This window comes from Haemaphysalis longicornis, unplaced genomic scaffold, assembly GCF_048455015.1.
Source record: "Haemaphysalis longicornis isolate Haplotype H1 unplaced genomic scaffold, Haemaphysalis longicornis Haplotype H1 scaffold_10, whole genome shotgun sequence".
Classification (NCBI taxonomy): domain Eukaryota; kingdom Metazoa; phylum Arthropoda; class Arachnida; order Ixodida; family Ixodidae; genus Haemaphysalis; species Haemaphysalis longicornis.
In genome coordinates this window covers 123,259,963-123,548,320 of record NW_027526204.1, presented here as the reverse complement: position 1 = coordinate 123,548,320, position 288,358 = coordinate 123,259,963, and the positions used below count along the sequence as shown (strand labels likewise).

General features: G+C 47.0%; 9 protein-coding genes, 1 long non-coding RNA gene and 1 pseudogene across 10 annotated transcripts; 9 read left to right on the top strand and 2 right to left on the bottom strand.

Annotated features, from left to right (window-relative positions):
- Nucleotides 1–30,308: 30,308 nt before the first annotated feature.
- LOC144159225 (copine-8-like) lies at nt 30,309–48,462 on the bottom strand. The gene is made up of 14 exons (XM_077690590.1): nt 48,234–48,462; nt 46,570–46,657; nt 44,573–44,676; nt 44,462–44,501; nt 44,052–44,128; nt 41,387–41,418; nt 41,294–41,322; nt 40,424–40,674; nt 39,516–39,591; nt 38,385–38,438; nt 38,254–38,315; nt 37,006–37,362; nt 35,767–35,927; nt 30,309–34,434 (listed from the first exon to the last, which is right to left on the bottom strand). Exons 1-14 carry the CDS (start codon nt 48,311–48,313, stop codon nt 34,199–34,201), a joined length of 1,647 nt encoding a protein of 548 aa, XP_077546716.1. The 5' UTR covers nt 48,314–48,462; the 3' UTR covers nt 30,309–34,198.
- A 6,028-nt stretch (nt 48,463–54,490) lies between these two features.
- Nucleotides 54,491–55,618, bottom strand: LOC144160073 (speckle-type POZ protein pseudogene; annotated as a pseudogene).
- LOC144160072 (lysosomal alpha-mannosidase-like) lies at nt 55,617–65,559 on the top strand. Its single transcript, XM_077691682.1, has 5 exons — nt 55,617–55,634; nt 57,880–57,982; nt 63,014–63,163; nt 64,007–64,203; nt 65,374–65,559. The coding sequence occupies exons 1-5, from the start codon at nt 55,617–55,619 to the stop codon at nt 65,557–65,559; spliced, it is 654 nt and encodes a 217-aa protein (XP_077547808.1).
- Nucleotides 65,560–66,026: 467 nt separating this feature from the next.
- On the top strand, nt 66,027–71,339 carry LOC144157944 (uncharacterized). The gene is made up of 4 exons (XR_013319910.1): nt 66,027–67,240; nt 69,244–69,306; nt 69,388–69,564; nt 71,199–71,339. It is a non-coding gene; the product is annotated as an uncharacterized LOC144157944 (long non-coding RNA).
- Nucleotides 71,340–74,451: 3,112 nt separating this feature from the next.
- On the top strand, nt 74,452–101,022 carry LOC144157943 (lysosomal alpha-mannosidase-like). Its single transcript, XM_077688653.1, has 14 exons — nt 74,452–74,624; nt 75,612–75,651; nt 75,732–75,801; nt 76,504–76,635; nt 80,946–81,071; nt 83,168–83,362; nt 85,746–85,958; nt 86,506–86,624; nt 87,437–87,553; nt 88,113–88,185; nt 90,597–90,683; nt 95,941–96,159; nt 96,885–97,016; nt 100,639–101,022. Exons 2-14 carry the CDS (start codon nt 75,629–75,631, stop codon nt 100,879–100,881), a joined length of 1,749 nt encoding a protein of 582 aa, XP_077544779.1. The 5' UTR covers nt 74,452–74,624; nt 75,612–75,628; the 3' UTR covers nt 100,882–101,022.
- Nucleotides 101,023–114,226: 13,204 nt separating this feature from the next.
- LOC144160071 (lysosomal alpha-mannosidase-like) lies at nt 114,227–134,867 on the top strand. Its single transcript, XM_077691681.1, has 8 exons — nt 114,227–114,384; nt 116,598–116,794; nt 119,720–119,828; nt 122,151–122,248; nt 125,422–125,472; nt 127,797–127,979; nt 133,694–133,840; nt 134,862–134,867. Exons 2-8 carry the CDS (start codon nt 116,675–116,677, stop codon nt 134,865–134,867), a joined length of 714 nt encoding a protein of 237 aa, XP_077547807.1. The 5' UTR covers nt 114,227–114,384; nt 116,598–116,674.
- A 24,060-nt stretch (nt 134,868–158,927) lies between these two features.
- Nucleotides 158,928–182,836, top strand: LOC144160070 (lysosomal alpha-mannosidase-like). The gene is made up of 10 exons (XM_077691680.1): nt 158,928–158,981; nt 160,600–160,812; nt 163,790–163,908; nt 164,643–164,699; nt 169,581–169,697; nt 170,561–170,633; nt 172,335–172,421; nt 176,093–176,314; nt 179,496–179,627; nt 182,412–182,836. Exons 1-10 carry the CDS (start codon nt 158,928–158,930, stop codon nt 182,652–182,654), a joined length of 1,317 nt encoding a protein of 438 aa, XP_077547806.1. The 3' UTR covers nt 182,655–182,836.
- A 4,488-nt stretch (nt 182,837–187,324) lies between these two features.
- LOC144160069 (lysosomal alpha-mannosidase-like) lies at nt 187,325–218,049 on the top strand. Its single transcript, XM_077691679.1, has 17 exons — nt 187,325–187,432; nt 187,887–187,989; nt 188,629–188,778; nt 189,748–189,944; nt 194,058–194,166; nt 195,744–195,841; nt 196,446–196,505; nt 197,480–197,662; nt 198,052–198,198; nt 199,871–199,934; nt 200,639–200,678; nt 200,752–200,821; nt 201,338–201,469; nt 205,589–205,714; nt 211,556–211,771; nt 216,068–216,186; nt 217,929–218,049. The coding sequence occupies exons 1-17, from the start codon at nt 187,325–187,327 to the stop codon at nt 218,047–218,049; spliced, it is 2,043 nt and encodes a 680-aa protein (XP_077547805.1).
- Nucleotides 218,050–219,895: 1,846 nt separating this feature from the next.
- On the top strand, nt 219,896–233,838 carry LOC144157942 (lysosomal alpha-mannosidase-like). The gene is made up of 5 exons (XM_077688652.1): nt 219,896–219,955; nt 223,337–223,423; nt 228,195–228,416; nt 231,543–231,674; nt 233,154–233,838. Exons 1-5 carry the CDS (start codon nt 219,896–219,898, stop codon nt 233,394–233,396), a joined length of 744 nt encoding a protein of 247 aa, XP_077544778.1. The 3' UTR covers nt 233,397–233,838.
- Nucleotides 233,839–242,255: 8,417 nt separating this feature from the next.
- On the top strand, nt 242,256–273,310 carry LOC144158062 (lysosomal alpha-mannosidase-like). The gene is made up of 12 exons (XM_077688729.1): nt 242,256–242,507; nt 243,198–243,303; nt 248,891–249,033; nt 253,125–253,185; nt 253,637–253,676; nt 254,984–255,053; nt 255,601–255,744; nt 259,113–259,238; nt 261,892–262,089; nt 268,658–268,915; nt 271,373–271,491; nt 273,190–273,310. Exons 1-12 carry the CDS (start codon nt 242,256–242,258, stop codon nt 273,296–273,298), a joined length of 1,626 nt encoding a protein of 541 aa, XP_077544855.1. The 3' UTR covers nt 273,299–273,310.
- Nucleotides 273,311–276,262: 2,952 nt separating this feature from the next.
- On the top strand, nt 276,263–283,576 carry LOC144158061 (lysosomal alpha-mannosidase-like). The gene is made up of 4 exons (XM_077688728.1): nt 276,263–276,345; nt 278,410–278,637; nt 280,730–280,861; nt 283,322–283,576. Exons 1-4 carry the CDS (start codon nt 276,280–276,282, stop codon nt 283,574–283,576), a joined length of 681 nt encoding a protein of 226 aa, XP_077544854.1. The 5' UTR covers nt 276,263–276,279.
- The last annotated feature ends 4,782 nt before the right edge of the window (nt 283,577–288,358 follow it).

Sequence of the window (288,358 nt, the reverse complement as noted above, 5' to 3'; positions counted from 1 at the left end):
GGTGAAAAATAAACCAAATGCAGAAAACGTCTTGCCACGGTATGGTAGCGCCATCTAAGTTGACTAATAGTAAACGATGCTCTGCAATCGGCTGCACAGCGGTAGGTTCCTGTGATGTCATTGCAGACCAGGAAAACGCACGTATTAGCGGGAAAATCAAAATTTTCACTTGAATTATTTCTCAGTGAATAAAGCATCGTTTGCATCTGGACAAGTGCCGGGGCAGTATAAAACGCGAAATCTTTCGAATAAAATAAACTTGTATTTTGTCTTCATGGCCCCTATCAATTAAAAAAATAATAAAGCCGTTTCACTCAATGTGAAAGCTGTAGGAAGTGCAGAGCAGTGATTCGACATAACTGGCTGTGGCGCCGTTATCCGCTTACTGCTACCAGCCATCACGTTCTTCGTCGTCCAGTCTCACTCTTCTTTTGATCAATTGAACGGAGGTGTGTCCGATGTAATCCAAATTTCCCGCCTTCGCAGTGCTCACGCACCGCCTGGCTAGAACAGCGTGAGTATGAGTTCTGTCCCTTTTGTGCTAGCTTCCATCCCGCACGCGCCGGGGGCTTGCTGTGCGGGATGGGCGTTTATAACTACGGGCGTTTATAACTAACGGGCGTTTATAACTAAATGGACGTGGGGGCTGCTGGTTATGTATGCAGATTTTGCCTCAAATGAACCTTCAGTTTTCTGTGCGCTAAAAACGGGGAGACGTATGACAAGCGCCAGCGGTTCAGGAGTTTCGCACGGTTAGGACTATATAAACCACTTGGTTTTCGAAACCTCTGCGTTACGCCGTTACGGTACGCCGTGGGGCTCTACCTGGAGCCTTTATCTTGCTCCGTCGCCTTATTTCGGCAGTCACGTGACATTGTGACAATCAGCTACGACAACAAGCCGGGCCCTTAAAGTGCTCTGCACTTAAAGTTTGTGTGAGATATGGCACGATGCCATGGATCACGTACTTGACAGGTACTATTTGAGCTCCGAATGTATCTATCGCTTTGATGTTATTTAGTGTAAAAAATGCCGTGAGAATTTTCATTGCCTCGACTGGTTCCGAAATGGTTGTTCTGCAATTTCGGGAGTGCATATAGTTAAACTAACTTTATTATCTCCTTTGCGGGCAGGCAACGCAGAAAAAAAAATCATTGAGAGCATTCCCCCGTGTTCCCTGTTAGCTCTTTGCCATATTGTACAATTTTTTTAAACCGGTTCTTGTGAATTGCCAGGCAGTGAGTTAACGGTCTTCCAAAAGTTCTCAGTGCGTCCTCCTGATTATTGAACAAGTTTAATCTTTGTTAGCCGCTCGAAGCTGTTTCGTTAAAAAATTTTTATGTTGTTTGAATGTTTTTAGGGCCTCAGCTGATTTAGTTCAACTTGCACAGTTGGTACCGTCTTTTGATGAGGGCTAGAAGTTACTTGGCCATCCATGGCCTCTGACCCTGCTTTGGCTTTCTATATGTTTTAGGTGGGAATGAGGCGAAGTAGGCTGCTTGGAAGAACTTGAGAAATTCATCATATGCTGTATTTTGGGCTGCTATCTCAGAGTACATATCCCCATTCACCATAAAATAATCGGTCTCTAATTGTGCAAAAAGTCCGGGCATTATTATTAAGACTGTAATCTGACCTCTGTTTCCTTTTTCCAGCGAATATTAAAGTTTGATTGGCTGGCATAAGTATGGGTAAATGGTCGCTAATAGCACGATAGCACCAGATGTTGCATGACAAGTGCCGTAGTTAGTTATTCTAAGAGAGTCTTGATTTTGGAATGTGTCGCGTGGGCATGGTTATCACGTTTTCACATTTATGAACATGTAGAACCGATTCAAAATACAGTTTTACGCTACTGTCAACCATCATGTGAATATTGAAATATCCGCCTAGAATCAAGTGATATTATTCATATTGACAAACTCTAAAAGTATGTCTAGAAAAGCAACAAAAAACGATAATCCTTACCAGTAGGGCGATAGCATACACAAAAAATTATATATCCACATTTGACGGCTAATACTTCGTAACATTGAGTGCTACAAAAAAATTCAGGTAGTATTTCAGAATCCATGGAATCAGAAATTAATATTGCGACAAAACCTCCCCGTTTGCCCAGGCTGTTAAAATAATATGGTTTGTACGTTGGAATACTATAAACACCTCTTAGAAGTAAACCACGTTTCAGAAAACATCACGACTTGAGGAAGCGTCTCAATTTCCCCAAAGAAACCGTCAAGTTCTTAGTTCTTGTTTCTGCGTGATCGCAGGTTCAAATGAATGCAGTCGAGGCTTTTCGGATTGCCACTTTTTACAATATGAGCTAACCCTCCCAAGTCAACTGCTTCAGTGGGAGGAAGCTGCACAGCAAAAAATAAGAAAGGCCGTGTCTAGAGTGCCGTCCGACGGTATTATAAGCACTTCACTATGTCGACGTCCACCGGCGTTTTGTGGCAAAATTGTCGAGTCTGGCACTACACCACTCTAAATAACGTAAAAAATGGCAACCTAACTTAAACATAACATAACATCACCTAACGCACACAAAGAAATCATTTAAAACAACAAAACTAACCTAAGCGATAGAAATTATAGCTCACAAAAAAACAACAACAAAAAAAAAAACCGAGGCAGAAGCCGGCCTCGAACCACCATCCTTGGGATCACTAAGCTAAAAGGGATCCCCTATACTACAGCGACAGACGCTCCGGCCGATGCTAGCCCAGTATTTCATATTCGAATGTCGTCGGACGGCACTCTAGTCATGCAGGCCGCGATCAGTCAGAGTGCCGTCGCTCTAGACACCGCGAATAAGAAATGACAAGAAATAAGAAATAATGGCATTAATTTGCACCGGCATTCCATTGGAGAAATTGACGGGCCTTTTAACACGCTTTTCCTCGTAACTCTTACCGCTTCTACTTAAAAAATCATTGTCAACTACACTTAGAAGGGAAAGGGCTATAATAGTAACACACCTTCCCGCCTGCTCGGCGGTGCAAGCAATGTGAAGTCGGCGCAGTTTTACAAAATTCGTGTCCTTATTCGTACCTCTCTGTGACCCCAGCTAGAAATGTTTGACACCTTAGAACTGACTTATCCCCCAAAATTAAAAACTTAACTCAAGATGGATCTACGCGAATGTTTGTGGTTATGCAATTCCAAGCCCGTGGGGGGAAAGGAGCAGCGGTGAACGCGAGGGATATAGCTAAAGCAATGACGAGCCGTAAACCATCTTCTTTATAGCTTTTGTCTTGCATGACGCAGTATAAGGCCGCTTCAAATAATTCTTTCCGCGAACCGGAACAGCATTATGACGTTTTTGAGTTGGATAACTTGGTCTTCTACTAAACAAAGTGCACGTTTCTAATACTTTGCAGATCTTCCGAGTTGGTTGAGGCATAGTTTGCTTACTTGGCGTCTGTGTCGAAGGAAACTTACTTCGGGCTAGACGCAGAAAGGAAGCGCTTTTATTCGTCGTGCCAACGGATGTAAGCTTGCGTACTTGATAATAAACCGAAGATGACTGGCCTTTGCGACGTAGAACCTCCAGGCACCCCTCTACTTGAACATCTCAAGTGTTAAATCGATTTTACTTGATTCTTCCAGCCACATTTTTACAGCCTATTGCAATTTTCAATTGCAATATGTATGTCGCAATTGTATATTGCAATTGTATGCCATATTGAAATTTTTTCACCATGTGCTATCCGCAAAATTCAGTTCAAATCACAGCATGTCTCTGTGTAAACCGATCGGTTCGTGTGGCAAGTAACGAAGTCAGGCTATTTGACGTTGAGAGTTAGCATTGACGAGAAATAGCGACTCAAAAATTTGGCAATGGTCGGCTAAATAATCGGTGAACTTACACGTGCAATTTCATATTACACAGGCTGCATGTGGGGCATCACAGCCTCCTTTTGCTTTTTGTGTTCACTCGTGAAACGTAGTTGCAATGCATAAACTTACGTCGATGCTTGGTCTGGAGTCGACAGACGGTGGCTGGCTTGTCCATATTTCCGCAAGCTGCGAAAGACGTTTTGTAGACGTTTAACGTCGAGAAAAACGAGGAAAAAAAATCACAACAATTTGGGATTTACGGGCAGATAGGAGCTATATTTGTACTTTGAGGTGGGCTCGCGTCTCCACATTTCCGCAAGCCGCGAAAGACGTTTTGTAGACGTTTAACGTCGAGAAAAACGAGGGAAAAAATCACGACGATTTGGGATTTACGCGCACATAGAAGCTATATTTGTACTTTGAGGTGGGCTGTAGTGTAAGGCTACGGATTGATTTAAACCATCAGGAGATCCACACGTTTTCGGTTTTCGCCCCCATCCAAGAAATTATAAACGAATTGCTGGGTAAATCACTTGTGTTGTATTAGCTGCAGTACAATTGATTAATTGTATTGCATGCGTGAAACCTTAGCTGGGATGATATGTCTCGCTCGCCGTTTTACATCTGCTTACTATAATGACCCATCAATCTCTCCAGCCACAAATTGCTCAGCAATCAATTTGGTTGTATTTGAATAATGTCAAAGTCTTGCCTACGTTTAGATTGGATCGGTTTGGCTGTTTAACCAATGGAATACAAATAAATACGAAATACTGTCCATGATTCTCACGTATGGTATGTGTGCCATTGTTTGCATATGTCGTGACCATAAAAGTTCGCATATTGAAATACAGTACACGCTCCAGTTGTCTGCTGATCTCCTGAACAAGTTTTTTTGGTGATGCCGGGAAGACTTATGCATTTTAAACATGCACGCTAACAGTCATCAAAGTGGAGCACTGGAATCAGGGTATTGCAGTTTAAGATGACAACGAAAAGAAATAGCATCACCGGTCAGTGGCGTAGCCGTAAATATTTCTCGGGGGGCGCCAGCGCTAAATCAAAATTTACCATACCTTAATAACGAAAGTTGAGGGAAGCGCCAAAGCTATAGAAGCGCGTCAAACTTTCGCTGAAAGGGCGTTAAATCTATCGTCAAACCTTCTTCAAAGACGCAAATCAAAAACGAAGAACGAAACCATGCAACCATTTTTCGCCCACTAAGTAAACGCATCTGCGAACGATCTAAATGCATACCGATACGTGGTTTATAAGATAAATCTATACTATTATTGGGCTCCCCCTTCACGATTGATGCGTGTATTCTCTTATCTGGAGGCGTTACTTTTTCGCCACTTTCAAGTGACTGTATTTACGTAATGGATGCATGGTTTCACGCAGGCGCAGTGTGCCCGGAAATCTTACCAGAACTTTTCGGTCGACCAACCGGTCTATGGGGAAATGCATGCGTTTTTTGACAAGACGCCATTGGTCCCATTAAGAATGCTTTCTCTTTAAAAATGAAAAGAACGACAACCTACAACCGAACAACATCTAGCCCATTTTTCTGCTTTAATAAAACCCCAGGGGTTGTTGTTTTGTAACATCACGATAGACGTTATAAGCTGCCAAATGGATTCTGTCATGCGTTTCTTGGCGCGTGGTGATGTCTGGTTTGGCCTGGCATGATAAAAAAGAGCGCTGAACCTGTTAACGGCCATAACGCTGGCAGTTCCGCAGCCAGACCACAAGCCCGCGCTGGTTAGAAGCAGTACCCGCGCTGCGATGTGAGTGCGATTATTGTTAACTAGAGTGATCCAGTTATACATCTGCAGTTGTGGGGGGGGGGGGTAGAATCGTTCTAAGCGTGCAATCATGACTGGGAATACTTCTAGGAGCGATGATACATTTCACAAGTCTCGGTCAAATTTAGTTCAAATTGTCCGCATTTATACGCTATTCTTGGAGTCTAAATGAGGGTGAGGAGCGGGTACGTAGCCCTACGTCTGGGGGAAGGCTCTGATGAGGGCGAGTTGATTTGGGAGGGAGCAGTAGCGCCGGAGGAAGAAGTAGGCAGTAGGAGGTGATGTTGGGTGGTAGGAGGTGTGGAACGCTATATAATGCGCAGCCCACAGTATGCTTCAGAGAGGACAACGTTGTTCTCGGCAATGCGCAAGTTAACAGATACACACACCACTCTGGGCCACGTCCTCTTCCGAGTGGGGCATTGGAAACTTCGCTGAGAGATATAGAGCCTTACAAGTGGAAATTTGAGCGCAAAAATTCGACAAAGACACAGGAAGACCAGACGGGACTAGAGCGCTAGTCCCGTCTGGTCTTTCTAAGTCTTTGTCGAATTTTTGCGCTCAAATTTTCACTTGTAAACATGAACCAACTAGCCCAACACCAAGTTCTATAGAGCCTTATCAGTTTCCTTTGGCACACACAAATCGCAGATTCATGGTGAAGGAGACATATATTTGAAACATCGCGTACCACTACAGTGGGGCGATTGCCGGCATATCGTGCAAGGCTAGCACCACCTGGCACCCCCCCCCCCCCCCTTCCCCCGGTTGCCTGATAGGTTTGCCAGGGGGGAGTGGGGTTGTGGGTATGTGACATCGGAGGATAGCCAGTTTTTTTACAGAATGCCCTTCGAGCCTATCTACCCGGCACACTGTTGCGGGGCTAATAACGAATGAGAAAGTTCCCCTCACCCTTGGGGGCATGCAACCGTTATAAGTGAATCCCGTTGCCGGAGGAGTGGCGTAAAACTCTTCGGGTACCCATGCCAGGATGTCTCCATCTCGGCCACCTGCAGTTTACAGCATGACGTCCAAGTACCTTCGACTCTGAGAGCAGCTCAATCCTGAACGTGCACGTATCCAGCCCACAGTCGCGTTTAGGGCGCAGGTGCTGCACCTTGAGTTTTAAAGATACACGAACAAGAGAAAATAGCTAGCACTGATATCCAATTTTATTGCCGATGGAAGCAATTCATTACTTCCAGTATAGGCTATCAAAAATTCGCAGAAAATCTCGAGTGGTAATTCTCGGATGAATGCGCTGACGACTGCTCTACACTGAGCCCTTTAGAAGTCGGCTTCACTACTGCTCACCCATTCTTTGCTGAGAAGACATTCTGTAGGAGGAACACAGGCAGGCTGATATATTTGTAGTAAGTCACATGCGATTTTTAATAAATGACTCCTTAGACGACCCCGTATTCATATAAAGGGGTGTCACCAGACCTCTTAATGTCTGCGTAATTGCTTATAAAAATGCACACCTGCGAAGAATTTTTTTCAGGGTCGTTATAGGCGGTAATGTATGAAAAGAGAAAGGTCACATGTCCTTATATTAATTACCTCTATGAAACCCAATGTGTCACTAAAAACGCTATACACCGATGATGATGATGATGATGATGATGATTCCTATTGGTTTCCCCTTTGAAGCGGGGTGATGACATGTCGTCTTACCAAAAAGGACTAATATAATCGTGTTTTACACTCTTGGTTTAATACTAGCGCTGCTTAGGGGAGGCACTAAAGCTTATGAGGCCCGAAATACTTTCTTTTCCCTGTTACAGGTGGTAACTGTCTTAGGCAATATTCCCCTCTCTGCTTTTCGTCCACCAGCATTCTAATCTTCTTTTCGTCCCCTCGACAGCCTTGAAGTTAACTTCCTCTCTGATACCCTTAAATCCTAGGGCTTCTGGAAGCCCAATATTCCCTTCATGTAGATTTGGATGGATACCCTCACATTCTATGTGCCGCATTGTTTCTGTTTCTTTTCCGCAGACCACACATACCCCATCATTTTGTGAATACTTCCCCACAAAACTCTTAGTTCGCAGGCAACCTGCTCTAGCCTCAAAAAGCAAAGCACTGCCCTGGGAATTATCGTAGAAATTTTCCTTTCTGATGTTCATCTTCTCAGCCCTGTACATCTCTAACGACGTTTTAGCTTCCATTTTTCCCTCCATTTATTCGTTTCAATCTGCCTTGCCTCTTTTTTGGTTACTTTGGCTGTTTTGGATTCCCCACTGTTCTTTCCGTATTTCATCGTTAGCCTTCTAGTCTTTCTTAACCACTGTGTGTCCACGCTTTACAAGTATAGGTACCTAAAAGCCTTAGCTGCCCACCTTCGTTGATCCATTGCCCTCAACCTCACCTCAAAGCATATTTTACTCTGAGCTTCTCTAACTTCAAACGACGCCCAGCCCATATCTCCCTGAACTGCTTCGTTAGTTGTTTTTCCATGCGCGCCTAAGGCCAAACGTCCTACCGTTCTCTGGTTTACTTCAAGGCCTGATAGAACGTCTGATTTTAAGCAGAGTACAGCATTCGCAAACGTGAGACCCGGAACGTGAGACACCAATGCGCTTTAGAGTCGGCTTCACCGCTATACAGAACTGCATTGCGGAAATACATCTTTAGGGACAATATGACTGGTGTTGCATGAAAATGAGGAGGGCTGATACTCTTATAAATACATTTTCTTAGACAGAAAAAGTGTTACAGAGAGTCACATGGAACTGATGAGAAATTATTACGTATTCAAAACAAGGCTCCGCCACTGGCTATCAATAAAAGCGGTCTATGTCTGGGAACATCACTTGGGCCAAAGAAACAAAAAGTAATACAAACACGGAAGAATGCACATGCTATTCAATTAATAGTTAACTCGGCGCACTGGAGACTCATTGCATAAAAGCATGCAGCAGAGGGCATCCATTTTGGGGGTGGCTTTGGTTTCCGCGACTCAAATAGTGAATACGCCCGTCTGGTGAGCGTTTCTGACTTTGGGCTCACCTTAAAGGCGAGCACATTTTACTAACTCGTTCATTATGGCACCCGACAAAGACTTTTCCTTCGGACGAATACCTGTTTCCCAGACGCGTTCAAGCGTCCCAGCTTCTTGCCATTTCCTCTTCGTCAAGGTCGATAAACGGCCCGTCATTAGGCTGTCGAATCCCATCTGCAGCAAGATATCATTTTTAATAGATACACTTCGAAACAACGCCACAGCCCAAAGCAGAATGCACTTCGTAGCTATCTCAAAAGTACAGTTGTGTCAAATAACATTGAGAATTTCTAGAACAGTCCGCCGGTGTATTTATCGGTGTTTAATTGAAGGAAATCGCGTTTTCCCCTCGATTCGTCTGCTGCAAACTCAAGTAGACCATGTTCATTGGCTAAAAAAACCTTACCTTAATTTGGTATGAGCAAAGCTTAATTTCTCGCAGTCTGACGACTATAATCTGCAAAGCTCCAATTTTTCGCCAGTGAGGGCGAGTAAACGATATTTCTGTACTTCGAACCAGCTCGAGTAGAGATGACCAGGGACAGGTGTCATGACACGCCCGAAGCAAAGGGCAGCAGAAACCTGGGATAGAGGGCACCTTTACGCGAAGACTGAAGATATTCAATTACCAAACGAAAGTTATTACCCCCTCCTCCTCTTCATCGTCCTAACAAAACAGTTGTCGGGAATAAAGAGGGAGGATTGTTTAACGATACGGAAGAGGTCAGCACCGTACAGTGATGGATTTGCTGCTCCAAATGATTGTTGCAGATATACGAATGATCAAATGCCAGTGCAGGATGAAAATGTAGACAGAAACATGTATACACACACATACCCCCTAAAAAAATGTAGAAAGGAAGACAGCCACAAACGTGCCTACAGTTCCGAGACTGCACGAAAATTTGCGCCGTATTTGCAAAGCTTTGGCAGGCGGTTTCTTGAACCTGCACTTGCAACCCGTTAACTCACAGAAAGCAACGTAACTGCCGCTGCTAAAGGGAATCAGAGAACATAAAACCGACTGATAACTTGCGAGCTCCGTATTAGCAGTGATGGAACCCTTCACTGCGGGAAGGTTGGCGAGGAGTTTGAAGGCACACGAGACAGCGTCTGTTTATTGTTAAGTGTGACTTCTCACTCTTCGTCAACCCTCACGCTGTAATATGTTCCTCAGCTGAGTACCAACTGGCGCAACATGTTCTTTTCCCATGTTAGCGGTAAGCCATGTATTCCATTAGTATGGAATACTCTTAATCTGCCTGTTATTGCTGTTTTCTGTTTCTAACTGTCATTTCAGTTCATTTCAATTCATTTATTTACTCTTAGAGCCGTGAGGCGTTACACAGAGGAGGAGTACAATAATAAGCATAAACAAGGGAAAGAATACAGCAGGGCAGTTGCAGAAAGTGATTGCTGGCTGCAGACTTGAACCTTCGGACCTGCTGACGGCGGACCTGGGAAATGCGCTATTATATTTATTATATGTTTACTATATATGCTTACGAAATGTAATTTTAAACAATAAGTTGTATGTTTGTAAGCTACAAACTATTGTTCGTTGTATTTAAGTATTCTACAGCTGTATGGGAGAGCCTGTGAATATATGTATCCATCCCCACCCCCGTCAGTTTACTCACACTTCGAGCGTATTTTTTGTGTGTATGAAATTGAATGCTATTGTGTTGGTTTGCTGTACTGATGGATTTCCCCGTGGAGCAAGAGCCTCTGTCAGGCCGTAGCCTTTAGCTATTCCTTCCCATTCCACAGATTGGAAAGAAGAAAATGAACTTGAAACTTGAAGCGACCCCGCTTCAAAGCGCGCATATATGTCCCGAACACGTCTAGCGTTGGCTCTACTTTTGCAGCCATGAACCTCAGGAGCATTGGGGCAGAAAACTGCGGAACTTCGGGCCCATTCGAGGGGAAAATGGGCACAAAATACAAGTTTGGTTAAATAAAGAAGCTGCTTTGTCCCGATAACAAGGATACCAATTTTTTCCCAAGCGTAAAACCAATAATTAAGATATTAAAGAAAACAGGTGAAACAATGGTGGCTCTCCAGACATTTTCTGGCGATTTCTTCATGACGGGACAGAAACGTAATTGCTTTTGTGAATGGCGGCTTCCAGTTTCAGCCACCAGTCTAAGTCTAAGCCTAAGTCTATGTCTAACCACCAGTCTAAGCCGCAAGTCTAGGCCGCCAGTCTAAGCCACCCCGAAGACTGGGCGATTGGCCTCTAATTCCGTTTGATCGTCTAACGCACAGCCAACACACAAATAACTCTCCAGTGCTGGCCCATTTTCGTCAATTCTGCCAGTATTACGTCACTGCAGCGCGAAATTTGAAGGTTTTTTAAATATTTCTTGATTCTTTTCGTTTGAAAACGCGCCTTTCGTTACTGAGCTGCCGAGTTACCGAAGGATAGTTATTTCCAACTGAGCAAATTTAAGTTGTATTTTGTCGTCATCGCCCTTCGTAAAATTTTCGGTGAGTCTCCGCAACCTTGGTGAAGAGCTCCGCTTGGGCAGCCGTGTGTCCAAAAGGGTCGGCCTGCCAAGCCACGCTGGGGGCACTGCACTGTGGGCCGAAGGTGTCGTTCAGGAAGCGAAGTCCCAGCGTCATCTGGTCGATGATGGCCGTGTAATGCGTCACTGCCTCGTCGTTCTGCGTCCAGCCGCCGCCCACAAACTGTAGCCGCCCTGTCGGGTAAAAGACCGAACCGGCAGCCGTTTGTCTCCTTTCGAGCAAACGTGGGGAACCATGTCAATCATTGTTCACTTTCAGGCATTGTAAGTTAGTTACGTGCATTGCAGGATTACGTAAGAATATGTATTACGCAAGAATATGTATATATGGACACCTGATGAAGGAAGCACGAGATACACAAGGATACGAGATACAGAAGGACATTTATTTTTTTGCACCGTGAATCTCAGCCAACTATTCCAACTTGCCATCATATAATACGTGGGACCCTTGCGTTATATGTCTATCGACAGCGGCTGAAAAAAATGCCGTGGTTGCACGCAGTTAAACCAAGTTCGTAGAGTGATAGCTCGTTTTTCCCGCGGAGGGCACGCAGTCAACGCCTGTACAATTGCACCGCGAGGTAAAACACAGTCGCTGCTCGGCGCAGTCAGCGGTGTCTGCGCGTGCACGCAGTGAACGCAGTGCTCGCAGTGATTCATCAAGCACTTCCTTGAATCATTTTCTGATGGCACGCACGCTCGCACTTTCTGCCTATCTTCCTCTCTGCACCCTTCCCCTTGGAATGAACGAGTGATTAGGCGCTTTCGCTGCGGAACATCATGGGCCACTGGTTTGACCTTGGCATGGCTTAAAGGTCAGGCGGGCACTACGAAGCGTTTTCTAGGTTCTTACCTGGTATAATTGAGCTTTCCCTCCAAAATTCACAATGAGATGTAAACGTAAGCGTGCAGACAGTGTCAGGCTACGGACAATGGCGGGCTACGTACGCAATGACAATGATACAATGGCGGGCTACGGATTACGGCCGTGGCGTCTGTTGGTATTTGCTGGCTACGACCTCACCTGGCTCTAAGTGTGTGTCACTACATACACAGGTACGGCCTCCCGCGTACCGCTTTCCGCGGCGCACAGTCTGGACGTTATGCGGGAACTTAACGTAGACTCCATGCAACAAGCGCTTGTTCAGTCTCTACAGAATGTGCTGCTGAGCACGAGGACGCGGGTTCTATTCCTGGCCGCGGCGGCCATTTTTCTGATGGAGGCGAAAAGCAAAAACGTCCTTGTGTACGAGATTTCAGCGCACGTTGAAGATCCCGAGGTGGTAAAAATTATTCCGGAGCCCTCCACTACGGCGCGCTCCATCGCCTGCGTTGCGTTGGCGCGTTAAACCCCGCAATCATCCAACCAGTCTCTGCAGAAAAAAAAAAAAAAGAAAAAACGGGGAGGGGGGATCTGATTGGTCGGTAAATAATTGATTGGTCGGTAAATAAATACATGCTTGGGACGCGTACGCTTCGTTACTCTTGCCCATGCTCAAATTACGCAGTCGAAAAAGGCGTCAGAAAGAAATTTCTGCAGTTTTGGCATATTTTCGCGTGTCGTGCTGTCGTCTTGCCGTAATCTTGTCGTGTTTGGATTCTCGTCTTCTGTTGTGTGTCGTATTCCTGTCCTGATTTTGATGTTCCCTCGTGTCGAATTCCTGTGTTGTCGTGATCCTGATGTTCCGTCAGTAGTTGCACATGGTTTGATTGTTATTGGCCATTGGGAAGAGTAGCGTAAATGGCAGTTCTGTTGTGACGCAAGGAAAGTTTGTCGTTCAGAAAATTGACTTCGTCGTTACGACAGAAATGTGTTTCGCAACAACAGACAGTTTTGTCGTAACAACAGGACTTCTGTTGCCAAAAGGAAGTTTTTTCTCGTACGACAGGAGTTCTTGTTAGGTTTTTGCGGTATTGTAACAGCAGGACTTCTGTTGCCAAAAGAAAGTTTTTTCTCGTACGACAGGAATTCTTGTTAGGTTTTTGCGGTATTCCTGTTGTGATTTTAGACTGGGTACCGCCGATTGTTGCGTATCCTAATCAAGGGACCCGTACGCACGCCGTGTCACCCAAAGTGAGTATTGTGTTTTTCCACCATTTACTAAGGAACCAAAAAAATGCGGGTATTATCAGGTTTCGGTGCAACTCTTGCCACACTTTAGCGGCACTCACAGCGGTAGCTCAGCGGGCGACTGAGCTGTTTTTATGACCGAAGCCGAACAAGAAAATTTCCGCTTGTCGAGATTTCGGCGCACGTAAAAGACAACCCACAACTTAGACCCACAGCACACACACCGAACCCGCCGCGGTGGCTCAGTGGCTAAGGCGTTGCACTGCTGAGCACGAGGTCGCGGGTTCGATTCCCGGCCGCGGCGGCCGCTTTTCTGATGGAGGCGAAAAGCAAAAACGCCCGTGTGTACGAGATTTCGGCGCACGATAAAGATCCCCAGGTGGTCAAAATTAATCCGGAGCCCTCCACTACGGCGCGCCTCATCACCTGCGTTGCGTCGGCGCGTTAAACCCCACAATCAATCAATCAACACACACACCGAGTCACGTATACGGCCTGTGGTGGTCCCTTATTATGCGCACTAATTGTCCCACCGCCTGAAGAAGGCGGCAGGAAAGTGTGGTGCGCCGTTGTTTTTTTCTGCACCGGGCCGCTTGTCACGAATGTGTAACATCGTGAACACGGACAGGAAAGAAGCGGGTTGTCAGAAAAAAAAAATTCACGCATCTCCACGAAGGGAGTCATGACGAGTGGGCGAAGCACTGGGGATCGTTCTTACCGTAAATCACCCGAGGCATTGCCCACTCGCGCATGTAAATGAGTGACAATGCGTGTGTACAGTATATAAAATTCCAATCCAATCCAATCCGATACAATTCAATTTAATCCAATCCTATCCAATCCAATGCTCCTCACGCATGCGCAACACTATACACGGACGCCAAGGAATAAGCCCCGGAAAAAGCTAGGTCCTAAGGTGCTTCGCCCCTAAAAATTAACAATAATGAGATGTGGTGATGAATGGGGTTAACCGTATATTCCCACGGCGGAGGGCGGAAGTGCGCGGCGCCAGGAATGCACGTTCGCCTCTGGTTGCTATAGGAACGCAGAGGCATGTCAACATTGATTATAGCGGGTGTTTCACCTAACCTTAGCCAGAGTTTAAAAATGTTTTGTTGCACTCTAAGAGGACGCAACCCAATGCATGTTGCTAACATTTCTATGTAGTTTCTCACGCTATTTTTTGTAGGTTGCCTAATTAGGCAATTAGTCAATTTTAATTAGCCAACTTTAGAACCAACGGAGCTAGGCAAAAATCCTAATTAGAAATTTCCAGAGCGGTATTCAAAACCTCAGAATCAACACATTCTTCCGTTATATTCATTAGGTGTTAGTGTTTCTCAGCGTGTTGAAGATGTCCGCGAAATACAAAAAAAAAAATACCACGTGACGTGCGGCTCGCGCGTCTAGAGTTCCTGTATATAGCTCCAGGAACTCTACGCGCGTCTTGATAACAGTGCTCCCAAACGTTGCGCGCACAAGCTACTATAGGCGCGCCGCCGCTTAAAAAGTGATAGAGCAGATGACGAACCTGTTGATTCCGGCAGAACAAGCGATAATCGGTGCGTATGCTTATCGCTATTGGCGATCTGCCGCGAAAGAAGCACATCGTTGGCGCAAATGGCACAGCCAAGGCCTACGTTGCTGCCCTGTCGCCTTTTAAGCGGCAGTTCGCCCATGGTAGTTTGTGCGCGCAACGTTTGAGAGCACTTTTATAAAGACGCGCGAGCCGGCACGTCACGTGGTATTTTTTTGTGTTTCGCGGGCATCTTCAATACGCTGAAAAACACTAACACCTAATGGATATAATGACAGAAAGTGTTTATTCTGAGGTTTTGAAAACCGCTCTGCAACTTCCTAATTGGGATTTTTTTGACTAGCTTGCCCGGTTCGAAAGTTGGCTAATTAAAATGGACTAAATGTCTAATTAGGCAACATACAAAAAATAGCGTGAGAAACTACAGAGAAAAGTTAGCGACATGCATTTGGTTGCCGTGTCTTACATTAAACTCTGGCTAAAGTTAGGTGAAACACTCTGTATGTGGCACGCAAGAGTCAACACTGGCATGCAAATAAATCGCCGAGAGGAATATCCCAAAATCGACCCACCTGCCTTCACGAGTCTTCTTACTAGGTTCCTGACCCTGCTGGGCTGACCCCGCCACCAGCGAGAGAAGAAGACGTTTTCGGCCGACACGTATCGACGGAGGGCGTTGTCGCTGAGTGCCTGGATCGTGTTGTCATAGATAATCCTCACATCTGCGACAGGGTGATGACGTAAACACAAAAAAGTTATCTATTCATTCATTCATTCATTCATTCATTCATTTTCATTGATGCGCCCTGCTACACCCCTCAAAACACAGGACTGGCGTTCTTCCTGTGTTTTTGTTCCTTCTGTGTTCCGTCCTTAGCCCTAGTACAATGTACCCAGCTCCTCCGTGACGTCACGAGTCGGGGCCGCATTGGCTTCTGCTCGGTGACGTCATTCAACCTCCCCGCCGCTCCACGGCTGCCTTCATCAGAAGCCCTGCGTGCGGTATACACTCTGGTTAAAGATGAACAATGACAGCTATTTGTGACGTGAGTCTTCAAGTACCAGGCATTTAAAAAAAAATTCCCCGGCCCACCACGACAGCAGAAGAAACTGGCATAGCTCTAGCTGCAAACACATCCATGACAGATTACATTGTACCCGCCGCGGTGGCTCAGTGGCTAAGGCGTTGCGCTGCTGAGATCGCCAGGTCGCCAGGTGGTCCAAGATCGCCAGGTGGTCCAAATTAATCCGGAGCCCTCCACTACGGCGCGCCTCATCGCCTGCGTCGCGTCGGCGCGTTAAACCCTACAATCAATCAATCAGATTACATTGTCTCTATCACAGACCCCCAGGAAGCATGCCGCCACTATCAAAAAGGATGTATCTCGCCTCAAGCCTTCAACATATTATGACGCATACACAAGCTGCCCTCCATCTACGTCGTGTGGACACCAGGGCACGCCAACCTTCCAGGGAATGAGGGGGCACATGCCGCTGCCCGCGAATTAACTACCCGTGCATTCCCTGAAGGCAGAGAAGTCCCACCGGAATCCCTCAATCACCTCCGAGTCCCGAGTCGTTTCACAGACATCTCGAACCACTACCATCGAAATCGCCTCATCTACGCTCCTCCTCCTCCATCTCTCAACACCAACGACGCACGCCTTTGGCGATGACTACAAACCCAGACACAACACAACAATTCTACACTACACATTACCAACCATGCACCCCTACGAATGCCCATCCTGTAAAACCCCAAACACCACACACAACCTTGTCTGGACTTGCCCCTACCACCCAAATCCCATCTCTTCCCCCTCCCTGGAGCAGTGGGAGTGCGAGCTGACCAGCTGCCTGCTAGAGACGGAGGTTAACCTCGCGTCTTGGGCAAGAGCCGCTGCCACGACTTGCGGCTATGCGGACTAGGAAGGCCACCCACAACAGCACTTTCTGCTCCAATAAACGTTTCTCTCCTCCTCCTGCTCCCCTGCCCAGACGCCCTACTCTGGGACGCCCAATTGCTGAAAACGCCACCAAGTCCAAGGGGCTGCTGGCCGCCGTTTAGGGAGGAGGGCCAGCCCTCCCTGCAGGCAACAGGATAAGAATAAAGTTCCCTCTTTCTCGCTCTTTCTCTCTCTTCGGTGGCAAAAGTATTATGGCTTGCCTTGAAGATACCTACTAAGGACTTCTTTAGTGCTACACCGTGTTTGTGTCTGTTTCGTCGCTTTCATTCCCTGGTCTTTTGGCGTGCATTACTTCGGCTGACAGATTGGAGCCAGTTCACTTCACAGCTTCCCCAAAATTAGAGACCTCTTTGGCTGGGTTGCACCTGTTATACTCGCGTCCCGTCACGTTCTCCTGTCACGGCACACGCGCTGTGCCAACTGTTGTTCACCGCTGGCGACGCGCTGGTGAGCGTACAGGCAGCGCACTCAGCTTCTACTTGGGAAACACGTGCTCGATTCCTCCGAACTGAAACGGGGAACCCTGATTTTGAAAAGATGCAATATTAAATGTCTGCCTTTCTAACTGGGAAATTCATCGTAACAGCGAACATTAACACAGGGACAAGGCTGCAGAAGAAACGAAGTTCGCGCTAAAACTTCAACTCAGTTTATTCCACAGTCTACGCCACAGAATCTTCGCTAGTACGATGACTTCACTAGTTAGCCACCCACTCGCCCAACTAGCCGCTTTAGTTGCCTGTCAAAGAATTTCTGCCAAAAGCCGAAGGCGTTGGAGTACCGCCACTGAGGCATGCAAGTCAGCAACAGCGGCCACTTTGTCGTTCATCAGTGTTGCGAGATTACCGCATCTACGGCCTCCCCGTTAACTTCGACCGGGTCGTTTGTTAGTAGCACTAGCGATGTCGCAGCAAAACAGCATCTTTAGACACACTTCTGCTGCAGAAATGGTGCCACACGCGCTATCTTTGATTCGCATTCGGAACGACGTCATCCGGGCGCAGCCGCAGAGCAGGGAGGACAAGCTTAGGCTACTAGAGTTGACCGTCTAAAACGGATAATCAAAACGGCGGCGTCCATGAACCGTCGCTGTGTGAAAAAATGTTACGTAATGCGAACTGACCAATAATCATGGCGGTGGCACGGAACAATAGGAGAAAAGAGTGCCGATAGTCTGTACCCTTTTCTAGCGACACTCACCGAGCGCAAGCGACAAGCCCTCCGATACAATGAGAAACATTTCATACCCTCCTCCATCACCATTTGCAGTGGTTTACAACAACTTTGCCGCCTATCCACTTTCGCAGGGCGGGATAGCGACAAATTTCTAACTGCGAAGCTGTTTACCAAATCGTAATTTTTCGTGTTCACAGTTAAAATTACCAAGAAATTGCAAAGCGCGCGCACGTGAGCCCGGGCCTCGGAGCGGCCGCTCGACCGTTAACAAAAACAAGAAAATGCCGAGCGCTCATGTGTGCTTGCGCCGCGACGACTGCCCAGCGTCCCCGCCGCATGTTTGTCAAGCCAAACATACCCACTTAGGGACAATGCGCAAGATTGTGGCGACCACACGGCAGTTAAAAAATCAAGAAAATTCCGAGCGCTCGTGTGTGCGTGCCTCCCGGCAACCGCCCAGCGTCTCCGGCGCACGTTTGCAAGCCAAGCATACCCACTAAGGGGGAGTGGCCAAGATTGGCCAAAAAAATCTCCAGCGTTCGCCGTAATCGTGGCAACACTTGCTTGGAAGAGAAAGACACGTCACAGCGTACGCCCCTCCAAGCTGATGCCCAATGATTAGCACTTCCAAGCAAATGAAGGAAGCTCACACTTATAGCAACAATGATGGAGTGAACGTCGCTTCAGCCGCGAAGAAGAAGCGAACCGGCTGCAGTTGTGGACTTAAACCTTCGTGATGGTTGTGAAGGTTGCGTAGAGTGTCGCTACCTTCAAGTCTTACGCGTTAGTGTGAGCTTCCTTTTTTTTTTTGTCTGCTTTGCGGTTTTCGCTAGTTTCGCCACGGGTATACTGCTGCACAAAGTGCAAGTGGAAGACATCAAGACATCTTACAATTTTCGTAAATCTGGTCTACTGTCTCCAACCAGCCCGCATCGTTGTGACTGTGAGGCAAAATGTGAAGGTTGATGTGACCTGGCTTGTGCGCTGGGCAACCCTGGGAAAAAAGGAAAATAAAATTTGATTTCCGCTGCAAATTACGCTGTGTCAGGTCAGAAAGGAGAGCGTGATAGCTGGAAACACCTGGTGCTACAAATTAAAAAACAAATTATGCGGAAGCAGGCATCTTGCTCGCAGGAGGTACAGTCATGAAAAATAGGCGAATCAATAAATTTCGGCCTCTGGAAGTCGTGTTCGGGGACAAGTCTCGCGGCAGCAGACCATTTAGTTAGCTGGGCGAACAAGTACTTATGTGTATGTATGTATGTATGTACGTACGTATGTACGTAAAAAAAATTCATCTGTTTCTGTGACCCACCACAACCTCCCCTTTGCTTTCCGAGGTTTTCTTGACTGCCAACCCTTATTTTCTGTCTTATTTCACGGAGCCCCTCATTTCCCATTTTCTGATTCACTGTATGTATGTATGTATGTATGTATGTATGTATGTATGTATGTATGTATGTATGTATGTATGTATGTATGTATGTATGTATGTATGTATGTATGTATGTACGTACGTACGTATGTATGTATGTATGTATGTAGGTATGCATGCATGCACGTATGTATGTATGTATGTATGTATGTATGTATGTATGTATGTATGTATGTATGTATGTATGTATGTATGTATGTATGTATGTATGTATGTATGGGCATGCATGCTTATGTGATAACAGACTTAGCTCTATCAGTGTTGTATATATGTATGCCACACGGAAAAGCTCGGGCGTACATATAATTATCCGGCTGAAAATCATAAAATATTGAAGTAGCTGTACGTACAGTTAAACCTGAATGTAAAGAACCTCTATGTAACAAATTCCTGTGTCTAACAAGTTTTTCAAGTCCCAATTGGCAGCCCCACTGAAACCCATGTGTTCGCGACCTCTGCGCAACGAAGGCGTTGCGACAATTAACCACGATGTAACGAATTCGCTACGCTTTGGAGCCATTGTTTTTTGCGTTTTTTTTTCAGAAAAATGGCTAGAGGAATGCACTAAATTAGCGAATTTCACCCTCACCACAAAACTACCGCACGTTTTCAAGTTTCAAGGTGAGGGAAATGTCGGTAAGGTGCTAGGCCTGCCAATAGGCGTGTATAGTCGCGCGTCTCCACTGATATCTGGGGTTTCGGTTCGGCGGTGATGAGTTCTGCTGCCAGAAAACAAAATGTTTTGTATTTTCAAGTCAAGCTCACAATTTTAGGTGTCATATCCACCGGTGTGAAAGAAGAACGTCACCGCAAGGCGAAATTGAACATCAGAAAGGAAAATTTCTACGATAATTCCCAGGGCAGTACTTTGCTTTTTGAGGCTAGAGCAGGTTGCTTGCGAACTTAGAGCTCTGTGGGGAAGTGCACACAAAATGATGGGGTATGCGTAATCTGCCGAAAAGAAACGGAAACTTTGCGGCACGTAGTGATGGAGTTTGAGGGTATCCATTCACATCTACATGACGGAAATATTCGGTTTCCAGAAGCCGTAGGATTTAAGGGTAGCACAGAGGAAGTTCACTTCAAGGCTGTCGAGGTGACGAAAAGAAGATTAGAATGCTGGTGAACTAAAAGCAGAGAGGCGAATGCTGCCTAGGACAGTTACCACCTGTAACAAAAAAAAAACAGTATTTTGGGCCTAATTAGCTTTTTGTGCCTGCCCTAAGCAGCGCAGGTATTAAGCCAAGAGTATAAAACATAGGTATATTAGTCCTTTTTGGTGCAATGACATGTCATCACCCCGCTACAAAGGGGAAACGAATAGCAATCATCATCATCATCAGGCACAATATCTCCGGTAGCACCCTCTCAACAATTTTCAGTACGGCAGAAAACACCAAGTTCTCTAAAGGCACTTTTTCAGCATAACTTTGGTCCTTGAACCGGGTAAGCCACCGAAGACTGTCAAAAGGAAAAAAAGTGATACTGAAGTTAGATTGGTGAATACCGGTTACGGGAGATTGCGTTTTGAATTGCCGTGTAGTGACTAAGCTCGTGGGAAAGCAGCAGGCGCAAATGAGTTTTTCACTGTGAAATAAATCATCGAAGGGTGAGTTCACCATCACTGATGTCTAGCATTTTCGTTTCGTTTCTGCAGTATTCCCGCGAGCAGGAATTGGAAACCTTCATGTAATCAAAATCTGCATGTAACAAAAGTTTGCGAATTTTTGTCAACTTCGTAATATCCAGGTTTAAGTGTATTACTAGCTGTTGCCAGTTAGCCTAATAATTGGTTTAACTAAAAATAGCGAACAAATATATACAAATTAGGAAGGAATCAATGGTGGTCAAGTACCTAAGATGAAGTTGCTTTAATCTGTGGTTAAAGTTGAGTTACAGAATAGACGTTTTAAGGAAAAGTAGTTATTTTTTTCTAAAAAAGAATTCTAAAAGTTTGTGGTAATGATACCGGAATGGAATGTCAGAGCAGAGGCTTTGAAATGAAGATCATGGCGTGTGTGTACGCCCTGACCTCTTTTGCCCCACAGAGAAACACACGCACACCTACAAATCTTCCCTGTACTTGCATGCATACATACATACGAACACACATACATACAAACGTGTACACATAAATGCTCACGCACAGGTTCATTCATACATACCGTGCATACATATACATGCATACATACACCCATTCCAATAATGGCGTCTACGTAACATACACCTTATAGTTCCTAAGAGAAAGAAAGATGCAAAAGCCTCTGTACCTTTTTGTGCTTTGGGTTTTCCGTCGAATGCTTTCATTTGAAAAACGCGCAGCTCACGTACCTATACATCAAGGTCCCTCATACATCGAAAAATTACTCGAAGACGAACGTAAAAAGTACGAGTAATTCTTCCCATTCAGTAAACAAAGGTGGCCGAAATATTTCGCGAAAGAAATCCTCAAAACCCGCTGCACATCAACAATCACGCCCAAGCGGCTTTGTTTGCAGCTGGATTCAATACGGCGTTCGTCTCTGACTTGCTCACCTTGAGTTCACACGGGTTGGGCGCGAGTACGAACAGATTTCGTTGCAGTTCGAACAGCAGCAGCAGAAGCAGCTGTAGAAGAGGTCGGAATCCGGTTGTTCTCATCTTCGGTCTTCGATCGTGGAAAGACAACGCGGACACTTCAGGGCATCATTTCAATACCTGCACGCCGGGCGCTCTGTTACAACAGTCCCTAGCCCCAGCAGCCGTGGCTGCAAAATGAGAAAACACGGATGTTCTCTTCTCCCTCACGTGCCCACATGATATCAGATGCTTTCCGCGCTGCTACTACACTGGGGCTGAAGAGAAAGCGGGGATTCGTGGCGATTGGGCTCCGCGCGGCTGGAAATGGGGCAGAACTTTTGAGATGGGTGGGTGATATTCAGAAAACTTTAGAAAAGCAGCATGCAGTCGCTGCCGTTACCTTGACTGAATGAATGAATGAATGAATGAATGAATGAATGAATGAATGAATGAATGAAATAGCTAAGTGGCATTTCCACCGGGTAGTGTTGAAAACCATTAGTGATATTGAAAGAATGCATTCAGCAGCACGGATGAAGATGCCCAGTGACGGCGAAACCCAAAGGGGAGTAATCTACAGATTAGAATAGAAACGGTGACAATTGCTACGGCCGCACTCCGGAAAGCAGAAACTACCCCGTGGGAAAACCCAGCGCTTTCCAGCTTAGCGGAGCTTAGCGATGGAATACGTTGGAGAGAATGGAAAACGCTAAAAAATGCCGGGCGGGCCGACAGAAACGCGGGAAGGTCGCTGGAAAGCACTGAATACCACGGAGACATGACGCGCCGTAAGACTGGGGACCAGCGAGAGCACACGGGATTGAGCATGCGTCCTCGCTGTAGTCTGTAGTCCAGTCTCAGGGCGCCGCATGCTGCCCTGGACGCACGGCAATGCCGCGCGCCGGCGCTGTATTCCAGCGCGGAGGTCGACGACGTTGTTACAGCACCGCGATCGATGCAGATGCTCCGAGACTCTTGAGATGTTAGTAGAACGTGTGGGGCCAGAAAATTTCACTCTCTAGCGTGCGCAGCACGGAAGGAATACTAAAAATAGCTGCGCACGAGTGAAGATCATCTTTCAAGTGTCTACCGTATACTAAAAGCTTTGTGTACTCCAATATGAGCATTCCGACAAAGTATGAAAAATACTTTCGCTACGTATTTAAAATTGACAACGCAACTAAGAACAAATCACGCAGGTGTTACAGCATCAGCGTATCCCTGTAACCAAACGGGTATATGTTATAAATAACTTCACAAATTATGGGTGTTGTTTGAATGCCCCTCACTCGCACATATTGCCCCGTGGACAATCATGAATTCAGATAATCAGGCAATGAGGGCAGCCCGTTAGCAAAAAGCTCTAAGAAGGGACGAGCATAACGTGCTTTTTCAACAAATCCCGCAGTAAGTGGAGCTGACATTTCGACATGTATTTCGGGGCGTCTTTGAGAGCACCCATGTCTAGAGCGTCCACGGGGTCAATTGGGGCAATGCGGGATCGCTTGCAAGAAGCAGAGTATGTGGTAAGCGAATATGCGAAGTCGTGCGGCCTCTGCTGCGCTCCGCAAAAAACGGAGTTGCTAGTCGTTTCTCCCCGCAAGAAACATGTCCCAGGCACACCGACAATTTCCCTCAAGTTGGATGGCCCAACCATCACTCCATCTCAGCATATAAAGATTCTCGGAATGACCTTTCAAGCAAACGAGACCAACTCAGTACTAATTGCCCAACTCAAGGCAATGACCAATCAGGTGACGCACATGATACGCCGGATCGCCGTGAAAACCCGTGGCATGGGAGAGGTGGATCTGCTTCGGCTCATCCAGGCCTTTGTCGTGTCGAGGATTATTTGCGTGTTACCACGCTCTGCTCAGCATCTCCCAGACTCAGAAGGTCAACACGATGATCCGCAAGGCATATAAACAACCACTCGTACTTCCGGTCTCTACCTCCACTGAAATACTTCTTCCGCTCGGCATTCATAGCACTGCCGAGGAGCTAATTGAGGCTCATCTCGCCAACCAAAGAGCCGGGCTCGGGGTAACGGAAACGGGGAGGGCGATCCTCTCACGCCTGAGGCTCTCGGCTCCACTCGACCACCCGCCTGCACTCACGGGGAACCGACCGCACGAAGTCCGTAAAACCATCACGGTACACCCCCTGCCCGGTAATTTGCACACCGTGCACCCCGTATACAGGAGAAAAACCAGAGCAAAAGCCATTGAAAAGATCTATTGCAATCAACCAACAACGGGGTATACGGCCGCGGCGTTTTATTCGGGTAGGTTCGCAACGGTATTCACCGTAGTCGTCAAAAGAAGCACCGTTGCAGCCTCTCTCTTGCCGGCGACGATACTACACAAGCGGAGGAAGTGGCCATCGCCCTCTCCGTCGTACAAACTAATGCAGCGGTCATTGTCGCTGACTCGGAGCAGGCTTGTCGGAATTCCGCTAGGGGACGCCTGCACACAACAACGCTACGCCATAGAGAAATAAAAAAATATTTCTTTCTCTATGGCTACGCATCATGCAACAGCAGCCCCCGAAGAGGCTAATCAGGATTGTATGCATGGGCTCCGGCACATCCCGGTATCCCTTAAACGAGGCGGCCGACGCCATCGCTCGAGAATTGACTCACCGAGCGGGCGCCGAAAGCAGCGTTGCTGAACCCGAGCGCATGCAGCCCTTGACCTCTTGCGCAGAGATCACGCAGCACTACAGGCTGTCGCGTCAGACACGCGCTCCCCATCTACCCCGAGAGCACCAACGTCCTTTACGTGCTTTCCAGACGAATGCATTCCCCCATCCTATCCGCCTCCACCTTTTTAACCGCCAGAACTCCCCACTTTGCCGATTTTGCTGAGAACCCGGAACGCTACGCCATATTGTCGGAGGGTGTGACCAATCCTAACTGATGCTCCCAAACCTGCAACTTTCTACTGCCGAGCTTTGGGAGAGCGCCTTGGCGAGCACCGGCCCGGACGACCAGCCTCGGCTGGCTCAAAGGGCTGTCGATGCTGCCCGCGCTCAAGGCATCTTGGACTGAGGACACCTCTTTGAAGCTTCAGCACTATTCCTCCTGTTAATTTCAATAAACTTTTATTCTCTCTCTGTAGAGCTGCGTGCTGTTGTTTTCTTTTGTTTTTTGCTAGCTGGCAGGCAACGATATTATTTTATCACTTGAACAATGAAGTGGAATTACACGTGTACGAAGCAAAAAAAAAAAAATCAGCTTGCACAACGCTGCATGCCCATTGTCACACGAGAGCTGTGTTCGTCTCACAAACCCGAACTCGACGAGTGCCATATAAGGGAGAACCATTTTCCCTGTGTATATATATGACGGTCGTCAACAGAAGACCAAATCAAAAGCAAAGTAAAGTATATAAGTGCTTTATTTGTACAGTTCATGTACTTCATCGTCCATCGCCGCAAAGTCTTCGTCGAGCGGTCCCTCGCCATTGAACACCTGAACTACTACTACTTCTTGTTCTTCTGGGTAATTGCATCCACGCCTGGCAGTCAGCCACTTCTTTTTCGGGCAACCGGATCTTTTTTGGTCGCCCCATCCACCACCTGCGCAGCACAGAGTCAGAAAGAGTTCTGCCGCCGCCGTGGTGGCGGCGCCGAGTTTTATGAGCTCAGATGGTTGCCCCTAGCCACGCTACCCAATGACGTCAGGAGAAGACGACAGCAGTTTTGCCGACGACGCTGTTTGCTTAAACACTGACTGGCACATGCTCTCGGTATTTCTCTTTCCTTTTTGCGAGCCCCTCACGTAGCGCAAGGCCACGCGCAAGCCTAAATTCATATCTGAGACTAGGCATCTGCTCTTTTAGCTTTTACTTTTCTCCAGTTGGAAAATCTAATTCTTTTGTTCCAACTTCTGCTTCCGAATTCTTACCGATTTTCGCGTGTGATTAAATGCTATTCATTCATTCATTCATTCATTCATTCATTCATTCATTCATTCATTCATTCATTCATTCATTCATTCAAATGCTTAAGTTTATATTTTGGGAGTTTGTGTAGCGGGCGCATTAGTCCTCCTAACACCCGATTCCTCGCCAATCCCCCACGTGGGTATTCTTTACTTTTTGCGAGCCCCTCACGTGGCACAAGCGCACGCAGAAGCCTGGATACGTATCTGAGATTAGGCGCCAGCCCTGCTAGCGTTTATTCTTTTCAATACAGCCACATTGCGTACCATCACAGGCCTCCCAAAACATACAAAAACAGAAGCTCTGGAGCGAGCAGTTGCGCTCTCTCCTAGAGACATAACAATGAAAGAAACTAGTGAACAGGCAGACACCAAACGCGGGCTCACCCAACAAGGGCTCCTTCTCGCAGCATGGGACGAGCAGAAGCCTATCCCGGTCATCGACCTTCCCATCCCTTTAGCACCCTGGACAATCTCAGGAAATATCAACAGCAGTCTCACCAAACCTATCCTCCACTCTAGAACAGCAACAAGATCTAAACGTAGCCTTCACTTGGAGAAGTCCAATCTTCCAATGAGATCGACGTCTATACCGACGCCAGTGTGGCAACTTCGCATATTGGCGTAGCATGGACCTGCCCTGAAAACCCATTCCTTGGAGGTCAACTCTCCATAAGACACGATGGTGTAACTGCACTGGAAGCCGAACTCCGTGTCACAATGGTGTCCTTAATCATATTTGCTACGATCTCAATACCCGACCACTAGCCAAAATACGGATTTTAACGGACTCGTTCGAAGCAATTCAAGAACTTCGCAAGCCACTATCCTTGAACCCGCTCGGCAACTCAATAATCTTACACAAAGAATCCCTCAAAAGCCACAACGTGCACATCAGAATTGACTGGATTCCAGGTCACCAGGAGACCGGCCCAGAGAACCAGTCCGCCCACAAGGCGGCACAGGAGTGCTTGAACTTTACGCCTCCACCGGTTCCCCTTTCAGGCTCCACACCCACTCCTCCAGCCCTCTTACTTCTCCGACTCAAGAAACGTAAAAGACAACGTTACCAACAGGTTAGACCCGCTGGGTATCTTGCCAATCGTAAACGAAAAACGAACCCATATGACGATTTTTCCGCACTAAGTTAACGCAACTACAAATTATCTAAATGTATACTATTGTAATCCTCCTTCGTGATCGATGCGTGCATTGTTATATCTAGAACAGTTCGTTTCTCGTGATTTTTAAGTAACCCGGCTGACACGATGGAAGCCAGGTTTCAGCACGCGCCGTGGGTCTACAGATCTTATCAGAGATTTTCGGGCGACCAAGAAGTCTGTGGGGAAAGGCGCTTGTTTTTTTTGACGGGACGCCACCGGGCCCAGTAAGAAAGCTTTCGCTTTAAAAAAAAGTAAGGCGACGCTGCTCACTGATATGAGGAACGGTGTGAGCTGTGCCGGGTGTCTGATAAGGAACACTAGTCGTACCTTCACAAAAATGGGGAGCCTCATCATTCGAGGCTGTCACGACATTCCATCCTCCCTTAAAGGTGAGCTGCAAGCAACGAGAATCATGGTAGCATTGGTGAGGGGTGGTTGTGGAGTTACTGGAGTGCGCACCGTTAATGAGTGGCGGGGCATTATCGACCGAACGAGCTCTGGCTGGCAGAGACTCTGGGACAAGTACTCAAGTATAATGCATTAAAATGTGGCAGGCAGTAGAATTTTACCAAACTAGACTGGCTTAACCAAACTCACATATCAGCTCTGCCTGGTTTTTTTCTTTGAGAGTAGGCCTCTCAGGGAACAAATAGTATATTGTAATACGAACCACCTAATACTTGGAGCCGAACTTGTTCCTTCCATGTTCTTTGTAAAAAGCTCGCACTGTGTGGTGAAATCACATTATTTGTTGCCTCAAAATTCCCGAGGAAATTCGTTTTAAGCTGAATGCAGGTGAGAGAGAGAGAGAGAAGGCTCTTTATTAGAAAAGAAGGCCGAGATGTTTGCCGGAATTGCGACACCGACATGCTACTCGGCGGGGGAAGGGGGAGGGGGAAAGAAAAGGCCCCATAGATTACAGGGCAGAAGAAAGAGGAAGAAAGAGAAGAAATAAAAGAAGACAGAAAAATAACCAGAAAATGACACTCAGTTTGTGAGTAGTAAGATTACAAAATCTGTCTTCTAAACTCTAAATCACTGCAGTGTCTCGTCCAGATAGTCGAACAACGCCTCCAGTACATTGCGTTGAGCTGGTGGAGATGGCCATGGACCAAGAAGTACTTTCAAGGTCATTGGTCCTGGGCTGAGGCGCAGGTGATTCTAACGGACTCCTTTCACATCCTGTAAAACCTAACCCATCGTACAACAGTGCCAATAAGGAACCTACCAAATTGTTTTCACGTGAAGTGTAACAAGGCTCCTCATCATGCAATACAAGTGGCTAGGAGGCATTATTTTTAACTTGTTGGTGAACTTGAAGGTTTATTTATATTTAATGATCTGACACAGTCTCTGCAATTAAGTATTCTTAACAAAGCATTTTAGGTGCTTGATGAAACTCACAATTATTTACGAAAAAAAAAAAACGGCGAACTGTGCACCAGGGCGGAGTAGCATTCAAAATTGTGTGACCCGTGGGAAACAATTTTAGAGAACAGCTTTATACCTCTACCCCTAACAGTTATATCTCCGTGGGCAAAAATGCGAACTAAAACACTGGTGCACTCATTTTCCAACGCCTCAGGCTAGAACATAACACGTACTAAACGATGACGCCGGAACACTCGTTTTCCAACGTCTCGTGCTAGAATGCTTCGTGCTTCAAAGACAAGAGATTTTGCAGCAAAGCTCTATACCTCTACCCCCAATGGTTTCATCTCCGTGGGCAAAAACTCCAAGGGGGCAAGGGCTAAGACGCAGAGCGCTGAGCTCTGAGAACAGTGGTACCCCCACCATGTGTTCCTGGTAGAGATTATGTTTGTAGATCATCTTTGCAGGCTAGGCAGGATCTAGTGACACTGGCCGAGCGCAAGCGACGAGCCCACCGAGACGAGGAGAAATATTCCACCCCCTCCTCCTTCCCCATTCACTACAACAGCTTTGCTGGGCATCCACTTTCGTAGGACGGGATGGCGACCATCTTTTTTTAAAAATTTGTAGGCTTGATTTAAAACTTAACAACAATGGAGTTAAAATAATGCATGAACATCACGGAGAATCGATTTGGGTTTTGAAAGGTTGTTTACGCCCACAAAGTTTTCAAATAGGAATGCACTGATGACCTCGACAACGTATGTTGGTTAAATTGGGAGGGTCGGGATGGTGAAAAAGCTTGGATACTATGTAGCCTCCAACTGGACTTAACAGTGAACCAGTGTATGTAAATATACTTTGTACCTTCCCAAACGCTTAATAAATACATTGTTGCAGGTCACACGCCCTACTTCGGCCCGACCACAAAGTATAGGCACCTGCACAAGCCCCGGAGTGGTATGCTTATCCATTGTATTACTCAGAGGTATGGATTATATAACAATAGAGCTGAGAGCGTCAATATTAGCTTGCTTTTTCTCTTCAAGGACAATCTGATGTGTCATTGCACTGCTGTTCTTACTTTCACCATGCTGATAATATTGCTGATAATAGTGCTTCTTGTCGTTTATACTTTGAGGCCCCTCCATCAGACTTGTCAACGCTGAAATAAAATGACACGTACAAACAGAATAGTGGTAAAGGACTGTCGGCCAATAACCTCTAGTCGAAAGAGTCTGCATTCAAAGCCCACTGAAGTATAGCTTTCGTGCATACCGCTTGGGCATTTCAGCTCTGTTTCAAGTGGACTGAGGAACACTACCAGCTTATGAAGCGACAGTGGTGTGAATTTGTTCAACTCTTTTTTATTATGGGATTTTGTAGTTCCACTAGGAAAGGAAATTTGTCGCTTTATTTATAGTGAGAATGCGACCTCAGTCTATTTCTCGCCCTCAGCATCAGACACCTTCCGCACGAATTCTAAACTTACTATGGGACGTCGCAGTAGTAATTTTCGGTTTGGCTGTATAGCATCTTTATCTACGAACTTGTGGTGGCCAAACACAAAGGTGGAATTTTAATTTTGGGTGTATGCAAGTTACAGCGTTGCCACTCGTCCACTTTTGCTGGAGCCAAGTAAGGTGTGACAAATAACAGAGCCAAAAAACATCGGGTGAAAACGTTGCGCGTAATTTCTAATTATATCACAAGAATCAAGTAGACCCGTATATTTAATTAAAAGAATACTGTATTTTAAATACCACCCATGTAGTGACATTTTCTTTCGAATATGCCTAATGTTTTCTTTTTTTGCTCAGCCATGTTGACAATTATGAAGTGTGTTTCCAGATTCACTAATTTGGAAAAATATCAAAGTCTTATAAACTTGTATACGTATGTTTTTATTTGTTCCGAGCTTCAAGCTACATTGTACAAAATTATGCACGTAGCATCCAGAGCACGAGGTATGTGTCAAAAAGGGCAGACAAGAAGCCGTGCCAACGATGAAGAACAGTGAAAAACACGTGAGGCAATTACTTCACCCACTTTGGCTTTGGTTGGAGGAGGCACACGGGACCGACATATTCTGCCGGGTGGATGAGCAGTGACAACAGCAGGCAAAAAATCAAACATCCCTCGGGATTAAGCCATGCACAGTGCTCCCAATGAGGCCACAAAACGTCCCTGTCTCGAAGAACATGTGAACAGCACACGATGAAAACAGTAATCAATGGAATTAATTTAAAAAATACGAAGAAAAACATGTGGCCTGAGCAAGACATGACTCATTCGAATCGAGCTGGCAAGGTATTTAAAGGAGATATGAAGACAAAACACAAGTTTGGTTCATTCGAAAGGTTGCCTCGTTAGAATCACAATGACGCCACTTTTAACGTACTCTTTGCTCAAATCGGCTGTATAATTAGGGCGAAATGGTATGGCCATGTGACCCAATAGCTCATTTCCCGCAATAGAACCTATGATGTCATATGAGCACAGCTGTGCGATTGGCTGAAGCCGGCAAAAGCAAACGCAATTTAGGCAGAGCTTATAAGCTTGCCGAACGAGCTATTTGCGCCTAAGTGCAATGCATATCCATTTTACAGCAGTAACAATGGTGCAGTAAACAAGAAAAGTTAAGGAAATACACGTAAACATAGAAGTACCGATGCGCACTGCTGTTGGTACTGGGCGCACAATGCTTGTTTTAGCTGCACAGCAGTCCGACGCTTTGGAGTGATCTTATACGACGCTGGCCGATCGGCGTAAGCGAAGTTGCATTACGTGACCCTCTTTGCCAAGCATACCCCATGTTTCACGATGCGATCACTTTCTACCGTAACAAAAACAAGCCAGGTGTAAAAACAGTAAAAAACACAGCAACAGCGGAGTGCTGAGTATGCTAATGCCATCTGGGACCTTTGACGATGAGCAAGGCTGCAGAGCCGAATGGCGCAGTGGAAGTTTGTTTGTTTATGCGCCGTTATGGCTACATTGTAGACGTCATCAAAACACACGATTTGGCGGGAGAATCAAAATTTTAACCTAAATTGATTAATTTCTCAGCGAATACGGCATCATTTGTTGCCGCACATGCGTTGGGGACGCTATAAAACACGAAATCTTTCGAATACAGCAAACTTGTGTTTTGTCTTCATGGCTCCTTTAAGGCTTCAGGATTTATGAAAGCTTGTTTACTCAAACATTTCTTGCCATTTTTAAGCAACAATAAAATGAATTAAAAACATGGCTCGGAGGGGTAAAATTTCTCATTAAGCAGTGGTAAAAAATAGCATTAAGCAAGTGTCGAAACTACAGCTAGTAACGCCCTCTAGCTGCTTTGTTGAAATCTTTCAAAATGTAAAAAGTTGTAAAACTGAAAGCGTGTTTTAGAGACAATATAGTCAGCCTAGAGCGTATCGCATCTCTTAAGCAAAAAAAAAACTATTTTTGTTCTGCACTCATTTTGAAGGAAAATAACACTTTGTTCACGATGTATTCGTTTTTTCTAACGCTGCCCCATGTTAGATCTTGCTATAATTACGTTATTACATTGGTATCTCAATACATGAAAGTCACATGAATAAAATTACTGGTAAAGTTTTACGATTTTTGTTAATAGTACATTTGTGGAAACTTAATTCAGCAAACGGAGCCCCTTGAAAATTGCGGAGATGTATTTTCTGGTCCCTTCTGGTGCGCCATGTGTGAAGATTCTAAAAGTTTTTTAATGCGACATAATAGCTTTATTGTCGCACCATCGTATGATCAATAGCAGTATTGTAATATAATTTGTATGTTTTCAATTTTTACTATTTACGCAGGCGCATAAGACGTGTTCAAAGAGCTATACACTAAGAAAGCTATGCTAAATTTTGTGAACTCGCTTTGTTGTAAAAATTACTCAAAAAAGCAGAATAGGCTGCATGTGCACGTAAAAAACACGTTTTTTTTTGTTGCATGTCATTATCAAGGGGCGCACGCAACTGCCGCAAGATTCGCTAAAATTGTGCCTTACAAAATTTGCTTCTTTTGTACTGAAATTTTAGATACTGCTCAACCTTCAACAAGTATGTTGTGACTGCCAACATTAGGAGAGAAATACCTGTGTTTTAACAATTTCTTCTCGCACGCAATCTGCTGCGAGCGCGAACAAACGCGGGATTAACCTTCTCACAACCTCTTTCTTATGTTTGGCATCTTTTTGCACTCACGCTAGACAGATGACCAGTCTTCTCTACTGCTACGCATGCTGACTGCGATTTTTCCGTCAGTATAGCGCCTTAGCATTACGCACAAGGAAAATTTGACGGACTCACTCTTACCAAACATATCGGTGACAGCTCCCCGTTTTTAGCCTAACGGACTGTTATATTGACTTACCCTTGACGTGCGCACTGCTTTGTTCGTAAGTAGAGTGTTTTGGTAGCACCGTAAATGTAATGTTAAGGTTGTTCTGACGCTTTTATGTTAATGATGGGAACACCTAATCTACCGTAAACCTTTCACCGAAAAAGAAATCTGGAGAAAGACCTGTCGCGTTGTTCGAAAGGGCACACACCTAAGCATTTATCCCGACTATATGTAGCAGACGCCACGAACCCATTTCCGGAACCTCACGAAGTTCGAAATGGTCACGTTTTCAATATATCTCGAAGCAGAATTACAGATACGATGAAATATTGCACTGTATCAAAGCGAAGCTTCAAGATTAGATTTGCACCTATCAGCCTGGAATTTGCTTTTTTCCTATTTAGGGTCGCGTGCAGCTTCCTGCTGCGATTGGACGTTTACAGCTTTTCGAGTTAGCTTCATACGAGACCAGATGCTTCCTGATGAGGAAGCGTCTCAACTTTAACAAGAAAACATGTTGACCATTTGCAGGATAACATTTGCTTCACGCAACGAAGAAATGTTGTCAGGAATAGACTACGTGCGTAATGTAGCAGAACTTAAAAAAATAAAATAAAAAAAAGGTCCGAAGCATTCATTTTGCAAGATTAGATCGCAGTCGAGCCTTCTTGACCCGTAAAACTGCCCATTATATATATACTCCACGTTTAGTTCCATGTGGAGGGAAGCATTGTTCTTTTGGCGTACGAAGGCATTCATTTCGAACGGAATGCCTTGGTCCTCGGTGTGAAAAGCAGCGAACTATAAAATGCGGAACAGTCGGCTAAAGAATCATCATAACATTTCAATGATGCTTTTTTTGTACAAAACAGCCCTGAGCCGTACACTAAAAAATATTTTGATAAAGAGGTATTTAAGTGCATTACAGCACATAAGCCAGAACAGGTGCAATGCAGTAAACTGGCAAGTAACATTACGTACGATGTGGTACATAATGAAGTTGTGGATAACAACAAAGTCATGAGGTCGAACATATCTATGACTATTTGCATCCACAGGACTTCGCGAAAAAGGCTAAAACCTAATCCTTATGCAGTGCGAGCATAATTAGTGCCGCAACCAAAATGTATTTCTTGAGGTAAGTAATAAATATAGCAGGGATCCACAAGTCCTACCGCCTTTATAAGAAAAGCAAATATACCATAATTGCAGGGTTCACTCGAACAACTAAGGTCGTTTGCAACACAGCCAATAATTCTTAACGGGGAAGGGGCAACTGTATCCGCCCCTCCCCCCTTTGCAAACTCCTGCTGCCGCTCATGGAGATGACAGATGACGTAGTGCATTGGAGGAAACAGGTGTCGTGAAGGGACGGCGCGAAAGACTGCAGGTCACACAAACGGGTAACGCATTGAAAAGGCGGTTTCGTCCAGGCATGCTTATATCGGGGCCGTGGGCACCACGCCCGGCCCCGGCTTGATGTTATTCTTGGTCATGAAGCCCGTGACCTGGGCAGGGATCTCGGCGAGCACTTCCTTTGCGAGATGCGCCTGGTTCATCTGCCACGACCCGCCCTGGAGGAACTTGTTGAAGGGCACAAACTGCACGATGTCCCGCTCGGCTTCTCGACCTCCGGAGCTGCAGCGTACAGTGTCACCATCCAGCACCTCCATGGCTGCAGCAACAAGGAGAGGAGAAATAACCGGTCTCGCCTGGGGTCTCACCAAGCTATTGGAAAGGAAGCTTATATTGGTACAACAGGCTATTGAAAGAAGAATGATAAGGGTCACTCCCTGAGACAGGAAAACAGCTGCGTAGATTAGGGCACAGACTCGTGCGGATGACATCGTTGTTAAAATGAACGAAGGAAGTGGACATGGGTGGGACACATCGTGCACATGAGGGACAACAGATGGACCATCCGTTTAACGGAGTGGCAGCCAATAGAATGCAAACGCAATAGGGGTCGGCCAAGGACTCGATGGAGGGATGAACTTTGACAAATGGGGGGGGGGGATAGACTCGGCTAGCACAGAATAGATGTGGCTGGAGATTTTTGGAAGAGGCCTTTCTTCCTGCAAGGAACACGAAAAAGCAGATGATGATAAGTATTTGCTGCGATGACGAAACTTGTAAAGTTTTGTAACATAATATGCAACCTGGACATAGTTACAATTATGAACAATGAAGTGAGGGACCATGGACGTTTCGACATACGTATGACTCACGACGCTGGTGAGCAGAAGCATCATGACAGAGGAAATTCAGGACTGTTCCACGGTTTAAATCATGAGTTTTTAACGACAGAGTCGATACTCCTAAAGACCTTCTGCCTGAGTGCGGCAACAAAGTGCCTTGCTTCGGTGGGAGGTGTGTTACTTACTGCGGCCCTTGACTGTTAAGGTTTTGAGGTAAAGCTTTGCATTTAATTCCTCGTAGCGAGAATGTCAATTTTCCTTGCCTCATCGCTCATATGAAAGCCTATAAATGAATTGAGATTAGCAGACAAAACTCAATCGCGTTGGTGATGTTGGGGATGAGGTAAGGTTAAGGAATGAAATTGCAGTTCAAGTGAGGTTGACTAACTTTCACGTAATAACCTCCACCTCGATGGGCAGGACTAGTTCGAGGTAAGACTGAGGGTGCAGTCAAGCTGAGGGAAGGTCATTCATTCATTCATTCATTCATTCATTCATTCATTCATTCATTCATTCATTCATCAGCCTATAGGCTACTGCAGGACGAGGGGCACTTATGATACCAGAGGTTTCAGCGAAATGCTACAGCAGGGCGTGAAATACTGTTCTGGGAGGGCTGTTGGGCGGCAGTAAGGTATTGGAGTCCAAATTATGTGTACGTAAGCTTGGTAAACTGATCCCAGCCTCAATGGGGGAGCGGAGTACGTCTGATAGAGAGTAAAGTCTTGGTACTTTAAGCGAAAGCTAAATTCTGCCTGTAACCCTTTCAGATGTATAAACAACAAAAAGATAGAGGTCCTAGCCCATACCCGAGAAGTCGGCGTTGCCGACGCCGACGATGATGATAGACATAGGCAAGGATGACGCCTGTACTATGGCCTTTTTGGTCTGGGGCATGTCGCTGATAACGCCGTCCGTGATGATGAGAAGAACGAAGTAGCTTGTGCCATCACAGTACTTTCTGGCAAACCTGGAATGAATAGAATCCTTATTTTGTTTTGATTACTTCTGGTTGAAAATCGTGCGTAAATTATAGCTCACGCTTTCTCAAAAATGAAGGGCGATCGGAAGTTAGAAACGTGCATATTGTTCTTTTTAGTCATTCTTTTTACGTGCTCGTCTACCCAGGCACCTTAATTTGGCAATTCAGCCGTTCAGATCGGCCAACTGAGAACAGCCTGCCGAGAGGAAGCTTGTTCATAAATTGATAATTAAAGCGGGTATTCCGCTCGTCACAGAGCATGTCATCAAGAGGGAAAAGCGAGCCACTAGTATTCCTGCGTTCTCGTACGACGCAGTCTCACAGAAAAAAGCTGCACTACGTACCGTTCGCAGAGTTGAGACAAGTAAATTTGATGGTCGGCCAGCAGCGTAACCGCTAATAATACCTTGCTGTTGCCGCTTGGCTGTCACATAAATATATCCGTTGGGAGTTTGCAGAGATGACAACTCTCACGTGTACTCTCATTAATCTTACACTCCTAGACGCGACATTCTCTTCGCAGATGGGTGCAAGGCCGGCATTTCCTGCACGCAACCAGCGCGGTTTACTGGTTCACTTGAAACACTCTTTCTATTCCCTCTGCCAACTGCTAAACCAACTCCGCTGTTCGGTCTCAGTAGCGTGCGGGTAGAATCTCGAGTATTGCCACGAACGGCTTAGGTTCCAGCCCCAGCGGAGCTAATGTTTTTTGCAAAGACCAGTTTTTTGCGTGCGTGCGTGCGTGCACGTTCACGTGTATGTGTGTGTACGTGCGTGCGTGTGTGCGCTAAATGTTCTCCTAGATTCCTTATACGCGTTCTGTGTAAATAAGGGTGGTTTTGTATCGTTTAGGGAGGTTTAGGGACGTTCCATGGCTAAAAAGCAAGTCTTAATCGAGTCCTGCACCGAACCAGAATTTCCCGCGGTGTACATATCTGCGAAAGACGTATCGCTTATTAGAATGCACTTTCTCACCTCAGTGCAATGTGCCACCGAAATTGAAGGCAAAATATACCCACTACCTTTGATAGCCGGTTATGCGACGATGACTAAAAGCACGGCTTACTTCGCCACGTGGTGTATAACCGGTGCGAAGTTGGTCGGTCCGAACAGCTGCACAGACTGGAGGGTCTTCTGGTATGCCTCCAGGACACCCTGGATACCGGCGCAGTACGGGTTGTTCGGATTGCCGTTCAGGACGAACTCGTGCGACACCCTGCCGTCCGGAGGCAGACGAGCCCCGAAGCCGAGGGCGGGGAACATCTTGTTTGAGTCGTAGTCCTGTATTACCTCGCCGACCGCCTGGATGGCCATGGCGTACGGGTTGGGCTTCACGGGGTCCAGGTAGTGTAAGGAATCCCTATTCCTCGGATCTCCGTTGGAGGCCGTGAAGTCTATGGCCACAGTGAAGTGCATTTGCATTCTGTCCTTGCGAGGGGAAAGCAAAATGCAGAAACGGTTGAGTTTGATTTGTCGAATAAATTATTAAGCCGTTCTGCTATACACAAAGCCCCTTCAAATTTGACTTTTCTACTTGTATGTGAACGGGAAAGTCCTAGCGGGTTTTACAGTAACGTTTTCGTATGCGGCGGAAATGTGACACATCAAGCTTTACAGACAGACAGACAGACAGACAGACAGACAGACAGACAGACAGACAGACAGACAGACAGACAGACAGACAGACAGACAGACAGGTTTCCTCGGTTTCCTTGTTCAGTTTACATAGAAATGGGTCTCTATTTAAAGAAGGTTGCGTACACAGCGCCGTCCGATAATAAGGGTCCGACGGTATTATAAGCACTCCACTATAGCAACGTCCACCAGCGTTTTGTAAAAATAGTTGGATGTGTCTGCAGTGCGTCGAATTAGACAACGTCAAGCAAGGTAACCTAACCTAAACGTACATAAGATGATGTAATGAACACAGAGCAACCAGAAACTAATATAACCAATGAAAATCAGAGTTCAATTTAAAGATGAAAAATAAAACAAAAACAACCGAGGCGAGAGATGGTCTAGAACCGCGCCCTTGGCAATAACGAGCTAAGATGAATCCTCTACACTATAACGACAGACGCGTTGGATCATGCTAGATCAGTCTTAAATATTGGAATGTCATCGAACGGCACTCAAGCCGCGCTTGCATTCTAGACACTGAGTTTGAATAATTAACCATCTTGTAATACTTTATTCTGCTAATCTATGCATCTGCTAGTATGAATACGTGCGTCGTATGTGAGCTACAGCATTTGGCGCGCAAAGTAGATGACAGATGCTTAGAACGCGCGGTTACCACAAAAACGAAACTTACCCTCCGCGGATGTAGTCCAAAAACGTGGGCTCTTCCCTAATCAAAAAGGACATGAGCTTCACCTGCAGTTGAGCAATGTACGTTTGTTAAGTGTTGAACAGTCTATCCAAGAAAGAATATAAACAACTCACCACGCCAGAGTTTTTATATTTCTTCTTAGCAGCCTTCTTCTGTGCATTAATGAGCTGCAAATGGCGGTATTATTGGTTAAGTGGCACTTTATGAAAACGGACGTCACAAGATACAAGACTGCACGTTGTCTTCATGCGGGACCTCTCCAGTTTTATTGGGCATGCTAGAACCATGCGTTGCATGCTCATTTAGTTTTCTGATGGCCTAACATTATGTTTCACTTTGGGGACATAAGTGCTTCAATAACCGAGGCTTTTTTAATGAAGGCTCGATATGCGTTAAGAAAAGTGACATTTTTATAACAAGTAAAATGTGAGAACTTTAGCAGTCATCCTGGGCCACGTTTTCCAATATCAATAATCTTTACACCTCTCCAGTTTTATTGGGCATGCAATAACCATGCGTTGCGTGCTCATTTCGTTTTCTAAAGGCCCAAAGTTATGTTCCACTTTGGGTACATAAGCGCTTCGATGACCAAGGCTTTTTTTAATGAAGGCTCGACATGCGTTAAGACAAGTGACACTTTTATAACAAGTAAAAAGTGAGAACTTTAACTATCATCCTGAGCCACATTTTCCCATATGAATACTCTTTACACATTGACAAGGCGCGGCTACAATCTTTAGTTTAGACTCAGGGCCCAGTTGACGCAAGACGTCGCAGTAATGTAAAACAACGCAGCCTCTAGAAGTATGACCTGAGCGGTCCTAAGTCGTTGCTCGAATTAGACCGGAGCGTGATGCTACTTTAGGGTAGTAGATAACTCACCATCGCTAAGAATAGGAACAGTAAAACACAATGGCTAAGTAATGGGAGAGACTGCTCGGGCAGTACAGCATACTATCACGGGCCTGAAATGATGAAGCCTGAGTGCAATGCGATTTATTTTCTCATTTCATGTTTTAACACTATTTTTATTCAGAGCCTATGTTTTTAGTACGAAAGGACTACTGTGCTACCGGCCTAGATTTTGCCTCGGTATTTAAAGCCTCTTGTTCGGTAATAAAAATTTTTCCGTGACCGGCGTTGAAGCTCGGTCCTGCCGCATGAGCTAGGTCAGAAGGATGACAGGAAAACTGCGCTTCACGGTAGGACGGGGTGACGTGCACGCCAGGAGCAGAATTTCTCACCTCATACTCGTTATCTGGGCCGGGTCCCTGACACAGCGTACGAACGTTGGTGTGGAACTCCCCGATCAGCTCGTGACTGCGAAACAAAAGTCATTCCGTGCGCATGAATTGTAGAAAGGGAAGCAAGTGGGCTGGTTTGTGCATGTTAAAAACGTGGAAACAGCGCGAATCAGCAGGGCGCGTAGTAGAAGACACACACACGTGTGTCTTCTACACTGCGTTCTGTTGATTCGCGCTGTTTTCCACATTTTTAGCATGAATCGTGGCGAACCTTTTCACGACTAATAATTTCGTTTAATCGTAGTACAGTTAAAAGCTGACACAAGATGATTAGATGAGAGGACGGGTATATTTTTACATCGTGGATGAGAGTAGACATGTAAGAACGGGTTCCGGAGGATAACCTGGCATTTGTTCAAGAATATACAGTGCCGGCGAATACCAGGGCAGTGGACAGCGAGTGGGCAACGATGTTCTCAGTGCTAGCGGGTGGAGGTGAGGGTGCACAGAAAGTGCACGGAAGCTGTGGACAACACTATAACTCAATTGAAATTTTTAATAGTGGGAAACCAGCTGTGAAGACGCTATCGGGCGCTGCGAGGGGAGGGGTGTCTTGGGGGTGAGAAGGTCAACAACTGTACACAGCAACAATAGGAACAGTGAATTACAGAGTCCTTCCACTAATATGAACTGTTAAAGTTCTGTACATGCTCGACACGATGGGATACTGTCTGCCACTACCCCATTACGGGCTCATATATACCAAAGTGAATAACTTCATTAACACACAACACACTTGTAGTGGGTACAATGTTCTCTGTATGGTGTACTGCTACCTGTCGTTCCTGATTTTGTGTCGTTTTGCGCATATCATCAGGTTAAGCCCGTCAGGCGAAAATTAACCTTACCCTCCGCCGAAGTCCCAGTCGTAGCAAGCCACCCGGATGCTCCGATCGTCGTCGCCGCCACTCAGTTGCCGCATCTGTATTTTGAAGGGCTTCCACGTGGGGTTCAGTGTCGTTTTGATTACCTCGGTGCGAAACACCGCCGTGTAACTGTTGTCTTCACTGATGCGGTAGAACTCGAGGTAAGGGTCGGACTTGCCGAACCAGTCTTTCCTGTCCAAGTTCTTCCCATTCCACTGCATCTCCACTGTGCGCTGCAATATTCGAAAAGGTTGATCACCAGTATCATCAACCACGGCATCATCGTTCATCATTCTGATTATCAATTTTAATGGTCATCATTTCTTAGTCTCCCAATATTTTAAAACTTAACAAAAATTCCAATTGAATATTTGACGTCCAAAAATTGAAAAATTGTTCAAAAATTTGTCATCTGATTATAACGCGTACGGAGATTGAATTTAGCTTGATGTGGTTGGTTTAGAATAAACAGGAATCGTATTGAAATTCTCTGATGATTCGTGAGGTGTTGTCCAGATAGGCTCAGCACACCGTTAACAAGCACGCGAAGCTCATTGATACATTTATTCAGTTCACCAAAAAATAAATCAGTCTTTTTTTCGTGTTTTTCTGTACTTTCAACCCACTCTACCAGATGTTCAGCTTACAGAGGCAATACTTTTGGCTTTGCCAATCGTGCATGGTAGAATAGAGAGACAAAGCGAATTTCCCTATGTTGGCATTGAAAGCGGTAATACACCTCTGTAAAACCCAGCTTAAATCCCATCTTGCTGTTGAAATGGAGAATTTTTGCATTCAACACCGTTATAACATGCCAAGACCACATATTCTTTCGACAAACCGAGTGCTTACCTTGCAGTCGAGGACTTCCTCAGTGGTGACTGAAAGCAAGATTTGTAAAATTGAATGTAGCCACAGCCGAGTGGATTTTCCACGGACACTCACGCAAAATGTAGCCAGAGTTCTTCGCTAGTCCCCTGCAAGCAACAGAACGAAGGGACAACAGGCAGACGTTTATGAGTAGCGGGTAACAACGCCAACTGGCGACATTAGTTGCTAATATTCGCAGGAAGAGAGAAAGAGATATATATATATATATATATATATATATATATATATATATATATATATATATATATATATATATATATATATATATATATATATATATATATATATATATATATATATATATATATATATATATATATGCAGATAGATAGATAGATAGACAGATAGATAGATAGATAGATAGATAGATAGAGAGAGAGAGAGAGAGAGAGAGAGAGAGAGAGAGAGAGAGAGAGAGAGAGAGAGAGAGAGAGAGAGAGAGAGAGAGCACAGTACAGTGTCGCATCGGCTACCAGCAAGATGCTGGTGTGCTACGTGCCAGACGAGCGGATTACGCTCGTGGGTGGCATTGAGGCTAAGTCGCAAAAGGCTAACGTGCAAGCTTGGGATAGTTGGTGAAACATGACAGTGAGTGTACAACAGCGCAAGCGACACGGGCAGGTGAAAGGGACCAACACCACGGCGCTGTAAGGCCACGTTCCGCATAAGGCCTGTACGCCTAGTACCACGGGTTACTATTAATAAGTAGCATTCTTTGCCAAGTACCCCGAGCCGGGACCGCGTAACGCCCTGCATCGGCACCAAGATGCAGAGCTGGAGGAAGTAACAATCATTCGTTATCGTACGTGAAGATAATTTGCCGAAAGCGATGTTGAATAAAAATATATGAGAGATAGAAATAATAACGAATTCACAAAAATGATTTAAAGAAATAAAAAATACGCATTTTATACACGTTCTCCAAAACCGAACATTAAACAACACAGGCCTGCAAAAGAACTTTCGAAATACGGATAAAAAATAGCGAAAACGGGTCAACCCTGCAGTACGCCTTCCATCCGCTGAAGAAGACATAGGCAATTGCCGAAGTAAAGTGACTTCATCGCTATAATGCCTACATTAACATCATTGGCGAAATAAAACACAAGAAAACTTACAAACAATAAAATAACCAAATTTCTTCGGCTACTCAGACAAATCTGACTGTAAAGAACTCACATTCTGGACAAGCGGCGTAAGAATGCTACGCATTAGTAGAAAAAAGCTGCCCAGACCTCCCAACTGCCAGAAAAGGGTACGGGGAAAGCGCTGAGCAGTACTCAGTGTTCACGAAAAACGCTGCCTCAGGACACAACTAACTTGTTTCAACTGCAAGCATATCAATTAAGGGTCTATCCACTCGGCGCTCCACCTTGTAAAGCACGTGTTTGAAGCTTTGCTGGTATCCATTAGGCAAGCCGGCATTGAGGTGTGCTCTTCGTTGGCTGTCATTTTTACCCTAACGTCCCCACCAATTCCTTCCCGTCCCACTTCCCAACTTTTGACGGAGATCTCAGGCCGTGGCAAGGGTTCGCCCACTCTATTTTCGTCTTTTTTCATTAACCATGTGTTCTCATACCCGGTCCATTGATTTGTGCCATTTTATGTGGTTCGCATGAAACGAAGCCCTGGACGATTAGCTCTCGACCGTTCCATTTGACGATCAGTACGTGTAATCCCTCGAAGCAAAGCTTTTGTTAGGTTACGCGTGCTGTCAGGGGGCATGTTCTGCAAAACGACAACAAGGAAACTCAAGCGGTATCTTTTCCCGTTATTGGTGCATAAAAAAAGAATGTTTAGACGCACGATCCCTCAGGGCTATACCTGTTTTCACGGTAACAGTCTTTGTCAGGATAGCAAGAAGTCTGCGCACAATATTGCGGCGAAAAAGGTACTGGTTGCTTATGTTTTTTGCAGTGCGTCGATTACCCGAACGTCACGTCTCTATAAAAAGCGCCTGATTGCATTGTTTCGATCGAGTGGCGCATGCTTCAGCCAGCAGAGAATTAAGCCTATGTAAAGCGGTAGTTCCTTCGCCCTCTATAACTACCAAGCAGTCAGCCTCCGAATAATGCAAGCATGCTCAGAATCCCGTCGTAAATAGTCTCAGAACATATTCGGCCGTATCACTCAGTCGCGCTAGGCCGAGCTTGCAGTGTTTGAACTGGACTAAAGCAATAAATATCGGTTTCCATGGCTGCGCCTCATAAATTCTTACTAACTGACATACATTTATTCGGCATACAGTAAAAGCTGTGAAAACAACGTAACGTGCACGGGGCCCAATAACCATGCCGCACAGTTTGAAGAACTTAAAACCACCATAAATTCATCTTCCGCTGAACTTACGATTGTAATTGGAGCGGTTCTAGAAGTGACATGACAGACAAAAGCTGTGGCGAATTTCCCGTGTCCCATCACCCCGTGACACCACACTCGCACTCAGAAAAAAATACATATGTTAATATATTCCCAAACTAAAATGTATAGCCGTACTAGCCCTCCGCAACTTGAACTTAATGAAAATAAGACGACATATAGTGATGGTTAGAAATGTTCGCTCGGAATACCTGTACATCATTTCTGCTACTTTCATGTTCCTCTGTTTTTTGTTAGGCGTAGTGTTCACGATTGTTAGTGACGGTGCCCAAGTTATTAAAAAAGGAACTAGGCATATGAAGTATGGGGCAGTAACGAAAAGTCAACCGGATATACATACGTGAGGGGAAACTTGACTTGTTGGCCTTGGTAGGCGACCAACTCCCCCAACACACAGCTCACTTGGCCGAGGAAGTCCTGCAAGGGCGGAAAAACATTAGTGCGATGAGTACAAAACGGAAACAGGGCTTTTATTTTTTGACGAAGCACGAGGAGGTTTCGCACCCAGAACTTGGCCATGGCTCTACACAACGTTGCTAATTTGTTGAAATATAGGTTCTGGCAATAAATAGCAATGTATCTTTTTTCAAACACGTCACCTCTTTAGCGACAAACAGTGCACAAGAGCACGCGTTGCCCATTTGCGTGTGGGGGCCTTTAAATGCCAAATAAGGCGAACAAAACCGAATATTAGGGAAGTTTTATCTGGAACTTTTGTCTAGGCTAACATCTTTTGTAATGAACACTCACGTGGTCTGCGAGGTTTGTGCTTCGGCTGTCGATGTCGTACCTGTGTTCGGAAGGGTACGGTATGAGTCTCGTAATTCTTCATGCCATGTGCGAGAAAAAAAGGGGTCTTACACTTTGAACATGAGCTGTTGGCGTTCCTCAAAATAATAGTCGACTAAAAATTTCCTTACAAAATCTGGATCTTGGCAGTCCCGTATCATCTCTGTGCGTGCGACCTGAAAAGGGAAGTAGATACACCAAAACAGCGCTCGGGGTACTTGAAAGAAAACGCATTGTTGGAATTCGACCGCATACTTGTCGAAAGCTTCAAGTGTCGGGATTCATTTTTTAGTTGATGAGATGGTTGATAAATGCCGAAATAAAAGACACTTCATCCTGACGCACCTCCAGACTCGCTGTATGGTTTAACGCGTCGACGCAACGCAGGCGATGAGGCGCGCCGTAGTGGAGAGCTACGGATTAATTTTGACCACCTGGGGATATTTAACGTCCGCGGAAATGTCGTACACTACAATCTTTCTAAAATAATTAATTATGTAAAAGCAGACCTGTCACGTCCGTGGTCCCCCAGAGCTCCGTTCTTGGCGCAATTCTTTTCCTTATCTTTATTCAAACATCAAACTTTTCGCTGACGATTTTATTATCTATAAGAAAATCAACAGTCCTAGATACCACCTAGTACTCACTCGTTCTCTAAATGCGCTTGCCAATTGGTGCAACAAATGGCAAATGAGTATTAATCTGAAGAAAACAGTGCATATGACAATAACAAGCAACAGAGAACCCATGGATTTCTATTAACACATCAATGGCACGCAACTGGTCAAAATAAACAGAACTACTTGGGGTAATTCAAATATCTGATCATAAATGAGATTAGTGCATCGCAAACATTACATCCACTGCCTTGAGCAAGCAGTTTTATAGTAGAAGATGTTTTCGGCTGCCGTCGCAATCAACTAAACTCCTAGCTTACACCACGTACATATGCCCAGTACTAGAATACGCCAACGCCGTTGGTTTCCGTTTACTGCCACCAACATTAAAAAAATACTGGGAAGGGTTAAGGGGCGACTAAAGTACCCGTAGCAACTCTTGCGCAATCATTATAAAATCGACGCGTATAAGTGCATCCGCCTTTCTGAAACCCACTAAACAAAACAAAAGCACCCGCGCACTTTGAAAATGTATACTTAAAGCACCCGCGCGCTTTGAAATCAATACTAAATACATCGTTATGACAGGAATATTGAATGTTCCTGTCATAATAATGTCTTTAAGTATTCATTTTTTCCGCTCGCCATTAGGGGGCGGAACTGCTTAGGTCAGTCTATCACTAACACGGATTCATTATCAGAATTTTTATTAAGAGTGGTGAGTGTTAGCCCCTAACAGGAAAACAACGCAGTCGGAAATTTTTCACCCAGTCTGCATTGACGTTCGCTGCACAGTGTACAGCAACTTACGCCTTTGTATGCATGTTGCAAAGTAGGCTTTGCGGCGACTCTTGACTGTTTATTACTCCTTTATTCCTGATTTCGCCAACAATGTGTTTTTCCTGTTGTTTTTATGATTTTGTACAACTTGCTCTACACGCAAGGTAGATATTTGTTACTTGGATATAAATACTTGAATGTGAACATCTTCGACAGAACTCTGTCTGGTTGGACTTCCCTGTAAATGCACTTCCCTGTAAATGCAAAGACAACTGCACTTCCCGGTTCTGTTCCGCCAAATTTTGTAGAAATATGAGTCGCGAATTTTCATTTTCTTATCGACATTGAACTTTTGGCTGCGTAAACAAAACCTGCATGTTTCCGTTTTATCAGCTTAATTAACGTTTATTCACCACAGTTGTGTTATGTACAGAATTATTCTTAATGTTATTGTCCATGTATATTAATGCATGACCACTTGCTGTGAGAATGGCAGTAATTAAAACAAAAAACAAAATAAATAAATAAATAAATAAATAAATAAATAAATTGCTGTTGTACAAAACGTAAGGCAAGAAGTCTGCTCGCACACTGTGTGATTCGACTGTTTTTGACGTATTGGAATGAAAACGAAGACGAACAAAATGGCTTCTTTTCAGTGAAAGCATTTACCTCACGATACCTGTCGGTGCCCCGGTCTCGTATAAACAAAACACACATTGGATCTGACTTCGAGAAGACGTCCGTATGTTTGAGTTCCCTGCAAGGTAACGGAAAAAAAATATTAGTGCATCGTACGAGGACGGCGCTTCGAAATTATTTCCACGTGAAAACAACAGTGGAAATATAATGACCCTGCGCGAAATTGGAGGCGTCTTGCTTGCAAGGAAAAAAAGCAAGCATCCTGTATAGCCTAAAATCGAGGAAATAGCTTATAATAAGTGAGAGAATCAACGATATCTCATCATCATCTTCATCATACACAGCTCATCAGTCTATTCATGAACACATAAAGATGACGACCTCTCCCAAAGATTTTCAACTACTCCTTTCACAAGCCTTGCGAGTTTATTCTTCGTCCCCCAATTTCCATATTTAATTCCTGATTACGGTATAAGGTCCTACCTTATTCGTTCTGCGACTCCTGTCTATTATTTCAGAGTCGAGTGGAACGTGGTAAGCCAAATCCGGTGCATATATTTAATTTATGTTTAAAGCTTTAATTCTTAACCCCTGCATTAACTGCCTTTTGTGGGTACTTAACACTGGTAAAATTATTCGTTTAGGTGCTCTTAAGCAACGTGGTTTGCTTCGACGATTCTACAGTATGTAAAATTGCATTTTAGGTGCGTGAGTGCGTCTCCGTCCCACCGGCATATATACGCAATGCATTAGAGCAGTAACCGTACCTTAGGGGTGAGTTAGAAAAACAACTGCCGAAAAATTGGCTTATATCGACGGAAGCAGTGCGTAAAACTTCCTAAAACAGAATATGCACTTTCATCTGCGTAACGAGGAATGTTACGTTGCTATGGACCATTTCGTTTTTCGCAGAAGCAAGCCCGTTCAGTTGTTCAACATTGCCGCTTGGCTAACTCATAGAACTCGTATGTACCTGCGGCAGCCTCATATTCATGTGTCGTGCTCTTTATACGTGTGTGCCATTTCTTCGAGCCAAACATGATCCTACTGTTTACCCCCGCTTCACGATTGTCGCGTCGACGCACTCAGTAAAGATTTGCAAAGTTCGCGCGCAAAAGAAAAATAATGACTTCAGAGAAAACAACCACGTATGTTGTAACGTAAGCTTGCAGCGGCGATAAGCTGCCAGGATGGGGAATGCGACCCCATCACCGTTCATCTTTCGTTGGGACTCACTCTAACTGCATCGCGAACGTTTATTCTGTCGGAAAGCTAGTCACCCCTTAGCACGAACGTGTTCAATGAAAGCGCTTGGAGTAAATTTCTATCATGGCTTTCGTTCCGGCCTATTCAACAAGCAGTTTCTGCTGCCTCACCAACACACACTGTTCGGGCTGTTTTCTCTTCACATCTTACATGTGGACCATGAAGTGAGAAGGTGAAAATTGCGTTACTTTATGGAGTGACCCCAGCACCAGGAGCACAAGACCTTTCCAAACGTGAGCAGGCGCACCTGTAGCGCCCACGTTTAACTATTCATGTCGGAGACGGGACCGCGTAATCCAGGAGCGGCCGCTCCACGGGGGGAGATCACGCCAAGTCGCGTGGTGACGGCACAAACGCCCGACGTGCCCGGCCAACACCACACAAAGAGCCGCGGTGCATGAACTCCCGTTAACCGGTGGCACACCCACCTACAGGACACGCTGATCTCCACCAGCGTCACTGGTGCGCAGGCCGCGGCCGGCGAGAAGGGCTGTGGCGGGCCCGCCATTAGCCTCGTCCAGTCGGCGGCGATGGGTGGGCGGTTAACAAATGACCGTTCTAAACAGCTAGAACGTTACAACGTGCGAATAACAAAGCTCGGCCGAACCAGAGCCGCACTCGAACGAAGCCATGTCGACTCGAGCGGCGCCCCGTGACAGTTGAGGCGGATCGATAGGGCAACACTGCGCACTTCTCGCCGCCTTGCGGAGGGTACTGGCGTTTTCACGCGATCGCACGGCGCATGACCAGCGTTTTCCCTCCCGCCCCAATCTCCTTCTCAGCTCCCGCCGAGCTGCCGCATACGGATGCGTCATTCTGAATCCCCAGGGTCCCCAGCGTTCTCCTTTCTCTTCCAGCTGTACCCCTTCCTTCCTTCCTCACTCTCCCAGTCCTCCTACACCGCGCGCGACAGTTGTGGCAAAACTTCGCCGTGTACCTTACGTCTACCTAGATATAAAGTTGGTCTCTCATTAATGCATTTGTAACCTGAACGAAATGACCCGCAGCTATTGCCTCGCGTGTAGCAAGAATGGGCGCAAGCATGCTCACGCTTCCTTGCCGCGCACGCACGCATGCCATGTTGTTGTTGTTAACTTTATTAGAAAGGAAGGCCGAAGACCAGAGGGGGGAGAAAGGGAATGGGGAGGGCGGGGCACAGTCCTTATGACGCCGTCTTCAACGGATCTCTTCAGAAGTCGTGCAGACCACTGCTAAATTGCCCGTACTGGGCCGCTTTTTGCGGCATAAGTGATGATTTCGAAGAGTGTGTCGTGTGGGAGGGATGTTGGGGCGACGGAAGATGAGGTGTCGCGGTGAGGGGTAGTGAATGTACGAAAGGGAGAAAACTTGGGGCAGTGTCAGATGAGGTGGTGGAGATGGGCTGCTATGGAGTGGTGGCAGTAGGGACATCGGGGGGCGAGCTGAGGATAATAGCATTGTAGAATGGTCTCTGGTGCCGTACAGGGGTTGGTCACGAACTTGTTCAAGAAGATTTCTTGTGCTCGGGTCAGGGTGGGGAAGGAGGTGAGGTGGCCTGAAGGGGTGAGTGCCTTGAGGCGTTGTTGTTTCAGTTGCCCGAATCTACGGAACCTGATAGCGGGAGCGAGAGTGGGGTCATCGTCAGGGCAGTTGGGCCAGGGGTGGTCCGAGAAGGGCGGCGCCGGGGGTCCATCGGAGGCTATTGTGAGAAGGGCCTCCCGTGCAGCCCCGTGAGTTGCTTAGTTCCCAGGAGCGGCTGGTTCATGACCGGGGGTCCAGTCGATTCGGACTTGGCAGCCTGATGTTTAGAGCGCAGCGATTTGATGAATAATGTGGTGGACAGAAGGGAGGGTTCACCTGGGATGACAAAGTTCTTGGAGAGCTTGATATGGATCCGTGAGGATGCGAAGGTTGGGGGGAATGGGCAGATGGTAATTGTACATGAAGTAGTCGAGAGAATCGTGGGTAGCGATGAGCTCCGCGTCCGTTGAAGTAATATTGACAATATGGTGATATTGGGCTCCCATGATGAATAAATTGTCCGGGCTGATCCTTGCTGTGCCGACGTGTGGGTTTATGTGGCTAGCGTCGGTGTAGACGTCAATTTCACCCGGTCGTTTAGTTGAGGCAAGGCGTCGGCAGCGTTCTTGCCAAAACTTGGGCTTCCTGCGTGCGATGGGTCGCGAGGTGACGGATTGAGTGAAGTGGGGCCGCTGTCAGGGGGATGTTGGAGCAGGAAAATTAGGTAGGGGAATATGACTTCATTGATCCCACGCGGCCAGGAGCACGCCTTGGTGGGTGAGTTTTCTTTTAAAATTGTGTTGATTCGTTTTTCATCGAAATACTCATGCATACGACGAACATCCTTCAAGCGGGCGAGGCGTTTCACTGCGATCACAAAATATTTCTTTGGTTGTGTCTAGAGTGCCATCAGACGGGACTATAAGCACTCCATTATATCGACGTCCACCGGAGTTTTGTAAGAACATGCCGCGTCAGGCACTATACATCGCGCCACCTGACGTAAATTAAGGTAACCGTTTTATAAGGAACTTAACATAACATGATCATACGAACACAAAGAAATCATTTAAAACACCAGCAACTAACCTAAGCGATAATAATTACAATCCATTTTAAAAATTAGAGGAAAAATCGAGGCAGGAGCCGGTCTCGAACGACCGTTCTTGCCACCAAGAAGCTATGGCGGAACCGCTACCTCACAACTACATTTTTTTTCTTCATTGCACACCACAACTACAGACGCTTGGGGCGGTGCAAGCCTATAGTCGTGAATATTCGACTGTTGTCGGACGGAACTTCTAGAGTGCCGTCTGACGACATTCGAATAGTTAAGACTGGGCTAGCACCAGCCAAAGCGTTTGTCGTTGATAGAGGACCCGTCTTAGCTTCTTAATCCCGAGGACGGTGTTTCGAGACCAGCTTTTCCCTCGGTATTTTTTTCATATTTAAATTGAACTGTACTTTTTATGGATTAGGTGAGTTTTGGTGTTTTAAACTATTTGTTTGCGTGGGTTACGTCACGTTAGGTTATGTTTTGGTTAGGTTGCCTAGATTTACGTTATATAGAGCGATATGTAGTGCCACACGCAGCAATTTTGTTACAAAACGCCGGTGGACGTCGATATAGTGGAGTGCTTATAATACCGTCAGACGGCACTCTAGACACGGCCAAACCGAAAAGCGAAATAAGAACTGCGCCGTGGATTTCGCCCCAGAAAGTGAAAAGGAACCGAATGACTGTGCAGGCACGCAAGTTAGAAAACAAGAAAGCACGCAAGCAGAGAAGTCAGCATTACATTGCGTACTGTAAGGGGCTTCCATTCATTCTCGGCTATTCCCACGCGAGGGTACACTCCATAGGTTGGCACGGAGAAGTGTCGTATACTCGATGTTGTTTGTGGTTTGAGGGGAAGCAAGAAGGAAATGATGGGCACTGGGAATATATTTGTGCTCGGCAGGGAGCTCAACTGCATACAACCCAGTGTGGGGAAGGGAAGTAGAGGGGGAGGTAAAGGATAAAGTAGAGAGAGAGAGAGAGAGAGAGAGAGAGAGAGAGAGAGAGAGAGAGAGAGAGAGAGACAGACAGACAGACAGACAGACAGACAGACAGACAGACAGACAGACAGACAGAAAGCTATAGAAAGAGGATAAAGAATAAGAGAGAGGGCTATCAGTGCGGGCACATCATTCAGTCACTGCAGTCCGGGCTACCGCCGCTACGTAAGGACGCCGGTCGTCTCCAGTCAAAAGATTAGTAGGGAGAAAACTTCCAGTTGTGTTGCCGGAGGCCCCACTGGGAATACACGGCCCTTCATTTCGCAGGCAGGGGGGAGAGAGAGAGAATACATTTATTGAGCGTCTAAATTGGGAGTGGTTCCTTATTCACTGGAGCCCATATGACGTCATTCGACCAGCGCTAGCTGGGTCGCCAGTGAGAAGCTGGACATCAAAATCTCCCATTGCTCTCTAAAAGAGGGGTGGGGGGATGGAGGAGAGGTGGAATTTATGAGCTGAATTCGCACTCCCCAATTATGTGGCGGAGTGATCATGTTTTTTTACAAAATTTGCATTCGGCCGAGTATTGCTCCACCCAACAAGGCTACACCTCATGTTACCGGAGCAATACTCGCAGGCAGGGCCTTGGCGTGAGCTAGCACACTAAGTATTTCAAAAATGTCCAGAAACTATGTCCAGCAATGTCCAGTGGTCCATAGTTTCTTTACCATATCTATAACGAATATGCGGAAAAAGTAGGCATGGTCCGAGTGCAGTTTTTTTCTTACAGGTGAGGAAGGGAAGAAAGAGAGGGAGTAGTTTTATTGAATGGAAAGAAAACAGAACATTGACCTGGTCATATAGGCTCTCAGCCTAGTACTCCGTGTGAGGGAAGGGGAAAAAAAAAATTGGCTGGTGATAACGATACTCCCAAGTGCGATATTTGGGCGGAGCAGCAGTGCGCTGAGGCAGCACTCATTCGTGGGTTCTCTCGACGGCAGAGATAACGAGCCTCTGTGTCGGCAGCGCGGAATGCTCCCCAGGAAGGGACCCCGACCCGCCTCTTAGGCAGGGGACGCCCACCATGGTCGTCCGCACGCCCCCCTCACGTTTTCATCAGCAAATTCGCGCTCGAGCGCCTCGTGCAAGCACAGCATACTGCCCCCCTCCTCCACCACATGCTTTCGGAGAGCGCTCGCGCCACCACCGCGAACCGCCCTCGCCTCACAATTTCGTGGCAATCTCCTCCTTGCAGCATACTGCCCTCTAACCCACCACACATTTCCGGAGAGCGCTCGTGCCGCCACGGCAAACCGCCCTCCCCTCACAATTTTGCGACACTCTCCTCCCCTCCTTTCTTTCCCTATTCGGTCTTGCCATCGTTCACTCGGTTGTGACGGCGACGCGGCTCAGCCCAGAGACGGTCGCCAAAGGGCTGCGGTTTAATAAGAGCGTAGGTAGAGGGTGACAGGTACAATAGTGATGAGAGAGTGGATGGCTTCACTACATACAAAGAGAATGCCTATACTGTAGCCCGGAGTGCAGTGATTGACTGGTGTGCCAGGACTGACAGCGTTCTAGGACTGACAGCTCTCTTTATACCTTTCTCTCCCTCTCTCTCTCTTTCTACTTTATCCTATCACCCCCTCTCTACTTTCCTTCCCCTGCACTGGGTTGTATGCAGGTGAGCTCCCTGCCGAGCTCAAAATATCCCCAGTGAATTTCCTTTAATTTTCCCGTCGCAAACCACACCCCCCCCCCCCCCCCTATACCGTGTACAGTCCAAGTTTAAAACTCAATCGTATGACAAGGCTTTGCCCTTTTAGCCCTAACTGCATGGTTTCCTCGTTCCTGGAAGTTGTGGTCCTATGCTGGTGGTCCCACTCCGGTAGCCAGCATAACATAAGCCCCGTGTACATGGGCACGAAAGGGGAGTGTTAAGTTGAAAGACGGGTTCAGGTTACCTCGGGCCATCCGCGTTTACAGCCTCGTTTCCACTGACCCGACGAGGTCGAATTTAGTCGAGAGAAACGTTATCTTTCTCAACGTATCCAGGTATAAGCCGAAGGTGCGAGTCGAAAAGCCGCCGGAGTGAGTCTGTTCAACCCGCTGGCAGAAAGTGGGTTGAACCGCTTGTCAAGCTGAAAGACTGCTCTGTCATGATAACAATGATACTGATTTCATCGCAAACTTTGAAAAAAGAACAGAGATATTAAAGAAAACGTGTGGAGCAGTGGCGACTCGCTAGCCAGTTTCCGGCAACTTTTCTATGACGTCACAGAATCTTGTTCGGGCGATTGACGGTGGCCGAACTAATCAATCGCCGCGACACATGACTGGACGATTGTAGTGGGGCCGCTAGTTCCGTTTGATTGAATCACTTGAATGCTAACTTACAGTTAACACACTGAAAATTATGTTTTTAGTGCTGGCCCATATGACGTCACTCGCGCCGATAACACGTCACTGTGGCGCGAAATTTGAAAGTTCTTAAGTATTTCTTGCGTTTTCATACGTTAAAAAACGTCTTTCTTAGCCGGAATGGAGGTGAGTGAGGTACTGATGCCTAGCACTTTAAAGTTAAACGAAGTTGTATTTTGTCTTCATGGACCCATTAAATATCTGAATGTCGTCGTATGGCACTCCAGCCGTGGCTGTAGCGCTCAGCTGGAGTTCCGTCGGTCGGCAGTCTAGACAATGCGTAAAATCGTTCTTGGGAAGAGATAAACTGATATAAGCTGCTGATTGGCTACAGAGCCAACAAACTAGCGAGCAGTCACAAAACGCCCTAATCGACGAGCGCAATCGTGGCGTCGAAGCTGTGTAAAAGCTGAAAGATGCTGGTAAGAGTGACGACGCCTGAAAACAAACACTGAGGTCACTCGGCTGCTATAGATACGCTGGTGAGTGGCCCTGAAATGAAATGTCTTGGCTTGATCTTGAGACTTGCACGTAGCGTAGCAACCTGGGGAACTAGATAATTATTCGGCACTTTCGCGGACTACTACGTCTGCATGTGACATTTTGAAAATGTAAACGTGATTAGGCTAATACTAAAAATATGTACACTGAAATTGCTTTCGTCCCGCGAGAGGACGTTTATTAGAATTTTTGTTAGTTGGCGGCAGTGACCCTTTTCGAGAAAATCTGGAGTGACGCGGTGTAGCAGGACTCAAGTAAGCCCCGATCAAGTCGTCTTAATACGCTTGCGTGGAGGGCCGTTGCACAAAATCTGCGTCCGGACCATATTTTGAAAAACCTCGACAATCAGGTGGGGCTGTTTCTGTGAAACTCTCCTCCAGCCCTCAGTCTCCATCACGGGCAAGATGTGACCGGCGATGAACTCGATAGCGCGGGTCTTCAGCTGGTCAGCATTGTGCATATCGGCAAAAGCCAGCCTCTCCGCGGCCGTATCGGTCGATAGGTCGAAGCACAACCGTTCTTCACACATCTCTTTCAACCTCTGCAGAGCATACTTGTCCGCAACGACTAGTAGATTTTCAGCGAATTTCTCTAGATTTGGAGCCCGGTCCGTGTAGATAAATGAGAGAAACTCTTGGAATACATCCTGAGCCACGTCTATGATGTCAACCCGGTTTTTCGTCTTCTCTTCCATGTCATGCTCGAACATGGCCGCAAACACGGGGCACCGCGCCGCAAGCACAGCTTTGTGCGAGTGAAACTCCCTCCCGTCCACAGCCAGTACGACGTCGCTGAACAAGTGACTCTCCAGCAAGCGGCTCATATCGGCCGCGAAGTGATTTTCGGGGACTTGAAGCGACATCTTGCTCCTGTGGCCGTGCGAAATAGCGTGGTCCACAAGAGTATCTACTTCGCAGTAGAGCGTCAGCTGGTCGCCAGGCAGAAGATTCTCGGCATCGTCCAGTAAGACTTTCCTCCTGGCGAACGTATTGCAGCCCCACGGCTTCCCCACATCGAAACGATGGACGAAACTGCTCTTGGTGTGGACCTGTTGCAAATTGGTGTCGAGAATGGATAGCTTTACCTTTGCGCGAACTCCGCCTAGCTTGGAGGTCACGAGTTGAAGGTACAGCGACAGGAAGTCCTTGTGCTCTGCGTTCACCCCACCAGGGTGTAGGCACAAGCACCATGAGAACGTTCCGTTCGCCTGCTCTGGAAATATGGAGCTGTACAGTTCGCACCCTGTGCCTTCGAGGCAGAAGCTGATGTTGTCGATGGTCCAGGTGAAGGTAGACCTGACCACGCGCGCATGAGTGTGGCACCAGCTTTCTGCCGTTGGCGTGTCAGCTTCCCCGTGCTGGCTTGTCGAGCGCTGAGCTGCCTGTTGGGCCATGGCTAGGGATGACTCGGTGAGCAAGGCAGCGCTAACTACTCGTTCAACATGTTCAACACGCCGCCGGTAAGGGGGGGAGGGTAGATGGCTGGACAAAAGCTCCCCGGGAGCAGTTGTGGCTGCAGGTTGTCGACGGCTTGAAGATAACGGAAACGAAGTCCTTTAAAATGAACACAGGTGGTCACCGGGTCATTCCTCGAACCCAAAAAAGGCTGGAGTGTTGACAGGCCATTGGATGTGGAAGACGAATCTCCTTGGAGCTAAAGAACCGCTCACTCACGATGACCACATGAGACGTAGCGGCAGCGAGGATGGGCCTTGCGTTAGAGGCGCCGGCGGAAGCCTCTGTGTAGGCTGGATGGCTTCATGATGCGGTGGTAGCTCGTGGCAGCACCGGCAGCTCAAGCGGCTCAAGCGCACCTAGCACACAGCCACTGTGCGCGGGGATGCCACACGCCTCCGACGTCCAGCCGAGTTCTGCCGGCGGACGCTGGGCCTGGAGGATCTCCCTCGCTGCGTGCGGATGGGAGTGATGATGATGATGGCAGTTTTTTCAATCATGATAATGATCAGAAATATCTGCTCAAGGGAGTCCATCTGGTGGTACCGGGCCTAGAGGGACGCTCTGTGGACTTCTTCCCTCATCTGTTGCTGTTTAACCATGAGATGTCCTTCTTGATAAGCTCCTACTTTCCCCTGATCTTGGAACGTGTGTTCAACCTGTGGAGTACCAGGTGACACCGGACAATTTTTTCATGAACTGTCCGGAACATGAGATGGAGCGGTCGGCTTTGTTTAAACAACTTCAAGGAGAGCCAACCCGCACGCTTCTTTGGAGGGCGTTGTTTTTCCAAATGGACATCGAATCACAAAACGGGGCAACTTGCGACTGGTCCTCGAGGTTTTAAAGGGCACAAGACGCTATGATTCGGGGAGATTGACCGCAAATTGTAATAAAAACGTGCTGCTGAGGCGGACAAATTGCCGGTACGTCCTGCAGCGCTGGGTCCCCGTGTTCACTCACTCACTCACTCACTCACTCACTCACTCACTCACTCACTCACTCACTCACTCACTCACTCACTCACTCACTCACTCACTCACTCACTCACTCACTCACTCACTCACTCACTCACTCACTCACTCACTCACTCACTCACTCACTTCGCCTCCATTTGTCGGATTCAAACTTCGGCCAGCGAGAGTTCTGACTGGAGCGATTCGAACCGCCCGCGGTTGCAACGGAGCCTCGGGGTATAAAAACAGCCCGGAAGCATCAGCGAGCGCGGCACTTTTCGGAGGCACCGCTTGGAGACGTTCTGTCACCTTTGTGCGAGCCATGTAACGCTTTTGTTACCCTTGTACATACTGTATATAAATGTTGCTTCAACTCTTCGTCAGCTCGGGAACTTCATCACTCTGCTCTGCGCAGCCTCGATAGCAGACGGAGCAAGGCAACTTCGCAACACTGGTGACTGCGCTCGGATGGCCAGTCGCAATAGTACGAGGTTACAGACGATGATTGCACGGACAAGCACCTTTTCAATGCACAGCGGTCGTACGAATGCTGCCGCATTTACACCCGGCCGACACTGCGCCCCGCAGCGGCCACGCATACCCTCGTGGCGACGAAGGATGAGTTCACGCATCCGCAGTTTCTCATATTCGCCTCCAGCCCGCATTCGAGCTGTATAGGTATATAACGCGACGTCGCCCCGTGTAGTCGATGCCGGAAAAAGCCTGTGCCGAGCAGCGTCGCCTTTCGCTGGGGAATATGCGTCCGCCGTGGTCGACGGTTTCTGCTGCGCAGCAGCGGTTGCTGCTGATGTTTCTTTTGTGGCTGACAGCGTACCGGCCAATTCAAGTCGTCCAGGGAGCCAATCGGTGCGAAAGGAGGGTGAGCGGCCGTTACTAGCGCGCTGTTTCGCCAGATCTTCTAGCGTTATATTTAAGGTGACCACACACTAACGTAACGGCGGCGGACATTCTGTTCTCAACCAATGTGGAGGGGTGCCTAGATTATAATCCTTTGCGCGGTAAACTATGAATATATTTTTTTTTAACATTTCGTTTCATAAGGTAGGGAAGGTGCTCATGATAGCGCGACGCTTCAAATTGCGAACACAGGGTAAATTACAAAAGCGGTGTCTCGCTCAAACAAAACCAAATATTCGCCTTAAGCGGGCATAATTCAATTTGATCCAGTTGTCTTGCCCGAATGGCTTCGGTGGGTAAACCTGATGGCACGAATCTTTCGGCAGGGTTGCCCCGCTCCCAAGCCAGGCCACATCAACATGCACATTCTAAGCCACAGTCACAACGATGCTGGATGGCTCGAGCCACTGGATAGTATCTACAAAAACTGTAAGTGGCCTTGATGTTCCCCTTTATTGCTTTGTTTTGAACGTCTCTTAGTTTTCTCCGCCTGTGCTCGTGCCAGACATGTGGAACAGCAAAAAACAGCTTCCGTACCACAAAATGCACGAAAGAAGCCGAAACTACGCAGAAATAGGAAACAAAAGAGGTTTTCCGACCTTCATGTCAAGAGGAATGAAGTCGAGCATACTTCCTCTTTTTATTATTAGCTTTCTTCTAAACCGTTCAAGACAATTGTTTTCGCCCGAGAGTAATAAAAGGTCTCACTGTGTAGAAGCCTACCCAAATATATGGCTTACCAACAGCGCATCTTCGAAGGTGAACGTACACAAAAACCTGAATGATTTTTATTTATATCAGCATTTAAAACTTGTTATTTGCGGACAGTTCGGATCCTGTACTGCTGGACTTAACTGGGAAAATGCTTAAGTCCACAGCATAAGCCACTGGTTCTTGAATGGAAGTCCGCGGATTCCAGATGCCTGCAAAGCCCTCCCCGAAACTCTACGCCTCCCCACTCCCTCCCCGCATTCTTTTCTGTTTTCCTAATACTGCTGGTAATTCCAGAAGGTGACTTTGCGGCCTGACATGTATGTTTAATTCCTACGCGTAGCGCATCTTTTAAGTTGTCACGTCGGCTTTTTGTAGAACGCGTCAGCTTTGAGAAAAAGACAGACGCCAAAGAGCAGCACATCGGTGTTAGGGTGAGGTTGAGCTGAAACAAGCGCAAATTATATGACAATAGGACACGCATCAGTCAAAAGTAAGGGACAAAAAACATGAACTGAACACGTGTGTGGGCGATTTTAGACGCAAGTGCACATTGATTGACATGATGGAAGAGATAATCATGGTTCGTATTGGGATCCCCATCACTTCTACAAGCGCGAATGAGGTACCTAGTACTCTCATTGTTGAGAACTACTGGGAACCAACCCTTGAAAAGTAACAGTTGTAAACCCTTACTGTTAGATGGATATTTGGGATGAACTTCTCTCTATTTTTGAAACACATTTTGTATTCTTCACTTGTTGTCTGTTCCGTAGCATGAACTTTATTTTTCACCGTTGTTTTAACTGGACTTTTTCCTACCGCATTCCGGGATTAGGACATTGTTCTTGCTGTTTTTATTTACTTTTATATATTTCCTAGCTTGTCGGCTCTCCTACCATGCACGACGTTCCTCTTGCCCGAACATTTGAAACATATGAGCAGTAGAACGTTTTTTTCCCCTGTAAATTGACTTTCGTTAAAAAAAAAAGACTTTATTATTCATTTAAACCTGCCGTAGTTTAGCTGGAGGGAGTATTGTCCCCGAATATATTTTTCCCTTTTGAATGGGGAAGAGGGAACACAGGATTTGTAAAAGGTTAGAAATCTTAAGCAATTGCTTCGAGCTTAAACTGTTGAGATTTCAGAAGTGCACGAGTGGGCCAAAGTAATGTTCCCGAATTGCGTGAGTCAGGCGAATTATGGTTTAAAGGTACCCTGCAACACTTCTTTCAACTCTTTTTGAAGTCTTAAATGCTTGCAGAACGTAGTGACCCAACACACCCAGTACTTAGATTAGGTGGTTGCAGAGTACCTCAGGCAAAAATTACTGCTCTACGTCCATCAGATTACTTGCAAACTTGCTCAAAAGATGTTTCTCTCTGTCCCGGTCTTGGCGTTCCTCGACGGCTCGGATTACGACACTAAGGCCATGTAGCGGCTGTTGGCCAGTTTTCCTTCAGTTGCAGCAATGAACGCTTTTCGATAGCAACTTTAAAAAATGACACCAGCTTCCGCGAGGGAACCATGAGTTAATGCGAAGCGTCTCGGAGGTTCTGAAACGTTCACGAGATTGGGTATCCAAATAACGGAAAATGACGGAACTCCGGACGGCGCAGCGTGACTCAACCGAAGCAGCAACTGAGGGAGCAGCGCGCAGACCGGGTTTATTATATAGAGCAGATGGAGTGGAGAGGAGGAGATGAGAGGAGAGCTTATCGCGCAGCTGCAGTGATGAGTAGCGCGCGCGCTACCGCACAGCTGGCGTGGAGAGAGGGAGAGGAGGAGAAGCGCGAGCGCTAGCGCACAGCTGCTGGGGAGAGGGGGAGAGGTGCGGACGGACGGACGACGGACGACGGAGCCGAGAGCAAGAGATGCTTTGCATCTAAAAGAAAGCCCCAAAAACAAAGCACAAATGGAAGGCGTATCTGGTGCGACGAGCAAATCACGCAGTGCCGCTCTGTGCTGGCGATAACTGTAGCTTTCGCAGTGGTTCCAGACGCGAACGAAAGAGTGAAAGTGCTTATCGAAAGTGTTGCAAGGTTACTCTAAGGTGATATTTCACCACATAACGCAACCTTGTTGCCGTGCATCAACACACAGATAGTTGGTTTGTGCACAACTTACTAGTTTTGAACCCTTAGTAAAAATCAAATGCTATATCTCCGAGATAAAGTGGGGTGTAAGAGTAGTTGGCAGTTTTCCTTGCGGTTGCGCATCGCCGGCAACATGACATTGGCATAAAAATAAACCAGGTAAAGGTACTTGTTGTAAACATACAGAGAGTCCGAGACGAACATGATAGTCTTCCCGCAGCAGCCATTACCTTCGAGTTTAATATTATATACATACTGACAAGAAGATTCGCGTACTATCCAAAAATTGCGTCAAGCTCGGATAATATAACACTACCCTAACAAAGATGCCCCACAAAATGTAACTTTGAAAGCGTATCTTGACTACATTTTCACAGCGAGGCGTGCTAGAACTTGGCTTTATTTTTGGTCCGTTAGATCTACCTACTTGATTACGCGGTTTCGATTAATATATTTGTTTTGCATAACCAAGCTTGTCAAGTATGTACCTGGTCAAGTATCTACTTGGTTACACAGCCCATGAACGGTTTATAACCGAAATCTGTGCTTGAATGTACAGCTAAACCTCGCTATAAGGTACACTGATATAGCGAATTATCGGCTACAGCGAAGAAAATAAAGAGTTTGGTTGGTGACGCTTGGTTTCAATGACACTTATTCTTTTATAACGAAACTGAAACCGTGAGAGCCGTGCGTATATCGGATATAACGAAGAAATATTTGACCAGGAGGCTGAGAAGCTAATTGCAAAAAACACCCCGTAGTCCTAAACTGCAGAAGTACAATGGCCCTTTTGTTCGCGGACACCGTGGAAAACTTCATCCTGTTCAGTTGTGTGAGCATCCACCAGACGAGATCACATCTTCATCAAATAAACAAGGACGCAGTCCTGTTTTGTCAAGTGAACACTGTTATGTTGGTGTTTCACTCATGTTCCGGTTCATTGAGCTCGAAGTGCAACAAGGTAAAAGGTAAGGGTTACCTTGTGTATAGTGGGTTCGAAGACTCAAGGAATGCATTTTTGTATAAAGCATTTTTGCGCAAGACAGAGTGTCGATTTGTTATAGTCGATTTTTACCTCTAATGTTATAACGAATATCGGCTATAACGAACTAGTTTTATCTAGTGATACTACGTTAAAACGAGGTTCGACTGTACTCAGTCCTGGACGTCGGAGAAATGTAGATAATTCTTTAATGAATCCTTCCTTAATGAATCCTTCCTTAATGATAATTCCCTAATGAATAAAGGGCTGCCGAGATTTGCTTCGTGCCATTTATTTCCTAAAATAGGAGGGAAGGTATCATCACAGGTCAAGCTTGGCCAAACAGCCGTTAAGGCAAAGTTAAAATCCATAATAATATGCTATCGATTGTCGACTTCTTGGCAAGGTACGGCCATCTGCCTCCCGGGTTCTGCATGGGTCTTTGTAACGACGGGGGCAGTCTACTTGGAATAGGGCAGAAGTGGCAGCTTGCCATTGCCCCTGAACAGGAAAGTGTATGACAGCTGCATCTTACCGGTACTCACCTACGGGGCAGAAACTTGGGGCTGACTAAGAGGGTTCAACATAAATTGAGGTCGACTCAGCGGGCAATGGAACGGACGATGATAGGCGTAACATTAAGGGACAAGAAGAGAGCCGAGTTGGTAAGGGAACGAACGCGTGGTAAGGACATATTGGTAGAAATTAAGAAGAAGAAATGGACGGGGGCAGGGCATGTATTGCGAAGGCAAGATAACCGTTGGTCATTAAGGGTAGCAGAGTGGATCCCTAGAGAAGGCAAGCGTGGCAGGGGGTGGCAGAAAGGTAAATGGGTAGATGAGATCAAGAAGTTTGTGGGGATAAATTGGTCGCAGTTAGCCCTGGACCAGGATAATTGGAGATTAATAGGAGAGGCCTTTGCCCTGCACTGGGCGTAGACAGGCTGGTGATGATGATTTATTTTATTTATTTATTTTCCTACCCTAAGGACTTGGGAGGGCATTACATAGGGGGGATTGGGAAGATATTCAATCACAGAATACATACATGTTTCGAGACATCTTTTTATAAACCTTAAAATGTAAAAGCGCAGAAAAACTACATGCAACAGAAGTACTAAGACAAAAAGTAATGCATATAAACTGTGCACAAGAGCAGGTACGTTAACAGCAATACAATATGGCCCAGGTAACAAAGTGTACGCTCAAATAACACACACGCACAAAACAATCAAATAATTAACATCAGCAACACCACCGCATAACCACATTAATCAATTGGAATTTTAAGAACACTTTTAATGCTTTAAGAAGGGATCAAGAGTTAGAATTGCAATATTACCTGGCAAGGGATTCCATTTTAGTTATCGACATGGCTAAATGCGAGTTTTGGTATTTTTTAGTTCTCGGAAAGATGGAGTTACTTTTGTTAGGATGATCAACACGGGCTGAAATGTGTGATGACGAGAGGATATAAATAAGGGGTTCCGTTTTATTTGTACGTTTATTTTATATCTTTTTATTTATTTATGTATTTATTTATTTATTTATTTACAAAGAAAGGTACCCCTCAGCATGGCCTCTCCACAGAAGCCTACTGAAGGTTTAGGCTTGCCCACGACTACGTTGCTGTACATTTATGGGCTAAATAAATCTTACTTATCTGCAGATGTACAGCTCATCTACGACTCGACGACGAAGGCGCTCCTGGATAATCCCAGTCGCCGATACGTGTCAGCCGAAAATGTCTTCTTTTCGCGCTGGTGGATGAAGCAAAACATGACAACCAGGATGAAAGTGCTTGACCTAGTGCATTCAGGTAAGCTATGTTTCGGATCGCGCTGCGATGATGATGATGACTATGATGATGATGATAACGATGATGATGATTGCTATTGGTTTCCCCTTTGTAGCGGGGTGATGGCATGCGATCTTACCAAAAAGGACTAATATACCCATGTTTTACACTCTTGGTTTAATACTAGCGCTGCTTAGGGCGCGCTGTCTTAAGCGAAGGCGCACTGTCTTAAGTTACAACGCAGTTGTGGCAGCGGCTCCGCACGAAAGAAAACACGTCTGTCTTTAATTTGTGATTGATCATACATCGTATTTAATTGGCTGAGTGAATCTTTCAGGCAATAAAGTTTTACTTGGGGGTATAGACATGTAGAAGCCCATGTCATGATGGCACATGTATTGGCAGCAGACAGGAATTTCACAATACTTAAACTTCATTGCAAACTTTTGTAATTACCAAACGCAGCTAAAATTCGGCGTAACTACAGACTCGTTTGAGCCGCTACATGTCATATCATTTATTTTCGGTTGGTTTTAATTAAAGAAGGCTTACAGTCTCCTTCCGTGGCCATACTCAATGTAATGACAGCAGACGGTAATTCTGTAGCGTTATGTGATTCTGTAGCAGCCGGTAATTCCGTAACAGTAATTCTGTAGCTTCCGTATTGTGACAAGTAAATAAAACTTGGTGTAATAGTTGAGTCATCGTAGTGGCCAGTTTGGGTAGCACTTTTTAAAGATCACTACATTAAATTCAGAGCTAAAGAGAATTCACAAGAAATTTGGATTTGGAGCAAGATTCAAAAATCTTTGTAGACGCAATTCTATCCCCGGATGCAACAGCAACGAGGCCACTCCATTACAGGGCAGCTCCAGTTCGTGGGCGGCGGCTGGACGCAGAACGACGAGGCCGTGACGCACTACACGGCCATCATCGACCAGATGACGCTGGGACTTCGCTTCCTGAACGACACCTTCGGGCCTGAGTGCGGTGTACCGAGCGTTGCCTGGCAGGCGGATCCCTTCGGACACAGCGTCGCCCAGGCCGCACTCTTCGCCGAGGTGCGTTCCACTCCCTTGATTACATTTTCTTCTCACCAAATTAATCTGAAACATCTCTGAGGTGCTGTAAGCTGATGCTCAAAACTGAACTTGCCATAATCATCGTCGTCAGCGACACCCTGTTAAGGTCCACTGCAGAACAAACGCCTCTCTTCAAACTTCCAAGCTTCCTATTTTTCACCAGCAGAATCTTTCTCCTTTTTTAGTGCCTGAACTATTTAGTGAGATGTTAAAGGGTTTTCCTGCCATTTTTATGGTGCCCCTGGGTAGCCATCGCGTCGCTATGGGGGCAGACGTGTTGTCTGCCCTACGGTCAGCCGAGGTTGGCGAATCACCTGCTGATCGGTGACCAAAGTGTGACTGTAGCTCATTAAACTATAGCTTCATGCATCAGCGTGTATGCAACACCTCCGAGGCACAGGGCTCCATCCTGGGACCTCCTCAGATTTTAAGCGTTAGATATGGGGGCCCCAGCACCAGTCCCTTCTCGCATTTTTGCGTGAAACGGGTGCAATGCTGCACCATTGAAGACTTTCTCTTATGCCTGAGGGCATTCTCTACAAATAAAAGGTGGATTCTACACGGCTCCCAACAAAGCCGCCAATAGGCGCCCCTAACTCACCGTGATATTCTACGATGGGCAGCTAAAGAAAAGGGGTAATGGATGAACATTTCTGTTCCCCACTGAGCAGGTGAAACGGCAAGGCCCAATGCCTAGCCGCTCACATAGCATGTCACACAGTATTTGACGCGAGAGTTGGGCGGATTGTTAAGAGCAGTGTAACATGCGCAGTTCTTCCTACAGCTTCTTGAACGAACTATATAACCCGCCAGTAGGCAACGTTACATTGGGGAGGGAGCCGTTAAGTGAGAGGAGGGTGATGGACGAGTCAGAGGGTGAGCTTAATAGGAGTGGAGCAGAAACGACAGGGAAAAGGGGAGAAACAATAACTACTGTGAGAAGAGAGGGGAAGCGGAAGTGTACAAGACGAAGGGCGAAAGCAGTGCTACCGCACTACAACGTGATTTGCACTGATGCAAGCAATCCTCGGCAAATTTTCGCCTTCTTTCCATCTCCACGTTTCCTTCAGGAGGTGCAACTTAATCGCATTGAACGATCGCTGCAGGTATTGCGAGTGCAGTGGGGTTTGTGGTTCCTCTCTGCCGCAGATGGGCTTCGACAACGTGATGCTGGGACGACTGTCGATAGAAAAGAAGCATGCGTGGCAGCAGGCCCGCACACTGGAATTTGTCTGGAAGACGGACAGCAGTCAAGAGGGAAGGTCTTCACTCGACTCTTGCCTGCACCTTCCCCACAACCCTCATTGCGAAGCCTACTCGCTGGACAAATGCTAAGATTTTTAACATGAAAGTGTTTTATTCCCGGATACACAAAGATTTCAGTGACGTCATTTCCGTCACGGAAGTGAGGCCAGTACAACGGAGCAAGCGGCCTGTAAAGGTTGCACCACTGCACTCAGGGTCTTCTTGCGGGGAAGCAACCTTTAGTACTAAGTAGTACGTTATACTTAGGGTTGTTCGTTTTCGGGTTTTATAATTTAGCACGAAAGTGTTTTATGTCGGGATACACAAAGATTTCACTGATGTTATATGCGGCACTGAAATGACGCCAGTACACCTTTGCAGGAGCGACCCGCCAGCAAGACGTCACTCACCAAGCACACCCACAGGACAGCCGCCGACCCGCAAATCATGCTCAGCTGCAGATTTCGCTCCACATTCGCTTTCGTGTATCACTGATTTCTATGACAGAGAAACCAACCAGTTTCTCTTTCTATGCCTCACTAATGACGAAGCTACCCCGAAACGCGCTGCAGGAAAGCCAAGTTTCGCTGACTCGATGATGATCGTAGGTGAAGTGAAAGAGGGTTGGAATGCGAAGCTTCCTCTGGTCGAACGTCAGTGTCTTCAGTGTCAAAAGTCGAGGCCCAAAATCCAAATCGTTTCGCCCATAATGCATTGCAGGAAGGCCAACTTGCACAATGGGTTTTCACAAAGGCACACCAAGCGCCTTAAGAAGAAAAGAACGCTTCCCTTGGCAAGAACCGAACCTGGGTCACTCGCGTTGTGAAGCCGACGTCCATCCGATTGTGTCGTTCCGGCATGGATGAAGCAGTTTGGATTTGGGACTTTGAGGTTGCATGAGGAAAAGCTTCCCGTTTTAACCCTCTTTCTCTCAAGAAGGATTCCTTGATTTTTTTTATTGTTTGCAAGCTTACAAGAAACAGGACAAGAATGGGAATAATTACGGAACGCGGGGCAATGTCTAGGAAAGTCGTCCTACACTTGTCGTAATAATGAGACTAGCTTCGGTTGGGTGAATGGCCTAGAAACCGCGAACAGGCTGAGGGTATTTCGCGAACTTTAATGTTTTATTGCGTCTGTTTAACTTTTCCTTGTAACAAAGACAGTTACGGACGGTAACACGTTAACTATAATTTTCAGCATCGCTGTCATTGCGAACTTGGCAGTAATTTGATTGCACATGAAGAACTACCAATTGGACAGACGTGATGATTTATTAGTTCATATGCGGTATTCGTTCCTACACTAATAAACTATCACGGGAAAAATATCAAAGGAACTGCCCCGATGGTGTATATTGAGCTTTTCATCGTAAATATGATGCGTGCAACTAAGCAAGTAAGGAGTCATTGTCAGTTGGAATAAGGATCCCTCAATGGTTAGCGCTATTGTTTTAATTATTCATTTATTCGTTTTTTTTTAAATTCCCGTAAATCCCTGGTTAGCTTGGCTGGTATGCGATTGACAGTTTTTTCTAAGACCAGCGTTCCACTCCTCCTGCTCCTCCGTCTCCTCCGGATAATGATGGTGATGATTATTCCGATGATGACGACGAGGACGATGATGATCATGATGATGTGCCAAAACACAACTGGTGTACGTCCTGTGGTTCGCAGGTGGAAACGGGCGGCACATATTTGCCTGGGTGCCCGACGAAAATTACAACACACCGGCGGAGCTCTGTCTAGACTTCCAACGCTGTGCGGGTTACGTAAGCGAAAAAAATTGCCGCCTAATGCTCGCTTCTTCACTGAAATTGCAACTGCATCGCCTATCTTCGCCCCCAAACCTTACGCTGTTACCCTCCTGTCTCGGTCCTCCCATGATCAGTGCAATGAAGATTTTCCGAGTTCAATTCAATTTTCCCGTGATCCCACTGCGGGCGCACCATCTGTCGGTACCTTTTGCTACTGTTTGGCTTGGTGCTTGAGCCACGCGCTCGATCTTGATGCTAGCGCGAGAGCACATTCCGTATTTTGGAGTTCAAAATGGTTTAACCCGTTTTCTTGCTTTCTCGAAAATACGCTCACGTGTATTTTTAAATAAAGGAACACTGTCAGTATTAGTTATATAATGATTTTTTGTATTAAACATTCTTAATGTTTTCTTTCTGATGAACACTGACAGGTATGAAGTACGGTATCAGATTGAGCCCTCTGGAAATGTTTTGTCTGTACCACAAACGTCTCGTTTAAGACTATTTTGACTGGTGACCGGGCGACTGTATCGGGGGACAGACAGACAGACAGACAGACAGACAGACAGACAGACAGACAGACAGACAGACAGACAGACAGACGGACAGATCAATGTTTTTTGTGTAATACCCCTACTACAACTGCCGCCCGATGGTTATTCGAACCAAATTTCATTTGACTCAAATTCTGCTCTATTGGGTTTTGAAATGCCATTCGGCTCAAATGACATTTGCGCCAAATGACCACCCAGAGAGACGTTGGGGCTCTGAAATGCCATTTCTAGAGCTCTCGCGCACTGCGTTCCAGGTCAGCGTAAACAAATACATCAGTGGCGTACTTAAAACAAACAAAACATTCCAAATTGTTGGAATTTGTTTACTTTTCGTTCACTTAAATTGTGACATCACGATGTAATGATTCCGTACTCTCAACACCAGTGCGAGCAAGCGACAAACCAGTGTGGCCATACAGCACAAAAAACCTTCATAGTGATTCAGAATTAAGCAAAAACCGTGTCAAAGGTTACGTTATTGTTAATTTGATATCATTTTAATGCCGAAGACTCTGGCTAAATTTTATTGTTGCGTTATTGTGTAAAAACAAAACTAGACAGCAGCAGCACCATGCAGCGCGGCAAGTGATTGTTAAAGTTTTCAAATGCCATCGAAATTGTAGTGGAGCACGGCGGACTCTGAAGGGCATTCTAAGTTTAAATGACATTTAGTTTAAATGACATTCGGACGCTATTGTAACCGGGGTATAAAAAACCCAAGAAAGACTATCATCTTTAAAGATGATACACGCGTAGCAAAACAATGCACTTTTATGACCCTGTTGAAATTTCACATGCTAGAAAATTAAACGGGTGAAGTTTAAATATTTGCGACCAGCGATGCCACAGTTTAGACAAGTTACTGTAAAGCCAGCGACTAAAATGGAATGAAATTAAAGTTATTCGGTAGATTGGTGGTAATGAGTACTATTACGGCCTCAATTCTGCAGGGCGCTCTTGGGAAGGTAACCAAGATTTAGAAAGGAATTACGGGTACCCTTCATACTTTTTGTGCAAAAAAGTGTCAAGATCAAAGCACCTGACATACAGTAACGCGAGCAGAATAAGGAAAAAGTAAATCGCATGCTTAGCCACGTAACTTGTAAAGCTGCATTTGGCGCCTTAGCCATTAAATCGATATTGAGAATGTCTTGCTAGTAAAAAGTAACTATATAATTGAAAAAGGGATAAAAGCCCTTTCAAAAGAAGGCTATAACGATTTACGATTAGTTTTGCTCCCGCGAATAACCTGTCGAAGGCAGCATAATATACAAGGTCAGTGTGTTCGCGGACAGGGTGGTTTTTGTGGGTCCGTTTTGTAACTATTCCTGGATGGCCGATAGCGTTTTGGTAGTTACGCCTGAACTATAAAATGAGAATAATGCGGGAGAAATAGTTGACATTACGTTCTTTACTATCGTAGATTTGGAGTTGTATATTAGTTTCCTGTTCCCTTTTCGATAGACCATCAGGAGCAGTGACGAAAGTACGAGCCGGAACTTTCTCGTCACGTACGCAAGACGCCAGGTAAGACAACGCACAATGCATGAGTGCTTCCTTTGTGTACCATACCGTTCTCCCGTACAATCCCGACGTGTTTGGACGCAGGCGAAAGTCTACTCGAACGACACGGTCGCAATGATGTCCGGCACAGATATGAGCTTCATCGACGCCGCCTCGCGTTTCCAGAAACAGGACACATTGATAAGGAGTGCCAACCGCGTACTTGACTACCGCCGACCTGCCGTTCATGCGTTCCATTCCACCCCCGCGTGCTACGTAGAGGTGAGAAAGTGTGCTGCTTGCAGCTTTTGGTCAAGGGTTGCGGTGCCTGCAGGGCTACAAGCCAAATATGTCCGTTCAATCAATCAATCAATCAATCAATCAATCAATCAATCAATCAATCAATCAATCAATCAATCAATCAATCAATCAATCAATCAATCAATCAATCAATCAATCGTCCAATCAGTAAAGAATAAATAGATACGTAAATAAAAGCATAATAAATAAAAAGCGTCTATCGATAGATTCAATCGAAAGTAACGAACGAATGAACGAATGCATGAATGAAGGATTGAATGAGTCATTGAATCAATCAATGAATCAATCGTCCAATTAGTAAAGGATAAATAAATACGTAAATGAAAGAATCAATCAATAAATAAAAAGCAATCCATCGGTAGATTCAATCAAAAGTAACGAACGAATGGATGAATGCATGAATGAATGAATGAGTCAATAAATAAATAAATAAATAAATAAATAAATAAATAAATAAATAAATAAATAAATAAATAAATAAATAAATAAATAAATAAATAAATAAATAAATAAATAAATCAGTGATTCAGTTAATCAGTCAATCACTAAATCACCCCAACAATCACTCAATCAAATAATTAGTCTACCCCAACAAATCTGTGCGCGCACTCTGAAGCCTAACACTCGGTTACATATCCAGGGATTAGCCCTCGCCCACAGGGGGGTATTGGACAGCGCTTTGTGATCAGGGGTTTACGGCGAGCTTGATGCCCACACGCAAAGGGAACACGAAAAATCCATCTAGAGCCGCTTTAATGACGCGAATGAAAACAATGAAGCTTTGATTTTGCTCCATATTGTCGTAAGATTTTTCTACTGGCATTGTGTGCGTACTCGCATAAGGTAGACGACCGCTAATATTTCCCAGCGTTTTGTTTGTAGCAGTAAGTGAGCACGTGAGCCCAGCGCCTCAGCCGAGCTATCAGAGCTTTAAAAAGTACTGTGTTCCGCGAGCAAATTTGAATGTATTGGAAGCGTTCAAAAGACAGCACGCGAAGAATTAATACGCGTGGGCAGTGTACAGAAATCCAGTGATCTTTGTAAACGTGTACCATGCATACCGTGGGACGAAATTTTTATCCTCATCCTCAGGACTTTGGCCAGCAAACTTTCATTGCTGTTGGCGTAGTGTTTTTCATGTAGCAAGTCTTGAAATCTTTCAAGAATGCCTTACGTCCTGAAATTGGTATAGCATCACAGTGCTCGCATTGGCATACAGAAAGACGTGCGAACTTGGTGCCTGTGTGCGCTCCTTCGTATCCCGGATTTTTTCCCCGTACCTTTCGCGTTTTAATTCGTGTGTTAATGAAATCTGTCCAGCTCGCGCCTAAGTACACCTAAAAAGGCCGAATTATTTGCGTGGAATGTGCATTTTCGAAATGCGCAACGAAGTGCGATATTTTAGCTGGAAAGTACCATCACATTTATTGTTTTAAAAGCCCAGGAGGTTGCACTGAGAAAAGTCATTAGTAGAACTTTTGTGGTTTGCAGTTTGTGGTTTGTGAGTCCCGTTTGTGCCCAGTCCTGTGTCAAATTTCGATGTGTCATAGCTTGCGGCAACTCTTTTCCCCCTACACTGTTGCTTTTCCATCAAGGCCCTGCATGAAGCGGCTCGGGGCTGGCCTCGATACAAGGGAGATCTGATGCCATACACCGACCAACCCGGCCGCACCTGGACGGGCTTCTACACAACAAGGCCTAGTTTAAAAATGATGACACGATACGCCAATGGGTTCCTCCAGGCAAGTGCAAGCGCGCGGTACTCACCAATGGCGCTTTTGTAGCGTAAGCTACACTGGCCGAGGTTGAGCAGTTTCGCGTGGACCCTGAAGGGCCGTGCTGCGCATGCGCGAGGAGCATCGCATTGCATTGGATTGGATTGGATTGGAAATCCGATCCAATTGAAGTACGGGTGTGTAGAGAATTGGGTCTGCCCATTCGCCGGTCTGCGCATTGTAGAGGAGTGACGTCATAGCCGCGGCAGCCGCACTGGCGCCGGCGCGTGCCCAGCTCTGACGCTGCGCCGGAGCCCTTTGATAGCCGTTTCACGTGGCTCCTGGAGAGCCGTGCTGCGCATGCGCGAGGAGCAGTGACTGTATTGGACTGGACTGGTTGGTTTCTTAGCTCACGCTACGTATATCCTGGCATAGCCGAGCTAAGCCACTGCTAATTTTTTTTTTACATTTAGACTTACTCGTACTCTTGAGACATGATAAATGCAAGTGGGAAATGCTGCCAGCTAAAGATTAGCAACCTGATTTTAAAGATGCCCTCATCTTAAAGGTTCACTGATATCATCCTCACTCATCATCATCATTAGAGAGTTACAGCAGAGCAGACAACAGGTCCCAGTGCGGTACCCGGTAGGCGACCGGCGTGGCTGCGCGTGCGCAGAGATGGCGAAACCGGTTGCGCGCATGGGTAGGTGTGCTGACCTTGTACCGGGCACCGTACCATGACCGGTTCTCCTCTGTTCTTTAACTCGTCATTGCCCTTTTCTTCAGCCTTTTTAGGTCCAGTGCAGGATGGAGGCATCCATTGACCTCCGGAGGCGCCTATTGACCTCAAACCGCTGCTACCACGATTTCCACGGTTCGGGGTCTTACGAGTCAACGTAGAAATGCTTTGAATGTTTCTTTTTATTCCTTTTTACCTCTTCATTCCCTAGTGGCATCACTGGGAAAAATAGATGACGCCAACAGAAATCAAAACTTCAGTTTTCTGTTGAATTTCATGCACTATCATGCAGCTATTTCTACCAGTTTTGCTTTTATCCTTCTTATAGTATGAGTAGTTCCGACCAAAACTGCTAAATAAGGGCGCCGTACCATTGGTGACGCAGTGCAGCTAAATATGACGGCATTCAGGTTTAGAAGAGTACTCATTACTAGATGTACGTAGAATACAGGGAAACCAAACTTCGAGGCATGTGTTTTTCGTCCCAGGACAAAAACTCACACCAGACCCAAATATCGCAAAAAATGTTCTAAGTGTCGTACACAGGGATAGGAATTGATATTTGTGACAGAGGAACAAGTTCATGCGCAGGGAGCTTTATCTCAAATTAGCGGGAAGAAGTGTTGGTTGTGCACGAGGCATGATGAGTAGAGCAGACAAGATGAAGAGTGTTTAAAGGAGCCAGAAGACAAAATAGAAGTTTGTTTCATTCAAGAGATTTCGTGTTTTATAGTGCCCCCAGCGCTTGTCCGGACACAAACGGTGCTTTATTCACTGAGAAATTAGTCAATTCAGGTTAAATTTTTGATTTTCCCGCTAAATAGTGTGTTTTCGTGGTCCGCAATGACATCACGGGAACCGACCCCTGTGCAGCCGATTCCGAAGCCTTGTTTACCGTTAGTGAACCTAGATGGCGACACCATACCAGTGCAAGCCGTTTTCTGTCTTGGAGTTTGTGTTTGACCGCATTTAAACGTGACTTGTTTTTGTTCTGGGAGAAAATAATCGTTTAGTGAAACATAGTCCCGGTGCAGTATCAACTATGGGACCCTCGTCTGGAAATATCTTCAGATGTAACTTTCCTCTTTTACAAGAGTCAATAAACTTCTTCTTCTTCTTCTTCTTTAGTGCTCGCTCGACAAATATGGTCACGTAAGACACCCTGCTTGCGTCAATCGGCCAGTGTCGTCTGAGACAACTTCAAAGCCCCGCAGTGCTGTGCAGCTAAACCAAGCATAGTGCGCGCAGTACCAACAGCAGTACGCATCGGTACTTCCATGTTTACGTGTGCTTTCGTAACTTCCACTGTTTGTCCCCCCATTCTTATTGGTATAAAAAGAATGTGCCCTAAATTTAAGCGCAAATAGCTCGTTCGGCAAGCTTTTAAGCTCTGCCTAATTTGCGTTTGCTTTTGCCGGCCTCCGCCAATCGTGGAGCTGGCTGGTATTACATCATAGGTTCGGTTGCGGGAAATGAGCCAGTGGGTCGCATGGCAATTCCCTTTTTTCCTAATTATATCGCTTGTTCGAGCGAAGTTTACGTTAAAAGTGGTGTCAGTTTGGTTGTAAAGAGGCAATCTTTTGAATGAACCAAAGTTGCGTTTTGACTTCACGGCCCCTTTAAGCCAGAAGATGAATACCACGGTACGGGACAAACATGCGCGGATTAGCCGGCAGTTATAAAGCCACATCCGACGGATAAGCCGACGGATAAGGCGACGGATAAGCCGACGGATAAGCCGCATCTAGCGCAATAAGAAATTCGACGAAATAATAAGTATAATATACTGTCATACAGATAGTAGCGGTTAGAATAGTAGTACATGTAGAACAGCCTTAATCCTGTTTCCTGCAGGGAAGTGTAAATACGAGGGCAGTCATGAAAAAGCGGTAAGAAAGGGAGATTAAGGTAATTGGCAGCCTTGTTATCTGCATAATTACGAAAACAACATGCCAGAACGCTGTAGAATTATATTAGCATAAGATTAAAGCCTAAACACGATAGTAGGAAGTACGCGTTAGATGCCCGTTCCCTCATAAATAGAACAATTGCAAATAAACCTTCAGCCTCAGTGAAAGCACAGACCGAATAGGATGAGACTCAGGCTACGTTGCAAATTGAGAAGTGAGGGCTTAATTTTGAACTCAGGTGCGCAGAAAAGCACTGCCGAAGTTTTAATCGCAGGGATACCCGATTAAGCGGACGTGTTGGCGCAACCACATTGTTTCTTATCCTTGGTATGTGCGCAATAGTGGTTGCCAGGAGGGTACTGTCCGCCGTCCGCGCCCACCTCAACGTTGGAGGTACGCTTAAAAACCTCCGAGTGCGCGTAAATACGTGCTTCTAGCCTAAACTCATGAAGCCTTTAAACAGCTAAGAAGTGTACGTTTAACTGCTTCATTACTTTTTGACTGACCTTCAGCAGTCCAATTTAACGTGTTATGCAAAACTCGCACGTTCGTGATTACTTTGCTGATATTAGAATACTTTTTTTATTAAGCAGGGCTGCAAGCAGCTGTCTGTTCTTGGATGGGCAGACACTTCAGGAGACGTCAGGACTCTAGGTAAGCCGAATTACTAAAAATAAGATTCAAATTAGTTTCACAAATTGTGAAAAATTTACTTTTTTACGCCTGCAAAGTGTTAAGGGAATTTTCATGTCATGTACTGCGTGCGGGACGCCGACCCCGCGAATTCCTGGTAACGGCTGGCAGAATCTCTGGTCTCACTCTTTTTAGAGCCACGTGTGTATGGGCAATTGTTGTGGGTGTCGTTCAAAATTCTTTCCAATAACCTTCACGGCGTGTATTGGAGCCAATTTCTCACAGTTCTAGCTCAATGAACAATGTGCGGCGTGAGCAGTCTGTTTAAATAAGTTCGTGCGGCTAGGCTAATTAGTCGGTGGCGCCTCACTGCTGCTAAGTAAAGGACGTTGGGTTCACGTTGAAGAGCCGTATTTTTTCGTCACTGTCTCAGCCGATTCAAATGACGCTCACTTCGCACCTGCCTGTCTGTTAGATTTCAAATGTAGGCTTTCTTTCTGAAAACGTGAATTAACACCTTTGATTGATCGTGGGGTTTAACGCGCCGACGCTTCAAAAGCGATGAAGCACGCCGTAGTGGAGGGCTCCGGACTAATTTCGACCACCTGGAGACCTTTAACGTGCGCCGAAATCTCGAACACACGGGTAAAGATGGCGACAGAGGGGTGCAATGTGAATTTATGGGCAGTGTAATTGAGCAGTTTAGGGAAGGTATTTACCTCTTGCGTGTTTGCTTTTCGCCTCCACCAGAAAAGCGGACACCGCGGTCGGGAATCGAACCCGCGTGACTCCGAATGCTGGACATCGCACGGAATCTAATCAGCAGGCCCAGTGCCTTGCTCAATCTTACTCGCGAATTTCATCATCTGCAATTTTGGCTGTCGGTTTACGGTTTGTCCTTAACATCTAAGACGCTTGTCACGATGGTAAAGGTTGTTCTGTTCATCACCGTGAGCTTGAAGCTCACGTGAATAATTCGTTGCTGGTTGGCTAATATATTTTTTTCAGGGGAGGCCGTAGCCTTAATGCAACACCACGACGCTATCACGTAAGCACCATATATAAATTGAGTTGGTGGACAGCCTTCTAGATGGAATAGATCTTTGATTGGGTTTGACTCCCCGCCAGCGGGACCTCCACGGACATCGTGGCCAGTGACTATGCACACAGGCTCTACCAGGGTATGAAGAAATGCGAGGTAAGACTAGGACCTTCACCTCTGGGATAAACACTGCCTAATCTAGTAATGCCTGAAGCCTGAAGCGCGCACATGCTTTCTTGACATTGATTTGTGTAACGGTGTTTGGGCCGTTCCCGCTCTTCCTCATAAGTTGAACGATTAGGCGATTTAGCCCTTCTGACCCTTCCTGATTGGTTTAACGGCGATTGGGCCATTCCTGTGGGTGAGATGCTTGCCGTGCCTGTTGTTCTAAAGCAACAAGCCAAACGTACGGCCGGCAAACTTTCGCATAATTGTTAGCAAAGTTTTGTCCACAGGCGTCTGTGAATAAGTTCCACCCTGACACGAAGGGTAGATTCATGTTAGAAGTCAGCTTTGCATCTTTAAAGCAAGGGATTTCGGAAGCATTACTTTAGAAACCAGGCTTTCCCGAAGAGTGGTTGTGACGAAAGCGACATGTTACAACACCAGAGAGATTTCATTGAGGCTGAGTACAGTATAGTTTTCTCGTCAGTACTTATAGCTTAATTATTATTACAGAGTAAAGTGGTATACCGATTAAAACACTTGAAGCAGCTGCTTTTAACGCAGTACGCAGTCAAAACGCCCAGCTCAAGAACTCAAGACCACAGATCCCTTGCTTTGATAGTTTTTTTCAGGAGGGCTGTGAAAAGTGTAAACGGCTATGCACAACGCTCATTGGCGCTTATTGCCTTGCAGAGGGTAATAAACGGTAATTTGGTATCCCTGCTGGACCCGGGTACACTACCGACGGAGAACGTCAGTGAGCTACTGGCTACTTGCCACCTCCTCAACCAGAGTGACTGCCCGTACACTGAAGAAAACAGCCAGGTAAGCTTTAGGAAGTGCTGACACCGCTTCTTAGAATGGCACCAACAGTGTAACGCTGGTAAGCATAAAGTAAGATCAATCGAAAATTCCTGGGTGGTCCGTGACTCTCTTATCAATTGTTCCATTGAATAACTATAGAGATGGTAAAAAAATCAAGGATGCTTAAGCGTCGTCTTTAAGCGTAGAAAGCGATAGCGTTATCAGGCCACATTGGCATTGCACTATCATTCGATACGGCGCATTCGATTCTAGCGCTGACATCATCGCGCCGGCGTTGGTGCACGTGAGTGGTGAGAACTTGCTAAGTGGTGAGAACTTGGTGAGAACTATGCTAAGAGCACAACGTGGGGCTGTGCTTATACAGATTTGCGTGGCACAAATCTTGAGTCCACTATTGAGGAATGCGGTCTTACTCTGTTAAACGATCCTGGCTCATTCACCCGCATAGGCCTACATCCTCGTCAATATAACACCACACCAGACCTCACCTTCGCTACCTCTGGCATTGCGCGCGACTGGAACTCATATAACACTACGTGGGGCAGCGACCACTTTCCAATACCTAACACCCTCCGCGGAAAGCGACTCCGAGCAAAGAATAATATTTCTCATACAAACTGGTAAACCTTCCGAGCAATAAGCTCCCTATCCACCCCAACGACGCTGGAAGAGTTCATTTCCACCTTGCAAAACGCCAAGGCTCAGTCTGGTGAAGTTATAGAATGTGCCGCAACAACGGCTTCTCTTGACTCACGCCTTGCCAACTTGTGGAAGGGTGCCCATACCCTCACTACTCGGTACCTCAAAAATGGTAAAAGGTACAAAGATCTCCTTAAAATCCGGCACCAATACAAGCTCATACGCAAGTATCAACGCTCTCTCGCTAATGAAAGCTGGCATAATCTCTGTTCCGACCTCGGCCGTGACCATGGCCTCAGCAAACTATGGAGGGTTTTCCGAGGTCTCGCCGGTAAAGGCAAACGTCGCTCTACGCTCTTTGCCACACTCACTCTACAAAATCCGCCTGGCATTGTGGAACATAACCTCATCTCCATATTCTTCCCACACGCCTCCTTGAATCCGCCCCCCCCCCCCCCTTCCTGCCAATATAATTCCATCCCGTGAAAAGGACCTAGACAGCCCTTTCACTATTACTGAACTTCAGGCAGCTCTTCACCAAGGCAAACTCTATTCGGCGCCTGGCCATGCTGGTCTAACATGGCAGCACCTCCGTAACCTGGACGAGAACACCCAGCTGGTACTCCTTCAGATCATTAATGACCACTGGGTGACAGGGACTGTTCCCGGCACGCTCAAGTTGACCTTCGTTAGCCCTATTCCCAAACCCAACAAGGATCCGGCTCAGCTCTCTAACCTGCGCCCCATCTCTCTCACCCCAACTCTGTGTAAACTCGCCGAAAGACTAATCAAAAACAGGATGCAACACTATATCGAGTACGTACAGCCCTGGTGTCCTCCATCCCAAACTGGCTTTCGTCCGCATCTCAGCACCCACGACTGCCTTTGGCTCCTCCGCAGAGTCATTAATCGTAAATCGCGTGCCGGTAACCCGGACTATGTTCTAGCCATCGACATGCGAAAGGCGTCCGATAATGTCAGTCAAGCCGCCATCCTTACCGGACTGACTGCTGCATATCCAAGCAAACGCGCTCAAAATTGGATAAAATCATTTATGGAAAATCGGCCTATTCAGCTTAGTGGCACGCACCCGGGATGGCACCCCAGAACCTATTTCTTGGCTAGGGGGGTACCCCAGGGTTCCATCCTAGAGGCTGTGCTTTTTAATTTGGCAATGACGCGAATCACTCGTCAGCTAGAGAACGATACCCCATCACGTTTTGCAATCTACGCTGATGACCTCACGGTGTGGACTGAGGCAGCTGACTATCCGGACGTCGAAAGTGTGATTATTGAACTACAAGCAGCGGCTGCTAGTCTAGCCCAAAGCCTCCCTTCACTTGGGTTAGAGTTGGCTCCTGTCAAGCCAGAGTTTCTACTCGTTCATGGGCTACATAACCCGCCATCTCACTTCCATCATGTTATTTATCTAGCCGGAACGCCAATATAAACCAAGTGCGACCAGGTTCGCATCTTGGGAATCCCATTGAGCAGCCACAACAGTGCCCGACGTTGTATCACTCAACTTAGACGCAACTGGAAACCAATGCTGCATTTGATCTCCAGGATGTCTAATAAGTATGGCGAAGTTAGTGAGGCTGCTTGCCTCGCGCTCACTCGAGCAGTTGCCCTTGGTCGAATTCTGTACAGCGCCCCTGCATATGACCTCCGTGCAGTTCACATGAAGCAACTACAAATTCTTCATCGTGCGTCCCTGCGGACGATCACAGGCCTCCCACGGCATACTAGGATCTGCGCCTTAGAGAAAGCTGCTCCACTGCCTCCCCTGCCAGAAATTCTTGAAGAGACCCGGAAACACCATCAACTCCGGCGCACGCTTACTACCCAGGGTGCTGCTATTACTGCATGGGACTCAAACGCACACAATCGGACCTATGCCATCTCGTCCCCCTCGCCCTTGGGCTCCAAATACCGTGGTTTCTTCGCAACGGTCGGCTATCCCTCGAGCTAGCGTCGTTCCACGTCTGCGCGCTCTCCGCCGATGCATGGCACAGAGGCTACCAAACGAGTTGGACATATTTACAGACGCCGGCCTACAAGACAACTGTATCGGTTTGGCTTGGCACTGCGAAGAACGCCCTGATCTTAGCGGCGCCACTACTATGGCTGCCATCAACCCGTCACCTCTCCAAGCCGAACTCTATGGTCTCCTCACATCATGTGGGACTGCTCGGCAAGACCTACAGAAGCGTCAATGGAGACAAAGATCCCGCCGTGGTACCTGACTGCGGCGCGGAGCAGTGACAAAAACGTACAACTACAGGCCGTCCAGCAGATCCTGGCGGCACTAGAACAGCATCGCCCGAGCGAAAGCCGAGAGGGCCCGGCCGCCCAGCGCGGGCAGGCCGGAGGACCTCGACACTAGTAGCGAGGGAGCTGCCTAGTAAAGACCCCAGCCGGAAAGACGTAGGGCCGCGTCACGGCACTTCAGTAACGGAGGCCACCTGCAGGCGATTTAATAAAGTCTTCACTCACTCACTCCTAGGAGCCATGGATCACTTGACCTACACGGCTCGTGCACCACCATCACCCAGGGTCCGCCTCCTCACTGATTCCAACGCCACCATCAGAAAATTCAATAGGGCTTACTCTGATCAACCTACCGTTCATCACATCCAGGCCATGTTTAACCTACTGGCCCGAAACGGAACGCAAGTGCGCGTAGCCTGGATTCCGGGGCATGTGGCCCAGGGGGTTGGAAATAACGCTGCTCATAATGCAGCGCGGGAGAGCCTTCAGCCTACCCCTCCCATGATTGCTCCCGATCTTGCACCTGATCCAGGTCTACATCCGCGCCTCCAACGGGATCATGCTAAATATTCTCGCAGAAAGCGGCTCGCTGAGAAGACTTCGCAGGGCTACCTGCATGGTGTCCCCACCCTACTCCGTTCGGCAGAAATTTTTGTTAATAAAACAATCGCTAATGCGGCCATTACACCCTCCACACTGGGGAAATGGTTGAATTTGGACTCTTCAGCCTCTCCGTACTGTCCCCATTGCCAGCAGAATGTCTTTTCAGACCTCAAGCACCTCACTTGGTACTGTGCAGCTTTCGCATCTTTTCGCAATTCTTCGCTCAGTGCTCTGCCCCCCAACTCGTTCCCTGATGATCCCCCGTACGAAGACCCAAATTTTCTGCATGCTCTAGGTGTGTTTTTCATAAAGAGTGGCCTGGCAAGGGTAGTGTGAGATGGGGTCTACAATCCCCCTCCCAAAGAAATCACTGATCATCTATATCCAACGAGTCATCTCTTAACGATTGAGTGATCACCTCCCCCTCTCCTCCCTTCTTCCCCTTCCCCAACTACAGCCATGTGGCCTCCCCCATCTTAATAAATGTCATTCATTCATTCACCGGAATGAAAACTTTGTGGGGTTATACATGTACGGCTTCGCACTAAAAAAGCAGACGATGTCACGCATTAAGCGCAATCTCCTTCCAGATCATGCACGCGCGTTGACATCCGGGTCCGTCCTTTTGCCGGAGTGATACACTACATTAGCTATAGCCGTTCTTAACTTGTGCGCGAGTATAGATCCCCTTCACACGTGCTCTTGGGGCAGTGCCAAGTTTCACTCAACTTTTCTGATTATACTCTTTCACCCAGAGAGGCCGACGGTAATTAGTGACGACACCTTGTGCCCTGCAGTTTTCTATGGTTCTGTACAACCCCACGAGCGTACCAGTACCGACCTATGTGCGACTCCCATTGCGTACGCTCGATGGCCCGATGATCTTCGTCACTGGACCTGACGGCAGCCAGGTTCCGACGCAGGTACTGGATTCCGATCAGCATTTGTGATGTGCGTGTGCGTGTGCGCGCGTCTGTTCGGTGTGCGTGCGTGTGTGCGTGCATGCGTGCGTGTTGGGGCTTTGAACTCCGAGATGTACGTTTGGCATTTTTAAGTTCACTATGGCTCGCACTAGCACCAGCAGACCTTGTTTCTGGCACCATACTCGACCAGACTATGTAAATAACTGGAAGCACGTGTATACATGTTCTTCCTCACCATTATTATCGTCGTCGTCAACGTGTTCTTTTCAAAAAAATACTTAGCCGCACTCCACAGCGCGCCGTCTAAGCTTCCACTAAGTTTTAGGAGAGCTGATAAATTGTAATTGCATTTTTAGCAAAAGAAATTTCACCATCTTCCCGTAGGGGAACCCTGAGTAGTATGCGAAGCAGCCATGGGGTCGACTCAAGTTCCCATTAGTTTTCAGTTCGATCGCGGTGTTGCGGGAGGACAATGAGGAGAGCGGAGCACGCGCGCGCGTTATTTATACCGCGGAGCTACAGTGGCACCCCCAGCGGAGTATGCAGCGGCTACCGTCGCGCCTCTAACACTAAGCTGCTTCGCACTATCGCGCGCGGAGCCACAGGTGTTGCCTTTCGTTGCGCAATCCCGGAGAGAAGAAGAGCTTCGGAGAGGAGAGGAGGAATGCCGGAGAGGAGAGGAGCGTCGGTGAGGAGAGGAGGAATGCCTCGCATACTACTCAGGGTTTCCCTACGGGAAGATGACGACGGTGGTTGAACGCGAAGCTACCTCGTGATGTATTCTTTGGTTGGCCAATCCCTAGGGGCATCCTGCCACAATCATCATCAGCGGTGCCTGGTCAGGCATGCGCAGTGGGGGTGTGGTACTCAGGGTTTCCCTATGGGAAGATGACGACGGTGGTTGATCGCGAAGCTATCTTGTGGTGGATTCTTTGGTTAACCAATCCCTAGGGGCATCCTCCCACAACCATCATCAGTGGTGCCTGGCCAGGCATGCGCAATGGGAGTGTGGACGCCGCACAACGGGGCCCACACAACGGCGGAGGGAACAGGCTCGACCATAAGCTGCTTCGCATCTAAAATATGTGCACTTCTGCGTAAAGGAAGAGAGGAAAGGAGCGCCACAATAGTGTGTTGATTCTTAATTTTTATGTAGGTTTGATAAAGCAGGGGTGATATTATATGGCGACCGCTAGTACCAACGTGCCACACGAAAGAAAAATATTTTTCCAGGTCAACACAGTTACGCTTGGAGCGCCCTCAAGACGCGATATGCAATATAAGTGCCGGCCAGTATACATTTTACAGCGAAGCTGTTCATTCATGGCTAGAGTTCCGTGCATTATTTTTCTGCCTGTGAAAAAACTACAGTCCCGAATTCGATGCAAAATAATTTTATTCTTTGCAAAAGCCTATATATCTCATACCTTAGGTATGATTTTTTGTAGATTAGTTGTCAATAGGCGCCATTTTCAATATTACCAAACTTTCGGGTGGATAATAAAGGTTCCTAAAAAATTTGACACTGTGCGGCCCGCGTCAGCTGTTTTAACGTTCGTACCCCCTGTCTTTGCCGGCATTGCGAGCGTTTAGGTGTCTAGTTTCCTGCGGCTCCTTGGGGTGCGAATTCTGTCTTCAAGACAAGCTGCCGTTCTCCCGTTTGAATTCCCCTTCTTTTCTGTCATCGTAATGGGGAGGTCCCGTATGTTCCAGACTCCAGCTTCACTGGTCATCCATGTTCCCAGACAGGTAGCTAGGCTCAAGGAAGGAAGAAAACTTTATTAAGAAAGGATGGCCCGAAGCCGCAGGGGAAGGGGGAGGGCAGGAAGGACGCTAGTAATGTCCAGCCATCGACGCCGCACAGACAAAGCTCCAGAGTGCTGTCAAGGTGTCCTTGACACGCCAAGAGGGCCGAATCCACTCTTCGTAGGAGTGAACCTACGCCGGGCGGTGTTGGGCGCGAAGCACGGCAAGGCTAGGCTCAATAATTTCTGCTTTTCACAAAGTGGTATTTTAAGATAGCAGTACGAAGCTTGAAATTGAGAAACCAACCGCTTGCCTTTCGCGTAATTTTTTGTGGTTGCATGACGCCGCAGGTCGTGCCTCTGGCTCCTCACCGACACGGCATTCCGGAGAGCACGGGAGGATCTGTGTCCTCGCTGGTGTTTAAAGCGACAGCTGGACCCCTGGGAGCCAGCGTCTACCGAGTAAATGTGGCGGCAGCTGAACCGTGGAGCTACCCCACAAACTTCCTCAAGCTGGACGAGCCAGCGAAGTACATCGAAAATGAGGTATGCGGCGTGTGCTTCGATCTGTGTGCCGAAAGCCTACATGGTGCCTGCGTAGAGGTAAACGTGGTGGGACGTACTTGTATATGAGACGAGTTGACTTTGTAGCGAAGTGTTATAGAGCTACAACGCGGTGGTAGGCTGTGTCCTTCCATCTATTCGTCGCTTCGACACAAAAAACGTTTGCCACAAGTTTATCGCAAATGCTTCGTAGCTCTCAATCTAGCGTAGGTATCTCAGAAAAAATTATAGTAAAATTTACCGCTAGGGCGCGACGCGAAGTTTGGTTTACTTGTGGTAATTATTTGGCAATGAAGTTGTAAAGGTTACAGTATTCTTGTCTGCGGTCAACACCCGGTCATCTACGGAGGGAGCATGGTTACAGAAAACGGCTGTAACTCTTGCTTTATCAAACTAATACCGAAACAGATTATATCAGAATTACCCGCTCAACGACTCCAAGATTACGCGGAGTTTTATCTACTTTACATAATTAAGTAGTTGACAGTGAATTTGCAAATGTTGTGGAATTCCCATCTTCTGTCTATAGATGGGCTTCTACGGAAGGAAAACGAACCCCATGTTTATCCGCTAGAATGAAACTCTAGTACTTCGAAGTTTTATTTATCTAACTCCCTGGAAAGTATGCTCAGTCGCAAATTACAAACGAACATGTTTTGTTTTTTGCATGGATGCGTCGATTGAGGTAAAACACACCCAAACAACGCTGCTTGTCCTCCTTGGTAGTGTTGAGGGGCTGATAAACTTTGTCGTTCCTGCGTACGAGTTCTTTAGTTTTATCCCAGCTCATAGTGTTTATAAATTTGACTGGGGCTTCAATCAAACATGATTGATTTGATTGATTGTAGGGTTTAACGCGCCGACGCAACGCAGGCGATGAGGCGCGCCGTAGTGGAGGGCTCCGGATTAATTTTGACCCCCTGGGGATCTTTAACGTGCGCCGAAATCTCGTACCCACGGGCGTTTTTGCTTTTCGCCTCCATCAGAAAAGCGGCCGCCGCGGCTGGGAATCGAACCCGCGACCTCGCGCTCAGCAGCGCAACGCCTTAGCCACTGAGCCACCGCGGCGGGTCTTCAATCAAACATCTTCTGCTGTGTATGTTTAGGCTTTGAATAATTCCAAACGTAACTTTCAGTGCCATCCCCTAGCATACACGTTAAGGTGTGGTCAACACATACGGTGATGCTTAGGCATGCGGGAGTATTAAGTTTATCGGAAAACGTTTACACTTCTGCGGGTAGTTTTAAAAATGGCAGTCTTTTATTGCCTGCTTAAACACCATAATATCGGTCTGTCCGTCTGCCTGCCCCTCCATTCAGCTACCCAGCCAAAACCCATCAGAATTCCCGGACAAGGAGTTTAAATATAAGCAAAACCTTTCGGAACCACTGAATATAAAAACACAGTTCACATTGTCGGCATTGTTGAGCAAAAAGAAAATTAGGCCTATCTGGGGCAAAACATCAATACAACACTGGTACCGGCAGTGGTGTTATAGTTGAGAATAGCTGTGCGCTTCATATTTGCGAGACCAAACAAGAAATTCGAGTTTGAAACAATGTTTTGAGCACCAAATTAAAAAAAAAAAGGACTCATGCCCGCGCCTACGTCGTGGTGTAATTACAAGTGTTACGGCATCGAAAAGTTCCATTAGATGGCGCGCGAGCAGTAGAATGCGGGAATATTGAATTGAATTGAACTAGCCTCCACCGTGTTTATCGTGGGAGGAGCGAGACGGAAAGGGAAGAGTGTGAGATTCTGGGCGGAAGAGAGAATAGAGACAACCGACGTGGCACCGGTGGCAGCAGACTAACGTCTTTCGACGGCATTGGCAGTGAAGTGAGCAGATACGCGGCCATTTTTTTAACACGAAAGTGCTTTATTCCGGTATACACCAAGATTTCACTGACGTCATATCCGTCACGGTAATGACGTCAGTACAAAAAAGCAAGGGGCCTGTAAAGGGTGGACCCCTGCACACAGTGTGTTCTTGCGGGGAAGCAACGTTTAGGGCTGAAGAGTATGTGGTACTTGGGGTTCTTCGTTTTCGGGTTTTCTGTTTTAACACAGAAGGGTTTTATGCCAGGATACACCAGTATTTCCCTGACGTCATATTCGTCACGGAAATGGCGCCTGTACATCTTTGCCAAAGCGACCCGCCAGCAGGAATTCGCTCCCCAAGCACACCCAAAAGACAGCCGCAGAACCGCAAATCATGCTCAGCTGCAGATTTCGCTGCACTTTCGCTTTCGTGTTTTACCGATTCATATGGCAGAGGAATCAACCCGAGTTTTTTTTTATTTCTCTTTCCTCGGGATTTGTGTCGTGTGCCGGGGTTATAGTCATGGTGTTGTCTTCACGCAGCGTTACCGCGTCGAGTTCAACCAGGCGGAGGGTTTGACAGCAAGCGTCTTGCTGCGAGACACCAACATTTCGGTGAAACTGCGACAGACCTTCGCTGCGTACTTGTTCGAGAGGAACGTGCAAGGGACCATGAGTGTGCCCGGCCACTACATATTCAGCGCGTACAGCGAGGCTCAAGAAATGGGAGACTTGGTGACATACCGAGTGGTCAAGGTTTGTTGCTAAGACTATCGTCCCCTACGGTGCAGCGTACTATGAAAAATGTGCGGTGAAATCAATGCTTAAGGAGGATAACTAACACAGCGCCCGCAGTTGTTACCCTTCACTTTGTTTTGTCTTGGCGCTGTTAAATCCATACGACATCAATAGTTAGGAACTCACCACTTGTTCACACTAATGAATAAATGTTTAATGATGAACAGGTTGGCCGTTTTTCAATATAAAACAGCAGTAGTCATTGTGATCGTCGCGTGGCTTCCTTTTAAAACCTCGGGATATGTTACTTGCAACGCCCTGTATTTACTCTGATAAACCCACATACCCGTATGTGCAAAGATAGAAGCTCTATCAGCGTGGATGCGACGAAGCCGTAGTGGTAGGCTGCGTAGAATTTCAAGTCTAAAAAAACTAAGACTCCTAACATTCCGTTATCTGCTGCCGCGCCACTGAACAAAAGTAGTAGTATTTCCCAATCTTCGAAAAGTGCATTCGTTTCGCAAAGTGCTTTAGCAGTGCAGCAGGTGTTTTTATTTTTTGACAGGGACCCCTGGTGCAGGAGATTCACCAAATCTTCACTGACTACGTATCACAAGTGATAACCCTTTACAGAGACAGCCCATTCATTGAATTTACCTGGACCGTGGGCCCACTGCATAATTTGTGAGGAAACCTATTTGTATTACATATTATTGAAGAATAAGATATTATATTGCATGTATATTACAATGCACGGACAAGACACAACGCCGAATGTTTAGAATCCCAGATAACGTGCGGGAATTTTGCATTCCAAGAGTGAACAGTTGACAGTTGAGCATATGCGCCCCATGTCGCAGGCAGAGACAGCGCCTTATTTCCCCTGGTGGCTGATTTTTTATGTGATGACTTTCCTGCTGCTGTCACTTACCCTTTACGGTATGGGTGGCAACGCTTTGTTGTACCACTGCACGCTTGTGCTTCATTCTAGCCGCCGCACTATTTGGAATCTATGCTTAATTCTGGAATACTGCGGAGTGCAGAACACCCTATCAGACAACTGCGCCACTGTAGTATACCGCGGTCGCAACTATAGCCGCAAAAAACTTTGAGTACGCCCAAGCTTCACCATTAAGCACCCTGTTATTTTGCGCTTGTAGTGACAGCGACGCCCTCGAGGGGTGAAAACTTTCCGCTTCTGCTCGCACGGCATCTGTCGGGGTGGCTCCTTCGATCCCCGGGGATATAAGTGGGCGCCGTAGGGTGGCGCTACGATATTTTTTCTCCCGCCAATTTTTCGCTCATGATTAACGCCGCCGATGACGCCGGCTTTTCGTTGACATGAGCTCCTAACGCTGCGTTTTAGATATTTGCGCGCAACCAAGAGTCGGGTGTATGGCCGTAGGAAAGGTCAATTCCTTATTCAGATTAGCCGTGTTGGGCTATTATTAAATGGATACGAAAAATGTGATCTGTTGGACGCTTTATCTTCCAAGGTTACGAGAATCGACACAAGACGTGACGGGGTGCGACGTTGTCAGTCGATTCGAGAGCGATCTGAACAGCAGTGGGTTTAACACAGACAGCAACGGCTGGAAAAACGTTTACAGGACGTGAGTATGCATATGCAGTGTGGACGAGCAGTTTTATTCCGTCTCAGCCATAATTGACTAAGTTGACACAGATCTCTTATCAGCTTCAGAATCCCATTGATGGCAAGGCAACGTCGTCTCGTTCATGCTAGATGCGTTGTCAGAGTAAAAAATAAAGAAGGAATAACCTAATATTCAGGCTAAATAACCCATGTCGAAAAGTAGAAACTACGCAAACGCAGTGGCTGCGATTAGGCGAAGGTAACTTTATTCGTGAATTCAGGTGTTAATGCACCGTTGGCGTCAATGCACGATGTCCTTTCCTCTTGCGTTAAACGGTTTTGCAATGTAGTTTTATGCTATGCTTTACTAATTTGCTGTCATGTGGTTGTTACTATATGTTCACATATGGGCCTAAACAAATAACATATATACACTGCGTTTGGCGGCAGATTATACAAAAATGTAACTTTGTAGAATAAAACTGTACGTGTGTAGCGATAAAACGGTAACGCTTACAGATGCCGCACAGGCTAGGTATCCCGATTATAGTCTGATATGCCATTTCTTAACATTGCAGCGTCAAAATCGAAGAGGACAAATTGCCGATTCCTTCAAACTACTACCCTGTCGTTTCATGGATCTACATCAAGGTGGAGTTTTTTTTTTGTACTAGAGGAGTGCACGCTAAGATAGTATGGCGCAAAGCGCTATACTATCATCTTTAAGACAAAAGCTTTCCTCGATCCTCGACAAAGAACTTCGGAAATTTAAAGGAAGAGAAAAACTTTAGAAATGCATAAGGTAATGGTCGATGTGGACAGACTTCGCAGCCGTATTTCTCCGCGAACAGATAAAAAAAGCAAGCATAAAAGGACACCAGGGGTAACGTGTTTCGTTTGGCATGTCTGCTGGCAAATACGTTAGCAACGATAATTGCAATTGCTTGAATTCAGCTACAGCGGGAGCCCGTTAAGTTACTTAAACTTGGATGAAAATGCGTAATGATCAACAAATAACAACCTAGCTATTCTTTGGTCGAGATGTTGTGAGTCATTGACTGCTTAGGGAGGTATATTAGGCATGACATACTTTGGCAATGAACCCATTTTAGAAATTTTGTTTGTGTGTGTGTGTACTCATATTTTAGGCACAGATGCTAAAAGGTAGTTCTGACAATATTAAACTATCTACAAAGTTTTATATGTAGATAATCTGATGCATAACTTAATAGTATCGGTTATTAGCTCGAAATCGGGGAGTGAATTGTTCCCATGACGGTATATTTGGTAATATTTTGATAGTTTTTTACTTCATTCCCTATTTTTGCTTCCACAAGTGAGTACAGCCGCTGACCATACATTAGCATTTTCCAGGTGAATATTGTCAACTTGAGTATGCCTGGTACCTGGTTTAGTTTTAAGTATGGTTGGTGAGTAGTGAAACTGAGTTCTGGAGCGGGCAGATCGGCTCGCGTGTGCTAAGAATTCCTGGTGCCGATGCACGCACTAACATTCCAGAAGTACACTGGGACATATTGTTACGTGGCAGCAGGATGAAGACTGAAGCCATGAGAAACGTTAGCGAGCTATTTAAGACATTTACATGGCGGCCTTGACGAATACCCCGCTGTCTGCGCTCCGCCCAGAGCTGCTTCTTCGTCCGTTTAGTGTGCACGGAGATGTACGTCATTGTCCACTCCGTTTTCTTCTCGTGACGTATCCCCCTAGTCGAGGGTGACCATCCCGGTCGAAGCCGCGGTACGTGAGCTTGTGCGGTGAAAAATAGAGATGGCATGACTGTACACAGCGAAGACGTCCTCGCCGCCACAGATGATGATATTGAGCTGAACACCGGCCCCCGGAACTGCAGTGCCCGCCGACGCCGTGATGCACCTTCCAAAGGCCTTCGACACGCGCTGGAGGACGGGGCAAGGGACGTCATCGTTGTCTGATCATGTCGCCGATATTCACATCTCGCCTAGTCGAAGGCTGGGGAAACCGGGCTGGGGAAGGTCGTGTAGGACTCACTGTGGCTGGGGCATGCCGACACAACCTAATACGTTAGAGGAGGAAGGGTGGAACGAGGTACGAGGTACTTGGAGTCTGCACTATCATTGCCATGATCAGGTTATGCATGTGCGGCGTTCTGTCACGCCAGGCGCTGCAAAAAGGCAAGATATACACGCAGAAGCTGATGGTTTGTTGGGTGCGGGCAAGCAAGTTTCATGCAACCCTTTATTACGTGTTTGTGGGCCAGTGGTGTGAACGAGCCACGACTTGGGGGTATCTGTTACCTTCGTGACTGAGGGCTGCGGGGCTTGCACAGGTGGAAGCGCTGAGAAGCAGTAACGGCGTAGGAAGGTGGACAAGCCATAGGAAAGGCGTAAATATTCACTGCAAGCCTCTGTCTTCTCTGGCACGAGAAGAAGGCCCCAGCGATGTCATCGGCGACTTCGAGGACTTTATCGTCTTTACTTACCACTCCGAGTTTCCGCAGTTCTCCTGTGTAGTCGCATTATGCACTGTTTATTTTGGACGAGCATGCAAACTTAAAATACCACTAGACCTTTATCTCGGCGGCTCTATCTGGTGCCATATATGTATAGGCTCCTCTGTTGAAGAGGCCGTCACAAAATGTCGACCGTCATTTCGTTCCGACAAACCGGGAGGAATGTTTGCGCATCTTTTTACGCACGCCAAACCTCCGATCAAGTGACGCACTTCCGTTAGAAGGTTTCTGAGCCTCCCAACGTGACACGAGATTCCTTGGAATTCGTAATGCAGTCGTATTTTGCGTTAAAGTAATGAGTGACAGATTTGGGGAATCTATTAAGCTTCTATAACAAGGGGTCAGTGTACACAGCAGAGGTTGACATGAGCTTTTTGATCACAAGCTTGACCATACCTATGCTGTGCACCATAACTGTGTAATCTCTGCAAGTACAGTTCGGAAATCTTATAGCCCAAATTTTTGGTAGACAGGTACATTTGTGGTTCGCTCTAAGCACGTAGCATTGTTTAAACGCATAAAACGCCATCCAAAGATGGGTGATTTTGTGCAGGACCAAACCAGGAATCTCAAGATGCTCATACTTCCCGACCGACCACAGGGTGGAACGAGTCTGCGAAATGGTCACGTGGAGCTCATGGTACTGTATCTCGCACCTGCTGTGCTCGTGTTAGTATTTCAGAACGCGGCATGGCCATACGACAATACTCCTTACCGTCCACTGCTGAAAATGTAGGAAATGGTAACCAGGCCTCGTGGAAGCAGTGAAAATGTAGCAGGAGGTAACTATGCTTCACAGAAGCAATCTCCAAAAGTTACGAAGGAATTTCCAGGTATACTTTCTGTGCACATTGCTTACGTTGATGTAACTTTTGGTTCCCAAGCGGCTCCCCTGATGAAAGAAAGAGAAAGAGAGAGAGAGAGAGAAAGAAAACTTTATTCTCTAAGCAGCCCTAGTCCTAGCTGTCGTACCACGTACAGCCTCTTCATTACGAAACGGCTGGTCCGTAGTACTCCCACAGGTCCGCACTAACGCGAAAGCAGTGGGCCGCCAGGAGTTCTTGCGTCGACTTGACATCCACGCCAGGACCCGGGTCAAACCAATCCTCCAAGAAAGCGATACCGTAACGCAGGTGTGGTGGTAGGTCTGGCGGATGGCACTCCCAGTAAAGGTGTCGTACTGATGGGTAGGAAGGGCAGTTGGGTGTAGGGCAAGTAGGACGCGAGCAGAGGTCATGTATGAAGTGGATACGGGGTAAAATGACAAAAGAGGAGGTTTGTGCTTTCCGGACCACAGATGCGGCATCACGAAAGAGGGTGAGGTGGGGGACCGGGAAATACTTCCTTTTTGCGCGTAGCGCGCAGAGATGCTGACAGCGTGCCTGATGTTGTAAAATCTTTTGAGTGCCAGGGTGGCACACATTTGGCCACAGCACGGACGGACCCGGGGAGAGTTCTCGGGTAAGTGCGTGTGCTCGAGCATCGCCGTCCAAGCTGGCATGGCCGGGAACCCATACCAGCGTTATCTTATGGGGAGGATGGGCGCGAATGGCGCAGTTTAGGGTGTCAGGGGTATGAGGATGAGTGATATGTCGAGAAATATTTCATAGCGCCTCCTGCGGGTCGCTAAACACGAAATTTTGGGTAGAGGGGGGTTCGACTTTGACAGCGTATTCATCGGCGGTGGCTATTGAGAATTCTTCCAGGGTTGTACAAATTGAGGCGTTTTTGAAGTGGACAGTGGTGTCTACGGATCGGGTAGGATTATGGAGGGCGATAGCAGCATCTCTACAAGTGGAGTCGAAACTGGCGTCCGTAAAGTAGATTGCCGCACCATTCTGTTTAAGCCAATTAATTTGCCTGTTCAATGCTTTTGTGCGTTGTTGCCTGCGGACCAAGTTGTGAGCAGGCTGCATGTGGCGCGGAATACGCTGAATTACTATGTTTGGTGAGAAGTACCAGGGAGGAGGTTCGGGAGGGATGGGGGAAGACTGCCTGTCTGGTAGTTTAAGAGCGTGAGAATCATCCGATCTGAACCAGAGAGCTGTAAGCGTTTGAGCAGGGCCTGGAGGTGAGATTCGAGCCGTTCCTCGAAGGTATTGTGGATGCCCAGAACTAAGACGCCTTGTGTGGCCAAACGATACAGGGCACGGAGAGCTCCTTCAAGGCCACTTATCTGGGCAAGTGAGAAGCGGAGGTAAGGTACAGTGTGCAGTACGCGAGATGTCGCGAAGGAGAGGTGAGGAGAAGGTGGGGTTCTTTGAGGCCTTGTGTGGGGTTAAAAACGCGCTTGAGGAGATGAGAGACCTTAGAGGTCTGGGAGTGGAGGATTTGTAGTTGAGTAACAGCAGAGCCATTGCGTGTAAGGGTGAGGCCCGAAATGTTTAATTAATCCACTTGTGGTATGGAAACCGCGCCAATCGATAGCTGTACACAGAGCGATACGCGTCACGGCCTCGTCTGTTAGACGCCACTAAAAGGCCAGATTTACATGCAGATATGTCAATCCCGATAGAAGATGCATGGTCGAGAATGGTTTTGCAGGCCAATTGTAAGGTTTCCTCGATATGTGCCGGACTACCGGAGTTCACCCAAACGGTAATGTCATCCACGTAGATTGAATGTTTGAGGCCGGGTACCCTGGCTAGTCACGGGGGCAGGGATGGCAGGGCAAGGTTAAAAAGAGTGGGGGAGAGTACAGAGCCCTGAGGGGTCCCTGGTGCAAGACATAAATGGGTAGCCTGTGAACCGGGAATCGAATAAGCGGCAGTGCGGTTCGAGAGGAAATCGCGAATGTAATTGTACAAGCAGCGGCCGCACCCCGTTGATTCCAATGTCTCGAGGATGGGAGCATGAGTAACGTGATGGAAGGCCTTTTGTAAGTCCAGGGATATAATAGCGCGCAGTTGGGCTCAGCTGGAAATTTTGCGCACATCCTCTTTGAGGCGGAGTAGGGTGCCTTGGGTGGAGAGTTGGGCTTGGAAGCCAGTCTGGGTAGCCAACAAAGGAGCGTGATGTGTAAGATGCTACTCAAGACGAGTGATAGCCTTAAGCTCGAGTAGCTTCCCGACACACCAGGTTTGTCAAATGGGCCGCAGATGAGGCTTATAGTGAGGCGTATGGCGAGGTGGCAGGTGAGGCGTATGGGGCTTACCAGGTTTACGGAGAAGAACAATTTTTGAATGTTTCCAAGCTTCTGGAATTCGGCCAGTTTCCTATATGCTATCGAAAAGGCGGAGCAAATCTTGAATACCCTCATCTGGGAAGGAACTTGTATTGCATGCCATCCTCGCCCGGTGCGGTATCTCGACGTAGACGTTCCAGAGCATTAAGTAGTTCAGTGAACGTAAAGGGTGTATCAGGAGGAGGTGGTGAAAATGTGTGAATTGGCAGGGCAAGCGGTGGGTTATCTGAACTGGCAGGAAAGATGAGGAGCCGCAGATCATAAGCCAGTTCTGTAGGAGAAGCCCCAGTGTTGGCATGATACGAGAGATGGGTTGAGAAAAGCATGATGTGTTAACAAGGACATGGCGTAGACGCCAGGCATGTTTATGTGCATTCGTTGGATAAGTTCAACACAGAAATTACACCAGTTGGAGCGAACAAGTTCATCAGCATACGTTTGGGCCTCCTAGGTCAAGGTATTTACAAGGAGGCTGCAGTTTCCAATTGTGTTTCTGGCGACGCCAACGCCTAAGAAGAGAACGACGGGAATTCCATAGGTGCAGGAGGTAGGATTCAATGTATGGCGCCTCAGTGTTCGGGTAGACGTGTTCAGTGGGCCTCTAACAAAGATCCTGTATCTGTTGAAGCCAAGACTCTGGGTCCTCGGAGTATAAAGAGGAACAGAGGCCTGTCTGACTGCATGCCAATCTCTTAATTTTGTAAGCTTATGCGCTCGGCGGCGTAGACGAGTAGATGATAACGTGATTTACAAGATGGCATGGTCACTGCCAAGGAACTCATGCGTGTGTGACCATGTTGGGCAGCCTCGGATTATGTAGAAAGCTAGGTCGGAGTTGTGTCCCGGGCAGCACTGTGGCCAATGCGTGTGGGAACAACAAAATCTGTGAGGAGTGAGTACGATTTGCGCCGTACTATTTCTGCTAGAGCACAGCCACCCATCCCGATTCGAGGGTAACCCCGAAGGGGGTGGGGGCAATTGAAGTCCCCAAGGACTAGACGTGGTGGTGTCTTAGGAGTGCCTGTGACGAACAGTGAATCTAAGGGCGGAACCGTCTTGCCTTGGCGGTGGTACACATTTAGCGTTTGCATCGGTGCAATAAGTATAGTAAATGAGACGACTACCCCGTCGGCCATTAAATCTGTGGAGGGTGGGAGGGGGTCCATAAACGGAGTAAATAGAAGGTGAGACGCTATAACAGTGATAAGGCAGAGTGAGCTAGGATCCGTGGAGCTCCCTGTGAGTAATATAGCCAGGGATTCGCGACAGGCAGAAAACCTATTGTAAGAGAATTACTTCCGAAGGGGGTGGGGGAGGGCGAGCTAGAATGAATGCTCTAAGAAAAGAGAGTTTACGTTTGAGATCTCCAAAGTTTCATTGTCACACTCAGAGAACAAAGGATAGGGATGCTTGCCCATTAGTCCAATTTGTCGGAGCTGATGTACACATCCTCAGTTTCGGCGGTGGGGCTGTGCAGATGGCAGAAGAGCGAGGCGTTTTCCAGCGCTGCCGGAGTTGGCGTCTAAGTTAGGGGGTTAAGGGGTTAATGAGGATACCCCTGAGTGTGCTGAGTGGTACTGAAGCCCAGTTCATTGAAATCCCATGAAGTTGATTTATATTGATGGATTAATTGATTGATTGATTGAATGATTGATTGATTGATTGATTGATTGATTGATTGATTGATTGATTGATTGATTGGTCATGCGGTTTAACGCGCCAACGCTACACAGGCGATGAGGCGCGCCGTAGTGGAGGTAGCATCTGATGATTTTTAGGGGCGAAGCTCCTTAGGGCGTGGGTCTGTCCATCCTCGACGTATGTATGTAGCCGCCTCTAGTTTAGTTCTTGGATTGTTTACTAGATGGCGTGGCTACCTCTAGTTTAGTTCTTGGATGGTTTACTAGATGGCGGTACTTGTATATGATGAAAAGATGCGCTTGAATTGTTTACTAGATGGCGTGGCTACCTCTAGTTTAGTTCTTGGATTGTTTACTAGATGGCGGGGAGCGTTGTAATAAAATCCGTTCGCTGTTTGCGCGCGCTCGGAGTCGCCCGATGGATAAGGCTGCAGATGTGCGAGCCCGCGAGGCAGAAGCGCTCCGTGAAGCTGCGCGACGCCGCCGCCAAGATCCTGCCGTACGAGAGCGGGAGGCCGAAGCGTGTCGTCTGGCTGCGCGACGACGCCGCCAAGATCCCAGCGTTCGAGAACGAGAGGCCCAAGCGTCACGGCAACGGCGCGAGGACCCTGCCGTACGCGAAGCGGCACGGCTGCGGCGCGAAGAGGATCTCCAAAACGTCAGAGAACGGGAAGCGGCGAGAAAGCGCGCGTATCGGCAGGCAGACCCCGATGCAGTGAGAGCTCGTGAGGCGTCTGCAAAACGCATCAGGCGAGCTCAGCCCCAAGGTGCCGACGCGCGGTTTAAGCGAGACTTTCTAGACGTTACGTTCGGACACAGATGTAGTGGGCGAACTTTCACTGAAGAGTCGCGGTTTTACCGATGATTTCCCCTCAGGAGCTTCGCCCACTCATCATCATTCACCCCGTGGATATGCTGTGAATTTTTTTCACTTTTCGATAGCCAGCGTTTTCGCTTTTCGCATCCATCATAAACGAATTTGTACTTTGTGATCATGGGCCCTTTAAGGTAATGACAACATGCCTTTCTAAAGCAGTCTGCAAACAATGCTGAGATACGACTAACTCTTGCAGCTGCACCGTCAGCATGCGACTAACGAAGCGCTGGGCAATTTCGAGAACCTCGGGGAAGAAGGCAGCGACGGCCACGGCCTGGTAGTGAGAGGGACTCACCGTCTCTTCCTGGGGTCACCATCGGAAGCTCGCCGCCTGATGCGAACCCAGGCTTTGCAGCTAGTCTACCGGCCTATCCTCGTCTTCGCACCTCCGCTCTGGAGGCCCAAACGACAGGAGGTGAGGGACTAAGATTCTGACTGTAATGGCTTGAGCTGTTGCGAAGGTTACTAAATTGCGAAATATTAACTTCACACCGACCTGCAGGACACTACACTACAAGCACTTCATACATCCCTTAGTTCCGTAAAATAAATAGAGGCTGTTTTGCTTTACTAGTGCTCACAAAATACGATGCCAATATTTGACGGTTCTAATTTCCTTTTTCCTTAACGGTATACGCGTGTGATAAGCCAGCCGCTTGGCTGAAAACGTGATACTTATGTCGCATGTTTACGCGGTAACTAAAAAACGTGGTGATAATGATGGTTAAGCCACAAAATATCTGACGGATCACTAGAAATATATGACAGTGCGGAGTACGCATTGCTCACCAAGTTGTGTGATGATCGAGAACAATTTTCATTTCATTTATTTCATTTATTCAAACTTTAGGGCCCGAAGACATTACATAAACAACGAAAATGGAGCAGCTTCATAACAAACAAAAAGAAACAAAAGGAAGAAACATAACAAAAACAAAATTACATGAGCGGCGATAAACTAATCCTAGTACCACATGTATGAAAACACAACTACAAAGGCAGTAGACAACTATGGTGTTCAGGACATGTCGATCGGTTCCTTCACAAAACAGTGTTATCTGGGAGTGCGTTCCATCATGTCGCGGCACGGAGGGGAAATGAGCATTTACTGTTTTTACGTTTTGTCTCCTCGAACGACAGTTTTCGGGACTGCGCTGGCCACTTCCAAGCACAGTGCACATACTGACGTTGGAGAGACTTTCGGCACACCAAGTACTGCTTCGTCTCGAGCACCTTGCCTTGAGGCACAAGGCGGTGAACGTCAACGTAACTGTAAGTGGCAGAGCCTAGCAGCATTTCTCTCGTAACTGGAACTTCGCTCAGGCAAATCTAGCTGCCGCACATACGGCAGACACCTGGCGTGTAATCATAATGATTTAAAGGGACCCTGCAACTCTTTTATCAACTTTTTTTGAAATCTTAAATGCTTGCACAACGTAGAAACCCAACTCACCCAGTACATAGATTAGAAGGTCGCAAAGTACCTCAGCCAGAAATGACTGCTCTATGCCCATGAGATAACTTGGAAACTCGCTCAAAAGATTTTTCTCTCTTTCCCGGTCTTGACCTTCTTTGACCGCTCGAATTACGTCACTAAGGCCACGTAGCGGCTGTTGGCCGGTTTTCATTCAGTTTCAGAAACGAACGCTTTTCGATAGCAACTCTAAAAAATGTAGTTGAACCCTCTTGAATGGCAACCGGTAAAACACGAAAGTGAAATGTGCCTTCACCGGAGCAGTTGAATGTTTATTGTGCATCGATATGAACTTGCACATCGTTATTTATATTTCGTCCCTATGGCATAATTATACGCATCAACGTTAGACACTGGATTGAACACGCCGGAACATTGCGTAAATCCGACTGAAACCATAGGCGCTCGCAAGCCATCCCTGCGAACGAAACCAAACGGGTTGGCAGCGAGTCGTTTGGTGAAGACACGGTCCGCTGCGCAAAAAGAGCAACGCACCGCACCACGGGCGCAGAAATCGCAAGTCGATGTCTATCTTACTCCGTGGTCGTTGCCTTACAAGCTTCTCCGCAGGTTATGCTGCGCGTCCCGCGGACACGTAGGCGCTGGCACCGACGTGCCAACTGTCGACGCTCATTGGCGTCATGATGCACTTCTTCACTTCGTTTCTGCTAGATGGCAGCACCATCTGAAGGGAATGATATAAGACGCGTATGTTGTCCCGTTTACGCGTCTGTTCATAGCGCATTCGCGCAGTTGGGAGCGCGTTTCGTACCTCCCGTTGCGGCGACAGAGCTCCTGGTTCAGATCCCGGCGCAGCCGCGTCAATCGAAGTTTTTCTGGTGATGTCATTTTCGTGACGGATATGACGTCAGTCAGATCTTGGTGGACCCCGGCATAAAACACTTTCGTGTTAAAATAAAACCACACAAACAAAGCAGAAATGGAAGGCGTATCTGGTGCGACGAGGAAATCCCGCAATGCCGCACCGCGCTGGCGATAACTGTAGCTTTCGCAGTGGTTCCAGACGCGAAGAAAAAAGTGAAAGCACTTATCGAAAGTGTTGCAGGGTCCCTTTAAGCAGAAAGTGTGAAAACCACTCGACGATGGCCCAAGACACTCCCGCGCCGTGCATCTTTAAAAGAGATGACAATAAAGTCTGTTCTCTCTCTCTCTCTCTCTCTCTCTCTCTCTCTCTCTCTCTCTCTCTCTCTCTCTCTCTCTCTCCCAAGTGCGCTCTCCATCTGCTCGCCAAGGTCAAATTTTGCGACCTATATTGTTGAACACAGGAACCAGTGAAAGCGAGTACACGGTGCGCAACAGAAAACAGTTTTTGTCTATGAGAGCTGATTACCCAACATTGGCGGGACAGGTGTGCATGAAATTGCGCAATCCCTGCAAAGGCGCAATACTATCGAGACGGTTGAGCAGTGTACAGCAAGGTTTTTTTTTTTTTATTTGCTGTGTTTAACGCACTCATGCCCGCGAAGTCTGGTCATACTGAAGTTTCTGTTTCCCCAGTTCTCGAAAACTAGTAGTTGTTAGGCCGAGAAATAGCCATTTGGGCTGCTTATTACAGGTAAGTACTCTAACCAATCCTGGTGTAAAGCAATATCACGCGCCAATCGAAATCATCGGGCAAAAAATGTTCACGTTGTTTTTATTCATTCACGGATATCAATGATGGAATAAAGAATTGCGAAAGGAAAAAAATCTTATGCCGTAGGGCAATCTTTCCCGCAAAAGAAAAATTATTTGGCTAGAAATGTACACGGTTTGTTTCATTACCGATGAAATTTACTGCGGGATTGTAGAAGTGGCAAGTTGCAGCGAACTCAAATACAAATTTAACGAAGTCGCGCATTTAGCTAAGTTGGGTTTGCCGTATTGGACGCTTGATAGAAATACGACAGGTTCAAAATTTCGGGGTAGATGAAGCAGTCACGAAAGATAGAAAAAAAAATCGTGCAGAGTACATTCCTGTTGAATTGAAGGGGAAAGGATAGTTGAAAGCCATGAAATCAGGGACACGAAGGAATCATCTCGCGCACGTCTAATGTTAGCGCAGTACACATCGAGAGGTTATACGAGAAGTCTAGGAAGCCATACAAATACGGGCACAGATAGCACGTGAGTATAAGACGGAAAAGAAATTGCTTGAAGTAACGTAACTAAATAAGCTACGCTTAACAGTACCGCTACTTCGTGCACCCGGAAGCGTCTGGGGGCCATTTTGTTTCTGGCTTGCAGTGTTGTCATTTCTCCCAACGAAACTATCGCTCGTTGTGACGGGCAGAGTGCGACCGGCCGCTCTAGCGTCCGCGCAGCACAGAGAGAGAGAGAGAGAGAGAGAGAGAGAGAGAGAGAGAGAGAGAGAGAGAGAGAGAGAGAGGCGCCCAGAAACAAAATGGCTGCGCCCATATGTAAACAAATATAACGTGGTGCCGACCGACCAATGAAAATCGGGGCGGCACATAACAATGACAGAAAAGCGTGGCGATACTCTAAAAGTATTTATTTAGTGACGCTGCTAGAAGGGGCTGGAAGGGGGGGGGGGAGGTGGCGCGTGGAATCGGCCGATACGCATTGGGAGAGGCATTCGTCCTTAAGTTCAAACAAAAACCACGAAATAAGATCATGGCGGTGATTTATATGATCGCACAGAGCTTTGCACCGGTCTTCACCGTCTTGCATGCGTAATCATGCGAACGGCACTTAAACCTCGCATTTGTATATCTCGGAGTACGGATGCGCTGATGGAATTGTGCGAAATGAAACTGCGTAGAAACACGGTTGTGTCTAACTTTTGAATACAAACATGCCTGCTTACTGCAGCCACTAAAAAGTTACTAATTCAATTTTACTTAATTAAGCTAACGACATCAATCATTACCACCTAATTCAGTGTCCCCCTGGGCGCGTAACGTTACGGTAGTGGTGGCCTTCACGTAAATTTGAGCGCCTAAGTAAAAAAAAAACTGTTGGCTTAGTTTTCATCACCCTGTATAATGTGGGAGGAAGAAAACCCTCAAAAAGCTCGTAAGGCCGGGTTCAGACTGTTGCCGCAACTGTCGTAATAACTTTAAAGAATGACGTCATTTCACGTCTCAGCCAACCGAACTGCGTGGCATGCCGTTCGGTTGGCTTCAATCGTTCACGGTATGGCTTTTCCGTCCGTAGTCTTAACATAGCATAAAAACGTGATCAGGTGAAAGTTGGACACAGTTGAAAAATAGCAACAACGGAGTGTATAACTTACGTTTCGGTAAGCGGGTGTACCTTCATCAGAGTAGGGGATGAAGAAAAGTTAACGTTCCGTAGCGGAACAGTAAATTTCGTTGTTATTGTTTTTCATTCATTTCTGACCTTTCACTCATCGTTTATAAGCAGGAATAACTCATTTTTTTACGCTCCAAAACGCAGCGACTATTTGCGGGCTACCGGCTGGAAAACGTGCGGCCGGTCACCTTGAGCGCCAACCAGTTTCTACCGGGACCCACCCGCCGTTATTGGGCTAGGAAGGACACCTACGGCCGGATACAGCGTCTACCGGACTTTCCAATAACGGCGCCTGAAATGACATCAGTTGCCGACACCAACGACGTCATTACGACAATTGGCCCAGGACAGATCGTCACCTTCCTCGCAGAACTTGTCGCCGAGTGAACAAGGTTATCGGTATCGATACAGCGAGATATGGTTTCTGCACCACTGAAAAGAACTGCCACGAAAAGGCGCCCCATACTGCGAATATTCTTTTCTAGCATCGCATACCTAAGTGATAGCACGTTGTAACAAGTCTCATCAATAAATGTGGTCTACGGTGAACGCCACCTATTTGTCAAAATAAACGAAAACAAATGAAATATACGATGACATGTCGAAGGAATAGCGATGCTTTGAGTGGAACTCAAAACATGTTGTTATTTGTGCGCGTCTGGTTACCGCGACGGTTAACGAGATTGTTGAGAACTGCGTCCTTTCTTATTAGGAACTACCGGAACGTATCCGATGTTCTTTTTATGTAATTTGGGTGTGAACAGAACCACAGATTTTGAGCCTTATTTAGCTATTTATCCTCGACCTTCAGCAGTGCCGACAAGAAATTTACTCGAAAATAGCGTCAACTTTAAGAGGGTTTGTAACTGGGATAGTTGGTTCATTGCATGGAGTGGAACAGCGCAGGGACGGGACTAAGAGCCCGTGTTTGTCGCCTCTGCTGTTAGTCCCGTCCCTGCGCTGTTCCACTTCAAGCGTCAACTTCTTAATCATGGCAAAGGTTGAGTAGACTGTATTGAGCAAGCAGGGTCCCAAGAGCAGCTGCCAAGTTTCTTATTTTACCATACTCGACCGGGAGGCTTGGAATGAACGTAGGAGGGTTAGTTATGTTTGGCGGATAGTATATTGCTGCTGAGAAGCCGATCTCTCGTAAGGGCAGTCCGGGCGGCCAAAACAAAATTGACGTTTGGTTGTCCACGGAATATCCTTAGGTGAAATGTTTTGCCTGTGAAATTCCGTGGTATGCCATGTAACCGCCATCGTATGTCAAGCGGATACGTTGCAGCGCTGAGCCATGTCGCAGTGGAAGAGCTCAGAGGTAGTTCTTCGGGCCACCCGCGCACCTCGACCTGCACAAACTATCGCGTTCCTTATAGGCAACGCGATGATTAGTCGCTGCTGCAAGGCTTGTTACTAAACACGACAGTCTTTCTTGCGCTACTTTAACGCAGAAATTTTGCTCTGCCTGTGACTCGATTCAGCTACCCCGCCACACGGAAACTGAAACTTTTATATACCCACAGCCAAACCTAAACGTCTAAGTCCGGATTTAATGTTCATACTTGTCAACATTGTTGAACAAGAACAAGACATTACGCAAATATAAAGCAGAAAAGCGATACATGAGTAATATTTGCAGTGTTCCTTTATTAAAAAAATAACGGATGCTTGGTTTTTGCGGTACTAAATCAAATACTACATCAACTGCAGAAACCCATCGGCTGCTGTTGCCCCCGCTACCTGGCGTCATTTAAAAATCAAATGGCAACAGCAACGAAAGGCCCCACTAGATAGGTTCCGCGTTCCGCTGGGAACGCTCGTGGAGTAGGGCAAAGTGGTTCTATAAACGTTATAGTAGGGTGCCGCGATTCACGCGTGTCTCCGCCGTACGGCAGCGCTGCCATCGAGGGACCTGACTTGGAGCAGTGAAACGCGGTAAATTTAAATTTACTTGAGCAACCTTCTAGCGTGTTATCTTGGGAGGCACGAGACGGGAGAGGAACAGCATGAGAGGTGAGCGGGAAAGAGAAGGCAGGCATTTATCTTCCGTCGACATTTGCAACGGCAGGAGCAGATACACGACCAAATTTTAAGGCGTGCTGAATTCTCGCCATCAGGTGGCTGCCTGCCTCACCCACCGTTCACCCAGCGTGCAGATTGTGCCCCCCCCCCTCCCCTGTCTGGACGTCACTAACTGAATCATGGGTAAAACAGGATAGATAAAATGGTGATAAATTGGGCGTTATTGTTGTTTCACCGACACATACGTTAAAAGTGTTCGCGTATGAGATCAGCCGCGCCAATTGAGGTTCGTTCAAACAAAACAATTGCATCCACGGTACTGCAATATGCCACTGTTAGGTGAACTGTAGGCATTTATCTGAATCGAAACATGCCTATATTGCTGCCCAAATACTGCTGTCACCTAGACTACCTCGTTGGGGTAGAGTACAAGTTTGTAAAATGCCGGCTATTTGGTGCTGTTTGGAGTAAAGCTGTTAAAGCTAGCTTTTAAAGCTGGAGTAACGCTGTGCTGTTTGGAGTAAACCTAGGTGATAGACTGATTAAAATATGTGTGTCAGGGGCTGGGATGCAAAGTACAGCAAAATTGAAAAAATACACAACAGCGGCTCTGCACAAAACTAAGCAATTATTTTTACTTTACTCCCGCGACAAAACTTCCCATTTCTCACGGGGACGTAGCCATATCAACTTTTTTTTTCGGAATGAGATAGGACAACTCTTATTCTTTCCGACATTAACTACACTCTTTCATATTCGAGCAGCTGTGAACAACAAATGTTTATTAACGTAAAATCATTGTGTTCTGTAACGTCAATAAAATGAATCTGAATCAAGATTGTTGCCATCTTTTACTATTTATGTCGGGTGATCTTTGACAGCGCGCTGTAAATCTCGACACAAGACTTCTACCTACGTTTCTTGAGAAAAGGTCTACGGTTTGCAATAAACACCGTTTATAGTAGCCCCTCATGTTCCTGCTAGCGATGCCGATCGAAGGAGATTACGTGACGACTGCACAAGAGGCCAGGAGGTGAGCCAAACTGTATTTGTAGCAAGAAAGGCAAAATGTTGTGAAAGGGAGGTCGGTGTGTAATCTCGTTATCAATGTTTATTATTTTTAATGGAACAGGAAACGGCCAGACTTAAAGCGGAGATACATAGGTACAGAGTGCCCGTTCAAAAACGAAAACAATTCGTGTCAGTTTGAAACGGGCCAGCAGTTAACGTTACAAGACGTTCAAAAATTGATATTATTTTAAACGACAAACTCAGCTTAGTTATCAACTTAATTTATTCACTGATGCTAGTGCTGTGGCCAGCAGAGTTAAAATTATAGAACGATGTGGCTCTAAAACAGTACACGCAGTGTATTTGTGGTTTGCACAATATAAATATACACAGTATAATGCGATAGAAACTATGATGATGACTTTATTTGCATTTTTATGGCGCAAGGCTGACAGAGGGAAAAGATCGCCAAAGGATAGTTAGTTCATCTGAGTGATAAGAATAATAAAAACGTCCCAGTAAAAGTAAACATAAAATCAAACAAAAATCAATGAAGATAACTGGTGTAAAGAGCCAGGTCGTCATGATGTGTGAAAAGAAATGAGATGTAAAAAATTGACATCAGTAAGGAACTCAAAAACGCGCTTAATGGAAAACGTAGGCCCGTCTCCCAAAAAGTATAATGGGTGTAGTGGGATGCTGTCAATATAGCTGTGGGAAGTGTCTGCGTCGTGTTGTGTCAAGTGCCTTGCATTGGGTGAGTATGTGGATTACGGATAGACCCTCTCCACACCCGCTGCACAGGGGTCTTGGAGATCTTGGGTCTTGGCCTATCCGTAACCTTGCTAAGGCAACTTCAGTGAATCTGTTGTGTGAGTCAGTAGTGCATTGTCCCAAGTGTGGTTTTATTACGTGTAGCTTGTTGTCTGTTTGTTGACTCAAGTGTGATTACTATGTGCTGCGAAGCTGTTTTGTGATGTGCGTCTTGAGTTCGGTGTAAGGTACTGTTGTTATATCGACTGTATTCATGACAGCAGCAGCAGCAGCAGTAGCCATTTGATCGGCGACTTCATTGCCAAATACGATAGCAACTGACGTGTCAATAAAATAATGTGCAGCAGCCAACTTTATAAAAGACGTGGAACTGTGCTCGAAAGTACACTGGCTCCGAAGCGGCTCGAATGCAACCCGGTTTCTCATGCGGAGCGCAGATTGGATGCGCGCTGAAGCGGCGGTGCGGCGGGTCATCTGGCAGCGAAACCGGTTTTTGCGGAGGAGGCACGTGCAGGGACGCGTCCTTTTCCGCTAGTGTGTAGCGCCCTTCAACTGTACACGTGTACAGTAGCCTACCGATTTTTCGGGCATGGAGGGGAACGATAAATAGTCGAATAAAAGAGCAGTCCGAAAAAATCCCGCCATCTCCACGAAGTGAATGATGATGAGAGGGGCGAAGCTAAAATGCTTATCGGTAAAACCGTGAAACATTCGCCCACACATCATATAAAGACTCGACACGTTGTTATAGGTCTTCCTGACGGCGCGCACCATCTGAATGAGTGAAGGACATCAGGCGCGTTCGTACCCATGCTCGCGTCTCGGTTTGTAGCGCACTGGGAAGAGCGCCACGTACCTCCCGTCACGACCAGAGTCGTGGGATCGAAACCGGGCGCTACCGCGTCAAGACCACCACTCCTCGCTCGCAAAGTTTACTAAGGAACAAGTTTTAAGTCATCGCATCAACCGAGATGGCAGCCTCTCTCTCAGTGTTCCCTCTCTGGCTGCTGCTCAGCGGCTATTGGAAACTTCCAAGATAGCTTCACTCGACGTCAAAGCTGAAATTCCCCGCTCTTACTGCCTCAACTTCGGCCGTATAACTGACGTGCCCATAGAGTACACAGAACACTGCCTACTTGAGTACCTTAATTAAGTAGGAGTTGTATCTGTATGCCGACAAAAGTCTTTTGTTCCCGGAGAAGATGGCTCAGTGGAAGAGCGTCCCCTTCGAAGTGTTGTGTTACAGTTTCGACCAGACCGCCCAATGCCCACGCGTGTTTTCCTGGGCTTTACCAGCCACCCTGTCACAGAGTACTCTGGAACAGCGATACAGTGCTACAAATGCCAGCGCCATGGACATATTGCCAAGTTTTGTCGCGGACCCTTACGTTGCAAGGTGTGCTCTGGTCCCCATGGTCACAAGGTTTGCGTGGATTACGGCTCACCATGGGTGGTCAGGAAATACCTCGAGAAAAATGTCACAAGTTTCTTGGGATATACATTGACACATCGCTCAGATGATGCCGACATATGGATTATCTACAGGAAAGGGCATCACGTGTAGTCCATGTTTTGCGTTACCTCACAGGCACCCGATGGGGTTGTTCGTCCCATTCTATGCTTCGACTGCATGCTGCACTTGTCCGTCAGGCCGTTGCCTATTCTATAGCTATTCTGCATGGCATGTCAAATCGTCAAGAGCAGCGACTGCAAGCATTGCTAACCAGAGGCCTCCGTCTCTGCCTCGGAATGCCCATGCCAACGTCGGGAACCATGGTTCTCGCGGAAGCAAGAGAGCCACCCGTAAATGCTTTGGCGTGCAGGAGGTGCGCCGCCATTACCTGGGCCTGACTACGCAGCATGACTCGCCCCCTTTGGTTTCCCGTCTCCAACAGCGTTCAGCGTCAAAGGTTCATCAGGCCATCTTTGGTGATGTCATGTCCCGCCCGCTGTATCTCAATGGCAACACAGCACTGGGTCGCCTCCATGGACTGTTCCTTGCATTGACACCAATGCTGATATCCCCGGGATGCCCAAAAAACAATCTATATCTACAGTGGCAGCACGGCAGATGACGCTCAATTACATGCATGAACGTTATGCTGATTATGTGCATATATATACCGATGGATCGTCGACAACCACCACGTCGTCGTCAGCTTTCACAATACCGAGTCTTCACATCGATCAGGGGGTCAAGCTCTCGCACCCTACATCGTCGACGGCTGCAGAGCTTTACGCAATATATCTTGCAGTCAAATTTATCGCTACAGTGACTTCACCGACTAAATGGGCACTTCTCACAGATTCAAAAGCGGCTCTTCAAGCACTAAATCCAATTGCGGCTTACAGCCATCACAATATCTTGGCAAAACACAGCTGTGATGTGATGGCAACTGAAATAGGAAAAACTCAGAAAATAACATTTCAGTGGATTCCCGGGAACATTGGAATAAGAGGAAATTCACGAGCTGACCGACTAGCAGCAACCGCTCATTCAAATTCCACGTGTAGCGCCGTGCCTTTTACCACAGGTGACGTAAAAAATTATTTGAAAAAACTAAGGACACACATTACTTTGGAAACCAGGTTGACCGATAAATATCGTTCATCACTGTTATACCAAGAGGACCCGTACCTTACATACCCGTGTGCGTCTCATCTGGGTCGTTCGGTCGACACGTTAATACATCGCCTTCGCCTTGACGTGGCCTACACCAAGAAATTTCCTTACCGCATTCGATTCGCTGATGACACCTTATGTTCTTGTGGACACCAAACTGAAGATGTGCATCATGCCCTGCTTGAGTGCCCTCTATATGCGACCGAGCGGAAAAAATTAAGTGATAAGCTTAGCCTGCTATCTCGGACACCCCTATCTTGCCGAAACTGTTGGGTATGTGGGACAATGTACGCAACCAAACGAAAGCCTTACTTGCCTTAAGGGAATTTTTTCAAATGATGAAGATGTGTGAACACTAATGAATGCGTGCACATTCCTCTGAAACGCTCTGAAATGGGTGTGGCAACACACAAGGGTGCTATGTATATTGGCGAAACTATCCGTGTCGCGTCGTGGATGTCGTCTGTATATAGATGTGTATAGTTCTCTTGGTTTTTTTTAAATGCGGAGCATTTCTTAGGCTCGCCTGGTCCTGCGTCGTTGATGGCGGCGCCATCCACACGCTCACTGCGCATGCGCAACTCTCCTCCTTACACCCACAGCTCCGCGATACTACCCTATAAAAAAATAGTTAGCGGCGCCCGGTTTCGATCCCCCGACTCTCTGGCCGCAACGGGAGGTACGCGGTGCTCTTCCCACTACGCTACAAATCCGGGACAGGAGCAAGGGCTACGAACGCGCCTTATGTGCTTGACTCATTCAAACTACGTCAAGAAGCTACTGATACAACGAAGGCACGGGAAGCTGAACGTCAACGGAAACGACGAACTGAAAACTTTAGAGGGGGGTGCTGAATTTCCCGTGGGAAAGCTGTGGCGGGAAGCGCCACGCGCCTTGCAGCTCAACGAGCCCCGTCCGCAGCGACTCTGATGCTGGTTGTGCCAAGGATGCCCCTAGGGATTGGCCAACCAAAGAATCCATCACGAGATAGGTTCGCGTTCAACCACCGTTATCTTCCCGTAGAGGAACCGCCGAAGAAGAAGAAGAGCGAGAAGACAAAGCTGCGAAGAGGAGAGAGAGAGACAACCTTTAATAGAAAAGGATGACCACTGGTCACGATGGGGAAAGGAATGGGGAGGGAGGGTAAGAGAAAATAAACAAATTAATGCTGGTCGTTCTCAGTAGTCAATAACTGGGCCAGTTCAGAGGAAGGCGTGTACATTGCTCTCAGCCGGTGCACCAATGTCAACAACCTTTACCTCACCAAAGCTGACAGAGACTACCGATTCTACCACGGAGACAACATCGACAAGAACATGATGGACGAGTTTCGGCGCCTCGAGAACCACCGCCTACTCACCCTAACACAACAGCACTTGCGTGCCTTTGCCACCGGTGTGGACCCGGACGCGGAATTCCCTCTGGCGCTAGTAAAAACCGGATCACTCAACATAACGGCAACACAATGGAACCACACGGAACCGCCACGATGCTTCGCATCCTCATCAGGGTTCCCCACGGGAAGATGGTGTAATTTTTTTTACTATATTCCACTGCTGTAAGGAATCACGTATATATGACGCTGAAGAAAGGGAGTCCTCTCCCTGAAACGTCAGTAAACTTTCTTTTTATTTTTAATGCCCTTCTCGTGTGTCTCGGTCTCTACTAACCTTATTTTTTCGCGCTCTGTGTGAGTTTTTGTTTCCAGACTATATATATATATATATATATATATATATATATATATATATATATATATATATATATATATATATATGGGTGTGCTTGTGTACAACACAGCAAGTATTTACTTAGTGCGATCTTTCAACCGCTGCTGTCTCAATGTACTTAATCTAACCCCTTGTGGTTCCTTAGGGCAAGTATTGTACCTTTTGTATACTCCAATGCCTGGAGTAGCCAGCTCCTGTTTGGGTTGGAGCTAAACTCTCCCATAAATAATTTTCTCTCTCTCGCAAAGCTTGAGACTTCCCACCGCTCCATTGACAAGCCCATCGACGACGTCGATGTTTGTGCTGATCATGTAGGGCTTGTTTGGGACGATGATAATCTCCATGGGTAAGTTGACAAATTCGGTGTGTGACATATTAGCCACCGTGGCCGTCGCATTCTGCAGATCGTTTTGTGTCGCGTAGCCCCGGTACGTGGCTTGAGCTCGCAGACGACGAACGACAACCTCTTCTTCTTCCTCTCCTCCTTGTTGGGTAGCAACAACGCGTTGAACGTTTTGACCTCTTCGTCCAATCTTTGGTTGGCCAATCCCTAGGGGCATCGTACCACACTCATCATCAGCGGTATGTACACGGCAGCAACGAGGGACGGGACAGGGCTCGAGCAAGAGGAGCTTCGCCCCTAAAATCCATGAGCCGTAAAAACGAACTTTATTTCATTTATATATGACTGAAGAAGCCGTGAATGGTTCCTTGCCTTAAATTCCTCCTCCGTGTGAGAACATCTGCTTGCACCTCTGCAAACATCACGTTTTCTTTGTAAGCATTGGGCGACAACGCCAAGGCGTTGTGGTCCAAAGTTGTTGTCAGAAGCTTCCGCCGAAGACTAGCTGCAAAATTATGGCCTCCAAGATCGCAGTTTGTTACCCTGGCAGGATTCAAGCCAATTCCTATCCAATCCGAACCTAGCCAGGTGGTTAGGATTCAAAATGGCGTCGTCCTGGAGTCGACCATGACTCTGTGGCGGAAAGTTTTGTCCTGAAAATCGAACTTTCGGCTTTATATTATCCGAAATATTTGTTGTTCATATACATTACTCCTATAGGACAAGTGGCGGCTCCTCGGGAAAGTCCGGAATATCGGGCAAGCCCATATTTTTGGAGTACCCGCCGCGGTGGCTCAGTTGCTAAGGCGTTGCGCTGCTGAGCACGAGGTCGCGGGTTCGATTCCCGGCCGCGGCGGCCGCTTTTCTGATGGAGACGAAAAGCAAAAACGCCCGTGTGTACGAGATTTCGGCGCACGATAAAGATCCCCAGGTGGTCAAAATTAATCCGGAGCCCTCCACTACGGCGCGCCTCATCGCCTGCGTTGCGTCGGCGCGTTAAACCCCACAATCAATCTATTTTTGGAGTCCGAAAAAACGGTCGGCTACTGTACTACAACGAGAGTCATGCGCGGCTGACGAAAAAAAAGCCTTGTGCGAACAACTTATGAAAACAAAGGAAGTGCGCACCAAATTGTGCTTCTCATATGAAAAGAAAGAATTATAAGCGAAACTGCACGGCAGAACGAGCACCGCTACCTGCACTGTTATTTGCTACCCCGCACGGCGGAGTAACAATGTGCGGTGTCCGAAGTGTCGGATTGAGGCAGGTAGGAAAGAACCCGAAGCAGTGTCTCATGTCGCCTCCCTCCACGGCTCCCGTTGGCTGCAGGCTTCGCACTGTGATGTCTACGTTTCTGAAATGGCGGCTGGTGCTGATTCTGCTATCGGCGGTGGCACGGATTGAGATCGTACGGGCGGCTAATCCATGCGAACTTCGGGTGAGTGTCTCGGCTGCACGCCAACCGGGGTTTTAAGTAAGAAATCAATGAACGAATACAATGCAATTTCGCCGCCAGGGAAGTCATCATAGTAGGTGAGAGCGCTGTGGTTAAGAAAGACTAAAAGACTAACGATGAAATACGGAAAGAACAGTGGAGAATCCAAAACTGCCAAGGTAACCAAATAAGAGGCAAGGCAGATTGAAACGAATAAATGGAGGGAAAAAAATGGAAGCTAAAACGTCGTTAGAGATGTACAGGGCTGAGAAATTGGACAGCAGAAAGGAAAATTTCTACGATAATTCCAAGGGCAGTGCTTTGCTCTTTGAGTCTAGAGCAGGTTGCCTGCGAACTAAAAGTTTTGTGGGGACGTATTCACAAAATGACGGGGTATGCGTGGTCTGCGGAAAAGAAACAGAAACTATGCGGCACATAGTGTTAGAATGTGAGGGTATCCATCGAAATCTACATGAAGGGAATATTGGGCTCCCAGAAGCCCTAGGATTTAAGAGTATCACAGTGGAAGTTATCTTCGAGGCTGTCGAGGGGTCAAAAAGAAGATTAGAATGGTAGTGGAAGAAAAACAGAAAGGGGAATATTGCCTAGGACAGTTACCACCTGTAACAGGGAAAAAAAGTATTTAGTGCCTAATAAGCTTTTGTGCCTGCCCTAAGCAGCGCTAGTAATAAATCAAGAGTGTAAAACATGGGTATATTAGTCCTTTTTGGTAAGATGACATGTCATCACCCCGCTTCAAAGGGGAAACCAATAGCAATCATCGTCATCAGAGGAGGAGGAGGAGTGGGGAGGGGTGGTGTGCAAAGGAGAATGGGAAGGGATCTGAAGTGGCTGGCATGTTGGAGTCAGGGCAGTCGTTTGTAAAACGGATATATGTTCAAATGTGGGACAGCGAGGTTGCCTATGTGCTTGTTTTTAGGTGTCGCCGCATGGTGGATTCGTCGTTGGCGAGTGTGGGGTAAGGAAGAGTGCATTGGGATAAGATATCGGAATAGGTGACTGGTAAAGGGTGTAACGTGTCGCGTTGGCCAAGGGGTCTGCCTCACCGGGAGCATACCTTCAGTGAAGTTTTCGGGGGGCAGCGTGGGCTGATTCGTTCGCCAGTGACGGAGGTGTGACGTGGGGCCCAAAAGTTAAGCAAGCCGCCATTCCTTAACTCTTCTCTTTCGCAGGGCTGCCCCAAGTCCATTCCGGGCCACATTAATGTACACATCTTGAGCCACAGCCACATGGATCCCGGTTGGGTGTACACCCTGAATGAATCATACGGACTCCGTAAGACCAATTTGAATTCTCATGTACTGTCCCTCTTCTTAAACACCCTTTAGAAAACCTAATCTCAAATATTTGCTAGCTCGGCCGGGTAGGTTCTTTATTTCAGCTTTCTTGTCACTATTTCTCTTTCTGGAGGCGCGCGGTTGTCAACGACCTTATCGTCCTGTCGGCTCGTAGCTTGCCCGTTCTGATTCGCAGAAGCAGAGGCTTACGCTACAGCTGACTTGCCCCTTTGTCTGTTTGTTGAGCTTATTTGCCTTCTATCTCATTCGCTTAATTATTTTTGTTTCCTTACTTCCGTGATGGTGTGCTTGCTATTCGAGTTTCTTGCAAATTGTCTGGTTAACCAGCTGCTTCTCAATGCTGAACATCCTTGAAATAAAGATTTAACACTTTCATAATCCTGGCTTACTGAGTGCTTCCAATATCGGGAAAGTGATGTCGTACTGTCGTACTGGAAGTAATTCCATTAGTAACCTCGTCACTAGACGTAAGCGAACTGTCGTTTGTGAGCTCTCTTCGGGGACGTCATCACCGATGGCACCAGTGCCATGCAGGACAGTGTGACAGGATAGGTGCGCAACTTACAGGTCCTGCAGTACGTGTTCGTGAACATTCAGCCGCAAGAGTACCAGCTGTCGCAGCGACTTTCCATTCTGGTCGACACTCAAAATGACGCAGTATCAAGTGAAGGGCACAAGGGAGGTCAAAATTTCTGTCGGAAACACGTGAAGGCGTGTTCATCGATTCGTGGAGCACAACCTGCTGGTAGCAACCGGCGCCCGGTGTTTTCAATACCATTAAAGGGACTCTGCGGCACTTCCTATAAACTTTCTCACTCTTTCCTTCTCGTCTGGAAGAACTGCGAAAGCTGTAGTTATCGCCAGGATGGGGCGGCAGTGCGTGATTTCCTCGTCACACCAGATACGCCTACCACTTCTGCTTTGTTTTTGTGGCTTTATTTTTAGATTTGCTATCGAAAAGCGTTCATTGCTGCAACTCAAAGAAAACCGGCCAACAGCCGCTACATGGTCTTAATGACGTAATTCGAGCAGTGAAAAAAGGTCAAGAACGGGAAAGAGAGAAATATCTTTTGAGCGAGTTTCCAAGTTATCGGATGGGCATAGAGCAGTAATTTGTGGCTGTGGTACTTTACGACACCCTGATCTAAGTACTGGATGTGTTCATTGACGACGATCTGCAAGCATTTAAGATTTCAAAAAGAGTTGACAAAAGTGCTGCAGGATCCCTTTAAAATGAATGTGCCACGAGCAGGTGTGTCAAATCTGTTGTGAAAGATTCCGCGTAGTTCAGGACACAGTTTCAGGTCCGCAAACTTTTTCCAAGACAGTGGCCGACACCTTCCGTTGACTGTCCTCGCAGCCTTTATTTCGTCATAATTCCAGCCTTGCCAGTGCTGCACGGAATTTGAAAGCGCGGTGTGTGGGACGAGCAGACCAAAAGTGAGCAGCTATCAGGCACGAAGAAACCGGAGTACTAATCAGTGCGGTGCTGTCTTTCCACTCAGAAATTGAGACCACGTATTCCCACAGGCTCGCAGCACATCTGCACCACAACAATGGAGGCTCTCGACGAGAATCCCAGCAGACGCTTCGTGTCATCGGAGAACGTCTTCTTCTCCCTCTGGTTGAGCCAAATGAACGCGACAGGACGGATGCTCGTGCAGGACCTTGTTAGGTCGGGTTAGTATCTTCTCTCCTACCCTACTGAAGCATCCTGGGATTTTTACCGCAACTTTTATAGGCACGTAGTACCGAAACCATGTCGAAAGTGCTTTGAACCTCAGTCGAAACATACACAGAAGGTGAATCTGTCTTTGTCCTATCATGGCTTTTACCGGTCCACCTAGTTAAAATGGCTCGATGATGTACACCCACGATCAAAAGTTTACGGACCACGAAAGCAGGAATTTTGGGTTATTTCTCTCCAGTGCGGAAGTCGGGGGTGCAATGAGCCGATTTGTTCATTCAGTAACTTTACGACATCTCACATGCACACCGCAGTTTCTCGGGTTGCTACCGGAAGAGAAATACCATAAAATTGGAATTTTCTTGGTCCATAAACTTTTAATTGTGGCTGTACAGTGCGGTCCACTGTTAAAGGGAAACGGCGAGCGCGTGGCTGCCGCGCTCCGCGAAGCGCCGGCTTCGAGAAGTGCGAGATTCGGAGACAGCCGGCACATGCGCACTGTCCGCATGAGGCGGGAGAAGCCGCTCGCTCGTCTGCTACGGCGCTTCGCCATGCCACTTAGCATCCTTCGAGTGTGGAAATCCTCAGCTATCGCAAGCTCTCGGTCGGATCACTCTCGCTCATCGCGCGACGGCCCCGCAAAACCGGATAGCCAATCATGGCCGCGGAGTAGGCTGACTTAGCCGGAAACGAAACGTTTGTTTACATCCGGCAATGCAAACGACGGCGGGCAAGCCGCCGCCGCTGGGCTCGCTTGGCCCGCTATCGCTGGACCCGTCAGGTCGGGCCGGCAAGCAACTTCCCGTGCGCTTCGGTTCGTTGGTCAGTGGCTTCAGCGTACGCGTGCACTAATCAACGAAAAGCGTGGAACTCATCATGTGGAGAAACGTATATGGATTGTAAATGCAAGTAATCATCGTATATAGCTAGGTGGACAGCGAGACGGTAGGTTGACTTGCAGTCTCTTCGTACTTCTATCGGCCACTGGTAAACACGCGTGGAGTTCGGTGGCGTCAGAACTTTGCGCCTGTGAAAAGAAGCGAAATTTGTAGCCCGTGATGCGGGTGTTCTTGCGTGAAAGCAAGCGTGTGCAATAATATGTGCAATAATATGTCGAAAATAGCCTTCTGGAGTTTATTTTCTGCTCGTCCTGCAACCCGCAATGCTTTCGGCATTTATTCCAGGTTAGTAGCATGTGTTTTAGTTTGATTTCTACCTGCTTTCGTCGCGCTCGTGTAACAATTTTCTTTGACTGCGAATGGATGACTCACCAAGGAATTCGTACAAGTCGGGTACGACTTGTATGATGCGACTGGCATGATACGACTGCGCTGAACGCAGTCGCATCATCGCTCATCGCAAGTGCGAGCACCGCCTCATGGCCTCATCACGCGACGCGCGACGTCTCGCGACAAGGCAAATCGCCAGTGGGAATGAGCCGTAGCAGACGACAGAGCGGCTTCTCCCCCCTCATGCGGTCAGTGCGCATGTGCCGGCTGTCTCCGATTCTCGCCACTTCTCGGTGCCGGCGCTTCGCGGAGCGCGGCAGCCACGCGCTCGCCGTTTCGCTTTAACAGTGGACAACACTGTACAGTTACGGACTAATGAAATGCGAACACGAAGATATCAATCAGAACACACGTAATTGAGAAATACTGTTTCTTGAGGTTAAATAATGGCGCGCTATTGGTGCATTTGAAAAGCCACATTTTACAACTTTGTCACTGTAATTAAACCACGCGTCAATTTGAACTGAGTGGGGAAAAATCGCGCTATATGTGTGTTCTGGTTCATATCTTCCTGTTCGCATTTCATTTTTCCATGACTGTACGTATGCGACAAGGTTTTCACTGGTACCAGTACTATTTGCTGGTGTCGGCCGGTCCTCATTTGCCTGATTGATTGATTTATTGATTGATTGATTGATTGATTGATTGATTGATTGATTGATTGATTGATTGATTGATTGATTGATTGATTGATTGATTGATTGATTGTGGGGTTTGACGCGCCGAGGCAACGCAGGCGATCGGGCGGGCCGTAGGGGACAGCTCCGGATTAATTTTGACCCCCTGGGTATCTTTCACGCGCGTCGAAATCTCGTACACACAGGCGTTCTTGCTTTTCACCTCCATCAGAAAAGCCGCCGCCGCGGCCGGGAATCGAACCCGCGTCCTCGTGCTCAGCAGCAGAACGCCTGAGCCACTTAGCCACCGCGGCGGGTGCTCATTTGCCTCCCTCGCTGAACTACACGCCTTTAACACTGCCATACTGAGCGCGCATTTTTTTCTTGCACAGTAGGTGACAGCCTTGCGCTTTTCGGAATGTTTCGTGCCGATGCCTTTGTCTTCCTCTATAAAGGTGGGAAAAAGGATTAGCTAGCCCACTTCCTCACTCTCTTTCTTACATCAGTGCGGAACGAGTGTGTCTTGAGGAAAGAGGTGCTGCTTCCTCCATGCATGCGCTGAGGAGTAATGTTACTGAGGATGAAGATGAGCATCAGCGCATTCATCATTTCTCGTTGGCCAATAGGCTGGAACAATTTGAACAAAGCGCGACGCCAATGTACAAATTCAGGCCGAAGGGGAAAAAGCGTCACTTATGACGTTTACTCCCTCCGTCTTCTCTCGGAATAGTAGTAGCAGTACTACTAGTAGTAGATAGTAGTACATGTTAGTAGTAGTAGCAGTTACTAGTAATAGTGATTAGTAATAACAGCAATAGTAGTAGCAGTACTACTAGTAGTAGATAGTAGTACATGTTAGTAGTAGTAGCAGTTACTAGTAATAGTGATTAGTAATAACAGCAATAGTAGTAGCAGTACTCCTAGTAGTAGTTAGTAGTAACATAAGTAATAGTAGTAGCAGCAGTTATAGTAACAGGGATTACTAATAACAGTAATAGAAGTAGTAGTAGTTAGTAGTAGCATAAGTAGGTGGTGGTATTAGTAGTAGCAGCTGAAGTAGTAGTAGTAGTATTAGTAGTACAGAAACTTGATTAGCAGAATAGTTGGTAGGCTTCCGCTGTCCAGGAGCCCAAGTGACGCTGTCTCTGAACTGGAGACAGGTGGTTGTTGGGTGTCCGCGTTAGCGCTGGTCCTCAGGTTCGCGCACAGTTCGGGGAGGGAACCCTGCATTTAATGCCTCCATGTTTCACAGGCCGACTGCAGTTCGTGGGCGGCGGCTGGACGCAGAACGACGAGGCGGTGACGCACTACACGGCCATCATTGACCAGATGACGCTGGGGCTCCGCTTCCTGAACGACACCTTCGGACCCAAATGCGGCGCGCCCAGCGTCGCGTGGCAGGCAGACCCCTTCGGACACACCTCTACCCAAGCGGCGCTATTTTCCAGGGTACGCTATGAATGCGAAGCTTTAACTCTTTGCTCGGTTTCGCGTGCTTCGGCTGGGGCCGGAGCACACGAAACCGGAGCACAATTTCGCGACACTCTCATCCTTTCCTTTCTTTCACCATTCGCTTTTGTAGCGTAAGCTACACTGGCCGAGGTTGAGCAGTTTCACGTGGACCTTGAAGGGTCGTGCTGCGCAAGCGCGAGGAGTACTGGATTGGACTGGATTGGATTAAATTGGATTTACATCGGATGAAACTAATCCAATCCAATTGGAGTACGGGTGTGTAGAGAATTGGGTCTGCACAATCGCCGGTCTGCACATTCCACATGAGTGACGTCATGGCCGCGGCAGACGCACTGGTGCCGGCGCGTAACCAGCTGTGCGCCTCCGTTGCGCAGTACCCAAGTCTGACGCTGCACCGGAGCCGCTTGCTAGCCGTTTCGCGTGGCTCCTGGAGATCCGTGCTGCGCATGCGCGAGGATCATTGACTGGACTGCACTGGATTGGATTGGACTGGAAATCATTTTAGCAGCAGTAAGCATGATAATTAACCAGCTAATCCTAGACAACCGGGAAAGCCAATAGTAACCAGCTCAACCTTAGCTCACGCTACGTGTATCCTGGCATATCCGAGGTAAGCCACTGATAATTTTTTTCTTTCACTCATCGGTCTTGCCATGGTTCACTCGGTTACACCGACAACGCGGTTCAGCCCAGAGACGCCCGCGGAAGGGCTATGCCCTAAAAAAATGGCGCAGCTTGCAGCGGTGGTGCCTGCAGGCTGAATGGAGAAACAGCAGAGCTGGCGGAGGCCCCTCTCCCTTCGTCGGATACGCGGCTGTTGCAGCTCACACGGAATTCCGAACTTAGAGATGAAAGGTCTCCATGACTAGCAGGCCCGGATCGTTGTGTCCGCAGGTTTTCACTTATCTCCCAAAGTGGACTGCGTTAGAACGCGCTAGAACACGAGGCAACCGGCTTCGCGAAATCGGTGTCGGTAGCGTGGGCTGTCCTGTGCTCCACACTTCAGACGCGGACGTACGTGAAGTGTTTTCTTACTATTTATTGCGAGCTCCTCACGTGGCACAGGCCCACCAGCAAGCTTGGACGACGGCTGGGGCTCCTCGCGATGCACGCGCTCCCGTGCGATCGGGTTTCTTTTGCGAACAAATTGGGCGAGCTTAAAGGGACCCTGCAACACTTTTTTTCAACTTTTTTTGAAATCCTAAATGTTGGCAGAACGTAGTCACCCAACACACCAAGTACTTAGATTAGGGGGTCGCAAGTATCTCAGCCAGAAATTACTGCTCGATGCCCATCAGATAACTTGGAAACTCGCTCAAAAGATGTTTCTCTCTTTCCAGATCTCGACGTTCTTCGACGGCCTGAATTACGTCACTGAGGCCATGTAGCGGCTGTTGGCCAGTTTTTCTTTAGTTGCAGCAATGAACACATTTTGATAGCAACTTTAAAAAATAAAGCCACCAAAACATAGCAGAAACTGAAGGCGTATTTGGTGCGAGGAGCAAATGACGCAGTGCCGCTCCGTGCTGGCAATAACTGTAGCTTTCGCAGTGCTTCCAGACTAGAAGAAAAGAGTGAAAACGTTTATCTTTCGTGTTGCAGGGTCCCTTTAAACAGCTCTGCTGTTGAAAGTCTCCTGGCAGCCGCATACCCGCCGCATACCCGCCGCATACCCGTTCCAATTTGCTTGCTACAGCCTATTTTGGGTGTCGCATGCTGATATTCAAATGTAAATAGGCCACTCAAAAGAGCAAAGGGCGCCGGCAAGGACTGTTACGTGTGCTACGACCCAATCTATGGTCCAACGTTTTTTTCGCGAAGAGGCAGAACTTGTCACATTTGAAGTTTAGAATCAGAATTCTTCACTGGAAAGGTGACATCAAGTTATCTGCAGACGTCTCCGTAATATCCATGTGCATTCACTACGACTTTTCGAAAGTATCGGTGTTAAAAACTGTTTGCTCCAAATGTGACCGCCCGGATGTTCGTGTACGCTAATATTGTTCGTGTACACTAAGGTGTAAAAAAAACACGAGGATAACCTAGAAATGTATACGTAGAAAATGATACTTCCTAATCAGGAATTGAATGGAATCTACCACGCCATTTGACCGATTCTCAACACGGCCCCTCTTGAGAATTGGGTAGCGTTCGCCCCACCCCGGAGAAATGTTTAGGGGCTCACAGCGCATGTCAATCAATAGGTTGCAAACAAACCTGATAGTTTTAGTAAACATTGGTCCTACTTAAAAGAACATTACAGTTTGCTTACTGACCACAGACTCAATCTGTGAAGTCGTTTCCTGCACATGACAGATGCGAGAGAGAGAAAGAAAGAAACTTTATTGCGTGTCCGGCAGAGTGAATTAGGCCGTGGGGGTCGGCCCCGATCCCGGACGGGTCGAGCCCGTAATGGCTTGCGCCACCGCAGGTCCTTCCCGTTGTTGGGTCAGGGCTTCCTCCACCTGCCGGACGGCCTGGAGTTGTGTGTTGTAGTCTGAGGAGGTGATGGCTTCACGCACTTTTGGTGGCAAATCTTGTGCTTCAGAGTGTGTTTGTAGGTGAGTGCAATCGTTGAGGATGTGCGCTGTCGTAGCGGGGGCAGTCTTGCAGATGATACAACGGTCGGTGTTGTATAGCGTTGGGCAGATGTATCTGGCGAGCACGAGTGTCAGGATCGAGTCCGTCTGTAGCTGGCGGTATAGCACGCCTTCGCGGCGCGTTAGTTGCGGGTGTGGGGCAGGGAGTCGCTGCCTGTTGTGGCCCAAGCATGGAGGGTTCAATGGATTATATTCACGACCTTGTTTAGGTGGAGGTTTAAATTAGCGCCATAATATGCGCTCTGAAGACCGTAACTATCAACACGAATTAAAAAAAAAAACTCTCGTTTTGTTTTTTCAGATGGGTTTCAGCAGTTTGTTCCTGGGCCGGATATCGTTTGACTTACAGGAACAATGGCAGAACACTAGAAGCATGGAGTTTGTCTGGGAAGCGGATAGCCGACGGATGGGTAAGCATTTTCGAAATACCCGCGCACCAGTGATGAGCTTACTGCTTCAATACCCAGTCAACTGAAGGCCTGTAGTTCAACATGCGTGCTTAAATTTGAGACGCCCAGGCGTGTCGTCGGTTGACGACTGGACGACGCGGACATGAGAGAATTACGACACATTCAGAGCAGCTACGAAAGATGTTTGTCTGCACTCGCTTTGTGGCACAGATCCTTGAAAACGACGCATTCACGAAAAAAGACAGCAGTCATAGAAGTGTTACTTAGGACCACCGGAGGAAAAATATTGACGCCATCGTACGCGAGAAGAAGTTAAATATTATGGTCATACGGAAACCACAGACCCACCGCAAGGCAAGTCCAGGGTCAGTCTATATTATAAGCTTTTTTATATATTATGTTATATTATCTCCCATTATAATATATTATTTAGTATTATATTATAAGCTTTTTACCTGACAGTGCGTTTGTGATGTTCGATGTGAGCGTTGGAAAGGGCATGAGATGAACATATGAGGCGGAACTGCGATCACACCATTACGACGAATTATGCAACACACAAATAAAATAAAATATTTTTCTTCTTGAAAAATATTTCCGGGTGGTTCTTCAAGAGCAGCTGGTTAAGCAGTTCTAAAAAGTCCAGGGAACCATTTCATGCCACAGCTAGCCTACGCAAAACACTGCTATACATTCCTCACCGCATGCCAACAAACTAACAAAAATGCTGTGTTCCATTGTTGCACAAAACCAACGAGAAAATTTAAGTTTGAGAAAAAAAATTACCATCTCTCCCTAAAAAACGCTGAGAGAAACGCGAAAGCTAACAGTGCGTCCAACATTCGATGAAAATGCGTCCAAGCGATCGTGAAACCTTCAAAGACCAAAACCGGAAACGAAGAACGAACCCATGCGAATAATTTTCCCGCGCTAATTAGCGCGGGAAAATTATTCGCATGAGTTCGTTCTTGCGAACGATCTAAACGCACCTGCGAACGATCTAAATGTATACAGATACGTGGTTTATGAGGTAAAAGTATACTATTGTACTCCTTCTTTATGATTGATCGGCTTGTATTGCCTTGCCTTAATACCGTCAATTTCTCGCGATTTTCCAGTAACCGTTTTGACACAATGGAAGTCTGCTTTCACGCATGCGCCGTGTGCCAAGAGATCTTATCAGAGATTTTCGGTCGACCAACTGGTCTACAAGGAAATGCACTGGTTTTTAATGCCGGGTAATTCTTTGCCGGGTACCCCCCTCATCCAAGACCGTGTAACGCCCTGCATTTCCATAAAAATGCAGATATCGCAGAAGTTCCACCTGTAATCGCTACAATAGCGTAAATTGAGATAACTGGTCGAACGAAATTTTGAAAACGTAAAATAATGAAACAAAAAATAATTACGGAAAATGGCGAAACTGTAACGCCCTGCATTGCCACTAAAATACATATTTCGTAAAATTTTCAAATGTAATCGTTATAATAATGTAAATGAATTGAATTGGTCGGACGAAATTTCGAAAAAACTATACAACGAGAAAAATATTTAAAAAATTACGGAAAACGGCAAAACGTATAACGCATGGCATTTCCCCAATAATGCAGATTCCGGCAGAGTTCCAAATGTAGTTGTTGTAATGAAGTAAATGGAGATAATTGGTCGGACGAAATTTGGAGAATTAATACAAAAAATATTAAGAAAATAGGAAAAATAAGAAAGATATTAAAAAATTACGGAAAATTGCAAAACGTATAACGCATTTCATTTCCCCAATAATGGAGATTCCTCAAAAGTTCCACCTGTAATCGTTATATTAGCGTAAATGGAGATAATTGGTCGAACATGATTCAGAAAAACCCTGAAAAACTGGCTGGAAAAAGCTCACACTCAGGACAAGCGGCATCAGAATCCTGCGTAATAGTAGATAATTCTCTTCAATTTCTGCAGAATTCTTCGACACAAGGCCATCGGTCCCACAAAGAAAGCTTCCGCTTTAAAAGGAATATCTACACAAACAAGGATACTCCCACAACACATGCGAATCGCAATGCCATAGCTATCGAAGAGTAATAGAAAGCAATGCACATTCACAAGCGTTACTCTAGCTCCGCAAATTTGTCAAAGATCTCTAAGCAAGAACAACAGTTTGTGGTCTACAACACGCGCTCGCTCATACGGGCGCGGAGTTTAAAGCGATTACTGTAAAACACTCGTTTTGCGTACAGGATCTTTGGGCAGTCGTCCTAAGCCTCATCGTTTCTGGGACATTGTTTGGCATCAAACGAAACTTTCTTGACCCTTCAATGCTCGATGCAGGTGGTGATGACGGAAGCATCCTGGCGTGGGTACCGGAAAACCGATACGAAGGCCCAAAAGATATAGCAGGCAATTGGGCTCCCTACACCACGTGGGATGTGAGTGATAAGAAGAGAAAAACCATACACCAGAAATAACAAAATATCTTTATATAGATTTTTTATAGATAGATCTTTATAAAGATTTTATAAAATATCTTTATAAAATATCTTTATATATTATACAAAATATCTTTATATACAGGCTGCAATTCCGTTTAAGCGGCTGTTCCGGCTAAGCGATTTCCGTTTACCGAGATTCTACTTAATGCAAACAATTAACTCGAGGTGATTACACGACACAGTACAGTGAATATAAAAATAACGAAAATACAAAACCGACGTGATGGAAGAAGAGGACGTTCGTTGACGCACCTACAGCACCGGTTGGCGGAAGCTACAGGCATTGAGGAAGTGCTGGCAGCCAGAGGTTACCACAACCAGCGCCTGTCAGGTGCGCCAGTGACCAACCGTGCACTGATGTCGTTACGCCTTGGCGTATATGCCCATGACAAGATCGTTATACGCGAGCTCGACCGCGAATTTCTCGAGGAGGAACTGGGCATTCGGAGCTACCGGAGTCAGTTTTGGTTGCGGAAGTTGTCTGGGAAGAAGTGGAGCCAGCGCCGCTTCCTGAAATTGCCATAGACTCACCTATCGTGTGTGCTGTTGTGAAATACCACCACGTTTATCGCAAGGCCCACCACGCTCATCGCAGCTGTCCTTATCGTGAACTCTGGCTTCGCGTGCTCCATGTCCGAGCCGCATTGTGGTGAAATCGAAGTGTACTCCTACGCCTGCCAACGCCTGTACAGATCGCAACTAATGGTCCTCGCTCGCCACCACCTCGTCGCCCGCCTTCACCCCTTCGGCGGTCGCGTTGGGAGTCTTGTACTCCTGCCTCACCGGGAAAACGTAGTGCGGCCAAGCCTGGAGGTGGTGTTGCCGATGACGAACGGAACCACACGAACATCCTCCACGGGCGTTTAGCGGCCTGCGATCCAACTCCTGTCGCTCCAGGCCTGTTGATCGTCACGACGATCGTGAAGACTTCTGACGACTGACGAGCTGCGCTGTGAGCTTGCCGTTCGGACTTCGGCTAAAAGATTTCCACCCCCGACGACACCCCGGCGACTTGACCGTGGGGCGATTCTAGAAAGGCTGCCCCAGTGCCCGGCTGCGGGGTACCCTTCGTCTCCGTCGCGCGGACGTTGGGCCCGCAGCCGGCTACACCAGTTTTCACTGGTTCCCCACTCCCTAACTTCCAACCGCCACGTCTGGGCGGGATTGTTCGGACGTGATGTGAGGACCATGAACAATCCGCCAAAGAAACTATCATGCCGCGAAGAGACCAGAACAAAGTACACACATACAAATAATACTGTATTAGCCCCGTGTTAAAGACGAGGGACAAGCTCCACCAAATGGCCACCCGGAAAGAAAGACCTAACGGTGGACGCACCGGCAAATCAACTCAGAACCTTGGCCAGGCATTTGGGACGGGGATGCTTGTGAGACGAAGCACGCAGTGGCCGTCCGTCTTGGAGGGGTCAGAAAATCATCAGAAAAAATGCACTTTTCACCACATTGAGACCAGAAGGTGTCCCCTGAGAACAAGCGGTGCCGATTAGAATTGCGTAGACGTAATGTTGTTGTTTCCGCCACTGGAAGGCTTGGAAGGTCACATACAAGCATCAAAAATTAAAAGGCGGCGCCAGGTCACGGAGCCCACAGGACATATGGCTGAATTCTTACACAGCAGGGCTGCTATTTCGGTTCCTTGACCTTCTCCCCGTATTTCACGCCGTTGCACCGTAAACAGTTATGAACGCACAAGCTGTAGCTCGGCTGCAGTTACTGCTACCTCGTACACCGTATTTGATACAACTGATGCTGTCTGTGGACAATACTATACAGTGGGCCTGTGAAAACATTAAAAAAAATGTGGTTGTTCCCTCTTCCATAGGAACCGGTACAAGACAAAAGTGAAATGTGCCTTCACAGGAGCAGTTGAATGTTTATTGTGCATGGTTATGAACTTGCACGCCGCTTTTTATATTTCGTCGGTATGGCACCGGTAGACGCGTCAACGTTAGACACTGGATTGCACGCGTAGGAGCACTGCGTAAGTCCGACTGAAACCACAGGCGCTCGCAAACCGTCCCTGCGAACGAAACCAAACGGGTTGTCAGCGAATCGTTTGGTGAACACACGGTCCGCTGCAGCGAAAGGAGCAAAGGAACAGCGGAACGGGTCACCAGCGCGACATACGCAAGTCGGCTTCTCCGCAGCTTACGCTGAGCGTCCCCCGTACACGTAGGCGCTGGTATCGAGGCGCCAACTGTCGGCGCTCATTAGCGTCATGATGCACTACTTGCTTTTCCTCTCCTAGATGGCAGCACCATCTGAAAGGAAAGCTATAAGGCGCGTTTGTCGTCCTATTCACGCGTCTCTTCATTGCGCGCTCGGGAGCGCGTTTCGTAGGTCTCGTTGCGGCAAAAAGGTCTTGGCTCGAATCCCGGCGCCGCCGCGTCAATCGAAGTTTTTCTGGCGATGTCATTTCCGTGACGGATATGACGTCAGTTAGATCTTGGTGGACCCCGGCATAGAACACTTTCATGTTAAAAAATCTAAAGATACAGTAGTGTACACTTTCCGCATTTTTCATGATGGCCTATCCTTATGTGTAGTAATAATTTATGGGCTGTTTTAACAAAAACTCAAGTGCCCCTTTGTCTTATTACAACGTTGGTTGAAACGCTCAGCTCTCTCATGAGGGATTCGTTCACTGTCATTGGGGGTGTGCACTTTGATTGTTCATGGGCTGCACTTTTCGCGCTTGCGTCGTTCAATCCGTGAATCCCCTCCGTCCATCAGTGAGAACAAGAAAGCTTCGCTTTAAATACAAACTGCTTCTACCGTGTCGGAATGCGGCACTCAGATTGACGTCGGCTTCAAAACGCGAGGAACCCAAGTTTCATTTCGGCCACGGGATAAGTTTTTTTTTTCTTGAGGCGCTTGACCTGCCTTGCTTATCATCCTCACCGGTTTCTGAAACCCATTGTGTAAAGTTGGCTTTTCTGCATTGCGTTCTGGCGATGGAACAATCGCCATCAGTGAGGCATAGGAAGCTCCGCTCTAAAAAATGCGCAGAATTTAGTGATGACTGTTCTTCGGACCATTGTGGAACGGTGAACGCCACACACATGATGCCACTTTTTTTACTGTCGCAGAATGAGAACGTTAATCCCTGGGATGTTCTCGCCATGTACGCCAGAAATCAGGTAAGCACTCTTGTTAGTAATACTACACGAAAGAATACTAAATTTGCGCCAACATTGGGTTAATGTCTGAGCAAACAATTTATAAGTGCCTCCGAATCGTCAATTGCCCCAGGACACGGATAAAATACATGGTTCAATACAACGATGTTGAGAAAAATGGTGTGCAATGTTTTCATGAGACCATGATGATGATGGTTGGGTTTTATTGGCGCAAAGCCGACTATGGGCAAAGAGCGCCTTTCATGAGACCACTAGTACTAGTTAGGTTGTAGTGCGTGGAGGCATTTACTACGTTAGATTATAAGCTCTATAGCTGTACTACAAGAAGAAAGTCCATCCCTAATGCACGGCTCCGCCCGCTGCCTTCTGATGAAATATCCTTTGCAAGCTTCACTGCGCGAGGAGAGTGTAGAGAATGAGAGAAATAATGGTTCATTGGGATGATTTGCTCTAAACGCGAAAGAGGAGCTGGATACTCCAAACACTGGAGTAATTGAAAGGTATAATGGCTGTCTCAATAAAACCACGTGGTTAGAAGTTTGTCCTCAATAGCTGATTGCTTACTTGTATTTGTATGTACACCGATCAGATAGTCCTTGATTTTAGTGTATCCTCATGCTATATTTTTAAAGCTGCGAAAATATGTCCACAGTTTCTAGTCAGTGCTACGTGTTGTCAGTAGTTTACACTGCTTGTCGTTAACGCTCTTCCGTAGCGGACGCATAAACCAGCCCACGCAAATTACAGGAATAACTCGTGCAGAGGGGTTCGTGTCTCAATGGGTCTGGTTTTATCTTGTTCGAACATGGCGAAAACTTGTGAACGCTACCTCTTCGGCATGAACCGCAGTATTAAACCCTTAGACAACGAGATCACAAGGACAAGCGCACAACTTAGTTTCTATTACAGAGAAACTTCCCCATAAACTAACATATTTAAAGCTGTCGGCTTCATAAATACGTTGGCTTCCCCGTACAGGTCCCGCGGTTGAGGTACGGAGAAGGGAGGGTTATCTGGTGTATCTTCCCGGGCACCCATCCGCGAGTCGCTTTTCCTGCCCAGCGGGTGCGATACGCGTAGGCTAGCGTTATCTGGTGTAAGTTAAAACCCACCGGCGCATTCGGCAAGAACTCCCGCAGCAGCAGCAGCAGCAGCACCTCGTAAACCAGGAGAAGAGACGCAGAAAGCATCGCTTGAAGATTTTCGATGACGTATGTAGCGAGCAGATAAGAAGCGGGCAGTCAGTACGATGACATTTGGATGAATGTTGTCCAGCAGGAAGCGAAAGTCTAACCGCGACAATTTAACATACTACAGCCAGTATATCGCTTCAGGCGTTTTACAGCGTGGCCGCAGGATTCATGAGTGCTTCAGAGTCGAGACCATGACCTCAAGCTCAGCTGTACATTAATGAGAAACCCCCATGAGTTTAAGGCAATAAATCTGTGCGCTCGGCAGCCTGTGAGCATACAGCTGGCGCCTAGGTCAGCGTTACATGCCCGCAGCATATCCCGTGCTAGCAGAGCTATATTGGTCGACGCTTTATTAAACAGCGAATCAACTCATCCATATCGGCCAGTCACTATCTTCAATCAATCAATCAATCAATCAATCAATCAATCAATCAATCAATCAATCAATCAATCAATCAATCAATCAATCAATCAATCAATCAATCAATCTGTCTGTCTGGAAGCTCAGGAATGTCGTCCACAAGAAATATGTTTGCGTACTCGGAGTAGCACGAAACCGTTTATGTGCATTGGAGAATGCCTTACAAGTAGGAATTTAAGGTGAGTGCGATACACACTTCTTAAACAGAACAAGCAGGATACATTTGGACCTGCTTAACGATTAGGCCGATGATGAATGGCGTAAACGAACGAAAGAAGGCTTGCCCCACACTTAGAATAAATCAGTAACAGATTTTGCAATAAGTTATCGCCATAATTGAAAACCCTAAACCAAACAGCATTGTTAGTGGTCAAGCGAGAAAATTGGTGTCCCGTTAAGCAGTTCTTTGATGTCATTGTGTAGAACTTGCATCCCATTGCTTATAGGCAAAACTGAACCCAGAGGAAGCCCTGAGCTTCAGTGTTAATTATGCAAGAGACATATTTTGCACTACTATGAACAACTTGCCAGCAATTAGACACGAAAGTAACCCAACGTCCCCGAACGTAGCACGCAAGGTTAACTCTGCAAAACAGAAAAGAGCACGCAATCCTGTTGTGGCCTGGAAACGCCACTCCCTCGAGGTATGCTACAATCGGTCTTCTAAAAAGTTACTCCCGCTTCACGTGTCCTCTTGCGCCACTCCCCAGACGAAGGTGTACACAAGCGACACGGTGGCCGTTTTGTCCGGCGGAGACTTTGCCTTCGAGAACGCTGTAGAGCGATTCCGGAACCAGGACAGAACCATACTCCTGGCCAACGCACCAAATGCCAGTGACGGCTACCAGACGCCCATACACGTGTTTCACTCAACACCTGCCTGCTACATTGAGGTACTGACACTACGCCTGATGGTAACAATTAACGCTGCTCCTTTTTACTGTGACAGCATTGCTTGAAGTTAGGACCACAAGATGGCGTAAGGGGACGAGGGCACAAAGGTACGGGTTTCTGTATGTTGGCTTATTCAGCGACTTCTCGTAGACGGTATAGGTATGCCTTACACACTGCTCATGTCTTGAAGTGTCGTCAAAGAACGGTGGTTCGAAACTCGCTCAAATTAGGGTTTTGAACATTGAGCTTGGTAAACGGAGAAATGTCTGTCTGTCGCTCTGTCTGTCTGTCTGTCTGTCCGTCTGTCTGTCTGTCTGTCTGTCTGTCTGTCTGTCTGTCTGTCCCAACGAAATAGTCAATTTTAATGCAAAAATACACAAGCGCATAATATGATTATCATAAGATGCATTTGGTAACGTTTTATGCGGACGGCACACCGATGCGCAAAGTTATATCAGTCAAATCGTGCTGTTTCGCATGCATGTGCAAAATATAGACGTTCATAGCTGGCTCTTCCCTCGCAGCAGATCTTCAGAAACCTGCGTTGTTTTTAGTCAGAAGACGACCCGTGTCTAGACGTAGGTAAACGGCTTCCAGAGCACTAAGAAGTAAGGCTTTTTAATTATAAGGTGATTGCGACTCTGCCCGCCAAAAGTGATCAATGCCTAATAATTGTTCAACAATTATTAAGCCGTTTTTTATGCAGAAAATAACAGACACCGAGGGACAAGGCTAAACAAAATTGACCGCCAATCTGAACCCTTCGCTGCAAATGGCGCCGAAAGACAATTGTCTCTGCCACCTTTGCACGTAAAAGCCCCTCTCCTCCGCCACGCCCACCTCTCACGCTCTTCCCCTCCCGTACCCCTCCTCCTACGATAAGCACAAAGGAGATTTGCTCAAGCCAATTCAATTTCCGTCGTTTCATTGCTCGCGCGTCATCCATTGCAGCCTTTCGTTACTGTTGAACTTGGAACACCGCCACGCGGTCCAGGCTTGTCGCCTCCTCTCTTTGTATGTTCGGGTCAAGATATTGTTTACAACACGTATTTTATTATTTTTTATCCTGCAAATCGAGCAGCCATATATGTTTAATTAAACGAATACTTAAAAAAAATACTCCCACCTCCCCTTGCGGGAACCCCTGTGTAGATGCGACGCATAGGGGGTTCCGTTGCTGTTTCCGTTAGGTTGATTCTCCCATCGCGTGAAACGTGCCGTGAACCCCCTGCCGCGGCTATGATGCAACATGGCGCGGCTATGACGCAACACAATCCACTTTAATCCAATTCAATCCAAATCCAATTCAATATAATCCAAGCCAAGCCAAGCCAAGCCAATCCAATCGAATCCAATCCAATGACCCTCACGAGAGAGTGTTCGCTATCGGAGAGGAGAGGGGGTGAGCGGCGGAGAGCGCAGCTCGCGCGGCGAGGAGAATGGGGGAAGGGTGCGGATGGACAACAACAACGCCGTATGGAGGGACAAGGCGAGTGAATGAGATGCAGTCGCATCTAATACCACTTATGCATTTATGTCTTGCGTAACATTTGCCAAGGGGTTTCTTTTTCCTGAACAGGGTTGACAAGGACGAAGTGTGTTTTCAAATTTAACTGTTCGGAAAAGGCTTTGCATATGTGGACCTCTCGTTTAAGCATACCATTAACTTTTGGTCGGACGGCTGAATCGAGGGACATACACAGATTCATACGTACATTCATACGTACTGGCATATATGCATTCATACGTACGTACGTACAGGCGCCCTCAACAGTAATTGGAGCACGGTTTTGTAAATTTACAGGAATTTTTTTCTTCCGGAAATTTCCTGGCTGCATTGGTGCGCGTTTAAAGCAGTCCTCCCTAATAGAAAAAGGTTCTTGCAAACCGATGATGGGTGCCATAAAGACGGTACGGCAAATATTTTGTCATATTCAGCAAACCTTGTTCAGTTATTACGACGGGACCTGTATCTACATACATACATACATACATACATACATACATACATACATACATACATACATACATACATACATACATACATACATACATACATACATACATACATACATACATACATACATACATACATACATACATACATACATACATACATTCACTGGGCCACCCGCCGCGGTGGCTCAGTGGCTAAGGCGTTGTGCGGCTGAATACGAGGACGCGGGTTGAATTCCCGGCCACAGCGGCCGCTTTTCTGATGGAGGTGAAGAGGAAAAACGCACGTGTGTGCGAGATTTCGGCGCGCGTTAAAGATCGCCAGGTGGTAAAAATTAATCCGGGTCCCTCAAATACGGCGCGCCTCATCGCCTGCGTTGCGTCGGCGCGTTAAACCCTAAAATCAATCAAATCATCAAACATACATACATACATACATACATACATACATACATACATACATACATACATACATACATACATACATACATACATACATACATACATACATACATACATACATACATACATACATACATACATACATACATACATACATACATACATACATACATACATGTCATTTCTCCATAACCCCGGCCTGAACGAAATCCTGTGAACGTTTGCCTTAACTATATCCCTGTGCGTGTGCTGTGTGCGCGATCTTGCGTCTGTCACTTTCTGTGTGCTTATTTGTGTTTGTGATGTCTGTCTGAGTTTTTGTAATGTCTGTATGAGGGTGTTAAAAAGAAGGTCCCCTTCACCCCGAGTATTCTGAGTGTCACTGGCTACCACCCCCAATCGCAGGAAACAAAAATACCTTAACATAAATACCCCAGAAAGTGGAGGGGAAAATAGCCCCGCTGGTAGCGCACCAGACACGTATTGGGGAGGTTTTGGGTTCGGATCCCACCCGGCGCGCATTTTTTATCCACTTTCTTTCTGTCTTTCCAAATTCTTTATCTGTTTCTATGACCTACCACATCCTCTCCTTTGCTTTTCGAGGTTTTCTTGACTGCCAACCCTTATTTGTGTCTACATACATACATACATACCAATGCAGGCTAAAATTTTGAGTTTAACCGGGCCAAGACTATCGTCTTTAAAAAACGCAGTGTTCAGAGTGCCGTCCTACAGCGTTTTAGCTCAGCGCTTCCGACGACGTTCGAACTGGACTATCACAGAGCACAGTCTACCGCTGTGGTGTAAAGGTTGCGTTTCACCTTCCCTTTTACCACTTTGGTAGTTCGAGTCCGGGTGTTGCCTATCTATTTTTGAAAGCGAAACTTTAGTGTTCTCTTTGATGCGCCTGTAACGCGAAAACCCCCTGCTGGAATGTCAACTTTCTCTGGCGATGATGATAAATGATCATAGGGGAAGTGAAAGAAAAAAACGCTTGGGGTGGCCGGAATCGAACCTTGGTCATTGCGCTACAAAGCTGGCATCAATCGGATTGCTCCATTTCGACACGATCGAACCGGATTGGAAAACTCAGACGACCACCAAAGAATCCGTCACGACAAAGCTTCGCGTTCAACCATCTCGTCGTTAGAGAAATGGAGAGTATTGTTTTCTTTAGTTTTAATTCAACCTTTTGTTGCTTGGGTAAGTTTTCAATGTTTTAAAAGATGGCTTCCAGTTCGATAAGTTACGTTACGTAACCTTTCGTAAGGAAGAACGAAGTAGTGCCAGACGCGGCTTTTTTTTTCGAAACGGCGGTGGACGTCGGCTTTATAGAGTGCGTTTTCACGTTGTAGGAATCAAGCGTAAAGCAAAATTGAGGAACATTGAAGCCTTTTAGATGCAGAGCACTTTAAAGGCTCGCCTGGTCGTCGTAGCTCGTTGGGTTGGTTTTCACGATAGTAAAAGGAAAAAAATTGGCCCCAATCCACGCTGTGAAGGTGGTTGGAAAGCAAAGCTTTAAACGACACCCATAACAATTGCTCATGCCACGTCACTTGAATTAACACACGGGGCTCTACAAACGGTGAAACCAGAGATTCTGCCAGCCATTACCTGGAAATCGCGGGGGCGGCGTCCCGAACACAGCAGCAGCGTCGGCCACGGCAGGGCTCGAGCGGCGGGCGCCGCCGCTGTAGCCCGGCCGTGCGTCGACAGAAAGAAAACGGAGAGGAGCGTCTCTTAAGGGTACGACAGCGGAACCTAGCCATCGTGAGGTGGTAGCTTGGTGCTACACGTCCGCGCGACGCATGCGCAGACCCCGAAACAATGCGGCATGTGAGCTTAGCAATTCGCATGTATACCGATTTAAACTAGTTAGTTTAGTAAGTTTGAGAATGGGAGAAAGCTGAGGGAACTTTTATCATTCCTATTTATCAGAACCTGTTGTCACTTTCGCCTTTTGTAATACCTCTTAAAACACAAGCGAATTGGTAATCACCTATTTAGAAAACGGAGACTCATTCGCGACAAGCAGTGCGCAAAAGGTAGCGTTTCTCTAGCGGCCAGACGTCTCTATGTTGTCTCTACATTTTGTTTTTCTGCCTTGCAAACCAAACCTTAACGTATCTTTGCCGTACGACCACTTAATTCCGTCGGGTGCGGGTTACCCTGGAGGTGCTGTCGAAACAGTTAATCAAGCCGTGCGAAGGCACCACGCAATGGACGCGAAGCTGCACCGAAACGGCCAAAATAACCGCCGCTGAAGCAGACGACAAAGTCGCACCACCGACGCCACCGCCGTCCAGCATGCACTCCCGCGCGGGGAACGCTGGGTAAATTCGCGGCGCCATCTCTAGTAAGTGAAACCCTCCTCCTCCCTTCCTCCCCCCGCCGCCACCTCCGAAGATTTAAGAGTTTGTTGAATCACACGCCACGAAAGAACCGTTGGCTGGTAGAGCTAGAAAGCTTCGCTTTAAAAAGTAGGAGTGCAACACCGGCATGTGGGGGAGGAAAACACAAAAAGTAACTGGCGATTACGATATTCCCGAATGCAATATTTGGGCGCAACGGCAGTGCACTGAGGCAGCATCACTAGTGGGTTCTCTCGACGGCAGCGATGATGAGCCTCTGCGTCGGCGGCGCGAAGTGCGCCTCAGGAGGGACCGAGAAATGCGTCTAAAGCGAGCGCACATCATAGTGACGCGCACGCCCCCCTCATGTTTTCGCCCCAGCGTCGCGCCATCGAGCACCCCGTGCGGGCACAACACACTGCCCCCTCCCCTACCCCACCGCATACTTTCAGAGAGCACTGGCTCGCGCCTCCACGGCCAACCGCCCTCCCCTCCAAATTTCGCGACACTCTGCTCCTTTCCTTTCTTTCATCGTTCGCTTTTTCTTTCACTCCTCGGGTCCAGACCATCGCTCTTCGGTTACGCCGCCAACCGGCTCAGCCCACAGACGGCCGCCAAATGGTTTCCCCCTAGAAGAACAGAACTGCCGCTGGCCAGTTTCAAGCAGGAGGCGCGCGAGCACTGCGAAGGAGGGAAATTAATTTTGCATTGGGTGGTAGCGGTGAGCGGATGAGGACTCTACAGCCAATTATGGCGAATCAGTGCTTTGAACTTCCGACAGCTTTCACATAGAGTGGAACGGGTTTAATTTGTATTATTATCTGAAAGTTACACGGCGTTTTCGTTCCGTCTTTGCTTGCATCTAGCTTTTGGAGACTGCGTAAAGGAAAAAAGGTGCAGTGGTTCCAGTTTTATTGTTTGTTTTTTCCCTCTGGGGTGGGATAATTAATTGCTCCTGCCACTTAATACTGTTTTCCCCCGTCCATCGCAACGCTACAATCGAGGCTCTTCACAAAGCACATCGCGGGTGGCCCCGATTCAGCGGCGAGTTGCTGCCGTACACGGACACGCCAGGGAGAACTTGGAGCGGCTACTACAGTTCGAGGCCGAACTTGAAGATGATGGTGCGACACGCCAACGGCTTCCTACAGGCAAGCCTTCGCCGCGAGCCACTCTGCCGCAAACGCGCGTTAGAGGAAAATGGATGTAAAATCATCCAAGCAGCAGCGTGCCGGACCCTCCTGGCCGTAGTGGTGTCGAAACTTGTGGTGCCGCTGGCAGCTTTGAATTTCATCTCGTTTACTGAAGCCTTAAGGGATCGGAGGCATTACATAATGCCGGGGAAAGCAATGTATGAGCAACTCTTCTACGGACACGCATATTGTATTCAAGCTCTCGTAGGGAGACGATGTTATCGAGCAAAGTAGAGGCAGCCACTTTAGCCAGACATGCTTGCGTCTTGATTAGGGCGAAAAGGATGTGTATGAGGCCTGAATGAAGCCTTCGAGTAGAAGGTTGAGTGAACATTAGGTACTCAGTAGGTACTCGCAAACAGTAGGCACTCGAATGAATATCAAGGGGTTCTAGCTCTTACGCGGAAATTTTTTTATAGCATATATGGTGTGGAACTAGGCAACGTAACATACAGTTCATTCGTCCCGTATAAGGCGCACATATTGCCCATGATTCTAAGCGCGAGAATTCGGGCCACTTTTAGTTGCCTAGTAGGAATCCAACTTCATCCTAACATGTTTTATTTGTTGGACTGCCGTTATTTATTTATTTATTTATTTATTTATTTATTTATTTATTTATTTGTTTAGTTGTCATTACAGTTGGTCGTTATTGTCTCTTCCTCACTTCAGACCAAGCTTGTGAGAGACAGTCTGCAGGTAAAGTACACTCTTTCGATGCCCCATGACGCGTCCCCGCCAATGGGGATGCTATAGGATGGCGTATAATGGCGTCCACAGCCAACTCTAATTTTGCACCCGTTTTGTGGTTACGCGGCGCATGTTTTTCTCCAGTAGAGCCAAGCAATGGCGAAACGGTGCTGACGCACAAGAAATGGCACGTTGTCTCAGTGAGGTTTTTCAAGACCAGAGTGAAGTATCAACTTTTGGGCGTTCCTAAAGGCCTGGTTCTGAGCACACTGATGTTTCTTACTCTCAGCCCTAGAACTAGATTTTCGTAAGATTGTACTGTTTCCGACATTATACCTATTTCGCACCTGCCTTCACTCAACAGGCCTGCAAGCAGATGTCCGTTCTCGGAAGAGACAAAGATGCCGCTGCTTTTGTCAGGAATCTCGGTAAGGTTCAACAACCCGTGTTGATAACGGTACTTGATCTTGTTAACGTCGTTTATTTCTGATGCACATTATTGGGTGTGCCTGTAGCACATCCATTTTTAAAATTCTGGCTTAGCTGTTTGCCATCATTACAGAAAAATCACACAGAGTTATTTAAGTACTAATTTTCTGTTAAACGTTTAAGCATATATATGCGTCCTCAACGAGGGAACCGTCTGTCTGTCTGTCTGTCTGTCTGTCTGTCTGTCTGTCTGTCTGTCTGTCTGTCTGTCTGTCTGTCTGTCTGTCTGTCTGTCTGTCTGTCGCGCTTGATGTGTCCCTCTTTTGCCCCACACAAAAAGGCTGTTAGTTAAAAACCGCATGTCTCTGTCCTTTACGTCCTTTTTCTACATATTTTGGCGCTTGAAAGACTTATCGTGGAATATCAACTAGTTTGTACACACACGTTGCTAGGTTTCGATATCAGACTCCTTCTGTTACCCCTAAGATAGTATATGTAAAAACGCATTTGTGTTAATCAGTGAAGTCAACTTTAAAGGGGATCGGTGCACAACGTTTTAAGCTGATACGGTCGGACCTCGCGATAAGGAACACTGATATAGTGAATTATCGGCTATAGCGAACTAAATACAAACTTTGGTTAACTTTGGTTTGGCAGCTTATACAAAGGTCAATGACACTTATTCTTTTATAATGAAACCGAAGCAGTGAGGGCCAACTTTGATTAACTTTGGTTAGCCTGAACTTGGTTAAGGCTAAATTTGGCTAAACTTTGGTTTGGCAGCTTATACAAAGTGTCAATGACACTTATTCTTTTATAACGAAGCCGAAGCAGTGAGGGCCGCTCGCGGCATCGGATATAACGAAGAAATATTTGAACAGGAGGCTGAGAAGCTACTCAAAAAAAAACGCCGTCGTCCGAAACTGCCGAAATATAAAGGCCTTTTTGGTAGTGGACTCTGTGGAAAACTTCCTCCTGCTTAGTGCTGTGAGTAGCCACTAGGAAAAGATAACATCCTTCAACAAATAAATAAGGGCGATGGTCTGTTTTGTCAAGTGAACTATGTTCTGTTGTAATTTCACGTAGCCTACTTATGTTCCGGCTCACTGAGCTTGAAATGCAGCAAGGAGAAATATAAGGGTTATCTTGTTTATAGTCGGTTCGGAAGCCTACAAAATACATTTTTGTACGAAGTATTTTGACGCGAGCAAGATTGTCGATTTGTTACAGCCGATTTTTACCTCTACTGTTAAAAAGAATATCGGATATAACGAATTAATTTGCTGTCCCGATACTACTTCGTTCTAACGAAATTGATGCGCTTAGTTTTTTTTTTCTTTTACGTTCCTCAAACGCCAGAGTAGCGAACGAGGGCTGAACAAAGCCCCCCAACATTGACAGATGGCAAGACATCTCCTGACGTAGCCGTTATCGCTCTGTCAATCACATCTGCAGGCGAAGCTGTGGCGACAGCGCAGCATCACGACGCCATCACGTGAGTGCCTCAAAAGTCATTGCCGACTGCTTTGGTTCCGCGGTCGTTTTAAGGCCATTTGTGCCGACCCACATCCTCCAAAACCCCAGTGGCACGTGCTCCAAGTATGTGGCTGACGATTACGCCGACATGATGCACCGGGGGATGACGACGTGCGAGGTAAGACGTCATCTCCTGTCTGTGGGACTGAGTGGGTCGCTGTCAGAGGGCTCACAGTGCGGGGCAGACTGCTATACCAGGGTTCAAGTTAAGAACGGCAAGAGTTAACGTATTGTGGCACTCCGCCAAAGCAAGGGACCCCACGCTAGTTCCTTGAACGGAACTTGCTGGTAAAGATCCAAACAAATGTGAGGAAAGCGACGCGTTTCCGCACGCGTATTAAGCGCGAGACACATGGACGACTAGTGCATGGGAATCGCATGCGACTGATCGTTACGACCAAGGGCGTCCGCAGAACTTTTTGCAAGGGGGGGCATGCATCCATTAGCGGGGGGAGGGGGGGGGGAGGGTACGGTTGCATAGCACCAAAAAGGCGCTATTTGTGGTTACAAAATGTACAAACAGCGAATTAGAACCAGAATTGGAAGATATGCATTGGATTTTATTACCGAACAAATAATAAAGTTAATAAAGAAAATGCGAAAAGTTACTGTCACTTTGTAAAGAGTGGCCAGTCTCGCTGCGTGAGGGTTCTCGACTCACGCCTGATCAACAGCACACAGTACAATACATTCACATGCATAGAACTGCACTCCGTCAACTTTCCTTGAATATCAGCTGTAGACGCCTCGGGTTTCGGGCAAATTGCGTCATGACATATGTGATGAAGTCTGTTGAAATGGCACACGCAATAAAGATACTACTCGCCTCCCTGGCTTTCAATGCAGTACAGGCGTGCAAGAGTTTTGAGGGGCTGATATATAGGTTTTGTTTCGGGGCTTGGGTGGTGCCGATTTTCGCAATTTCGAAGGAAAGGGTGTACAAGGTGATGGAACGGCACGGGAGGATGTTACACTCTCCCTATTAGGTGTAGCGGTGAAGATTTTTTGCTAGATATAGCTGCAACTTTGTCAGAAAACTGAAGTTCCTGCGGCAAGACTGCATAAATCTAGAGTTTAGAAAAAAAAAAAAGTCAAACCTTTCAGAATTGTTCGGTATCTTCAATAGCCAGCACAGGCAGTCTGTTTCACTGCCATCACATGACCGGCAATGTTAGCCAGTGTCTGAAGTACAATGTTGACCGCAGCCCTGAAGGGCGTTCCATACGGATACACAGGACCTGAGTGTGCTAATGATTTGAGTAGCGTAGATCGTTGCGCTAGTTGGTTCACGTACATAATTTAAAAAAAAACTTTTCGCTAAAGGACGGGACAAAGGAGAGAACGTCGGTGTCGTTCTCTCCTCTCTTCCGTCCTTCAGGGCAAAGTTATTTTAATTATGGGCCAACCAAGCTGTGCAGCTTTTTTGTAGTTCATAAAAATATCCGAATTTACAAGGGGGGGGGGGGCAGTTGCCCCCCCTTGCTTCCCCTTCCGGACGCCCATGGTTACGACTGATAGTTAGGACCGGTTTTGGTGTCGTTCGCTAGTCGGAGGAGGCTCACGACGTGCAACTGGCAAGCCAGATGCAGTCGTGCCATTGTGGCGATCGTCAGCGGCCGCAGCCAATGAGAGCCCAAAGGTATCATTGCTGAGAAAGCTTCTTCCAAAGCCCGAGGAGGCGCCAGTGGCGATTCCGGGTATTTTGTGGGGAGCAGCTCTCGGCCACCGCCGCCGCCGCCGACCCGTGTTACAGTGAACTAGAATACTTGGGTGCTCTCCGCCTGGTAGACATGTCGCCAGCGGTACCTACAGCATGGACGAGCGGAATCAAGGGTGCTAAATGTTCCCACACCTCTCTACTAAACGTATAAAAATGGATGTATAACGCAACAGAACTATTCCTTTTCACTTCAAGTTGATAAATGTTTTCTTTTCCTGCTCGGATTTCTATTGCACATCTGCAAATCGGCGTGAGTGCGCCTAAACAGGGGGAGGCAACCATGGAGCAAAAACAGTGGGCGGAGCGACGCCGACGACGCATCGCACGCGAACTTTGGAGCATGTGTCCCATATTCCCGCGTACGACTAGTCGTGGCGACCGTCGCAACGATCAATCGCACGCCAATCACATGCTGTAGTCGTCCAGGTGTCTTGCGTTTTCTCTCTTTGGAAACCGGTGCTGCCCCGATCTGGAACACGCATAAATGCCGCAGAACCGCTTTCGGAGCGATAAAAACGCGTGGGTCGAACACATGGGCGGAAAAGCACGCGTTACCGCACGCGTCTCCGCGCCGATAAAACGGGGCTGCCTGGCCTCTCTCACTGCTTATCAATAAGGAAACCTCAAAGGGGGTGATTGGCAGCGCGCTCGGCACACGCCATTGTCCTGGGTATCGTGCACACGTCGTGCGGGTGCAGGTTACATTATGGTTCAGGCTCTTTCACGAGTGTGCTTGCAGCTGACATGGCAAGGGTGGCCACAGTAGTACGTATGAGTTAGAACCACTAAATAAGCTACGCTTAAGAGTAACGACACTGAGGCACGCGGGAGCCATTTTTGTGCCCAACGCCAGGGTGGCCAGCATTATGCGCCCTATTGCGGCTGACATCGCCTAGCGGAATTCGTCCGGGCGCCGCTTGGCAACCATGACAGCTGTGTTCACTTTTCGAAGATTTAGAGACAGCGCGCAGGTGCGAAAGGGTCAGGCTGTGTTACGCTAGCCTAGCTTATTTAGTTGCTCTAGGTCACGCTAGAGCCACTAATTAAGCCACGCTTTTCAAGTGGCTATAGGTTACGCTAGGCCACTGTTGTTCATTCCCAGCGGGAAGCGATGCAGGCGTTTTCCACCTTCCCGCCGGTTGAAACAGCCCAGTTCAGAGCAGCACGGCATCGCTACTCTGCTTGGGGGGTTGAAAACTTACTCTCAGCGTGCCATACAGCCGAAGTGCGCTCCAAAAATCACGGCTTATCGAAGAGAGCACGTGAGGCAACACAGAGGCACCAAAATGTCAGCGCCCATGTGTCTTTCGGGGTAAATAAATGTCACGTGACGCGGTTCGACCAATGGCCGCTGTCGGCGGCATACAACAGTGGGGCTCTTCGATTTACAGTCTCGGACTCACCGCGGATAGTCCGCGGGTAGTCCGAGGGTTCCCCCAAGCCATAGAGATACATGTGAAAATCGAATGCCCGACTGCTTCTCGGGGAGTCCGCGGTGAGTCCGAGGCTGTAAATCGAAGAGCCCCAATGACAGAAAAGAGTGCCGATACTCTGAAGCCTGATCTAGTAGCTATAGTATGAGTGATCCGACCACGCGCTCTCATGTATTCCACCGGCAGGGGTTGATTTCCAAGAGCCTGACGTCGCTGCTGGATCTGGGAGGGCCTGCGGCGCGCCGTGATGCCCCACTGCTACACTTTTGCCATCTGCTCAACGAAAGCAACTGCTCGTACACCGAATCTGTGCGCGAGGTAAGAACACCGGCGGATCGTCGCTCTCTCGCTCTCCTTAGCAAAGTGGCCATTAGACAAAATACAAGTTGGATTCATTAAACAGACGGCTTTGTCCCGATAACGATAACACCAAGTTAATCGCAAACTACAAAAATATCCGAAATACAGGGTGGTGCGACGATAATTGGAACACTTTAGAAATTTTTCCTGAGCGAACCGCCGCTTCGCTCAGGGAAAAATGGCGCCTGATTTGGACGTGCGAGCCAGCGAAAGGTGATCTTGGAACGACGGCGCCACCTGTGGGTATTCAGAGGTGGGTATTCAGACGGTGGGTATTCAGAGCGAAACGCACGTTTGGGATGCAGGGTAGGAAGGAGCCAAATGGTGCAGCAGACGATCAGAAAATGTGAACGCTGGTTTTCTGGTCGTCTGCTAGCTCATTTGGCTCCTCCCTAGGTGCATTTTATTATCGTCTGCTACACCATTTGGCAACTTCCTACCGTGAATCCCAAACGTGCGCTTCGCTGTGAATACTCCACGCCGGGTGCCGTCATTCAAATATCAATTTGCGCTGGCTCTCACGCCCAAATCAACCGCCATTTTCATTTGGGCAAAACTCGTTTTCATTTATTTTCAGAATAAATAGGTAAGTACTGTCGTTGTTCCCGGTGTCAAACAAAATCGACCACAAAATGCGACCTTCATGTAAAGTTTGAGTGCGAACAGAGCGGCGGTTTTCCCAGGAATTTTTTTTAAGTGTTCCAATTATCGTCGCACCACCCTGTATAAAAGGAAACGTGTGAAGCATCGCCTACTCCCCAGCCACTTTCGGCCATTTTTTTCTATGACGTCACATGGTCTAGTTTGTACCATTGGCGGCCGCCGACTAGAGCCTACGTGATTGCACTGGGGCTTCCAGTTTCGGCTGATCGCAACACTTTAATTCCAACGTGCACGTAATCCACTGGCAGCTGTTTTAAAGCGATTGTCTTTCTCGGGCTACTTAAACGCAGAAATTTTGGTCTGTCTGTGTGACTGTGTGTCTGTCTGTCTGTCTGTCCCTCGATTTAGCCAGCCGGCCAATGTGAAACAGATTCCGCGCAATAGTCTTATACACCCACAGGCAAATCTAAACGTCCAAGTCCGGGGACAGTGTTCATACTTGTCAACATTGTAGAACAAGAACGAAACATATCGCAAATATGAGGCAGAAAATCAATACACATGGGATATTTGTAGTGTTCCTTTATGGATGCTTATTTTTGCGATAGCAAATGAAATACTATGTGCACTGGAGAAAAAAGTCACTCCATCCCTGCTGTCGCCCGCGCTACTATGTATAACTTCTGCCAGCATTTTAAGAAATCAAACGGCAACAGTTACGCAAGGTTCCACCAGATAGATTCCACGTTCGGCTGGGAGCGCACGTTAAGTAAGGAAATGTGGTTCTATAAACGCTGAAGTAGGCCGCCTCGATTTACGCTCGTCTCGGCCATACGGCATCGCTGGCATAGAGGCACCCGGCCTGGACCAGTAGAACGAGGTAAATTTAAATTCACTTGAGCAAGCCTCTAGCGTGTTTATTTTGAGAGGAGCGCGACGGGAGAGGAAGAGCATAAGAGGTGAGCGGGAAATTGAAGGGCGGCATTTGCTCGGCAAATGTTACACGGCCAATTTTTTCTTCCGCCGCCACTTTTCTCCTTTACAATCGTAAAAACCAACCCAACGAGCATTCCTAACTAAATGAACGCGGGGACTGCCAGTTAAGTACATATACAGTAATCCCTCGTTATAACGAAATCGCTTTACTATTCTGGTCCCAACCCAAACGCATGCATTTTAGTCCGCACTACTCGAAGTACACGAAGAGCTTGACCCGCTTAGAGCGAAATGGCGAGTGGAGGCATGGCCGAGCGACGGCGACCCAGCGGTGAGTCAAGCTTCCAACATGGCGGGTCAACGCAAGCTGGTCTTTCCCCGGCGATTTTCTCGATCCGGTCATGCTCGATTCGCGCCATCCGATTTTACACAAACGGTCCGAAATGTGTGGTAGTGTCATTGAATTTTGTTCCCAGACATTGGTCAATGACGTGGAAGCGACGCTGCGCGAACACCCACACTCGAACCGTAGAGTTAGCAGTGTCGTCGACAACGGGGCGCCGAAAAACTCTTGTTTTGCAAACTTCACTGCTGCGCCCCTCGGAAAAAAAATTCCCAGAGATCATGGAAAGCCATAAGTGAAAACCGGTCAGTTTTCATGATTTCTCTCTGCACCCAAAATGAGAAATTATTCGTTTCTTGAGCGCAACACACGCAACCTCAGGCTCGAGCGACAGCACTTGCGGCGCTTTCCAGCGGGAAACTCGCGTGGCGTTCCGTGACGTCCGCACACCCGCTGTAAATTGGCCACATCCACTGCCACTTTTATGATGGCTACCGCAGCCTCGTACAATTTTTGGTCAAACTGGAGCAGGGGATGCTCGCGCCCGGCAAGAACTTGAACCAGCCAAAGCTAAATGCCTTTTTTGCACCTGAATGAAGCTTTGCTTCACTGAATACATTGTGTTTTGATTCCTTGCAGTTGCGGGGCAATTAGAGCTCAACTACTTTAGATTTTTTGAGTGTTCTGTTATATCGAAATCCTGCTTAAAACGAATTTTTTTGCCGTCCTGCTGACTTCGTTATAACGAGGGATTACTGCATTTAGCCTCGAATGTACCTGCTGTTTTTATTGCGCTAAATAATGGGGAGATGTATGACCATGTGTGTTTTCGTCTGCTAATAAAACAAGTAGCGCCTTGTGTTGTCCCACTCGCTTGTCCCTGTGTCCTAGCGCTTCAAGATTCCGGTATGACCATTGCCAGGGGTTACAGGAGTTCCGAACGGTTCTGCCTATATAATCCTCTTGTTGAAGTGTCCTCGTAAGTTTTGGACGGATGGCTGAATCGAGAGACAAGCGGATACATTTTAGAAGCCTCTGCTTAGGTGCGTGACGCCACGTGACTGCGCTAGCTAGACAGCTTGACCGCGGACGACCTACGACAAGCCGGGCCCCGAAATTGCTCCACGCTTAACTTTTTTTTTTTAAACCATGCGTTAATGCAAACCTGTAATCTCTGTTTGGCAGGAAACAGAGCAGTAAGTCCACCCAAAACGTACGCGGTTTTTTTCTCAGCGCTCCTTGCACGAGCAGTTCTATCATTAAACAACACAAGAATGATCACAATTCAGCAAACCCTCGTCACAAGTCCCGCGGCGATGAAACTGACTTCGTTACAAGCGGTACCCCATTAAAAGCGGGGAATATGTGCTTACTATAAAGTAGAGCTGGGATCATGGAAAACTACGCATCAAGCGAGAGCTCAAATACGGGCGTTTTCTTTATAACGGGGCTCTGTGTATTCCCGAAACCGGAACCAGGTCGAGGCCGCTAATTCTGTGTACGGAGTTTCTGCCTCGAATAAAAAATCTTCTCTTGCGCGTTGACTAGTAATCAACTTCAGCTAATAACAACTTCAGGCAGTAACTAACTTCAGTGATTAATAAAGGAACTGTGTATATTCCTTGCGTTTATCGCTGTAGAGCGGGCTGAGTGCCGCAGGAGTCTCCTGCAGAAATGATGATATCGTCAGTCGCTCTTTTAAAGAGAAGCTGTATATCGCTAGGCAAAAGGAAATTTCAGTAGTCCTGTGTACGCAGAATACTCCTCCGGCGAAACCACATGCGTTTACACGACCAAACCAGGTTTCAGAAGATTCAGAAGTGAGGGGAGAGAGTTTGGCTGGGCTTATAGATGACGTAGCAACACTTCCGCTCCTACCGACACTGGTTAACGACACTGGACACTCGTTGCCGACACTGGACACTGGTTACCCACACTGGAGGGAGCGAAAAGGGTCTCTCTCGTAGCAGATCGCGCGGGTAGCGAGATACTGCGTGAAGTACACCTTTTGTTAGTGTTTTTGACAGTAAGTTGCGTTGCTTTCAATCTTAGCAACTGCGAGCCTCACAAAGACGCATTTCCTCCTATGTGGCGCGTATTTTTCGCGAGAACAAGCTACGTGTCAACAGCCTTTTTTTTTTCGAAAATGGCGCCGCAGTTTTCAGTGGTGGTGTACAACCCGGCGAGTCTCCAAGTATTCGTGAACGTGCGTCTTCCGTTGGCGTACGCAGAGAAGCCCGCGTTCAGAGTCACGGCACACGGAGGCGACGTGCTTGAATCTCAGGTACGTTTTTTTCGCTCCGAGCTCCCGCTTTATCCTACGAGATGTTGGAGCCTATATCTGTTCGGCGACTGCTTTTGCATCTTTTTTTATGGCTACCACATTGTAATTTGTGTAACAATAATTCCTTGTTTTGAGCGACAGCTCTACTTCGCTACACCTTTCAATGTCATTTATGGCAAGTGACCTGTAGCCGCCGGCGCGCTAAAGGTCACTTACGCCTGAAAGAGTTGAAAAACAATAAAGAGCTGATTGGACATATTCATCGGTTTCGAGCCTTGTTATTCTGGAAACCACACGTATACTATTTATTACGTTGTTTATCAAGCCTTCAACACGGTAATCATGTCATAACTGTTCGGGTTGAGAGTCAATTTGTTTTGACAACGATGGTTACGATAGAAATTCGGGGCACAAAAGCCGCCTTCGAGAATGTGGACAACGTTGCCTGCACCGCTTCACGGTGGAATTGCGAAAACCTTCTGATTGCATTTGCACGTGAAAAACAACGCACGCTGCAGTTCTTACGCGCAGTTATAACGAAAGCCATTATGTGAAGAGGGTTCTGTATGCCTGAGAGCCAGAAGAACATATCCACACGAAATTTCTGACCCTTCCAAACATCTAAAACCTCTAAATAAAGCGTTTGTGGCGGTTGAGAATGAGTAATTAGGCAGAGGAAAAATGTTCATCTGATACAAGTCAGCAACTACGAAAGAAATAGAAGACAGCCGCTTAATGTCCTGCTGTGTGATGCGCGTGCAGGGGTCCGCTGCTTGGTGCGTAACATTAGACTATTGAGTCTTCATAAGAGCATCTCAAAAATATTTTAGAGAAGCGTACGAATTTCGAATACTTATCCAGGAGCTCTAAGCACTGAACACCGCAAATAAGCTAAAAAAGTTGTTCTCTCTCTCCTCGTGTGTTGCAAAGATGCGCTGGATAGAACTTGAAATTATCCATAATTGTCAGAATCTGGCAAAATAACTGAATTACTGGAAATACGCTTTTTTAATTCACCAAAGCATCAAAGCGGTCGATTTCTAGCACAAGCACCGCTGCCCCTCACAAGCGGAGTGTAGCAGACGACAGTGGCGCGAGTCCCTTACGTCAGAGCCCTGGGGCTCCACTCAAACATCTCTCCGCCAATAGACGGACACCAGGCTGTGAAACCTCAAGCAAAGGCAAACTTTCACGAAGCACTGTGTGCAGTTTTAAAGCGAAGCTTTATTACTTTTGTTCAGTGGTTTCGCCACGGTTCGCAATTTCACCTTTTGACCGCAGACAAAGCCTCTGCAACACACCCCTCGAAGCGCATCACGTGATTCGCCGGACCAGCTTTCGGCGCTGCGCACAAGGCCTCGTTTTCCGTCGTTCTGCTCAACCATACGCGGCGGCGGCCGCGGTGGTTGCCGCCTATCAGCCGATCGGCAGCTGACCAACCCCGTAGCGTCCCACGCATGCGCCGCATGGTCGTCTCGGGCTACGTGACTCGTCTTGCGCCGCGTTCGTCGTGAATCAAAGCGAGGCCAGGCATCATCCTGTGGGCGTTGCGCAGGACCGAACAGCCTTGAGCCGTTTTCAGCAATACAGCTTCATCAAAGGTTAAAAAAGCGAGACCAAGACTCAACCTGACTAAGCCAAGCTTTTTCTTTGCATATCCAACTTTAGACGAGATAAGCTGTACCCATTTTTTTCACCTTCGCTCGTGATAACTTGACTTGGACGGGTTAAGCCTGAGCTATTTTTTTTTCTATTATGCACCTCACCCTCGGTTTCAGAACACGTGGTAAAGTGCTAATGTATTTGAGCGTGAAGGAAGGTTGCTAGAGCGTAGCTCAAAGCGATGAGCTAGGCTTTAGAGATGTTCATAAAACGAAACACCTTTTATATGTTTTGTTACCTACGCTACAACCGCCCCCTCCCCGTTTGGTGTGTTTCTACAATCAGAGGCCATAAAACCTCCAGGTCATAAATTAGATACTTCTGCGCATTACGCGATTGGTAGTTACTAATTATACACCTTCTTGTGTGCGATGGTGTGTTCCTGGTGCCCTATAACGCCACTGAAAGAACGATAGTAGCGTTATGCCCATGTTTTCTATAAAAATTAGTTTAAGAAACAGGGTGATAGAGATTGTGCGCAAACAAGACACAAATCTTTGGACAAAGTAGCTTCTTGAGTCCAGTGCTTATGTTCCGACCAAAGCGTAGCCTTCCTCATCGCGAGTCCTGAGGAAGGGAATTAATGTGTCGATGCGAGCTAGTTGGTACTTCATCATGGGAGCAGGTTAAGCACTAGGCACAATTGGAGGAAGGAAAACAGTTGTTAGAGCGCCCATTTCCTGTCTGCTTTCCTTCTTCCAGTTGTGCCTGGCGCTTAACCTGCTCCCCTGATGAAGTCCCGACCCTTGCGAAATGACGAAGGAACGTCTTACACATTACGCCACGTGCTCCTTGCCAATGATCAAATGTTACTCTTTGTCCAGTCACGCTCTGTCCGACGTCGTCCAGTACTGACAATACTGGCCGCGGGAAGTGCCCGGAGTTCCGTTCTCACGTCGAACCTTCTGCGCCGCCGCAGGTCGTACCTCTGCACAGGCCGTTAAACAAGAGCCCGTACGCCCCGAGCTGGTCGCTCGTGTTCCAAGCGAACGCGCCGCCGTTGGGGGCCGCTGTGTATCACGTGACATCCACTGGCCCCACAAAGCCCGGGCACATCGCCAGGCCTCCTGACGAACATGTCACTTACATCGAAAACAAGGTTCGTATTGTGTGACACGCACCCACCGCCACATAGCGAGATAGCCATGCCTACACTCTTAATCAATTCCTGGTTATACGACCCGCATGCAGGCGGGCCGCCGCGTCAATATAAAGCCGCTTATAAAGCGGCGGTTAATTCAGGCGGCCTCGAGCGCAAGCGGCCCGCCAAACACGTGGCCCATCGAACACGCGGCCCAGCGTTTAAGCGGCCCTCTTGAGGTCCGCCTAACCAGAGGGCCACCTAACCCCCGGGCCGTGTGTTCGGTGGGCCGCTGGCCGTAATTTTTCTACGCGGCCAGTTATGCTAATCTATTTCCGCTTACGAAGCGGCCCCCAAATCATACGGCCCCTCAAATAAGCGGCCTTTTTGCTTTTCACAAAAAAAAAAGAAAAAAAAAATCTACTTGGACCGAACTGATTTTATACGTTTTTTTCGCTTGCATTGACAGGCCACGTCAGCACCCCGTGACGAATGCTATAACACAGGCTACATCATGCGAGACATGGAAGCACATAAACGTTACCCTACGTAGAATCGAACCTGGATCTACTACAACACATCAAAAGGCTGATATCATAACCACTGCGCCACGACCCACGGGCTGCTGGGGAGCGCAAACATGGGCTTATTAGTATTCTGCATGCTGTTGCGCGTCAAGCAGGAGTCTTAAATAACACATTCGGCGGCGAGTGGCTTTCTTTAGACCACCGTTTTCGAATCACTCTACCAAAGAGGCATAATACTACGGTTTGGAGGGCTTTAAGTACATTGTTACGAGCGGAAACCTTTTGTCATGCTGTGCGCCCGTTCCAACAGTATGATGCGCCGTGCGGGGATTTATTCCATCGATGCAAACGAAATTGATAACAGTTATTCTGTCTTGTTACCAAACGTATTCTTGGCCGTTGGCGGAAAGTGCCCCCTATGACAATACTTGCAATAACTAACACGTAAGGCGCACTATTGTATTGAAAATAAGAGCTGTATCATCACGAGCAGCAAGTATACCAATCATGAAATGGTTTACTAAATTTTTTCCGCTCGTTGTCGCTCTTTTGAGGGTGCGGTTACATGCATTGACCTTTGTTTTTGTAATAGGGGGGTGGTAGTAAAATACGCATCTGGTGATGTAATTAACCAATATTAAATCACTCACCCTACCAAACATTGCGTCGCGACGCCTGCAGAATTGCTGCGTAAAGGGGTAAAGAGCCATTGGAAGGCCAGATACTGCGTTTTCTTTAATGGATCGCGAGCACACAAAGAATGTTTTAGCGTTTTCTCGCGCAGACCGGATAAGCGCTCGACCGTGTAATTTGTAACGCCCGGCATTTCCAGAAAAATTCAGGTTTTGCGGAATTTCCACCTTTATTCGTTATAAAATCGTAAATGACGATCATTGGTCAAACGAAATTTTTAAAAAATATAAAAATTAAGAAAAATATAAAAAAATAACGGAAAATGGCGAACCGTATAACGCCCTGCATTTCCACAATAATGCAGATTTTGGGAAAATTATACTTGTAATCGTTATCATAGCGTAGATGGAGATAATTGGTCGAACAGAATTTTGAACAACTGAAGAACAACAAAAATATAAAATTACGGAAAATGCTGAGCCTTCATTTACAAAACATGCAGATTTGGCGCAAGTAACACCTGCGTTCGTTATAATAAGGTAAATGGAGATAATTGGACGGACAAGAATTAGTAAAACCAAGAAAATTGGATCTAAAAGACTCACACTCAAGAAGAGCGCCATAAGAATGCTGCGCATTAGTAGACATTTCTCCGAATTTATGCAATGTGGCCTCGTTTCATTCTCGCTTCCGTTATTAGCGAGTTATTAGATGCAACGCATCTCATGCTCACCCCTCTGTCCTTCCTGCGTCTGTCCGGCGTTGTCCGCACAGCTGCGCCTCTCCTCCTCTCCTCTCTCCGATAGCGAACACTCTCCCAAACAACTGCGCGTTGGCGCAGCGTGCCCTCACTCCGTTGCTAGGCGCCGGTGGGCGGCGCTGCGCATGTGCAGTACTCTCTCTCTCCACGCTCTCCTCTCCTTCGGGCGCTGTGAATATAAAGCGGCATGCCGCGCTCCGGCGGTCAGTCGACGGTCGTCCGCCCACCTCCCCTTCGCGTGAGAATCCCTGTTATAAGCGTAATCAATACGATGGAAAACGCCAATGGAACCCCCCATGTGATGCGTTGCATCACACCTGGGTTCCCGCGAGGGGAGGTGGGCGTAATCTTATTGTACGCTGAAGCGCAAGGTCGCGGTTCAGCATTTTCAACATTTTCAAGGCAGTTCACCAAAACCATAGCTCTTGGGCATGAACGCACCCTTGTGCATCGAAAGTTTAGACCATATAAAACAATGCCACAAATAAATGGGTTGCAACGGCTGCAATTGCCCCAAAACATTTTTAATTTGCGCCCTTCAGTAACATCTTCATGACCTCAGTTATCAGAAAATGAGGTTCTACCTTCATAATCGATTGTTTTGTCACCTGATTTATCAGGCCTCAATGCTCATACCTCGAAATAAAAAAAAACTCCCTATATTCATAATGCCATGTTACAAGCAAAGCTGTAAAGGAAGTATCTGCATACTTCAAACCTATCCGGATCTTGAAGTGATAGACTACTCATACAAGCTTGGGACATGAACAGAGAACTGAGTTGGGTATGTAAATGTTAAATATTTTGTCATTATGGAATTCATGAGCATGCACAAGTGAGAGATGAAAATTACATAAATGACACCATGTCCAAGGAACGATGTTTTCTTTTTATTTGATATCCAAAATACAAATGTGAACACAAAAGACTTATAGTGAAATAACAAATACAAATATTAGCAGATTCCCTTTATGGAACACACAAATGAAAATCTTTTTTTTTGTGGAAGAGCAAGAACCGACCTGTCAAGATAAAATTATTTTTATTTATGGAATTTTCAGCAGGTTGCTCCTTACAAAACAGGGAGGAAACTCGTCTTTTTTGCACGCTACTGACTGTATAACGCGCAACGTTTGGCCTTAAGCGGACGGGTATCTCCTGTCCTTAGTGTAATATATTTCCAAACAAAGAAAAAATACATTCTCCGGGCTTCAATTATGGTCCAGGTACACCACTTCCGATGATGTAGATGGCCTTTGTAGAATTGCCCCAAGCAATCTTTGGCCCGGCAGCTGCTGCTTCTGGAATTTCGTCGCACTGGAATGGAAACAGCGTTTTACACATTTCAAAAATGTTGAGTCACGGGTAGCAATCTGTTGTGTTGGCACTGCGTGAAGAAAAGAAACGGAAGGTAGACAAGTGACCAGGTGCAAAAGGGTGGCGTTATTTATCGGCGGTAAAACAGTATAGCCTGAAGGGGCGCAGCGGAAGTATCACCAACGCGTTAGCAGATATGTGAAAATATAAATCAGGTAAGTGCATCACTGTAGTTTAGGCAATTATTTCTTTCTTACTGCTTGTAGATTCAAACGCTCGCCAAAAGGACGTTTTCTTCATATACATAGGAAGGCCGAGCGCTTTTTCAGTGCAAAGGCGTGCGAGAAAACGTTGCCACAATTTTATTTGACGGAGACACGTCAATTGCACGTCGAAAGGAAACTGTTCGCTGTCACATGTGGAAGGTAATGTGCCCTAGTTTCTTTTTATGAAACACTTTCCACCAATAGTATGGCGCGAAATATTTTATTAAAGATGGAACAAAATTGCTAGCAATATCTTTTGCTAAAGCATAGGTAAACTGCGCGAACCGAGCAACAGCTAGCGCATCTGTAACAACATTAGAAGCCACCGCTTCGAGCGACCTCCACGCCGGCGACGCGCCGCGTTTGCGCTGCCAATGCTATCATATTTCTGCAAACCGCGAGTTCATACTCCAGACAGACGACAGCTGTGGCGAACACAGCAAGATGGGGGCTGGTGTCACTCACGAATGTTGCTTCATGTGAAAAGTTTACCGCTTAAACGCACCGTGATGGAGTTTACAAATCGCCACAGAATCCAGACTACTCAAAGCGCGAGAAAAGTCACTAGCCGAAACTACGACGCGAAAACCTAGTTACGAAAAAACGTTACATAACTTTCTGCTATGCCTACCGAAAATGACAAGCCGTGGCCATGGAATATCGGAAAATACAAAATTCAAACTGGGTTTTATGTGCCTTAACCTGGACAAGGAAACGCGTTGAAAAATATGATTTTTTTTATGACACCAGGGTACTCATTACGGCAACGGAAGCACCTCACATGTGCAAGCGTTTTCATTTTTCGCCTGGATCTCAAAATGGCCGCCGCACAGGAAAACCGAATCCTCTCTATAAAGCACGTCAAATTTACCGTAAGGCCCCGGGTATCGGAGAACGGTTTTGGCGCGGGCTTCTTACGACGACAAAAAAGGCATAATTTCATGGCCCTTACTAGTTGTCTGCAAACATTAATTCACAGTCTGTGCCCCGCACCCCTCGAAAGAAAAACAAAAACAGGAAATCCAGGGACTTACCTATCCTTTCGTGTTCAACAGGGCTATGCCCGCAGTGCGTACACACACCAGCCGGCTTGACATGGCGCCGCTGCCTGGCTTGCGTTCCCGGTGGCCTTAATAAACCCATCGCATTCGCAGTTGTTTCCACTGTTACACCGACATCGAAGCACACATTTGATGTCAGCCGAAGCGAAAGTGGTCAAGAAAGTGTGAACGCTCGGAACTAATTATGAACTACACAGAGCAAGAGTCGAAGCACGGGACCCCAACTTGCTCCGCGGTGAAATTTCTCGCACGTGCGCGATAGAGACAAATCACCGTATCACAACTCGCCGCGCGCGAACTTTTTCCACTCCTACTGCGCATGTGCGCGCGAGATATTTTTGAATGTTTTTCGGCTTTCGCCGCGTCGTCGGGCGCGTGTCGTCGGCCACCGGAAAAAAAGCTGGTGGGCGATTATGTGAGGAGGAATACGCGCATGCGCCATAAGCCACACATAATCGCTCGGAGCTTCATGATTGCCCCCTTTTTATTTTATTCCTGGCGTCAGGCTGTCTGCTAGTTTATAGCCGTGACACGGGCCGTTGGCGCAGCATATAAGCGTGATGTAACCACCTGAGGTTTTGTCACGGAAAAGAAGTCTGTCAGGGCCCCTTATATCACAGTATTGAGACTGTCCACCGCATATAAATAGGACACCATCCGGGACGCGACTAAGAGTGTAGCTTAAAGGGGCCGCGAAGACAATACAACTGCGCTCAATTTGAAAGAGCGAACTTTTGGTTACTTATTCAGTTTCATTACAGCCGTAAAAGGCGTATTTCCAATAGAAAGAACGCAATAAAGGTAAAAAAAATTAAAATTCTGCGCTGAAGTGACGTTATGAGGGCAGAGATGACGTAATATGACCCAGCGCTAAAAACATGGCTATCCGTATGTTACATCCAAGTAATACGATCAAACGGAACTAGGGGCCTGACTAGAATGGCTCAGTCACGCTTTTTGGCGGTGGCTTATCGCACAAAAAGAAAACAAAAAACTGTGGTTGATCCCTCTGTCATAGGAATCGGTAAAACACGAAAGTGAAATGTGCAGCGAAATCTGCAGCTGAGCATGATTTGCGGGTCGGCGGCTCTCTTGTGGGTGTGCTTTGTGAGCGACGTCCTGCTAGTGCGTCGCTTCGGCAAAGGTGTACTGGCGTCATTTCCGTAATGGATATGACGTCAGTGAAATCTTGGTGTATCCCGGCATAAAGCGCTTTGGTGTTACTATATAAAACCCGGAAACGAACAACCCTTAGTATAACGTACTCTTTAGTACTAAAGGTTGCTTCCCCGCAAGAAGCCCCTGTGTGCAACGGTGCACCCTTTACAGGCCACTTGCTTGGTTGTACTGGCGTAATTTCCGTGACGAATATGACGTCAGTGGAATCTTTGTGTATCCCGGAATAAAACATTTCCGTGTTAAAAAACCTCCAATCGCACAAAACAATTCTGCGACGTCACAGGGAAGTTGCCGGAAAATTACTGGGGAGTCGCTACAGGCTCATGTTTTCTTTAACATTGTTGTCAAGTTTGCGATGAACTTGGTGTTGTTGTTATCAGGACAATGCAGGACAAAGCAGTGATTTTAATGAACAAAAATTGTATTTTTTCTTTATGGGCCCTTTGAGTACACACCGTGCCTCCTCAATTTTGAGGACGCATGAGGACTGTAAGGAATGGGCCAAGGACCACGCAGGCACAGCGGCGAACGCTGATTAACTCACTGAAGACTATATTTAACTGGATGAAGGACAAGTACAGGACGTGTGCGACATAGACTACGGGAAAAGGCACAACACGGTCTGGCAGATAGGAAAGTCAGAGAACGGATCGCAGTGACCAATAAGTAAACGGTCTCACTTTCCGTTGGGATACGTTCTATCAGTCCAGGCGAGTAGACAGACGGCGACGAAGCTTGTAGTCTGCGTACGCCTCGAGCGCGGTCATGTTGAATGGCAGCCCCAACAGCAAGAATGGAGCGTCAGCAGTCGGCACACGAGCGCCACGATGACGGCGCCTAGACGCACTCTCGAGCCTTGGCGGAGGGTAGCGACGATCTTGTCCAAGGTTTCCCGTGGAACGTTCCACGGGGTCGTTTCCACGTGACCGCGCTCTCTTTCGCCGCTCGGATTCCAGCCGTCGTGATTCGAACTTCCGCTGTTGTTGCTGCTGCTGTTGTTGCATGTGGGGGATTGGCCAGGAATGGGGCGTGAGGAGGGCTGGTCACTTGACAATGAAGCTGATCACTTCATTGTCGTCGTCACCGTTATTCTCACTGCCTCAATTGCGCGGCCAATCTATCACGTGGCCATTCATCACATCCCGCCGCCAATCACCAGCGTGGCCATTCATCACAAGGACGTCGTGGTGTATTATATGAAACCCCGACCTGACGGGTTTAAACTCAGATTATGAAGAGCCTAGTGGAATAGAATGCCTCGGAGTTTTATAAGATTCCAAAGAAGCCGTGTTTTGTTAGAGAAGCCGGAAGCCGGTGTAGCGACATCATCGCCATCATCACCATCAGCGCCCAATCATCATCATCACGGAGCCTGGCCAGCGTGAGAAGTTGCACACGACAACAGATCGAACACGACCGAGCGCCTGTGCGGCCGCATATCTACGCCACTCTCCAAGTTCCGGCCGGGCCTATCGCTCTCCAAATAAATGTAGAAAGCCACATTAACCACACCGACCGAGTGTGCTTCCTACACCGGCTTTTAAAGCGAAGCTTTCTACACATCCCCGATGGCGCCGTTTGTCCGATTAAAACGTACAGCAGGAAGGTCAGATTTACACAGTGGGTTTCACGAAGTCATGGCGATCAGAAGCGAAAACACATCGAGCGCCTCAAGAATAAAACGCTTCCCGGGGTTTGAATGGAATCTGGGACCCCCGCGTCGAGAAGCCTACGTCTGTCCCATGGCGTTATTCCAACTGTTTTTGCATCACATACAAATATCCACTGTACGCATAAAAAGTAACATGCTCTTTCTACATACAAAATTATATCTACAATGCGGAAAGATATACGCAGTGTTTCAAGAAAAGTCGGAACAGGCGAGGAGTCAATGTAACATTTTCACCCAGTTTGCTGGCTAACAACACACAACTCTTTGGCTCTGTGCGTGCAGCACTAGTGTAGAGGTGCAGTGAAAAGTACTTGGAACACGATCTCGTAAATGTACAGGGATTTCTTCTTCCTAAAAACTGCCTGGCCGTATTGGTGTGCATTTAAATGAGTCCCACCTAATCGAAAAAGCTTCCCATAAACCGGTAATGGCTGTCATAAAGACAGTAAGACAAATATTTTGTGATATTCACAAACGCCTGTTCCAATTACTTATGACGGCACCTGTACACGCGTGGAATACACAAGCATATAAGGTCAATTTACGCTTGCTTACAAAGAAATGAATAAATCACGGATGGTGAAAATTTTTGCCGAAACTCGTAACCCAGTCGGGCGCCTTACATATAGCTGACAATGCACTCTGCGTGGCGGCCACTATCCACCGTGGTGCGCGCGTCAATGTCAGAATCGCGATCCGCTGACCGAGACAACCAGGTAACTTATGAAAACCGGACTCAGGACAGAATTCTTTTTCAGAGTTCTCTGCACGATTTCGCAGAAAAAAATTCTCCACAAATTTAGAGAATTTACTAATGCGTAGCATTCTTACGCCGCCTGTCTTGAGTGTGAATTTTTTCCAGCCAAATTTCAAGTTTTTTCTAAACCCTGTCCGACCAAAAACCTCCAATAAAGATTACAGGTGAAACTTTTGCAATGTCCTTATCGTTGTGGAAATACGGGGCGTTACACGGTTCGCCATTCTCCGTAATTATTTTACATTTTTCTTACTTTTTTAGTTTTTCGAAATTTAGTTCGACCGGTTATGTCCATTTACGCGCTTAAAACGATTGCAGGTGAAACTTCCCGAAATCTGCATTATTGTGGAAATACCATGCGTTATACGTTTTGCCATTTTCCTTAATTTTCTAACATTTTTCTTATTTTTCCGTTTCTCAAAATTTCGTCCGACCAAGTACCCCCATTTACGTTATTAGAACGATTACATTTGTAAGCTTCACGAAACCGTCATCATTGTGGAAATACCGGTGTTACACGGCTCGCTGTTTTCTGTGATTGTTTTATATTTTTCTTGTTTTTTTATTTTTTCAAAATTTCCTGCGACCAGTTATCTCTATTCACGCCATGACAGCGATTACAGGTGTAACTTACGCGATATCTGTATTTTTGTGGAAACACAGGTCGTTACATGGTCCTGGCTGTGGGGGTCCGTACTCGGCAGTGAATGCTACGCATTAAAACACAGACCCGCCGCGGTGGCTCGGTGCCTAAGGTGTTCCGCTGCTGAGCACGAGGTCACGGGTTCGATTCACGGCCGCGGCGGCCGCTTTTCTGATGGAGGAACGCCCGTGTGTACGAGATTTCGGCGCACGTTAAAGATCGCCAGGTGGTCAAAGTTAATCCGGAGCCCTCCACTACGGCGCGCTTCATCGCCTGCGTTGCGTCGGCGCGTTAAACCCCACAATCAATCAATCAATCAATCAATCAATCAATCAATCAATTAAAACACAGCACACCCACAGTTTAAAGGTCATGTTCAATAGTTCCGACACGGTCGAAACACACTAGATTTTTGACATTGACTTTGACTCAGGTTCCATAGGAGAATGCCTCGTGTTTTAACCACCTTTCTCTTGATAACAAAGGCCTCTCAGTTTCCGTTATATGGGCCATCCAAGTCTTTCGCCTTAATAACGGGTATGTCTTCATCGGTAATATAAATTGTTTATCGGTTAATTGGTAATAGAAAGGGTACAATTTCATCACCGGGGTGATCATTATGGTGGGGTGTGTGTCATAATTATCGTCTGATGTCGACTCGCTCCGGTGTAAGTCACCTTTGTTGACTTAGTTTCATCTAATTCAGAAATTCGAAGAAGGGTCAATTTTTTTAAAACACAATTCCGATTTCTTCTCGTCTAGGCTTTCATGGAGCCAAACACTTTTAAAACGCAGAGCGACGACGAGGAAAAACAGAAATACTACAAATTTAAGGACGAGTGTTGGGCATCAACCGCGATTGTTCACTCAAACACAAAAATACGAGAAAGCAGCACATACGCAAACTTGGCAGGTCTTATTTTTTCAATGTCGTCTTTACTGCACTGTTTTATTGTTTTATTGTTTCACTGCTTTAGGCGCCTGTAGCCGATTAGCCCCTGTTACTGCGCAGGCAGCTCTCAGGCTTGTATAGACAAGTTAATATTGTGGCTGGCCGACGAGGTTGGTGTGGCTGAGTACGCGTTTATTCATCGCCTCCTGTATTTTTACAATGTCAAACGCAACAGCCCGGAGCGGCCAACCAAGCCCTCTTCTTCTACTCCGGCCACTTTCCCCTAATCGGTAGCCTTCCCAGCGCTTTAGTCACGTGACCGGATCATCTTGGGCGACGCGTGGTGGAAAGCGGCAACGTTGACAAAACGTGCTCCGCCGCGGCTCTGAGTTTTCTAACGCTGGCGAGAGCTCCATAACCTGGCAATCTCAAAAATTGGTTGTCTTGGCAACCAGGCACAAGTCTCTCTCGAATTCAGTTACGGTTGGGTGATCCCGGTTCAGATCGGGGCCCCACCTTACGACATGTGGGCACTGCAAGCGTACCACTCACTCCCATAGGGAAGCGCACGATGAGTTTCGTATTGTAAAATACTGCAGGCGATGGTTTATTGCGATGGCGCTGGCTGCGCCATGGCAATGTCGAGGCGAGCAGCGTATAACAGGGTGCCTCTCCAGACCGCGTGCAGAGTGGGTTCTGTGTGCGGGCCAGTTAACAATGATGATAATGGGGGTGCTGATTCGAGAGAGAGAGAAACACTTTATTGAGCGTTCTGTGGTCTAAGTGTCTGTAGTGGCCCCCAGATTGAGCCGCGTGGAGACTTCGGTAGCTCTGTTGACCACAGCGGTTTGCACCTCTTGGTCTGATCTCCCCAGCACCTTCTCCCACTGCTCATCACAAGTAATTGAAGGAAAGGGATCTTTAGGACATCCCCACAGGATGTGAGGAAGGGTGGCGAGGTCACCGCATGCAGGGCATTCTGGGGAGGGGTATGAAGGAGGATGGATAAGGTTCAGTTTTGCGGGATTAGGAAAGGTGTTCGCCTGCAGAAGACGCCAAGCGTGTTCTTGGGAAAGGTCGAGTTGGATATGGGAGGGAGGGTATCTACGGCGGGAGAGGCAGTAATGGGCAGTAATTTCGTTGTACGTGACTAGTCGGTCCCTGGCAGATCTGGCCCCGTGGTAGGGAACGTGACTGGCCCCGGCTCGGATCGTAAGCCCTCGAGCTGCGTTGTGGGCAGCCTCATTTCCCTCGAGACCAGCGTGTGCCGGAGTCCAGATAGGTTCTACTGGGGAATTGGGTGGATTTTGTTGCAGAATTTGGGAGGCCAGCGTTGATACTAGGCCGCTAGCGAAATTTTGAACGGCCGTTTTAGAACCAGAGATTATAATTGAAGGGGTCGGCCTCATTTGCAGTGCTGACGCAATGGCCGCCTCCTCCACCGTGGCTGGGTGGGGAGAGTTAACTGTCAGGGAGGCGAGTGGGGGGTTATCGGGGTCATTATTTACAGTGATGGTGTAGACATTGTAGTGCCTGTATTCGGCAGTATCCACATATACTACATCGGGTCGTACCGGGAGACGCTTGCGTAGAGCTCGTACCCTTTGTTCTCTACGGACGGCGTTGTGAATAGGACGCATGTTGCGAGAGATTGGTCTGATGATGAGATTGGAGTGAATGTCGCTAGAGATGGGAGATTTTGCTTCAAAGTCGTCGAGAGTGGTTATTCCTAATTTCTTGAGAATGTGATGCCCAGTCTGAGTTTTCGATAGGCGGACCACCTGATTGGATTAATGGGCTTCGATGAGCTCCTCTGCCGTGTTATGTATCCCAAGTCCCTCGAGTCTGGCAGTAGACGTATTAAATGGGAGGTGAAGGGCAGCTTTGTATGCCCGGCGGATGAGGCGATTGACTTTCCCTAATTCACTTTTACTGGGGTTTAAGTAGGGGAGTGAGTAAGTGATTCTACTGATAACAAATGCCTGGATCAGTCGGATCCACTCCGCCTCCTTGAGCCCCTTGCGACGGTTAGAGATTCGCCTAATGAGCCCAATAGTTTTGTTGACATGCTGTTCCAATTTATGGAGAAATTGTGTATTGGCTCGATTTCGCTGAACTGTCATCCCCAATATTTTCCGTACAGGGACCTTTGGGATCGGCTTGTTCGCTATCTGAATTTTAATGTCCGATGAAACTTTACAATTTCTTTAAGGGGGTAATAAGAGCAGTTCTGACTTATTAGGGGAGCAGGAAAGCCCTGAATGTCCAGCTTCTTCAACTACGACCTGAGCACCTGGCTGCAGAATCTCCTCTATGTGCGAATCACTGCCGCCCGTGACCAATAAGGTGATGTCATCGGCGTATAGGGTGAACCTAAGGTCGGGAATTTGTTCTAATCGATTGTGAATGTTTAGTATGGCAAGGTTGAATAATAGAGGAGAGAGCACCGCTCCTTGAGGGGTTCGTTTGGATGGAAGTTCAACCGTGTCAAAGGTAATGCCCCCAATTTGTAAAATTGCAGTTCGACCGGATAGAAAACTACGTATGTAGTTATACGTGCGGGCTTCCGGATTAATAGACTCCAGTCCGTTCATTATGGCTTCGTGGGATACATTGTCGAACGCCTTAGTTAGATCTAAGACAAGAATAGCTGCCGTGTCCAGGTTATTTCGTGGTGTTATTATTTCTCGGGAGATTTGGAGGAGGACATCTTGTGTGGACAGGCCAGCACGTAACGCTATCATGGAGCGTGGGAAAGACTGGAAGCGTCGAAGGTGGGAGACTAGCCGCGTGAGAATAATGTGTTCAAAGAGCTTCCCCAAATAGGTTGTAAGGGAAATTGGTCGAGGGTGTTCTAATGCCAATGGTTTTCCAGGTTTCGGGATAAAATTAATTTTAGCGTGTTTCCACGATTGCGGTAGGGAGCCTTGTTTCTAATGATCGTTAAAGAATACTGTGAGAAAGGTGATAGAGCTGTCACCTAGATTCCTGAGCATTTTATTGGTTACCTGGTGTGGGAATGGGGCTGACCGTGGCCGAAGATTTAGTAGGGCTCCTCTGACCTCTGCCTCTCTTATATCGCCGTCCATAGTAGCGTTAGCTAATCCTGTGTATGGGGGAAGGGGAATGCAAGCGCCTTGGGGCAGGTAAATATCCTTGACTTTGTGAATAAAGTCTAAGTTCGACCCTGGAAAATTTTCGATAATGCTAATGAGGCGATGCACCTGTTCCGTTTTTGAGTTGTTTAGATTCAAAAGATGCTTCAAAAGCTGCCAGGTGCGTCTCATGCCCAGGTTACCACGCATCTTTTCGCAGATTTGGCCCCATTGGTCCTGGGAAAGTCGGAGAGTGTAATCTTCAATTTTAGTCTTTAGATCTGAGAGTTACGGTGTAGTTTGTGGTTGTGTTTAGCTCTCCTCCATCGTTTTTGAATGAAGATATTGATGGTGGCGTCGCTACAATAGTATTATATACAAGAACCGACTACGGACGGCATACGCTTATATTCAATTTACGTGTTGCACTAAACTCCTTCCTGGTTCAACCGTGTATTTTTTTTTATTTCCATACATATGTATTCCTCCCACTTCCCTATCCCTGTATGTGACATTGTGACCCTGATTTGTTTTCTGTTGTTTGTGCTGGCTTACTTATCTTTGGGAGAGATGTACTTCCAACAGCTATTCTACGCATCTCATCCCAAAGCACTAGTGTGACCGTATACAGGGCACGGGCGTTGTGTCAAGCTTTAACTTTGCCTGTTCCCTCGACATAGCCTTGCTATGCGGAAATAATCTTTGAGTTTAATTGGCGTTGACTTTTTGCAATGCAGCTTACCAGAGACTAGGTCTCGGAGCACTCCTTTCGCCCCGCCTAAATATGGCACGCTGACGCCTCCAAATACAACATTTATACGTGCTTTTTTCCCCGCAGAGGTACCGCGTCCACATCAACCCTCGCACGGGACTCATCTCCAGCATCCAGCTGCGCATTTCTCAAGTGGCTGTGCGGCTGAAGCACACATTCGCCACCTACGACTTCACGCAGAAGCACTTACCTGACCTGAGGCCACCCGGCGCGTACGTGTTCACAGCCAAGAGAGGGCCTGAGCCGGTCGCCAAGAAGGTCAAGTACAGCGTTGTCAAGGTCAGCCACTATCACCGTTAGATTCATCCCACAAGGCACCTCATCGTCAAGCTTCAACAGGCTAATTACATGCTCTGCTCTCTTTTTATCGTGCGTGAGGAGCTCCACCACCAGATTTGTACATGCGCGCAATTTTCAGTGCCCAGAATGCCTCTTTTAGTGCCCCTTTGAAAGGCTCTCTAGACACTACGACTGCAATCGAGCGACGTGTAGAGCATCTGGTCGTCTCCTAAACGAGCTTACCATGGTACCAAATGTCTTCCAGTTTACCTCATAATTCCAGAATTCGATCACTGGCTATAAAAAAGCTCTAATGAACTATGCGGATCATCATTATCGTCGTTATCGTATCTCTTATTTCCATTATTTTTTATAATGTGCAATCGAGCCACGTGTTGGGTGTCCGGTTGTCCCCTACACGAGCTTATCGTGGGTCCGAATCTCTTCCCACTTACCTCAAAATTCCAGGATTGGATCAGTGGCTTTAAAAAGCGCTATTGGACTATGCCGTTATCGTCATCGTCGTTATCTTATTCATTCTTACCATCATTTTTTTATAATCTGCAATCCAGTGGCGTGTTGGGCCTCCGGTAGTCCCCTAAACGAGCTTACCATGGGACCAAATCTCTTCCGATTTACCTCAGAATTTCAGGATTGGATCAGTGGCTATAAAAAGCCCTAATGAACTATACGGATCATCATCGTGGTCGTTATCTTATCTCTTATTACCATCATTTTTTGATAATCTGCAATCGAGTGAGATGTTGGGCCTCTGGTCGTCCTTCTTGGGCCTCTGGTCGTCCCTGTTGGGCCTCTGGTCGTCCCCTAAACGAGCTTACCGTTGGACCAAATCTCTTCCTACTTGCCTCAGAATTCCAGGATTGGATCAGAGGCTATAAAAAGCGCTAATGAACTATGCGGATCATCATCGTCGTCGTTATCTTATCTCTTATTGCCATCATTTTTTATAGTATGCAATCCAGTGACATGTTGGGCCTCCGGTCATTCCTTAAATGATCTACCGTGAGACCAAATCTCTTCCGATTTACCTCAGAATTCCAGGATTGGATCAGTGACTATAAAAAGCTTTAGTGAACTATACGGATCATCATCGTCGTCGTTATCTTATCTCTTATTTCCATCAGTATTTTTAAAATGCGCAATAGAGCGACGTGTTGGGCTTCCGCTCGTCCCCTAAACGAGCTTACCGTGGGACCAAATCTCTTCTGACTTACCTCAGAATTCCAGGATTGTATCTGTGGCTATAAAAAGCGCTAATGAACTATGCGGATCATCGCCATCGCCGTTATCTTATCTCTTATTACCATCATTTTTTTTGTAATCTCCTGTAGCAAGACAGGCGTCTATGTCAGGCTAACCTCGTCAGCGTATAAACATCAGTAAAATTGACAGCTGGACTAGTTGGTGTTGATACACCGTTAAATAGAGCTTGAAACAGGACGAAAGGAGAGAAGACACACAGGACGGCGCGAACTCGCAAATGTCTTTATTACGCAATTACACATAAACACAAATATGTACTCGGAATGAACACGTGCCCAGGTCAACCTCTCGATAGTGTGGTTTGATAAACACAAGATTACAATGTTTACAGGAATACGGTTGGATAAACACAAGATTATAATGTCCACATTCAACAAACAACCCGCAAAACACCTAAGTTAATGCATTCACTAAGAAAAAAATTCATTTTCATGTAATGCCACGGACGCGTGGCTGACACACTTTTCATCGTTGTTTCTGATATAGAAAGCTTCAGTTATCTCTCGTGTGAATTGGTGCCGCCAGAACACGCGGGTGCTCTCAAACAGTGGACAACATTGCACTTGGTTCTTTCTCGCTCTATCCCTCAAGAGCCAAACACATGTGCGCAGAGCAACGCGTTTGTGCGCGCGTTTTCCCTCTCTGCAAACCGCTCCGGATGTGGTGAGCAACATACATAAAGGTTACAGGACCGCTTTTGGGGAGGGAAAAAGATTAGCAATGGCTTAGCTCGGCTATGCCAGGATATACGTAGCGGGTGCTAAGGACTAGCTGGTTATTTTTAGGTTTATTGGTGGTCTAGGATTAGCTGATTATCATGCTTACTGCTGCTAAAACGATTTCCAAGTCGAACCAATCCAGTCCAACCAAGTTCAGTTGAGTCCGGTCGAGTCCAGTCCAGTCCAATCCAATCCAGTCCAGTCCAGTCCAGTCCAGTCCAGTCCAGTCCAGTCCAGTCCAGTCCAGTCCAGTCCAGTTTAGTCCAGCCCGGTCCAGTTCATTCCAGTCACTGCTCCTCGCGCATGCGCAGCACGGCTCTCCAGGAGCCACGCGAAACGGCTATCAAGTGGCCCCGGCGCAGCGTCAGACTTGGCTACTGCGCAACGCTGTCCGGGCGCTTCTACAGTACAGTCCGATGCCGAGTGCGAACAGCGGGTGCAAAACAAGACCGAAACGCGGAGTGTACGGAGGGGGGACGCCGCACTCAGAAAATTTTGGGGCCTCCGATTCAAGTAGATAAGCGTGCAAAGCCGCATCAGCCTGCGGCAGTACAAGGGATTTTTCTTCGTGGCAAAGGGGGTTTTATCAGCGACAGACTAAGACAGACAGGCATGGTGAAAAACAAGAAGGCGTAGGAGCGTCGCCTCGGTAACGCTAAAGGAACTTTCAACTATTTTGCATAGTTTCCGAGAAGCGGCGCTGGCCGGCAGACACGAAAGCATGCTGAAAGGCTACGGAGCGGGGAAGGGTAAGAGAGAGCAGCAGGAAAGTGGCTGTTTGACCATTTTTCGCTCACGCGTTAGGCAATGTTTATACAGGCGGCGTTGCCCTGCAACATTCCCAAGGCGCGGGCCTGAAGTGCAACTAAATAGCTGAAAGCTTTCCCTCATAGACGTTGGTTATGCTGTTCACCACTTTCGCGCACCAGAGTTTGGACCAACTTCGCGGGATGCCTGAATCTTTTTCCTCACAGGGACCATTGGTGGAGGAGATACACCAGGAGTTCAATCCATGCGTCTCGCAAGTAATAGCGCTTCACAAGGACAGCCCGCACGTAGAGTTCACCTGGACAGTGAGGCGCCCGAACATATCGTAAGCATTCTTTTGTAAATCCATCCGCAGAATGTAATTAGAGCGTGTGTTAACAGCAGGACTATTTAAGATTGGGCTTGGTCCGCTGGCGTTATAGAAGCGACTAAAGAGAACTTCCCGGCGCGAGGCGCCCAGTACGGCCATCGCGCAGTGGCTTTAGCAATGATGAACGATGAATAAACTTCATTTGAGACGAGGTGCTGATGTCAGGGCACCCGCCTGGTGGGAGGCTTCCTTAGTCCGGGATGCCTTGGGCTATGCTGGCCATCCGTGCCCTCTCCACCAACCGTCGCTGGTGTAGCTGAGTATAGATGAATATAGTCAAATATAGATGAGTTAAATATGGTTAATTATGGCTTTCGCAAAAAAAAACAACCGAGCGCACGTGAGCGTCCGCCTAGTGAGGAGCTCCCGGCGTCGTCTAGGCTTGCGCGTGGTGGTGGTGGTGGCGCATAAACTGGCGCATACCCACTCAGGGGGATTGGCCAAGAATTTTTTTTCCTTAAAAAGAACCAGATCAGGCAAAACAGTCCAGCCGAAGAAACGATTTGGGTTTTCGCCACGTGAGGAGCCCCGCCTTCGTTGTCATCGTCTTCGGGGCGGCGGACCTGTGGCGCACCGGTCGCTACAGGGCTGGCGCATGAAAGAAGAGTGAAGGGGAGGTAGTGAGAGAGATCGCGCGTGTCACCCTCCTTTCCACCCTTAGCCAGACACTCTTCTCCGTTTTCTTTCAGCCGTAGCTGGTGCGTTCGCCCGCGCGGTTCCGAGGATGCTGCGCCATCGGAACCCAGGTAACTGCTGCCAGAGTCTGGTTTCGCTCTTTGTAGAGCCGCGTGTGTGAATCCAAGTGACGTCGCATGGGTGATCGTTGTGGGTGTCGTTTACAGCTTCGCCATCCAACCACCTCCACAGTGTGGATTGAAGACAAATATTTTGTAGTTCTTTTCGTTAAAGGGGCCAGGAAGCCAACATGCAACTCTCTTCAATTTGGAAGCACTAGCCTTCTATACTTACTTGGCTTCATTCCGGTAACGAAAGACCTTTTCAACAACGTGATCGATTGGCCTAGTTGGTATTCCATGGTTCGTACAGTTGAGCGCGAAAAATGGACAGGGACTGTGAAAAGACACGACACAAGTGCGCTACTGAAACTGAAGTTTATTACATAGAAGTTTTATTTATAAACGCGCTAATAACATATAAAACTGTACAAAAAGAAAAAAATACTAATCTCTTTACCACATGCGAAGGTGGTGAAGTGAGACGTTGCACAGCGTTGCCTGTTGAACTCTTACCAAATGATGTGTTCATTCAATGATTGACAGCGTTCACAAGCAAACACAACGTGTCCGGTCAGCTGGCTATTCAGCAAAGTTAATTACGCTAGTGGAACAAACGATTCAGAAAAAATTAAGACGCTCGAGAATCATGGCATCAGGAAGAGGGTAACAAGTCAAGAAGCACGGTTTCCGTAGCACTACATATCCATAAAATATAACATAGCTCAGAGGAAATAGCAAGTAGGATGGATGTGGACGTCGTCTTCTCTGCGCCTTCCAAGTTGTCAAGGTTATGCGTGCTCACCAGCCCACAGCCAGAAAAGAACAAGTGCAGCATCAGGCATCGAAGTAGGCATGTCAGATGTGTTGAATTCCTTGTTTGTCGCCTTCCTTGGGAACGTGGAAAGTCTTACGTCGGCCAAACGGGACGGTGCCTTAACGTTCGTTTGCGTGAGCATGCGAATAATGTACACCGCGGCATTGAGGATAGAGAGCGAAAATAACCTTAATGAAGACCACCGATGTCAGCCGAGCCTTCACGCTGGCTTGCTACACTGGACGAAATAAGAAAACAAAAAAAAAAATGAAAACGAAAAGATGTCATTTGATGCAACCAAAATTTTCAATCACAAAACTCTGTCCAGTTCTGTGCTCCGGAGAAATTACTAGAGAGCTTTGATTGCTCGTGTAGCCTGATTGGGACCCGAGCAAGGACCCAAAACAGCCCTCAGCTCAAGTCCGGCACCAAGATGCCGGCACAAAGATAATGTGAGTTCCTGTCTCTGCTCGGTGTACTTTGGACACACGCATATAACATAATGAATGTCGTCTCGGGAGTCACATGTGGGACAAAGAGGTGAAGATGCCTGCTGGATTTTGTAGAGGTAAGGTCCCGTGTAGGCCACATTAAAGCTTAGCCGATGCAGATTGGCTTCCTCGCACTTGCTAAGCCCAGGTGGCATTCTGAAGGTGCACTTGGGATCAGTCACGTGAAGGGGTGCGTATTGCTGCCTTGCATCAGTCCAAATACAACATCTGCGCTTTCCATGCAGTTGATGAGACGAGTGTTGCCGCATCCTTTCTCGTGAATGGGATTGACAGAGCTTGAGCGCAGATACTGTGGGCAGATGAGGCGGCTTTGTCAGCTGCGTCGTTGCCGGCAACTCCGCAGTGGGCAGGAAGCCACTGCACATCTACGCTGTGTCCCCTTTGTATGGCTTTTCAGTGCAAAATATTGATTGATGGGCCCTTAGCTGTCCACTGAAAAGCTTGCAAAGATGGTGCTTGCAGCCCGTTATTTGATATATGTGAAGTGCTCTCCAGATCAAGGAACCAGCCCACTGGGAAGATAATGAAAACAGCAAATATTCGGAGTGCACTAGACAGCTGCATCAGCGTGCCATCTTTGCACCTAACGGCCGGAGAAATTGAGTTTCTTGGCGCACGGGTTGACGACGGGTGTGTATGAGCGTGCGGAATTCATCTCATGTGACTACCATTTTTGTTCGTTTGTACAGTTTTATCTGTTCTTAGCGTGTTTTGAAGAATGTGTCCTCGTAATAAACGTCATTTCTACTAGCGCACCTTGTGTCGAGTCCTTTCACCATCCCTGCCCATTTTTTCCGCTCAACTGCACGAACCTTTTAACCCCCACCCCTTCCCAAATATACAGATATACCGAAACTTCCAAATCTCAAAAGTTGTTGCTTTAGTGGCGTAATAAGCGGATAAGTGAAGTAAGGCCGGGTTGAGACTGTTGCCGCAATTGTCGTAATAAATTTAAAGAATGACCCCATTTCATGTCTAAGCCAACCGACCTGCGTGACACGCCGTTTTTTTACGTCTATAGATCACGATATGGATTTTGCATCGGTAGTCTGAACATAGCATAATATGGCCAGCTCTAAAACTAGTTATCTGTATGTTAACTGCTCGTTAGCATTCAGGTGATACGATCAAACGGAATTAGAGGCCCCACTCGAATCGCCCAGTCACGCTTCTTGGCAATGGTGAATGTCGGCGGCCGTCAATCGAATCGAAGGTTCTGTGAGGTCATAAAAAAAATCGCGGAAAACTGGCTTGGCAGTGCCCAGTGACTAACATGCTTTCTTTGATATCCCGTTTTTTTTTCGGAGTTTGCGTCGAATATACTTTCTTTTTTATCGCGACAAAGTGGTATTTTCAATGAACCAAACCTCTATGTTGTTTCATAGCCCGTTTAATGGAAAATCCGTCGAAGGCGTCATTGAGTGAGTTCGACATTATAAGCGAAAAATCTAATTATATGCAACAGACTGCCGGCTCTGAAACGAACACAGTTTTCTGGCGAGAGCCTTGGGTGACCTTTCTTCGAAAGACCGTCATTGCTGTGGTTGTTGTTTTTGTTCTCTCAAGAAAATGGCCGGAGCTCTGAAACGTAAATTAAAACACATTATCGTTTATTATTTATGTCCTTTCTTATATGTTGTCAAAAACGCAATTGCAGTGCGACACGTTGACCGTTATTAGTTAGATATATTTCACTTATTCAACAATAAAGAAGGAGTTTGTACAAACACGAGCATTGCATCATCTCTAGCAGGCCACCCGAGTCGCCCCCTTCTACGATATGACCCAAAGTAACGTGCCGAGAATAAGATGAGACAAGTTTTGAAACGCTAAATGAATATTTTGAAAAGGGTGAGTTCACCCACGTCGGCGTTCTAATAGTCCACCCACAAATATTGTGCTAATAGTTCAGCCACGCTGACGTTCGTTTTCCGACGCTTCGCGCAATAGAACGCCTCGCACGTCAAATACACGCGACTCTTTGTTCGCCGACATTGAAAATACACGCAACCTTTTTGCTCGAAAAGTATAGTAAGAAATTTACGCTTTTTTCCCACACCTTCGCGCGCGCAACGTACTTCAGGCAGAAAAGAAGCGCGCATCAACAATAAAAAAAATGAAAGAAGCTCACACTAACGCGTAAGACTTGAAGGTAGCGAAGCTGTATACGCAACCTGCACGACCATCACAACCATTTAAGTTCACACTTGCAGCTGATTTGCTGCTTCTTCGCTGATGCCACGACCTTTACTCCACCATTGTTGCTATAAGCAGAGTCCTTCAATGCCTTTCTGGGGTGGTATTCTCGTAACTGTCCCTTTTGAAAACGTCCCTTTTGCGTCCCTTTCAAAAAATGTGACGTACTTCCGGTTAAGCAGTAAGCGTTGGCAGTAGGTTTGCCGCGCTTGCATTACGTCACTTCCGGTTGTTTGCTTTTAGCCAATCAGGGCTCGCCAAAAGGGACACTTTTGAAAGGGACGCAAAAGGGACAAAACTCGAGAATACCGCCCCTGGTCATGAAACTTCGCAATCACGCTATGGGAGAGCTTCGTACGCTGCCGCGCCGCGGCGCTGGTGTTGATCGGAGGGCAGCCGGGGGCGTGGTCAGAGCGCGTTTGGCAGGGAACGGACCACGGAGTAAGATAAAACAGATGCTCGCCGCCTTATCAGCAGTGCGCTTTCGCTTTATGTGTCGTGGGCCGCTCAAATGCACTTATCATTTTGTGAGTGGCGAAAAAATTTGGTGCGAACGGGCATGTTGTACTGCGTTCCTGCCTGCCGGTCTGTCTACAGAGCAGCGGCGGCCGCCCGATGCCCTCCGATCTGCGCTTGCGCCACTCATGGTAGCCTTTGTCCCCGTACGAAACTTGGCCGGGAGTTTCATGACCAGAGAAGCACTGAAAGACTCTGCTATAAGTGTGAGCTTCCTTCGTTTCTTTCGAAGCGATAATCATTGGACGTCATCTTAGAGGTGTGTACGCTAGGACGTGTCTTTCTCGTTCCGAGCACGTTTTGCCATAATTACGGTGAACGCTCGAGCCTTTCTCGTTGCCAGAAAGTGTTGCCACGATTACGGCGGAGGCCGTAATCGTGGCAATCTTACTTCCAATCTTACTTGACAAACATGCGCCGGGGACACTGGGCGGTCGCCAGAGAGACGCGCACATGACGGCTCTGCATTTTCTTGTTTTTTTAACTGTAGACACGAAAAATAGTGATTTGCCAAACATCTTCGCTCTTAAAAAGGCTCATGTACATTCGGGTGAACCTACAGTGAGCATGCCAGCGACAATTTGTGATCGAAACACTCGTTCATCTTAAGCGCAGAAAAAAACAGGGACACAGTAGACAAGGACAAGCGCTTGTCCTTGTCTACTGCGCTTTCCCTTGTCTACTGTGTCACTGTTCTTTTTCTGCGCTTAAGATGAACGTTGTGGAATACCAACTAGTCCGAACGCAAGCCCGTCTTCACGAAACACCCGGTTTAAGCAACGTTAGCATGCACCACGAAACGTTGTCTGGCGCTTTCGTGCTCATCCATGCGTGTTTCTTTTTTTCATTTAGTATGAATTCTGACGATTCGGTCCCGCTGGGATCCGACACTGTCAGCGTCTTCCACAGCGACCTTAGAAGCCACGGATTTCACACGGATAGCAACGGCTGGAGGAACGTGCGCAGGACGTGAGTGCTTTGGGCAATCGCTTTGCTCTGATGATCCAAACTGATTAGTGTACCTTCGCCATTTTCATTGACTAGAGAGAGAGAGAGGGGGGTGGGGGGATGAGCTCGTACGAAGTGGGGTGACATCAGCCAATCCGGCGGCGACGCTGGCCGAGGAGGTGCTGAGCTGGCACCATGGCTGGCACAGCTCCCGATCTCGTTGCTTAGCGGTGGAGGGCGCGCCCGTCGCACATTTTCCCCACTCGTGCCGTCAGCGCTTGTGCCCTTTGTAAAATGAAGTGTGCAGCGAGTGCACGACCTGCTCGGCGTCGAAAGGCGATGTAATTAAAATGACGGCGATGGAATGTCGCGACTGGTGGACAGCAAACGAAGCAACAGGCGGGCAGTTTTCCTGAAGCGAGAGAACGTGACCACTGAAATAGTTGGAAGGCAAAACAACTTTGGTGGGGTGTGCGAAGGGCGCTCGAGAAAGACTGCGTCGCGGGGTTTTAAAACTAAAGCAGGCTTCTAAAGCAACGCGTGAGCAATGGACCCACACTCAAGCTCGAGAGGAATCGGGATGAGATGGTCACTTATTTTTAGAGATCTGTAGAACTTCCAGTAATTTTATTTTACCATACGCGTTTTTAATTTGTGTAACGAAGCGTTGGCATCAGCTCACTCCACCAACCCCATTCAGCCACTCATGATTTCCGGTGTCCTAAATTATACTTCCAAAAGTGTATGCGTCCACCATAAGCATCTTCGCGCGTTTTGCATTTTCTGCGTTCCTCTGCGAATGGTATGGTGCATAGGGTGTATTTGTATTCGCGTTTTAACCCTTTGGTGTGTTTTTAAGCCAGGACCTGTATGAAATTTTGCAGAATGACTTATGAAGACGACAAGCTGCCTATACCTGCCAACTTCTACCCAATCGTCTCATGGATCTACATTGAAGTAAGATACGCAGTGCCTGTGATAGAGATGATTTAAACAGAATACAAACGATACTTTCGTGAACAAAGATTCCCCACAAACGCATGGTTTGTCTGCTTCACTGTCCCAGTCCCTTGTATAAGTATGCAGCGAATGCTAAAGTTATATTCAAGACAGTACCAAGTATCCCACAAAGAAGCCTTTTAAGTGCGAATGCACTTTATAAGCGACCCCAAACCTTCCGCCGTCCGCATAGCAACAGCTGCGGGTGCGCGCGCTTTTCGTCTTCCTTAGCAACGGGGGGAGATGGGCGCGCGCTGCCTGGCCGCTGACATGGCACATACCCACGTGGGAGATTGGCCAGGAATAAGTGCGAATGCACTTCTTAAGCGAGCCTGAATCGTCGCGCTCGCATAGCGCCTCCTCTCCCCCCTCGCCTACTCTCCTAAAGCCCCTTTACTACTCTCAGCTCGCAACACCCTCTCTCGGCGCGCCAGCCAGGCCACTACACTATATATAAAAAAAACAGCATCCGGCGCCAGGTTTCGATCTGCGGACTTTGCAGCCGCAGCGCGACGCTCTACCGACTAAGCCACGGACGCGACGTTGATATCAGTGTTAGTAACGCGCCTTATATCTTTAACGCATTCAAACTACGTCGTCAGCGGCGTGCGTTGGCGACTCAGCGGCGTTATAGCGGCTTGATAACTGCGTGGTGTACACGTGATACTACAAACCCGCTAGTTCTGCATTCTCTCACGTGACTGCGCCTCCTCTCCCTTCACTCCGGTCGGCGCTTTGCAGCTGCGGTGCGCTGCGGTGCGGTGCGCTCCTCCTCTCGAACATACACGTTAATTCACCAAGATTTCCGCAGAGGGACAAACGAGGCGTGTTAAGCCGAACGTGATCACGAGGGGGTGTTAATGTAACTAACGGGCAAAATGCCACCAAACTTCAACAAACTCCCCCTCATAGCATCACCCTTCGCACTTCCTCATACTCCCGTTCGGGGAAATGCGGGGGAATTTTTTTTTACCTGATATTTCCTGTGCGCGAATGATAATGTTCGACTAATTTCAAATCCCTTACTACATAAAAACTTCATGGAACAATAACGAAGGAAAACAATAAAGTACACTGCTTATGTAAATTCGGGTGATCAGTGTTGTCGTCATCGTCATCAGCACCAGAATCATCATCGTCAACTGCTATGTGTCTGCTCCTGGATCGCAGACCCTCCAAAAAACTTTCAACTACTCCCTGCTTCAGCCTCCTTAATTCACTGTTGTCCCCAAAATTTCTCATCCCTTTATCGAGTTATCTGTCTTCCCCAATTGCTAGTCACGTATCTTGGCAGTCATTCTGTTATCCTGATGGCCCATTCGTTGTCCCTTCTCGACTTTACATGGCAGCCTAAATCCGCTTCTTTTCTGTAATCTGAGCTGGCATGTCTTTCACTAAAGCTTGCTGCTCCCTAATCCAAGAGTACTGCCGAGCAAAGTTTGAGCTTTCGTGGTGTTTCCGCAGCATCAACGAAATCCTTCCAGAGTCGCTTAGTCCGTATAGCAAATTCAAACCACAAGCTTAACGTTTGCGTTAGGAAAGCACGATTTCTGCACTTTATAGACGGGGCTCAGCTCGGCTACAGTTCCAGTACACTGGGTAAATAAAATTGGTGTATGTCGTTGTTGTAGCCACCGAATTCCTCTTGACATCTCGCAGGACGTAGCGAGAAACCTCATGATGGTTATCTTCCCCGACCGACCCCAGGGTGGAACAAGCCAGCGGCAAGGCCACATGGAACTAATGGTAGTAAATTTAATCCTACTTTGCATGCGCCATAAACTGAGACACAGGGTGCTGATCGAACGAAATCTAGGTTTTGCAGCCTTTATGCAGCAGCGAAATTTGCAAACAAACCATCTCCCTTCCTGGATATTGTGCGAGTGCATGGCATGACCTCCATTATTTAGACAATTTGATAAAAGCTATTTCTGAATCTAAATTCTTGTAACGTGATTTTATCAATCGCGGCTTTAGGAACTTCCCGATGTTAGGAACACTTTCTAATTCCCAAAGTCCACCCGTAAGGTTTGATGTATTCGTGAACGTAACATGAAATGTCAAGTGACCATCTAACGCGATTTTATTGACTTTACTGAAGAAAACGCTGCTACAAAAGGTCAAAATGACGGAAAAAAGTGAGGCCATTCCGGAGTGCATGAACTTCGGCGACTTAGGGAGCGATGATGCTACTGCGTACGAAACACTTACGCGGCTTTCAAATTCGCGAAAACTGTTCAACCTCGTTGTCATTGCTCTATATCTGTTTGAAGATGGTGATACGGAAGGCTTCTTACTGTGTGCGCAGTGCAGTGTTGCGGAGTTACCACTCGGGAATTGGAATGACTCCGGATTCATTCCACCTTTTCGAAATACTGGAATGGAACGGGAATGGAATGAAAAGCACGCTTGTAGGAATGGAATTGAGAGCATTTTGCCCGGAATAGAATGGGAATGGAGTCGGGATTTTTAGACGACGGCGTCACCATTGTTGGTACCTTCAGGCTACCTAGTCTGTGGCGACGACTGCGTCGGTATATCTCAAAAGGAGCACCGGCGACGAAAGCGAGAACGCATGCCCGGCATCTCGAGCAACCGAATCCGCGAAGCCTGCCGCAGGGCGTGTGAAGGTGAACTTCGAGCGGCGGAAGCGCGTCTGGCCGGTGGCGCTGTTAGGTCGGCTCTTCGCGCTTCGGCAGGCTTTTTGGGGCATAGGTTTCTCTGTACAACTGTTCCTGACGCCGATGGCAGACCGGCGTCTCTCTCATTGGCGGGCGCCGTGTGCCCAGGCCAGCAAGCGGAGAATAGCATCGAGAAGCAGGGGGTGAACAGGAACGGTGCGCTCCGCAGGAACCGCAAGCTGATTCTGCAAAATCTTAGAACTAACACTATAAAGCGTTCACACTTGAAACATGAAACGGCTAATCTGCTTGGCGTTCTCTTCCACCTTCCGTAACCGACGCGCAGTGAATAAATAGCCTTGTAGCTTGTAAGCCGACCTAGTATATAGGCATCTCGCGTACGGCGCAAACCTGTCGACCGTGTGTTGACAGCGTATGCTAGACAGCGACGACCGGCGCAAATCTCCTCCCTTTTGTTCTGTGTTCCCATAGAGGTTCCGCCTAGTGCAGATTGCGATAAGGCCAGCCAAGACTGAAAGAGTGCCAGTTATCACTTTTGCCTACGCCTCCACTCCGTTGTCATTCTAAGTACCGTACACAGCACGCACGTCACATAAGGGAGGAGCTTTGCGCCGGTCTCCAATGTCTTGCATGCGTAATCATGCGAACGGCAATTAAACTTCGCAGTTCGATATCTCGGAGTAGGAATGCGCTAGAAAAATTCTGCCAAATGAAACTGCGTAGAAATAAGATTGCGTCTAACTCCTCAATGCAGACATGCCTGCTTAATTCAGCCACTAAAACGTCAATTATTCAATTTTAGTTTAGTTTAAGCCACTGACATCAATAGTTACCACCTCATAGTGTGTCCCCCTTGGCGTATAACCTTTCTGTAGTGCTGGTCTTCCCGTATATCTCAGCGCCTAATTTTTTTTAAAATCTGTCGACTTTATTTTAATCGTTCTGTATAATACGGGAAAGCCAACTTCACTTGGCTAGACTCCTACAAAGCGAGCCCCATACAAGAAGGCATCACTAATCTACGCATATGACAATAATCGAGCAGTCATATATGAATGTGATATTTTATTGATATCAGCGCAACGCGTTTCATTACTAACCGATGCACAATTATTCCATGAGAAAAAATTTAGAATGCTTACGCACTAATAAAAAAATTTGGCCATTACACCCTGTGAAAAAGGACAAGCAGCGAATCGTGGTGCCTCTTACCATAGACGACCCATGTCTGCACGACAAAAAAAACTTTTTTTATATATAATTGGTGATTGACCCCACTTACTAGTTAATTGGTTGAATAAAACTTGAGAGTACTAGAGATTTATTCCATGAGATTAACATGTTTCACTACCGTAGAAGTCCCTGGATTGACTGACCACCGAAATTCCAGAATATTTCGAACTTAACCACGAACTAGCTAATAATGATTAGTACGTGAAACTCGAAGTAATGTTCGAGTCGTTATAGCGGTTAATTGTCGTATAATTCGTTTCAGGATAGTTCTTAGGAAAAAAGAGTTACAGCCATTTTCTCTAACCTTGCCCCCTCCGTAGACAGGCATGTATTGATTGCAGACGGGATTTTGAAGCGTTTACAGCTTTACTGTGAGCTAATTACAAATAAAACTCGGCGAAGTCATAGTATCGCCCTAGCGACGAATTTCAGTGTAATTTTTGTAGCGTAAGCTACACTGGCCGAGGTTGAGCAGTTTCGCGTGAACCTTGAAGGGCCGTGCTGAGCAAGCGCGAGGAGCATTGGATTGGATTGGATTGGATTGGATTGGATTGGATTGGATTGGATTGGAAATCCAATCCAACTGGAGCACGGGTGTGTAGAGAATTGAGTCTGCACTGAGTTATAAAACAGCGCGGGAAACAGGACTACAGAAAGGTCACACAGACAGGGCGCTGACTAACTGAGTTTCTTGTCACTGAACGGGCAATAAATACGAAAAGAAAGAGCCACATGAAGAAAGAAATAACAACCAAAGAATGCAAAAAAAAAACAATCAGTTCCAAAAAGTATCTGTTGGGTCTGCACATTCACCGGTCTGCGCATTCCAGAGGAGTGATGTCATAGCCGCGGCAGACGCACTGGCGCCGGCGCGGGCCCAGCTGTGCGCCTCCGTTGCGCAGTAGCCAATTCTGACGCCGCGCCGGGGCATAGCTGTTTCGCGTGGCTCCTAGAGAGCCGTGCTGCGCATGCGCGAGGAGCAGTGACTGGACTGAACTGGACAGGACTGTCCTGGGCTGAATTGGGTTGGATTGGATTGGATTGGATTGGAAATAGTATTAGCAGCTGTAAGCATGATCCTACAGCTAATCAGCTCATCAGCTAATCCTAGACAACCTGGAAGCCTAAGAATAACCAGCTGAACCTTAGCTCATGCTACGCATATCCTGGCATAGTGGAGCTAAGTCACTGCTAATTTTTTCAAGATACCTGTGTTGTCCTACCAGATTTACGGGATATCTCCAAGGTGAAGTAAGTGTCTGCATAGGAAAAAACAACAGAAGAAAGACAACACCTGTTTCCCTTCGCATACCTGCCTTATAATAACGAGCGCTCGTGAGAAAGTGGAGACGAATATTTTTGTTTCGACGCTACGCGTAGACGGACGGATATCAACCCCCGCCGGAGAGTAGAAGCATACAATGTCTCTGTAAGAAGCTTCCCAGTCTTTACTGCGCTTTCAGGCGATATTTTAGGCTCCCAACGCTGCCTGTGATGTTTCTACAACAATCCTCCTCTACAGGGCTGTGATGCCACGCGCAGGTATATCGTTGGCACTCGACCAATGACGACCTTGGGAACCCCGAACCTTTGGAGGAAATAGACCGGCATGATGACACCATCACTGTGGCGAAGGGAACGCATCGACTTTTTCTAGGATCCAGAGGGCAAGGCAAGCAGTCGTTGCGGCACCAGGCACTGGGACTCGTCTACCGGCCCCTGCTCGCTTTTGGGCCGGCGCCGTGGAAGCCCAAGAGAGGCACTGTGAGTTACCTCAACTTTTACAACGATATTGGGCTGCTCTTACGCCAGCCGAGCTGTACGATTGTGAAACGAGCGAGTGGATTTCTCTGTGCTTTTTCGTACAGCGCACTGCGGGGTACGAACGTGAAGTCGTGTCCATATGTCTAAAAGCGAAAATTTTAAACAAAGAGCATGGCGGGGATCCTTAGAAGACACTCAAAGTTGGGCGAGTTGGTAACTCATCGTGGGAGGGAACACGGCGCGCAAAAGAACGGGGCGACAGAAAAAAGCTCAACACACCCAAAACTACTGTCTTCGCAGTCGTGTTGATAAAGGTTAATGTAGAAGGATTATGCTATCTCCCTAACCACCTGATTTCTATGCTCGACGAGCATTTCGGCATCACCGAAACGGGGTTTGCATCGGCACTGTTTGCAATGTGCGGGAAAATTTGCATACGTGCGATTGGTTATCGTCCCTAAGTGTTCTCCTAGTCTAATATTTAGGCAGCGTCCCGTCTGCCCCACGTACACTCTTTGCAAGACAGTGGTACCCGTAATAAAGCGTAACAGCCATATGCTCGCACGACTTGTCAGCCCTTTTGCACACGCTCTTTTCCTGTCATTTCTTGTCTTTTTAGCTTATTATTCTATGGAGAGCCGCATCAGCCTTTTCTTGTCCCCCTGCGAAAGCGCACACTTGCGTGCATATATTCTTTGTTTCCTAATAAACACTAGTTGTGAGTGCATTGTGCCTCTTTCTGTTGTCTCCCGTTTTTGCGCGCTGTGTTGTTCCTCACAAGGCGCCACGCACACGCGCAATGTGCTGGCATAGCTAATACCTACGACATTGCGTTTCAACTGAGGGACGATTTGAGGCCATTGTTGTAAAGACTGTCGCTTGGGGTAATTGTTCATGCAGTGATACAACGATTATTCCCATGAGTTTTATGCTAATCAAAGCAATGGCTATATGAGAAACCGTGACACTTACGAGTCGCCTTTTTTATGTTCGCGATACTGATCACTCCAGAGATTAGAACGTACTCTTAAAGGAGTACGGACATGAAAATTTTATGATCCATTTTTATATTTTTTATCGTTGCTTAATAGTCTGGCGAACACGAAACAGCACTTTAAGTACTTCAGCGCAAGAAAATTAATTACAGTGAACGGCCTGAAAATTATTCGTTTCAATTTTTCGCGCTTTCAGCCCGAAAGGCGCATACGACAAAATCCCGAACATCCCGGCATGACCTCATCCCTTTGTGCGGACGTCAAAACACTGCGGAGGCCGGTGCGGGCGTCTTTTCGACCGCACCTCCACCGGAGCTGAACGGCTGAGCTGCCTGAAGGTTCTAGGCCTACCATTTCGGCGGAAATTCGATTACCACTTTCAATAAAACTCCCGATGGAGACTTCTATTGCGATTTCGGGCTATGTTATCGTTTCCTTTCCCGTGTGTGGAACTTTATTTTTGCCAACAGTGCCTTTCTGGGCCGCGATTATGCATCTAGCTCTGGCTACGTGCACACGTTTCTGAAGGCGCCAGCGCCCAGTAGCCGCTCGCGGGGACGCGCGTGTGAAGCTACGTCACGAGTTTCTGACGAGTGGTACCCGCGTCACTTCTTTTGGCTACCACGGGATGATGTCACGCTGATGTCCATTTGAGGAGTGCCGCTCTGCGTACTGTTCCGTCTGCGCGATAAATGAGATCCAATGAAAGCATGTTCTTCGCGTCCCAGGCCACTCATGTTTCACCCAGTGTATTCTGTTGACGAAAGGAAGCGAACTGTGCAATAATATTAACGCCGAAAATTGGTGTCAGTACTCCTTTAAATACGCGTACTCTTCAAATTCTCAATTAGCTATTTCGTGTGGTTCAGGAACTTCTATTAAAGGCTGTGCATACACACAATTTCTTTCTCAGTGGAAGCCAGGAATACACGCGCGTAGTCTAGGATTAAAACAAGCACCTACACAGTAGCCGACCGTGTTTTTTTTCGGACTCCAAAAATTTCAAGTTGCTGGATATTCCGGACTTTCACGAGGAACCCCCAGATGTGTGATAGGAGTAATGTGTATGAACAACGGATAGTTTGGGCCGAATAAAGCCAAGTGTTCGATTTTTCGTTCAAAATTTTCCGCGACACAGCAAGGGGGCGACTCCCGGACGACGCCACCTTCAATCCTAACCACGTGGCTAGCTTCGTATTGGGTGGGGATTGGCTTGACTCCCGCCGGGGTAACCAACTTTGAGTTTTCGCGATCTTTTGAGAGTTTGCTGCAGTGGGCAGCAACATAATGTTTGCGCGGAGGCAATGGACGACGAGATCGCGCGCAATGTGACCGAGCTGCCGCAAAGCGGCTCTGACTCCGACGAAGATCCTCACGACCGCCCGGAACCGTCAACGCAAGACATTGCCAACGCTTTGGCGTTGTTGTCCAGTGTTCACGAAGAAAACGTGACGCTTCCAGAGATGCAAGCAGACGTTCTCTCATGAAGGAGGAATTAAAGGCAAAGAACCATTAGCGACTTCTGCAGTTCTGTTTTAAATAAAATAAAGTTCGTTTTTGCGACCCGCGAATTTTTCGGACTGCTCTTTTATTCGTACTTTTTTTTCGTTCCCCTGCAGGTCCGAAAAATCGGTCGGCTACTGTACTGCATTCATTCCCCATTGGACACCTCCTCTCAATTTTCACTGCACCGCTTTAGCGATCGTCAACGAACACACATGGGGGAGATTTAGTCCTAGCTTAGTACTTGAACGGCCCGCCACGTCCCACCGCAGGCAAAAAAGGCGGAACTGCGCATGCGTAGACCGCTAACGATGTACGCGAGCTACTGGAGTTCGCACCGCTTCGCTTACGAGCTGCTTCACTCCCGTTAGGGAAAGTAAGAGTAAACTTAGGAAGTTGAAGGCAAGATGTCGATGAAATGGTTAGTTACCGACACATGACATCTACCTTCAAGGGTGGTCATTAACGGTAACAGAGTGGATCCCTAGAGAAGGCAAGCGTGCCAGGGGCGGCAGAAAGTTAGATGGGCAGATGAGATCAAGAAGTTTGCGGGGACAAATTGGTCGCAGTTAGCGCAGGACCGGGGTAGTTGGAGATTAATGGGAGAGGCCTTTGCACTGCAGTGGGAGTAGATAGGCTGGTGATGATGGTGATGATGATGACATCTACCTGCCTCGTTCCAGGTTTCGGGACTCCGCTATAGCCTCCCCAAGACAGTGCACGTGTTGACGCTCGAGAGGTTGTCTGAAAGTGAAGCGCTGCTTCGCCTCGAACACCTCGCTCTGACGAGGAAAACCGCTCAGGTCAACGTCACTGTAAGTAACGCGAAGCCCGCTCAGAGAGGCAGTTCTTTTTCCGGCCATCAACTAAGCGTCAAAGTATTCGAAATAATTCGTTTGAAAAGACCTTTAGATCATTTTTTGCTATGTGTCTGTGTGAGATGTGGGCCTTCGTTGGAGGCATTGCTGAAGCAGGATGATGATGATGATTGAATTATTGAAGTGGTATCCCCTTTGTAGCGGGTACCACTATCAATGATGACCCTATCAATCTACTCTAGAGACATGCCTTTCGAATGATTACAAGAAAAGACTAAATCGTTTTTTCACATATGGAAAATAAGTATGTACTCCGGATTAGCAAACATCAGCCAGCGTTCCAGGGATTCCTAAAGGCTCCCGTGCTTGGCAACGCAGAGCCCCAAAGTAGCAAGAAGGTTTGCAATAACTCGAAAGGCCTGCGCGATAGCCGCTGCCCTTCTTGAAGTTGAGCAGTCCATTGCTGTCGTTCTGAACACGTTTCATGGCGACAACTGTATATACGAGAGTTTGTTGCTGTCGCGACGTCGTAGTGTTCCCCTGGGCAAGTCCATTTAGTAGAACAAGACGCCTCTGTAATTGAATTGAGAAAAGCGGGTCCGGTACTAGCCACGTCGCAAGGGGACACCCAATTGATAGGTGTATTACGGGTCATAAGAAAAATAATTTTGTTACTTGACATACACGAAAAACACTCATCTCACAATTTGTGTTGAGCGACCACTGGAATCACGAAATCTTATCAAAAGTACGGCTACAATTAGGCATTGATCCAGAGACACAGTACTGTCCTCCTTATACGTTTGCCACTTCATATGGTATCGTCCGGGTGTGTGACGTTGCGTACAAATCTGACGGCGGGACAAGCCAAAGCCATCCTCAAGGGTCTTTAAAATGGCTAATATAGAAGATATTGCAAACAGCACAGACAAAAAAAGATTTTTTTTTCTTTGGTTGTCGTTAAAAGTGGCGGTTTCTTACGGCTCGTTCACGTAATCATCTAGTCACTTTTAGGCGTGACCGTTTTAATACTCTTTCACAATATACCCTAAAAAAGTATTTCTATTGCTCACAAAATGCCTGACATATATCTGATGCACATCCTTCAATTTATAATATTCAAAATACAGAAAATTTGCCGCTGGTCACAAGTGCATAGTGCTTTCACGTAGTGTTTGCTAAAACTTTCTGGACATACCTAAGCCGTCTGGAACGCAAAGAATTCGAAGAATAAGCTTAACCTTTAACTGTGGCGAAACTGCTTTATTACAGTATGAAAAAAAGGCGTGTTCTCTAGCTTTTCGGCATAAAATGTGTCAGCCTCCCTCGAGATGGAAGCTTGTACATTGATTTTTTTCCTCCCAGTGCCCTTTCAGCGTAGCCTAGAAAATTCTGAAAAATACTCTACCTAGTAACATAAGTACGTAGGCTAGCATTTTAGAGCAAAATCTCTTCTACACCATGTCTCGCAAGGTAATTCATCGCGTCGCAATGACCTTGCGCTGCCGGAGCGCTAGTGTGGCAGGCGCAACGTCGCGCCATGTGATCTACTGCGGAGAGGCGTCGCAACTGCTGTCGCTCATAGCTTCGCCACTGCGATGCCACGTCACCAGGCGAGGGTTCTGTAACAGCCGCTTCGGCGGCGCTTGGTCGCTCAGTCTATAGCCATGGCTAGCGCTCTGGCTAGGCAGTCTTCAGTCTGTGCGCTTTCCCTTTCGCTGATGATAACAAGGTGTACCACTGTTACTCTGGTCCGTTTTAAACAGGCGTTTTTTTTTCTTGGGCAAGGTCCTCGGAGGCGTTGCCGAATCACCCCCCTACCCGTCGACCCATGTTGCCAGACTAGATTCCCGTGGCTCCGTCAACTGCAGCGGAACTTTGTTTTGCTTGTTTTTACTTTTTTCTGTTTCTCCTTGCCGGCGGAAAAATGGTTGCGTCCGACTAAGTTCCGCGCAGCGCTTGGCAACGGTCCAATTAGTGTTGCATCATGGCCGCGATGGGAGCAGTCACAGTTGATTTCACCCAACCGGACGAACCGCTTCCGCTCACTGACTAGCCAGAGTCACTGAAATTATTGATAGGGACGCTGGCTAGTCAGTGAGGGGAAGCGGTTTGGCCTGTTGGGTACATGTCAAGACATACTGAGTCATCCAGTACAGCAATCCTCGCTGGTGTTTTTTCGCAACTGTGGGTGATCAGTCTGTCTTGATTTTACCACACCGGCCAAACCGCTTCCGCTCACTGACTAGCCAGCGTCACTATCAATAATTAACAGCGGCTCTTAGTCAAAGTCCAGGGTTGCGAGGCGTGGCCGGCGAAGATCACAAATCCGAGGCCGCCGTTTAAGGAGCGAACGGGAAACAGCGACGACCAAATGCCAGCCCGCACTGCGCGGAACTTAGACGCAAACCCTCTTTCCGCCGGCAAGGAGATAGAGAAAAAAGTAAAAACAAGCAAAACAAAGTTCCGCTGCAGTTGGTAGAGCCACGGGAATATAGTCTGGCAACATGGGTCGCCAAGTAGGGGGTGGGCTTGCGTTCGGGCTAGTTGGTACTCCATAACGTCCATCTTAAGCGCAGAAAAAAAAACAGGGACACAGTAGACAAGGACAAGCGCATGTCCTTGTCTACTGTGTCCCTGTTTCTTTCTGCGCTTAAGATGAACGTTAAGGGTAGGGGGTGATTCGGCAACGCCTCTGAGGACCTTGCCGTTTCTTGTAACTGCTTTAATTTGAAACAACATTTATGCCCGATATGCGTGCATACTGTGCGTGCTGCGCAGCGACTTCTCGTGGGCTACCGGCTCAGCAACTTGCGGCCGCTCACACTGGGCGCCAACCAGTTCCTCCCTGGTGCGACCCGTCATCGCTGGCCTAAGGAGGGTGAGAGCGGTCGGCCGAAACGGATGGACGACGTTCGCCTGCCTGCACCCGAGATAAACATCGAGAGGGACACTGGCGATGCCATCGTTACGCTGTGGCCTGGAGAGATCGCCACATTTCTGGCGGACCTCATAACTGAGTGACTGCATGCCCCGGAAAGCCCGGCTGCCACTGTTTTTGCAAAAATTGCACCAGCAGAACGGATACATAATCACTCCCGATAAATGCATGTTCACGAGTAATGGGTTTTATGCCACGCTAATTGCGAGATCATTACTGCCACCGGAAAAGGCAAAATTGTGCTTTTAATGTGGCATTTTTTTCGGCTGGCATAGAGTAACCTCCAGATCTAGCACGAGAAAAAAATCGGAAAATAAAAACAGTACTTTCGGCCATCATCGGGTCTTTTATCTGATGTTTTAGAACCTGGTATATGCATCCGTATCAATCCATCACAATATTTTCTTTGTTGTGTTTTTAAGGTAAGGTTTTTTGGCAGTGCAACTATGGTAGCCCAGTATTAACTTTTACTCCGCGTTTCCTCTTGAAGTACACGTATGTAATAAGCGCTACCAAAAAAATTAATGTTGAATAACTGGAAACGGGAGCACCCCCCCCCCTCTCTTTTCGACTTCGATGCTACTTAAAAGCCATGGGAAACGCAACTACAGTAAACCGTCGCTGTAATGAAGTCCTTGCGATTTAAATTCGTTATAAGCGATAATTCATTATAAGCAGACGTGATTTACTTTCTGTGCACTGCACCTGGAAGCATGAAACACATCGCATGAGGTGAGACTTCGAACAAAGCAACTTCGTTACAAAATTATATAAAAATGAAGGAAGCTCACACTAAGGAAGCTCACAAACCTGTACGCAACCGCCACGACCATCATGAAGGTTTAAATCCACGATCGCAGTCGATTTATTTCTTCTTCGCTGCCGCAACGACCTTTACTCCATCATTGTTGCTATATGTGGGAGCTTCCTTCATTTTTTTGAAAGTGATAATCATTGGACATAACGTTGGAGGGACGTACGCTAGGACGTGTCTTTCTCGTTCCGAGCAAGTATTGCCACAACTGCAGCGAACGCTGGAGTTTTCTTCTTTTTTTTTTTTTTTTTACAAAGATCTTGGCCAGTCTCCCTGAGTGAGAGCTTGGCTCGCAAACGTGCGCCGGGGACGCTGGGCGATCGTCCAGAGGCACGCACACACGAGCCCTCGGCATTTTCTTGGTTTTTTTAACGGCTGGGTGGTCGCCGCGAGGCCCGCGCTCGGCAATTTCTTGGTATTTTTAACTGCGAACACAAAAAATTCTGATTTGCTAAGCAGCTTCGCTGATAGCATATCTTTGCATTACTATTACACGTGTCTTGGGACATCATCGGTGCAGCTAATAAACGTTATCTAAGTTACAGGCTTGGGCGAGGTGCGGGTTCATTCTCGAGGTGTGCGCAGGCTACAAAACAACGACGCCAACCTGTTTCGTTAGCCTGAGTCTGTATTCTTGGCGTCTACACCCGGATAACACATATCTTTTGATCTGCATTTTCTTTTTCTCCCATTTGCAAACCAACTTTGAAATGTGAGAAGCAAGGCTTCAATAAATTTTCACTCCTCCTTTTCGCATGCATAAGGGCTAAGAGTTCGCCTTCGCATCCATTCGTTCCCACACCAATCTCTTTCCACGCATTGGAGAGTTAGACTACACGTTAAAAAGAGCGAAAGAGAGAGAGAGAGAGAATTGAAAAGAAAATTTGGCTAGCGATTACGACACTCCCCAATGCGATATTTGGGCGCAGCAGCAGTGCGCTGAGGCAGAACTCACTCGTGGGTTCTCTCGACGGCAGAGATAATGAGCCTCTGCGTCGGCGGTGCGAAGTGAGTCTCAAAAAGGGACCGCGAAATGCGTATTACGCGAAAGCACATCATAGTCACGCGCACACCCGCCTTACGTTTTCACCAAGGGCCGCGCCTTCTAGCGCCTCGTGAGGACACAGAATACTGCGTCTTCCCCTTCCCCACCGCACACTTTCGGAGAGCGCTGGCTCGCGCCGCCACGGCGAACCGCCCTCCCTTCTCAATGTCGCGACACTCTCCTCCTTTACTTTCTTTCATCGTTTGCTTTTTCTTGCACTCGTCGGTCTTGCCATCGTTCGCTCGGTTACTGCCGACAACACGGCTTAGCCCAGAGACGGCTACCAAAGGGTTTCGCCCTATAACGGCGATTTTAGCCGAGTCGTAGAGCTGGCTTATTACGCCAGATGATAGGGGGGGTGGGGAGGGAAGGAACGATAAAAATAGAAAGATGTCAGATGATGCACGCGAAATTCTCAGTCACATAAAAATTTTTTTCACAAAACTCTGCCCAGTGAAGAACCACCGAGACAGCTTTGGTTTCACGCGCAGCCTCACTGGGACCCGCCCAAGGACCCAAAACAGTCCCAACTCAAGCTCCGCACCAAGCGGCCTGCAGAAAGATAATAGGAGTTTCTGCATGTGCACAATATGATTTAAACACACCTATATAACGATACAGATGTCTCCTCGTGGGTCACATGTGGGGCAGAAAGGTGAAAATGCCTGCTGGATTTTCTAAAGGTAATTTCCAGTGTATAGGCTGTCGGGAAGAACCAAGCGGCACTGAGTAGTAGTCCCGTAGGTTCACTATATACAGTAAAAAATTAATTCCAATCCACGCTGTGAAGGTGGTTGTAAAGTAAAGCATACACCCACAAATATTGCTTATGCGACGTCACTTCAATTCCCACACGTGGCTCTACAAAGAGTGAAACCGGTGATTCTGCCAGCCGTTACCTGGAATTCGTGGTGGCGGTGTCCCGAACGCAGCAGCGTCCCCCGCAGCTGGGCTCGAGCGGCTGACGCCACCGCTGTAGCCCGGGCGTGAGTCGGGAGAAAGAAAACGGTGGGGAGTGTCTTTCGAAGGGTGAGAGAGCGGAACCTAGCCATCCTGATGCGTTAGCTCGGGGCTACACCACCGCGCGACACAAGCGCTGACACCGAAACAATTGGGCATGTGAGGTTAGTGATTCCCATTTATACCGATTTAAGCTAGTCAGTTTCGTATGTTTGAGAATGGCGAGATCGCTTAGGGAACTTTTATAATCGCTATTCTTCAGAACTAGTTGCTCCTTTAGCCTTTTGTAACGCCTCTTAAAACACAACCGAGTCGGTATTCACCAATTTAGGAAACGGAGTCCCATCATAGGAAGCAGTGCGCAAAAGGTAGCGTTTCTCTATACGTCTGTATGTTGTCTCTACATTTTGTTGTCTCTAATTTTGTTTTCCTACCTTGCAAACCAACCCTTGACGTATCTTTGCCGTGCAACCACTTAATTCCGTCGGGTCCAGGTCACCCAGGAATCAAGTTAATCAAGCTGTGCAAGGAAGCGCGCAATGGACGCGAAGCTGCGCCGAAGCAGGCGCAAAACAACTGTCGCTAAAGCAGACGACAAAGTCGTCCAGCCGACGCGCCCACCGGTGTGAGCAGCGCGCGGGGAACGCTGGGTAACCATTCGCCGCACCATCTACAATGTGTTTCAGGAGTGAAAACCACCTCCCTCTCCCCAGCCGCGTTGGGATCACGCCACGAAGGAACAGTTGGCTGGTAGAAGTAGAAAGCTGTGCTAGAAAACGGTATATAGCCAAATAATGAATGTGCGTTTTCTTAATCCAGGAGCCTAAGTGACGACTTGGGGGTCTTTGCCCTGCAGGCCAGTAGTTGCCGGGCGTTCATGCTAACGTTTTCGCCAAGTTCGCTCACGGCTCGGGAAGGGGAAGAGGGGCGAAAATAAGCGATTGGAAGGCTTGGAACGACGCCTGGTGTAGAGCTAAATTGGCATTCTACGGGCTATTGTGTTAGACAGAGGCAGTGTACCCAGGGTATGGTTTTAATGAGGAGTGGTTAAGCACGAAAGGTTACAATAAAACGAAGAAACAAAAAGAAACATGAATATAAATGGTTTCAAGAGAACTATGTTTAGAAGAGCATACAATTCAAAGCGATCAAAATACATAGAACCAAAGTAATCACATAATTAACTTAAAGGCATGGGTGATCAGTAAAAAAAGTTTTTCGACAACAGCTTTTATTTGTGCCGGATTTGTGCGCAATGACCTTCTCGGGGAGGCCGTTACAGCCGTTGGATGTGAGGACGGAAGCACAACCCAAGAAAGGGCAGCCCTTTTTTAAGCCACGTTTAATTACGGTGGTTTCGCCACGGCAAACTATTGCGTAGTCTGATCTGGCACTCAGAGAAGAAGGTTCACTAGCTACCAAGGGTGTAAAGGAAGGATAACACGCAGCCTGACCGCCGCGTTGTTTGTTCGCTTCCGTTTTTTTTGCTCAAGATCAGCTGCCCGGGATTCACAGCTCAGCATCGAACTGTTTCAGGATTTCGCCGAGCACCTTCTGCGACGTGGAGCGACGGGTTTGTGGAAGACCCTTAGTGCGAAACACACCAGCTAAAAAGGGCGCGTCTGCACACGCGTCTCCCGCTCCAAAAACCGGTTTGGTAGCCGGAAGAGCCCAGGATCAGTCGCTCCTGCTCGCGTCCAACCTGCTAGGTGATTTACCGCGCCGCGTTGGAAACCGGATTGCTCGAAGCACACGTGTCTTCCGCTTTTGGAGAACGCGCACAATGTCGACGCGTTTTCTTATTCTAGCGACAGCCTGACATACATATGTGAGCAGAATATCCGGCTCCCGAGTGTGCGATATGCGAGCAAAGCAGCTACATTCTCCGAGTCGCCTTTCACCACTTGAAACGGCACTGCAGTCCGCGCGCACCAATGTTGGCTTCCTTCCAGCGACCGATCCTGCTTTATTCACTTTTGTCGCTGATAGCAGGCCTATGGACAAATTCGGCTGTGCGCGCAGCCAACCCGTGCGAATTAAAGGTGAGCTCTTTTTTTTTTTTTAATCCATGTCCTCCGCATTTTGTAGTTCACGTTCGCTAAGGGTGATTGTTAATCTCTAATTCCAGCTTCATCCTTGTTGGCAACGACGTCAACATAACCAACCCCAAATGCTTTCGCAACTTAACGAGAAGTGATGTTTATGGACATTCATACCACACGAAAAAGCTTAGGTTCCTCGTAACAATTTCAAATTGCTTGTTTTATTTGAAAGAAGTTTTCAAATACGTTTGACGCATGCAACGGTGTCAATGTTGCCGTGTTTTTTTTTAACATTGGTTCAGAATGTGGTTATAAATTATGATTGGCAAAAAATAAATAAAGAAGCTAGCGGGGAAATTTCGTTCCGTAAGTAAGGAGATAACTGGCGTAGGCAGAACTGGCATATCTATATAATCTTTTTAGAGCTTGTGTTTTATTATGTTTCAATGCGCAGGGCTGCCCGGAGCCGAAGCCTGACCATATCAACGTGCACCTTCTTAGTCACAGCCACAACGACGCTGGGTGGTTAAACACTGTGAACACTATCTACGACCACTGTAACTGGCTTTTAAGATTCTGCTCTGTTTATAATTAACCTCTTTCTGAGTGAGAGCTTGAGAGAGCAGAACGCCATGGCTACTAAACGAACATGCGTGATGAGTTCCAGTGAAGAGCTAGTCGCGTTACCTTGCAAAAATTACAAAGACGAGTGATCTTACTGTAATAGTAACGACTCCTAAGTTCACATAGTTCCAATACGGCAAAAAATCCTAAATTTATGTATGTTGAGTATTCATTCAAAAATTAAATAAACAACCAGTCGGTCACTTATGGGCACGCCACGAAACATTCATGCGCGACTACTAGGAATCGATACGGAAGACCCGGAAAGAGGTAATAAATAGTCATGTCATGTATCAATGAATTAATATTCCCACGATTCACCAATCAGTCAGCGAATGAATAAACTCTAAAGTCGATAAATCAAGTACTCGATTATTAAGTATATTAAGTAACCTGTCAGCCGGTCACCCATTCCATCAATACATTTTAAATCAGTGACCAATCATGATCAATCAATCAATCAATCAATAAAGTAGTCAATCAAATATTTGCTCGATCGATGTGTCAATCAGTTAAGCAAGCAATCGATAAATAAAAATGCTGTCAGTCGTCAAACCATCGCCTTTCCGCAGTCGTGCGTGACATCTACACAACCACGACGAAGGCCCTGAGCGAAAACCCGAGCCGGCGCTACGTGTCCGCCGAGAACGTGTTCTTCACGCGCTGGTGGCACGAGCAGCCAGATGACGTCAGGGAGACGGTCCGAGATCTCGTCCAATCAGGTGCGTCCAGCGGTAAAATATTCAGGTAAAAGGGGACGTTTACCGCATGTCTCTTTCGGAGCCGAGGCATATCGACTGGCCCATGCGAACCAACGACTCCTCCAAGTTTTAGAGCGGCTAAAAACAATGTCCCGACGTGAACTTCAAAGGGACACTAAAGGCTGCATGAAATTTTGTTTTAACTTTAACTGAGAGATGATGCGTTTCGTAGCCCTCTCAGCTTTTGTTCGACAAGCAACGACGCCTTATTTCCCTAGAAATTCTCAAAGAAAGCTGGTATTTCTCTCTCCCACTTCCGTTTCATTTTGTCGTGACGTAGACATCGCGTCACAGGCACTCTCAGGCTGACAACGGTAGCTTTTACGTCACCAAGCCATGGCCGACCACGGAGAAAGTTTTTTGGGGGGCCAAGGAGGCTGGCTTTTACTTTTATTATTTGTCATCGACCGGGCGAAAAATGCATTTGGCCGTTGGCAGTGTAGGCCGTTGTTCCCGCCTACACTGGAAACCCGGACTTCACACCCGCCGCGAACGAAGTAGCGACAAGCGCCTTTTCAAATATCGCGCAAGAGCGGCTGCCCGGCGAAGCGTCGCTGAAGCGGGAACCTTCATCTCACCTTGTCTGGTGATCACTGCCATCTCATATTCTCTTCTCTCGCTATACGCGCCAACCTGGCGTGAAATACACACTCGCTACCCGTAGCCGTCTCGAGTATAGTCGCCGTAGCGGAACTTCGGAGCGGCTCTGCCCGGCCCGAACGTACACGCTCTTTAATGTCCCAGATCTCCGCGTTCATTCTCGCACCTCGCCAACTACTCTCGTGGTAATCAAACAACCAGTTCTACATAATAAACGTTATTTATTCGGCTGCTAAAGCAGTTGTACTGACTCGTGAAGTTTCACAGCGGTTGCTCGGCGAACAACCCGTTTAGTATTGCAATCAACGTGTCTCAACGTTTGTTTCTCAGGCCAGCTCCAGTTTGTCGGCGGTGGTTGGACACAGAACGACGAGGCGGTGACGCACTACACAGCCATCATCGACCAGATGACGCTGGGCCTTCGCTTCCTGAACGACACCTTCGGCCCACAGTGCGGTGTGCCTAGCGCGGCGTGGCAAGCCGATCCTTTCGGGCACTCCCTCGCCCAGGCGGCGCTCTTTGCTAGGGTGAGTTAAAGTCAGGGTGATACCAGCACTCTTATTTATTTATTTTCTTTCGTGGGTACTTAAACAGAGACATTTTGGTCTGTCTGTCTGTCTGTCTGTCTGTCTGTCTGTCTGTCTGTCTGTCTGTCTGTCTGTCTGTCTGTCTGTCTGTCTGTCTGTCTGTCTGTCTGTCTGTCTGTCTGTCTGTAAAGATGCTTATTTGTCCATCGAAGCAGATACATAACATGGCTTGAGAGAACCAAGCGGCCAATGTGAAAAAGAAACTGCTCTATAGTCTTATATACCCACAGCCAAATCTAAGCGTCTAAGTCCGGTGTCAATGTTCATACTTGCCAACATTGTTGAACAACAAGACATTACGCTAATATAAGGTAGAAAATCAATACATTAGTGAGATTTGCAGTGCTCCTCTAATAAAAAATTCTCGGATGCTTGGTTTTCGCGATGGGAAATGAAATACTACATCAACTGCAGAAAACCGTCGCCTGCAGTTGCTTCCGCTACTATAGCTCCTGGCGGCACTTAAGAAATCAAACGGAAACAGCAACGAAAGGTTCCACTACATACTTTCCACGTTCCGCCTGGAACGCTCGTGGAGTAGGACAACGTGGTTCTACCAACGTTGCAGTAGGGTGCCTCGATTCACGCACCTCTCCGCCGTACGGCAGCACTGGCATCGAGGCACCCGACTTGGAGCAGTGGAACGCGGTAAATTTAAATTGACTTGAGCAAACCTTTAGCGTGTTATCTCGGGAGTAACGAGACGGGAGAAGAACAGCATGAAAGTTGAGCGGGAAAAAGAATGGAGGCATTTACTTGCCAGGGGTGCCAGTCGACTATCGCCTTCCGTCGACATTTGCAACGAAAGGAGCAGATACGCGGCCATTTGTTTACTTATTTTATATTGTTTGCTGAACTCTCAGAACTATAAACATGTTTTGCACTCTCAGTGCCATAGGAAAGTAGTTTGGTTACATTACAAAATAATACTCCTAATATAAATGCAGCAGTTGGTATTACAATTACCTGTCTTTTATTATACATTAGAGATGCAAGTTTTAATTAAATTTTGACGGACGTGAAAAACTAGGTTTTTTTGTATTTGTCATATGAAAAATTCGAAAAAGACGGTTCCGCAAAGATCTATAAGGAATTCAAAGTTTCGTGCGGCCAGTTATCATCATTTACGCCATTACAGCAATTACAGGTGGATCATCCGCGATATCTGCTTTTTGTGGAAGTGGAAATGCAGAGCGTTACACAGTCCTAGCTGTTGGGGTACTCGGCAAAGAACGCTACGCATTAAAATAACATCGCGCACACAGCGAGTTGCTGCGTGAAGCAAGATCAAGCGACAATGGCGGGCAGGGGCATCGGGGGTGCGTGCGTGGCTGCTCGGTACAGGTTCGCTGGTTATAACCATCCATTAGGAGTGCATGGGACGCATTTGTTTTATTTCAACGATTCTTCATTTTCCAGTGTCCTGTCACCTGTGTTGCCGGGTTCTCGTTTGTATTCGTGCTTCTTTCTGCGCGATTACACTAGCGCGTCCATTTTTTAGTGCGCTGCATTTCCGGAAATGGGCAGAAACTGATTCTTAGGAGAAAACATTTCAGTCAAAAAGCTTACATGAACGCCTTAAATAAAAAATAAATGAGCTTTGTAGTGAAATACAGACTAATAAAATAAAAGCGTGATGAAGTAAAGTAATTGAATTTGCTTGCCGCCAGTAGCTGCCAGTGGTACACTCTAAGCTGGGTAACCCTTAAAAGAGGTATACATTTTCGAATTTTTGTAACCTATAATTTATAAGGTACAAATGTAAACTATATCTTCGTGACCCTTATATACGTATACACGTAAGGGTTACTCAGTTATGGGATACTTTGCCGCTTTCAGCATGTATACCTTTATATAAGTTACATCTACCACCGTCCAAGGCCACACAGTGGAGCGAGAGAACGCACTGAAAAATGCACCACGCCCTAGTCGCGCTTCCTCGGAGCGCGCTGCCCTGGAGGGGTTCGTCACCTCAATAATCAGCAAATAGCATCAATCGCAATTTTAAAGCGCTTGAAATCCGCCTCAAAAGGTTATAATCATGTTACATTGGCGTCGCTAGAGCTCGGGTCTCCCGAGTTCCGCTCAATCTCGGGCCTTCTGGAATGGCACTCCAGGTTGGCCGAATTACTGAGCCAGTCGATAGATGGCACGCCGCTATTGCAGAGTAAATGAGGGGCTTTAGAATATAAGGCCACTGTGCTTTAGGTTACTCAGGTGACTTGGGGCGCCGTACTGCGGATGCGAAGAACCCAGGCAGTGCTTGGGGATTCAGGTTTGCGTAGAGCACGTATAGGCTATTTTGACGAAACAGGAAGCGCCAGAAGATGGCCCCAAGAGGAGCTTGCGTTCCTTTCGTCGCTCTCGCACTCAGCCAGACTCGGGGCGACCATGGCTGCAGCAAAAGATGCGGCTCGTTTTTCCGATAAATTTTCGCTGAGCCTAATTTGTAGATCTCGCGTGTATTTCGCACAAAAATGTGCATAAATTCAGAGAATTGTCTTATTATGCGTAGCCTTCGTATGCCGCTTGTCTAAAGTGTGAGCTCTTTACAGCGAAATGTAGCTGTGAGTAGTAAAAAACGTTGTATTATTATATTCCTTTTAAGGTTTCTTCTTTTACCCGCCGTGGTGGCTCAGCGGATAAGGAGTTGTGCTGCTGAGAGCGAGGACGCGGGATCAATTCTCGGCCGCGGCGGCCGCTTTTCTGATGGAGGCGAAAAGCAAAAATTACCGTGTGCTTCAGATTTCCGCGTACGTTAAAGATCCCCAGGTGGTCAAAATTAATCCAGAGCCCTCCACTACGGCGCGCCTCATCGCCTCCGCTGCGTCGGCGCGTTCGACCTTACAATCCGAATCATGCAACGTTTCCTCTACTCGGAAACGGTCCGCACACACGCCGACAATGCCTGCCAGCGCGGCCCATGAAGTGACTCGAATTGGCGCAGAGCGCGGCAGCAACAGCTTGTCACCACCCTTTCAAACCAATCTTAACGGGAAAAAGAAGTCGCACATGCCAAAAAGTCGACGTTAGTGTGACGTAAAATTGTGCTATAGGTTGTGATCAGCGCTGATTGTAAAAGCGGCGATCAGATGTCTGCAGCGATGCTAAGCGAACATTTTTCTACGCTGACCACTAGCGGATGCTCAACCCGGCACCAAGGTGTGCAGTGCGGCGAGCGGCCGCAGGATGGCGCTACCTGCGCGTAAGAATCAAAATTGGTCATGGCGGTATCTTGATCATCGATCGCTAAAAGGGCAATCACCACAAAAATGTTCCACACGTGTTCCCTCCCCGGCCGCGGCGGCCGCTTTTCTGATGGAGGCGAAAAGCAAAAACGTCCGTATGTTCGAGATTTAAGCGCACGTAAAAGATCCCCAGGTGGTCAAAATTAATCCGGAGCCCTCCACTGCGGCGCGCCTAATAATGTGTGTGGTTTGGGCGCATTTATCCCCATAATCAATCAAAGTTCCACTTGCGAGAAAGGGGATGATAGTGTGGTGAAAACTTGTGTCAGAGATTGTCATTCGCAAATGTAGAGACACCGGCAATCAAATATCCGCTGGGATGCTAAGACTGAAGTTCCCAACACCCGAGCAATGCGAGCCGGTTGCGAGCTGTTGGGTAGACCTTATCCTAAAATTAACCGCGCGTGAACGCATTGCTCTTTGGTACCCCTAACTTCTTGGGGGCACCAACGCTGTGTTTCCCAATTCTACCCCTGCCTAATGAACTATGACTAGAAAAAAAAAGCGAATACGCGACACAGGATCGACCTACTTCAGGACTCGCTCGCAGCATGGCGATACAGGTGATATAGGTAACTCGCAGCACTCTGACGGGTGGCCCACAATTACGAAAAAAACATCAGTTAACTTTAGTTTCACGTTCACTGAGTCGAAGCTAACGAAGTTGTTAAGTTTTTCTACTCAGTAAGACTGAAGTTTTCAGCAAATAGCCAGCTATTACAACTGGAGTAATGAACTCTTACTGGGTGCATGACTGTAAGGGACACAGGCAGCCACTGATGATGACACCGGTGTTCCTTCTCAGATGGGCTTCAGCAGCGTTATGCTGGGCAGGATATCGTATGACCGAAAGGCTGCCTGGCAAAAGAATCGAACGATGGAGTTTATCTGGGAGGTCGACAACCGCCAACAGGGTAAGTTATAACTCCGTGCCATATGTGAGCTCCCCGTTTTATAACATCTAGCATTAAAGAGGGAACACCCACTATTATTCTCTGAACTCCTGAATCTTGTTTTGTAGAGTTCAAAATGCATTAATTCGGCACAAAAACTATTGGCGAGTAGAGGTGGGGGGGGGGGGGTAATTTTGAACTAGCAGTTACTCTCGAAACCGTACGAGTCTTTTACTTGAAACAGGTCATTGTCGAGGCCACGCAAGCTGCATCTCGATAAAAGGAAGTAAAAAACGTACAAAGCTTTTCAAAGAACAATCGTTTCTGACCACATTTTTATTGCCTGTTAAAGACGACACCTGGTTTGATGCACGGCTGTGCTCTACACAGCAGCTCTACACAACAGCTGTGCACAACAGCTCTACACACAGCCTCCTACCCTTCCATTTTGCGCCATATCTTTCGTTTGTGTTAATGCCGCGGTTAGTTAACGTAACAGACTGACCTTCGGGAGGGATTACATATGTCATCCAGGGTTTGCCTGCCACCATTTCTCGATCTAGACAGGGTACGAGTATAGGATCGGAAAGTTGTTGACTTTTACTGGTTGCCCTATTCGATGGAAACGAAGAGGTACAGACACGGGACCCTATTTCACCTCATGGTTACAGAAGCGGGCGGGTTGCCCGTCATTCCCCGCTGAACCATGGGAGCTGTTTCTGTGACCTTTACGTAAACCACCCATTTTCATTAGTATTGTCTTTTCCTTTTTTTTCCCTTTTTCTGTCGTTTCAAGATCACCAGACGTGAAGTGCGTACACAATTGCACGTTGTCACCTGCCTTACGTCGTTTCTTGCCACGTCACCTAATTCCATTTGCCTGATAAGAGCACACTGCAGAGCACCTTTAAAAGCGCACTTATCCCTGATGTCTATGATACTCATATAAAAACTGCTCCACCAGCCCAAATGTCCATAAGCACCGTTATTTTAACACGAAAGTGTTTTATTCCCGGATATACAAATATTTCAACGACTTCATATCCGTCACGGAAATGATGCCAGTTCAACGAAGCAAGCGGCGTGTAAAGGGGGCACGTCTGCACACAGGGTCCTCTCGCGGGGAAGCAATCTTTAGTACTGAAGAGTACATTACACTTAGGCTTGTTCATTCTCGGGTTTTATATTTTAACACGAAAGCGTTTATGACGGATACACCAAGATTTCACTGACGTCATATTCGTCACGGAAATGACGCCAGGACACCTTTGCCCAGGCGACTTGCCAGCAGGACGTCGCTCACCAAGCACACCCACAAGACAGCCGCCGCCCCGAAAATCAACCTCAGCTGCAGATTTCGCTGCACATTTCACTTTCGTGTTTAACCGATGCCTATGACAGAGGAATCAACCACAGTTTTTTTGAAGTCGAAAGCACTAAACGGCAAATTTTTCGGAAGATCCGGCGCTTCCCTCAGCGTCATGCTGTTCGAGCAAAACTTCTGCAAGAAACTCTGTCGCATTTTATGAAATTTAATCTAGACTGAAAGTATTTCATTAATCTTCAAAATATGTACGACGACCACACGGGGCCTGCAGGTGGTGACGGGGAACACCTCCTAGCCTGGGTGCCCGAGGAGAAGTACGGCACAGCAAGCCCTCTATGTTTTGACACCTTGGGCTGCGGGTTTCACCTGGTAAGCGTGCAACCCGATTTGAAGCTGCCCCTGGCTTATGATACAAATGAAGGCAACAGCGCGTTATGCGGGAGAGAAGAAGGAGGCAAACCCTTGTGAGCAACCAAATATTCGTTTTGATACCGGGTGCAAGGTTTGCACAAGCGGGGCGAATCCAACACAAACGGAAAGAACAGTACCCTAGGAAGCATCAATCAGCACAGGGGGCCGTATGGTCTACAGGTCATCGGCTATTTTTAACGCGTTGGCGTCATTAGGCTCATTTAGGGGTTTCCGGTGGGCCCTACGCGCCCGCACGTCCATGCTGCTCAGCCGTGCTTATGGTAAGTCGACATTATTACCGCCAAGCGAAACCATAAGAGCAGCAGGAATCGGGCGTGGCGACAACAGGAGTGCGGAAAGTAGGGCCGCCGAAAATGGAGGTACGGCAGAGGAGAAAGAGAGGATGCGTGATCACAGCCAGCGTTTAGTGGATAGATAAGCGTCATGCTCTAAAAACTTTTCATAACTTCATAAAATTGTTGGCAGGACTCCATTTTATGCTGTAATGAAACCACGAGCAAGACATTTTTACATTATTTTCTCGTCCTGCTTCCTCACGCAGAAGCAGATTCCAGGGGAAGACGAAGCCGCAGGATTCCTTCTGCATTATGCACGCGCACAGGTAAGCATTAATTCAGGCACGGCCGCAAGCCGTGGTTCAGGCCTTCTGGTGCCCGTCCGGTGCGATCGTACCAGGCGCGTATTCTGGAGGTCATGGGTTCGGATCCCACCCGGAGGGCATTTTTTCCCCACTTTCTTTCAAAATTCGTCATCTGCTTCAATGACGTACCGCATTCTCCCCTTTGCTTTCTGAGGCATTCTTAACTGCCAACCCTTATTTCTGTTTCTCTCTCTTTCTCTTTCTATCTCTCTCTCTCTCTCTCTCTCTCTCTCTATATATATATATATATATATATATATATATATATATATATATATATATATATATATATATATATATATATATATATATAACAGTCCATTTCGCGCTTCCGCCTTTTGTGGCAGGTTGTTTTTTCTTAATATTGCTGTGCGTGGATGGGCGGTGGCTGAAGGAAACACACTTCCTGTGTTCCTCGCTGTTGCTTTTCGCGGCATTGTATATTGAGATGGATTACCTGCGTGCCCAACCCTGCACTACGTTTGTTTACTTTCCCCTTGTTTCTTGCTGTACTTTCTTTTGTACCTTTTTGAAATAATGGGTCCACGTGCTCGCAACGCCCCCTACGAGCCTTTATATACCCTGTATTCGACCCGTGTACTTCACTTGAAAAAGGCTGGACCCCAGCCGAAACGTCGTAATAAATGTTATGTATGTTTTTCGTGGTGATTCTAATGTTATATATATATATATATATATATATATATATATATATATATATATATATATATATATATATATATATATATATATATATATTATACACGACTTATGATCGTTTAACACATATCTGGAATCCAGTAGTAGTAAAGGATTTCCAGTAGTTGCAATACTGCCAGTAAGTCAAACAGAGACTTCTGCACCGGCTCTAACTTTAGTTCACGCAGCATGGTGTAATTTGCGCCCACTTCGGATGTGTTCTCCACTCGACGCAGGCGAAGGTGTACTCAAACGACACGGTGCATGTCATGGCCGGGGACGACCTCGCGTACACGAGAGCACAGTTTCGGTTTGAGAAGCAAGACGCTGTCATTGAACTGGTTAACGACAGGGATTCCACCGAGCCTCGCCAGGTGCCCGTTCACGTGATGTATTCCACGCCCGCCTGCTACGTCGAGGTATGTTATGTTGGCGCTATGTGCTTCGTTCCTTTCCGTGCTGTCTCACTGTCTCGCTGCCGTAGATGAGCCTGTGGACTGTCTTTTGAGAGGTTTTCAAAGCATTATTTATTTATTTATTCGTATGTTTATTTATTTATTTATTTATTTATTTATTTATTTATTTATTTATTTATTTATTTATTTATTTATTTATTTATTTATTTATTTATTTATTTATTTATTTATTTGCCTATTGTTCTTTAACAAAGTCCCTTTGCGACTATCTTAATTTCTTTCCAAAAGCTTATTTCTGCTGCTCAGATCAGCCCAGGAGGAGGGCGGGGATTTTCCGCTACAGATTCACTTCACTATCGCTTCGAAACTCACGTGCCATCGAATTTCGTCAGGCTCTCCACGGTGCGTCTCGGACATGGCCCCACTTTTCTGGGGACCTGCTGCCGTACACAAACACGGTAAACTCTACGTGGGCGGGATTCTACACAACTAGACCAAACCTCAAGATGATGGTCCGATATGCCAACGGCTTTCTTCAGGCAAGTACGCACCCGTATGTGCCACTGGGAGCATGCTTTTCATCACCACGCGTCCACAAATGGAACTTTAGCTGATCACGAAAGCACCTTCTGAGAAGACAGTAGCAAGTATGTACACTGACCCGCCGCGGTGGCTCAGTGGCTAAGGCGTTGCGCTGCTGAGCACGAGGTCGCGGGTTCGATTCCCGGCCGCGGCGGCCGCTTTTATGATGGAGGCGAAAAGCGAAAACGCCCGTGTGTACGAGATTTCGGCGCACGTTAAAGATGGTCAAAATTAATCCGGAGCCCTCCACTACGGCGCGCCTCATCGCCTGCGTTGCGTCGGCGCGTTAAACCCTACAATCAATCAAGTATGTACACTCTAAGCTATAGCTTGGTAACCCTTTCTAGAAGTTCACACTTTCGAACTTTTGTAACCTATAACTTATAAGGTACCAAACGTAACCTCTTGCTTAGTAACCTTTACATATGTATCCCGCGAGGGTTCCTTTGTCACAAGTTACTTTTACGATTCCTTCAATAAAGTTTTTCCAACAATAACGTTTTTCCAATCCAATACGATTCCTTAAAATTAGGTGCCGGAAAGATTAAAAACGTTCTCCTAATATATATACACGCACAGTTAAATGCAATAGACGTCAAGTTCGATAATCACAACCCACGCTGTCACTCAAAATTCTTCGCGAATATTGGCAACGCTTAAGGGGGATCAACAGGCATAATTAAATTAGATATTGATATAAGCTTCAAGCCCATTAAGAAACCAGCATCACAACGCTTAAGGTGGATCAACGGTCATAATTAAATTGGATATTGAGATAAGCTTTGTGCCCATTAAGAAACGAGCATCAAAGATCCATGATAAAATGTGGACATAAATTTACGCTTCAGTGAAAGGACATTTTGTTGAATGAGCCGCATGAAATGCACTTGATACGTCGTTTCCAAAGCATACTACAGCTATGAGAACATAGTCTTACTCACATTGTGATATCAACACAACATAATCTTGTTCACTGATGTAGCCAAAGATGCTTGTGTGACAACTTGAGTCATGATTATCAAATAGAGCATAAAATACAAGCCCACACATATGCTCACATAAGAGCATATAGAAGCTTGGTACCAATCATTTAGCACATACATAGAATCCACCTTTTTAGTTATGTTATACTTTCAAATTTACTCCTTTTTCCTCTATAGTTGCACGCATGCATGCAAAGTATGTCAAATAAATTTCAGATTCTTTGTAAACTGCCATTAAACCATTTGTGGGCGAGTAAGAACTGGAGCTAAAATGTGTAGTTTCCCGTCGGACAGTATTATTGTCATGGTACTGCACAGAAAAAACCCAGAATGTCGGAAATAGAAGGAACGTTTATTACAAAATCAGTTTTATGCAAAGAAGCAGTTAGGGCAATATTGGCTGCATTCTTCGTGTCACCTACTGGCTGTAATAACACAGAATTATTTCGTCTCCGAGAATCCATTTTTGCACTTGGTTTTTAGGTTCGGCTTTGCCGAACCTAAAAGTTTGGCTTAAGTTTGGTTTTGCCGAAGTTTGGTTTAACAGCGGTCGCTGTTGTTGAGTCCCTGCTACATCTAACCACAATTCTGAACAGTATTTTTTATCTTAAACTATACGGTTACTAACATTGTTTCTGTCGAACAGGCCAGCAAACAACTGAATGTCCTCGGTGCACAGAACACCAGTATCGACAATGTCAGGAAGCTCGGTAAGGGCAGCGACGACGCCTTGTGCGAGTTGTCAACTTGTGTAACCTATTACGAATGTTGCAAACCTCGTAAGTAACGGTATCCGTAAGTGTAACCATGCGCGCAAGACGTGTGTATTGTCCTCCTGGATGCTACAAACACGACACAGAAAGGTCTGCATAAACAATGCTTAAAGGGGTCTTGAAGACCAAAATGTAAGTTTGATTCATTAAAAAGACTGCTTCGTCCCGATAACAGATATATCAATTTTATCGCAAACTTCAATGAAATAATTGAGATATTAAAGAAAACTTGTGAAGCAGTGGATACTCCCTAGCCACTTTCCGGCGTTTTTTTATGACGTCACAGAACGTTGTTTGTGTGATTGGCGGCCACCGACTTAATTAAGCCAATGCCAAGAAACAGGATTGGGCGATCGTAATGGCGTCTCTATTTCCCCTTCATCGTATCACTTGAATGCGAGCGTGCAATTCAAAACAATGGCAAACAGGTTCGCCGTGCTCGCCCATAAAATGTAACTCCTGCCCATGTTATGTCACTGTGGCGGGAAGTTTGAAAGTTTATTAATACCTCTAAGATTTTTTTCTAACAAAAAAGGCGTCATTCGTGGCTCCAGTGGAGATTGGTTAGTTAACAAATGATAGTTCTTCCGAACTAAACAAAGCGGTAATTTGTCTTCACTGCCTTATTATAACTTGCGCAGGCGAAGCTGTGGCAACGTTGCAACACCATGACGCCATCACGTAGGTGCCGATTTTTGACTGCGCCACCATCCTCTAAAATTATGCGCGTATAAACAAGCAAACTTTCCGACAGGGGCACTTGCACGCAGCACGTCGCCAAGGATTACGCCAACATACTCTACGAGGGAATAAAGGCTTGCGAGGTAGAGTGATCGTAGTCAGCAATCCATTTATCTGGTACAGATTTTATGCGAACCAGTTTTGTTACTAGGCAGGCCACACAGTGATGCTTAAAGACATTCGGTCTGAGATGCTGGTCCGCATTCGTTCCTTATGCCATTGTCTTCATCATAGTCCTTTAAAAGCGCAACACATAGATTTACCCCCTTTTGCATGACAACCCGCTAGGCCGCTTATGTTCAGTGGTTTGGTTGCTAAGCTGTACATTGTTATATAACTGCGGCTGGAGCCATCTAGCATGGCTATTGAGAGTGTTATCATTAATGCTACGGCACAAGTGAAGTTTGTCTGTCACACTGCGAAGTACGCTTAACAAGGCCTCAGGGCGAAAATGTGCGAATTTCTTCCAAATCACAACGTCCGGGTATAACACAAACTAGAAACTAGGGACGAAAAGCTAGGGGAACTAGGGAAACTCGGAAAACAAAAACTAAGAAAAAAATACGACCCTCGTATATTAAACGTGTCTTGTTTCGCAGCGAGACATCGCTGCAAGCCTGGTGTCACTGCTGGATCCAACCGTTCCTGCTGTTAAAGAAGTTGCGGAAGGTTTCCATTTCTGCCATCTCCTCAACCAGAGCGACTGCCCGCCCACTCAGCGACAACGAAAAGTACGCATTGTGACACACTGGAGTAATCATATGTTGATGTTCAGTGTCAAGGATATCAGGCCCCCGAAAATGGAATAGGACATTGCTTATGCTATCAGCAAGAACATTAGAGGAGAAGTCCTTTTACGCCATGTCTCGTAAGGTCATCCGTTTAGTCGCGATGACCGTAAGTCGCCGGAGCGCAAGTGTGGCAGGTGTGACGTCACGCCACGTGATCCGATGCGGGGAGGTGGTGCAGCTGCGCAAGTTGGGAGCCTTGATTGATTGATCGTAGTGTTTAACGCGCCGACGCAACGCAGGCGATGAGACGCGCCGTAGTGGAGGTCTCCGGATTAATTCTGACCACCTGGGGATCTTTAACGTGCGCCGAAATCTCGTACACTCGGGCGTTTTTCCTTTTCGCCTCCATCAGAAAAGCGGCCGCCGCGGCCGGGAATCGAAACCGTGACCTCGTGATCAGCAGCGCAACGCCTTAGCCACTGAGCCACTGCAGCGGTTGGGAGCCTTGCCCTCCCGCGCTACGTGACTATGCTAGGGTTTAAACGGACGCTGAAGTGAATTTTCCAAACTTTGTTTTTGTTGGCATTGCATCGACTGGCAAGAACGAACACACGTTTCATCGTTTGTATGGTCGACAAAGCAGTGTTTAATTTATGAAGCCTGAAAGAAGAAACAATACCACGCTACAACCAAAGTAACGCTACAACTAAAGTAGTGACACGCATACGAGATGCGATGTTGATTGGACGGTGTCCACGGTTACAATTTAAACCAGTTTCGCTTTCGGTTCGGCGGAATAACATGCTTGGCATCCGACGTTATAGTTGGCTGGTCATTCTCGATATCTCAGGAGTCTGCCTACCGCGCTTCTGCCATGTTGTCGACTGTAAACTGCGTCACATAACCCTGTCAGCACGGATTGTAATCGTAACGATCACTAGCCGAGGAGTACGCAGTGGACGAACGCCCTGCGCGTTACCAAAGACGCGCAAATGCGATGCCCTTTGCCCCTACCTTTGGAGGTTGCCTGGCTGGTGCCTGTATTGCAAGAGGCGTGATCACACCAGGCCAAGAGTCGACTGATTCGGCACTGTGCGCGCAAGCATTCTGCGCTTATGGCAACATTACGCCAACGAGAACTCGCCAGCGCGTCAGTGTCAGTCTGTGAGCGTTCTGCAAACTCGTTCGTGGAGCAATATGAACGTTAGAGCGCAAAAATTAGCAATTCAGTATAGAAAGCATGATCCAAAAACAAGAAAATCAAGTTTACAAGACAGGCGCTATCGTTCATTCGAACTTTCGAATTGCAAAACAGTTCACGTAGAGCCCCAGACCACTCGGCCACGAGCCTTTTTTTTTTATCACATAGATATTACACAATAGGTCAATGTAGGAAATAACAACGCCGCGAACCATGCATTGGGTTTGTTTATTTATGTTTTGCTTTTACCGCCCGGCTTCACCGGTCTGTGTTATCTGTGTGCCAAGGGAAGCGCGTGTTCCATTATTTCTTTCTATGCCGCATGTGTTATCTCTTCTGACAGGGAGAGCATTCCGAACTAACGTGAACAGCCAAGAATAGGGAGTTTTAGCTGACCGTTTGTGACGGTCCGCTCCGCTCCCATAGCAAGCGGGAGCGCCATTGCGCATGCGTGGCACGCTAACGCGCTACCGGCGATACCGGAGCACGGCCCCGCTCCGCTAACCGGGGCCTCTTAGCGGACCGTCGCGGCAGCTTACGCTACCGTGCGGAATTTCAACATGGCTGCCCCCGCGATTCGAGCACGCTACGGCGAACTTCGTTTCTTCAGTTAAAACACGACCGACGAAGCCGCGCAAGCGCTTCCGAATAGGCAATGGTGCCACACACCTCAGAGATCTTTAGAACGGAAGGTTAAAAACGTCGATGGAAGAGCGGGGCTGCTTCTATGTAGCGCCGAGAAAGACAGCCTTGGCTTGGCTATTCCAAAGTTTATCGGCTTGTTTAGGGTTATTTAGAAAAATTATACCATGTCAGCGACTACATAATACAAAAAAAGGTTAAATGAGGCCAAGAAACACGGTATTTTTCTTTGTTTGCGCGACCAAATACAAATTCTGATGTTTCCTTTAGAATGAAGGTTTGGTTTACAGGCGCACGCGAAACGACCAGTCACACGAATCATTCCCCGTCGATCGAGATACGGTTATCGCTTAGCTAAAAGCCTTTCTGCTGCTGACGCTCCGGTTGTGCAGAGCGAGACGTCGGGAGCATAGCGGAGCGTCAAAAACGGTCAGCTAAAACTCTCCAATAATCTTCTTTGTTCTGGATGTAAATCGACGGTTCGAGAAACACTCGCGCCGAAAGATAAAAGCCTGCAGAGCAGACGCCAGGTTTTAACTCCTGCGCGCAGCGCGAGCTGCAGTTTTCTCGGTCACGGCGCATATCTGCTACTTCCCAGGAAGTCATCGCGTGGTCAGCGAACGCACGGCGGCACGCCTACTCTGCTGATATCTCGCAACGCGCCGCTGCCGCGGGCCAGCGTGTTGTTGAAAATCATGTTTGAACCTCCCGTGCAAATACCACGTTCCGATTAGCCGCGCAGGGTGAAGTTGGAACATGTTGCAAATCGTGTTCGAACCTCCCGCGTCAATGTCACGTGGTTTGGATCAGCGTCCAACGGAACAGCGTCTGGGGAGGGAGAGGGTGGAGAGGGCGCTCTTTGGCGGCGACACATGAAACAAGAGTGAGGGAGAGCCAAGATATAGCCATAGCAGCGCGTGTCGCCCTCCTTTTCACCCTTCGCCGACACCCCCTTCCATTTTCTTTCTGCCTACTCTGCTTAGTTTGGTAATTCGGTTGCGCGGACGCCGACGTCGCGAATCCCTGGTAACGGCTTCCAGATGGCTGCGCCCCAAAACGAACCCACAAAAACCCGTATTGAAGTGTACACTTCATACATAAACCGCCCCAAACAAGGTCTGGTCGGAAATGATGATGAGACAACAAGACTAGGCAAAGCATCGGCGAGGTTAACTTGCAAAAAATCGCGAAAAACAGGTGGGTTGAGACTCGAAAAAAGAACCGTGCAACTATTTGCCGCACAAAGACATAGGTATCGGTCACGCGCCAGCGCTCTCGAGAACGGAAATACAAATTATAAATTCTATAGCTTGTTTACATTTTTTTTAGTTTGGCATTTCAAGCAGCTTAGATGACTATTTATTGAATAATGCTGTTGCAGTAAGCTTCCCTCAAAATCCAACAGGAATTTCATTTCTAGCGACTGCATTCTATAGACAGAAAAGCGTTCGCAAATCTGTGGTCGTGCTACTCACCGCTGGGCTAATTCACCCCGCGCTAAATGTGCTTTTGCACCTTGGTTTTGCGCTGTACGAAAAAGGTTCGTTTGATTTAATTCCGAAGTATACCTATATTAACCTCACTGGCTGTTCTCCCGCCTTCATTTGACCTTACATTTTTCTACTGGCGTACCAGTCAGCGAAGCGCCGCATGTGCGTCTGTGTGGGGCCACCTGGTCTTACAGCCAGATGCAGTCTACAAACTAACAAACTAAAGGCGCATTCTTCCTGGCTCAAACGCGGTGTGGCTTAGTTTCAACTGAGCTAATGAATTGCGACGGCCCGCCGGCGGCCGCCGGACTAAACGCTGGGCCGTCTGATTCTCTCGTTGCGCGTTACCTAGGTCTGCTGCCTAATACAACTAAAAAAAAGGGGTTCTGATAACACCGTTCAGCTGGCTGCAAACGCATGTCACCTGGTATTATAACCACCGGGCATGACGCCCGACCTTGCAGTTTCACATTCAAGCTTTGTGGCCGACTACCAAGCCCAGGCGGTGGAATAACAGTCGTCGTTGTCGTCAAATTTTGTCTCAACTCAAAACAGCAGTAGAAATGAAAGCAAAACAAGACTCTTCAATATGGCTTTGCGGCTGACATGATGTTTTCCAGCGGTCTACCCAACACTCCATCTATTGTTTGTGCGATATTTAATTCGATTTGATTCTTGTTTTCGGAAAACTCACCCCTAGGGATGATCTTTACTTTTCGTGTCTCGCTTATTGACAAGAATAAACAGGAAAGTCAGTACAGGCGGGAATTTGTTTGGACCTCGCAGTTCACCGTCCTGGTGTACAACCCCGCCAGTGTTCCCGTCTCACCGTACGTGCGGCTACCCCTGGGTGGTGACCTTGAGCCCCTTTACAAGGTCAAGGGGCCCGGAGGAGCCGAAGTGGTGTCACAGGTACGCCTTATGCAACTCGGGAAGCACACAATTATCAAGAGCCGACTGTTCATTGGAGATACATCAGTTTTCACCGGTCACGAGCGGAGGCAGGACAGCTCAGTAATTTAACGTTCGCTGTGAGATTAGTTCGTTACCCCGTCCTAGATGTTCGACGACAGGAACAGACGCGGTAGGTGGACGAAGCCTCGAGTACAATTGCCTGTCCGTCTGGTCTGCTATACCTAGTGGCGCAGGCTGAGGCGCTTATTATTTTATGTTGTTTTAACTTGCCTCACAATATCCATGTCCGTCTGGTCTAGCTTAGCGTGACAACAACGTTTGACGTAGGGGACAAGCGACTCTAGCCATGTGTGAACTTGATCGGCTTACTAAATCAAAGCTTTGCTACATTCGTCCAGCGATTTTGTGGAGGCTGCGCAAATGACCTTTCGACCGGAGACACACCCCCGGCGACACACCCCTCGAAGCGCATCGCGTGATTCGCAGGGCCCGCTGTTGGCGCCTGCGGCCGCCGACAGTGGTCGCCACCGCCACTGCGGCCGACGCAGCCAACCCCCCTCCCTCCGCCCCCCCCCCCCCCACCCCACCCCGCAGTCTCCCATAAGACTCGTTAAAAAACTAGAGAGCACTTAGAGAGCAGAAAACCGGAAATATTTAAGAAAGAGGAAACAAGAATAATTTTAGAAGAGATGGTTTTAAAAATTAACGAATTCACTCTACAAGCATAAGAATAGACCAAACATAACAGAACACCAACGCGATCAATCACGACAATATAAAAGATGGGATATGATACGGGGATGGAGCAGAAACGCCATGTTGGTGAGGCTTCCTCCGCCCACATCTCCAGTCATTCCCTTCGTACACCATAACACAAGGAAACCAAGCAGAACACCAACAATACATAATCACAAACCATCAGGCGTAACAGATCTATGTACCCGGTCAAGTCAGGTCACGAACAAATCATGAAGTACAAGATCAACAAACCAAGATCAAAGAATCAAGAATCAAGTAAAGTTCAAGAACAAGAAAAAACAAGACAAGACGTCTACCAAGGATCCAAGTCGACAGTGAAAATCAATTTTTAGAACGCAGTGTTCTTAAGGTTTAGTGTTCGTTATTTTTCTTTTAATACTTGTAGAGTTTTCTGATTTTTCGTTTCCAACAAGAAAATTTTCCTTTCATGATAAAAACAAAAGCCCGCTGATAGTTTTCCCGTTCCCGGGCGGTGGTCGCTGATCTATCTTCTCTTCCCCATCACCCCTTCCTTTTCCTGCCCCAACCACCTTTGTACCACTACTTCAACCCATATTTCTACTCCCTCCCCGTCCCTTTCCCTCCCTGCGATACATATGTGGTGCAGGCTGGGAACCTTTTTCCCTCTCACAGTCACCTCACCTCATATGCTGCGCTGGGTCGCTTCGGGCAACGTGACTCGTCTCGCGCCCGCTGAAGAGGAACGGTGCATTCGCCATGAATTAACGCCGCGTTAGCCCCGGCGGACGCCGCGTTCGCTCGGCCTCCTTCTGTGAGCGTTGCACCGAACCGAGGGTGCGTTCCAATTTACCGTTTAGACAGCTTCGTTGCCGTCTTCGCGGACAGTACGCCATGTTAAGCCCCGTTCCAATTCGAACGAAGCAGTCAACGAAGACTGCTTCAAGGAGACAACATCGAAGTCAGCAACGATGCAGGCTACCTTCCCGTCTAAACTAATAAGTGACGCCAGCGCCACCTTTTTGCGTATTAATGTTAAAACAAGAGCATTTGTTCCTTTATTTAAATATTTAGTATAAGTACTAATGATGAAGATGACTTTGTTTAATTTTTTAATTACGTAACATTTGTAATAACAACGGTAATAATAGTTACGAAACCTGCGGCTTGCGCAACTCAACATGTCTGCTATGACGCTGTCGTCTGCGCTGGTGTTGCGCTTGCGACCGTGGCGCCGTTCCAATTTTATTCCTTTAGACGTCTAGTTAGACTGCTTCGTAGGTTGTCTACGAAGCTGTCCGCGAATTGGAACGCAGCCCGAGTGGCTTTGAGGCGCGGTCGGCAATACAGCTAAATCAAAGGTTTAACCAAGCGAAACCAAAACTCAACCAGACTAAGCCAAGCTTTTTCTTTGCATATTCGAGGTTAGCTGAGCTTAGCCGCGGCCATTTTTAATTCAAACGAATATAGGAGGCCGCATGTCATTGCAGTTGTCATCGCAGGCTGTTGTCATCGCAGGTCGTGCCTCTGGCTTCGCACCGGCACGGCATCCCGGAGAGCCCAGGTGACGCCGCATGGTCTTTAGTTTTCCAAGCCAATGTGCCGCCTCTGGGAGCCAGCGTGTATCGTGCGGCAACGGCACCATCTGCAGCGCCTAAGCCATCACGCTTTGAGGAAGCTGACAAGCCGGTGGGATCTTTCATTGAGAATGAGGTACGCAGTGGTTGTGGCGATGACACTGAGGTCACCGTGTTCTAATACCGCATTGACACGGCCTCTCCCCCTATTCTGTTCCCTCTCTTTCTTTCTGCTCCTCCTCCCCTGAGTTACGTAATTCGGGGGTGACGGGTAAATAATTGGGCAGAGAGTGAACCTTTCAGTAATATTTCTACGCGCTCTATAAGCGGTTATTAAGGACGATAGTCTTTCTTGGACTGCTAAAATCCAAAAATTTTGGTCTGCGTGCATGTGTGCGCGTGCTGTGATTCAGGAACCCGGTTAAAAGATAACAGAATTCTAAAAGCGCAAGTTTATACAGGCAGAACATTTCAAAACCAATAAATCTAAAACATGCCTCATACTTGACAACATTGTTGAGCAAGAAAAAAAAACGTGAGGCGTATGAGTCACAGTAACAAAATGAAACTGGTACTAGGCAGTGCTCTTTGAATCGTGAATAGATGTGCGCTCGAAATTTGCGACAGAAAATTTAAACAAAGAAAACTGGTTGATTTCTCCGTCACATGAATCGGTAAAACACGAAGGTGAAATGTGCAGCGAAATCTGCAGCTGAGCATGATTTGCGGGACGGCGGCTGTCTTGTGGGTGTGCTTGGCGAGCGATGTCCTGCTGGCGGGTCGCTTCGGCAAAGGTGTACTGGCGTCATTTCCGTGACGGATATGACATCAGTGAAATCGTGGTGCGCCCCGGCATAAAACACTTTCGTGTTAAAATATAAAATCCGAAATCCAACAGCCCTCAATATAACGCACTCTTTAGTACTATAGGTTGCTTCCCCGCAAGAAGACCCTGTGTGCAGGGGTGCATCCTTTACAGGCTGCTTGCTTCGTTGTACTGGCGTCACTTCCGTTTCGGATATGACGTACGTGAAATCTTCGTAAATCCCGGAAAAAAACACTTCCGTGTTAATACGCTGTGAAACAGTATTTTGACACAGAAATACAGAAACGAGCCTAGACCTCGTGGTGAAATTCCAAGTCCAACAGTAACAAAAGGTCCCGATTGATGGCGTGCGAGCAGTGGAATACGGGAAAGGTGAACTGAGTTGAGCCGACTTCCACCGTGTTTATCGTGGGAGAAGAGCGTAAGATGCGGGCGGGGCAGAAGAGAGAGGCATTTACGTGGCAGGGTCGGCAGAATACTCGTCTTCCGCAGACATTTGCAGCGAACGATTTTTAACACGAAAGTGTCTTATTCCCGGATACACGAATTTCGCGGACGTCATATCTGTCACGGAAGTGACGCGAGTACAATGAAGCAAGCGGCCTGTAAAGGGTGCGCTCCTTCACACAGGGTGTTCATGAGAGGAAGCAACCTTTATTCTTGGGGTTGTTGGTTGGGGATTGTTGTTTTCGGATTTTATATTTTAACACGAAAGTGTTTTATGCCTTGATACCCAAGATTTCACTGACGTCAATCCGTCACGAAAATGACGCCAGTGTGCCTTTGCCGAAGCGACCCGCCAGCGGGACGTCGCTCGCAAAGAACACCAACAAGGCAGCCGCCGTAGCGCAAATGATGCTCATCTGCAAATTTCACTGCACATTTCACCTTCTTGTTTTACTGATTCCTATTTCAGAGGAATCAACTACAGTTTTTTTTTATTTCCTCCACCTCCTCGTCCTTGCCTTGCTCATGTGGCAGGCAGCCAAACATACGCGTTTGCGTTTACCTAGCCCTGTTTGAAGTATGTATCTTTATCAGCCAGACACGCTCGGAAGGTAAGCTCTCGCGCGGCTGTGTGCTGCCTCGTTCCCTCCCACACCCGTGTGGGCTGTGCTCCACATCGGCTAGGTGGGAAAGTCAGGGGGATTTTGAGGAAGGATTTTGAGTGCCAGGGGAGAAATTTCGAATGGCCGTCTTGGAATCGGAGATTACGGAGTTTGTATTGACTCGTAACCCCTTGACAGCAGGATTATAAGCGCTCGTCAAGGGCGTCGTAAAAGTTAAGTAATTTTAGCGCGGGCTTTTCGAGAAGAGCCTTGGTCCCTTCTGTGGAGCCCTGTTAGCTCCAGATCGGCTCCTTTCCTTTCATGAGATTGTGTCATTACCGCCCCTCCCGCCGTCTAATGCCCCCTGCACACCCGGCGCTCTCTCACGCTGAAGAACACCTATGACACTTAGTGCAGACGTACACCCTTCGTTGCCTCTCCCGCCTGCACCCCATTCACCCCGCTCTGTACACTCCTCACCCCACTGCCCCGCTTGTGGGGTGGTCCGAACCATGGATCTCCTCCTCCGGCAATGCCCCCCAACCCATTCCCCCCAGATCGAGAAGGTGATCACTGGGCGAGGGCGTTGGGCAGCTCGGATTCGGCGGTGCAAGTAGCCGTCGTCGTTTGGGCTGCCAAATTCAGCGGGGACCTTCCTCCCTTGGTCGCCACCCCTCCCCCGAATTAGCCCCTTGAGCAATAAAAGTTTCTCTCTCTTTCTCTTTCCCTCTCCCGTAAGCTTCCAAATAACTAGCAAACAGGATTCACTGGGCTGACGTATCCGATTGCTAGCTGTTCCACGGCAACAACAGGTCAGAAAATACCGAATCGCTTTTCACATTGCGGGGTTTAACACGCCGAAGATACACCTGGGCTGCGCGGCGCCCCGTAGTGGAGGACTCCGGATTAATTTCGACAGCCTGGGGATTTTCAACGTGCCCCGAAATCTCGATAGGCGGGCGTTTTCACTTTTTGCCTCCATCAGAAAAGCAGCCATCACGGCCGGTATCGAACCCGCGTCCTTGAGGTCAGCAGTACAACGCCCTAGCCACTGAGCCACCACGGCTGGTCACCGCATCGCTGTTAGGTGATTGACTAAGAATTTATGCTGAGGTACCACTCTTTTTTCATTATCTTGCCCCCGTTTTTGTCTGCGGAGAGAAGGAAGCTCTCCTCAACTCTAAGGAAGCTTAACTCGTCTGCCGTTCTCTGAGGAGAATATCTTGGGCCACTGGCCTTCTCAGTTGTGTCGCATAAGGCAAAAAAGAGATAAAACGACAGACTTGTACAAAATACTGCCCAATATTTGTACAGTACAAAGGATTGTTCAAAAGACTGTAAATACTGTAGCACAAAGGACTATACGACTTAGGATACTCCCTGAACGTTATCGTCTGTGGAGTCCTTACTCAGGGCACGCCTCTGTTCGCTCTGTCCTTACCTTTCCCCTTTCTGTTCTGTGTTCTTTTTCCTCATTGGTATCCTTTCCCACGTGTAGGATAGCTAACTGGGTCTCAGCATGGTTAACATTCCTGTCTTTCTTTTACCTTTTTTTCCCTTCCTTCCTTGTTATGCCAGACGGGCAAATTAGCTCCTAGCTCAATCGTTCTAAGTCGTAAATAACTTACTCAACTTTTGGTAAAATGTTTGTTGTCTGCCCTCGACGCAGCGTTACCGGGTCGATTTTGACCCGAAAACGGGCCTCATCTCCAGCGTGACGCTGAAAAAGTCCGGAGCGACCGTGCAGCTACGTCAGATGTTCGCAGCTTACCTATACCAAGGTTACAATTATTGGCACCGAACGCTTCAGCCGGGCCACTACGTGTTCAGCGCCCACCGTAAAGCAGTTGACATAACCGACAGCGCTCTCCACCACGTCGTCAAGGTGAGTGGTGTCGAAGCAAAACTACCAGCGCAGAAAACGGAGTTTCAAGAAAATGCGAAATCAACAACGGGGTGGGCTACGCTACAGCACATGTTGTGTATCACTCCAACGAAGCAACGAACCTAATTCAGCGAGTGAGGCCTTTGAAAGGAGATTGCGCTTCTGCCTTCACGGAGTTTGACTTCATAACATATGCTCGTAAAAATATTTATTTATTTATTTATTTATTTATTTATTTATTTATTTATTTGTGAGTGCCCACCAATAGAACTACGTCTTCTTGAATAGTGCCTTAGAAGAAACAAGGGAACTCACATACGAAACAAACAATGAAGTATGTATACTGGTTGCGAAGTGCAGCGAAGCCCGAAGTACAGTGTAGCACGCACGCGCACACCCTCACCCCACACAAACATGCACACACGCGCACACACCACTCGCATACGCACACACACCACTCGCATACGCACACACACCACACACATACATACGTACACGCACACGCGCTCACACACGAATTCAAAGACCACACACTACACACTCACCGCAGACTCACTCACACACGCACATGCACGCGCACACACAAATGCACACACACACACACACACCACAGGCATACACGCCCGCGCATGCACGTACTCACACGTGCACACACACGACACACTCACACGCACACACGCGTACGCACTCGCACTCACACATGCCCACACACGCACGCACGCACACACACCACACACACTCACCACACACACACAAGCATACGCACACGCACTTACACAAGCACACACATACCACACACACCACACACACGCACACGCACACGCACCTACGCGCACGCACAAACCGCCCACAAGCATACGCACACGCACTTACACAAGCACACACATACCACACACACCACACACACGCACACGCACCTACGCGCACGCACAAACCGCCCACGCGCACACTACACACACGCATACACACATGTACATGCACTCATACACATGCACACACCCGCACGCAGGCACACGCACACAGATAGATAAACACACAAGCACGCAAATTACGTGCAAGACATAAACATTACGGTAGGGTACTTTAGAATGCACGAACACCGGTTTTATGGCCTAGTTTCATGGCCTAGTGAAGGCGTCTGCAAACGCTCGTGTTCTAAACAATGAAATTGTCGTATCATACTGGAGAATACAGATATCGCGAATACATGTAAAGCAAGTATGCACAACACATACGCGATCATAAACACATGCACATACACACTAAAACAAGAACGGGAATTCGGGATCCCCTATTTATCATACTGGACGGGCATCTCCAGATATTGCATTTTTAAAGACGCGTTTGGAAGACTAAATATTGTAAGAAATGACGACCAAGAATACAAAAAAACCCTCATTATAGACGCGTTGCCACGGCATCCTGGAGACAGCACCTCCGTGGTCGTTACATCAAAGCACATGTGGAGACGGAGTGCTCGCATTGGCGCCCTTAGCCGAACAGAGCTCGCTAACTTCGGGCTGCCGAATTCGGAGTGGATGCACTTCAACAGAAAAAATAAATCGCGCTTCATTAGTCTAAATTGTAATTATTTCCGGTTACCCTGCCTGGGGACGTCCTTTTAAGGGTATATTTCTTGCGGGGTATAGCGGTGAGAGGAGATGGGAGTGAACCTTTTTGCACCCTCTCCAAGCCCAAAAATGACGACGCACTCACGCACTTCCAGACTGCCGATGCAAATTGCATTTTTAAGATATATAACAAGGGCTTTATACAGGGCTAGACAACACGATCCTATTGAGAAGTCCCTTGTTGCATAGAAGATCACACCCAGAGCCCGTGCTAGGTGGTTAACAAAAGGTGTAAACCAATGTTTAGAAGCCGAAGGTGGCTATTTTTGTCTTTGTTTTTCATTTGATTTTTTCTTTTTGTGCTGCCCAAAATATTCGCTGTAACGGTGTATTTGCGGAGCGCGGAGAAACAGCCGATTGCGGTGATAACGACCAGGGGAAAATTCCGTTGCTGTTCTTTAATTGCAACCTAATATAGTTGGCAGTCTGCGTGTCATGCGTTACCGAATGTGTGTCCTTCCGGCAGAGGTGTTCATTTTGTTCAGGAACCATCTAGCTGGAACCAGCTACCGCTGAGGAAGTTTTTAATTCAGGCACGCAAATCACCCCGTCGCATATGACATTATCGGGGGCGCTTAATACCGTATATGCGCGATTACAGTGCGCCCCTTTTTTTCACCAAAAGTATCCTTCAAATTTGTGTGCGCGCTAGAATCGCGCGCAAAACCGATATCGGCTTCAAACGTCCAGCGGAATCGTGTGGACCCAAACTCCTCCCAAAACCCAACTCAATCCAATTCAAAACAATCCGTCAACATCACGTGAGTAAATTTTTGAGTGGACATTCCTCGATCAACACACCTTTGCAAGCGTGTGCGCAAAATATCTTTTAAATTATTTAAAGTTATTTTTCATATTTTCATAATAAAACGTACGTACGCGCTACAATCGGCGCCGCTTTAGAATCGTGCTGGTGCTGTAACCATCGGTGGTCGAAAGTACTGTATAAACCGAAAATATGCCGAGCTGAAGTACAGGTCGACCCCTTAGCTTGAGGGTGAATACAAAAAACATTGGCCAAGGGAGGTGGGGATTTTTTTACACATTTTTTGCTGAAAAGATTGGACCTATATTGCGTTTTATACCGATATTGCGGTTTATATCGCTATAGTCAGTGCTGTAAACATGTGGGGTACGAATTGGTTCTACAAAGCGAGGGGAACCGCCCCGCTTCGAGGAAATGGTGCGGGAGCGGGAGAAGGTCCTTCTGGGCGTTTCCATCACAAAAATATCGACCCCCTCGAATGCAGTGGCCAGCGTCAATCACTCACGTTCCCATACCACCCCCGGACGTGACATCTCTTGAGGACAGGCTTGGCCGCGACGCCGCGGACCGAAAAGACGTAATAAAAAATTGAACCCTGTGTCAGAGATCATATTTTTTCTCCTCCACACGTAGCAAGGTTGCGTACCAATGCACTACACAAACATTAGCTGAAGTATAGATGCGGGCCAAAAATTGTTACGGCGTTTTGAAAGCTTGTGTTATCGTTTTAAGTTAATTGTCTGGTGGAGAAGAACGCCAAGGTTATTGAGTTTTTGGTGTAAAAGAAAGGGCTGCATTGAGGCAATAAGTTTTCATTAGCTAGGCGCATATATTATACGAATGAAATAGATGCGTGGGACGTATACTATAGCCCTGAAATTAGTTTACCACGCGCAGTTTGTTGTTAGGTGAAGTGTCACCAATTATTCTTTAAAGGAAACTTGAGCTCAAACATAACAGAGGGGTTCTTAGAAAAGGCTACGCAGGATCCAAGAAAAAATAAACATCTTTAATTGCAATTGACTTGAACTACAGTCGCTGAAACGTCTGCAACTCTCTAATGAAAACTTGAGGTGGAAATTGGCGTGAGTGTCAGTTGTTATAGGTGGACCTGCGCATAAAATACCGCCAAGTCCAGTGCATAAACAAATCAACAGTTGAAGTTTAATAGACGTGTTATAGAAATTTTATGTAATCCCGCGGAAAACAAACCATTAAGTTGCTGCAGGGAACAATTTATATCGGAGAATTCCTCTCGTACCTACACTCCAAAATGATTTACACGTTTTTTGTTCGGTAACTAACACCCTAACACCCGTTCAAAAAACAAAAAAACATCCTTTGAAAGGGTATAATTAACAATAACACTCTATTTATGATGGTGTATTTTTGTGTTTTTGTAGGTTGTGAGGGTGTTAGTTATAGACAGGGATTTACGCCTTTAAAGGTGTAAATTATTTTACTCCATTAATGATGGTGTATTTTGTGTTTTTCTAAGGTGTAAGAGTGTTAGTTGTAGAAATTGATTTACACCATTAAGGGTGTAAATTATTTTACTCCCTTAATGATGGTGTAGTCTTGAGTTGTTTCTAAGGTGTAAGGGATTTGGTTATAGACACGGATTTACACCTTTAAGGGTGTAAATTATTTTGCAGTGTACACTTGTAGGCTGTTCTTCAGAACTACATACACGTCAAGCGACGGGCACCTCAACGCTCATTGATATTTCTGACTAGTTGGCTTGACTTTGACTTTGGGCTAGTTGGGTGCACATGACACCTTGGGAAACCGCGCGAAAAACTGGGACAGAGAGAAGGCAAGCAGACACGAGCGATGATGTAATTGTACGTTGCGGCAAAGCATGCGCACAAAAAGATATCGCGCTTCCTTTGCCTTCAGGGACCTGTCGTGCAAGAAATTCGCCAGATCTTCACCGAGTACGTGTCGCAAGTAGTGACGCTGCACAAGCACAGTCCTTTCATCGAGTTCACCTGGACCGTGGGACCACTGACAAAGCTGTAAGGCTGTCTCCATCAGCGCGCTTGCGCCAACCTCGCCGCACAAGGCGCATTATGCGTTGTAGGCTTTCATGACCGCATTTGACATTTCTTTGTATTGCGTTACCCTAACAGTAACACGAAATGGATGTTTCTGTGGACTTCATATTTTCTTTCAGCTCCAAGTCACATCCAATTTCATTACATGATCTCTGAAAAATTGCTTGTTTCTAATTTTTCTTCTGCATTTAATGAAGGCTAACAGCCCAGCCACCTGGCTGGAAGGTCATTTTAAAAAACGTTTAGGCTTCCCAACAACTCTGTGGCCCAATCTTTCAAGAACAGCCATACTTGAACACCACTTTCAAGTGGCCATCTTGGTCGGAAAAAAGGTTCTCATTACATTTAAATATTTCGCATGTAACTAATTTTGATAGGTATGGTCAGAGCATCTCGAAATTCTTTTGCACTTCGAGTTTGACTGAACGAGCACGAGAGTGTGTGGACAGATAGGATGATGGGTGCTTGAAATACCAAGCGTGCCAACAACTTACCGGGGTACCTCTCCCCCTCGTATAGCACTCCTTGCACGTATCCATGCATTTCACTCACTGTAACGCATTGTTTTATGGCATAGCCAGGCACGCTTTTACACTCTCTCCTTCGACCAAGCGTGCATGTTAACCCCCACCCCACCCCCCGACCAAGTGGCGTTCAGTATATTTTCAGGCCGGCTTCTCTAACCACAAAAGTAAACGTCAAGGCATTGCTTGAGTGACATCTCACAACGCTTAGATATTTGGCGCGTGCAAAAAACTCACTTCCATCCAACATCATACTCAAGCAACTACGCCGTAACAAACAAGACCTAACTCCCACTCCTCCATTGAGCTTTATCGTGAGAGAAGTCAGTACTGTTTAACAGAGTACAAACCAAAACGCTCCTCCGGCCAGCACGCACACATATCCTTCAGCCACACGACTGGAATCATTCTCATTTGCGTGAACACGACCGCGGGCGTACCAATGACCGGACACTGCCGGACTCGACTCTCCTCCTCCGAGGAGGAGAGTCGAGACTGGCCGTGGACCGGAATATCCTGTGGGAATGTGAAACTATACGTCCTGCCTTTCCCACCTTCATACCAACTCAGACGCGTACCCTTCTTGTACCGTTTCTGCTAACTCAGTCTGCTCGTCTTGAAGAACTACTTATACTGATTGCTAACGTTCAGCGTGTGCTGGAAATGCGTGGCCACAACAAGGAGAACCTGGACTAAAGGGCTGCTGGGTTTAGGAAATAACAATTCTTTAGCTAACAAACTAACTAACAACTAACTAACTAAATAAAATAACTAACTAGATAATTAGCTAACTACAATTCTTCAACGAACTAACTAACTAAAATAACTAACTAGATAATTAGCTAACTACATGGAAAACTAACTACATAACTAGCTACATAGCTATCTAAGTGATTACCTAACTAAATAACTAACTACATAGCTAGCTAGCTAACTACCTACCTAACTAGCTAGCTAGCTAACAAGCAAGCAAGCTATCTAACTAGCTGACACGCCATATAACTACCTAGCTAACTAAATAGGTACGTAACTAGCTTACTAGATGACTTGCTTACTAACTAGCTAGCTCGCTCGCTCACTCACACACTCACCTATTGAACTGAGTGCACTGCACGAAATGCTCGAGCTGGAAACTTCAAAGCCACATCTATACCACGTCGTATTTTTCTTTATTGCTAGGTTGAATGAACTAAGGCACGAAATGTCGGGCGCCGATGTGATCAGCCACTTCGAGACCGACCTCGCCACTGAAGGATTCTCCACGGACAGCAACGGCTGGAGGAACGTGCATAGAGTGTGAGCACAGAACGCACATCTGTGTGCTATTCAGTACGGGCTCTATTCTCCCGTGATGTAGTCGAGCCACTGAAATTAGTTAGTTGGGTAGTGCTTACGTACTTGAAAAGAGCGTCTTGTATTACGAAGCAAGCTCTGGTGCAAGACATCCTGGCCCAAGTAAACACAAAGGAGTGGAGTTGAGCTGGGCATGTAAGACTAAATAGTAACAACCGGTCGATCGCCAGCGTAACATGATGGCAAATGACTGACTGTACTAGAACTAGTGGAAGACCGTTAACTCGTTGGAGGAAGGAGATTACGAAATTCCGGTGCAAGGAATGGATTCGGACAGTGCAGTATAAGAGCTGCTGGAACAGTGTCATCTACTCGCCTTTAGAGACGCTGTGATAAACGACCTTGAGGTTCTCTATAAAGCAGCACCCCTTACGAGGAGGCGTAATTCTTATAGCAAAGTGATTTATTCCGTGTTCAAAGAGTGGCTCTGAAGGGCGGTACTTATTGTCCTTTTCAAACATTGTTGAAAGTAACTTTTCATAGACTTCTAAGCATCGTAACTGTGTTCGAAGAGATAGCTTCTGACTGATCTCTGGCATTCACAAAAAAGGCAAGTCAATCTGCGGCATTTTCATTATCTTGTAGCTTTTTAACGTCAGGCATTATCCCATCGCATTGCACTCACTGGCGACATTTCAAAAGAAGTTTCCGTGAGTTTTGGAAAGCATACATAGGGCTAAGCGACTAACAAGGAAAAACTGCGTGAAGCGCAGTTCTTTACACTGCCACGGTTCATGTGCGTCGTTATTTTTTTTGTTTATGTATTTTAGTCTGGTAGGCTTATCTTGGTATTTTAGCAGCAGAATTGTATCCAAAGATGCCGTTTCGATGCATCTTCGGTAGTGTTGCTAACAAACGACCTGGTCGATATTAACAGCGAGGCGGTAGATGCGGCAATCTCGCAACACTGATAAATGCCAAAATGGCTGCCGTTGCTGACTTTCGGGCGTCATTGGCGGTACTCTAATACCTTATCTACTGATACTACACTCGGCTTCCTTGGCGGCAAGTGCTGAGTCCTGCCGAGCCTTATACATGCCCTCTGTGTCTTGGGCAGGAATTGCTGTATTTAGTAACACTAGTCCTGCCTAGCCTTCAAAGATAATCTGCAAACATAATCGTTGCACATGGTGGGTGGTCCCATTGTTCACAGGCGCCTTATCATCCATAACGTGGTTTCGATGCTTGTTTTGTGATTTCCGTAAACAAATTCTGAGCTATATGCTGTATGCCTGATTAGCCCAGCGCATGCGCTCGGTGTCTTAGGCCTTGGCGCTTTTGCCCACGGAGATGAAACCGTTCGGGGGTAGAGGTATACAGCTTTTGCTGTAAAGTTAATCTCCGATGAAGGTCAATGTGAGACGATTACGAGATTAGGACCTTTCCTGTGTGGACAAAGTTGGGTTTGCGAACTAAATTCCCTTCACCGGCATTCTCCTTGTCCCCATTCCCTTGCTCTCCAGTCCCACCGCAACTGCCCTTCCACCGCCCTCGGTTTAAAGATGAAATTCCTTCCCTCCGTCTTTTCGAGCCACTTGAGGTGTGGGATTGAATACTAATCGGCACCCTGTATACCGCAGGAAAACTTTTACGCACATAATACGTGTTAGACGGATGATATCTGTTAGAAAAGGCGTCGACACCAAAAGCTATGTGAAGTACCCTTAAAAGCAGAATAGCATCAGCAGGCAGAGTGTATGTAATAATGCAGCGTCGTTGGGGTATGTTTTTTGTCTTGTTTCCATGTATCACGCATGTGCGCGCATTCGACGCTTGATTGGATGAATAGTGTCATGGAAAATTCACCCATTGCATCGAACTACTACCCGGTCACCTCCTGGATACACATAACCGTAAGTATCGTCGTGTTTCCCAAGGCTCACAAACGGGTGTACATAAGCTTCCCATTTATGAGCTGAGATCGCTGACTGCAGCGTTTACGATGCACGTTCACACACGCAAACGCATTCTTAGAGGTATTCCGCGGAACTTTCTGGATTTCCCAAGTCTTAATTCTTTGCAACACTTCAAAGGGTGGTACGGAATGAGGCAGCACGCGGCTGCCAATGGCTGAATGTGGTTTCTTACAACGCGGAATGTAGATTTCCATTGACAGTTCTGCATTTAAAATAGCAATAAAAAATTTGTTTCATTCAGTCAGTTTAGCCCACTAAAGCAAAATATCCACTGCTCGCTGCTTTACCCTATAGCTGTCAGCTGTCGGCAACTCCATTTCCTTTAGAGTTTAGCTCATGTAGCTTGTTCTTGTATGCCGGTCGACAGCCACAGGGAAAACTAGCAAGGTAAAGTTAGTTTTTGCGAAGAAGTGGACAGTCATCTGAAATATGCAGGCCATACTGCAGTTCAAGAAAAATCGTCCTCGTTGGGAACTAAAACCCGAAACTATGTCCGATAAGGGCAGCTTGTACGGCAGCAGAGACGGCGAAGTGGGCACAGAGAATGGAAGCGAAAAAAACCCTGGAGACGTATAGGGCAGAGAAACGGGTAATAAAGAAGGAGGGATTCTATGGCAATACGAGAGGCAATGCGTTGCCCTTCGAGGCACGGGCAAGGTGCCTGAGAACCCGGGCATACACGGGTAGGATGAAACGTGTGCATGCTGCGGCAGTGATCAGGAAACTATAGACCATATTGTCAGGAGCTGCACAGAGATACGGCCACCCACCGCGGGGTGAGCGTGAAACGACGCTGGCGGAGGCTTTGGGATTTGGGACGAGGGGGAACCTCAACTTCAAGGCCATAGAGGTGACGAAGAGGCGACTGGAGTGGTGGTGGAGGAAAAGTAGGAAAGGGATGGGTTGGGTACGCAGGCGGAGTAATCATACGGATTAGAATTTAGAACAGCGAGGGGAGAAAAAAGGGGGGTGGGGGCGATGAGTTTAAAACAGAAAAGAGGGAGAGATGGGAGGGAGGAAGCAAATCTATAGGTTAGCTGGAAGTAGGGCAAGTAAACGTAATAAAACAGGCAAGTCGGTTGCTGACAACCGACGCCCCGATTCAAAGGGAAAGCCACTAATCATCATCATCAAGAATCATCGCTCACCGAGGAACGGGAGCATAAACTTAGGCTTTGCAAACAAACACGTTCTTCCACCTATAACTCTATCGATACCACCATCTACACCCCCACGTACTTACACTGCAGTGAGATTTGTTCCCTCTACCACATGGTGCGGGCCGGTCGAAGAAACCCAACGTATCGCCCAATCTTCAACCTTCCCTTGAGCAGTGGGAGAGTGAATGGGCCAGGTCCAGCAGCGAAACTCTGCTTCGGCTGGTTGAACGTTCGGAAAGGCAGCAAGCTCCAATGGCATCCTAAAATAAAAAATACGACCAAATGTTGCTTTTTTAGATGCGACTGCATCTCATTCACTCTCCTTGTACCTCCATACGGCGTTGTTGTCCGTCCACACCCCTCCCCCTACACTATAAAAAGAAAATAATAGCGGCGCCCGGTTTCGATCCCACGACCCTGTGGGCGGAACGCGAGGTACATGGTGCTGTTCCCACTGCGCCACAAAACAGAGACAGAATGAAATGCTACGAACGCGCCTTATATCCTTGACTCATTTAAACTACGTCAAGAAGCTACTGATACAACGTATGATGGGGCAATGATTAACACTTGCAATAAAAGAAAAGAAGCTCCCACTTAAAGCAACAATGATGGAGTAAAGGTCGTTGCGACAGCGAAGCCCCAAGCATACCACTTAGAGAGATTGACCAAGATTGGCCAATAAAACATAATAATAATCATAAAACATAATAATCATACGCGTTCCCGAAACGTTTCACGCGATTTCAGAATCAATCCAACAGAAACACCAAGTGAACCCCACGATGCGTCGCATCTACACAGGGTTCCCCTCGTGGGGAGGTGGGCGCAATTTTTTTGTTCAGAATAAAGTTTAATCACTCTCTCTCTCTCGCTCTCTCTCTCGGCAGTTCGAAAGGAGGCACGAGTTTTACCGCGTTAGGGAAACTTCCAGCGTGCTGCTCGCTTGGAAAAAAGTGCTACTTTGTCGTTTTAACGCGTGGCGTTAAGGCACCACGTTGCAGAAAAGCCAGCGTTGTCGGCCGCGTTAACCGTGAGGAAAAAATCGGTGGGAGCGAGAAATTCCGTACCGCTACCTTGCGGCGCCCACTGGCATCGTGAGCGCCTCGAACCAATGACGTTCGAGAAGTATCGGAAAGTTTTCACCGCTCGCGAGCGCCTCTAGGGGATACAATTAGGCCAGCGATAGGCTGTATTGCGGCGTAGCGTGTTCGCGCTGTTCATACAGATGCGACGGATGCGTTGCCGAGCGCAGCCAGAGTAGTCCTTATCGTACAGCACCATAACGCTATCGCGTTCTGTGCTTAAAGGGAAGCTTAAGGGGACATGTAGACAAAATACAAGTTTGTCTTATTAGAAAGATTTGGTGTTTTATAGGGCCCTAAGCGCTTGTTCGGAAGCAAGCGATGCTAAGAAAACAAATATTTTAAGTGAAAATCTCAATTCTCCCGCTAAATCGGGTTTTCGTGACGTTGACAATGGCGTATTAAGAACAGGGCCTTATAACTAAATTTAGCCTGCTGACCAGGGCTGCTCCCATCTCACAGACGCCCGTTTGATTATCTTGTTTATCACCCACATTCATAGATGGCGCTGCAATACTGCTGAAGTGCCACTGTTCGCACTTTAATTCTGGCCGGACTTCTACACCTACCGTATTTTCATTGCGGTTCATACTAGTCGTTTCCTAATACTGAAGCTATGACTCGACAAACATGGTCATGTAAGTGACCGTGCCGCTTGTTTCAATTGGTCGGTGTTGTTTCGGACAAGTCGAGCGCGTCCGACGGCTGTGTTAGCGGTGTCAGCCGGCAAAGTGTCGCACTAACTGCTTCAGTGTTTATGGGTTCGTTCGTAACTTTAATTGTTCACCCCACAATTCTTACTGCTATAAAAATAATGTGCCCTACAATTAAGCCCACATAGCTCGTTCGGCAAGGTTATAAGCCCCGTCTAATTTTCGTTTGCTTTTGCCGCCATTAGCCAATCGTACACGAGGCGGCGTAATTTTTTTGTGCTCGCCGGCGTAATTTTTTTTTATTTCGAACTTTGATTGCTTAAACATGACAACGTCTTTCGACATTAAATCTCTGTCAAAGCTCAAAATAACCAGCAGGCCCTGCAGACACGCAGCCACATTCTGTAAGGCCATTTGCAGGACAAAGCGAGGCAGCTGCGGATGCTGGTTTTCCCAGATCGACCACAGGGAGGAACGAGCCTTCGGAGCGGAGAACTGGAGCTTATGGTAAGGTTCCAAAGCTCACCACACTTGCGAAAATGGCTAAATCCCGCTAGGGCTCTTGTGTACAACAGAGTTTTACACTTATATATACTAGAGGGAAATCTGTCTCTGCAATCGCGTGCATTCGTGGGCGCCGCCATATAAATTAGCAACGTTCCTCTCCTGCTTATGTTGGCTAGCCACGTGGCTTCTTTTCGCTTTTGAAGCCAAAATCAACAAAACACTGGTAGCATTTTCTTTGTTCGTCGTGCGCGAAGCTTGTGAATAATTGCTGGCAAAAAAAATTTGCTCAACTTCGAAAGTGGACGCATTTCATCAACAGCAGCAAAAATTTTATCCACCCACCCTGATTTACTCGAATGTTTCATCTTATGGGCACCGGCTCATTCATCACTGGAAGAGAATGAGGAGGCTCATGCCGCAGCCCGAGCTCATACACACCGGGCGCCTCCTTCTGGGATATCAGCCTCCTTCTGGGATGAGCCCAACACGGGAAACAGTCCCCAGAAGGTACAGTGACATCCTGACCCACTACCGCTTGGTGTGAAGAATCTTTCCGTCTCCACATCTCAACTTGTCTCGGGAAGATTCGATCATCTACAGACAGCTACAAACTAACACATTTCCCTTATATTACATTACTACACTCAATGCATCCGAAATTGTACTCATACCCTTGTAAATTCTGCATAGAGCCATGCACTCTCTACCACATGGTATGGGAGTGCCGCCACACACCGTCCTTTGCCCCAAATCCAATTCCCTCATTTGAGCAGGGAGAGGGTCGGTTGACCAGCTCCAACCCGGATCACCAACTTCTGGTAGACCCGGCAAGACAGGCCGCCAAGACCCAAGGCTTCCGGACTAAAAGGTCCCCCACCTGGCAGTCAACCCAACAAATTTGACTGCTCAATTAAATGTTTATTCATACTCCTTCTCCCTATTCTGTCGATAAAACAACTTGAAATATCATTTACAATATTATGGTTTTTTTTTTCGCACACACCTGCCTGTGCATACAGGGCCGTGTGCGCGCGCGCAGGCTCAATCCAATCTGTTGTGCACATATTCCTTGAAAAACCAAACCAAACAGACCTTTCGTTCATAATAACTAGACGGCGGATTTCAGGGCAATAAAAAGCGTGTTTTAGGCGCCAAGAATACGCAGGCAAGACAACGTTATAAGCCTTCAACGCCGTAAGTATAGACACCATAAATTTTCATCTAAATGCAAATAATTTCAAACTAAGATGTGCGCGACCTGTATCTACGAAAAGAAAACCGGAAATGTCATTGTTGATGATGGCGCAGAGGCGCCAGCAGTTGATTGTAGTCGTTCGATTGTCCCATAATCCCACAAGACTGATGGAGTAAGGGCTACCCCTTGGCCCATGTCACGTGCTCAAGCGTGGCATAATGGTAAACAGGCATGCAAAAGAACATTTGAGAGCTGAGAATACTGATTGAAAAAGGCGCCACTTTATGTCAGCCCGACGCAATTTAGTTAAAACACAACAAAAAAACAAAAACAGACACAAATAATAAACGCAAGAGAGACAACGATTCATCAAGAAATTTACATGTTCTTAAAAGATGGTAAGTGCTGACCCCAACCATGAAAAAGAAATCCTGCGCAGAATAGGTATGGGGTGGGGAGCACTCGGCAAGCCCTCCCAAATAATGAAAAGTAAGCTCGTATCTATCCCTCAAAAGAAAAATATACAACCAGTGCATACTGCCGAAGATGACATACGGAGCTGAAACTTGGCGCCTTACTAAGCAACGAGAACGCACCCTTAGGTCGGCTCAACGGGCCATGGAACGAACAATGTTAGGAACAACACTCAGGGACAAGGAACGAGCTACCTGTATCAGAGAACAAATTAGAGTTGACGATAACATAGTTCAAATAAAAAAAATAGATGGACTTGGGCTGACCATGTAGTGAGACGAACCGGAACCGGTAAACAATTAAGGTAACAGAGTCGATACCAAGAGACAGGTCTAGAAGTAGGGGAAGGCTATTAATCCGATGGAGGGATGAAATAGAGGTAATTGCGGGAGTAAACAGTGGACTCGATTAGCGCAGGACAGGGGCGGTTGGAGATCAATGGGCGAGGGCTTCGTCCTGCAATGGACCTGAGCAGGCTGATGATGAAAAGAAGACTCTCAGGTACAACTCTAGCAATTTTCTCACGTACAATTATATTAACGCGAAAGTGTTTTATTCACAGATACACGAATATTTCGCTGACGTCATATCCGTCACGGAAGTGACGCCAGTATAACGCAGCAAGTGGCCTGTAAAGGGTGCAACCCTGCTCATCGGGTCTTCTTACAGGGAAGCAACCTTTAGCACTAATGAGCACGTTATACTTAGGGTTGTTCGTATTCGGATTTTACATTTTAACACGAAAATGTTTTACGCCGCCATACCCCAATATTTTACTGACGTCATATCCGTCACGGAAATGACGCCAGAAAATTTTTTTCAGGAGCGACCCGCCAGCAGGACGTCGCTCGCCAAGCGCACCCACAAGAAAGCCGCCGACCTGCAAATCATGCTCAGCTGCAAATTTAGCTGCACATTTCACTTTCGTGTTTTACTGATTCCTATCACATAGGAATCAACCACAGGTTTAATCTAAATTGCTCAATCAATACGTCCCAGAAGTGCCAAACATTTCAAAACATTTGAAGAGCATTTCTCAAAAGGTGTTCAGCCGCCGAACAGCTATATTTCTCATAGAAGAGCGTGTTTTAGAGCCCTTCGGCAGTGTGAATTTTGAGGCGTGAGGAAACGGAGCTGCGCAGTGATGTTCCTACGTCGGCTGTTCAATGTACGAATCGTCTCCGAACAGTATAGGAATCGTCCGCTTACACTCTTAACAATTCCCCTTACAGACCGCGCTCTCTTACACGTATCTTGGCATTATTATTACTAACAACCTTTAGTGGAACCTACATATAGAAAGCATAAAATCTAAGGCTAACCAGACTCTAGTCCAGCTCCGTATAAATTTTTCTCTCGCACCTTTGTAGTTGAAGCTACTTTTTTATACTACGTACGTTCGCCCTAAATAGGAGTATGCTTCTTCTATTCGGGATCCGGCTCACATGACATTATTACATTCAGTTGAGATAGTACAACATCGCGCAGCCTGTTTTGTTCTGTCTAATTATCACAGAACAGCCAGCGTCATTCAGATGAAAAAATCACTGCGACTTCCGAACCGCTCTACTCGCCGAGAACACTCACGAATTTTCCTCTTTCGTAAAATTTATCACCATAGCTTCACGTTGCACAATTCACAGATTCGTCCTGCGCCTTACGTGTCAGCTCGCCGAGATCACTCACGGAAAGTTGATGCACCCCATTCGAAGACGGTCATGCATTCTACACGATTCTTTCCAAAAACGTGCAAGGATTGAACAATCTACCGAGCTCATTAACAAGTATACAAAACCCCGATCTATTTCAGGATGCTTTAAATAACTCGGAATAAATTGTCACTCCGATCCCGCATTCCATACCTTAGAGTGTTTTGAATGATTATTTTGTTATTGATTAAGACCATATTTATTTATATATACTTGAACTACTGGTGAATGAATTCGCCACTGTGCTCCTGAATTGCATTTTCTTTAGTCCTTTATAAGAGTGTTCTATTGTTGCTGTTTAGTTACCAACAGCGTGTAATCAATTTGTCTGTTTCAACCCCGCCCCTTTATAATGTGTCCTACCCTGAGGGTAAAATAAATGAAATGAAATGAAATGAAATGAAATGAAATGAAAGGCGTGTTCGATGCTCAACCATTGCGTAGAAAATAGAGTTGGACTTCAGTATGTTTTCAGAAACGAAGGTGTGGCTGCACATGCTTCAAGTGTGCTTGGAGAGCACGCCGAAACTATATAGTCTAAGAAAGACTGGGAAAATTGGCGAAACGACAGCAAACTACCACCATCACCAGATTTCCGGGTTTTAATTGCGCCTCTTGTCACGTAGAACGAAAGTCCCATTTTGCTGCTGCTAGCGGTTGTTTTCCAGCAGTTCGTTGAACTAGAAAACCAGGGGCGGTATCCTCGTGTTTTGTCCGTTTTGTGTCCAATTCAAAAGGGTCCGTTTTGGGCAAGCCCTGATTGGCTAAAAGCGGACACCCGGATGTGACGCCATTCAAGCACGACGGAGCTATGAGCGGCAGTTCTCGGAGCAGACGATTAGGAGAAGACGATTTTTCGTCGCCTTGTTGCTGGTTCGCTGGCGCAACAATAAGCACATGAACAATAGTTAAAGTAGGTTTAGTCGCTTAAAATGCGTTTACAAGAACAGTTGCGCAAAAGACAACCCAAAGCCTGCCTACAAATGGAAGTACGTCGCAATAAAACGGACGCAAAACAGACGTTTTAAAAACAGACAAACACAAGAATACCACCCCAGGTTGAACCCCATACTCTTTCGAACAGTCAATGCAGCCCGGTAACGTGAATAATGATCTCAAGCTGCATTTTAATGCTAAACTTGAGGCTAACTAGTGTTCATACAGGCGCCGATCTTAAATATAGGTGATTAGGCACAAAAATAAGTACTGCAAAAAAAATTTATACTCATACATCAAAGTTGGGCGATGGAAGCGCGAGGAACACAATAGGCGTTTGCCTAAAATTTGGTTTCTAGTGATAACTTGGTTTACAAGTGCTAAGGCTCGCACATTTTCCTTTCTTGTCCGTTCACTCACGCCATGTGGTGAATCGTGAACTTGTCTGTCAACCCAGGTGCACCGCTGGCACTCGACTATCAGCGAGGACACCGGATTGAGAGAGGCTCTAGAAGAACTGGGCGAGGATGGCGAAGGTCTGGTTGCCAGGGGAACGCACCGGGTGTTCCTGGGTTCCGCGTCCGAGTGCCAGCGTCTCATGCGGCCGCAAGCGTTGCAGCTTGTGTACCGACCTGTGCTACTCTTCCCGCCCATCCTATGGAAGCCGGAGTTGGGGAACGTAAGGACTCAAAAATGGAAGCATCTCCACTCCGTGGGTGATGGCGAGAGTGCGGAGTACGGGGACTCGAAATGACATCCAAGTTGCGCCCCGAGTGACAACCGATTTGCGCCCCGTCCGTCATTCGATTTGAACCGTGAATTGCACCTAGATTATTCCCTAAATGAAAGTGCAACTCACGGCACAAATCGAATTTCGCTTGATTTTCGCTTGATGGTGGTGTGCGCACGGATGGACGTGGACGGACATTGGGAGGTGCAAAGGTACTTCGCACCGATACAGGCGAGGGAGTAAGCCGTTTGACCGTCGGGTGCAAACCCACGGTCGTAGCCCAATGGGCAAGACGACTGACACTAACTCTGTCTCGTCTACCATACACAGGCTCGAATCCTGCCGCCGGTGCCTGCGTGATTTTTTGCGATTGTAAAGCTATGCGCACGGACGCGGACGGACATTGTGCGGTCCTAAGGTACTCCGCACCTAATACCGCCTAAATGAAACAAGCTCACGCGTTTCGCAATGGCGCGTGACACAACACGCTTACTTTGTAACGTATTTCCATGGGCTTTAAAGGCATCGTTTCACGGCGTGCCTAAGACGACCGGAAGTACCCGTTTGCTTTTTATTACGAGCTCTGATTGCTCGGACATGACCGAACAACTCTGCAGTAGGAATTCTTCCTTGTGGCAATACCTCATGCACCTGAATAGTAAACATTGACTCTAGTTGATCACCAAAGCCTTATGCACTTATTTTATTACCAAAACGGGCCGCAAAATGAAACGTGTATTGCAACATCAGTAGAGATCGTAGTGTGCGACAAGTAGAAGAAGAACATTAGTAAATACTATCCGAAAGCAAAAAAACGTTGAATTTCGTCCTTTGCAAACCCACTACAAAAGAGGGAGGCTATGAAACAGTAGAAGCCACACATCCAAACAGCGCTCCTAGCGGGCGTTATACGGACTACATAGCCGCGTTTACATGAATGCGACAGAATGCGACAGCAGCGCGTCAGATTTCCTAGCGCATCACAAGTAATGCGATGCGCTAGCGTATACATGTAGCGCATTACCCCTGGCGCGATGGTGGCGCCATACGGTGTCGCACATCGAAGGTAAAGCAGCGTTTCTGGCTCTTCCTAAGCTTCCGGAACGGCTGGTTCTGTTCTTTTTTCACGACTCGCATTTTCTGGCGTCTTACACTCGATTTAGACGTTTTTAAATTCAAAGCTGCAGCGGCTGCAGTTGCAGCGCTTACTTTTCTTGTCGACATAATTTCTAATGCGATGCGCTCGCGTTTACATGCACTTCGAAAGTCGACTTACGTGTCTCAATCCACCCCGGTCTGGCGCATTTATGCGACGCGCTTTCCTAGCGCATTAGCCCCGTTTACATGGATGCGATGCGCTCGAAAATTGATACGATGCGATGCGATGCGCCACTTGTCGCATTCATGTAAACGTGGCTCATGGCGCTACTCCACTACGAGATAGTTTTTTCTGCCTGAACGCCTAAGCCGTTCGGAACCCGTTGTTAGGCCTCCGGATTCCATTCTGGGACGCCAATTGAAATCCCAGTGCGCATTGATTTCTGGAATTTCATTCTTCGAGCTGTTACCTACTCTAAAACCATCCTGTCGTTCCCGTGGTTCAAGCCCAGGGTGCGCACAATTGACCAATCTTTGCAGCAAGCAATAAAATTTGGGTAATTGATGATGTCGAAGGTAAAGGGACCCTGAAACACTTTTGATAAACGCTTTCACTCTTTCCTTCGCGACTGGAACCACTTCGAAAGCTACAGTTATCGCCAGCACGGAGCGGCAATGCGTGATTTGCTCGTCACAACAGATACGCCTTCCGTTTCTGCTTTGTTTTTGTGGCTTTATTTTAAAGTAGCTATCGAAAAGCGTTTATTGCTGCAACTGAAGGAAAACCGGCCTACAGCCGCTACATGGCCACAGTGACGTAATTCCGGCCGTCGACGAACGTCAAGACTGGGAAAGAGAAAAAATCTTTTGAGCGAGCTTCCAAGTTACCTGATAGGCATAGAGCAGTAAGTTTTGGCTGAGGTACTTTGCGACCCCCTAATCTAACTGCTGGGTGTGTTGGGAGACTACGTTCTGCAAGCATTTAGGATTTCAAAAAAAATTCAAGAAAGTGTTGCAGGGTCTTTTTAACATTTGGCTCAAAAGTTCCGTCTGTGCTGTGGTGCCATATAGCGCAAGCATGACGTTCTGCATTGCGAAATGCCACAGCACAGATAACATTTTTAAGCCATATGGTATGCAGGTGGCTCTTACCCAAGAGAGAACCAGCGTAAAAGACGACAAACGAGAAAGAGGTTAACAAACTGCGTAACACATGATGTACCAACTCGTCCAGTCTTCCGTTTTTGATCGCATTCGCCGAATTGGCGTTGTGCGCGGCACTCAATGGTCGCCCAAGTGCATTGAGGTGAAGCTGAACCGCAGTATTGCGCAACGTAGTCTCTAGCGCCAAATTCAGGAAGCAAAGCGCAGTCCATCAAAATTACTTTACGGAGATTACCCACTTCTTACTGGGCGCTAAACAGAAAATGCCAAGGGTTTTGGCACACGTTCAATTAAGCTATACACACACGGCAACTGCGGGTTCCCTCTCATGATGTGTTCAAGGGAAAGACGTCAGAGCGCAATCCTCTTACGAGTTGGCATTACGCATCCCTGTCATCGCTACCACAGGAGAGTTCCGTTATGTCAAGAGAGAGATAACTTTTATCTGGACAGTAGGACACTAGGCCTAGGGGAGAAGAAGGTGTGCGACTTCGGGGGTGGATGGAGGGAGAGGCGTGTTTGCGGCATAGGACGTCGTGAAGGGCTATTAGTGTTCAATAAATGAAGCTGCCTTGCCCCTTGGAAAGGCGGGATATTTCATTTGAGTTCAGGACTGCAGCTAGACGGCTTTCGATAGAATTAGTGCAATAAAATACTTCGTACGGGCGTGCAGTGTATAAGTACGGGGCACTAGAAAAAAAAAGTGGAGGTTCAAAAGCGTGTGAATCTTAGTCAGTGGCAGATTACGTGCTGAAATTGGGCGGGTGTGGAGGATGCACGGTAACTTAAATGCTTCTTCTACTCTCGTTCCAGTTCACGGGTCTCCGGTCACCGCTCCCCAGTACGCTGCACGTGTTAACACTGGAGAGGCCGTCGAAGAACCAAGTTCTGCTGCGACTCGAGCACCTCGCGCTTAACAAGACAGCCCTAGAGGTCGATGTCACTGTAAGGGACAATTCCAAGGAGACATGCCTCCTGTCTTCACGTTATAGGGTTTTTTGAGAGTACAGATCGTAAGCATCCGTTCCTGCAGTAGAGCGCCGTAGACGTAACCGAGCAAACTATCTATTACACAAGGTAAAATGCATGACGGTAATGGCGAAAAGGGCAAAGAGGAAACTGGAGGAGGAGGGCAGCGAACAAAAAATCTACGCTGCATTAGTGGAGGCCTGTCTTAGGCGCCTTGAAACGCGCCTACGCATCACCCAAGCGCTCTCTCCTGCGGTCTTCCGAATCTAGAAACAGTCGCGACACACTCCACTCAGTTTGCCATGTGCTGGAAACTCACTGCCTCAGTATAACGCAGAATGAAAACACTTTAAAAGCGCAGCCCAAATTTCCGACTGGGGAGTATCGCAATCGTTGGTGACTTTTATATAAGTTTGCTTTGTCTCCCCAGCTTCAGGTTGTGGCGTTTTACAGCTGTGCCTATGGAACGAGGGTTGCCGTACAATATTTCGCAATTTCCTATGCTCCTGCACCTTCCTACAGCGTCTGTTTTGTGTGTACACCATAGTTGTTAGAGGGCAGTTATTTTATGTCCTAGTATTATTAATATAATAACCGTTGCTACAGGGAACGCACTGCAACGTGCCAGATGGACGAAGACCGCGTAATCAAGGCCTAGTTCAATTTCCGTGAAGTTTTATGAGGACGAAAAGAAAATACGCCCTGTTTGTCTTGTTCTACCTTCTTTGTCGCCGCTCTATTATAAGACATAAAACGCGAGACAAACTGCGTCTTTTTCTTTTTGCTTTTCTGTGTGATTTTTGTCAAATGGCAGGCGGATATGTTTCGCGAAAACTTGTCCTACTATGACGTTCGTTCCACTAACACGTACTCACGCAGTAAACGGACAACAGTAGAAACACAAAAACCATTATATAAATAAACTGTTCAACAGTACGGCTATATCAGCTGAATTATATCAATGAAATAATTGACGAATAAAGCAATCGCAATTCATATATATATGAAGGGTGAACATTCGATGAAATACAGAAAAAGTAAAATCAGATCAGCAGCAAGTGCGGAAAGTAAGATGAGGTATGCACCGGTTTTATTGATCGATCGATCGATCGATCGATCGATCGATCGATCGATTGATTGATTGATTGATTGATTGATTGATTGATTGATTGATTGATTGATTGATTGATTGATTGATTGATTGATTGATTGATTGATTGATTGATTGATTGATTGATTGATTGATTGATTGATTGATTGATTGATTGATTGATTGATCGATCGATCGATCGATCGACTGACTGACTGACTGACTGACTGACTGACTGACTGACTGACTGACTGACGGACTGATTGATTGATTGATTGATTGATTGATTGATTGATTGATTGATTGATTGATTGATTGATTGATTGATTGATTGATTGATTGATTGATTGATTTACGATTCGCAGAGTTTGCTCTCAGACTACGTCCTGGAGAATATACGGCCAGTTACGCTGGGAGCCAATCAGTTTCTCCCGGGCCCCACCCGTTACCGGTGGTCCGTGCAAGAAATCGGCCGTGCGCCACGACAAAAGGACGTCGTACGCATGTTCGCACCGGAAATAACACCGACGCCAGATACTGATGGTTCCGCAGTGAAGCTTCGTCCTGGAGAGATCGCCACTTTCCTAGCTGATTTAGTCCCCGACTGACTGCGCAATTCACGCGTAAAGAAAGAAGACATGCTCAGCCAAAAACTCCTCATATTAGTTACGCAGGTCTAAGATGAGCCAGTGTCAACACTCTCTTAGAAAAAGTAGCACTTGTGAAAAAAGATAACAGGAGTGTGAGCTGAAAATAAGCCGGAACATTCGCGGGAAAAGAGTAGCCTTACCTGTCAACTTTGATTCTGTCACTTTCTACTGAATTAAAAAATATCATTTATTAATTAGGGCACCAAGCACCATGTGCTGTGCAATATCTAGCACTGCTCTTGTGCATCGATGTTTTCTATTGAGCGTGAATCCATTATTGCGTTATGATGCTAGGCAACAGTCATGTTGAGTATACTGCTGTAATTCGTTTTGCCTTTCGTGTATAACATGAACAACGGTCGGGATATGTATATCACGGGAATGAATAAAATTTTATAGGACAGCCTCATAGCGAGCAATACGTTCTGTCATTCTTTTTTTCTCACACTTAATCATCACATGTTCAAAAGAGGCCTCAAAATAAAGCTCAATAACGACATTCCAGATGGTTGTATTATGCACTGAACAAGAAATAACAACAGTATTGGCACCGTCAATAGATGAAATAACACCCTGTTTGGCACGGCTAAAGTCCTGCAAATTGAAGATTCCGGTCTTGCTGTGGGTACATGAAAGCGCTTGTTCTACTGGATAAAACTAGCGGAGTTTCCCCAGGCTCCGTTCCAGCACATCAGCGATGTTGTGAACTGCTCAAGAAATTTTCAGTAGGATATGAAACACTTTCCAACATATATGTTGTAAGGGCATTAAAATACAAAAAATGCGTTTATGTCACTGCCTGGTGGTTACTGAAGCGGGGATGATATAAGCGGCATTTTTAAGCCAGGCGTAATTTTCTAGTAATCCTTCAAAATTAACTTCGCGAGGTCTGCCTTATCTTTCCTGGAGGCCCAGCACAGATGAGTGTGTGCATACGTATGTAGGTAAGTGAGAGACAGACAGCGGTCTTTATGCGACTCGCGATGTTAGCCTGGCAAGAACGTCTGGCTTCCTACGCCAGATGACATTAAAAAGCGAATAATAATTTAAGAAATTTACACCCAGTTCCAGCCAGCGTGAAATCTGCTGAAATAGCGGAGTTGAGGGTTGTCTTTACGAAGATTCCTGTTAGCATTCGCTTATTTCTTGCGCTTATTGTTATAATCATCTTAGCGGCCAATTGTCTCATAATTGTTTCCGGAAAATCCCAATAAAAGAACAGTCACAGCTGTTTTCTGTACCCACACTACCTCTGTGTATGGCCGTGTGGCAGAGGGTAATTCTATAACGTTTACAACCTCAATGTGAACTAATAAGTTACGACAAGTAAATGAAACTCTGCCTAATGATAGAGTCGTCTCAGCCGCTAATTGTCCTGTAATTTGTTTCGGGATACTTTTGATGACGTAATAGTTAGAGCCGTTTTCTGCAATCATACTATCTCCGCAGATGACTATGCTCCACAGCGCAACGGGCAATGTGGAAAAGCCAGCTTACAAAAAACCACGCTTACACAGATTTGTTTGAAGTTGGCTTCACCTATAGACCCAAGTACAATGCTCGGAAGACGTTTTTTTTAAGAAGAAGAAGAAGAAGAAGAAGAACAACAACAACAACAACAAGACGATGATGATGATGACTATTTTTCAGCGGACAGTGTTACGTTGCCTGCTAACGGGGCAGGAGCTAAAGGCATTGAGTGCCTGACGTGGGTTCCTGACCCTCTGGAGTTCACAACAGAGGACACGTTTCAATCAAATATGCGTGCTTAGCAATACCATCCAGCAATAGAGAGAGAGAGAAATAAGTAAATTAAGAAAAATACAAAAAATCGTACACTTCCAATAATGGGAATCACAATTTACACATATAATACGCATAGAACTTTTTTCTGCAATACCTGTTAGTAGCTGATACAATAGAACACGGCACATTTCTTGACTGATTGTCCGTTATGTCTATAGAAAAATCACGTCTACACACAATACAGATTAAATTCCTTAGAATGAGACGCGCCTAGTGATTGTCATATCTCACTTCCTTTTCAATAAGCATCATCTTGGTTTCAGTCTTAAATACGGTTGCACTCGTGTTAGGTTTTAAATTACCCGCTAGGATGTTCAAGACATGCGGTGATTGATAAGTTTCCGATTGTTTGCCGTAATCACTCCTAGTATTGGGTGTACGTCTTATTGGTCGCCGTACACCGCAGTGGCCGTTTTCTGCGTCGCCATCTACGTATAACTTGTTTTTGTGTGCCTTCTGGACAAGTCTAAGGTAATTCAGCTGGTCAGCTCTAAGTATTGAGTGTTCTGAAAACCAAGGTGAAGTTGGAGGGTCGTCTTAGAATTTCTCTCGAAAAATTTCTAAACACCGTATTATTTTTTTTTTGCAGGACAACAGCCTATTGTAATTATTTTGTGAGGTTGTTCCCCACACAATATATAATATAATACAATTTGAGCTATCTCCTAATGAGCTATCTCCTTGAGCTATCTCCTTGAGCCACGCCCTGAAAGATCAAGAACGCATTAGGAGCACAACGTCCTAATGAATCAAGCCCTATATTAACGTAAATGCGCACTGTCATGGTTTCCCCGATATAATAGCCTGAATACTAATGAGCGTTGTAGGTCATACTGAGCACGATAGTACAAAGCCAGCGGCAGGGCGAGCGCTATTAATGAATGAAAATATCCATTAATCGCGTTTGTGAAGGCTGGCACTTTCACAGAAGAAAACAAACTGTACGAACATGTCATGCTGGACAAGAACGAAACTAGTAGCGTCGAGGTCGAGGGTAACACTTGCAGGAGACTATTATGGCGCACTTCGGATTCTCATGAACCAGTTGTAACGTGAGCCGGACACTTTTAAGAGCTCTTATTGCCCCCACCCCACCCCAACAACTCCATGCGCCTCCAACCAGTCGGAGCCTAAATCAACGTTGGTCGCAATACGAGAGGGGAACGTAAGAAATTGGAGCCACATCACTTCCTTCTGCCACCACAGTAGCCCGCGCTAGGCAACGCCATCGTCGGATTGCGGTCCCCAGTCGATCCGGACAATGAAGCCATTGCACGGCTTTCCGTTGCTTCTCGCGCTACTCTTTGCCAGGATTTCTGGGGCCGCTACAGTAAACAAGTGCGAGCTAAAGGTAAGAGACATTTTCTTTTAACCTGTGGGAATGTACTCCACATTATCTTTTTTTAATTCGCATTTTTGGCACGCGGCATATGAAGAAAATATAAGACATTAGGTAGACGAAAGAGAAGGGGTACAAAAGCACAGGTAGTCAGGAAATTGATGACCCTGTACAACTCTAAAGGTAGGCATGGAGTCCGGTCTCGTGTAAAAGGTTCAGCAGCGACCTGCAGTAGCGGTCTTCGTGCACCCACCGGTTGAAGTCCCCCAGTTTATCCCACGGCTCTTACAGCACATTATCTATGCGCGCCAATTTAGGTACACTATAGGCTCATGAATATGAATACCTCCTGTATGAAAGAAATCAGTATCCGCCAGTACCTTTTCAGCCCTGTCACAGCAACGAGTCGCTTCGGAGCCAGTAACTCGCAAGCCTGCACGTCCTGAACCAACAATTTATCCAAATAACACATTTTGTTCTGCAAGCAGAACGATTGTTTCCTTGCCGGTTTTCTATCTTTTTGTTTTCTCTCGGAGTGCTATGCTTCAGTGGTGGCTGCGGTTTGTCGAAATCTTAGGACAAAGCTTCAAGGCGATAAAAATTTGCCAGCTTCCTAGTTTACACAACAGAGAGAGTAAAAATTTACTCACGAAAAAAAATTTGCCGTTTGCACGGTGAAGTGCTGAGGTCGAGTAGTAGTACAAAATCTATCTGTTTTACCAGGTATGATTTTACGTAATTACGCCTTTTTAGCATGATATGCGCTCTGAAGCTGCACTGAGGGGATTAAAGTGGCACCTAATTCGGTATTGTATATTTTTCGCAGTTCCAACTCGGAAGATGTTAAAACCAGGCTAGTCCTTAATCCACAAAAATGCTTGCTTTCTAAACTCTAATGCGCAGTATCACGTATGTTTATTCGTCTCGCTCAGAAAACTGAATGTGTTCCAGTTGCATGGCGGTATCGATGAGGGGCAGGAATTGCGTGACAGTGCTATATATGCCATGCTGCTGGCATCAAATTTCGAAGACCGTGTGTTCCATCCCGACCCTATAGCCCAAGCTAAGTTACCACGCAAAATAATGCCATTCAAGAACTATGCGTACACCCATCACATACTGCTCAGAATTAACTTTTTGCATCAGCTTAGGTATTATTTCGAACCCACATAAAAAAAACCTGGAGCACCATCGGTCACAGGCCTGCCACCTTTCTACGGCTCCTTGATATTGGAAAGTTAAAACATGCGTAAGGCTTTCAAGCGTCAGTGCGAAGTATTTCTGACCTTGAGAAAGCTGATTTGGTAATTTGTACAACGGTTAGTTATTTCACAATGCCTGACACGAAAACATAGTAAAATCACACAAAATTCAAGGTCCATATCACTGTTCTCACATAATCAAGGGTTCGACGAAATGTCGTCTGGTCACGCATGAGAACGTACAAAAGAAAAGCGAACACTGACCACGTATAAAAATAATGTGACGTTTCGGAACCACATACGGGTTGCTTGTTTACTCCGAGTGAACAAGGAGTGAACAAGGAACCCGTATGTGTTTCCGAAACATCAAATATATTTTTATACATAGTCAGTGTTCGCTTTTCTTTTGTACACTGTTCTCACAATTGCTTTCGAACTTTGTGGCATTTTATAATTACAGATCGCATTACAGAGCTTACATATGATAATGTTGTTCAAGTTGTTATTTCTGCTCTACGATAGAATGCCTAAAGGGCGACTCTGCGTTTCAGCAATAAGCAAGTACATAACACTATGTGTTTACCTGCCTGACGCCCACCTTATATTAAACAACACTTCGGCTAACTGAACAGCTGCCTGACTGGTTAAAAATCCTGTAGAACCGCGTGAAATCTTCGCGCATCTCTTAAACTCAGCATAAAGTTTTCACTGGCATAATTTGCCCCTTCGTGTTCTACGCAGGGGTGTCCCAAACTGAAAATGGGGCACATTAACGTGCACATCTTGTGTCACAGTCACAACGACGCCGGATGGCTGGACACAGTGGACTACAACTACCTCAAAGGTGGGGAGCCTCCGTCCGCCTGCTGCCTTTTGCTTACACATCCCGCCTTAAAAGGGCCGCGCAGACAAAGTAAGATGAATTGATTGTTTATTACGTACTGAACTTTTGACACTAAAAAAAATCCAGCCATTTCCACGAAGAGAATGATGATGAGAGGGGCGAAGCTAAAATGCTTATCGGTAAAACCGTGAAACATTCGCCCACACACCATATAAAGACTCAACACGTCAAGCTTTCCACCGCTCCGTTGACAAGCCCGTCGACGACGTGGATGTTTGTGGTGATTATGTAGGGCTTGTTTGGGACAATGAGAATCTCCATGGGTAAGTTGGCAAATTCTGTGCGTGACATTTTAGCCACCTTGGCCGTCGCCTTCTGCAGACCGTCTTGTGTCGCGTACCCCCGGTACGTGTCTTCTGCTCGCAGGCGACGAACGACAACCTCTTCTTCTTCTTCCTCTCCTTCTTGTTGGATAGCAACGAACGCGTTGAACGTTATGACTTCTTCAGCCAATCTTTGGTTATCCAATTCCTAGGGGGATCCTGTCACAATCATCATCAATGTGCCGTGTACAATGTGCCATGTACGGCCGGGACAGGACCTGAGCAAGAGGAGCTTCGCCCCTAACAATTTCCAAGGTGCTGAAGCAAAAGGCCACTGTAATAGTCGCCTGACTAGAGCCCTAGCACCTGACAGCGCTAGCGACAGGAACAGACGCAACTATTGATCCCTAAATAAATACAAATATTCATACACATTTTTAGCGAAACAAACTGCCACAATACCTTCTACAAAGACGTAATGGCTAAAGACATAAAGAAAAAGGCATACACGCTTTTCTTGCGCAACAAAATTAGAATAACATTACTGTGTACACAATCAGTTTTCGCAAAGGAAACCAAAAAGACGTAAACATACACCCAAAATGAAACAAAATCACACGTGAATCTTACACATCACGTAGTAAATACATTTTCGTTTCCCACCTAAAAGCGGCTACCGAGGAAGTGTGCTCAATGATGTCAAACACTACAGGGTGACTGTTCAGGAGGTTAGGCATTTGCCATTCAAGTGTTTGAGTGCCATAATTCGTTCTGGTCCGTATTTTTACCAAGTTTTTATGCCGGAAATTATATGTGACTTCAGTGTTAGTGTAATTAAAAAGAAAAAACTCGGGGTCAGCTTTGAACTCCAGAAAAGTCGTTTCAGCAAGTCGTTGATAATACAAGGACTGTACAATACAAAGGTTGATTAAGAAGACTGTTTTGTGCCGACCACAATAAGGCCAATATTATCGCAAACTTCACAGAAATAATCGAGATATTAGGGAAAACATGCGGAGCAGTGGCGACTCGCCAACCAACTTCCGACGAATTCTCTATGGCGTCACAGAATCTCGTTTTGGTGGTTGGCGGCCGCCTATGAGAGATCGAGCCTCTTGCACCGTTGGACCGTGTCATTTGAATGTTAACGCATCGTTACCACGCTGATGACTACGTTTTCAGTGCTTCCAATATTACATCACTCATGCCCATATTACTTCACTGTAGGGCGAAATTAGAACATTTTGTAGTATTCGTGTTTTTCCTGTTAAAAATGTCGCTCGTGGCTGCCCCAGTGGGCTGAATGAGTTACCAAGGACTATTTCTTGTAAATTTAACGAAGTTCTATTTTGTCTTAATGGCCCGTTTAATTGGGGTCTAGCCTGGTTCCCTTTTTATAGCCTAGATGCTCGTCATTAAACAGTCATGTTGTGATAAAAACAACAATTTTATAGCTGTGTGCTGCTCTTTATAAGCAGTAGCTTAAATCTGTAAAAGAGGAAAGCTGTGTATTTCACAGTGCAACCTCACCTCAGTGACCATCTTCTTTTTAGAATGTGCGGCCTACATGGAACCGAGATCCCACTTCCTTGAAAACATTGAAGGTCTAGTACACGGACCAATTACTCTGAGAAATATTTTAGGACCATGGATTCGTCCCTCGAAGCAGCGCCAAGCACTACGGAGTTTGTCCGCTTATTTGGATGAAATCGGCCTAATTTCAAAATCGCAAATTATGTGGCCCAAGCTCAGAACAAAAAATATGCATGTAAGTCCGTTACCGTGCCGAGTCCACGACAGTTTTTTTTTTCTTTCCTGCCCAACTCTTTCCTGGGCCTTTTCTTCCCCCATTCCACGGTGTAAGTGCCCCATTCCCAACCCACAGCAGACAAGCTTGGAGACAGTAAATGCCGGCAAACCTCTCTGCTGTTCCAATAGTATTCTCTCTCTCTCCTTTTGATGCAAAGTTCAAACCATGTACTAGCTTATTTTCTGCAATACCACAAGATACTCAGAAGACAGGCTGAAAAGTAAATTAGTAGACAGCAGAAGATTAGGGCGATGCAGTTGAAACTGTGAAAGTGATAATATTTGTACCTAATATATAACTACATTCTGCGGCCATTGGTTACATGGTTTACAAATTTGTCCTTGACACAGCGTAATATTTCCACGCAATAACGTGACCAATGTAACTGGTACAAACGAACCAATACTACTTTCGAGTGTTTGACAAGAGCGTGTTTTTTTCTAATCACCAACCGGTGCGGACCGCAGCGGTCAAGTCCATATACGACACGGTGCTTGAGGCACTGGATAGGAGACGGAGCCGTCGTTACGTTTCCGCCGAGAACGTGTTCTTCTCACGCTGGTGGAAAGAGCAGAACGAGACCAACCGACGCAGGGTTCGAGACCTCGTGAAACAGGGTAGGCCTCCAGCCGCCTCGCACTGCATGAAACATCGGGAACATTCTGGAAACCCTGGAAAAATCTGGCATATCTGGGAAAATGCAACGAAATCTGGGAGATAGCTGGGTAATTTAGTTAAAGTTGGAGAAAAATATCGAGAATGACTTGGAATATTACGCGTGGGCGCCGTTCAATAAATCAGGTGGTTTATCGGTTCATAGATCTGCCAATTTATCAATCACGAATGCATGTGGTGCCGGCCTTTCTAACCGTGGGTGTTGCTTTGGGTATTGTGGTGGCTGTGGCTAGTGCTATATATTGCATTCCAGAATGTAATCACCAGCCTAACAATAACTTTTTAGTTCTTCGTAGTTGCTTTTGACCCCTTCTTTACTGAGGGACAACTTTCACCAAGATGTGTACGATGGTCGCTGAAAGCTGATGTTTTTTTTTAGGGAACGCGCCCCTTTTAAGGAAATAAAGGGATGATAGATGTAACGCTTAACGATAAAAAGCAAGGATCACATCTTTGCAGACAAATTAAAACAGGAGACGTCCTGGTTTGATAAACATCCAATTGTAAACGCATAGTTTTGATAATCTGAAGAGTATGACAGGCCTAGTGATTGAATAGACTAGAGTTACGTGTTGAATAGTCTAAGTACTCAAAAAGCTTGGTGGAGGGGAATATTTGTGGACAACTAATGATTCTTATGGCAAGGAGGCGGATGCTGGAACTCCGCGAAACAGACCTTCGTTCTAAAGATCACACCACGATGACGATGACAATGACGATGGTAGTTTGAGTCTAGGCTAGTTGCACGTGCAAGTGTTCCGTCCAACCTTTAAAAGTGCATTGACAGCTGTTTTCACGGAACTCTCAGGGTAGAAATCATGAATGCAGCAAGGAAAAACGCGTGCGATGTGCCTTACACGGCATCCCTTGCAGGACACCTACAATTCGTGGGCGGCGGCTGGACACAGAACGACGAGGCAGTGACGCACTACACGGCCATCATTGACCAAATGACGCTGGGCCTTCGCTTCCTGAACGACACGTTCGGCCACGAGTGTGGCGTGCCGAGCGTCGCCTGGCAGGCCGACCCTTTCGGTCACTCCGCTGCACAGGCTGCACTTTTCGCTAAGGTATACACGCAGGTGCACAGTGGATTCCAGATTTTGTTGATGCTCCAGGAAGTTGGATTCGGGCTACGGAAAGACGTGCTGTCAAACAGAGCTCTGATCAAGTCGTTACCGAGTGAATTATTGAACTCTCAGCATTCAGAAGGCCAGCCCTAAACAGTTAGCAGATTGATGGCTCTCTGTGTGAAGAGTACGTACTGAACGTTTCGTCTCTGACGCGTTGCGTGACGGCGAATTATTTCGGTCCTTCGTAGTAACAGCTTTGCCTGAGTCTTATGACAAAATATCAGAGTGTCTGTATACAGCTGACCCCAAATTTTCGCCTCTAGATTAAGATCGGCCCTTTAACTGCTTTGTACAGAAATGACATGTCTACGACCGCTGATCAACCTCAAAGACCCGCATCGCCCTCAAGTTGAAAGTAACGTCTGAAATGCTTGTGATCGACTTTACAACGACATTTTCGCCCTGGTAGCCCTGAAAATTCTCTCAGCCACTTTGAAGCTGTGAGCCCAGCGGGACGCCAGAAAAGCATTGAAAGCGTGACTCCTTGCAGCCGTCCCTGTCACAATCTTCTGTTCCGCTAGGCCAACAGTACGGTCCTGCTATGTTGGAAGAACCTGTTTGAAACACTTTCCTTCCTTTCATGCGTTTACAACTGACGTCCAGCACTCTCGCGTATTTCTGTCCTAGATGGGCTTCAGTGGGCTGATGGTGGGCCGCGTATCGTGGGACATGCTGGCCGAGTGGAAGAAAACGGAACACATGGGCTTCATTTGGAAAATGGTGCCACAAGAAGGTACGTCCACATCATCGCATTTTCCTGCATGGTTGCTTTGACTGGAAGGAAGCGCCATTGTTGCCCGAGGTAGCGTGCGGGTTTCACAGCGGTGGTTCCTTCAGTGATCCCCACAGAAGCTTAGCAGCAGCCTCGGATTAGGTCGCGGGTTCGATTCCCGGCCGCGGTGGCCGCTTTTCTGATGGAGGCGAAAAGCAAAAACGCCCGTGTGTACGAGATTTCGGCGCACGTTCAAGATCCCCAGGTGGTCAAAATTAATCCGGAGCCCTCCACTACGGCGCGCCTCATCGCCTGCGTTGCGTCGGCGCGTTAAACCCCCACAATCAATCAATCATCAGCAGCCTCGGATTAAGGGGAAAGCCTTAAATCGCCCATTTCGTCTAAGGCGGGTTGACTAAACGTCATAACATGGTTTCACACCCATTGAATTCCAAACCACAGCATTTATCTTTTATAATCGCTTTGAACGGATATGTGAAGCTTTTTCACCGTAAACCGAACAGGTTTCTACACTGCCCTCGAATTCTCCTTAACGGCGGTGCGCGGATCGCACTCCCAGTACAAAGCTAGGGAAAAGTCTTGGGAGGAGGCTAGAAGACGCTAGGGAACAGTAGATGAATTCTAGGGTTTTGTACGTGTTGGGTTCCAGCAGCTATCATAAAACGTTATGTTCGCAGGGCGCACAAATCCCGGTGATGGAGAAGAACTATTCACGTGGGTACCCTGGAACTCATACAGCACCCCGCCTGGTTTATGCATTGAAGACTGCCCGCCTGTACGTACGCCTTTGGACACGACCAGTGTTCCCCATGGTAACTTTTTCAGAGGCGTTCACAGGAGCCTTGAAGGGAAAACTAAGTTTTGTTCATCTTAAGAACTAGCCTCTGGTATTCCACCAAGCTCCATTCCAGTCATGAAAGGCGATATTTTTAACCAACAAAACCCAAGAACGATGGCTTTTTTTAGTTGCGGAGTACCTTAGGACCACACAATGTCCGTCCGCGTCCGTGCGCATAGCATTTACAATCGCAAAAAATCACACTGGCACCGGCAGGATTCGAGCTTGTGACTAGTAGGCCAGACTGAGTTGGTGCCAGTCGTCTTACCCTTTGGGCTGCGACCGTGAGTTAGAACCCTAGAGTCAAATGGCTTACTCCCTCGCTTGTAACGGTTCGGAGTACCTTAGGACCTCCCAATGTCTGTCCGCGTCCATCCGCGCGCACACCACCATCAAGCGAAAACCAAGCGAAAGTCGATTTGAGCCGTGAGTTGCAGTTTCATTTAGGGAATAATCAAGGTGCAACTCACGGCTCAAATCGAATGACGGTCGGGTCGCAAATCGGATGTCACTCGGGGCGCAACTTGGATGTGATTTCGAGTCCCAATACTCAGCACCCTCGTCATCATCCACGGAGTGGAAATGCTGTCATTTTTTTCTAATTTCGTGCTACAGTCATGCAATATGGGTACGAGTGACGCGATAGAGGCCAGCACTAAAAATGTCGTCATCACTGGGTTAACTGAACGTTAGCATCCAAGTGACATGTACAAACCGAACTGGAGTCCCCACTACAACCGTCCAGTTATGTTTCTAGGCGGTGTCCTCGGTTCTGTGACGTCATAGATCCTGTGACGTCATAGCGACGTCTCCGGAAAGTGGCTGGGGAGTCGCCACTACTTAAACTGCTTTCTTTAATATCCCAATTATGTGCTTGAAGATTGCGGAAAAATTAGTACGTTGTTATGGGGACAAAGCAGTGTTTTCTACTGAACCAAACTTCTATTTTGTCTTCGTGCACTCCTAACAGAAAAGCTCGTAAAAAGGTAGTAACGGCTGTATTTACTAACTCCTTACCAACTTTACTACCCCACAGAACGGCGCGCAGGGTCTGCCCCTAATAATGCAGCCTAAATGCTATCGTTACTAGTCTACACCGCGCACGTAGTAACTGCTGCTTGTTTGATACTAAGATTAAATAATAGTAACAAAATTCTATGAAGTGTTGAACATAATAACTACAGAACTTTTCCGACTCGAAATCACAATTAAGAAGTTTATTGCACATCCAAATGCTGACTTTTATATGCTAACATTAAAATGCATAATTATGAAATAATCGCTAAAATATTTGCTTTTTGCGACAAGCCCACCGACTCTAGCTGAGGCCTTTCCACTGCTTGGTATAAAAGCAAGGAGAGCAGATGTACTTCTAAGGTAACTTAAGTTATACTCGCTCTCCCCGTGCATCCCGTTGGTTTTATCCGGATAACTTCATTATATATTTGTTGTATAAGTGTGATGTGTGCGCGTTGAATGTGTCTACGTCGTGCTGCGCGCTCAGGCGATCCACGTTGTCACGCGTAGTTTTTTACTAGGTTATGCATAGCCAGTTAGTAAGAACCCTAAGTACCTAGTTTATACTGGGACCAGTAAGTGGTTAGCGTTCTGTAAGTGCCACGACCTTTTTTGTTCAAGAGTGTGGCCCCTATAAAGCACCGCATATAGGGCCCTGCATGATCCCGCATATAGGGACTTACTCAACAGCGGCACCTGTCAGGCAAAAAAAAAAATGCGCATATTTTCATTTTGTTGTGAGGGTGCTTGGAATAAATGTTGTGGCATTACACTCTCATGGTCATTCTCAGTGCAGTACGAAGCCAGCATCGTGGACGAAGATGCAGGTTGTACGTTAACAGAGCTAGTATACATGGACTAAGTAGGCCTATAGTAGATATACAGTACATTTTCTACATACCTCCAAGTAGTTTCAAGCCATCCAGTCGCGTGTAGTTTCAACACTGCATGCCGTGCATGCACTTTGATATCTGCCAAAAAATGTTTTTGCAAACATGCGATTGCGATTAATGCCGTAATAATAAAAGCACACTTGGTTTAAAAGTGATTCTTAAAGGGGGAAGCGGACTTTCACAAATTCCCTTAGTCGAAGAAATTCCTCGGCTTCATTCCTGTTTCGAAAGACGGCTCGCGAAAATTCCTGACAAGGAATTTTGAGATTTATAGAGAGTTAAGGAAACGACAAAATGAATCGCACCTTGTCGCACGGCTCACAAGTTGCGGCATGCCATTCACGACAGCTTCCCGCGCGTTTTCCTCTATCAGGACACCCCGTTCTCCTTCCAGACCTACAAAGTCGCACCGCCCTCTTGGTTCCTGGTGACACACGGCCGAAGACTGGTGTGTACAACTGCTGCCTCTTCCTTCATTTTGCTTAGCTGTGTAAACAGCCGCCGCAGTTTCGTATATTGGACACACGCCTTGTCAAGGGACCCTGGAACACATTTTAAAGCGAAGCTTTCTCTGCCCCACTGATGGCGTCGTTTGTCGCGCAAAACCCGCTGCAGAAAAGCCAACTTTACAGAATGGATTGCACGAAGCGATGATGATGATAAGCGAAATCGGTTTCCACAGAGGCGCAGCAAGAGCCTAAAGAAGAAAACGCTTCCCGCGGTCGGAATCGAACCTGTGTCGCTCACGTTATAAAGCCGACGACTATCCGGATGTGCCATTCGGACACGGTCGCCGCAGTTTCGATTATGAACTTTAATTTTGACTCAGGTTGCGTAGGAGACAGCATCGCGGTTTAACTATCTTTCTCTTAAAGGGATCCTGCAACAGTTTTTTTCAATTTTTTTTTTAAATCTTAAATGCTTGCAGAACGTAGTCACCCAACACACCCAGTAATTAAATTAAGGGGTCGCAAAGTATACCCTCAGTCAATAACTACCGCTCCATGCCCATCAGATAACTTTCAAACTTGCTCAAAAGATTTTTCTCTCTTTCCCGGTCTTGACGTTCTTCGACGGCTTGAATTACATCACTGAGGCCATGTAGCGGCTGTTGGCCGGTTTTCCTTCAGTTGCAGCAATGAACGCCTTTCGATAGCAACTTTAAATATAAAGACACATAAACAAAGCAGAAACGGAAGGCGTATCTGGTGCGACGAGCAAATCACGCAGTGCGGCTCTGTGCGTGCTGGAGATAACTGTAGCTTTCTAAGTGCTTCCAGAGGCGAAGGAAAGAGCGAAAGCGCTTATCGGAAGTGTTGCAGGGTCCCTTTAAGAAAGGGGTTTTCGTTTTTCTAAACCTTTTTTTTCAAAATCTTTAATGCTTTACGAACGTAGTGAACTATCGTGTACAGTAATTATATTGCGAGGTCACAGAGCACACCAGTCAAATATGCGTCCATCACATAAGATACAGACTTGCTAAAAATACATTTCTCTTTCTCGATCTGACCATTGCTTGCGCGGTTTGATGACGTCCTTCAAGCGAAGCCTCGGACACTTTGCGAATTCGATATCCACTTTTTTTTTTAAAAAATCCCAACAAAATTCAAGGCGAAGCTGCGTGATTTATCTGCTTCGACGAGGAAATGACACAGTGCGGTTCGTTCTAGCGATAATATAGCTTTCGCAGTGCTTCCAGGAATGAAGGAAACAGCGGAAACGTTTAGTGTTACAGGGTCCCTTTATTCAACGGTAATGTCGGGCAGATACGTGATTTTAAAAGATGAGAAAGAACTGCTCGTCCTGCATAAAGTGTAACTTTGTTTCTTTTTCTATCTGTGTGTCGTACTAAGGTGTTTATTGCGCGTAAATATCATACGTGCTTTACTTAGGTCTATATTCCAAGGACGTTCATCGCGTCGCATTGACCTTGAGTCGCTGTCGTGCAAGCCTGGGCCGTTCTCTCTTATCCCTTCGCTCGCTTGATCGCTCAGTGCTGTCTCGGCCGTATCTGCGGGCGCTTCAGCGCAAGCGAACCACATGACTGGGCGAAAGTGTGACGGCTGTTTGCCGGAACTTGGTGCCTCTCTCTGAACCATCGACAATGAACCAGCTAGGCTGCCTGCGCGCGCCTATCCCAAGCAAGAGGATGAATTCAATAACCCGGCAGACATCGCTAAACGCCACCAGCAATGCCTCAAGCAAAAACAAGCTTTCACGACACACTGTGTGCGCAGTAACTAGATTTAGAAGTTTTAAACCTGAGCGATTTTTTAACTCGGGTTCAAATCCCGTTGCCGCGTTTTTTTTTTTTTCATTTTCAGGGGTTTGTCATATTTGAATATTAACATTTGTTATCACGCATATAATCCATTTATGACATCTTTATGCATTAAAAATGGGGTTTCGGGTATTTTGGTTGCCCTTTGGTCCCTTCCAGCTACTGCCTCTTGTACGTTTTTGCGGGTTTTCCCCTTTTAAGTCGGTTTCGGTTATTTCTGTTTAATATTTTTTCTACACGGTGGTTTTACAACCATTGCAGGTCCGTTTTGTGTGTTATTTATCTCAGTTCGGGTGGTTTTGTATGATTTAGGTACGTCTATGCTGTGATATAACCCCCATAAGCAAGCTCAGGTGACGGCTGGCTGTACTGACTAGGAAACGCATATACGCAAGCACTGCCCTTGGAATTATCGTAGAAATTTTCCTTTTTATAGTAATAATTAGTGTCGCTATAATAATTAGTTTCGTCATCTGGTGGCGTACACCACACAGAGGAAGGCGTACGCCACTGGGAGTGTTCCGGTCATGCTGGGTAACGACATGGCGTGGACCAAAGCGGAAGAGACGTACGAGGTCTCCGACAGGCTCCTGGCCCGAGCGAACGTCATCGCCAGCGGCTTTATGCACGTGTTACGATGGCTGCTCAAAGGAACGAAGCCCGTTAACGTCGTCTATTCCACGCCCGCATGCTACCTCGAGGTAAGCGTGTTCACAGGGGTTGTTCCACTAATATTTTTGTGGTCGACCTCAAGCAGTTTCACTAAAGTTCCTCCGCAATACATTGTATGGAGTGTTTTAAAGCTACGTTCACCTAATCTCAGATAAATTCCTCTGCAGAAGTACTGGCACAATTATATTTTGCGTGCAGTTTTGTGTCTAAGGGCGAGTGCATCTTAATTATAGCAACCTGTGTGTGATCTGCGTAGCGAGCGCTTTCAGAAATCATAACGGTAAGCGAAGCAACAATTGGTGCCTTCTGGTCCTAGCTCTCACGTTTCCGAGTATACCCTGCATTAGAGAAGCACGTCTTGTAAGACAATTATGACCCATTCCCCTCTGTGAGGGCGGAGAGCCGCGAAGCGTTTTAGCACGCATTAAAGAGGTGACGCAGAATTCAGACGGAATGTATGAGCAAATTTTATTTATTTCGAGTGTTGACGGTGGCCATGCCTAAAAAGGAGTTTTGCGTCTCGGACGCGATACATAAATGGAACCGTAACCATAAATTTCTCCGTTGTTTAACGCGGTTAAAAGTTCAAGTTTGTCGAGCGAAAGCACACTTCTGGCGAAGCGGCTGCCCGACAGCCGCTTTTGTAGCGACAACTACCACATTTACAGTTGCACCACAGGAAACAAACGCTCCTCGGCGCCGCGGGCGTGAACGCACAGTGAACGCGCAGAGTGCGGATGGAAACCGACGTTTTTCGAGCGACAGCTCATGCTTCGCGCCGGGAGCGTGCAGCGAACGGGCCCATTTCCTGGTAGCACGCGCCCTTACTCTTCTCCTTATCCCCCTTTCCGCTCCTACTCCTTGGAAGTAACGCTTTCACTTCTTTCAGGGGCGAAGCACCTCAAGGCCGAGGCTTGTCCGTCCGGCGTCCGGCGGCCGTGCTCACGGCACAGCTCCGTGTAAATCGAAACATCCATAAACAAAAAGTTCACAAAAGGTTAACAAGAACAAAATAAAAGGTTCACAAAAGGTTAGAGAGAGAGGGGGGCAAAGGGGAGGGAGGAACAGAGGGAGAGAGATAGAGAGAGTGCTCCTGAAGAGCCGTGCCGCGCATGCGCGAGGAGCATTGGATTGGGTTGGATTGGATTGAAATGGATTGAATTGGATTGAACTTCATTGGATTAAATTGAATTTTATTGCATTGGATTGGATTGGAAATCGTTTTAGCAGCAGCACTCTCACGGGTGATTTACGGTAAAAACGATCCCCAGTGCTTCGCCCACTCGTCACTTCATGGAGATGCGGGAATTTTTTTGTCGACGCGACGGTGTACACGCACGGACGCAGAAAATTTGCGGGGGGTAGTTATACAGGGTGTTTCAGTGAACACTTTGAAAAATTCCTGAAGGTAGGCTTTTCAAGAAAAATAGGAATTTTCTTAGGGAACGAGCTATCAGGTTCGGCGGACGTCAGCAGTTATGAAAAACATGCGAATTACATAGTTAATTAACTAAAACTGTCTAATGAACTTTTTAATTAGCGAAGTTTGGCGGTTATTGCCAATGGCGAGTTTGTAGCCACGGAGACGACGATAACCGATTAGTTTTTAAAGCAAAGAAAAATACAATCTATAGAGCCCTGTAGCCGCGCAAAAATCAAGAATTTTCCCCCCATGAAACCGAAACGCAGCGCACGTGCGCCAGAAGTCTAGCGCAAACGCAACATCCGCTGATCACGTGCTGCAGTGACTGTGTCGCCCAATTCAAGAAGGCTCTGGTGATTCCCCACGCTAGGGAATCAGCTGATATCAACGCCATCTCCTCCTGTATTTTTTCAATGATCAACGCTCACCTTTGTGGGGAGCGCCTTGGCACGACACCTTCTGGCCTAGGGGGTGTCTTCCGGAGCCCCTCGCCGTGGGCTCCCTTCCCTCGCCCTCGCCTTCCGTGCGGCCGCGGGACCTGGGGACGTCGGGGCCCGAGAGATGGCGCTGGCGGACACGGGGCAGCGGGGAGTGGGCGTGTGGGAGCGGGCGGTGGTGCTGAAGAACCGCGCGCGGGGACTCGGACTCGGGACAGAGAGTGTTTCTGGTGATGGTGTGTGTGTTCATGCCCGGACGGGCGACAGCGCGTTGGAAGATGTAAGTAAAGAGTTCTTTCACGCAACCGCAGTGTGCCTCATTCCTTGGCATGCCGTAGAGAGCAGGCCCACGCCTTATACCACGGCTAGCGTTATCTCTGCTTTCGTTAGTAGGCGCAAGAAAGAGGCTAGCCATTGCCCACAACACGGTCGCCCGTTTCGGGAGCCTTAGTGGGCGTTGGCGACAGTTTTGCTTTTCTTTTTTTATATTGTCTCGACCACATCTGACGTGGCTACCAGACGTGCAAGATGTGAAACGTCACCATCCGTTCATTTTTTTTTTTTTCGTTAGGTTTATCTGCTGTTCGTTTATAATCGCTGCGTGTTAGAAAGCGCATCAGACAAAGCAAAGGTTCGTTTGCTGGGCGAGGGCTTTCGCGGCTGTGGCTGCATGCTGAGGCTTCCTAGCTAGGGAAAACTGCACTTACATTTCGAATTGGCCGCCACATTCATTGAAACACGTCACCAGCCGACGTTGCGTTCGCTCAAGACTTCCAGCGCTCCTCGAGCGCCGAGTTTCGTTTTTGAGCGAAAAACAACGGCAGGTTTCCTCGCGCTACAGGGCTTTAAACACAGACTTTTTCGTTGTTTAAAAAACTTATATGAAATCATCTTCTCCAGGGCTACAAAATCACCATTGACAATAACCACCAAACTCTGCTAATTAAGAAGTTCATTAGTAGAGTTTAATTACCCGCCTAACTAATGTGCACACCCTTGATCCTATCTGGCGTCCGCCGCAGCTAACAATCTCCTTCTGAAGAGGGTTTCTTTTTTTCTCGAAGAGCCTATTTTTAATAATTTTTGAAAGTGTTCGCTGAAACACCCTGTATACAGCTTCGCTCTAAAAGCCAACAAACCCAGAGTCAACCTGACATTTCTGGTCCTTTGAAAGCCATTTCCCTCCCTAACCGCACAGGCCCTCCACAACACACGGTCACGCTCTTGGCCAGCCTTCGAAGGCGATCTGTTCCCTTACACAGACGAGCCCGGACGTTCTTGGACTGGCTTCTACACGACCCGACCGAACCTCAAGATGATGTCGCGTTATTCCAACGGATTCTTGCAGGTACTCGCCGCATTATATGTGTACGCGGTATATGCAACACGCACATTATGTCTACGCTCGTAAAGAACTACGCCGAGTGCGGTACCGAGAAGCTCTTTAGCGGCAACATTTTGTACTCAATAGAAAAACACTGAGGTGCCTTGAGGTGAAGGCGGGAAGCGATGTCCCCTCCCCCTCCCCCCTTCACCTCCGGTCAGTAAAGAACCTAGCTAGATGCGAAGAAAATTTTGGCATCCACCTAAAATGCAGCCGTACGGCTACAAAGGAAAGCTGTTCCTTTGTAGCCGTACGACTGCATTTTAGGTGGATGTCAAATTTTCCTTCGCAGGAACTTACTCCACCTTGAGGATTTCCACTAAACCTGGTCGGGTAACAATTCAGCTAGATATATCAGCCGATATTGACGAAAGTGGCCAACTGTAACTTGAAGTTGGCGAAAGTGGCCATAACTTGAGGCTGCAGCAAGTTACTGCTTTCTACTTCCGGTCCACGCTGTGCGCCTGCGTTCAGAGTAGCCTAAAAGGAGACGGTCCTTCCGCGCTTCTACGCGGCAGACGGTCAGCGGCGTTCGCCGCTTCATGTTTCATGGAGGTTGCGGTGGACGAAAATGACGTGGCTCGTTTCTCTGCGGCAGCCGCCAAACTTCGCGGCATGAAGCCTTCGCGGCCTTGACAGCAAGGTGACCTGTGTAAGCCGAATCTGCTAGCTTGCTTTGAACTGTGAGGTTTGTCATAATTTAGTCAGCGTGACTACGTGGAGAGATTTGTGGCCAGTGGCGCCCAGAAGTAGAAAGGAACGGGTGCTACGTACAACATAGCTTTCATTCTCAGGCAAAGGTCACACTTTCGAAGGGCACGCTTTCGTTCTTGACTGTTGCAAAACTCTTTGTCATGTGAGTTTATGCCCTCGCAGGCCTGCAAACAGCTGTCAGTGCTCGGAGCCGTCTCTAAGGAGTCGAAGGTGCGGAGTCTGCGTGAGTGACCAATGTCTTGCGGAAATTCTCTGGAAACTGTTTGAGAGAAAGGGGGAAGGATCTCTATTTCTAAGCCTCCGGATGGTAAATTTAAGTTAAATATCTTGAGAATGACAGCACCGAAGTCGTGCACAAAAATCGGAGTACTGATATCAAGTGACATTTGTCCGGCGGCTAGTTCGTTAAGTTACGGATGCGTACAGAAAATCACTCGGAAGTGCACGTGCACTATTCTGGTTCGGTAATAATACTATCAAGTGTCATACGGGCCCCCGGGAAAATTTGCCTACACGGGCTGGTGATACATGCTGTAAATGGCCATAAGGCAAGCTCAGACATATGTCTTTAAACGTCGTCTTCCCAAATATAGGCGACGTTTTCCGTGCCAGTACCACAATCGGAACGTGTGCTGTCAGCAGAATGACCTGTACTCTTCGATTCGTTCTCGCAGAAGAAGCCTTGGCGGTGATGCAGCACCACGACGCGATCACGTGAGTCGCGCATTCCTTACGTCACATTGATGCACCAGTGCAGTGGAGTTTCAAAATCACCTCGTCGGATGTGTAAAAAACTAGTAAATACTATAACGTTCATCTTAAGCGCACAAAAAAACACACGGACACAGAAAACAAGGACACGCGCTCTGTGTCCGTCTGTTTTTTGTGCGCTTAAGACGAACGTTATGGAATAACAACTAGCCCGAACACCATCCCTTCTTCTAGTAAATACTAGTTCGCTTCTTCGTTTCGTGATAAGCACCGAGCGACCGTTTAAACGTACTCACATCAGGTTTGTTGAAACCAGCGCATGGTTCGAGTTCTTCCTTCTGCTTTCGCTATGACCCAAGCCACAAGTACGCGCATAACGATTCTGTCCGACTCCGAAGCTCCCTGCCGTCGTTTTGCACTCGGACGAGTCCCGGCTCTTAACCCGGCCATCCTCTCTCAATGCACGCGCCTTCCCTCATGCCCGCATAGTGTGGGCACCCAGCCACACTGCCCTCCCTGGGAACGAGGTGGCACACGCCACCGCCGCAGCTCTCCTTCACCGGGCCTTCCAAGAAGAGGCAAACAACGCAGCCAGTATTGTAATCTCCCTTACGCCGCTCTCCCAAACCTACACTGACACCCTCTACCACTACGGAGCAGCCCGACGCACCTATCCCCCTTTTCACCCTTCCCTTCCTACCGCAGACGCCCGCATTTGGCCCCGACTTCAAACTAAGACGTGTCACGTGTCTTCTCACCACATTTCTCCCCCTTACCCACCCACCCAACTGCCCCACTGCGATAGCCTAACACTACCGCTTTTCGTCCGGACGTGCCCCACCGACCCACCACGACCTAGACTCCCTGCCCTTGAGCAGTGGGAGCGCGCATTGCAGATCTGTCAGCTCGAAGACCAGGAGGCCCTGATCTCTCGCGCGAGGATGGTAGCCGCAGTACGCGGCCTTCCGGAATGGGATAACCACCCACCCCTCTTAACTCTTTCCTTCCTCTACCCCTGCCATATTGTTCCAATAAACGTTTTCTCTCCCGCGCGCGCGTGATTTCTGATTAGTTTCTAAGCAAAAACAATTTCAGAGGAAAAAAACGAGAGTAAAGAGTCTGCAGTCCTGGTTATAACCCCCTCCTGGACATTGTTATTGCGTTACGTGCGGAGACCAGCGAACGACTTCTGTCCTCTCGAAGCGCTGCTTCGGCTTTATACTAAGGGCTTTTTCTTGCACTCATGACGCCGTACGCTCTGTTCATTCCCTCGTTTCTCATCCGACTGCCCGCTCTCCTTTGTCCTCAAGTGGCACCTCATCGAGCTACGTGGCGGAAGACTACGCAGCCATTCTCTCCAAAGGCATCGCTGGCTGTGAGGTGAGCCGGACTACATCATATCTCAGGCGCATTTGCGAATACCAGTTGGATAAATTACAGGCTTACTATTACGGTGCCACGATTACAGTGAACGATGGAGTTTTTGTTATTGTTTTTTTGTCAATCTTGGCCAATCGCCCTATGTGGGTATGCTTGGCTTGACAAACATGCGCCGGGGACACTTGGCTGTCGCCACAAGGCTGGACGCATGAGCGCTAAGCATTTTCTTGGTTTTCTTAACTGCCGGGTGGTCACCGCGAGGCCCGCGCTCACGTGCGCGCGCTCGGAAATTTCTTGCTATTTTTAACTGCGGACACAAAAATTTACGATTTGACAAACAATTTTTTGGCAAATTTGCTAATACCATTTGTTAATTATAGCGATATGGGTACTTACAACCAGGCTTCTGATACCACCCCTACTCTCCACTTATCAACTACAAGACATCATCATCTTTTGTATTAAACAAAACATTCCTAACGCGCGATCACAACATGTTTTCTTTAGGACGTACAACAGCCTCTTACAACAATATCTTCACTCGCAGGAGGTGCTGGACGAAGCTCTTTCGGCCCACCCGGCGAGCAGCGACTCCGCAATGGACTCCCCTCACGGGAAGCAGCCGCGCATGCTCCGGTTCTGCCACCTTCTCAACCAGAGCCAATGCACAGCCAGCGAGAGCCAGCGCGAGGTGCCACCGACTATTTTGCTGCCCTTACCGCGCTGCAGCTGTATACGATTACAGTGCAAAGCGTATACGCCTCGAGCGCTGCCTGTAGGGGCGGCACTGAACTCCCCCTAGCGAAAGTAGCCGCGAGAGGCTTCCGCCCGCCCGCCCACTATCGCAGCTGCTTTTGGGGCGCGTTCAAGACAGATTTACCGTGTACATGCGTTTGAAATACATCTTTATGAGGTGCAGTGACTCTATTCGCCAATGTGTTGTATTTAAGAGAGTGTAAATGTTTCTGACGCGGTCACATTCGGTCTGTATGAGCGCCAGGTGTGGGTCACCGACCAGCGTGGGGAAGCTGGCGTATGCATGGAGCTGATTGTAATTCCACTGCCCCCAATTGCCCTAAGAGTGTATCCGAAAGAAGTGTTTCCTCTGATGGTCATGATACGCCTGCACACTATGATGTAAATCAGTTTTGTGCGCTTACATAATCTAGCGGAGCACTCATACCTGACAGCACGCCAGTTCCGCTGCCAATTTATGCCTCGGATATTTATCACTTCCCTGGTCAAGCAATGTGGCAGAAATTGCACGCACATTCTACGAAAGAAGTACGGTGGATAACAGAAAATTGAACCCGCGGATCGGTACCCTACAAAATATTTAATGCTGGGTCGTCTTGTACTGAAGTGAGCGCTCGAACACATTCATTTTCTGCTACATGTAACCTCCGCGAGCAGCGCGGCGAGGGTCTTATAGAGTAAGCCGCGCCCGAGACTAAGCGCTTCATCGAAACATCACCATATGACGCACGCAGCCGGAAGAAACTTGCACAAACTGAAATCATAAAGCCTTACCAGATACCACACTCCAACCACGCCTTTTATTTTTTGTGAACTTCCTACCCTGTACTTCGAAAAGCGCGTCCGCCGAGTAATAAGCTGTCTGTGGAAGTCGAAAACCAAAAGTGGTCGCCGTGCTTTTGTGTGTGTGAGTACTAAAACGTTCATTCCTTGATTTCGTTCCGCAATCGGACGCAACGATAGTTAACCGTCCCCCTCCCCTCGTCTCCTTTTTTATCAACAAATTCCACTGTAGACTTCTTATCTAAGGTTCTTTCTTTCGATATATCTATGTGTAGTGTAAATAGGAAGGACGAAAGAAGGCTCACAGAAAGGAAGAAGGGGCGCAGCATTCGGAATATTTCGGGGGGTGTTCTGACACCGATTCTCCCCCCCCCCCCCCCCCCCCGGCTACGCCCCTGAAGAATACCTATGCAAACCCTCAACCGATACCATCGACACAACTTTCGGTGACTAAGGATGAAAGATCGTGCCATATTTATTACTCGCGTAACATTCGCCTTCCACTTGTAGGCACAAGTGCCCAAAAACGGAAGCCGGAAGCTACTCGTACTAATCGAGGTAATGAGATTAAAGGGACCCTGCAACACTTTTGATAAACGCTTTCACTCTTTCCTTCGCGTCTGGAAGAGCCGCACTGCTGGATTGGCTCTTCGCACCAGACACGCCTTCGGTTTCTGCTTTGTTTTTGTTTTTTAAAGTTACTATCGAAAAGCGTTCATTGCTGCAACTGAAGCAAAACCGGCCAACAGCCGCTACATGGCCTCAGTGACGTTATTCTGGTCGTCAAAGAACGTCAAGACCAGGAAAGACAAAAAATCTTTTTGAGCGCGTTTTCAAATTATCTGATGAGCATATAGCAGTAATGTTTGGCTCAGGTACTTTGCGACCCCCTAATATAAGTACTGGGTGTGTTGGGTAACTACGTTCTGCAAGCATTTAAGATTTCAAAAAAAAAAAAAGTTGAAGAAAGTGTTGCAGGGTCCCTTTAAGACTAAGTTCAAATTAGGATTGCGTGTCCACGTATCCTTCTCTGGAACTCTTGACTGATAAGGACCCCCTGCTGCAAAAGCGGGCAGCGTCCGCAGTTTTTGACTCGTGACGTTGGCCTCAACATCAAGTGGACATGAACTTCATCGTGTGAAGTGAGGTTGGGGTTATCTTGCGTGCTGTTGAAACGTGCCTCGGAGGCCGAAAACTGTTTAGTGACAAAGTTTGAAAGTTTTCCCTCTAGCCTTATCTTATGAGTGTCAGGCGCAAGGAGGTTGATGTTGCAAGGGAGGTTAAAATGAGGTTCAAGATTAAATCGATTACGGTTCGGCAGGAGCACTTTCTCGTACAATTTATGAGTGATCCACAATGAGTTAGAATAAATAAAAACAGTGATATATAAAGCCACTGTGGAATGATACTAAGTTTGTTCTTCTGTGGGGATGCTTCCGAGTACTTCCGCTTCCTTCCGCTTCCGATGCTTCCGCTCGGTCAGTTGATGCATCGTTGCCTATCTTGCGCGCTCTTTTTTTTTTTCTCTCACTCCACAATGCCAATGCTTAAATTCATTGCGCAATAGTGTTCATACCGGAATGATTCAATAAAAAAATCTTCAGTGAGAACAGCATACTCCGTCTGAGAGCAAATTAACTATAGAGTGCACGTCTCAATGTTACTGTACGTTTTCATTGCGAACAGCCTCCAAGTGGTCACGGACATTAGGTTATTAAATACAGACTTCTCATACTCGGCTAGCACGGGGTTCATGCAAAGCGTCTAAGGCACTGATCTTCTCAGACAACGCAAGAATAGTACCGACAGCTTATAACGAAGACTCGTGACCTACAAATGGACGTTCGCAACGTGCGAAAAACCTAGCTTGGCCGTTATTGCAATCAAAGCTCGATCTAACGAAGCCCGGTTTCACGACGTTCTCGATATAATGAACAAATTGGGATTTCCCCGCCGGTGCCTATACTGCTCATCGCTTTTATAAACTCGAACTAACGCAGAGATTCAGCGCCATTCCCGATATAACGAAGTACTTCCAGAAACAGAAAGAAACGATTTCGAACGTGTTTCGTCAGAACGCCCAGTCAGAAAAAAAGAGGCACCTAGTTTCGTTTTTACGGACCTCTGCGAGATAGACTCAGCAGTCCCAGTTTTCACTCGGAACCTCTATCGTTTTATTGTTATTATTTTCATCGCGGACTTTTAGCGTGTTACTAAATTTTGTGCAGGTGAGAACCGTGGCCGCCGCAATTACTATGTAATGGTAGCTGCTTGGATGCGCCTTCCTTTAAACATCGAATTTTATGGAATGAACTGCTTGTGAAACGACAGCCCCATTCTACGAAGTTCTCGATTTAACGAAATAACTCGCGGTTCCCAGTGACTTCGCTAAATCGAGTTTTAACTGTACTCGCAGCGATGAAGTAAGTTTGAGTAACTCTCGCACCACCATTGCACGAATTATAATTTGCGTTCGACCGCTGCAGAGGATGCGCGAATCCTGTCCTTTGCGACCCGCAGTTCACAGTGATCGTGTACAACCCGTCGAGCGTCGACGTGACCCCGTACCTCCGGCTGCCCGTGAACCCGCTCAGAAGCTCTGAATTCTTCATAGGCGGACCAGGAGCAAAGGTTGTGGAATACCAAGTGAGTTTTCACTCGTCCTTATTAAAACGAAGCTTCATCGTCCTCACTGATGCCGCTGTAGGCCAGTACGCCCTGCAGGAAAGCCAACTTTCTCTGACGATGATGATGAATGATCGTGGTCAGTTCAGTTCAGTTCAGTTTATTGTAACCGATAACAAGGGTGGAAATTTATATTATAGAAAGAAACCCCGAAGTGTGGCACTGCGGTGGGAACTCGTGTAAATGAACAGTGTTATAATATAAAGTTCTAGAAATCACAACAGAAGGAACTTAAAAAAGAACTAACGCGAAGATCATTGGAACAGCACTCACACAGAATAAGTTTAGACAAAAGAGGCAAAAGAAAAATGGTGACAAATAGAAAAGAAAAAAGTGAGAATAAACAAAACACCAATGTAGTGCGAACTAATGAACTGAAAAGGGGGTTCTCGATGATAAATTTTAGAATTGATTGTTTGTAAGATGAGCGACTTAATTTATGAGCGACAAGTGAAAGAAGAAAGCGCTTCCCGTGGCTGGAATCGAAGCTGGGTCCCTAGCATCATGAAGCCGGCGTTTATCTGATTGATCCCTTTCAACAAGGGTCGTAGCGAACGCCAAGCAGGAGGTGCCAATTCGCGCCGTACACCCCAAACCGAAACGTTAGGCCTAAGTAGTGCACACGTGAGAGTTGCTGTGGGTATTCTGTATAGAAGAGGTGCGTACCTCCAGAGTAGCACACACTCGCAGTGTGGGGTTGGTCAACCAAGGAATCCATCCCGAAAGAGCTCTGTGTTCAATCATTGTTGTCGTTACACGGAAGAGTGCATGATTTTTCGAAAGTACACTCATCAAAAGTGTTAACAACAGAGAACGAGGTGCCAGTGTATGCCCAAGCGGCAGCTTGCTATAGCAGCGAGGTTGTTATGAGCATGCGCTGTAGCTGCAAGTGCAGAAAGTCAGCCTGGGGAGCACCGATTATCATCCGAAGAAGAGGCTATCGTAATTGGTCGCTCCGTACATAGGCTGCCGCCCGCTTCATTGTTATTGTTAACACTTTTGACGACTGTGCGGCAACTAATAAAACGGAAACACCCACCGAACAAAATAGGCATCGCGACAAGTGGCGTCGTTTGCTTCCAGTAATATTCGCTTCCTCAAATTCTCGGTTTAACATGCAGGCAAAGCTTGTCTCTGGCGAAATTCTTTAGCGTCCTTTTTGTATATCCCATTTTCATACCAAGACCTATTTGACTGTTGTCACAAATCAAATGTGTGTGCTGTTGCAAACCCTGAGTGCGTGCAGTGAGTCAAGCGTTAAGTTTTCTCGCCCCCTAAACCTGGCACCATATCTATTGCCTCCTGATTGAAGAAGGCAACGACCTATGGCCCCGAACATTGCTGCCCTACCGTCCGGTAGGCTCAATCATTTGTTCAGCTCCTAGTTTGATTACTGTAGTCTTTCCGTAATGTCCCTAATTACAGGACAGGAGTGTTTCAAAACACCTTGTTTTCAGGCTGTACTGTTGAGCGAATTGGTGGTTCATCTTAAAATAGCTAGTGTGAAAGGGAACAAAGACACGAGGACAATACGGAACGAGCGCTGCCTTTAAAGTGAATTTACAGTATACCTCGTTCACTCGAAGTAGCAAAAACCGGGAATTAATTCAAGACAAGCGGATTTTCGAGATGAGCAAAGTTGCGCGAATTGCCATGAAACATCGAGTTCTTTGCAAAAAAAGCCGCTACTACTTTCCAGCTCTTCAACAGCAGCTTCCCATCTTGCTTTTCATAAAGTTTTGAAAGAGAAAAAAGCATACAAGAGACGTTCACCGGCAGGGTTGTTTGACTAAGTTGATATGCCTCTAGTCACGTTCGGGGAAAACATCGGCTTTGTGGCAGGCGCGGCTAAACGAGAAAAATAATCGAGATACTTAGGCGCGCAAGCATCACGCAAATCCTGTAAAACGGTTCACGGCGGTGAAATTTTCGTTCCAGTCTCACTTGAGATTTCGAGATATCCGCCGTTTGGGCCAAAAATACTTCGAAATAAAGGGCAACAACTACATGGGACGTATAGGAAATGATTCGGTGCCGCGGGAAATTTACACAGCCGATTTTAACACGCCATTGTTTTATTCCCGGATACACGAAGATTTCACTGACGTCATATCCGTCACGCAAGTGACGCCAGAACACCGAAGCAAGCGGCCTGTAAAGGATGCACCTCTGCACACAGGGTCTTCTTGCGGTATAGCAACTTTTAGTACTAACGAGTACGCTATAATAAGGGTTGCTCGTTTCGGGTTTTATATTTTAACACGAAAGTGTTTTATGCCGCGATACCCCAAGAATTCACTGACGTCGTATCCATCACGGAAATGACGCCAGTACACCTTTGCCGAAGCGACCCGCCAGCCGTACGTCACTCGCCAGGCACACCCACAAGACAGCCGCTTACCCGCAAATCATGCTCAGCTGCAGATTTCACTGCACATTTCACTTTCGTGTTTTACTGATTCCTATGACAGAGGAATCAATCCCAGTTTTTTCGAGATATGCGAGTTCGAGTTAACGAGGCATTACTGTATTATCACGAAGCTTGCGCCTTGTTTTTGCTGCAACCCACTCAAAATACGCAAGAGCTTAAAAGGCCAAATTTCGTTCCACGCAGGTGACGCCAGTGCCTCCTCTTCGAAACGAGCAGTTTGGTCACGTGCTGACAAATTCCACAGCGACTCTGGTGTTCCGAGCCCAGGTCAGCGCGCTCGGATACAGCGCGTACCGGGTTGCGTACGCCCTCACGCCCACTGTACCCCCACCGGGCAGCTTCCTGGAGCTCGAGAGGCCCTCCACCTTCATCGAAAACAAGGTGCCGCACTAACGACGGTCGCGGCAGGCTTACAGTTCGTGTACAGTCAGGCTCAATTTGAATGTTATCGCGGGAGCACCGAGCAAGCAAGACCAGAGCGCTGTTCCGTGGCTTTTCGCGAACATGACATTATGCTGCCCGCCCTCACCCCTTGGCTGTTGCATAGAATTCGCTCACCCCCTTCTGCAAAGGCCGGCGCAGTTTTTTCTTCATTCCTTTTTTGGTACGTATTCGCGTTTCATTCCTCGGTAACCTGATAACACCGAAGATATCTCGGCATTGCAGCATTGCGGAAGCAAATTACATTTTTTGTTTACACAACAATGCCCCGGCATGCCGGCATAGTTACCCTGAGAAGGTTGCGTATCAGTGTGAAGTATGTCGATGAAAGGATAAAGAAAAAAAAGAAACGAACGTGGCCTTTATCGTGCTTGACGGCAATGCGCGCACTGCCTGGAACAGCCATGGGAGAAGTAAACCCAGCATAATCTCGCTGTGGGTGATGCTAAAAAGTGTCACGCTAAGGCGCTGTCGTCGCGGTCGGTCGGTGCTCTCGCGATAACCTTCAAATTGATCCCGAATGTACAATTCGCGCCAAGAGTAACACGAAATGACATGAGCAAGCGTGCCGAAGTGCGTTGTATCGTGTTTGTCGCACTGATTTTGCGGAGTGACCGCACGTAACGCGCTTACGGAAAATTCTCGTGAATTTGCCTGCTTTTAAAGGGACCCTGCAAAACTTCCTATAAGCGCTTTCGCTCTTTCCTTCGCGTTTCGAACCACTGCTAAAGCTACAGTTATCGTCAACACGGGGCGGCACTGCGTGATTAGCTCGTCGCACAAGATGCGCCTTCGATTTCTGCTTTATTTTTGTGGCTTTTTTTTAACGCTGCTATCGAAAAGCCTTCATTGCTGCAACTGGACAAAAACCCGACTAACAGCAGCTACATGGCCTTAGTGACGTAATTTGAGACGTCGAAGAACGTCAAGACCAGTAACGAGAGAAAAATTTTTTGAGCGAGTTTACAAGTTATCTGATGGGCATAGAACAGTAATTTTTGGCTGAGATACTTAGCGACACCCGAATCTACAGTACTGAATGTGTTGGGTGACTGCGTTCTGCAAGCATTCAAGATTTCAAAAAAAATTTAACGAAGTGTTTCAGGGTCCCTTTAAAGCAGTTGATCGTGCTGGACTCATGCTACCTAAATTTAACTCATGTCATGGGTACCGAGCTTAAAGCATAAGTGGCGTTCCTTATACTGTGCTTGACTGTGGTAGTTTGAAAGAACTAGCTTATGTCAAAGTTACTGTATACATACCAGTTGCGAAACTCCCCATAGGCCCCATGTATCAAAAGCCGGTCTTCGGTTGCCCCCCCGCGCCGGGGCAAGCACGGGGCTAGTTGACTAGCCTGTCGTCTGCCGGCAAAAAATTGAAGTAGTACTGAAGTGCTTGTGGCTGCTGCCGTAAGTCATAAAAAAAGTTAAAAAGTACAGGTACATTTCACGTAATTAATATCTTCTAATTTAAAAAGCCAGCTGTGTTTTACAAAAAAATGTGATGAAGTAGTACTTCATCGAAGTTCAGTTTTTGTCCCCTACGGGCGCTCCAGTAGACTTACCCGTCTGCTTCAACGCAGCATGGGGGCAAGTGCAGTCCGGATTCTGGAGCGGACTGTCGCTACTTATATATATTGAAGAACTCTGAGCTAAGTTAGCTCACTCAGCTGTATCCCAGCTACGAAAGACGTCTTTTTAACCAAAAACGCAAGAAATACTGAAAATACAGTAACGCACTATGGTCGGGTGTAGTGTAAAATGGACCAGCACTAAGACATAGCCGTCAGGGTGTCAACTGCACGTTAAACCCTCAAGTGATACGGCCAAATGGAAGTAGACGCCCCACCACAGTCACACAGTCATGTTCCTTTTCGGTGGCTTCGGTGGGTGGTCCAAAAGCGCCCGAACCATATTCTGTGATGTCATGTACTGCTCACCCCCAAAGTCAGTGGGGTTGTAAAGAAAGGGCGGACAAAGAGAAGAGAAGGAGGAGTCATTGAAAAGGAGGTTGTGGGAATCGGGCCTGCACTTTTCTGGGGGGAGGGGGGAGGGGGGAGGAGAAGAGGGGGGGTACGTAAAAGGAGAACATGAAGTAGTAAAGAAGTACCAGAGGCTCAGAACTGCTGCTCGATATCGCAGGATGGTGAAGCCACAAGGAGAGCAGTACTCAGATTTAGGGGTGAAACCCGTTAGAAGTTCGGGCTGTCGGCGTTTCATATCGTCGTTGTCTCATATCGTCGTAGTATCATGTAGTCTCAGTACTAAAACCCCGGGACAATCGTTTTCCAACGCCTCGCGCTAGAAAATTTCAGCTCCGTGGGCAAAAACGCGTATTAAAAAACACTGCCGGGATACTCGTTTTCCAACGCCTCGCGTGAGAACGCTTCGTGCTTCAAGAGACTTACAGCAAAGCTGTATACCTCTACTCCCCAGAGGTTTTAATTCCGTGGGCAAAAACGACAAGGCGCCAAGGATACACTTATACACTGCATTCTTCGCCCCTCGCTAGGGTTCACGTAGGTAAAGATGGCCGGGGATTTTTATTGTCCCTGAGAGATTTCTGCTCCTTTAAGTTTTCCCGGAAGTCCGACTGGTGCCCTTCGCGCAAGATCGAGGTCATACTAGCGGCTTTTCCCAGTCAACTTCCCCAGCTAAACCGGCAAACAGGTCCTTCATAGATCTCCTCCGGCCCTAACACCTCAGTGGAGTTGCTGCGACGAAGAGGAGCCTGTCAACCATTTTCTACTATCCTGTCGACGTTTTACCAAACTCAGGTACCATCTCCTTGAAGTGCAGCTCAGCAGCCTCGGGTTTGTCGTGTCAGTACCGGCATTACTTTCATCCAGGGCCTCTGAGACAGGGTTCAGCGGCCGGGACCTTTGCTCTGTCCTCCTGGGCTTTATTGAAAATACTAATCGATTTTTATATAAGTTGCAATTTTTGATTGATTGGTTAATTGATTAATTAATTAAGTGATTATTTGATTGAATACTTAATTAATCAATTGATTGATTAATTGATTGATTTATTGATTTATTGATTGATTCATTGATCGATTTATTGATTAATTGATCGATTAAACAATTATTATTTATTAATTATTAATTAATAATTGATTAATTATTAATTAATTATTACTAATTAATGAATTATTTGGTTATTTAATTCATCGTTTTTTAATCAAACAATTAACTAACTAACTAATTAATTGGTTAATTAATGTTTGGTTAATCAATTAATTAGTTAATCAATTAATTGGCTAATCAATTAATTGGCTAATCAATTAATTGGTTAATCAATTAATTGGTTAATCGTTTAATCGCTTAATCGCTTAATCGATCGATCGATTGATCGATCGATCGATCGATCGATCGATCGATCGATTGATTGATTGATTGATTGATTGATTGATTGATTGATTGATTGATTGATTGATTGATTGATTGATTGATTGATTGATTGATTGATTGATTGATTGATTGATTGTAGGGTTTGGCGCGCCGACGCAACGCATATGATGACGCGCGCCGTAGTGGAGGGCTACGGATTAATTTTGACCACCTGGGGATCTTTAACGTGCGCCGAAATCTCGTACACACGGGCGTTTTTGCTTTTCGCCTCCATCAGAAAAGCGGTCGCCGCGGCCGGGAATCGAACCCGCGTCCTTGTGCTCAGCAGCGCAACTCCTTAGCCACTGAGCCACCATGGAGGGTAATTTTAATTGGCAACTTTTCACTGTCAGTTTGAACTTTTCGGTATTTTTTCATAATTTATCAATCCAAAATGCTTTCCAACCTTGTAAAATTAATTTATGCAGTTGCCCGTAATTAGATAACAGATTTTTTCTCCTCCAATTTCCCTTGCTTGGCCGATTCACTGATTGGGAATGTTTCATGACCTAAGGAACAACAACAACAACAACCACAATAACAAGAACGGTGGCCTCCCGCCGCTCTTGTTTTCGCCTGTCCCTTTCTTTATATTTGGTTCCGAAATCCCTCTACGCGCGAATGGCGGGGCCTTATCTTTTGTCTACACCGCGACTTCGCGCCACGAGGGGGGAGGAATCGTCTGGAATGTGCGGCCTTGAACATCACTGGCGCAGATGAAGAACGAACGGCACGGCGACGCCACGCTTCAAGATGAGCTTTCTACTCGAATACCCCGACCGCTGAATGAAGCTCGTATGCTCGATGATGAAAACGACACCGTGAAACTGCTCGGGTTGCACAATCGGCTTTTAGCGACCAACGCCGAGATCGTCAAGAACTACGGTGAGTTTGCACCACGCATTACGGCGGATAGTACAGGGCTCGGCGCTCTAGCTCGGCACAATGGCCTGGCCATCGACATGCTGGCTGATTCTGAGATGGTCTTGCTGGAAACACCTTTAGAACGCATCCTGCAAGCGCCAGTTGCCGAAATCGTCTTACTTAATCAAGATAGAATGCTAACTACCGGTGATACGCGGCTGCTCCCCTTCCAGTCCATGCCAACAACGCTGACCATTGGTGCAGGACTGCGGTGGGAATTAAAAGCAGCCGAGTCGCCAGCCCGCACCCCCGGGTTTGTGACTTCCTCTACGGGGAGCGTTGCACTCGGATTGCGGGAGGAAACGGGAGCCAAGAATCCACCTTCCTACGCCTCTGCAATCCGTACTCCTTGGGGAAGGGTTAGAAAGTTCAGGGAACCCTTTTCCCTGCAGGAAGGAAGTACTCTGGCGTGCATTAAACCGTCGACCCTGACTGGACGCCGCAGGCTTTCGCAGCTCAAAGTTGCCACTCAACAAATCGTCCAACAAATCGTCAACAGACAAGATGCCCGCGGTGCCATCTCGTAAGGCTGTTGCCCAAGCGCAGCCCGTCACGGAGGAAAGCGGTGTTACGGCTGAGCCAGAGGCATGCATGGGGAAGCAGTGTGCGAGCGTTCAGCTCACTGCGACACAGCAGAGATCGCACCGGGAATGCTCTGTCGAGTCCGAAACCTCGGTAAACACCCAGTACGGGATGGTGGAAACATCTACTGCTCCTAAGGATGATACAATAATCGAAACGACCACCAGGAAATTAGCTTAGCCAAGCTGAAGGGGACTCACATCAAAAGACAGCGAGAGTGTGCCCTTCAGAAGTACACCCGTCGCCCGTGGGGAGGGTTACAGCATGGTTTAGGAAAAGGCACAATCATTCGGCGCCAAAGTCGTTCTAGGTAAGTCCATAGACAGTTCCTTCAAGTCCCCAGACAGCATTAAAAGGCTCGCTTTGACACCTGCAGAGTCTGGAGGAATGGGCTGTACAGACACTTCCAAGGCCTCGACACAGTGTCCCAATAAGCGCCATTGTGAGAAAGCACTCTTCTTTAATAACGCTCTTGCCTTCATGGAAGCACGCCAGAAAGGAAAGGCTGTACCGAGTGGCAGGAAAAATCAACCGGTGCCTCTACCCCAAGTACACGACCGGCTGTAGGAGGAGCTGTACAATAATTGATTGATTGATTGATTGATTGATTGATTGATTGATTGATTGATTGATTGATTGATTGATTGATTGATTGATTGATTGATTGATTGATTCATTGATTGATTGATTGATTCATGGATTCATTGATTGATTGATTGATTGATTGATTGATTGATTGATTGATTGATTGATTGATTGATTGATTGATTGATTGATTGATTGATTGATTGATTGTAGTTAATTGTAAGTTGATTGCGGGTACATCGCCTGTAAACGCGCGCCGTATTGGAGGGATCCGGATTAATTTTGACCACCCTGTGATTTTTAACGTGCACCGAAATCTCGAACACACTGGCGTTTCACTTTTGGCCTCCATCAGAAAAGGGAGCGGTACAAGAGGGTCTACCACCTCCATTCGCACAAGTTAGTCCCAAAGGTAAAGTCGGCCGAGGAAGCAGCTGTGAATCTGGTGAACTTTATCGATGGCACGGACTTTGTGACGGAAACCGGCGTGGATTATCAGTACGCCTAGGCGCAGAAAGAGGTCTGGACACTACGTTCCGTGCAGTCGAGTCCTGCGTCTCCCCGAGAGAGAATGTAGAAAAGCATGAATGTTGTGGAGATTGCCTCTGCATCTTCCCTGGGGGGAGGACGCTGAAAAGGAGGCTGCGGGAGTCGAGCCTGCACCTTCCGGAGGAGAGGGAGAATGTAGAAAAAAAGGATGAAGAAGTAAAAGAAGAAGAAGTAGCAGCTTATAAAGGTGGCCTCCTCCCTCTCTTCTCTTCTCCCGCCCCTTTCTTTACAGGAGTGTCGCGACCGCTTCATATGTGTTTCTTAACATCTCCATCGTTTGTTTGAAGTTTGCGATAAAATTGGTGTCACTATTATCGCGACAACACGCTCTTTATAATGACCCAAACTTGTCTTTTGTCTTCATTGCCTTTTTACATTGTTTGCGGAGCTCAAGTTCGCTCCAATAAACTTCCTTCCTGAAATAATCCTGCGTTGCCCTTGGCTGTGTGATCACATGAAGGCCGTCTCGTTCGACAGCGCTATCGTGTCGAGATTGACCCCAACTCGGGTCTCGTGGCCCGCGTAGTGCTGTTGGGTGCCCGGCCGGACAGCGTCACCACTGGAAAGCACGCCCGTGGCCGATCCGGGTCCGCCCCCACTGTGCACCTCAGGCAGACGTTCGTCGCGTACAAGAACAACGAAGAGACCCCGTACCCTCCGCCGGGCCACTACGTGTTCGGAGCGTACCGCGAAGCAGAAAACTTGGGTGAGAAGGTCGTCCACCGTGTTGTCAAGGTAAGCACGCACTTTTGAACATCTCTAAGCAACGAATACGGTATAGTGATGAAACATTTTTCGCGGCTCGTAACGAACCCAGAAGCGCCAAAAACGATTTTTGCAGATATGACTCGAAAATGTCGTGCAGTTCGTGGCGCTATTCATCTATCGCAGCGTCAACATTGAGGTTGCTTGTGGTGTCTGGTTTGCGTCGACGCTCTGGAACTCAATTTAGTGTCCATGTATTGCATAGCATTATTTACCGGGCACCCCTATCACCCCAATAATATAACGCCCTAGATTGGCTCAAAATGCATAATTGGCAGAGTTGACACAATGAGTCGCTGTAATAGCGTAAAATAAAAAATAGAAAGAGAAATTAAGGGAACTGACGAAATCGAAAATACGCATCTTACGCACCTCCTCCACAATATAAGTACGAAAATAAAACGGCAGAAAAGAACGACGCAGACACTAGTCAAAAGAACCGTGAAAATGAGCCAATTGTGTAACGCGCTGCATTTGTACACGAATATGCATATTTGGCGGAGTTAACGGGGACTCACGCGTTAACATTCCTAAGGAACTTACTTTATGACCCTCGGGCTTAAAAACCATCGGGGAACCAATGCGAATAGTTTTGCAGATCCGTGAAAACGCTCCAAACGGACTAGTTTACATATGTTGGAAATACGTCCCTTCTGCACTGAAATAAAAAAATAAAACTGTCGCTTTCTTGACAGCTAGCGCCATCTAGTGAAAACTAGAGAAACCAAAGGGTGTTTTTTGTTTACTTTTAATTAGTAAAGAATGGATATATTTCTGAAAGAAACAAAATAGGCCGTTCGGGACATTTTCGTATGGCTGTAAAAAAATTTGGATTGTTACACGACGGCTTTCAAGCCCCGATAGTTTAAATGCACGTCATTGATGAAAAGAAATAGATAAAACTATAAAACAGTAGAGTAAACCCGGGAATTTGGCTATTCACCGCCTAATGTGGCTAAAAATTTCCAATGAAGACAAGCAGCACAGAATGCTGGCTGCTTTTATTCAGGAAATTTTCTGATTATCAACCGATTTTTTTTTATTTCCATTATTCTTCCTCCATTATTCTTGTCAGGAAATTTTTATTTTTGTCAGCCATAAATGAACACAAAAATAAAACTTCCCTGAAATGAACGATGGAAACTTTAAATAAGAAATTGGCAGAAATTCAGGAAATTTTCTACAAGTGCACAGTATTCTCACGCCGCTTGTCTTCATTTGGATTTTTTAACCCTATTTAAGTGTGAGTAGCCAAATACGCAGGGTTATTTGGCCGTTTTATAGTTTTTCTTTGCTTCTTTTCGCCAATGGAATGAGAATACGCCACCCACGTTTTCTTTTTCATTTGTTGATTATCGACTCGAACGTTTTTAACACGAAAGTGTTTTATTTCGGGTACACGAAGATTTCACATGCGTCAGATCCGTCACGGAAGTGACGCCAGTACAGCGAAGCAAGCGGCCTGTGAATGGTGCACCCCTACACACACGATCTCCTTGCGCGGAAGCAACCTTTAGTACTAAAGAGTACGTTATACGTAGGGTTGTTCATTTTCTGGTTTTATATTTTAACGCGAAAGTGTTTTATGCCGGGACGCACCACGATTTCACTGATGTCATATCCACCACGGAAATGACGCCAGTGCACCACTGCCGAAGCGACCCGCCAGCAGAACATCGCTCGCCAAGCTCACGCACAAGGCAGCCGCCGTCCCGCAAATCATGCTCAGCTGCAGTTTTCGCTGCACATTTCACTTCCGTGTTTTACCGAATCCTATGACAGAGGAATCAGACACAGTTTTTGCCTCCTACTCCTCATCCTCATCCTCCTCTCTCTTATCCCCCTCTTCAATTATGGGGAAGCGGTGTATAAGATGTAATGTTTTAGATGCGGCTAGTTGCCTCTTGCCACTCATTTTTATTCATGAAGCAGTGACGTCCAGTCATATGGCACGCGTTGCGGTGAGGTAGTGGATGGGTTTTTGCTTTAACGTGAACATCCCTTAAAGCGCCAGCGAAGCAGACATTAAACCCTGGCCTTGTCGCTTAGCAATGCAGCAGCGAGGCTCCGAGCTACAACAGCTGCGACGTCTCTCCGCAGATAACCACGTGACGTGGCGTCACACCTGCCACACTTGCGCTGCGGCGGCTCGAGGTCACTGCGACGCGATGACTAGCTCTGCAAGACAAGACGCAGTACAGCGATAGCTCTAAAACCAAACCATTCGTGTGTTTTTCCTGTTGCAACACGATCGATGTAGCACATACCGTAGTACGAAGAACACATGTGAGTGTGCATAAAAAAAGAGCCTGCGCGGTGTATTCAGCAGTAAACGCGTGCCTAATTTTATCAATATTACACAAGAAAAGCAACGTGCGAGTTTAAGCTTCCGTAAAAAAGGGGCTTTGTCCAACTGTCCACCCATAGGGCCAATTGGTCCAGGAGCTTCATCAAGTCTTCAACGACTACGTTTCTCAAGTTGTGACACTGCACCAGAACTCTGACGTCATCGAGTTTACTTGGACCGTCGGACCCACACCGTTTTTGTGAGCGCGCTGCTTGCGTCTTTTTCCTTTGCATGCACTCCCCAAAACAAAACAACCACTGGTTTTCACTCATTTCGCAAAGTTGTACTGTCAGCGACAATAAACTTGTGTGAAATAAAGCTGTTGACACTGTCGAACCAGCTACTGTAAAGCAAAGGAGACACTACTGTGGGTTAATCATACCAATGTTAGTTTAGCTGAATACTAGACAATATAAGTTGGGACAAGACGAGATGAGGCATGAGCGGAAAAAGAGACCGAATCGGTCTCACGACTCATGAATCACATTCTCATGTATGCCGGTGCAACGCTGATAGGACACTTTCTTCAACCGTATAACGTTCGTGTTTCTAGAACTGCAGGAGCAATAATTGGTTGCGTAAATTACAGCCAATTTTTAAAATGATAACCACGCCGACTCTGTCGCCTTAAAATTTGTCCAGTTGGCTTCGCAGTATTTTAAAACCGTCTTCGCGCTGCTTTTGCAGTCGCCTCGAGTTATCTCATTTGCAAGCCGTCACAAGTAGAATTGTTCTGATCATGCTCTTACGGGATTGAAGAGTCAGTCTATAAATGATTAAAATGCTTGCGCCTGCACACAAGTTTATTCTAGACTCCACGTCTATGTCGCTGTGCTTGGTTAAAGGGACCCTGCAGCACTTACCACCGACTGCTCGGAATGTATTATGCGGTTAAAGTCTTTTGCACCAGCAATCTCCTCCCGCAAGAATTATGAAAGTCCGTTCACTATCGATGAAACTAGTGGCGATGAGAAATCGCGCATAATCGTTCCCTCTCAGCTCGACCGCTGACAACGCAACGAAAGCTGCGCGCTCTCTCCCGCAGAGGGGGCGGCTCGAGCAACGCCACCTTCTCTAGGTGGCGTTGGCCCGAGGCCTTCTCTTCGGTGGCCTTCGATATATCACAGGCCGGCGAGTTTTATCCTCTTCCCCGCAACGTTGAGGGATCTATTTCCGGTCTGGTGCAACAAAAAGCAGGCACGGCTGCCTGCCCGCAAGCGTGCGCTCAGTCGGGTAGGGCGTTTTTGAAGCAATAAATGCTCGTTTTCATGTGGTCCGGTTGAAAGGGAATTATTGAGTTCACTCGAACACCGCGCGCACTCAAAACACAAAAGAAACGCCAAAACCATGCGTACAGGTTGAGGCACACAAAAAGTTGTTACACAGCGCCGACGACGGCGGATCGTCACAGGAAATGCGGGAAATAAGCCGTGAAGTTGACCAGCAACAGCCAACAGGATAGCCATGGCTTAACTGACGTAGTTTAGGCCGTGCCAGTGGTCCATAATGAGAAGAATTGAAGAGAGCGCGATTGGTTTTTCCTCGTCTTTCACGGCGATTTTTGAGCTCACCGCTTCACGTGCACGTCTAATATTTGGCTCAGGTATTCCTGGCCGTGTAATCTGTACGTCTCGCAGGTTTATTTGCACTGTTCGGGAAGTGTTGCAGGGTTATTTTTAATGATACGAACATGGCTGTGCACGTAACGTATGAGCTTCTAGGTTGCGCGCGCAGTCTGTAAGTTGCAACCAAAAGCATATATCGTCACGCTAAGAAAAGTGTTGAGAGATGATAGTACAGGCAGGACCCGCCGCCTTTGGCACGACAGCTTCCTTAGTGAATTTGCAATGATGTGTTTGACCACGCGCTCTAGGAACCCCTTTTGTCGTGTGTGCAGCCAACATCCGTTACAAGGACTGGATGTGGCTAGCCGTTACGAGACTGACCTGAACAGCCAGGGCTTCTACACGGATGGCAATGGCTGGAGGAATATGCACAGAGTGTGAGTGTTGACCGAGACATTACAAAGACGGGCCGTTTTGAGTCATGGAAAGATCGAGACAACAAAGCACTGGAAACGCAATGCAGAAAAATGAAGCCCCGAAGTTGTGAGCAGTTCCGTCTAATCTATTCACTGCACAGCTCCTAGGTAAAAATAAAATTTGAGTTGGTACGACAGGGTTGACTATGTGAGTAAAAAGAAGCATTAACGACTACGAACTCGTCATAAAAACAAGTATCTTCATGATCAAACTCCTAAATATTAATACTTTCCACATACTCCAGAATTGCGGGGGTGTACAGCAGAAATGCTTCGCTCTTAAAGACCCCGCATCCTTATCTCTCTCGTGCTCTTTCTTGTGCCGTGGCAACCAGCGGATTTGGCAGGCATGCAAACAACTGGTTTCATTTAATGATTACTAGATACACTCATCCGTGTATGACCGTCTCCCTCTGTGCTCACATCTAATACCGGTGCTACTCATTCGTATTATATTACATGCAGTACTGTGGCCATTTTTTAAAGATGCAATAAACATTTTCCCTTTTTCTCCGCAGCATTAATGTGAAGTCTCAAGACCTGCCAATCCCATCCAACTACTACCCGGTGACTTCATGGATTTATGTTGAGGCAAGTGTCGTTTATGAAGATATATACCGTTCTGTCCATTGGACTAAACGAAATAGCATGTAGCACAACCTTTATAAGCACGTTGTTCCTAGCAAAACAAAAATACTTTCGCTTCGGCTGTTGTCCTAAAAATTCTGAACTAATTTTGGCGTCATCAAAGCTTCATGAATCTTTATGCCACGTCCTTCTAATGCAGGCTTGTCGATTGATTTAAAAATTGCTTTTGTTCAGAGACGTGTTCGCAGGTTCTACAATTTCGACAGCCATGTGCACTACATCATTTAGTGAAGTTCACTCATGCTTCAATTAAATTCATATCTACAAATTTGCCAAGTACTATTGTAACATTAAGTCAGTTTTGTGTAATCCGCCAGATGACGCAAACTGCACTAATATTCGCCAGGCTCTGTGCCCAAGTGATGGGTTTCCCCGAAGTTCTCCGAGAGGGATGGTGGGCCAGTCAAACTCCTTTCTGCAGCGCTTTTCCTCAGCCCTCCACATGTACTAAATGGGCAAACAAACGTTATTTTAACTTATTTTCTGTCGTGAGGCGGGGAGAGTCGTCTCGGAACAAGTAACACGAAACTTTCATCGACGAGAATCAAGCAAACAAACTTGTTATACTCATGAATTAAACCAGAGTCCCTCAATGCTGAATAAAATAATACGACGAGAGGACTATAGAAAGTCACAAAACTTCAACCACTTTTTGTGTTGAATGGAGAGTGCACCGCTGTCGGTACAGTAAAACCTCGTTTCAAGAGACACTATTACAAGAGACACTTGGTTATAAGATACATTTGAATGAAGGCAGTTTGGTTGGTTTTCCTAAGTTCGCCATGTTAGCAACATTGCATACAAGAGACCTTGGTTACAAGAGACACGTTTTTTGGTTCCCTTGAGTGTCTCTTGTAATGAGGTTTTACCGTAGTAATAAAAGTTGCCACTTGCTGTGTTTTTTGCCCATGGTGCAAGAAAGAGCTGTACCAATGCAAGCCTTTAATTTTCTAGGCAAATGGTTAAAGGGGCACTGACACAAAATTTTGAAGGCGAGATAACTTCGGAGATAGATTGGTGGGAACACATATACATCATCTGCAAAATATCAGCGGTGAATACAGCCTAGAACATATTTAAAATCAATTTGAAGTGTGCGAAACGCAACCGAGCGGCCAGCAGAGGACCACGCGCAAGTGTAAATAAACAACATCCAAACACGTCACGAGTTTGTGTTTGCCGCTTCCGCACTGCCGGCTCGCCGCTCCAATCGGAGGGCCGGAGGGCGGAGCTTCTGCTCTCGAGAACGAACGACCCGATCGTTGGCGGCGGAGGCGCCGTGATTTCGTCAGCTCATCGGGCAGCTGGTCGCGACCAAAGTTCTACAGCGATTCCAGGCACTCTGTTTCTATTACTGTTTATTACCATTGGATGCGGAAACGCGCCGGAGGCACGAAAAGCCCACTGAGCAAGCCGCACGGTCGCTGTGCAGGCGGCGGCCACGGCCGCGAAGTGGCCCACGCCGGCGCAGGTAGCTCGAGTGATAGCTTGTTACCGCTGCACAAAATTGTCCCCAAGTCCCGACCATGGTGGCTTACATGAGAAAGGAGTTAATGATGCCATGGCGGGTTGCATTAAAAATTGTCATCTGCACCGCTTACGAGAGCGGCACTCGAATATCCGCCGCAGTGCTAAGCCGAACACATCTGTAGGCGGACCTGTAGGCAGACCGGCCGGCTGCTCCCAGCGCGCGTCTTGCCACCCACCGTCTCGAGCGGCGCGCGTCGTTCGTTAGCCGCGGTAGCATTTGCACTCGCAGCGCCTGCGTCACATCCACGGTCGCTTTTTAATTAGGCGCCTCACGAGATCAGTACGGGGGAGCATTCGCAGAAACTGCCGTCGATGCGGATTCGACAGTGCTACGGCGGCTCTGCTCTGTAACTGTGATATCCCTCCGACGGCCACGTGGTCAGCTTTGTTCACACAAAATCCACAAAATCCATCGTTTCGCGGCACTCGCTGAAACCGAAACTGCGACTGGCCGCATTGAAAATGCCTCTAATTAAACAACCGTCGCACGCTGAAGCAAATGAGGTTTCTACAGGTTACAAGTAGGTCACTAGCTACTTATCGCAACAAAAAAAACAAGATGCAAAATTTTTGTGTCAGTGCCCCTTTAAGGTTGAAGCAAGCGCTGCATCAGCGTGCGTTTGCAAGAACTCGTATGGGTGTTTATTATACTGAAGCAGGTTGGTATGTTGGCGCACTGATACGCGAACGTAGAAGCATCGAATGCGGATGTAGCGGAACGAAAGACTTCCAATATATCTCCTGCAGGATGCCAGACAGGACCTAACGATGGCGGTTTTGCCAGACCGACCGCAAGGGGGCAGCAGCCTGAAGACGGGACATGTCGAGCTCATGGTAAGACCAATAAACACCGACCCGGAGCCCCACAACTCGTAATATCCAGAAATAAGTTCGTTCGTAGAAATGAAGCCATTTTGTTTCTATTAATAGCTCCACACTAACAGAAAGAGATTGACCAATGACCGCGACTACGCCACGACTATGTCAGGCGAATGATAATTGACGGTGGGGCATCCATTTTTTAATTTCTAATTTTGTGTTCACCATCATCTTCAGTCATTGTCATCGTCATCCTCATTACGTTCAGCATAATGCTCATCATCAATTTGGTTTATACCGCCACTTAATCGTCGTCGTCATTTTTTTAGTTGCTGCCCTGCTTGTTCCACGGTCAGGTTCCGACAGTGTTTGCAACCATGTCTGCTTGTTATATGCGCTACAATTACGTGCTGCCAAAGCGTGAGCACCACGCTGCCAAGGTGAAAAAATTGCGGCGGCACTTGTTGCTTGTTCCCCCGTCTGGTTCCGACAGTGTTTACAGCCAGGCCTGCTTGTTATCTGCGCTGCAATAACGTGCTGCCAAAGTGTGAGCACCACGCTGCCAAGGCGAAAAAATTGTGATTACACTTGTAAACGTCCCAAATATTTCGCTCCGATGTCCCAAGCCACATATTGTTAATACCTCAAAACCTGAAATCAAAAGGACAAGAGCAGTGCGTAACATCCCATAAAATACAACGTGCTATCCAAAGGCTCAAACTCCGATTACATCTAAGCATTTCATTTGGGTTGTGCATGCGGAAACATAAATGTTTAGTTGAAGGCTTCAGAAGCCTCGCCTCTCCCTCGCGTTATTGTAGGTCTGCGTCCTCTCGCCGCTTGATACGCTTGGCTTGGCGATCCAGTTTCGCCTTACTCTCCTCGAAATAAGCTTCGATCTGTGCTGCACCGCTGCTCGTTTCTGCTGTACTGCAGTGGGTGAGTTGACGACGATGGTGGACTTCACTGCCTGTCTGTTCGCTTCCTTGGCTACATCCTCCCGCTGCCTTGCTTCATACGCCGTGAATTGACGTTGGCGGAACGTTTCGTCCCTGCTCGCGCTATAGATCGCCTCGCTCTACGCAACTCTTTGCAAACACGTCGACTACGAGCAATTTCGCAGCTTCCGACGCTTACGCCGACTTTCTCGCTCAATGTACCGTTTAATGCTTTCGCATTGACAACGAGCCAGACTGTTGTGCAGTAAAACCTCGCTCATTCGACCTCGAAGGGGACCATAAAAGTGTTCGTATTAAGGGGAGTTTGAATTAGCGGGAGGGCGCTGGGAGGAATGGACATCGCGCCACACTGCGCAGTAAAGAACACAAAGAAGCCACCTCTGGACTTGTTATCGCGAATTAGGCGCTACTACCCGTTTGTGGTATGTGATTTAATAAATAATGTTCATCGAGGTCGAACAGCGAACGGAATTAATGAATCAGTCAGTTGTACGCCCGAAACAGGCACTCATTGAATTCATGTGAGCAGTGAGCCGTAATGTCGAAATAATAACACTGTGTATGCGCGAAAAGTTTTTTTTACTAGGCAGGCTTGAGTTTATCAAAATGAAAAGTAATCGCTAATATGTATTTGCTTGCGTTTCTTCTGTCATGCCTCCATGAGCATCGCTTGGACCTTGCGGAAGAGCTCCAGCGCAGCGTCAGTATTCTAATTTCCTGAGAAATAATGCGCCGCAGTACCCAGCCTCAACGGAGGTTTGCATGCATCTCTGGTAAATTTGGTTTGGTTTGGGTTTGCAACCCACTGTTATCACTCTGGACCGACTTCGTCTGTGAGGAGCGATGGAAACCAGGGGACCCCACTTCGAATTAACCGTTCTGGATACCGATGTGCTCGAATTATCGGGAGTTTTGACCCATTGAAATGTACAGCGCTGTGCCTGGAACAGGGCGTCGGTTTGAATTAATCGTAAGTTCGAATTAACCAAGTTTGAATTAACGAGCTTTTACTGTATTCCCCTCTCCATCTTGGATGCTATTCTTCGCATTCTTGCTTCCACTCGGCGGTGTAACAAGCCTGACAGACTTCAGTCTTCTGTTGCGCGTTCCCCGCACGCAGGTCCACCGCTGGCACACGACCAACGACAACCTGGGGAACGGCGAGAGTCTCGCGTATCCCGAAGCTCTGCCCCTGCTTCACCGCGCTGTGGCCAGGGGCACCCACCACGTGTTCCTGGGATCGGCAGCCGAAACGCGCGACTTCCTTCGTCCCTACTCGCTGCAACTCGTCTACCGGCCGCTGGTGGCGTTCGCGGCGCCAGAGTTTACAGCGAGACACGGCGATCAGGTGCGGGAGTCGCCTTGTAGGAGACAAAAACAATGCAAATGGAAGCATTCGTTCTATATTTGGCAAAGACAAATATATTTCGCAAATACAATACAATTTGGTTCTATATTTGGCAAAAACAATACAAACGGAATCATTTGTTCTATATTTGGCAAAGAAAGCCTTGTTAAAACAAAAACTTTCTGAGTGGAACCGATGGAGTCCTGTCAAAATATTAATGCATTTTCCCAAAGACCGGTTGGTCGACGGAAAAGCTCTGATAACATCTCTGGACACAGGGCGCGTGCGTTAAACCGGGCTTCCGCTGTGTCAAAACGGTCACTTTAAAATCTCGAAAAGGGACGGTTACAGGCAACATAACACACGCATCGATCATGAAGAACAAGTATTTTAATGTACCTTTACCTCGTAAACCACGTATCGGTATACGTTTAGATCGTTCGTAGTTGCGTTGTTGCGTTACATACGGCGCGAGAAATCCTCGCATGGGTTCGTTCTTCGTTTGCGATTTGGGTCTTTGAAGGTTTGACGATAGATTTAACGCGCTTCTAGCTCTCGCGCTTCTCTAAATTTTCTTTAGGAAAGGACGGTAATTTTTTTTAGTATAAGAAGATCAGGTGAAATGTCGCTTTCAAACTTTTAACGTATAGAGCGTCACTGATAGCTGCCAATGCTTCTCTCGACCATAAAAAAATACCCTTTTATGCATGCCTACATATACTTCTAACTAGCGATGTCGGCATCCATTCATTTCCATCAAGTTTTCTTATCACATCCCTCCATCGAGTTATCGGTCTTCTCCTATACCTGTAGTCTCGTTCATCGGTAGTCACTCCAGTTGTCACACCAATGGTACACCAGTTGTCACCAGTGGTACACCAGTTAGTTGTACACCAGTGGTACACCAGTTGTCACTTCTCCACGTACATTTCCAGCCTCTTAATCTGAGCTCTAATGTCTTTGACGGATGTTTGCTTCCTAACCCAAAACAGTGATTTCCTGTCGCAAAGTGTTAATTCCGTCATTACGCAGACACATCACTATAAACCAATCGATCAGCCCACACCATGAGCATAGTCAATAATCAGGAAATGGAACTAGGTTCTGCTTCTATACCTACCAACGACATCGACATCGCCAAAGAAGCAGCCGTTGCCCTTGCAGCTACCACTGGCAAAGAACATATCACCGTCATATCAGACTCCCAGACAGCGTCTCGAAACTTCCAAGTTGGACACATTTTATCAACAGCATAAAAAATTTGATCGACCCAACCTGATTTACCCGAAATTTTCACCTTATGGACACCGGCTCATTCATCACTGGAAGGGAGTGAGACGGCTCATGCCGCATCCCGAGCTCATACACTCCGGGTGCTTCCTTCTGGGATATCAGCCAGTCCTTCGATGAGCCCAACACGAGAAACAGTCTCCAGAAGGTACAGTGACATCCTGACCCACTACCGCTCGCTATGAAGTATCTTTCGGTCTCCACATCTCAACATTTCTTGGGAAAATTCGATCATCTACAGACAGCTCCAGGCCAACACATTTCCACATGGTACATTACTGAACTCCATACATCCGGCATTGTATACACACACTTGTAAATTCTGCATAGAGCCATGCACTCTCTACCACATGGTATGGGAGTGCCGCCACACACCGTCCCTTGCCCCCAATCTAAATCCCCATTTCAGCAGTGGGAAGGTCGGTTGACAAGCTCCAACCCGAATTACCACCTTCAGGTAGACCGGGCGAGACAGGCCGCCAAGACTCAGGGCTTCCTTGACTAAGGAGGTCACCCACCTTGCGGTCAACACAACAACATTGACTGCTCCATTAAAAGTTTATTCCTCCTCTTCGCCTTCTTTCCCTGCCTCGGTGGACGGTGCTAAATTTTCCATCCGTAGAAAATACCATTCATAACGACGCGACATGCGCAGGACACGTTGGTTTAGCTTTGTATTGTTACAGTCATTGTGTTTTGTGATGGGCACCTACTGCAGGAAGCATAAACGTTAGCCGGATATGTGGAAACTAAAACGCAATACCCCAAAAGTTCCGAATCAACAACGGCCCCGTTCTTGCAGTTCTCCTGGTTACAGTCTGCCTTACCCAGGACGGTGCACCTCCTCACTCTGGAGCAACTGTCCCAAAGTGAAGTCCTTCTGCGGTTGGAACACCTGGCTATTGAACAGCGTGCTGTCCAGGTTAACGTCACCGTAAGTTTCAGCGCTCTTCACTTGCAGCGTCAATGCCAGAAGTATGTCGTTCGTGGCGTCACAAGGTGGTTGAATGCGATCCGAATAAGCCTAAATTTCTTGTCACTGCAACGATGACCATCTAAAAGCACCACGAGGTGTCCAGGTAAACAAGATCAAACAATGCCACCACAAGAGTTCCACAAATATGGATCGGTTCGCCGCGTGCAGTTAAAGGTAGAACGAATCACGACGGATGTCACATGCCTCCACTTAAGAGACTTAAAGGCGAACTGCACTCAATATTTCTACTTCCTTAAAACAGCATTTCCATGCAGTCTGCTGAAAAAGAAAGAAAGATGCAAAATACAACCGCTGAAATACGCGCGTGGACGCCGCAAGCGGTCAGCAAAAATCGGCCATTTTGAAACCGAAATAGAGGAGAGCGCGGCCGTTAAAATGACGTTGCAGCCTTCCAGCAAGCGGTCGGACGGTCAGCAGCTCGAGAGCAAGCCTGCGTGCAAGCTCAACGCGTGCACGGGCAGCAAATGGGTGAAGCTTTCGCAGCAGTGCTCAACCGGTTCGCCAAGCTGCGTGTCTGGCCAGAGGAAGAAGGTTCCATCGGCTGGAGCGTCACAGGCGCATCATGGCTGTTTACGCGATCCGCTTCCAGGTGCAGCGTGGTCTGTGGTGGGGCTTTTTTAAACGCTTCTGAATGATTATTAACGAGGCGTTTCACGGGGCTAATACTGATGTCCCAGCTGATTTGGTGGTACTTACTACACATTAAAAATAAATTTGGACGAGGTGAAATTCGAGTGCAGTTGGCCTTTAAACTTATCGTCGGTCTGTTTGCCTTCCTGTCACTCGATCCGGCCGCAGAGTCGAAAGTTGGAATAATTCTTAAACAGTAAGTCTATATAGGCAAGAGCTTTCTAAACTACTTAACCTGGTTGCATGCAGAATACATATGCACATTGTTCGGCGAAACGAAAAGGTTAGGCATATTTGAAGCGAAGCATACGTAGATAACTGAGCGTTGCGGCATTTTTTATTTCGTTATTATCGTTAAAAATAGGCGTGGGATCGATTTTTTTTACGGCAGAAAATTAAAAAAAACAATGCGTTAAACATGGAACAGGTAAGCGAGATAAATGCAAACACATAAAAACGGAGCTCGAGCTCATGCTGTTCCAGGCAAAACAAGAAAAAAATATTTTAAAAACGTGCGCGCGCTCTCCCGACTGACGGCGCGCGAGCAGAATAAATGCGGGAGAATTGAATTTCATTGAACTCGTAATGAATTCATTGAATTCTTTACGGCAAGAGCGAGAGGGGAAGCGAAGAGAGTTAGGGGTTGCAGCGGAAAGCAGAGGAGGAGTTACGTAGTAGGGATGGCAGGCCCGTCTTTTCGGAGCGTTTTTTGAAGTTCGAAAACCTGCACCGGAGTTTTCCGCTAGCGGCGACTGGCTTCCCCACTCTGCTCCTGTGACGCACGGTGAAACAGCGAAACTTCACTGGAGGAGCGCAAAACGGAAACAAGATAAAATTCTATACATTGTTTTCAAGATGTAACTTTAGCACGTGCAGCCATAAATGTTTTCCTTGGGTAATCATCCTATTCTCATCGATATCCGCCAGCAGGGCCGTTGTCAAAGCCCGAATGACGAAACAGCACTGACATACCTTACGTGTCATCGCAGCACAGCGCCAAAATGGAACAGCGACAAAAGAGCTCGCTGATGTGGGACGCCTAAACGGGCAATTCACTACATTTTGACGAGTTAAAAGGGGCAGACAACCTGTTCTTGCGGAATTCATGGCCTCTAGCTCGTATGGAAGCCAGCGTTTAGTATATAGTGGCACAACCACAAGAAATTTTGAAATAAACTGGCGGAAATAATTTTAGTTTGCCGCTAAACTTTATGAAATCAGAAACGTGGCTCCATGTAGCGTTTCTGAACGTGACACTACCGTACGTACACAGAGAACTCCTTCGGTTTAAAGCGTCATTCAAAAACCAAATAAAGGTAAGAAAAGGCTACATTTTTTTATTGTTTTAGCAGGGGACAACTTTGTTGACACATTTTTTCATCTCACGTATAGTTTAAAAGTGCGGCCGAACGGCTAGCTGTCATGGGCGCCAGCATCAGTTTTGGCAGCATACGTAAGGTCGGTAAATTTGAAAATTCCTTTTTTAAAACTTCTAGAGCCCTATTGAGCAAACCGTTCAAGGTATTTCAAGGGATGCCCTTTTATTGGGTATACCGAGCATATGCTCAACAAAAACCAGCTGTCTGCCCCTTCAACATCTCTGGGCGTGCAAAATGCAGTGCTCTTTTGACACGCGCTGTTTTTTCGCGTTGCATTTGGAGCTCTTTCGGCAATTCAAGTTGACTGCGAATAATTCTAACAAAAAGCTTACAGCGACAAGCCCACAACTTTCCCAACTTCTCCCTCACGCGGCGATTTCACGTGCAGAGGCTCCTGAGGGGATTCCGCCTGAGAAACGTGAGGCCGGTCACCCTGGCTGCCAACCAATTCCTGCCAGGACCCACCAGGCATCGCTGGGAGACCCAACCGCAGAAGGGCTGGCACCGACAGGCCGAACAGCGCCTGGCTGCGCCCACTATCACGAGCAAGCTGGCGACCGGCGACAAGATCGTGTCTCTGTCGCCGGGACAGATCGCGAGCCTTGTGGCCGAGATTTACGAACCGCCCGCTTCACCTTCGTAGAAGGCTCGCGGTACATTTGTGTCGTGACCCGCGAACTTATCACAGGTCTCCAGAGATGCTACATCGATGGAAATTTCCGTAGGCCCAAGGAGAAGGCGGAGTAGAGAAAATGTACTTAACCGAGAGGTCGATTTGGTTACTGGGCAGGATCCCTCGTCCTGGACTACGTTGGTGCGGCAAGCCTTGTTCGCCCTTTCAGAGAGCCAAAGCTGCTTACTCAGGTCTGAGCTAGCAAGCTCAGTCTAGCACTGCTCGTGAGTTGCATTAGTGATTGGATCAAGGTCCGCGTTTGACTGGCATGCCCAGACCACATGGTAGAGTGTAGCTGGGCTGCCGCAGTGCCTGTACAGGGGGTAGTATATTGTGCGGTGGATGGCGTGTAGCCGCGCGGGGTGTGGAAGCAGAGAACAGTGGTGGCACATTTGTTCGTATGAACGAAACAGTCTTCGGGCAGCAGATTCCTCTTTTCCGTTCTCCGAGATAACGATGCCGAACTGGAAGTTTCGGTTTTTTCTTATGTATTTTTTGCCAGTGTTCGTTGTGTTGCATGGTATACGTTCTTCTTGCCAGCCGTTTTTATGTGGACATAGGTAATGCAATTAAATAGGAAGATTATTGAGTGACTTACATCACTTTTTCTGTATTTTAAAATCTGCGCCTTCTGCGTGGTGGCGGAAAGGGTATCGCTTCCGCAATAAAGGCAGCCGCCAACAAAAGCAAACCACCTGGTCTCTATTTCGTGTGTGAATATACATTTTTAAATGGCTACAGATCTCGACGCAAGTGAGAAACGAGTGGCAGAAAGTTTGAATGTGAATTATGGCGCGCTACCCCGGACGGTGAAAGAACCAGACATCATCTTGCAATGTTGGCCCCGTTATTTCTACAGTCCCGTTCACAACGGAATCTCCACTGAGGGATACACAATTGGCCAACGCAGCTTCCAATGCTAAAATTCTCCCTCCACGCGCCCACGTGCCCCCCCCCCCCCCCCCTCACACCCAAAAAAAGAACCCCTGGGCCATTTCCACTAACGTGAAACCTGGGGGGAGCGAACCATGCGGAGAGAGAGAGTGCAGTTTAATGATGCTGTTTAATGATGCAGTTTAATGATAACCATGCAGTGTATAAATGTGTCCTTGGCGCTTTGGCGTTTTTGCCAACGGAGGTGAAACCATTGGGGGTAGAGGTATACAGCTTTGCTGTAGAAGTCTCTTGTCCTTGAAGTACGAAGCTCTGTAGAGCGAGGCGTAAATGAGTGTACCAAGGATTTTTTAGTACGCGTTACGATATATCGCGAGGCTTAAACGATTTTCCCGGTGTTTTAGTACCGTGACTACGTGAGACAACGGTTACAACGAAGATTGGCCAAGATTGGCCAAAAAAAAAAAACTCCAACTTTCGCAGTAATCGTGGCAACACTTGCTCAGAACGAGAAAGACACGTCATAGCGTACGCTCCTTCAAGATGATGTCCAATGATTATCAGTTAAGAAAAAAAAACGAAAGAAGCTTACGCGCACAGCAAAAATGATGCAGTAAAGGTCGTGGCGGCAGCGAAGAAGAAGGAAATCGGCTGCAATTGTAGACTTAGGCAGCCGTGATGGTCGTGAAAGTTGCGTACAGTTTCTCTACCTTCAAATTTTACGCGTTAGTGTGACGTTCCTTCGTTTTTATTATAAATAAAACGACTTTTACTGCCCCTAAAGTATGCCTTCCACGCATCGCACTTGTGTTTAGAGGTGACGCCGACTTTACAATCGGTGTAAGCTTGGTTTTTGTAAGCTGGCTTTTCCACATTGTCTGTTGCACAGTGAAGCATGACCGCCTGTGGAGGGAGATTGTTTACCAAAAACCGCTTTACCTCTTGTGTGTTTTTTCTAAAGTATCCCGAAAAATAAGACAGTTAGCCCCTAGGACGACTCTACCGTTAGGCCGAGTGTCATTTACTTGTCGTTACTCGTTCGTTCAGAGTGAAGTTGCAAAAGTCACCGAATTACTGTCTGCCGTCAATACGTGGCCATCAAACGGAGGCGGTATGGTTACAGGAAATAGTTGTAACTGTTGCTTTTCCGGAACTATCCGGAAACAAATTTTATGACAATTAGCCGCTAAAGCAACTGTAAGATTACGCCCAAGAACGAAGCCCACGCTACACGGAGTAACCCGCAGCTCCAGTGTAGCGGTACATTTCACACAGAGTGGAACTGGGTTTAATTTTTCATCTGTTCCAGTCCCCACTCCCCCCACCCCTCCAATAAAAAAATCCTGGGAAATCTCCACAAACGTGAAACCTGGGGAGGGGCGAAGCAAGCATTGTATAAGTGTATTCTTGGCTCCTTGGCGTTTTCACCGACGGAGATGAAACCGTTGGGGGTAGAGGTATTGAGCTTCGCTGCAAAAGTATCGTGTAATTGAAGCCCGAAACGTCATAGCGCGAGGCGTAAACGAGTGCCCCGGTGTTTCTTTAGTACGCGTTACGTTCTAGCGCGAGGCTTAAACGATTGTCGCGGTGTTTTAGTACCGTGGCTACATGAAACGACGGCGACGAGGAGGACAGGAGACGCCGACAGCCCGAACCCCTAAGGGGCTTCGCACCTACAAAAATTTAGTACTTTTCAACACCGCGAACGTTGATGAACAGCAGATGTTTTTGTGGGTTATTATTCGGCCCCACGCTCCCTCTCAAACAGTGCCGTCACGTCGAGGAAGCATTCAGCGAAATTGTGAGTAGGCTTCACCGTGCCACGCACAATTTCAAGAAGCCAGCTTACAGAGACCCTGCGTCCAGCGATATTCTTCAAGTGCAGCCTCAACCTGGTGTCTCAACCTGGGGCAACAAATGGCTTGTGACTCTCAACTCTAACAAATCTAAGTGCATGGCGATCCCCGGGCGGTCTATTTTTCCCGCTCGTACCTATAGCATTAACGCTCCAGCATGTCTCTTCATTAAACTACCTCGGCGTTTACAATTCCAAAAACCTACCTTGGCACGCACGTGTTACCTACATCTCGAATAATGCTAATCGAACGCTGGGCTACTTGCGCCGCAACTTTTCTCGCGCTTCGCTGTCCCTCAAAATTCTACTATACCGATCACTACTTCGACCAAAGCTACAGTACGCGTCCGCTATATGGGATTCCACGCCGTACAATTTAATCAACGCGTCAGAATCCATTCAGAACCGCTCAGCTAGATTTATTTGTTCTAATTCTACCCGTACTGCGAGCATATCCCAAATAAAATCTAACCCTGACCTACCCGATTTAACTGCCCGGACGAAAATGGCACGACTTCTTTCTTTTTTTTTTTTTCATGTGATATTTTTTCCCAACTTATCAATGAGGCGAGACCTCATTTCACAACCATCATACCACCCATCACGCGTTAATCACCACCATACGGCTGCCATTCTTTTTTTGCCGCGCATAATTCTTATCAGCGGCCTTTTTCCGAAAACACGGGCCGATTGGAACCACCTTCCCTCTTCCGATGTAACCATAAAGGACCCTTTGTTGTTCAAGACTGCGATTGCTTAGCAATTTTCGCAACTATATGCAGTGTTCTTTATCTATCCTTACCTTTTGCTTGCGTGTTTGTTTACTACATATGCATTCTTTTTTAATTGATTTTTGTTGTTTGCGTTTTTCGTGCTTGTGACACTTGTTTCTTTTCTTTGTTTTTTCTTCATGTGCTACGAAATGCTGTTGCCCACCCCCTCTGTAACGTCTTACGGGCCCTATGGGTATTCTAATAAATAAATAAATAAATAAATAAATAAATAAATAAATAAATAAATAAATAAATAAATAAATAAATAAATAAATTTTAAACCGAAATGAATTGCTGGGAAGACATATTTCCAAGGGTAATATGCGCCATCTTGTATCAAAATGCAGGAAGCTCATACTAACGCATAAGACTTGAAACTAGCGAAGCTGTACGCAACCTTCACGGCCATCACGAAGCCTTAAGTCCACGACTTCAGCCGATTTGCTTCTTCTTCGCTGCCGCAACAACGCGTACTCTATAACTGCTGCTATAAGTGTAAGCTTCTGTCATTCTTTCTTAAAGTGATAATCATTGGACATTACCTTGTGAAGGCGTTCGCTATGAGCCGTCTTTCTCGTTCCGAGCAAGTGTTGCCACAATTACGGCGAACGCTCCCTAATTGGGTATGCTGGGCATGACAACCGTGCGCAGGGGACGCTGGGCGGTCGTCGCGAGGCACGCACACATGAGCGCTCGCCATTTTCTTGGTTTCGTTAAATGCCGGGCGGTCACCGCGAGGCCCGCACTCACGTGCGCGCGCTCGGCAGTGTCTTGGTATTTTTAACTGCGGACACAAAAAATTACGATTTGCAAAACAGCTTCGCTGTTAAACTATGAAGCGCCTGCAGCGAACAGGCGGCCAAGGGGAGAAATGCTACACCGAAGTGAGGAAGAGGGCAGTGGCTTTTCTGGGTCTATGCTCAGAAAGAAAGAAAAAAAAAGGGGGGGGGGGGTAGAAGTTAGCCTTTAACAGCTCAGCTATGAGAACACAGCAGCCTTCACATTTAAGGTACGGAGCACCTTATGACAGCACAATGTCCATCCGCATCCGTGCGAATAGCATTTACAATCGCAAAAAACCACACAGGCACCGGCTGGATTCGAGCCTGTGTCTGATAGACGAGACAGAGTTAGTGTCAGTCGTCTTACCCATTGGGCTACGGGAGTCAAACGGCTTACTCCCTCGCCTGTAACGGTGCGGAGTACCTTGTGACCTCCCAGAGTCCGTCT

Excerpts from the sequence above, each read along its gene's own strand:
- LOC144159225 (XM_077690590.1), bottom strand. The coding sequence starts at position 48,313 with ATGGCGGGCCCGCCACAGCCCTTCTCGCCGGCCGCGGCCTGCGCACCA. Across the intron at positions 38,439-39,515 it reads GCCCAGATAACGAGTATGAG|CTCATTAATGCACAGAAGAA; the intron begins GTGAGAAATTCT and ends CGCCATTTGCAG. Across the intron at positions 37,363-38,253 it reads TTGGACTACATCCGCGGAGG|AATGCAAATGCACTTCACTG; the intron begins GTAAGTTTCGTT and ends TCGCAAGGACAG.
- LOC144160072 (XM_077691682.1), top strand. Across the intron at positions 57,983-63,013 it reads GGATAGTATCTACAAAAACT|ATGTACAGCTCATCTACGAC; the intron begins GTAAGTGGCCTT and ends ACTTATCTGCAG. Across the intron at positions 63,164-64,006 it reads GCTTGACCTAGTGCATTCAG|GGCAGCTCCAGTTCGTGGGC; the intron begins GTAAGCTATGTT and ends ACTCCATTACAG.
- LOC144157943 (XM_077688653.1), top strand. The coding sequence starts at position 75,629 with ATGCAACACCACGACGCTATCAC. Across the intron at positions 75,652-75,731 it reads CAACACCACGACGCTATCAC|CGGGACCTCCACGGACATCG; the intron begins GTAAGCACCATA and ends ACTCCCCGCCAG. Across the intron at positions 86,625-87,436 it reads GTGGGCCCACTGCATAATTT|GTTACGAGAATCGACACAAG; the intron begins GTGAGGAAACCT and ends TTATCTTCCAAG.
- LOC144160071 (XM_077691681.1), top strand. The coding sequence starts at position 116,675 with ATGACGCTGGGGCTCCGCTTCCTGAACGACACCTTCGGACCCAAATGC. Across the intron at positions 119,829-122,150 it reads AGCGGATAGCCGACGGATGG|GTGGTGATGACGGAAGCATC; the intron begins GTAAGCATTTTC and ends TGCTCGATGCAG. Across the intron at positions 127,980-133,693 it reads CACCTGCCTGCTACATTGAG|GCTCTTCACAAAGCACATCG; the intron begins GTACTGACACTA and ends GCTACAATCGAG.
- LOC144160070 (XM_077691680.1), top strand. The coding sequence starts at position 158,928 with ATGTCCAGCTTCTTCAACTACGACCTGAGCACCTGGCTGCAGAATCTC. Across the intron at positions 169,698-170,560 it reads TGGAGGAACGTGCGCAGGAC|AATGACTTATGAAGACGACA; the intron begins GTGAGTGCTTTG and ends GAAATTTTGCAG. Across the intron at positions 170,634-172,334 it reads TCTCATGGATCTACATTGAA|GACGTAGCGAGAAACCTCAT; the intron begins GTAAGATACGCA and ends GACATCTCGCAG.
- LOC144160069 (XM_077691679.1), top strand. The coding sequence starts at position 187,325 with ATGTTGGCTTCCTTCCAGCGACCGATCCTGCTTTATTCACTTTTGTCG. Across the intron at positions 194,167-195,743 it reads GGTCGACAACCGCCAACAGG|GTGGTGACGGGGAACACCTC; the intron begins GTAAGTTATAAC and ends CGGGGCCTGCAG. Across the intron at positions 199,935-200,638 it reads CGACAATGTCAGGAAGCTCG|GCGAAGCTGTGGCAACGTTG; the intron begins GTAAGGGCAGCG and ends TAACTTGCGCAG.
- LOC144157942 (XM_077688652.1), top strand. The coding sequence starts at position 219,896 with ATGGAAAATTCACCCATTGCATCGAACTACTACCCGGTCACCTCCTGG. Across the intron at positions 228,417-231,542 it reads GGAAGCCGGAGTTGGGGAAC|TTCACGGGTCTCCGGTCACC; the intron begins GTAAGGACTCAA and ends CTCTCGTTCCAG. Across the intron at positions 231,675-233,153 it reads CCCTAGAGGTCGATGTCACT|AGTTTGCTCTCAGACTACGT; the intron begins GTAAGGGACAAT and ends TACGATTCGCAG.
- LOC144158062 (XM_077688729.1), top strand. The coding sequence starts at position 242,256 with ATGAATGCAGCAAGGAAAAACGCGTGCGATGTGCCTTACACGGCATCC. Across the intron at positions 253,186-253,636 it reads GTCGAAGGTGCGGAGTCTGC|AAGAAGCCTTGGCGGTGATG; the intron begins GTGAGTGACCAA and ends TCGTTCTCGCAG. Across the intron at positions 259,239-261,891 it reads CAAAGGTTGTGGAATACCAA|GTGACGCCAGTGCCTCCTCT; the intron begins GTGAGTTTTCAC and ends CGTTCCACGCAG.
- LOC144158061 (XM_077688728.1), top strand. The coding sequence starts at position 276,280 with ATGGCGGTTTTGCCAGACCGACCGCAAGGGGGCAGCAGCCTGAAGACG. Across the intron at positions 276,346-278,409 it reads CGGGACATGTCGAGCTCATG|GTCCACCGCTGGCACACGAC; the intron begins GTAAGACCAATA and ends CCCCGCACGCAG. Across the intron at positions 278,638-280,729 it reads CAGCGAGACACGGCGATCAG|TTCTCCTGGTTACAGTCTGC; the intron begins GTGCGGGAGTCG and ends CCGTTCTTGCAG.